This window comes from Macrotis lagotis, chromosome 8 (genome assembly GCF_037893015.1).
Source record: "Macrotis lagotis isolate mMagLag1 chromosome 8, bilby.v1.9.chrom.fasta, whole genome shotgun sequence".
Taxonomy (NCBI): domain Eukaryota; kingdom Metazoa; phylum Chordata; class Mammalia; order Peramelemorphia; family Peramelidae; genus Macrotis; species Macrotis lagotis.
In genome coordinates, this window is record NC_133665.1 from 135,679,711 (window position 1) to 135,901,858 (window position 222,148).

General features: G+C 37.5%; 1 protein-coding gene across 2 annotated transcripts; it reads right to left on the reverse strand.

Moving 5' to 3' along the window:
- Positions 1 to 1,058: 1,058 nt before the first annotated feature.
- On the reverse strand, positions 1,059 to 212,362 carry LOC141496190 (MICOS complex subunit Mic25-like). 2 transcript variants are annotated; one of them, XM_074198442.1, is made up of 6 exons: positions 183,550 to 183,567; positions 178,703 to 178,777; positions 172,128 to 172,211; positions 62,019 to 62,089; positions 7,123 to 7,258; positions 1,059 to 1,299 (listed from the first exon to the last, which is right to left on the reverse strand). In XM_074198442.1, exons 2-6 carry the CDS (start codon positions 178,724 to 178,726, stop codon positions 1,294 to 1,296), a joined length of 321 nt encoding a protein of 106 aa, XP_074054543.1. In that variant the 5' UTR covers positions 178,727 to 178,777; positions 183,550 to 183,567; the 3' UTR covers positions 1,059 to 1,293. The 2 variants fall into 2 exon arrangements, with proteins under 2 accessions (XP_074054543.1, XP_074054542.1); XM_074198441.1 differs by lacking the exons at positions 178,703 to 178,777; positions 183,550 to 183,567 and adding an exon at positions 212,306 to 212,362.
- Between the last annotated feature and the right edge of the window lie 9,786 nt (positions 212,363 to 222,148).

The following is a 222,148-nucleotide window of genomic DNA, read 5'->3' on the forward strand; positions in this document are numbered from 1 at the left end:
GCCAGAGATTGACTTTTAATGTCATCATTACAGAAGCCTCCATTACTTTTTCTCAAGCTAATTCTTTCTAACAATGTAATAAGCACTCAAATTTAGAGTCATAATTAGTCTATCAACTGCTGTAAAAAAGGATTTGTCATTGAAGAAATATAGGATCAGAAAAAGAAATCATTATTGATGAGAGGGTTGTCCTCCATGATCTAAGAGGACCAAAATGACACCAATATTCTGGGGACAATGATGGGATGACAAATCCATTGAAGTGGTCTCCAGAATATCAAGGACTGCCTAGTGAAGACTGAGTTTCTAAAGTTCTGCCTCCTTTTATCTTGGGCTGTTTCCTTTCTATCTGAAACTATTTAGTGATTTTCTTTAAACAGGATAAAGTAGGCCCTTCTGAGGGTCTTGATCTCTTCTCTATCTCTCACATGATTCAGAATCAGATATTAGACTTGATCAACTCAGAAAGGGAAAACTTTGTGCCACCTTGGGCTCTTTGCTTTCTTCTTTTCCCTCATGGAGGGAGACACAGAAGTATCTAAAAAGCACACTTGGTTTGATGGGACTACTTTACAATGGAATTTATTGCCTTTTCTTGCAAATGGCCTCTGGAGGGTGGAAGGCCCTCATTAGCACTTCTGACAACCCAAATCCTACCCTTATTTGATTAGGTCTTTTGTGATGTAAAGAAATAAATACTTGGAATGAACTCCTCAAGACCCAGAACCAAAGAACCCTAGACTTAGAAGGGAACTTAAATGTTATCTAGTCCTACTCTGCTCAAATCAAGAATATTCCTATTTTACAACACTCCTAACAAATGATTCAGTTCCTGTCATGAATTGAACAAGAATTCCTTGATCAAATTTCTAACATCCTTCCTAAATTAGAAGACTAAAGAGAACAAGGTATTTCTCCCTGCTTTTGAATTCTCTAAGTCAAATAAGTTCTCTTCTTCTCAAAACCTTTATTTGGCTTGAAACAATCCATAGATATGCTATGCTGCTGACCAAGAACTAAGCTTGTTTCCCTAGTTGAAAGGATAGACTTGTTGAGAATTATTGAAAACAAAGACATTTGCTTTATTTCCTCAGGGCAGTTGTGAACATACACTTTTTTTTTTAAACATGTCACCTTAACTATGATAAACTCAAAGCACAGTGGTGTCTCTTGGTCACATATTGATGAATGGTTGGAAATGTTGGTGATGAACCAGGGATCCGCAGTCCTGCAAGTGGCATCTTCAGCCTCCTGCTACTGTGCTCTCTTCAAACCAGGAGCAACAGTTGCTCTTCAGCCCTACAAATGAGAATCATGTTATTAAGGCTTAGTTATGCTGGAAAGAACAGGATCTTCCTACTAGCAGACATGGACCTTGGCAGGGACTGGGGGAAGAAACTGGCAGTGTCTTGGCAGCCTTTTGAGCAACTTTATCTCTCATAGAAAATAGTTCATTCTCAGGTATTTGCTCAGGTGTCCAACATGGGATCCATACCACCTCTCCTCATCCCCCCTATAAAGGGAGAGGCCCTTCTCAGGAAATAAAGAATAATTTTAATACTTTATTAGAATAAACAAGACACAATGAGAAATGTTAAGTTATTAGTGCTGAGACTACCAAAAACTAAACAAATTATCTAGGATTAGTTTTTTTTCACAAATTATGTGTCTTTTCATTATGATGTATTTCTGAACATATTTTTTCTTTGCTGGACCTGTGTTTTTATTAGTGTAGGACAGGGTGTCAAACCCAAAGAGAAATAGGAGCCACTATGATAATGATCATAGTACATGATGATCCAACTTAATATTAAAATGTAATGTTATTTTTATTGGATATTTATTTTACTAAATATTTTTTCAATTACTTTTTTTTAAAGATTTTATTTGAGTTTTGAGTTTTACAATTTTTCTCCCAATCTTACTTCCAATTACATTTTAATCTGAACTGATGTGAATGTTATTTTGACATTTCTGGTGTAGGGAACTACTATTCTACCAATGCAGATCTGCAATTATTTTGCATCTAACAATCTTGGAGAGGTTAGGAGACTTACCCGGAGTCACTCAGACACTGTGTGAGAGGGAGGACTTAAGTTCAAGTCTTTCCAATTCCAAGGTCAATACTTTGGCTACCATAGCATACTGCTTTTCAGTGGAGGGGAGTCAGTTTAAGATCTTAATCTCCTTCCAGAACTGCTAGAGGAAACCACACCCAAGGACTACTGCATGGAGTTCATCTAGTCCAAGTCCCTCATTTTACAGATGAGCAAATGGAAGGCTCCCAAGTGGGACTTGGTCCTGTCTCCAACTCACTCTGCGATGGTCAGAGGAGAGGCTCTCCACTGTGTCTGTGTCATGGGCCCACGGAGTCTAGGTTGAATTTGAATGCTTCTTAGAATGGTTACAAAGGAAATCAAATAGATTTAATTCTCCCATGGCAGTGATCATGTCTGTCTCCTCTCCTGGGTAAATATTCCTGGTCGCTTTGGTCCTACATCATTTTCTAGATTCTTTCACCTTCCTAGTTTGCCATGTGTGGCCATCTGTCCAGAACTGGACACACTATTTTATTTCAGAAGCCTTTGTGGAGATTCACATGAACACAAATTCACTTTCTTTGTACTACAATTTTTTTCTTTTTTGCTTTGAAAGAATATGGTATTACTAGGAGACATGAAAATTGGGTATTGTTCTCAATGCCATGTGTTACTATTGGTGTGATCTTGAGCAAATCACTGAACCATTCTAAACCTTAGCTGCCTGTTGTAAAAAATGGAGATAGTCCTACTTCTTACTTAGTGGAATGCATATTTCCTGAGGACAAGGACTATTTCAGTCTTGTATCCTTAGCTCTTACCCATAGCATATTAAACAGAGATGATGCTTAATAAATGTTGAACTGAAGGCAGAGGATCTCCTGAGGTTGGCCCAGTTCTAAAGTCTATGATTCCAGATGAGAAGACCAAGTCATACCAGTAGGCAGCATGGCACAATGGAAAGAAGACAGACCCAATAAGCAGAGTAATGAGGTTAAGATTCTACCTTGGATCAATACTCCCTATGGGACCCTGAGCAGAGCATGTAACTTTCATGTGCCTCATTTTCCTAACCTGTGTGGGGGGGGTCAGACCAGCTAGGCACAATTTATGATTTTATCAACCTTAGTAACAAAGCCATAGGTTGAATAGGATTTCTTGGCTCTTAGCCAAGTGTATAAACAGAACTTTACTTTCTTCTATAAGACTGAAGGATTTTTCAAACTTATTTTTTAAGGGAAAGAAATATCAGTCAGTTTAAAAGTCAGTGGTTCTCAAATCTACTTAGTAAATTCTCCTCCATGTGCCTGAGAACACTCAAACGTGTCTCCCCCAGTGCCTCCCCATCTTCCAGAAAACAGCAGATCTCTCTGCCTTGACTTCCTGGGCCTGGCCAGGGCAGAGTCGGCTGAAGTGGACAGACTCTTACCCAATAAGGTGAACTGTGGGTATATGACAAGAGATGCAGCATTTAAAACAACTTTTAAAAAAAAAAGTCCTTGTCAAAACCTAGCACAAAACAAACAAAAATGCTATATCTATAGCTGGGTTTTAACAAGTACCTTGTGTACAAACACAAGCGTCAGAAAAAAACCACCGGCATTAACTGTGTCATGAAGGTTCTTACCTTTATCCTCTCCTTTAAAACAGCATTTTCCAGTGGAAACCAACTCAAGGAGAATGTTCACTCATATGTGATTTTCATAAAAATCAGTTTCTTCCCTGTTAAAAATCTGTGGCAAGCCTCTGCACCCACCAGGAAGCTGCCCACATCCATATACATGCCCATGCCTCTGGGCTCTGCCTTCATGGTGAGAGGTGCCCAAGAACCCTTGGCATGTGAAGATTTTTAGCTCTGTTTCCAGCTCTCTGACCACTGACTGGGCCACTAACTCCCTTCCCAGTCCCTAGCTAGTGGGGCAGTTGGGGGGGGGTGTCCTGCTACCTGGCTACTGCCTGCAGGGAGTCCTGTGACATACACACACATGGACCCCCATCCCTCAGGAGGGGGCAGAGAGGACATTTTCAGTAACAAAAACAACATACACTGTTTAGCCAGAATCTCTGGATCCTGAGACAGTGAGGTATTAGATCTAACATACATTCCCCACATACTACTATACCCAAACTCAGTTGGATCCTTCACTGGCCTCTGCTGTTGCCAGTTGTTCAGCCTCCAATTTACTCTTTAATAACATCGGGGGGTGGGAAAAGGGGGGGGGGAGTTAGGCCTGGCAGCTTCCCAGCACCTCTCTTGGGCAGGCTGGCTGCAGAAAGCAGGCTGAAGTTTAATACAATCTGTCTTCCTTCATAATCACATTTTGCCTGTACTTGGTGCAATAAAGATGTATTGGTAAATGTGTTTGCTAAAGATATACTCTGCTAGGGGGGAAAAGTCAACACCCTCTCCTCCCAAATGCTGCCCAATCCCCCAAAGCTAAGAATCTGATTTGTAAAAGAGAGAGAGAGAATGTCCAATACTGGGGGATAGGAGTGGAGACAGCTGGACAGTAGGAACCCTTAGCATAGCATCTCCCCAAATAAGAAATCAGATGTGCCAAGAATTAGTTAGAGACTTGAAATATCCTGGAGGCCTGGGGATTGGGGGGGGGGATGGAAGGTGGGAGGAGAAGGGCTTTTAATTAAAGTTTTAAGCTTGCTGATTTGCAGACATACAAAGACCTTCTTGGTAAATAGGAAGGATAAAAAAAATTCCACCAGGACTTACACCATTTGGTCTAATACAGCCTGACAATTTTCCCCATCTCCGTCTGTTGAAGATTCTTCAGGGATGGTTGGCAGCTTGTTTCATGTTAGACTTAAAATTAAGCAAACAGATTCTATGCTCAGCTCCATCCTGAGCATCTTTACCTTGGAGGCTAGGGCACTGCACTCCCCGTCTCCCCTGAAGCTCTGATGGTGCCAGGAGAAAAGCCATGCCCTCCTGCCAATGCTAGACCTGGGTAGTGAATGCCACATCCAGGAGAGATGCAAGGTCATGAGTAGAACTGGGCTGTTGTGGAGGCCTTGCCACATGCCAAGTTCCTTCAAGATCCATCTCAATTTGGTTCCCATGGCCAAGGCACCAGGGCACTAGGGGACTAGATTGCAGGCACTTGTCTTTCAACATTCACCTAAAACTCAATTCCAGTGAAACCTTTTCACTGCTGGAGAGAGTCAGATACAGAGAGGGCCCTGAGGGTGGAATGAGAACTGCTCCATCTCATGGATTCATAGACAGCAACAGGTTCTCTGATCCAGGAGAGAAGGGAGTCCTCCCACTTTATCAAGGCACTGATGCAAAAATGAAAATCTTCCCTTTTAAAACCTAAGGCTAAGACAGTGAGTGGAACTCAGGTGTTCACTAAGTCAGGGAGGGATGGGACAGAGGACAGAAAGATATTTATTTGATAAGACAGAAAGAGAAGGGGTCTGGCAGGAGAAAAATCTTTTGAATAAAAGTGGTGTATTAAGTAAAAGCAACTATCAAAAAAGATGACAAGTGACTGCCCAAGCTAAAGAAATTTCATCCCCCTCAAGTTGTTTACTGGGAATGGGAATGTGTTTAAGTCAGGTCTATAAAGGTTAAAAGAATGCCTTGCCAGGGCTTGAAATCCATATAGAAATCAAAATCTTGGTCTGAAAATTTTCCTCCTCCAATGAGGGCCCTTGGAGAACCTCTTCTTCTTCTAAGAGGATGCTCAGAACTGCTTCCAGCTAGCCCTAGACTTCATTTCCAGTCCAATGTCTATGATGGAGGAAGAAGCTGGCTTCCTTCTCCCAGTCTAGGCTTTGTAGAAGGACTCTCCTGCTGCTCTGGATGTAGCAGAGGAATAGAGGCCAACACCTGAAGAGAAGAATGGGCTAGAATACTTGGGAGCTCTCTGAACTTGTCTTTCCCTCCTGTACCCACTAAGGCTAAGTTACTTCTCTATTTTAAGGGAACACTGAAGTCTTACAGGTATCTCTGATCTCTCGATTGTGAGTTCAGGTGCTCAACACCTACACAGTGTGGGCTCTTTATTGCCTTTGAAAATATCCCACTTTCTGGCCCAAAATACTGACAAGCTATAAGCGAGTCCCTGGGAAGCAAGGCTATTTGAAAAGCTAGCCCAAGTAATCCAGTGGTTGTAAAGGTGGTGGATAAGGATGACCAGAGACATTTTATAGTCTTGGGGTCTTATGGCACTTCAGGTCAAATGGAATAACCTATAGATCGGAGGGAGGGGGTGTGATTGGAGACTCATTCGGCCTTTTCTGTAGGGGTGTGGTCAAGAAGGTGTTAAGTCTGTAATTGTTGGAAATGACCACCATCATTTCCCCATCAGCAGTTTACTAATTTCCTCTCTCTTTATAACACAATTCTTTAGGAGCAGCTCCCTTTCCCAATTTCCTACCACACATCCATGGTCACAATAATAATATATGTCCTTCATGACATCAGGGAGGTGATGCCAATAACAAGCAAATGAATTAATTTGAGTGAGGGGATGCTAGGCTAAGTCACCAGCCTTACTTTCTCCTCCAGAGTCATCTGGCTCAGTGGCCAGATATGGATCAGGATGACTGGAGATGGCCCTGAATGTGAGGCATTCAGGGTTAAGTGACTAGCTCAAAGTCACACAGCTAGGAAGTATCAAATGTTTAAGGCTGGATTCAAACTCCCATCTTCCTGACTCCAAGGTCAGTGTTTTCTCCACTGTGCCATCTAGCTGCTCCTTAGCCATGGTCAGATATTATTTTAATCATATGATTTAGGGAGTGAAGGGATCAGATGAGGAAAAAATCAGGTACAGAGAAGGAAATGACTTATTCAGCAAAGGTCAAATAAGGAGTCAAAGGCAGAGATGGGATTTGAACCCATGTCTTTTGACTCTAAGGTCAATGTTCTTATAGAATGCTCAACTCCCTTTTTATCTTGAGGCTCTTCATACAAAAAAGCTGAGGATCTTCATGTTAGAGTTCGAACAGAGAAGAGACAGAGCTGTCCCCCAGGAAGAATGAAGAAAAGATGGGGAAGGAAGAGCTACAAGTGAGTGGAAGAAGAGTGATGAGGAGGAGGGCATGCTGGGAGCTGGTGTACCTTTTGAGCAGTGCTTACGCAGTGCTGGTAAGCCTTCACCAGGTCAGAGCACTTCAGCACCTCCTGAAGGTTGTCTCGGTAGCATCGAAGTATCTCCGACTGAAGGCCTGAGCACACTGGATCCACCCTTCTTGGTCTAGAGAAGAAACCAGGAAACAACTATGTCTAAATGGCTCTAGTGGTCTCTGTTGACTGCAGCCTAAAGGAAGCCTAGGGCTGTTACAGGAAGGTCCTTCTTTTTGGAGCCTCACCCTCCACCCACCTGAGCAGACCATAAGAAGTTGAATAAAGGACTGTGACTGCTTCAATTTCTCTGTCTCTCTACTCCTTCCTTCCCTCCTTACCCCCACCCCTATTTCCTCCCTCTTTCCCCTTTCTTTCCCTTTCCCTCTCCTCCCACTTTGGAATGAAGCCAAGTCCATTTATGTAGAACCAATTCTATGGGTATTACCATGAAGGCAGGAAGGGGAGAGAAAATATAAGCCATGAAAGTAGTATAAGAGGAACTGAGAGAAGATTCCAGACCTTTAAATTTCATTAACACCATGATCAAGACCAGTCTCCCACACCAATATAATGAGAATTGAAAAGGATGGTTACTTATTATTCCAGTGTGTCCAATTTTGGGTGTAGAGATTTTATGAAAAGACTAGTGTGATGGACATGCCTTTGTTCCAAAATCTCTCCTGACTTCTATGAAAGCCCACCCACAGAGGGACTTATTCAAAGGACTCTATATTAAGATACAAATATTATTTGAAGGGAAAACCCTTCTCTAGTAGGGTTTCTAGTTTTGGATCCTGGACCCCTTGGGCATCAGTCTGGGGAAACCTATGGGTACCTTCTCAGAATCAAGTCTTTAAATTCATAAAATAGAGGATTAGAAAGGAAAGCAAGTTATCAAAAATATTTTTAAAAAACAGCAACTGATTTCACACACCCCCAACTTTAGACTAAACCACTTTTTCAGGCAAAGTTAACTAATGTCTAAATAATGTTTTGCTAACTGCTAAGTCCTGTGAGACTGAACACCAGTAGAGACCCAGGCCCTGAACAAGGTGGAAGGAGGAGATATCCAAACTGGGCTTCATTCTGTGCCTGGATCAAGCCACAGAATAGCTGTGTCATGGCACCAGTCTCAGCAGCAGCCACTTAGTGGGGGTCTTCCCACATAACCTTAGGCTTGATTAGCATCTGCTGCTAGAATTCTCATCTGGTGTATAGTCACATCTCATTTATTAAATATCATCAGGCAATGAGTATTCAACAATATTTCTTGATAACTGAAGTTTATGATTTGAATGTCAAAACTTAAAACACAACAAACCACTATTTTTGGTGGAGACCTTTCTAAAAGAATTGCATATTTCCCTGACTTTTTAAAATAAGGACTAAACATTTAATCTTTTTTTTAAGTAGAAAGGTTTTTTAATTTGTAGCATTAGAGGCAGTTTTATAGAAGCAATCCAAGACTTCAAATCTACCACTTTAATAATGCTACAGTAGAGAATAAAAGGCAATTCTGCATAGTGGATGAAGAGCTAGACTTGGAGCCAGGAAAACCCTAAATTAAGTCTAGTTTCAGACACATATTGACTGTGTGTGACCCTGGGTAAATCACTTGGACCTTAGTGCTCTGGGGCACTGGTGTCAAACTCAAATTAAAATGGATGCTAAACCACCTCTGAGGATCTCTGGAAGTCACATCTTCACTTAGAAAACCATTATTAACATTATCTTGGTTCTGTTGTATTTTTATTCTTTTGGATAAATATTTCCCAATGGAATTTGAACTTGGTTCTGGGCTTCTTTTTGGAGGGTTGTGTGCTTTGCATCTCTGTCTGCTCTAGGCAATTCTCAAAGGCCACAAATTGCTGTATTCGGTTCTGCTATCAGAATTGGTGGAGGAAGTTTCCTTGTCTAATAGTTCCCTATATTAACGAAGTTCAAGGTCTAGTCTCTATTTCTATGAACAAAGCACTGCTCCATACTCTTTAACATATTGGTCTTTGGGAAGGCATTCAGGCATTCCCTATGATGGAATTCTCAGTTGCTACGAAAGATACCTGAGCATTTTTCTTCTTTATTGATGTCTCTCCCATTAGCCCTTGTGGCAAAAATAGACAAAAAAGTAAATGTGTCAGATCCAAAGATGAGTAGATGACATTCTATTCTGTTTTCTTAATGAATGTATAGCTTGGGGGAAGCCTGGCAGAGTGAAAAGAGCCCTAAAGCTTCTTCTGGTTCTAGTCCTCGTAACTGGAGCAGATGACCATCTTCACTTCATTCTCAATAAACAGGAGAATCATACTCTTATTTCTAAATCTCAAAGGGATACTGGGAGGATCCAAAGCATGCTATAAATGAGAGCCATCACCATTCTTCTTAGGAATGCCAGATATCCCTCACTCCTCTCCATGCTTTGTACCACTGACTAATCAGCCTTCAGAATGCACACACAGCTCTGATCACATCAACTCTTCTACTTAAAAGTATTTGATGACTACCAATTGCTTAAAGAATAAAGTAAAAATTCCTCCTTATGGTATTTAAGGCTTCCACAATCTGTCTCAAATATTTCCTAGCCTTATCTTACTGTTCCTTCCCATATTTTACTGAGTACTGTCTTGTCTTCCAAGGAGGGATGACTGGCCCAGACCCCTGCCCTCCTCCACCATCCTGACTTGCTGAACTTCTCCCCCTTCTCCAATTCACATATTACTGCACTACATCATGCATTCTCTTCCATCACACACACACACACACACACACACCCTTCTATTCTTACTTGAGCAGGATGGAGGCCCCTTCAGTGCATCATCACATGCAGCATTTCCTTCAAGCGTTCAGAGCCCAATGGCGGAGCGGACAGAAGGCCCAGCCTGGAGCCTCACTGTGGGCATCTGTCTCCCAAGGGACCTGGCACATGGCTCCAAGACCACATGTTTCCTTACAGTTGAGTCTTGGTAACAGGAGTTTCCCCACCAAGAACTCCTTATAAAACTACAGGGATGCATTAAAAAAATGTTCCAAGTATTTAAACATTTGCTGAATAGGAGGCTCCTGTGGAACCCTAGTCAGCTGGCCTGGCCAAAATTTAATCAGCAGTCCACATGATCTTCTATTAAAACTCTTTCTAACTTTTCTATCCCTTTCTTAATATACTATAACTTCCTTTAATAAATTTCTATTTTCTTTCCAAAAAACCCAAAACATTTGCTGAATATAAATTCTGTCTTAAATTTTTCCATTATTTCTGTCTTCTTTTATTCTTCCCTTAGACTGGGAAGATCTACCTTACACAAAAGGAAAGTGGCAGGGAGAGGGGAGGGCAGGCAGCAGACTATACTCTTGGGGAGACTGGCAACTTTTCTAGGGCTGGTCCAGATCACCCCCCATGCCTCTTCCCCATCCCTACTCAGAGACCCTTGTTTCCTTCAAGACTAGTTTAAACACCATCTTTTCTAGAGAAACTTATCAGATCCTTCTTCTTGCCCAGGCAGAGTAGACACTACTTTCTTTTCTTTCTGTTTCCTTATTTAATATCTCTTTTCTTCTTTTTCTCCTTTCTTCTTTTTACTGGAACTGTGATTTTAAGCATACTGTAGGTAAGCTCCTGGTGGCATGGAACCACAACTTGGGTGTTTAAAGTCTTCAGGAGTTGCTGGAGTCTGAAAGGTCCAGGGGTTATTGGGCCAGCATATGTCAGAGACTTGAGGCTGAAAGCTTCCTGATTTTGAAGTCGTTGGCTAACCTTGATGGCAGGAGGCTCCTTGATAATTTTTCCATTTGCTTTAATGATAATTTTATCCTTCAAAAAGTGGAAGAATCGATGAAGGAACATTTATTTTGGATTTGGTATTCACCCACAAGGAGGAATTGTTAAAGCCAGGGATGTGAATGCACAGGAAGCTCATCAACCAGTGAAGTTTTAAAAAGGCATGGAGAGCAGCCAGAATCAAGGGATGTAATGGAACATCCTGACAAATGTGTGGCATGGTCCTGTTAAGAATCTGGGGACTGGAACTCAGAAGGAGCTGAGGCTGGTAGGAGAGGAAGGGTGACCCAAAGGGCTTATTTAGGTGAAATGGGGAAAAGAGGGTCAGAACTGCTTCTTGGGGTGGATGGAAGAACTGTAACTGATGATGAAATAACTTGCTCAGCTCTTATATGGTTTGTTTTCTCTGACAATGAGTATGGTTAGGATCAGAAAAGGTACAACAAAAATAGTTACTAGAGAACTGAAACCCAAAATTAATACAGAGACAGTAACAATAATAGCTCCCCTTGATAAGCATTAATTAAGTACTTACTTGTTTAAGACATCCTTCTAGGTACTAGGCATACAAAGAAAAAAGTCCTTACCTCAAAGAACTCATTCTCCTGGGGATGCAATGTGCAATGACTTTTTGAGGAGGGAAAGAGCACAAAGAACTAGGAGAAACATGAAGTAGAAGCTGTTTCAGGGAAAGCCTTTGCCAAGGCATGGAGGGAGATGTAAGGCTGAATTGGGGAAAGAAGAGGTGGGTCAAAGACCATCTGATGGGAAATAAGATAAACATCAGAATGGGAAGGTGGGGGAGGCATATGGTAAAAAGGACTAGGGAATCTTGAAGATTCTTCAGCAGAGCAGAGACATGGTCAGCTTTGCACTACATGAGAGAAGGATGGCAGAGAAAGCAAAATGGGAACTGTACAGTTGGAGGTAGAGAGGACTTGAAATAGGGTGTAGCTATTGGATGGAAAAAGGGGAGATTTATGTTAGAGATGTTGTGGAGATAGAACTGGCAATGCTGGCCAATTTGACATAAGGAGGTGAGGGAAAGGAAAGTATCTATAAGGAATCCAAGGTTATGAATCTACAGGGCTCTCTCAATTCCTACCTAACCAATTTTTATTTATTTTTGATAATATTTTATTTTTTCTCAATCACACGTAAAGACAATATTTAACATTTAATTTTTAAAAATTATGAGGTCAAAACTTCCTCAGCGACACAATCCTTGAAATGGTAAACAATTTTATACAGGTTATACATGTGCAGTTTTGTAAAACATCTTTCCATATTCGTCATGTTGTAAAAGAAGATACAGTCCAAAAGGGGAAAAAAAAAACTCTAGGTGGTGCTTTCAATGGAAATCAGAAGTCTGGAGGAGGAATGAATTTGGGAAGGAAGATAAGTTCTATTTTGGACAGACTGAGTTTGAGATGTCTAGAAAACAGATGGATAAAGGATCAAGTCACTAGATCAATGTAAAACTGCACTGTAGGATACTAAAAAACAAGTAAATAGAGGAATAAATTACCACACCTGAGTTTACCCATGGGCTGGAAGTATAGGAAAGAAGAGATGGAATTCATGGGGGGAAAAAACTTAGTGTTTCAGCATACTTCAAATTCAATGTGAGTCAGCAGGATAACTTGGCTGTCAAAAAACTGATGTGGCTTTAGTATGCATTAAAAACTGTGTTAATAATGAAGGAAAGATTTAGAGCTGGAAGGTGATGGTTCCACTGTACTGTGCCCCAGTTTGACTTAATCTGAAATACTGTGTGTACATTTCTTGTAGTTTATCCTAAATATATCCCCTGTACTGAACATCTTTTGTTTAAACAGGGGCCCAGTTAGGTAGAGTAGGGGAGAGGGGGTCAGACCTGGAATATGACCTCAGACACATTAGTTTGTGTGCCCCTGGGGAAACTACTTAACCTGTTTGCCTCACTATGAGGATCAAATGAGATAAGAGGATCAAATGAGGAATAGGGCCTGCAATGGAGTAGGTGCTAGGCTATAGTATTATTATTGCTTTGTGTTTTTTTCAGAGACTATGGAGTTGATGTGTTTGTGTCTCTAAGCTCTTGAGTGTGTGTGGAATGAATGAAGAGCTGAGCCTCAAGGACTGAAAATCTTACCATGGTAGGCTAAAATAAAGGACAGGATGAACATCTATCTACAAGTCAGTGTCTAAGTGACTGTCGCAAGTGAGAGATATGGCTTCCCGTGTTCCATTGGGCCCAAAAGGGCAGAATTAGGAGCAGGTGGTTTAACTTGTGAAGAGGAAACTGTAGAAGGCAATTGAGGGGCAGAGGGCAGAGCCCTGGTCCTGTCCTGCCTCAGACACAGGCTGGCTGGGCCACTGCCTGGGACCAGACACTTCAGCTGCCCTAAATAACTCACGGACAGTGAATGATCACAAGGTGCTTCCCCCACTGAGGGAGAGTACCCCTTGAAGTTTTCTGTATCAGTGAGAATGCCCACCACTGGAGTGACCAACAGTATCTGACTGAAGACTCATCTCTGGAGGTGGCCTCATGAAACCCAAATCTGCCTCTGCAACTCCTCCCTACTGTTCTCTGGGTTCAAGAGAAAAAGTCTTGGGCAATCCCATGGGAACAGCTATAAGAAAGCTATGATACATAAATGTAATACAACTATTATTGTGCTATAAAAAGGATGAATATGATGAAGACAGGGAAGAATGGGAAGACATATGAACTGATGCAAAATGAAATAAGTAGTATCAAGAAATCAATATACACAGTGATTAAAACAATGTAAATAGAAATAAAAATAACAGAAAAAAATAAAAATTGAGTGTTGAGAAATATGTTTGGTTCCAAAGAAAAGATATAGGATACACTTTTTTTTTTTTTTTCAGATGTGGAGGGTTAGGGAAACAGACATCTTCAATGTCAAAATTAGTTGATGTGGCAGTTGGTTTTGCTAAAGTTTTTTTCTCCCTCTTTTAAAAATCTTTATGGACTATGGAAGCATGAAAAGAGAGGCAGGCAGTGTGGTATAGTAGCTGGAAGGCTGGCCTTGAGGTCAGAATTAGTGAAGTCCTGGCTCTGACACATACTGACTATGTCACCTGGGCCAAATCATTGAATTTCTCAGTACTGCTAACTTTCTTAGACTTCAGGTTTTGCTGAAGGTTAAGGACGTGTATTGTCAGAGGTGGTTTTTCTACCCCATACCAAATGAAATCTAGGGTCCAGCTCCTATTCTTGTGAAAAGAAATTTCTCACTAGGAGAGCAAAGCAAGAGATAGAGATTAAGCAACACACACACACTCCAATAACAATCATTTTTTTTGAAAAAAAGAAAAGAAGGTTAATTTGAAAGCATTTCAAGTATTTGAAAATGACTATAATATTTATCCCTACTTTCTTCCAGATATCTCACAATTTCAGAATTCTTTACCATCCTTTCCTCCTTAGGATACTCTCCAGTTAATTTCTTTCCTAAAATTTCTAAATTATAGTATCATCTAGATGGCAATGATCCAATTTGATTTACCTATAGGATGATGCTCCAGGAAAAACTAAATGTGTTGGAATCTAAGCCCTAAACACAGGTATTTTTGTTAGGTCCAGTAGCCTTTTCTCTAGGCCTTTATCAGAATTGAGGAAAAGAGACAAAATGCCAAGTAAATGTCATTTGGTCTAAACCTCCTCCTCTTTCCCACCCCCAGTAGCCGCTTTGCCTGTGAAAAGGCCTTGGAATGGAGCAGAGAAGCTGAGAACACAGATTTCATAATGAAGAGCTTTACAGCACCAGGAATCAAACCATTCATTAAAGTAGTCGAGTTCTGTCCAAACAGAGCCCACCCTCAGCCCTGAAGCTCCGCAGTCCAGCTTTATAAAATGCACTGGCCAAATCAGAGCTTTTAGAGACATTCAAGTCCTGCTAACAGCTTCTTTTCAAGAATACAAACAAATTCATCCACACTGTTGCAGTCTCTCCAAAAGCTGGAATAAGTCCTGGATCCCTTCCTAAGGCACGTCTCTCCAACAATAGGTCTGCAGAAACTGCTCTACCAGTCAGGCAATAAGATCTCAGGGGAACTAAGTGGCTTTAGGAGACACCAAGAAGGGTCTTCCAGAAGCACCTGGAGACCCAAGAGGGGCCTGGGGTCCACATGGACTGCTTCAAAGATGGGAGCAGTGATGAGGATGGAGCTGAGAAACTGAAGATAGTCTGAGAGGGATGGCAAGGAATGATTGCCTAGCTGATTTTAAGGAGTGGAACCTTAATTACCATTCTTCCCTCTCCACCAAATTAATTCGTACCTATTCCTTAAGGCTCTAGTCCTATGCACCAGGAAAAAATAAAGAGCAGCTGGAATAACATGGAATAATAAAGACATAAAATCATAATTTTCATCTGAAATTACAGATAACTGAAGCAAAGGAATCTCAATTATTTGGACTGATAATCACAATTTTTCACTTTAGTGCCTATGTGTAGATTCAATATCTTTGAATGTTTTAACTCAAGAACTATTGATGGCCCAAATTATTTTATTATTTTTTTAGGTTTTTTTTTTTTTTTGCAAGGCAATGGGTTTAAGTGGCTTGCCCAAGGCCATACAGCTAGGTAATTATTAAGTGTTTGAGACCAGCAGATTTGAACCCAGGTACTCCTGACTCCAAGGCCGGTGCTTTATCCACTGCGCCACCTAGCTGGCCCCAAATTATTTTTTAAGAAACATGATGTGATTTGAAAAAGGTATTGCTGAATAGTTTTCCTAACTGGGGTAGCTGGGGCGGGCACAGTAGATAGAGGACTGGCCCTGGAGTCAGGAGGACCTGAATTCAAATGTGATCTCAGACACTTGATAATAGCTAAGTGACACTGGGCAAGTCACTTAAGCCCATTGTACCCTACCCCAATAGTCTTCCTAGTCAATTCAATTAAATTTTCCAAGTTCTTAAAATAAGTGAATCTTTGAATTTGAAATAAGTGAATAACTTTGAATTAGCAACAAATTTATTTAATTTAGAAAGATACAACAGGAAACAATAGTGTAAAGTGAAATTTTATTAGAATTTAATCTCATAAAGGAATTTCCATGGAAGAAGTACTACCTCCTTTCCCATGAAGCCTACATTCCTCTGCCCATCTGAAAGTGACCTTTTATTCTTTTTTTTGTTGTTTTTTTTGCAAGACAATGGGGTTAGGTGACTTGCTCAAAGTCACACAGCTAATAAGTATCAAGTGTCAGAGACCACATTTGAACTCAGGTCGTCCAGGCTGTAGAGCTGGTGCTCTAATCACTACATCATCTAGTTGCCCCAGCTCTTATTTTTTCTATCACTTTGTGTCCAATTCCCTTTCCTTGCTTTTATCACTACTATCCCTCACATTTTACTTCTTTGTGTACCCATTACCTAAGATTATTATAAACTCCTCAAATGAAATTTTTAAAAATCTTGTTATCCCTGATGGCTAGCATAAAAGACAATATTTGATGAAACAAAGTACAGCAGCCCCTCTGGACCATTCCCAACAGGCACTTTAGGATTTCATCTCCAGGGAAGAGCAGCTAATTTTTGAGTTCTAGGGATACTCCTTTGGATTTGTAACTAACATGAAAGCTTTCACAAGCCCTGCTGGCAGTGCTGAAAATGAACTATCTGCCAGCTCCTAGTAAAGGCATTTACTAACATGTCCTAGTAAAAACAGAAGCTCCTACATATCCTCTCTCCAAATCTAGGATGTACTCTCCCACCAATACATCCAATGTCCATTGAAAGAGTAGGCTCACAAATTCAGAGTACAATGATAGTGAGGCCCGCATTTGGGAGCTTATGCTCATAGCAAAGTTAACTCATAAACTTCTGGTGAGACTGAGCCTGGACATCCTTTCTCTCCTCATGGAGTCTTCACATAGTTCCCCTTGTGGGCAATATCTTTCCTGGGCAGTGCTTAGCTTGGTTTTCAGGCTCTTGATTTCTGAAGCTGTTTTCCCCTTTTATCCATGCCTCTCTGGAATGTGATGCTCAATTGGATGATAAGCTCTTTTGAACTGACAAATTCTAGAATTGCTGGATGGATCGTCTCCCTTGGGGAACTGGATACTGGATAGATGATGGTCCAGGGACAGAAATCCCTCCTTTCCTTATTTAGGGCTTTCCTTCCTGCCCTTCCTTGTATCCATTTAAAGGTCTGCAATTTTGCTTGTTCGATGAGATTGCTCCCTTTAATTCCATCAGAGAAAAGTGCTCACATATGATAAAAAGATTATAGTTAGTTTGTGGGGCAGCAAGGTGGTGTAGAATATAGAGCACTGGCATTGGAATCAGGTGGACCCGAGTTCAAATCTGATCTCAAACACTTAACAATCACCTAACTGTGCGACCTTGCAAGTTGCTCAATCCCATTGCCTTGCCAAAAAAATAAGTAAATAAAATAAAGTTAGTTTGTCACTTTGTTAATACTCTGTGATCATATTTTAATATTTCTTGTATGAGAGGTCAAAATCAACTTTTCTACAAAAGTAAGAAATAAAGGTAGAAGGCAAAGTATAAGGATTTCAGTCAGAGCCTATTAATAAGATATTGTTGCTAAGCAACCTTCACCAAAGGGAATCAAAAGGTTTTGCGTATGACAATTCAGTACCCCAACGGGGTGTGTCTGTGTCTGTGCGTGTGTGTGTGTGTGTGTGTGTGTGTGTGTGTGTGTGTGTGTGTGTGTGTGTGTATGGGCTTAATTCTTCAAAACTTCTTAAAAGTCTATAAACTTAAAAAAAGGACCTTTTTCTTTTTCTATTTTGGTTCTGGATTGTTGCTTCCTGAGATACCAAACTGAAAATTAAAAAAATACAACTGTTCACATTAGAGACTATAGATGGTCCATATCTTTGGTCTGAGGTACTTTTTGGGTTAGAGAATACCTGATATATAAGGAACTATAATTATAAGATGTGTACTTTAAATAGTTTTTCTTGTAAGAGTGTTGGTTTGTGCTTAGTCACCTACATTCTTGTCCAATGACAAATAGCCTGTATTTGTAGCAGGACTTGACAGAGTTAGAGATGTGATGTGGTTATTAGACAAGTTTTCTTTGGAATGAAAGCATGTCCTCATTAGTACCAAGTCGGTATGGCTTACTCACACAAACAGGTGATCAATTCTCATTTTCCAATCATGTAACCAGGGAGCAGCTCACAGTTTAGACTATGGAGAAACAGGTTTCAGTTCTGTTGCCCTGCTTGAAATTTCCAGTTGTCTGCTTTGTTCACTTCCAAAATTCTTTTTCCCTTTCCTATAAGCACTGATTCCTTGGTAAAGGCACTTGTTGGTGTTCCTGTCTTCAGAATCAAACATATTTCTTTTTTGGGGGTTCCACTTTCTCTTTTAATATAATTTAAAATCCATCTTCATTATCCCTGACCCCTACTCTCAGTTCCCTTCCTTTTTTCCTAAACATATTTTTATCTTCCTCAATCATCAGTTGATAAAATAGACATTAAGTCCCACTTCCTGAAATGTGAATGAGAAATGGGAGGAGAAACACAAAATTGGAAAAGATGGTTAGGAAAAACAAGTTCTATCGATAGACCAGATCAAGTGAAGCAGGAGAGCCAACTTCATACTTGGCCACCAGTCAGGGGTAGAGATCACACAGAAATTGGACCAGATGCTATCCATAACCAGAGAAAAATTTATGGAGTCTGAATGTTGAGTAAAGCATACTATGTTCACTTTTAAAAACATCTTTTATTTTCTCTTTCTTTCTTTGTTTCTTTGTTTCTTTGGATTTTCTAAGGCAATGGGGTTAAATGGCTTGCTCAAGGCCACACAGCTAGGTAATTATTAAGTGGCTGAGGCCAGATTTGAACTCAAGTACTCCTGACTCCAAGGCCAGGACTCTATCCACTGCACTACCTAGCCACCCTTATTTCTTTCTTTCTTATAATTTTCCCTTTACTTCTAATTCTTCTTTCACAAAATGACTGATATTGGCTTGTACATGTACAACCTATCTCAAATTACTCTACCATGGGGAGGGGGGAGGAAAGGAAGGGTGGTAAAAACATGTGAAACTCAAAAGCTTGCAAAAAGATTAATGTTGAAAACAATCTTTGCAAACATTATAAATAAAATATATTTTACATATTATTAAAAAAAGTCAGACCAGGTCAAGACAGAGCAAGGGGTCAAAAATAGGTGAGTGGTCAGAGAACCACAGATGCAGATATAATATATGAAAGACAAAAAAAAACTTAACACCAAGGGAAAGGCTATTTTAGTGAGGAAGCTTCTTATTTTCTCCAGCTGCAATAGAATACAATTAACTTGTTAAGGTCTGGACAGGTAGGATTGGGTTGGGGTGAACAGGAATTAGGCTGCCAAAATGAAACAACTCTGCCAAACAAGCCAATAGGAGGTACTTAGGAAGTGCAGTAGATAGAGTACTGGGGCCTGGAGTCAGGAAGATCTGAGTTCAAATCCAACTTCAGATATTTACTAGCTGTGTGACCCTGACCTTTGTTTGCATTAATCTACTGGAGGAGAAAATGGCAAATCATTTCCTTTGGCCAGAAAAGCCCATGGTCCATAGGGTCATGAATTGCCACAAATTGAATACCATCACCAAACTAGTCAGACTGGCAGATTTTGAGAGTGACATTCTGTTCCACTACAGAGAATCTCTAGATTTCTCTATGTCCTGCTCTTCTTACTCTTCCCCCATTTTATTCCTTTCTACTACTCAGGTATTAGCCAGTTTATATAAAACCGATCTTCCAAAAATACAAGTCTGACCACATTTAGCCCCATTCAATCAATTCCATTGCCTTAAGGATCAGATATAAAACTCTCTGATTCGGCTTTTAAAACCCTTTCCTACCTCATCCCTTCCTACCTTTCCTAAACCTTATTCTCTCTCACATACTCAGGGATCCAGTCATTGTCCCTGGAGCTCCCTTTTCATCTGTTTTCTGTCCTCCCTGACTTCCTTTTACAATCGCAGCTTAAGTCTCCCTTTTTATAAGGAGACTTTCTCAGTCTTCCTTAATATTAGTTCTTTCCCTTTGGGATGACCTCTAATTTATCCTGTATATTTCTTGTGTGAACATAGTTAACATGCTCTTTTCTCCAACAGATTAGGAAGACCTCAATCACAGGACTGGACTGTCTTTTGCCTTTCTTTGTATCCCAGAACTCAGCACAGCACCTTGCTGACTTAATCCTTTTGTTCAAAATATCTCCAGATGTATCTGAGTTCTTGTGACAGATTTACCTGCTCTACCATCTAAGTAGATCCTTCCAAGTGTTGCTGAAATGACCCATGCTTCAGCTTTGGTTAGCCAACACTTACTCCCCAGCAGAGTTCACCAGAAGTCAGAGTTCTTCCCCTTGGAAAAGAAGGAGAGGAACATTCTATATGACTCAGGCCCAGGTCTTCAGAATAAAGAGGTCCTGTCATCACAGGAAAGGATGGCCCTCTGAGGGAGAAAAAATTGGTTCTGGGGGAAGTGAAGGGACTCCAAAGTGCACCATGATGGAATCCACTCACTCCTGACCCATATGGTCAAAGGGAAGCAAGACCTAAACTTTAGTCACTACTAAATACACTGGCTAAAACTGAAAGCGCCTAGCTTTAGAGCAGAATGGGCAAGTACTACACACTTACCAAAAAGACCACATCTTGTCAGAAAGATGAGCATGGAGAATTGAGAGATGGGTGAATGCTCAGAAGTGAGAAGTGAGTAAAACGTCATTTTGCAGAAGAGGAAACTGAGACTTAGAGGAGGAAATGACTTCTCAAAGTCACACAGATATAGAAGTAGCAGACCCAACATTTAAAACTAAGGTCTCTTTCAAGCCAATGCTCTTTTCATCAAGTTGCTTCCCTTCCATTTCTAAATTCTATGAGGTTTGCCCTGTAGCAGCTCAGGATTGAAATGAATTTCCAAGACCCAACAGTCTGTAACCTTCCAAGGCCCAGGTCTGTAAAACTCTAGGATGAACCTGGGATTTAGAGGACACAGGGCTATCCCACAGCTGACTTGCAGCAGTGGGTACAAAGACAGACAGGCCCCAATCTAGTTTCATGGATTCTTTTTTTTTTCTAATTTAATATTTATTTATTCTCATTTTGTACAAATAATGTTTTTTATACATTAATAAAATATTCTTGTTTAAGAGTAAACAAAATACCCCCTCCCCCAAAAAATACAGACTCGCTTGAGCAATAAAGGGGAGACAAAAAAATTAAAATTAGAAAGAAATAATAGTAATAACTGTAGGTATGCCCAGGTGGCACAATGGACAGAGCAGCAGCCCTGGAGCCATGATCACCTGAGCCCACATCCAGCCCCGTATACCCAACAATCACCCAGCCGTGTGACATGCAAGCCACCCCAACCCCACTGCTCTGCAAAATCCAAAAAAAGAAAAAAAAGACCCAAAATAAAATAGTAATAATAGTAGGGGCAGCTGGGTGGCGGACAGAGCATTGGCCCTTGAGCCAGGAGCACCCGGGTTCCAATCCGGCCTCAGACACCCAACGATCACCCTGCTATGTGGCCCCAGGCAGGCCACCCATCTCCATTTGCCCTGTATCACCCCCAAATAATAATAAAAAAATGTGCTTCAGTCTTTGTTCCAACAACTCTGTCATGGGTGGAGCACATTCTTTATGATAAGTGCATTGCAAAAGTTACTTCCATATTTTTCCACCGTTGCCATTGCTGATAGCAACTCCCTCCTTTTGTATTTCTCCACTACCATGTACTATATTTTCTCTCTCCTTTCACTCTGACTCTGCCATAGGGTAGCTGAGTGGCGCAGCAGACAGATCCCTGGCCCTGGGGCCAAGAGGCCCCGAGCCCCCATACCAACTCTTAGGCCCAGCATACACCTGGCCCTATGGTCCTGGGCAGGCCTTCCAATCCCAGTCCCTTGCAAGAATTAAAAAATAAAATGTGCTATATTTGACCACTCTCTCCCCATGGCCCATCCTTTCCTCCATCACTCACATCACCCCCCTTCCCCCTGTCCCCCGCTTCTTACTCCAGATGTCTATACCCCATTGAGTATATATGCTGTTTCCTCTCCTAGCCACCTCTGTTGAAAGCAAAGATTCCGTCATTCCCCCTTGCCTTCCCCCTTCCATATCATTGCAATAGCTCATTGTAATAAAGAAAAATCTTATTATATGAAATATCTTGGCCTATTCTCCCTCTCCTTTTTCTTTCTCCCTTTACATTTCCCTTTTTTTCTATTGACTCCATTTTTACACCATATTTTATCTTCAAATTCAGCTTTCTCCTGTGCTTCAACTATAAAAGCTCCTTCTACCTGCTCTATTAACTGAGAAGGTTCATATGAGTAATATCAATGTCATTTTTCTATGCAGGAATACTTGCAGTTCATCATCATTTAGTCCCTCATATTTTCCCCTTCTCCTCCAATCTCTATGCTTCACCTGAGTCCTGTATTTGAAGATCAAACCTTCTGTTCAGCTCTGGCTAGTCCAACAGGAACATTTGAAATTCCCCTGGTTCACTGGAAGTCCATCTTTTTCCCTGGAAGAGGACATTCAGTTTTGCTGGGTAGTTGATTCTCGGTTGCATTCTAAGCTCTTTTGCCTTCCGGTATATTATATTCCAAGCCCTACGAGCTTTGAATGTAGCTGCTGCTAAGTCCTGTGTGATCCTGACTGCAGCTCCATGATATTTGAACTGTGTCCTTCTGGCTGCTTGTAATATTTTCTCTTTGACTTGGGAGTTCTGGAACTTGGCTATAATATTCCTAGGGGTTGTTTTTTTTGGATCTGTTTTTCAGGGGGATTGGTGGATTCTCTCCATTTCTATTTTGCCCTCTGCTTCTAGGATATCAGGGCAATTTTCCTGTAGTAATTCTTTGAAAATGATGCCAAGGCTCTTTTCCTGGTCATGACTTTCAGGTATTCCAATAATTTAAAAATTTTCTTTCCTAAATCTGTTTTCCTATCAGTTGTTTTTTCAATGAGATGTTTCACATTTTCTTCTAATTTTTCATTTTTTTGGTTTTGAAGTATTGAGTCCTGATTTCTTGTAAATTTATCAATCTCGCTGAGTTCTATTCTTTGTTTGAAGGATTTATTTTCCTCAGAGTTTTCTTATCTCTTTTTCCATCTGGCCAATTCTGCTTTTTAAAGCATTCTTCTCCTCAATAACTTTTTGAACTGTTTTATCCATTTGACCTAAGCTGGTTTTTAGCATGCTATTTTCTTCAGCATTTTTTTGGATTTCCTTGACTAAGCTGCTGACTTCATTTTCATGTTTTTCCTGCATCTCTCTCCTTTCTTTTCCCAGTTTTTCTTCCAACTCCCTCATTTGATTTTCAAAGTCTTTTTTGAGCTCTGTCATAGCCTGAGCCCAATTACTGTTTTTTCTTGGAGTCTTTAGATGCAGGAGCTTGTACTTCTTCACCTTCAGACTGAGTATTTTGATCCTTCTTGGGCTCATATGCTTCGCGTGCTCCCTCTGGCAGAGGTTCCCCCTCTTCCCCCAATTTGTGCCTGGTGCTCCCCAGGGCATAGGTAAGGAAACTCCCCCTTGTTGTGAGCCGGCTCCCAGCGCCCTGGGCTGCCTCCAGGAGGCTGAAGTTCTTTCGCTCTGGTGGCCCACTCCTCTGGTGGGCCACTCCTCTGGCAGGCCGCCCCTCCAACCCCAGGGAGCAGAGCCTTTCTGCTCTTTTCCAGGTTACCTTGAATAGGAGAACTGCCTCACTGGGTCCCTCTGTGGGTTCTGTCTCTCAAAAATTTAGAGTCCTTAGTTTTGAAGATTTATGAGAGAGCGCCTAAGACATGATCTGTTCTTGTCGTCATCTTGGCTCCGCCCCTAGTTTAATGGATTTTTGGCATATACCATACTAGCTTTAGGCAGAGAATTGCTAGAATTTGATAGAGTCATTACCTAACCCTTTGGCAGTCATCACAGCAGGCCCTAAGTAGTTCTGTATTGCATTTTGAGAAAAATTTGGATTAGAATTCTTGAAATAGGAGTAGTAGGTATTCCTCCTAAAGGGGTACTGTGAAGTGAACCTGAGCAGGCTGCTGATGGAAAGATACAGATGAAGATAAACATCTCAAGTATCAGGTTTAGTTTTGTTCCTTTCCAGACCAAAAGGCAAATCCAGCCTGGTGACTAGACAGTCCTTTCATCTCTGCATTTTGCTGGCAAATGATAGAAACCACAATTAGAATAGCAGTTACCTTGTTGGACTAACTCGCCTGGGATAGGCAACAGCTATCTTCTCTTGGGTCAGGAGATAGGGCAACTTGCAACCAGAGCCATCTTAGAAGACCCAAATAGGCAAAAACAAGAGACCTGCTCAAAGGGGAAAGTTTCCAACTCAGCAGCCACCTTCTCTTCCTTCTCTTTGGAGTGTTTAAAGATAAATCAGTATGAAATATCAGACAATCACCAGGTAGATAAACAAAAACATTGCCCATATCTGCCAGTAATTCACCACTCGCATTGGTGAGCCAATACAATGACTGAATTTCAGTTTATCACTTTTGTCTCAAACAAGGAGCATAGTCTCTTTTTTGGAAGTTTCCTTTAATGTACGACATATGGCAAAGTGGTGATTAAGGGTATAGGAGGTACAGTAATTTGTGTGGCCTTCCAGAGAGTATTATCTTATTACAGTATTATCATTAACAGTATAAGCTGAAAAATGGCTTCTTGTATTATTTGGGCCTGAGGAAGCCTCTACTGAAGGATACACGAACTCAAAACTAAAATAGAAAAAAAGGAAATATATTTTTAAAAAAGTCTCCTCCTTCTACCTCTATATCCCAAAACTTGGCCTAAAGCTGGGCTAGACAGCAAGATGGGGTGAAAGGAATAAGAAAAGCTTCTCCTAGTTGAGTAGTGGGGCTCTGTTTTATGATGGAAAAAAGGAAAGAAAACTTGAGGTAAAATCTCAGTTCTGACACAAGTTGTGTAATCCTGTGTAAATTACTTAACTTATGCACCCCAGTTTCCTCTCATCTGTAAAAGGGGGATACTTTTCACATTATCTGGGAAGAAAGTGCTTTGTAAATGTTAAGAGTTCTGTAGACACTTACTAATTACCTAGCTGTGTGGCCTTGGTCAAGCGACTTAACGCCATTACTTTGTAAAAAAAAAACCCTTAAAAAAAGAGTGTTGTAGAAATGTGAGGTTTTTTTTTTTAACAAAGACAACTGCTGGGATGTAGGCAAGAGAAATGAAGCAGAGGATCAACACTAGGAAATTCCAGAAGTGAAAAAAACCCCCTCTTATTTCTATAGCATTATGTAAAATATTTCCTTAATGATAAGAGTGGTTCTAGGTGAGGAGTATTATGATTGGAAAGGATGCTGAAGTCAAGAGGAAAGGATGGTGTCTCCATCAACAAGGAGAAAATAAGAGAAGGAAGGTATGAGGGAAGAAGTAGAGGTGATTGAACATGGTCACACATGGAAGTAGAAGTGGGAAGGTCATAGAGGAAAGAAAGCCAGCAGCTACATAGCCAAGAACCAGCAGCAAAATTGGTGGTCAAGGCAAGAGGGCCACGGGAAATAAAATGTCTCTAACCAGAGAAAGGAATAAACTATCTTATTGGTAATGGCTGCTTTAGCAAAGAAAAAAGAAAATTTTATCTGTCTGGAGTTGATCAAAAGGAAGGTACCAAAATGTACCTTGATACCTCTGGGATGTCTGGTTTTCTTTGTACCAAAGACATTAAATCCAACTTTTAAAATTATGACTATTTTTAAAAGGGAAAGGCCTTCTTAAACAAAAACAGAAGAGACCTCTTTCTTGCTGCTTTCCCTTGAGGTCCCTACCTAGCTGAAGAGAGTTCATTGCATTTCAACACTGAGAGAGTTACCAAATCCTCTCTCTCTCTTTGTGTATACTCCCCTTACTTTATTTAATAAATGAAATCTCATCAACTTATCCTTCTTCTATTATCACTGCTGACATCAATCTGATAATATTGGCTTGGTGTGGAATCGTGCTATTATATGTCCTCCTGATATTTAATTTAAGAGAAACATCGGCAGTGGGGTGAATATGGGAAGCAAGCTTTTTATTACTGGCAGCAGTAAGAACGCTGCAAGTGAATTAGACATTCATCTTAGTCAGGGCCAATCTAGTGGTTCAGGAGAGGTTTTCTTTTTAACCCACTGCTGACGGTTGAGCAGCAGAAGCTAACAGCTGGTTACTAAGGGACTCTGTTGCCTGGGTCTTCTCTAACTTTGCTCCTATTGATGATGTGCCATTCAGGCAGGGGTAAGTGGAAGCAAAAGATTCTACCATCGATCAACATGCCAGGCTGGATCACTATCAGCTCATCAATAATGGCCTCCAGCTGCCCCAATTCCCTTTCAGCTGAGAAGTCAGCTATTCAGAGAGAAAAGGACCTGTGGAGATGGCATTTCTACTGAAGGCTGGGAAGAGCTTTTAGTCCCATGAGGAAATGAGACACAAATTGGCCCCTGGTTACAGCTTATTCAACAATGCAGGGGCTGCTTCATGACAGCATTCTCCTCTGGGACTAAAATGTGATATATATATATATATATATATATATATATATATATATATATATATATATATATATATATATTGAGAGAGAGAGAGAGAGAGAGAGAGAGAGAGAGAGAGAGAGAGAGAGAGAGAGAGAGAAAGATTTGGGGGGTGGGAGTAGGGAGAACAAGAGAAAGAAAGGAATGAGACAGGAAGATAAATTCACCTTTTGTTTCCCCTCATCCTATCTCCTTGAAAAGGAGTCAGAACTTTCTATCATTTGGCCTCCTCCCTGCTCCAGTCAGCATCTAAGAGAGCCACTGAAAGGAGAATCAGGAGAGAAAGGCTGAAGGGGGTATTTTTGGCCACTAACTCAGCAAATTGCTTAACCTCTCTGCTTCAGTAGTTTCCTCACCTGTAAAATGGGGACAATAAAATTGGAGGTGTCTGTCTCAACATTTTTTTTAAAGATTTTAGTTATTTTGAATTTTACAATTCCCCCCCATCTCACTTCCCTCCTCCCCCACAGAAAGCAATTTGTCAGTCTTTACATTGTTTCCATGTTGTACACTGATCCAAATTGTATCTCAAGACCTTTTAACAAGAAAAGTCTTATGAAGTGCTCAATTCCCTCATTCTGTTTTTTGTTTTTTAAGGTTTTTGCAAGGCAGTGGGGTTAAGTGGCTTACCCAAGGCCACAGGTAATTAAGTGTCTGAGGCCGGATTTGAACTCAGGTACTCCTGATTCCAGGGCTGGTGCTCTATCCACTGCGCCACCTAGCCACCCCTATTGTGTTCTTTTTAACATAGTTACAGATAGCATGAAATTTTTTGGCTACCATGTCCCACTACTCAAGTATACTATGTAACTCCCAACCCTAGATACTACTTCAAACTGCTAGTAGCCACATTTTGCCAATCTTCTGCTTGTGAAAATTTATTAAGACTACATCTATACTTATTAGATTTCATTTTATTAAACTTGGCTCACGTTCCTGACCTATTGAAATTTTATTTATTTATTTTTTTTAGGTTTTTGCAAGGCAAATGGGGTTAAGTGGCTTGCTCAAGGCCACACAGCTAGGTAATTATTAAGCATCTGAGAAGGGATTTGAACCCAGGTACTCCTGACTCCAGGGCCAGTGCTTTATCCACTATGCCACCTAGCCAGCAACCTATTGAAATTTATGGATCCTGATTTTGATATCCAACATGTTAGTTATCACTCAACTTTGCATACCTACATTTTTGTAAGTTTATTGTTTCTGTCTTTATCAAGGTCACTAGTTAAAACAGATCCTTTGGGCACTCTTTCAGAGATTTTACAAAGTGTCATGGAAATAATGAATCATTAAGTCCTATCATTTGACTAGCTCATCCTCTGTATTTTGATATGATCATCTGGTTCATATTTCTCTCATCTTTTTTTTTTTTTTACAAAAATATAAGACATTGTCAAATACTTGGCTGAAAATCTGGATAAACTATATCTACAGTATTCTTTGATCTACTTGTCTAATAACCTTATAATAAAAGCAAATTAGGTTAATATGGCAAGGGTAAATGGTGTTCAAGAGAATACTTGAAAATGTCTGACAATGCTCAGTTCTTTTTAAAGAGCAAAGCTATTTAAAGAGTTACATTTGATCTTCTCTTTACTCTTATGGCCAATGACAATCTTTTCTTATGGTAAGCATATCTGGTACACGTGTCCAGTTAAGTCTGGAGGCTCAACCAAACAGTATAGAGGATGAAAACCATTCCAGTCCTCCCCTTTACAAAGCACCTCTGCTGAGACCAGTAAGGCTCTTGCTGTGGTGAGGATGCCATCAAACCAGATTACAAATTGTTAAGTGGATTTGGTCTTGAAGCAAGGGATCTCCCTAAAGTACAGAGACTTCTCTGTTATGTGTTGGCTCTCCATGAGCTCTACTTCCTAAGCTATTTTGGACTTTCACAGTAAGACTGACCTGGTTACACACTTTGGGGCAGGTGCAGGTATATTACTAATGAATTCTACTCATGCTTGGTAAGTGCTATTAGATCAGGCCCTGTGATATGTGTATTGGAGAATACCTGAAGTCAGGTGCTAAGCCACTTCCCATGCACCACACTATTCTGCCTACCATGGAAATGTATTTGAACAAATAGATCTTTTTTCTTGCTGAATTCTCTCCTTTTCCTTTCTCTAAGCCAGATACAAGTGCTCTGGCTCACACTGCTGGACCAATATGGCCCCAGCTCCAGGTGGTTAGACCTATGTTGATCTAAGCTTCTTTTCTTTTCCCTTTCTAAGAACTTCATTACTCACCTCCTTTCCTAGGTTGTTACCATCTCTGTAAAATAATTATCCCCTTTGCTAGGCTCTCTTAACCATCTCTTTTACATAACTTTATTACCTTCTTAGAAACAACTTTCTCCTTTAAGAAATTCACTATCTTGCTGCTTCTCCAAAGAACTTAACCTGTGAACTTTTGGTAGTAACTTGTAAATCATTTGTGTAGCCTTTGAATTAAAGTCTAAGCCTTTCTTATTTCCCTCAGTCAGAGGCTGGTATGTAATGAAATGACCCACATAGATTCTTAAGCCCCCTTTCCCACCTAATTCCACTTTCTCCTAACTTCATTCTGAAGTCAGGAATTGTATCAGATGGGTCAAACTCAGAAAATGTGGTGCCCTTCATATTTGACAAACAGTGTTTCTGAGATGTCTAGTAGCCAGAGTATACTTTGAGAATGAAGAATTCTGACAAATTTCAATCTTGTGCCATCTCCATGCTTATTTATGTGTGACTATTTTAGTTCCAACTCTGTAGACAAGAGGTACAGAGTAAGACTCAGACTGATGTTTCTGGGATAGGATCTTTACAGAAGAACAGTCTAAGAGAGAAACAGAGAGAGGACAATCAAGAGAGCCACTAAGAGTTCTGAAAGGCAATGCCTAGAAGAGTGAACATCTCCTTAAGCTGATATCACATTATTCAAAACATCAGGTAATGCACAACACCTTCTTACACCAGATGCCCTGCTGTTATGAATGCATATCTTCAGTTATTTTAGGTTTAAAATCAATGAGGTTATACAATGCAGTGTCTGGCTTGTAGCAGATACTGATTGACTGAATGAGATGATATAAAAGTTGAAGGACACCTATCAAATGGAGAGGAAGAGGGAGAAGGCTGGTGAAAGCATAAGGTGGGGAAGAAAAGGATTATGGGAAAAGGGGGAACCCTCAAAAGCTGGGCCCACAGGGCACAAGAACTCGTGTGTTATGTATACCAGAGTCATTTCTTGGGCACCAGAACCCTGCAGAAACCTTTCCATCCCAAAGTCAGGTGAAAGGAAGCAGACTAGGGTTGGGCCACCTTCTTCAATTCTTTCCCTTTGTCTGGGGTGACAGAATCTGCCCTTGTCCTCTGCTTAGCCCAGGAGTTCTTACCCTCCAGCCTGGACCCCTTTGGAAGTCTGGGCCTAGTGACTCTTTCTTAGGATTACAAAAGAAATCAATAGTATGGAAATAAAGCTATCAAACTTTTAAGAAAAGAAGCTCAGACACAAGGTTAAGAACCCCTTTCAGGAAGTAAAAGAAGAGCTACAGTGGAGGTTTTTAGGGTGAGCAACTTGACCAGTATCAAGTCACGTCAGCAACTTATTATGATGCACTGGGAAAACTTCAGAAGAAGAAAAGTAATAACCGACAATTCTGATAAAAAGAGAAATGTGTTTTGTGAATTTCTTCTGCTTTAAAGTACCCCACATTAGGTGGTAGTTATGTTGGCACACTTCAATGCCAGTGGACTCCTTAAAATGGGTGGCTAATAATACTGGAGAGCCTGAAGTCCAGGATAACAATCTTTGGGGGCCAAATGGTACATTTAGCTTCCAGAGCTAAGATTTGTGAAGTAAGTTCTAGAAGAGATTGAGAACCCCTAAGTCTCTTGATATATTTAACCCAGAATAAATTTGGAAACAAGTATGAATCAGCTAGGAAAACCACAGAAAGAAGGCCTACCTAACCAACATTTGAATATCCCACTAAGTGCTGCTCTTCTCTAAGTTCACTTAAATGCCAGTGGGACTTGAATATAATGTCTCCAACTCCAAATCTGAGCCATCCATGAAATTCTGTGACTAGCATTCTTCCTGGAGAGCAGAAAATACTGGCTGGCAGGTAAATAAATTATCCTCATTTTACTGATGAGGACACAGTGGTTAAGAGACTCATTTTTGGTTATACCCAAGTGTCAAAGATAGGGTTCAAACCTGAATTTCTCCTGCTTCCAAGTCTGACATTCTTTCCATTTTTCCACATGGCCTTTCAAAATGAAATTTAGGAACTAGGGGAAGGGGTTATACAGTTTCACTGATTTAGGGAATACTCCTTGAAGAAACAGTTGGTACCTTCTCTACAACTAAGCGTAAGTACATTTCTTGGAGCCTTGGGAGGCTAAGGGCCTTGTCAAGTATCAGACAATTAAACATTGTCAGAATTAGGACTTGGACCAAGGACTTCTAGGCTGTGAGGTTGGTTCTTTTTCTATTAGATGACACTGTCTTCTAAGATGAGATTTCATCAAAAAAAAGATAAAGTTTTTAAAAATATATTTTTTCAATTTTCTTCTCCTTATCACCCCCCCCGCCACATATTGGGGAAAAAGACAAGAAAAATAAAACATCACAAATATAGTCAAGTAAAAGAAATCCTGACAATGACCATGTTATAAAATATGTATAAGTACATAGACATAATTTATTTTTTTCTGCACTTTCTTTCTGCACCATCAGTATCAGCAGATAGGTAGCAGTTTTCCTCTGGAATACTGGTTGATCATTACATCTTAAAAAGCTTTCAAAGTTGTATCTTTCCAATGTTGTTACTATTGTATAAATTGTTCTGGTTCTAATGACTTCATTCTGCATAAGTTCATACAAGTCTTTCTAAGTTACACTTAAGATCACTTCTTTTAACTTTTATGCCCTTATGGTATGAATTTGTTTAGTCATTTCCTAATGAATGGAAATCTCATTAATTTCCAGTTAAAAAAAGATGAAATTACAGGAATAAACTGAAAGTTCCATTCTTAGTATTAAAAAATCAAGTATAGGGGTGAGGATAGAGGAGGTGGGAAGAATCTGACTTGATATCTATTCATGTCAAAGACCTAAGGATTGTAGTGGTCTTATAGCCCAATATTAGAGAATAAATAGTATGAAATGGCTATCAAAAAAGTCAACAGACATATATAGGATTAATTATGTCCAAAACAATGATAGTCCCAACATATCTTGTGCTGATTAAGAACACATTTTCAATGTTGTGCTTAGTTCTGGGCACTACATTAACAAACTGGAGTGAGTCCAAAAGAAGATCGTTAAGGAAGTGGAGTGTCTTAGAAATCATATTGTGAGGAGTGGGCTGAAAGAACTAGGGAAGTTTAGACTGTAAAGCAGAAGACTTAAAGAGTAGGGGAAGTTAGTCATCTTCAATTACTTGAAGGGCCATCATGTAGAAGAAGAAAAATTAGACTTATTCTGCATAATTTCAGAGGACAAATTGGAACCAGCAGGTGAAAATTACAAAGAAGCAGAATATCAGCTTAATATAATAACTTCTAAATAAATACCTATCCCAAAATGGAATGGACTGACTTAGGAGGCAATGAACTCTTCTTTGCCAAAGTAAGTACTCAATGGCTCAAAATCCATTTGGCTGGAGAGGATATAAAAGAAATTCTTATGTGTGGGATGGGAAATTGGATTATATAACCTTTTATGTCCCTTCTAATGATAAGAAGCTATGACCAACATGCAGAATTGGGCCCAGGCAAGGGAATTGAACAATGCTTCCCCTTCTGCTTTAGCTTTCTGGGTTATTCTGGCTGTGACCAAGGACTTGGAAAATTCAATTAGGAGGTCGGGTATTTCCCCTGCTTCATCATAAGGGCATTTTAGTTATTTCAATTTTATCCTTTATTATATAAGATGCTCAATTTTTCAACCTCTTCTCGATGATCTCTAAAATATGGTTAAGGCAGCCAAAGATCCAAATCAGATTAGATTGCACTGTATGTTTGATTCCTATAGAGTTGTCAAGATTTATAGTTTTTATGCAACTAAAACTGCCCTAGTAGCTAATTCTCACACTCATCACTTACCAATTCCTCCTGAGGTCACCTTATCACTGATTATATTATGACATGAGGGACTGAGAGGAAGGGGAAGGAAAGGAAGAAGAGAAGAGAATAAGGTAGGTAAGGGACTACATGGATATAGGATGTGAGAAAGAGAGGAAGTATATGAGTATGCATGCAGGGGACACAGGAAGGGGGAAAACTGATCTTCCTAGATTCAGGAGAATCATTCCTCTTCATCTTTCCATTGCTTTATGGGGTAGGTGTGACAAAAGGTATATGATCAGAATAGGGGGATCTGGCGGGGAGGCTTTTCTAGGCAGCTAAGACTTTAATTTTTCTTCTTGGATTACTGGTTCTGATGGAGATTCAGCAGAACACTTCCAGTGTTCTTTCCATCTGGCCAAAACTGTATGACAGTCCAGAAGTAAGTAAATTCTCTATTTTGTGGGGATGATTCTGCACCTTTCAATTCCCATAATTTTCGGAAAAGTTCACAAAGCTTAGTCAAAACTGCTCATGAGCTCAAAAGGGACCCTTGATTCTGTGATGAAAGTACTTTCTGATCCAGATCCCTAGGCTTGCCATCTCTCTTCCTCCAGTTCCCCTGTGCTTAGAGAAAGAACACTAGGATGCCAATGCGCTTTATCCCCACTTCCAAAGATTAGTCTCTTCATCACAGAATTGAGGAGGGTGGGAGGGGTATCAATAAATTAGTACCAAATTCCTTCTGAGGTCACTGAGGTCACCTTATCTTTGATTATATTGTGACATGAAGGACTGAGAGGAAGGGGAAGGAAAGGAAGAGAAGAGAAAAGGCTTAAGGCTAGCACACCCTCATATCTGCTATTCTCTTTTTCCATATGATCCACATTCGCTGTCTGCTGAATCCCTTTTCTCTTTTATGTACTCTTGCTCTCATTCCTGCCTATGATATATAGCCCTCTCCCCATCACTTGTATATATTATCCTCTATTTTTCTCAAATCTCCCTAGATTGAGTCCACTGGAAACTATGAGGAGCCATAACCTCCTCTCAGACTCTTCCCCACCTTCCCAAACTTCTTGAAATTTTGTTCTTTCCTTAACTACCTGTTTCAGAACTGATTGTTCCTTATTTTCAAGACCACCAAATCCAAAATCTACAATGGATCAACATGAGGTGGTTGAGGTCAAGTTATAAAGTGCTCTAAATGCTAGACACGTTTCTAGAGGATATTGTGAGTCAATGGAGTTTCCTAAGGAGGAGAATGACACAGTTACATCTGTATTACAGGGAACTTTGTGGAAGAAAGAGGAGAGTGGGGAGAGACTTAAATCTTTAAGATCAATTAGTAGGATATTATAATATTCCAGGTGAGGCATGATGAAAGCCTAAACTAGTTGCATGTATGTGAAGAAGTGGAGAAGTATGTGAGAGATGTTATGGAAAAAAGAAATAACTAGATTTCGCAACTGGCTGGATATATAGTATGAGTGACAAGTCAAGAATGACATCAGGATTATGAACCTGGGTGACTAGAGGGATGGTAGTATCCTCAACAAAAAAAGAAATGTTTAGAAGAAGGGTGAGTCTAGGGGTAAAGATGAGTTCTATGTTAGATATGTTGAGTTTGAAATGCCAATAAAATATTCAATTCACAATGTGAATTAGCTAATTGGTCTAACATCTAGACAATTTCTCTGGAAACCAGATCTCCATATTGTGGCTGAATATTCTTTACTTCTTCAGCTTATTCATCAATTCACTATGACAACTGGTCAGAAGTTTGACACACATAATTAATGTCACCTTCACCTCATTTTAAAAGAACTATGGCAGACATTTCTTGGAGAAAAATTCTCACTTTTGAAATGAGGTAAAAGGCAAATTCTTAAAAACCAATTTCTTGTAACTAGAGCTAGTCTAGAATCTGCCTAAGATTTGGTGTCTTTACAGTAGGCTTTCTATATCATAACTTCTAGTTCAATAAAAAGGAGGATAGGATCTGGATGGGATAAAAGTCTGAATCAAAGGTAAGAATTTTTTTGTACCAAAAAGACTGAGAAATGAAGCCAGCACTTCCTTTAGGTATCAGAGTAATTAATGTCTTGGGCTGAGGTGGAATAGTTCACTGGAATCAAGTCCAATTTGCAGGGTTAGTAGAATTAGAATAATGTTTGGGACTCAGGATACACAATACATTTGGAACTATCCAAAGATACACAATTAGCTTGACTGATCAGGATGTACACAGAGAGAGCTAGTATCTAAGTCTGGATGACCACCTGTCAAGGATGGACTAGACTCCAAACTAAGAATCTGTCTGGAGAAAAAAGGGTGAGGAAAGGCTGCTAGAGACTCTGAAGCATTTTACATGAACTACTATTCTCTGTTCCTCTGTCCCAAGTATATATTTGGACAGAAAGGAGAAATTGAAGTTACTTGAAGTGAAATAAACAAAAATCTAAAATGATTTCCTAAAAAGATCACATCAACCTTTTTCTAATGGATGTAACAAGGCTTGGTTTTAAGAATCTGCCTTTCTTGAAAGTATTACTCTTACAATATATAGACTCTGTCCTTCATGCCCTTCCTCTTTCTGCCCCACTCAAGGAGCTCAAAACTTTGGAATGGTTGCTGTTTCTGGCACCCCAAAGTCATCAAGATAGGAATTAATTCATTCCATCCAGAAAGAAGCTAAAATACATGTCCAAAAACTGACCAGACCATACAAATAACAACAGCTTTTCTCACTTTATCAACCTGAGACTAACAGAATATTTTGAGATATACAGTTCAGTAATATTGTTCATCAGTATAAGCTAGAACTTAAAAACCACAGGGAGAAAATCAATTAGTTAATTCATTAATTAAGCTCCTATTTGTAGATCTAATATGATAGTGATTGTGTTAGTTTACATAAAACTCTCTATATTCTTGCTAATTGCAAAATCTTCAGTAAATGTCATAAACATGAAAATCAAACTTTTAACAAAAAATAGCTGCAATATGACTGTATTACGACTAAGAATACTTGAGTTATAGTTCCCAAAAGAAGAGTAAACCAAGCTATGCTAATGAATTTATTTAAATTTATTTCTTGTTTCTAGGCTATTATTAGTACCTAATGAATTTTGTTTTAATATCAAAAAATTAGAGAAGCTTACTGTTGGCAGGTACATTGGAAGTCATCCATTCCATAACTGAAAAAGAATTTTCTCCTACAGAATCCTTAACACAGGGTTAACACTTTTAGTTTAAAGATTTCTCCATGGCCAGGGAATTCACTACATCCCAAGGCAAACCATTCACTTTAGAGAATCTCACATTGTTAATTTTTATTTTCACCAAATCTATATCAGATGCATTTCTATAATTTCTACCCATTCTCTATTCAATAATTTAATGAATATTCATTAACTGCTCACTATGTCTAAGCAAGCACTGTACTAGGTGCTAGGGGTACAAAATTAAAAAAAGGTAAACAGCACTTAACTTTCAAGGTGATTTACAAAGGGTCATAACATGAATACAGTGTATGTAGGAATTTAAAAATTTTTTTTCAAGTAAACCTTCAAAATATTTTATTTTAGAAATATGAACCAAAATATTGGGAAATTTCTATTTCAGGAGTTGTGTGGGTTCTACATATTCATTCAATTAGGTAAACATCTAGGTCATACATACATCCCATCTCTCCCTAATTCTATTATCCCCTCCCACCCTTCAATAAAACTTTTTTTTAAAAGGATTTTTCAAGGCAATGGGGTTAAGTGGCTTGCCCAAGGCCACACAGCTAGGTAATTATTAAGTGTCTAAGACTGGATTTGAACTCAGGTCCTCCTGACCCCTGGGCCAGTGCTCTATCCACTGCACCACCTAGCCGCCCCCCTCAATAAAACTTCTAATCCCTCTGCTCCTAAGTATCTTCTCAGGATATGACTCAGCCCAGCTCTGACTTCCATCTCCATCTTCAACTCAGCCCAAGAGTTAGCTAATTCAACCCTGCACAGTTTTCTGCTCTCCTCCTTAGGGGAAGAGAAGCTTTTATATCCTTAGCTTCTCAGCATAGAAAGTACTTAATATATGATTCATTCATTCATTCATTCATTTCTTTCTTACTTCAGTACTGAATTACTCCTACTATCCACCTCTTCCCCAACTCAAAAAAATAAAGCTAAAGAAGTATCACAACTCTGCCGACTGTGTACATCACAAATTTATGTTGTTCAACCTCAACTATGTCCTCACAGAAGCAAAGCAATTCTTTTATTCTTCTCTAAATTGATTATCATTCCCCAAAGAAGCTATTCTAAGTTTTTTCTTCCTTCTATAACCAAACCTCCATGCTCTCCCCACTCAAGGTTTCTCTTTATTTCCAGAGAAAATTAAGACGTGAGCCCCCTCCTCTTTCCTCTTCATCTCAAAACTCCTTGACATCATATCCAATTTCTCTTCCTTGCTCCCAGTCTCCCAAGAGGTGGCCCTTCTTGCCAAGACCAATCCCTCTGCATCCTACTTGATCTTCTTTCCTTCTATCTCCTCCAGAGGCTCCTTTCTCAATCATTCCTTCTCTTTCTAATCTTCAATTTGTCCTAATCCAGAAGTTTCTACTGTCAACAAACATGTCCAAGTGACTTGCATATTAAAAAACAAACAAAAAAGCCTTCACTAGACATTACCATTCCCTCAAGGGATAGTCCTGTATCTTTCCTCCCCCTTTTCAGCCAAACTCCCCTAAAAAAGCTGTCTACATTCATTGCTTCCACTACTCATTTTCATGAATTCATTAATCCTTTACAATCTGGTTTCTGACTTATTATTCAATTGAAATTGTTCTCATTACAATTATCAAATAGTTCTTATTTGTCAAATCTGATGTTCTTTATCCTCATTTGAAATTATTGTCCACTCTCTTCTCCTAAATCCTCTCTTCTCAAAGTTTCTATGATATTACTCTTTTAATTCTTCTACCTATTTTACCACTCTTCTCAGTCTCCTTGCTCATCCCTTATTAACCCCCTAAAATATGATTATCCCTGAAGTTTCTCTTCTCTCTACACACTGTCTCTTGATAACCTCAACAGTTTCCACAGGCTTCTTCTTTTTTTGCAAGGTAATGGGCTTAAAGTGACTTGTCCAAGGTCACACAGCTAAGTAATATTTTTTTTTAAAATTTTATTTATTTAAGGCAATGGGGTTAAGTGGCTTGCCCAAGGTCACATAGCTAGGGAATTGTTAAGTCTCTGAGGCTGGATTTAAATTCAGTCCTCCTGACTCCAGGGCCAGTGTTCTATCCACTACATCACCTAGCTTCCCTCCTGTAGGCTTTTAATGATCAACTCTATGAAGGTATTTCTATACACAAAATATGTATATATCTATGTATGCATGCATGCACATATACATAAACACTCAAATATGTCTGTGTGTGTCCAGCTACAGTGTCTTCCCTGAATTTTTTTCAAACTGGAAATGGACAAAAATATGAAAATTTGGAAGAGGGGAAGGTTCTGGAGGAAATATAATGAGTTCAATTTTGAAGATATTAAGAGTTGAAGACAAGCAGTCAAATGAGAGAGTGCTGGACTTGGGAGTCAGGAAAATCTAAGTTAGCCTCCTGCCTCAGACACTTAAAGCCTGTGTAACATGGAATAAATCACTTAATTTTTCTGTGCCTCAGTTTGCTCTTTTGTAAATTGTGGATAAATATAGCAACTACCACATAAGGCTTGAGAACCAAATGAGATATTGTATGTCAAGGCTTTTGTGATATAAATTCACTTGCATTGCCTACATAATAGAGGTTTGAAATGTCCAACAGACAAACTGTTATGGAGGATCGAAGATTAGGAGAAACGCTAAGGATAGATAGATTTGGGAGTTGTTCTCGAGATGGAGGTTGTAAGGATCAGAGGACAGAATACAAGTAAAATGCTCTGCAAACCTAAAAGTGCTATATAAAATGCTAGCTATTCTTATTTTTCTTATTACTAATTGAACCCATGGGATGGGATGAATCCTGAAAGGTCACCAAATGAGAGAATATGCAGAGAAAAGAGAAGAGGGCCTAGTACAGAGCTCTAGGGTCACTCCCACAGTTAGTGTTCATGACACAGACTACAAATGAGCAAAGAACAGTAATAAGGAACAATCAAAACAAAGAAGATACAGAGAATCCTATGGGAGAGGGGAGAAGCAGGAGAGACAAAGAAATTCCTTTTTCCTAAAAAAGCTTTTTTTCTATAGTTTTTCAAACAAAAAAACTTTTTCTATAAATAAGCTCTTAGACCCAGTTAAGAAACTCAGATATTTTTGCCAATTGCACCTATCAGCTCCAGGATTTCATTTTACTGGAGGATTTATTTAAATAGATTCATGTGCTGAGAAAAAAAGCCCTTGGTGCTTTTAAAATATTGCTATAATTTCCAATGATATCCCTGGTCTTCCATCCTCAAAAAATTCCTTACTAGAACAAAGACTAATTCAGCAAACCAAAGCAACAAACTGTTCATGCTTAGTAATGCATGTCTCATTCTGCACCTATCACTTTGCTGAAGGGAAGGAGATACACTTAAACATCAGTTTTCTGATTAGTTATGTCAAGGATACAAAATTCTGATGACTAAAAATTTTTGCTTTATATTTTTGTGATCACTATGTAATTTTTTTTTTTTTAGGTTTTTGCAAGGCAGTGGGGTTAAGTGGCTTGCCCAAGGCCACACAGCTAGGCAATTATTGTCTGAGACAGGATTTGAAACCAGGTACTCCTGACTCCAAGGCCGGTGCTTTATCCACTATGCCACCTAGCCGCCCCATAGCTAGGTAATTATTAAGTGTCTGAGGCCGAATTTGCACTCAGGTACTCCTGACTCCAGGGCCAGTGCTCTATCCACTGCGCCACCTACCTAGTTGCCCCTAAATTGTTCTCTTGATTCTGTTTCCGTTAATCTGTAACCATGCCAGTGAGCAGCTCTAATTAAGTGACCAAGCACTGTGTCAAACTCCAAAGGCAAAAGCAGTTCTGGCCCTCAAGGAAACAACAGGCCCATACCTAGGCCCATCTCAGCTCTCCACAGAGCTGCAGAATATCATTTTAGTGGAGGAAGTTCTAGAAGCTGGGACTGGGAAAGGTCTCCTTAACAAAATGGGATTGGAGCAAACTTTAAGGCAGGGAAAGAGCCTTTAGAAGCGCTGACTCTGTGTTTTCAATACCATCTCTCATTCGACCCTCAGAGCAGCTCTGGGGGGTCAGGGCTCTTGTTGTCCCCACTTTACAGTTGGGGAAGCTGCTGCAAGGAGGGGAAGTGGCTTGACCAGGGTCACTTACTAAGTCTATTGTGGTGGTGGTTTGTCCTTCAGGGTCAGATATCTCAGATGGGATTTGACCTCTTCTGACTCCAAGGCTTCACTTCTTTCCCCACCAGGATGCCTTAAATGAAAGCTAGAGAGAGACAAGAAAGAGGCCACCACAATGTACCGGGCCTAGGAACCTGCTGGGGCGCAGGTCCACAGATGGGGAAGGTGGAGCGTCCTGTGGGAGCAACAGCAAGGAGTGGGTCACTGTGATTGTGGAGAACAAGTGTAACAGACTGTAAAGGGATAACTTTTTCTAGAGTTCCACAAGCTAGCAGTGCCATGGTGAGGCCTAGGCTTGGTTGGGAAAAGAATCATTTGGATCACTGAGTGGAGAATGGACTACGATATGGAAAGATTGGAGGCTATTGTGATAATCTAGGCCAAAGAAAATGAGAAAAGGTATGAATGAAAGTGAGAGTGCAAGAGTGCAGCGCAGATTTGTAGGGAAAATGTAATATAAAAAAGGTAAGATTTGGCAACAGACTGAAGATGTGGAGTGAAGAAGTCAGAGAACATAGAAGGTATAGGTCTAAGTGATGGGATGGTGGTGGAGCCCTTGGTTGTAATAATTAAGATTTTTGGGGGGGAGGAAGAAAATGAGTTCTACTTTGGACAAGATGAGTTTGATGCTTATAAGATACTCAGTCTGAGAGATCCAAAAAGCTATTGCTGATGTGGGGATTATGACTTGGGAGAGAAATTGGGGCTGGATTTAGAGACTTTTCAAATCATAGCCTAAAAAAATTATAATTGAATGAGCAGATGAAATCACAAAGGGAAAGACAGAATAAAAAGAGAAGAGGCCTAGACAGAGCCTTGGGGATTAAGTGTGAGAGAGATAAAGCAGCAAAGGAGACTGAGGAGTAGTCAGACTCCTCAGAGGAGGAGAACTAGGAGACAGCAGAGTCACAAAAACCCAGAGAGGAAAGAGTACTCAAGAGCAGAAGGCTGTAAATAATTTCAGATGAATTGGAGGTAAAGAAAGGTGATCATTTCTTTCATTCATTCATTCATTCATTTTTAGGAAGGGTGATTATTGAGAAATTGCTAAATCTAGAAAGGGTAGCTTCTCTTGAATGATGAGGTCAGAAGCCAATTGGCAGAATGAGAAGAGACAACTTTAGCTATAAAGGGGATGAAAGATATATAGGAAAATTACTAATGGAAATGGTTTGGTAGCATGTGGATTTATTTTAGTTGGGAAGACATGGATATATCTGAAAAGGAGTCAGCTGATAGGGAGAGGTTGAAGACAAAGAGTGAGATGAAAACAGAGAAAACCTGCGAGAGAGAGAGAGAGAGAGAGAGAGAGAGAGAGAGAGAGAGAGAGAGAGAGAGAAAGAGACAGTGAGTGTGAAAGGATCTTGAAGAGGATATATAGACAGGTCAGTCCTGGTAAAGAGAAGGGCTACTTCATCTCAAAGTGGAGCAAAGGAGGAAAAAGCGTGAGAAGATGTGAGTGATGTGAGATATGTGAGAGGAGGAGGAAGGAAGCGGGAATTCTCTCTGAGAAGTCTCCACTTTTTCAATGAATTAAATGTAGGGCTCCCTCAGATGGATGAGTGGGGAGGAGGTGGCACCTCAGAAGGTTTAAGGACAGACAAGAGGACAGTGCATCTGTAATCAAACAGTTCGGGAGTTTCCCTGGCTGCAGGGAGGGCTCAGCTGCTATTAGAGAATGGGGATAGGCAGAACTACTTTGTGTTCCAAATTCCATTCAAAGTCTCCCTCCAGCTTCATTCAAAAGCACATGAATCCAAGAAAGGAGGTGCATGGCTGAAGCATTCCAGGGTTTGCATTTGGCAAAAGTATTCCTATGTTTCTCTGAAATCTTCCTGTTTGTATTATTACATTCATATGCTAACTTGTTCATTTATGAGCATTTACCTATTTGCAATTTTTTTCCCCAAACAGTTGATTATTGACCTCTAAGTGATGGGTTTGCTAGATATATTTATTAAATCTGACCCATCATTCTATGCAATATGTCTCCAATCTTTTGGAAGTCAAGTAAGATTAGTGTTGGAATCCTGCATATATTCTTAGTAGCAGATGGGGCTGATTTTGCTTCTTTGTTTTTGTTTAATACAAGGGAGGTATCTCAATACAGTTAGGGATGATTGTGTTCATGTGGAGAGGAGACAAATCCAGAAAGAACTGTGATATGAAAACAAGTCATCGATTAATAAAACATTTTGTAAAATGTGACTGATACTTCTAGCCTATTGATATCTTCTTTCAGACACTGACTTCCCTCAAATTGGCAGAAGTGTATCTCTCTGTATATATTTATATATAAAAGATATATCCACACACACACACACACACACACAGCTGCTCCTACAATAGAATATGTCCTTGTGTATAATCTGATTTCTCTTGGCCCAGGCCAATTTCTTTCAAGTCTTTTGTTTAGGCTGATTTTACATGGCTCTTCTGATTACCCCCCCCCCAAATACTGGATATTCTGTAACCTTGAAAAAGTCAAGCCACAATACTTATTTAACTAGCTGGGTGGGCTCAAATGATCACTGATGCTACTGAGAGAAAGTGAAAACCATTAAGGGTCATGATGAGTGTTAGTTAAGAAAAGGGTAAGAGGAGTAAATAAAGAAAATCACAATTGTGCCCATCGGAAGTTGAAAAAATATATTCTTATTTGATCCTCTTAAGATCAATATCTTAACTTAATATCTTAAATAATGTTAACACCCCCTGTCCCCCCCATTTTAGAAATGAAAAAACTTGGGCTCAGAGAAGCCAATGATTTAGTAGAAGGTTACATAGCAGGTGTGCTTTATCAGGACAGCTGGAAATCACTGGTTTAGAATTAATGGCTTTCCCATCTCAGAGGATATAGAAATGAAACTACTCACATGAGTACTTAAATCTTAGAGCTAGAAGAGATTTTGGAGATAACCTCATCTAATCTCTACTGAGAGATGAAGAAACTGAGGCTCAGAGGCTGGAGGGCTTGTTAAAGAGCAGCACAGAGGGTCAGAAAGAGAATGTGGAGCTGAAGTCTTGGAACTCCAATGCTCTCTGCATGCTCTACCTGCACCTGTTAGCTTTCTGGATTTTCTAGTTTAAACTGCTCCTCCTAAAGACAAGGAAATCAAGACCAGAGGTCCAAAGCCACCCAGCTCTCTGGTGGTAGGGTTGGGGCAGAACCTGGTCCTCCTGACTTCAGTCTGGTATTGCTTCCACCCCACCAGGCTTTCCCCCTACTCCCACTCTAATCTCCCTGACCCATTTCAAGTTGAACAGTTCTCCTTTCAGAAAAGGATAAAAGGCAGCTCATGCATACAGAACACAGAACTCACTCTGAATGCTGGCATACAATTACAGCTCAAAACAGAAATGCTGCCCTTGAAAACAGTTGTTGCTGAATTAATGACCAGATTGTTAGGTGTGTTACCTCAGCTTTGCTTTGGGCAGCTAATTAGCAAATGGGTCATTAAATTCAACTGGTAGCAAGAGGCTTTCCAGGCATTTTTGCTGCTGACTTTCCAAATGTATCTGTTGTTGCAGGAGGGGGCAAGTTTCCTGATGACTGCAGCCCCAATCTTTCTGGGTTGTCTTCTCCTGGTGCTCCTGCGCAGAGGCACTAGGGCAGAGGCCAAGTGCAGGGCATCCTCTAGACTCCAGTGCCAAGGTGGAGGGTGGATGCTGCAGTGCCGGAATGAGTTAATGTCTGCAGAGTACTCTCCTGAAGGAAGGAAGGAAGGAAGGAAGGAAGGAAGGAAGGAAGGAAGGACTAGGCTGACTTCTTATGGAGCTGTTGATCAATGCTATTCACTCAGGGCTTATGGCACAGTGTAGTTATTGATGGACCTGACCCTACTGATGGGGTGGAAATGAACTGCTCACCTTGGAAAAAGACAATGACTTCTTCCTGCCACTAGGGAGCCATTTTGAGCTCTAGAATCCGTGAGCTGCGTCGACTTCCCCAGTGAACAACTGGGTTAAGCGCCTCTTTCCCCAAGGTGAGCTGCTTCTTCTCTGGCAATTGTTTATTCACTGGTCGGATCAGATTCACTATTATTACACATAGACGGATTTGTAAAGTATTTAAAACAGAATATCGATGCTAGAAGGGCCTTTGGAGATCAGCTAGGCCAACCCTTTATTCAACAGAGGAGAGAACTAGAGGCCCAGTGAGAAGAGACTTGTTCAAGGTCACACAGCCAGCTTGAGGCATGACCAGAACTACACTTCAGGTCTTCCTGACTCTAAGGTTCAAGGACTTAAAAAAAAATCACATATGTGGAATGATATAAGGGAAACTGATAATTATCTTTTCACCATCAGATTTAACTCGCTTTCTGAAAATGCAATACTTGGGATTCAGTCTTTTGGAATACTCTCCAGGTTCCTCTTTTTTTTTTTTTAAGTAGTTAACTCTGGGAGGGTTATCAATCACTTCAGCCTTAGTGCAAATTAGTTTTTAAACCAGATCTGTTTTCATCAGAATAATTAGGGAACAATGGCAATATAATAACTTACATTTTGAAAGAGCTTTAAAAACTTCCTTAAAACACTTTGAGATAAGGTCAGGTTCTGATGGGAGTGAAGAAGAAATGGTAATTTGGACCATGAGGCACTATGAGCTGGTCTCTGTGTAGGTACTTTCAGTAAACTAGGAGCAATAAAAGATGGGCCCTCTGGCTAGAGGGCAGCATGAGGATAATAAGAATTGGAAATGTCTGAAGGTAAATTCTACCTATTTTTCAATTTTCTCTAGTTTTTGTCAAGAGGATACTATCAAAAGTTAAGTATGATAATAATTAGAATGTTAAAATTTAGCATTGAAACTCACTTCAACAATATTTAGCATGACCTTATTTTACAGATGTGGAAACAGATGCAAGAAGGGGAACTGCCTCATTACTGAATTAAGTAGCAGACCTAGGGTTTGAATCTGGGATTTCAAATGCCAAGGCAGTGTTGTTTTTATTACTCCACACTGCTTCCCTCTGAGTCAAAAACAGGATATCACATAACGAAGCTATCAACCTGCTGGCCATGGGCCACAAAACAAGCCAAGGTTTCAGACAGAAGCAGCAGGTCACTGGCCCTCCTTCTGCTCACAAGTGGATAGAACAAAAAATGAGATGGGGAAGAAAACGCACAGATCTTTGGTGAATCAATTTTCCCAAGACAGCAAGCAGGTAATGCAGCTGGGATTAAACCTCACAAACTTAAAAGTTTCACCCTACTACTAGACAACATGAACCATGCCACCCCTTAGAAGAGTGTAGGGCGGGGCAGCTAGGTGGCACAGTGAATAGAGCACCAGCCCTGGAGTCAGGAGGACCTGAGTTCAAATCCAGCCTTAGATACTTAATAATGACCTAGCTGTGTGGCCTTGGGCAAGCCACTTAACCCCATTTGCCTTGCAAAAAAAAAAAAAAAAACCTAAAAAAGAGAAGAAGAGTGTAGGACCATGCCTGCAAGGGGGCTGGCTCAATTACAGTACTGCCTTTTTGATGTTGACGAGGATGACTGTTTATGCTGTGTAAGCCTAAGAAGGGGGGAAAGGGACCAAAAAAAGAGTTAATACATGAAGCGGGGAGAGGGGAAGTAGAAAAAGACTTGTTGGGGATGTTGAGGGAAGATTTCTACTTTGCTTTATATGTTATAAACTTGGATGCCTTTAGAGCTTCTAATGGTGAAACCTTTTATTTTTCCTAAAGGAGACCCCCCAAAGGGACCAAGTAAGTAGCTCTGGTAATTAGTGATATTTTGTAGAAAAGTGAAAAGATCCAGGGAGATGATGATATGCCAGGAGTTTGGAAGTTTACAGCTGCTAAATTGAAAGGTCCTTGCAGTGGTTCCCTTTTACAAGATGCCCCTGTGTCAGGTTGATTTAGGACAAGTCAAGGGTTCTGGATAAAGGTTGCAAAGAAACTGATTTAGCCTAGGCCCATATGGCTATCATCAGAGAAGTCTTGGGACCCTTAAATTGACTCTATTTCTAAAAAAAATCAGCTCCATTTCTGCAAAATCCTTCTTGGCTCTCCTGGACCACCTTAATTTCCAACAGATTCTTCTTTCAAAAATTCAAAAACCTCTAACTACAAAGCAGACTAACTTTGGTCCAGATGGGCTACCTTGGGATAGAGAGGGGAGTCTAAATCAGAGTTATCTTGGGGCAGACAAGGGAGTCTAAACCAGAGGTACCCATCTTTGGTTTGCTGCTTTTTAGTGCTGATGGTTATGGTTGTCCAAGCTTGCTAAGTATCCCATGTGCAGAGTTGATTTTGAAAACATGTCATTCTCCCTTTGGTACAAAGACTGGGGGAATACTTACCATTTGTCAGGTTCTCTTAATGTAATCACTCTAGATATTTGTCTCCATTAAATTTAAAGATCTTAGGTTCATTAAACTGAATGCTCTTCAGTGGAATTTTCCATATGGAATAAATCTCCCAGGAAGAATCTTTTCTGGAAAGCTTTCCTGGATAGAGGAGTGAGTGATTGCTAGCAGGGTGTGTCTCTCCATCCTCCACAGTGGCAGGTGCTGCCTTGAAGCCTGCCAGTGGGGTGGGCCATGTCACAAGGGCCCTGCCAGCTTGAGAGAACAGTGTGCTCAGCAGACCCTAATGAGAGCTGAGAGAAATTACTCAGCTCCAGAGCAATTCTATCTTCTAGATAACAACTTCCTAATCCCCCTCTGCAGCATTTCCCTTTCAAAATGGACCTGCATGTGTACATTCAAGCATGAGACGACAGGTGAAGTCACCAGTACTCACCTAGACTCAACTGCCAGAAAACACACGGGAGTCCCTGGAACAGATTTTCATCAGCTACAGGTACAATCACCTGCCCACTTTGAAGATTCACTCAAGCCAATCGAGGCTTTCTCTGATCACATTTTAAATACAAATGATTTTTTTTTTAAAAGGAGGGATATATAAAAGATGACAACACTTTAGAAGATAAATCTGAAGACATCAGAACTAAGCTGTAACCTCTTTACTGATGAAAAAAATAGATTCTTCCATGGTAATAACATTTAATCCCCAGAAGCTAATCTAAATGTAACACTCAAAGGAAGACAAAGGCGGCACAAAAGGGAAAGAGCCCCGGCCGCTGCCTTTTGGGACTCCTGCTTTATCCCTGGAGCGAGCGCATTAACAGAGCTTGGAATGAAATGCCATTTTATTCTCTGTCGTGTAGAGGGGATTAGCAAGTTGTCTTCTCTAAGCCCAGTTTGGGTCATGGATCTCTGAGCACCAAGAACAGGCTGGAGCCCAGCTTGTAGATGGGGAGGCTGCCCCTTTTATGCACCTGCTGCTGCCTCTGGGACTGATTAGTGAGATGCAGAGCTGACTAACCTGGTAGACTGGAAGTGGGGGCAGATCCAGGTCACCACACCTTGAATCCTCTTTTAAATGGGGTAAATTAAGATTAAGATGGGGAAACAGGAATGCAGCAATTAGAATCAAGGCTTAAGGTCTAAGTGCCTTCATATAATAACTGTTGCCACCAGGGAGTAACAAGATCACGTTCCAGCTTCTGAACTGGCTTCTTCATACTTACTTTGCTAGGTGTTTCTTGGTCTAACAGTCAGCCAGGGCAGGCAGAAGCAAAAATAGTGAAGCAGCCATAGTACTTTTATTGTTTATGACCTTGAGGCTGATATAATGGTGAACTGAAGGCATCTTTTTTTGAAAAATTTCAAAAGGAAAGGAGACTATAATTTCCCTCAGAAGTACATTCCAGTGTCTCACAACCTTCACAGTCAAGAAGTTCTCAAGATCTATAGTACATTCATTCTGTGATTTATATCCATTCCCTTTCTATTTGTTACCCATCACTCAAGTGAGAGCCAGATAGCTAGAAGGGAGCTAGGAAATCATCTAGCCCTGCATTACCCAGAGCATGATAGTACAAAGGACACTTGATTTGAAATCCCAGCTCTGTTCTTTACTTGGTGTGTCTTTGGGTAAGTCATTTCCACCACCCAAGATTTTTCTCATTTCTAAATACTAAATCTATGATTCTGAAAAACTGTTACCTAATCACCAATGTTTCCACATCATAATCTTAGTATATAACTTCAAGACAAATAATGAATAGTCACTTGTTGACTGATTACTAATGGTGAGAGTGGGAATTTGTATAACTGAAAACAAATAAATGATTGGGGGGCAATTTTTATAATTAGTTTCTAAGATAAAATGTTTCATAATTCAAATATCAAAAGAATTTTGTCAAATTCATAAGAATTCACCATTTGATAAATGGTAAAAAATATGAAAGGCAGTTTTTTGATGAAGAAATCAAAACTAGAGTCATATGAAAAATGCTTAAGATCATCATGGATTGGGGATGGCTAGGTGGCGCAGTGTATAAAGCACTGGCCCTGGAGTCATGAGTACCTGGGTTCAAATTCGGTCTCAGACACTTAATAATTACCTAGCTGTGTGGCCTTGGGCAAGCCACTTAACCCCATTTGCCTTGCAAAAAAAAAACCCCTAAAAAAAAGATCATCATGGATTGGAGAAATGCCAATTAAAATTCTGAGATATCATCCTACAAGATGATATTAATTATCAATCTTACTTATCAGATTGGTTGAAACAATAGAAGAGGAAAGCAACAAATGTTGGAGGGGATGAGAAAAAATTGTGATACTAATTCACTGTTAGGGTAACTGTGAACTAATCCAAATATTATGGAGAGCAATCTGTAATAATAACCAAGAGTTGTAAATTTGTGCATACCCTTTGACCCAGTGGTTTTTTTTCCCAAGGTGATTAAGAGAAAAAGGAAAAGAAAGAGGTTCTAAGTATTTATATCAACTCTTTATTTGTTAGCAAAGAACTATAAATTGAGGGGATGGCCATTAGTTGGGGAATGGCTAAACAAGTTGTGGGGTGTGATAGTGATGGAATGCTACTATGCAATAAGAAATGATGAGCTGGTTGATTTTAGAAAAATAAGGAAAGACTTATATGAAAAAATGAAGAGTGAAATGAAGAGAACCAAGAGAATACTGTATTAAAGTAATAGCAATATTGTTCTAAGAACAACTTTGAACAACTGAGTCAGTTTGAATATTATACACAAATCAATTTTAAAGGACTGATGAAGGAAGATGCTGTCCACCTCCAGAGGGGAAAAACTGATATGTAGAAGTATGTATAGTTTGATTTTATATATTTGTGTCTAATGGTAGCCTTTTCTAGAGTGAGGTGAGGAGGGAAGGTGAAGAGGGAAGTACACAGCAGAGACAATAGAACTTAGAAGGAAGCACAGAAAAGCAGAGTAGTTTTGAAAATGATGTGTAGTATTTATTACATCATTTTTCAAAAAAAGGAAATAGTGTAAAATGGTAATTCATAGTTTTATATTAAATCCTCTTTTACTACTGTATGGTATATATGTAAATTTTTTTCTTCATCTTTTTGTGTTTCAGTTCAAAAATAAATTTTTAAAAAAAAGAAAACAAATGATCTCTAAACTTCATTTTGTCCAATGAAGTTGCAACTTCTTCCCTGCTCAATCATTTTAACACACCTGCCAAACTGGCTGCTTTCTTCTCCCATTATCTTCCCAGCTAGTCAAAGTAAAATGGCCTGTGGACAGGCAGTCAAAGAACAAGGGAAAATTGAACAGGCAGCTCCTGAATAATTGAGGTTCAATGTGCTCTAATAAGGCCTTAGCAATGGCAGAACATTGAAGTAGGCTTCCCTCTTAGGCTGCCATGTGCTCTTGTGCTTTGAAGCCTGGCACAGAAAATCATACTGCAGAATTTTAGAGATAAAAGTGACTTGAAAGATCTTCTAGTCCAATGCTCTTATTTTTTAAGGAGAAGCTGAAGTCTAGAGAAATGAAGTGACTTGACTAAGGTCACATAGCTCAGAAGGAAGAGAGCTGGCAAAACATTTTCTCAATATACTGTCTTGGTGTTGTTAATTTATACCAAATAAATTAGTTAAAATGTACCTAATACCTACTAAAGATCATTTTTCTGCCCTGGATTGAGATACAATCTGTCCATATATAACTATCCAGTGATTAGCAGCTTTCAAAGGTAGGGGTAGAAATTGGGTTTTGCCATTACCCTGCCTTAAAGTGTTCTTTGAACCATGAAGGACAATCTTAGCATATTCTCCCACAGTTATACAGGTTTTCTGAAGTTTCCCTGTAGATAACCAGGGACAACCAAGAGGAAGGCTTTATAATAGAACCACACTGCACCAGATTCTAAATATAGTTTTGAATCTTCCTTTTATCAATTTCTAGAGCAAAAAATTTTACTTCTAAGACCAAATTCCACATATTTGGACTCCTTCAGATTTCACATATTTGGACTTCTTCAGGAGCTATCCAGACTAGTTTTTCTCCTCTCTTTCAATCTCCCTTTCACTTATAGCAGCAGGGATAAATACATATCATTATATGGTCAGAAGTCTACAGTGGGCCCCCAATTGTTTCTCAAATCAATATTATCAATCATGTGCTTCAGGATTTTCCACCAGTTGTGGAACTTACCTCACACACTCCTCAACTGCTCTCATCTCATCCTGGTTTACACTCTCTTTTTAGTTAAATACAGGGTTGTACAACCCTATATGCACTTCACTTAAGAGTCCTTGTACTTGCCCCTCCCTCATTTGGCAGGAAATTTCCTTTACCTTCTCAGAGAAGCTCAAAACTCAACCTCTTTAATGAAGCTTTCTGAGACTGATTCTATCGTGTTTTATTCAGTCATTGTAACAATGTTTCTATCCATCTAAGAGGCAATTTGATGTAGAGGAAAAAGTGCTAGATTTGGGAGCAGGAAAACAGCTGGGTTCAAATCTCATCTCTATTGTTAACAATCTATAACATTTGGTTTTTTTAAATTTTGAGTGCCAAACTCTCTTCATTCCTCTTCCCTTTCTGTCCTCCCTGAGATGATAAGCAATCATGAAAACACTGGAAAGCATCTTTTAAAACTCATTTGATAGAGGAAGTGACTTGTCCAAGATCATACCAAAAGTTAAGTAGCAGGGATATGACTAGCCTCAGCTGCCTGGTTTTTTTTAGATCAGTGTTTTCAACTACACCCCTGCCCCCTTTTCCCTTCTATTTTGGCCCTTCCAGATACCTAGTTATGTGGTTCTCTTAGGGATATACCATTATTTATTGACTGATTTTCCAGGTACTTCTGTTTCCTCAAAACTCTACCTGGCTGCACTGACATCACTGATAGAAGAATGCCTGCCATCGGCCTGGGTCACATCAAGTATGAGGGTGAAAACCCACCAGAGAAAGCTCCAGAAATCCCCAGGAAGTCAGTCAGTAAACAGCCTGCCTACTAGTCCTGAAGACATTTCCATGAGGGAAATGGGGTTCAGTTTCTAAAGGGCAAAGCTATAATAATGATTTGCCTGCCCTTTGAAGAGACAGAGACCTCCCAGCTGAGATTGCATCTGGAGAAGGTAGCACAGGAAAGGAGAATGCCATTTGAGCAGGAAGCCTAGGGAATATGGCAGCAGTCAAAGGAATTCTACTCCAGGGAATCAGAAGGGAGAGAAGTGAGGGCTGCATGCAAGAAGACTGCCCTGCAGGAGGAGAGGGTGCTTCGCTGTCTCCACCTGCCCCGAAGGGTCCCTGAACTGCAGACAGGAGCAGGGAGCTCCTCTGCCGAGGCAAGGCAAGTTCTTCCTCTTTCCAAATGGTGACCCCACAAGTCCAACACAAAGATGAGTGCTCTCCTTCTGTAGGGCAGGGGCAGCATCACTGCAGAGGAAGAACCAGAAACTTTTTCAGAGACTTTTTGTCCTGGGTTCTTCCACCGCATTTCATGATTGCTGCCCCTTCTCTTTTCCCAAAGTGCTCCAAATCAGCTCCAGCTGTGATGAAATTAGCTTAGAAATGACCTCCTGATTCGTCCACCTCTTCAAGAGTCATGCCAATCAGTCTGAATCACATTTTGGAAAACTTCCGCATAAGAAATCTCCTTCTGGAAAGGCCAAAAGAGGCAGAGAAGAGAGGTAAGAAAAAGCCCTGCTAATTCATACTAACTAGGGGAGCTGTCTGAATGACACATTTAAAATGCTATTTTTCAAGTCACTTTAGTGAACATCTATTGGGTATCTATCCTGCTCAGAAGTGAGTGTGATACAGAGGTGAACAACCCAGCATTCCTGGCCTGAAGTGAAGTAGAAGGGTTAGGATGTACACAAACAACTAATAGAGAGGAGAGAATAAAAATGAAGAGACACAAGGGATAATGCAAGAGTTCAAGAGAGGGAAGAATCACTTCTGACTGGGCAGATGGAACTGCATAGAGACCTGGGCCCTGAGTCAGAGAGACCTGAGTTCAAATTCACCCTCAGACACTCATTAGTTGTGTGACTCAGAGTAAGTCACTTAATTGCTGTCTGCCTTGGTTTCCTCATCTGTAAAATGGGGATGATAATAAAAGCACCCTTCCTCCAGGGCTATTGTGATGAACAAATGAGATCATAACTGTAAAACCTTCAGTACAAACCCTAGATTATAGTAAGACTAGATAAATTTTAGTTGGTTTTGAGGCAGCTGGGAGGTGCAGTGGATAGACTGACCTGTCTGAAGTCAGGAGGACCTGAGTTCAAAATCTGGTCTTAAGACACATACTAGCTGGGTGATCCCGGGCAAGTTGTTTCACCCTGTTTGCCTTAGTTTCCTCATCTGTAAAATGAGCTGGAGAAAGAAAGAACCACTCCAGTATCTCTGCCAAGAAAACCCCAGATGGTGCATGGAGAGTCTGGCCCATCTGAAAAAGCAACTGAGACCTGACATTCTTAGTATTGGTTTATCAGGGAAAGTTTTGATCTGAAAGAGGTGGTCCTTGAGCTTTGCATTTAAGAAAGACTAGCTTTAAATCATCAGAAGGTGTGGGGAAAAACATTATGAGAGTAGAAAATGGTGTGAGCACAGGAAAGAAAAAACGGTGGTAATTATGTCTGTTGAATGTCCAGAGGGTCAAGGTCCTGTTTGGCTCAAGTGTGAGGAGGGGAGACATAGCTCAAATATATCAGTGATCTATACATCTTTACCTCAATGAACAAGCAGTGTGTGTACTTCAGCATTTTCTCCAAATGAACCTTGTGATTTCAACTGGGTAGGGAACTCCTAGTACGGAGACCCTATCTTCCTGGTAAAAGGACCCCAAGCTGCCTCCAATCAAGCTTGTGATCTTCCCACCCATAATCTAGGCCCAGATCACTTTCTGGGTCGCTCCACCTCATGCTTCTCTGAACATCTTCCCCTCACTTTTACTGCTCTCCTTTATGTAGTCTTAGCATATGATAAGCTCCTTCAGAATACAGAAGCCTTGCTTACTTGCTTTGGCTTGCATGTGTATCACAGACCTCAGAGTAAGGGCTTAGTAAGTTGTTCAGAGTGACCAACTATAATTTATCACTATCCACATAAAGATTAGCAATGCATCTACAACTTATCTTAAGTTGTTTAGCATCATGCTGAGACATTCTGATTTGTCTACGGTCACACATATTTCAGAGACAGAACTTGAACCCAGCTCTTACTAATATCAAGGCTAGATTATATAATTGATAATTATACAGTTATCTATTGTATAATAAATGGCATATTAGCTAAATCAAAATGAATAATGCTAAAACACTGGAAAATAGCCTTCTTTTTTAAGTAGGTCACACATATCCCTTCTTCCTGACCCTCCCTCCTCCCCCAATCTCAAACTCCTACATTTACTCAAGTCCTTTCTAGGGGAGAAAAAGGGTAAAGGTTCAGTCTAGGTCAAATAAACACAACTTCTATATTAGTGGAGAACAAATTAATGAAACTACCTTGGATCAAAAGCTCAGGGGCACTGTTTACTAAGATAGAGGAAATGGTTAATCACTTCCTTCCCCAACTCAATTGTTTTAACCTCTTAGAGAGATGACTGTGTGGCCAGTAACCTGTACTACAAGTTTTCTGACAATGAGAGGTAGAGACAGGCTCTACATGCATCCCAGGGGAAGAGGACTGAAAGTTGTCATAAAAAATAGATGTGACACAGTAAATACAGTCTGTCCCCTGGGGTCTTAATCTCTTCCTTCAGAAAATGCAAGCAATTCCTGCTGCTGTGTAGTTGTAGCTGTTTCTGTGTGTGCAGTTACACTGAATTTTCATTTCTTCAAACACACAATTCTTCTGGAAGCTGGTTCAAACATACAGTTCTTCTGGAAGCTGGTTACAAAAACGTTGTTTGCTTTCCACATTTTCCTTTCTGTACCATTTATTACTTCTCTGGTGATTCAGAAGAGAGGCACCAATTTTCCTGGGTGAACTCTCAGATAACCTGTTATATTACACAGGGCTTCACCCAAGACTAAATGAATCAGAGAAGCCTGATGGTCCCAAAGCAGGGCAGGAGGGTCTCCCATAGTGACATAGTTCTGTTTTTTTTCCTCCTAGATTTCTAGATTCTTGGTAAGTCATCTATCCTCTCTGAGCTTTACTTAGTTTGCCAATCTTGTAAAATTGGGAGCTCTTTGTATACTATAAAATATGGTTCAAATGTATGGATTTATAATAATTAAAACAGTAACAGTAGTATGATAAAAGTACTTCTTGCTTTTATCATATGGCTTGAGAACCTACAGTATTTTAGACTTTATACTAAAAAATCCAACTTCTGCCATTTCTCTAGTCTTACTAGCTAGCTCAAAAATGTTGTGAGGAAATATTCTACTACCCTTGGAAGAAAAATCCAAAAATATTGCTGCTGCCACTGGTTGGCAGTTTTACAGTACTACTTATAAAGCAATTTACAATCATTAATTAGTCCTACAGATCACTCTGTGAAGGAGTTTTTAAGCAAAATGATTTCTGAATTGCTCCTGATTTGGTTTGTATATGGGAGAAAACTTGCTGGATCCCAAGGCTGCTCTGTAGGGCCCCCCACCTGAAAGTTCAGCCCCCAAAGCCTGTTCCAGGCACAGAAGGGCCTCCTCATTCCTCTTGGGGCCCAGAGTCAGTAGGGGTGGGGTGGGGGTAGGGGTGGGGGGGGCAGGGTTACCGACTGGAATACTTCCAAGATTTGTGAGCTCAGTAGCCACCAAAAGAGACCTTAACTCCAACTGGGCTGTTGTCATTGAAGAAGATGGCAATACAAAAAGTTCCAGCCAAACTTAACTCCCTCTAAAACAGAGGTTTGTAACCTTTCTTGTGTCTAATGAGTCCTTGGACAGTCTGGTGAGGTCTATGGATCCCTCAGATTTTTAAATGCATAATATTAAATGGAAGATTATAAAAGGAAATCAATTGTGTGATAAAAAAGATTGTAAAAATACAAAAACATATTCATTGACTTCAGGTTAAGTACTATTTTAAAACTGTCTCAAAAATATTGAGTGAAATGAAATGCTAGATGAAAAAATAAATAATGGAAAGAACCATAAGGTCAACCAAAGCAATAAAGTACTGTTCTTAGCAACCTTAGATCACTGCCAGTCCTACTTTGCAGAAGGACTTAGTACCTGTTCCAAAGAGGACTTTACTGAAAAGGAAGGCCCCAGAAACCACTGATATCAGAGACTGCCAAATACCCTGCTCCAGACAGAAAACGGACCACTCCTGGTTACAACACACCATTCACTTCTAGCTTCTGTCCTGATCAGTTAACTCCAATAATTACAGAGAAGAAATAGTAGGGGATTGAAGTGGGAGAGTGAGATACTTTCAACAAATAAGACTGGAGACATGAGCAAGCATAAGAAAACACCTAATGCAATAGAAAAAAAAAACACCATGAGCTAAGATAACCAAAGGATAAAACTCCTGAAGAAAATAAATCTTCAATAGTTACAAGAATTCCAGAAAAGAGAAGAGATTATCTAAAAGGACTAGAAGAGTAGAGGAACTTTTAGGTAAGAAGGGCCAAGTAAAGGTTTCAGAAAATTCAACTCCCTCTAAAACCATTTCAAAGGCCAGGAAAAAAATATACCATATGAAACAAAAGATCATTAGTCAGTAAATAAACATTCCTGAAGGGCCTGCCAGGGCACTTGGTAATGCTGGGGGTGGGAGGTGGGGCAGAAAGAGCAAAGGATCACTCCCGCTCAGTCTAGCGGGAAAAGACCACATGTGAAAAATGCCATACAAACAATCTGCATGAAGGATAAACTGGATAGAATCAACTGGAATGAAGAGATGAGAGACAATGCGCTGTTCTTGTATAGAAGAGAGCATGTTGAGCAGCCAGAGGCCCTTTGTAAGGTTGCTCCTGGAGGTGACAAGGAGTCAGCACACCTTCTGACAGAATGCTCTCCTCTTCTCTGCCCTAACTGACCTTCTGGACTTTTAAGGATCTAGAATTCCCCCTTCAAGTGCCTTGCACCTGTTCATTACTTCCCATTTATCCCACCAAGAGTTTACTTTGTGTGTGTCTGTTTGCTTGAGTCTTCTATTAGAAGATCCTCAAGGGCAGAGACTCTTTGCCTCTTTTGGTAATCCCAGCATTAACGCTTGGTATTCTCAGTTTACCAAGTGTTGACTGACAGATTGGGAAGTGGGAAGAGATTTGAGGAAGGGAAGGGGAACAAGCATTGACACTGTGTCCACAGTGTGCCAGGCCTCCAGTGAAGAGCTTTTTGAGCTCCCCATCACCTACTGCAAGTCTAGTCATGAAGTGTGAGGATGTGCCAAAGGAAAGAAGGGGTACATGGGAGAGATGTTGTGACAGTAAAATAGATAGGCCTTGGCAACAAAACTGAACATGAGGGAATGAGAGCATGTGAGGAGTTGAGGATGACAACTAGGTTGGTAGGGTGGAACACTCTAGGGAGGCTAGAAGAAGGGAGGGTTTGAGGGGTAAAGATGAGTTCAGTTGGATGTGTTGAATGTTGAGTGATTTCCATAGGATAGCCAATAAGCAGCTGGAAATCATCAACTGTACCTTTGTTCAGACTGAACTCTCTCCTCAGCTCAGTTTCCTACCACATTCAGGACTGTAATGACTACCAGGAAGGAGCCAGTTTCTCGCCCAGCAAAAGTTGTGAAAAGTACTCTTCTCGTGTTTTTAATGATGCAATTTCATTTTAGGCTTACTGCAAAATAAGATTTTAAATAGTTATTTATATTTTTTCTTTTTGTATTTAGAATTATTTTCCAGAGTATCTCCATTTTCAGATGGTCATCCCTTATAATAAATAATTTTAAAAAGTACAAAAAATTTAGTAAAAAAGGTAAAAGTTTAGTCAAAACAGTGAACCTATTGAAAAGTCTCACATTATATGTAGTGCTCCAAACAGATGGTCCCCTTCCTCTCCATAGACCTGGGAGGAAGCACCTTCTCCTCTCACTTCTTTGGGGTAAATATTGATCATTATAATTCTGTAGTATTAGCATTGTTTTACTGTTGTTCTTTCCCTTTACAGTGTTGTAGCCTCTGTATCTATTATTTTTGTACTTCTGCTTACTTCAATCTTCATTAGTTTGTTTACGTCTCCCCATGCTTTACTTTTCATCTGTATCTGATGAAGTCTGAATGGCCCAGGGTGAGGGGAGAAAGTGAAGGGAAGGCATGAGAGAAGGAGATCTACGACATAATGAAAAATATTCCTAACAGCACTTTCAGTGATAGTGTTGCTGCTGTTGTTCAATCGTTTCAGTGATATCTGACTCTGTGACCCCATTTGGGGATTTCTTGACAAAGTTACTGGAGTAGTTTTGCCATTTCCTTCTTCAGCTTATTTTACAAATAGGGGGCAGTGACTTAGGGTCACATTACTAAGTATCTGAGGTCAGATTTGAATTCAGGAAAGATGAGTCTTCCTGACCCTAGGACTAACATCCTATCCACTGTACCAACCACCTGCTTTTGAGGTAGTAAAGAACCGGAAATCAAATTGATACCCACTGAATTTGGGAGTGGCTAAACAAAGTGTGGCACATAAATGTAATGGAATGATTGTGCTGTAAGAAACAATGACTACAGAAATATTTAGAAGCATGGGAAGATTTATATGAATTAGTGCAAAGTGAATTGAGCAGAACCAGGAAAATAACATTTATAGCATTACCAAATGCAAATGGAAAATCCAACAACACAAAAGTAAATGTCATACAGTTATAACAATCAGGGCCAGTCTCAAAGAAGAGAAGAGGAAATGTTGGTGTTCCTCCTTTGAAGCACTTCTAAGGGATTTATGGAAAGAATGTTTTATGTACTGTTAGACTTGTATATATTGCTTAGTTTTGCTCAAGTGCATTTTTCTTCTTTTTCATTTTTTGTTGTAAGGGATAATTTTCTGGGTAGGGAAGGAGAAATACCTGTCTGGAAATGAAGATTATATAAAAAATGATATAAACAAAAACTCAGTTTTCCTTTTTAAAATAAAGAAAAGAATATAGAAGTGGAAAGTAGTTACTAGGGGAGGGGGCAAAACCCAGTGATTTGAGTCTAATTTGGATGGAAAGAAGACTGGGATATGAAATCATCCAACTCCAGCTAAGTTCCATTTCTTTTTTTTTTAGTCCCTTTTCTTTTTCCTTTTTTAAAAAAGTTAAGGGCAAAGAGAGAAAAAAATCTGGCAGCCACCTGATGAATCACTCCACAATCATTGTTGAATCTCTCCTCAATAAATTCATTTCATAGTTTATACTTGAAGTTTCTTCAGCCTGAAAGGACTGAAGAGAGTTTGTAGTTTGCTGTCATAACTTTCAAGAACCCATGGTCATCCTGGTCTAGGAAAACCAAAGACAAATTTAATCCCTATTCTTAGAGAGGTGGTATATGCTATCAGATTAGGCTGTTTAACATCATTCTCTTTGTTACCAGGAAGAGGCCACTAGGAATGTGGTAATAACAAGAAATGACTATCATAAAAACAAAAGGCAGAAATAAAACTTTTAAAATATAGACAAAAATACAATACTGAAATCCATTGTTATTTTCAAAATATGAAGAGACAGCAGAATAAGAATGAATGGAAAAAGCAAAGATGTAGAAATTATCATGGTCTACACTGGCTTCAAGGGATTTACAATCTAATTGTGACACAGGTCATATATACACACACACACATATATAATGTATATGTATACATTATATATATACATACATACATACACACACATATATGTATACAAAGACAAAAACAACTGTGGTAATTTGATGAACCCTAAGATGCATTTCTTTTGATTCTTATATTCATTTTGCTCATATTAAATACATCAACTTAGTGGTATAGCTAAGTGCTGTAAGAATCCAGAGGATGGGGGTTATCACAATTCAGGAAAGAATCCATGATGAGGCAGTACTTCAAGCAAGGCCTTGTTACTAAGCAAAAGTCAAGGTGTGAGTAAAGGAATCCAGGTAGGAAAACCAATGGAAAATTCAGAAGATGACGAGTAGACCGATTTAATTGGAAGTGAAGGATTCGAGTGGGGAAGGTGTGGTTCATAAATCTTGAAAGGAAAAGTGGGCCAGAATATGAAAGGCACAATGTTAAGTGGATAGGGAGATTGTAATATGGAAAACTGTTTCCAAAAGATTAATCTGGAAGCAGAGGAAATGGATTTGGATATTAGGAGGATGATGGGAAGAAGAGTACAGAAGCAGAGAAGATCACTGGAAAGCAGGTAGAGTAGTCTGTGGGTTCAGTGCATGGTAGGGAATCCACTAGTATACCAGTGCAACTATGGCAAATCCAGGAGTTCTGAGGAATACTGGGACCAAGGACCCTGGCATAAGGAAAAGGGAGCCAGCATTGACAGCTCAGGAACATTCAGGGACGACTTTGGAGGGTTTTCCATCTATACCATCATTTTCTGAGACTTTAGAGAGGATTCATTCCTATCCTTATCTTCCTTATTCTATTCATACCCTATAGAGTAGAGTAACTGGGCTTTCTAGACCAAGTATGAATTCCTAAGGTAGCTCCAGGATTCTTAAAGTAGTTAAAGGATTCAGGGTGCAGGTTTTGGAGACCATTTGAGAAAGGAACAAGAAAGGGCAGATGCTTAACAAACATTGAGGTGCCCTTTCCTCTTGATAGCTTACATTCAGGATAAAACAGATCAGTCCATTATTCTTTCTAGAGCAGTAAATCCTAAGACTAGCTTTTCAAGTACCCCAAAGTATCTTCAGTTATGTCAAGATATATCACAAAATTCTCAAAACAGAAATTTAATTTTATTAACATGCACCTAAAAAATAATTTTCTACACAGCACCTTCAGAAGGTGTAAGTATGTGTGAAAGTCTACTAGCAAAATCAAGCTAATGATGTCAGGAGAATAGGATAGCTCAAGTTACAAGAGGTCAAAATTTGTTGTTTGTGGTGGAGGGGGAGTGCCAATATGTGTGATTTCAGGTTGAATGAGAATGTCAGTCATAGGCTGGTATTTTTTTTTCTTTTAAAAGCCACCTGGGCCTTTTCGCTTCTTTTGCTTTTTCAGCCTATCTATCTCTTGTAGGTAATGAATGACAGAGTGTTGAATACAGCATCTGCTGCCACTGCATCCTTCTGTTGTTGGCAGCTCTTGTGTCTCTATGTATCTCTATTTTCTTAGTGATCACATTATTCCATTGTGTCACTTGGTGGTCTCCGTGATCTACAGCTTTCTAAGCTCCCTCCCAACCTTTGGACTGGAGATGCTCTGGCTCTTTTTCTCAGTCTTTGGATAAATTAAGACTAGAGCTATAAAATGAGTAGTAGTTAGTCCTTAAAGGTATAGGCTGTGTGTGTGTGTGTGTGTGCGTGCGCGTGCACGCGTGTGCGCAACAAAGAGGCAAAACAGTACTCAAAGGAAGGTCTTTCACAATCTCCCTCTATTGATAACTTTTACTGTCTATCTGTCCATCTGTGGGCACTCATATCCAAAGTTATTATAAAATCACTGAGAGCAAGGTTTGATCAAATCTTTTCATATGCTTTTTAATGTATAACTGCCAATATCTATATCTATAACAATCAAACCAAGCTAAGAAAATGTCAGGAATGTTCATCTTGCCTGATCATTGCTGAACTATTTGGAAATATATATTTTTAAACTTTCTATTGCTTCAGGAGAGGTCTGAAACTAAAGAGTGACTGCCAATGACATTTTTTTCTCTCCTCTAGAAACATTCCCCCCAATCTTTTAAAAATTACTTGTTGGAGCAAAACTAAAGCTACTACCCCAGTTTTGAGGGGGATTGGAGAATAAAAATTTCTTTCTTCCTATCATCTATCCTATCAGGATCTCCTATCCTGAACAATCATTTCCCTGTCCACCCCCAAAATGTGTTAAATACCCCTGGGTACATGCAGATTATGTACATCTACTCAAACTTCCCCAGTAATCTTTCATCTGCTATTAATCAATAGCATTTTTTATAATGTTTCTGTTATCTCCTAATTATATGAACCCTTTTGAATCTTTTCCCCCTTCAATTACACCAAATTTAAAGTTCCATCAATGTCAAAATGTCACTGATTTGATCACAAACTCTGAAATCTCCATGGGGGCGATATCATTCTTCTCTCTTTCCCAAATCTATACCAAGGTCCCTTTGTGATAGTCTCTTTTTCTCTCTCAAAGAAGCATATGGAATAAGTTTATGGGGAAGAATAGACTTTCACAGATTAGCAGATGTGTTGCAGGACCTAAGGAACAAAATCAAACTGCTTCCCTCCTCTTTGCCTCCACTGCACATCTGGCCTAGCTCTAGATATCTCCAAACTTTTTTTTTTGCTGGTATCATTTGATTCCCTAAGCCAATGGATACTCTCATCACCTTCCACTACCCCTTTTACATTTCACCAGGATTCCTAGTAGGGAGGAGAGGATTGCTGGCCCAGCATTCCCTTCCCTTCTCCACTATTACTATGAGCAAAGCCTTGGTCAATGGAGACTAAGGCCTGAGGATCATGAAAAGTGGTTTCTCCTGACTAAAGTCTTGGGCTCTGACTCATTCTATGCCTTAAGTTGCCAATAAACTGGTACAGGAAGGAGTTCATGTGGTCAATTAAGGAGGACCACTTTCCATCGTAACTTCCAAGTTCAAAGAATGATGGCAGATGGTGAACTGTGTACTTCTAGACAACTTGGATTAAGCAGTAGAAACAACTTCATTTTCACTTAAAACAGGATGAGATGTTTACAAATATATGCTAAGTTTTCCAAGGAACAAAAAGCAAATTCTTACTTTACTGTGGCCTCCAGCCGAGTAGCTGCCTCATGGAAGTGTTGTGATGACAGTTTGTACATTTCAGCATTCTGCAATTGGAAAAAAAATCTTTCTATTAAATTTCTCTGATAAGGATTTTAAAGTTTTTAAATAATCAGTATATATACAGAAGTATAGAGAAGCATATATATACATATATAAAATTAGAGTTTCTCAATAGATAAAAGGTCAAAGGATATAAACATTCCTCAAAATAACAACAAAGTTATTAACAGTCCTATGAAAGAATGCTTGGAATCATTAATAATGAGGAAAATGCAAATATTCACACCCTGTAAATTGATAAAACTGACAAAAGACAGGGGCACTAAGTATTGGGGGTATTGTGGGAGCATAGGTACAACAATGCACTGTCAGTGCATCTGTGAATTAGTACAAACATTCTTGAGAGGAGTGGAATTCTGCAAATAAGAAGACTAACCATTGACTCAGAAACAGATTTCAATACTAGGTTTATACCCAGAGGTGACTGATAAGAAGCAAGTTCCCAGCAGAGTAGATTATTTATAACTACCATAAGGAGCGCAGCCAAAGAAAGTGGGAAAAGGGGAAGGGAATGAACACTGATAGGAGGCCTATTTCTGGGCCAGGCAAAGCATTAATTGTTTTTTGTTTGTTTTTTTTACAAACATTGTCTCATTTAATCCCCACAATCACCCTGGGAGAGAGGTACAGAGTAGATGCATATTGACTGGATAATGGGTACCTAAACTGTGGTACATGAATAAAATGGAATACTGCTGTACTGTCAGAAACGACAGCAATTATAAATACAGAGAAGTATGGAAAAATTTCTATGAACTGAAGCAGAATAAATTAAGCAGAGCCAAGAAAACAACATAATGACCACAACAATGTAAATGGAAAAAATAATCATAAAAAATCAGAAGTGAATACTATAAAGTTATAAAGAATAAATGTAGGTCCAAAGAAGAAATAGGAGAAGATACCACCTCCCTGTACCTGTGCAGGTATTGGGTCCCTGTACTTAGTATACTGCACAAATTTTCAGACTTTCTTTTGTTATATTGATTCATTTTACTGACTTTTTCTTCTTTTTTCACTTAAAAATATTTGTTACATAGAGCTCTCTGGGAAGAGTAATGAGGGATATCAAAGAAAATTTTGATGATTTAAAAAACAAATTAGGTCAACAAAAATTTATTTTAAAAATACAAACAGGGGTGGCTAGGTGGCGCAGTGAGTGGATAGAGCACTGAATGCCTGAGTTCAAATCCGGCCTCAGACACTTAATAATTAACTAGCTCTGTGGTCTTGGGCAAACCACTTAACCCCATTTGCCTTGCAAAAACCTAAAAAATAAAATACAAACAACAAACACTTCTGTGTCATGAAGACCTCACTAGCTCTGCTCCATAGTGATAACAATCTCAGCAGCATCCATAGCTAAGGTTCTAGATCGTTCCATGAACCCACTACTATAAAAGAACCACAGTATATTAGATTTTCAAAGAAATCCTTAAAATTTAATCTAATTTACTCATTTTGCAAATGACAAAAAAGAAGCCCAGGCAAGATGAAATGATTGGTCCAAGGTCACACGGTCAATAACCAGGTCTCCTAAACTGTAGTCCTAGGTTCTTTCTATGATAACCACACTAAGAGATGTGGTTATCCGTTAATGTATCATTGAACCCTGTGCACAGATTAAAAACTAGAGTAATGAGTTTTGGGTGACACATTTTAAGAGAAACAATAATAATATAGGAGAGATGAACACGAAAGTGGGAGGTTCTATATATAATATGACATGTAACAAGTTGGAGAAAGTGAATTAATCTTCAAATCTCTGGGAGAATTAGATTAATTCTATATAGTTCCAGAAGGGAGAAACTAGGACCAATGAGTTGATGTCTTAAGAAAGCAGATTTTTAGCTCTTAGAGAAGTTTCCAATAAGTTAAGCTAACAATGGGCCTGAATGTTTTATGAGATAACAAGCATTTAAAGTGGTCAAGCAGGGACTACAAGTAAGACTACTTACTAAAGTTAATATGGAAGGGCTTGTGGCATTTGGAAAGAGGCTGGATTCAATGAGATTTAAGGACTCTTCTCAGTCTACCGTTGGTAATGCCTGCTTAAACCAATCAGAACATGTATCAAAGTGCTCTCCTCAGAACTGGGCTGAGGAATTCTATATCCCAGGATCCCCATTCTCATCAGGTAACAAGAGATTCTGATCTTTAGAAACAAGTTTTTAGAAAGCCTAGAATGAGCTTCTTTAGAATAGGGCAGCTGCTAGATGGGCAGAGAAAAGGACTCAACTAAGGTTCCCAAACTCCTCTCCAAACAACTTTAAGTGACACTTCAAAATGAATTCTGGAGTTGCTGGTAGAACCAACAAAGGAATGGGGTAAGACAGCTTAGAAGATCAGTAGAAATGGTCTGTCCCAATGCCAATGGGCAGCATTGGTCTCTGGAGCTCTTCACCCCAGATGGTAAAGGGGTCAGGCACCTGGTCTGCAGGAGGGTAGTGGGAACCCCTTTGTTGGAACTGGCTGCACTGCCCATAATCAGATCTAGGTTGCAGTCCCAGGGCCGAGGAACACTAGCAGATCAGAGTTTGTGGCTGTAAGTAGGAAGCCAGGTCACAATCATAGGGCAGAGGCACTCAGGAAAGAGTGCTTATGGTCACTCACAGACTAGAGCACAGGACAAGAGAGTAGTAAACACACCTCTCTTTAGAAAATGGAAACTTACTCAACTAGCTCTGAAGAAAACTGCACAAACAATCTGAAGCTTGCCACAGTGCCCCCTCTACCCTGGCAGCAGAGCTCAATTGTAACATAAAATTAAAGGTCAAGTAATAGGCTAGAAAAATGAATAGACAACAAATAAGATCCTGACCATATAAAGTTACTATGGTGACTAGGAAGAGCAAAATGCCAACTTAGAAGAAGACAACAAAATAATAACTGCTACATTCAATGTTTCAAATAAAAATGCGAATTGATCTTGGGCCTAAAAATAATTCCTAGAAGAGTTCAAAAAGAATTTAAAAATTAAATTAGTAGAGGAGAAGCTGGGGTGGGGGATATGCAAGAAAATTAGGGAAAAGAGAGTCAACAATTTGATAAAGGAGGCACAAAAAAAATCAAGAAAATAACAAATAAAAAAAAAGATCAAATGGTAAACAGGTACAAAAAAACACTGAAGAAAACCTAAAAAATAGAATTGGCCACATGGAGAAGAAGGTACAAAAAAGCTCACTGAAGAAAAAGAATTCTTAAAAATTAGGCAAACAAAAGCTAATGACTCCAGAAGATATCAAGAAACAATAAAACAAAATCAAAAGAATGAAAAGAAATAGAAAAATGTGAAATATCTCATTTGGAACAACACCTAATCTGGAAAATAGATAATGATAAGAATAATTTAAGATTAGGTTACTTGAAAGTCTATGATCAAAAAAGAACTCAGACATCATCTTTCATTAGGTTTTCAAGGAAAACTACCCTGATATCCTAGGACCAGAGGGTAAAATAGAAATGAAAAGAAGTCACTGTTCACTTCCAGAAAGAGGTCTCAAAATGAAAATTCCTAGGAATATAACAGCCAAATTCCAGAGTTCCCAAGTCAAGGAGAAAATAGTGGAAGTAGCCAGAAAGAAATCATTCAAATATCATGGGATTGCTCTTAGAACAGCATGAGATTTAGCATCTTCTACATTAAGAGATTACAGGGCTTATTTATTGCAACATTCTGAAGGGTAAAGGAACTAGGATTCCAACTGAGAATCACCTACCCAGAAAAACTGAATATAATCCTTCAGGGGAAAAAGTAGAAATTCAATGAAATAGAGGATTTTCAGAGTTGAATCGAAAATCTGACTCAATTCTGATTCAAAAGAAGCAGAATAAGGTAAATAGGAAAGAGATATCATATTTGCATCTCTACAGAGGAATATAATTCTTCTATTTTTTTCTTTTAGTTTTAGTTTTTTGTGTTTTTTTGGCAAGGCAATGGGGTTAAGTGGCTTGCCCAAGGCCACATAGCTAGGTAATTATTAAGCGTCTGAGGTTGGATTTGAACTCAGGTCCTCCTGACTCCAGGGCCAGTGCTCTATCCACTGCACCACCTAGCCGCCCCCAGGAATATAATTCTTAATAACTTTGCCATTATTAGGGCAGTTAGAAGGAGTATGATAAGACAACGGGTACAGGTATGTAGAATGACAGAAAAAGAAAATGACAAACGTTAGAGAAGATATGGGAAAATTAAGACACTAATAATGCACTGATGGTGGATTTGTGAACTGATTTAACCATTATAGAAAGTAATTTGGAAGTATGCTCAAAGGTATATAAAAACCACTCATATCCTTTGATCTTATATTATCACTACAAGCTCTGTATTCCAAAGAGATGAAGCAAAAGGGAAAAGGACCTATCTATTCATAAATATTTATAGTGGCTCTATTAAGTGTTGGCAAAGAATTGAAGTGGAGAATAAATAGCTAAGTAAATTGTAGGACTTAATTGTGCTATAAGAAATGATGGTCAGCATGAAAAATCTGGAAGACTTATATGAATTGATGCAAGTGAAATGAACAGAACCAGATTCATTGTACACAGTAATAGCAGCACTGTATGATGATAAACTGTGAATGACTTAGCTATGCTTGGCAACACAATGATCCACAACAATTCCAAAGGACTAATGATTAAAAATGCTAACCACATCCAGAGAAAGACCGATGAAGTCTGAATGTGAATCGAAGTGTGTTTTTTTCAACTTTATTTTTCTTGATATTTTTTCTTGAGGACTTCTATGTTTTCTTTCATAACTAATTTGGAAATGTTAGTATTTGACTGTATAATGTCAACTGTATATGTCAATGTATTATGTTGTATATATCAATATATATCAAATTGTATATGTCAATATATAAAATTGCTTGCCTTCTCAATGATGGGTAAAATGAGGGAAGGAGAGATATAAATTAAAACTCAAATTTTAAAAAATTAAATGTTAAATTTAAATGACAAATGTCAGAAATTGTTTTTACATGTAATTAGGAAAATTAAATATTAAATATATGTATATATATATATACACATATAAAGATATGTATATATAAATCATAAGCCAGTTAGTTTCATTTTTCCATTTTAATCTTGGGTGATAATATGAGAAAACAATTTTGTTAAGTGGGTTTGCCACATTTCATTCGTAGAGCAAAATCACAAAAAATATCATGTCTTCTATTAAGGCCCTAAGTGGCTCAATTTTTTCCTCTGGGAACAAAAGCATCTGAGGTAAGCCTTTAGTCAAATCCTTGAAGGTAGATAGCAAATTTATGCCACATACTATATGGTACAAGAACAGTTATTAATATTAATATTGAATACTTATTTAAATGCCTTATGCGGTTTAAAGGATGGCCTAGTGACTCCACTTCTGCTCTGAAAAATTTGAAAATGATCCCTTAAGAGTATCTATTTGGGATTCATGATGTTAATGAGGACTATTTGCAAAGATGTCATAATTAGGCACTTTTATTCTACATCAAACCACCATGGTTACTGATAAGATTAATATCTCCATCCCCACAGAAAGACAGTTAAATGAAAACTTAACCAGCAAAAACATCACATCTAATATTTAGTATTCCACCTATGATTCAGGGTTTTGTAATCATTATCATCACCATCATAATGTATTTCTTAAGTATCTATGAATCAGGGTTCCTCAATGCATCACCTTCATCATCATCATCATCATGCATTTCCTAAGTATCTATTCTGTACCTGCATAAGGTATTACTTACACACACACACACACACACGAAAGATTCTGTCCTTAAGGACAGTCTATGATTCTAGATGTTCACAACTTAGTATCACAGGTATTTTTAGAGCTAGAAGTACCCTTAAAGATCAGCTTGTTTGACTCTGTCACTTTTATCAACCAATCAACATTAAGCTTTCAGTATATACCAGTCACTGTGCTAAGCTCAAGAAATAGAGAAAAGTTTAGCTCCAGGAACTCAGTCTAATATGCAAATAAATATAAACAAACAATTTTGTAGGTTTCCTGTGGAAAGTAGAGTTTTCATTGAGAATTAAGGGAAGGGAGACAAGTCAGCAGGCAGGAGTGGCAACCACAGCTGGAGTCTAGGAAGGGAGTCCTGTTCAGGGAACAGCCAGAAGCCTTGGAAGGCCTCTGGGGGCAACAGGGAGCCACTAGAGTGTGTGGGGAGAGTTACCTGGAGGACAGATGGAGTAGGGAGAGATCTGGATCTGATTTAATGATTTAATAATAGTCAGTGAGTGACAAAGCGACTTCTGCCAGGTCATACAGTCAGGATTAAAATCCGGAACTCCTGCCTCCTAATCTCCTTCATTCTTTATATCACCCTGCCTCAGAGAGATACTGATACAGACCAATTAGTAAAGTCAGTAAACGCATCAATACAGAAGCAATAAATTTAGGGGGCGGAGCCAAGATGGCAGAGTGGAGGCAGGAATTCCCAGAAGCTCTCCCCCAGACCATTTCAAATAGCTCTAAATAAAGACTTTAATAAAATTCTAGAGTGGTGAAACCCACAAAAAGACTGAGTGAAACAATTTCCCAACCCAAGATAACTTGGAAGATCTGCAGCAAAGATTTGTTACACTGAATTGGAAAGGGTTGCAGTGCAGCCCAAGTAGCTCTGGCTGCTAGCTATCCAGGAACAGTCTGCGGTCTTTGGGGGCACCTGGGTCCATGGTAACAGCAGCATTTTTGAGACCTCTCAGTTCAGGGATTGCCAAGGACAACTTGGAAGCTCAGCAGTAAAACTCTGCAGCACTAGAGTGAGAACGGAGTCCAGGCCAGCGCAGATCTCAGTGCAGTCCCATATCAGGCCTATATAGCCACTCAGCAGCTGTTTCCAGAGGTTGGGGGAGTCTGCAGAGGGCTCTCCACTATCTCTGGGACAGAACTCTGTTGCTTTGCCCTTACTCAAATCCCAGCCTCAGAAAAGGGAGCTTTACTATCACAGCAGGTGTTCCTCACAGTTCTAGGACAGAGGCGAGTGTTTGTGGGCATCCACAGGCCAGGAGAGCAGGCAGAGCCTCTCATAAGACATTAAGGTCCCTCGGGGGTAGGGTGGGGAAGTGTCCCTAAAAACAGCTACAAAAACCCTCAAAAGCTCGGGACAGTGCATCCTTCTCCTTGGTAGCAGAGCCCCACCTTAACAGAGAGTTAAAAATCAAGTCTTAGACTGGGGAAATGAGCAAACAACAGAGGGAAAAAAGTCTGACCATAGACAATTATTTTGGCCCTATGGAAGATTAAAATATACAATCAGTAGGTAACAAAGTCAAAGCTCCTAAATCAAAGCCTCCAAAAAATATGAATTTCTCTCAGGCTATGGAAGAGCTCAAAAAAGATTTTGAAAATCAATTAAGGAAAGCAGAGGAAAAATTAGAAAGAGAAATGAGAGTGATGCAGGAAAATCATGAAAACCAAGTCAGCAGTTTGGTGAAGGAATTACCAAAAATAGTGAAGAAAATAACATCTTTTTGTATTTTTTTTAAATTTAAATTTATTTTTTATTTTTTCTCACTCTTTTTAAAATTTATTTTTTATTCTCATTTCGTACAAATGTTTTTTTACATTAATAAAATATACTTGTTTACAAGTAAACAAAATACCCCTCCCCCCATGAATATAGATAGACTTGCTTGGGCGAAAAACTAAAGGGGAGAGCAAAAAATTAAAATAAAAAAAATAATAGTAATAATTGTAGGTATGGCCAGGTGGCACAATGGATGAAGCACCAGCCCTGGAACCACAAGCACCTGAGTCCATATTCAGCCTCGTAAACCCAATAATCACCCAGCCACGTGACATGCAAGCCACCTGATCCCCACTGCCCTGCAAAAACCAAAAAGAAGAAAGGAAAAAAGACCCAAAATAAAATAAAATAGTAATAATAGTAGGGGTAGCTGGGTGGCAGACAGAGCATTGGCCCTTGAGCCAGGAGCACCTGGGTCCAAATCTGGCCCCAGACACCCAAAGATCATTCTGCTATGTGGCCCCAGGCAGGCCACCCAGCCCCACTTGCCCTGCACCCTCCCCCAAATAATAATAAAAAAATGTGCTTCAGTCTTTGTTCCAACACCATCAACTCTGTCGTGAGTGGATCACATTCTTTATGGTAAGTCCATCACAAAAGTTACTTCCATATTTTTCCAACGTTGCCATTGCTGATTGCAACTCCCTCCTTTCTTATTTCTCCACTACCATGTACTATATTTTCTCTCTCCTTTCACTCTGACTCTGATGTAGGGTCACTGAGTGGCGCAGCAGACAGATCCCTGGTCCTGGGGTCAAGAGGCCCCGAGCCCCCATACCACCCCTTAGGCCCAGAATCCACCTGGCCCTATGGTCCTGGGCAGGCCTTCCAATCCCAGCCCCTTGCAAGAAGTAAAAAAGAAAATGTGTTATATCTGAACACTGTTCCCCCATGGTCCATCCTCTCCTCCTTTATTCACATCCCCACCCCTTCCCCCTGTTCCCCCCTCCTTCTTACTCCAGATGCCTATACCCCACTGAGTATATATGCTGTTTCCTCTCCTAGCCATCTCTGATGAGAGCAAAGGTTCCCTCATTCCCCCTTGCCTCCCCCCTTCCATATCATTGCAATAGCTCATTGTAATAAAAAAAATCTTATTATGTGAAATATCTTGGACTATTCCCCCTCTCTTTTTTCTTTCTCCCATTCCATTTCCCTTTTTTCCTTATTGACTCCATTTTTACACCATATTTTATCTTCGAATTCAGCTTTCTCCTGTGCTTCAACTATAAAAGCTCCCTCTACCTGCTCTATTAACTGAGATGGTTCATATGAATATTATCAGTATCATTTTTCTATACATGCAGTTCATCCTCATTAAGTCCCTCATATTTCCCCCCTCTCCACCAATCTCCATGCTTCACCTGAGTCCTATATCTGAAGATCAAACCTTCTGTTCAGCTCTGGCCATTGCAAAAGGAATCTTTCAAATTCCCCTGGTTCACTGAAAGTCCATCTTTTACCCTGGAAGAGGACATTCAGCCTTGCTGGGTAGTTCATTCTTGGCTGCATTCTAAGCTCTTTTGCCTTCCGGTATATAGTATTCCAAGCCCTACGAGCTTCCAATGTAGATGCTGCTAAGTCCTGTGTGATCCTGACTGCAGCTCCACGATATTTGAACTGTGTCCTTCTGGCTGCTTGTAATATTTTCTCTTTGACTTGGGAGTTCTGGAACTTGGCTATAATATTCCTAGGGGTTAGTTTTTTGGGATCTCTTTCTTGGGGGATCGGTGGATTCTCTCCATTTCTATTTTGCCCTCTGCTTCTAGGATATCAGGGCAATTTTCCTGTAGTAATTCTTTGAAAATGATGCCAAGGCTCTTTTCCTGATCATGACTTTCAGGTATTCCAATAATTTTAAAATTATCTTTCCTAAGTCTATTTTCCATATCAGTTGTTTTTTCAATGAGATATTTCACATTTTCTTCTAATTTTTCATTTTTTTGGTTTTGAAGTATTGATTCCTGATTTCTGGTAAATTCATCAATCTCCCTGAATTCTATTCTTTGTCTGAAGGATTTGTTCTCCTCAGAGAGTTTTCTTATCTCTTTTTCCATCTGGCCAATTCTGCTTTTTAAAGCATTCTTCTCCTCAATAACTTTTTGAACTGTTTTATCCATTTGACCTAAGCTGGTTTTTAGCATGCTATTTTCTTCAGCATTTTTTTGGATTTCCTTGACTAAGCTGCTGACTTCATTTTCATGTTTTTCCTGCATCTCTCTCATTTCTTTTCCCAGTTTTTCTTCCAACTCCCTCATTTGATTTTCAAAGTCTTTTTTGATCTCTGTCATAGCCTGAGCCCAATTTCTATTTTTCTTGGAGTCTTTAGATGAAGGAGCTTGTGCTTCCTCATCTTCAGACTGAGTATTTTGATCCTTCTTGGGCTCATTTGCAAAATATTTCTCAATGGTCTTCCTCTTATTTCTTTGCTTGTTCATTTTCCCAGCCTAAGCCTGTTTTTGGGGGTGCTTCCTGAGCTTTTGGGACACTCCCACAAGGGTCTCAGCATGTGAGGTTCTGTCCTCCCTCCTGGTCTGTGAATGAACATAAGCGCCCCCCTCTGCCACGGGGCCAAGGTGGGGGGGCCCTGTTGTTCTATGGGGGGGCCTAGACTGGGATCAGGATCTGAATGTGGTCAGAGCCCCAGAGTCCTGTTCCAGGGGCAGAGGACAGAGCTCAGCAGTCTCTCTCTCTCTTTACTCCCCTCCCTCAGTTCAATGGGCTCATGCCCTGGGGGCTCCTGCTTACAGGCTCTGCCTGCTTCTGTTTCCTGGATTTGGGCTGCGAAAGACCAAGCTGCTGGCTGTGTGCCCTGAGGGCTGGGCTCCACATGCTTGCTCTGGCAGAGGTCCCCCACTGTTCCCCCACTTTGTGCCGGTGCTCCCCGGGGTGCAGCTCAGGAGATTCCCCCGCTGCTGTGAGCTGTGACTCCCAGCGCCCTGGGGCTGCCTCCAGAAGGCTGAAGTTCTTTCGCTCCGGCGGGTCACCCCTCTGGTGGGCCGCCCCTCTGACCCCGGGGAGCAGAGCCTTTCTGCTCTTTTCCAGGTTACCTTGAGTAGGAGAACTGCCTCACTGGGTCCCTCTGTGGGTTCTGTCTCTCGAAAGTTTAGTTAGAGTCCTTAGTTTATGAGTTTTTATCAGAGAGCTACTAAGACATGATCCCTTCATGTCGCCATCTTGGCTCTGCCCCCAAATTTATTTTTTATTAAAGATATTAGAGTTTTACATTTTCCCCCCAATCTTGCTCCCCCCCCCCCCACAGAATCACTCTGTCAGTCTTTACTTTGTTTCCATGTTGTACCTTGATCCAAATTGGGTGTGATGGAAGAGAAATAATATCCTTAAAGAGAAGTTTAAGAGGTAACAAGATCAGACAATAAGTTATCTGTTTTTTCCCCTAAATTAAAGGGAATAGTCCTTGTACTTTGTTCAAACTCCACAGCTCCTTATCTGGATGCAGATGGCACTCTCCTTTGCAGACAGCCCAAAATTGATCCCGATTGTTGCATTGATGGAATGACCAAGTCCATCAAGGTTGCTCATCGCCCCCATGTTGCTATTAGGGTGTACGGTATTTTTCTGGTTCTGCTCATCTCACTCGGCATCAGTTCATGCAAATCCCTCCAGGTTTCCCTGAAATCCCGTCCTTCCTGGTTTCTAATAGAACAGTAGTGTTCCATGACATACACACACACACACACACACACACACACACACACACACACACACACATATATATGTATGTATACCACAGTTTGCTAAGCCATTCCCCAATTGAAGGACATTTACTGGAAGAAAATAACATCTTAAAAACCAATTTATGTCAAATGGAAAAAGCAGTCCAGAGGATCAATGAGGAGAAGAATGACTTAAAAAGCAAAACTGGCCAGATGGAAAAGGAGATACAAAAGCTCTAAAGAAAATAATTCCTTCAAATGTAGAATGGAGCTTAGGGGAGCTGATAACTTTGTGAGAAATCAAGAAACAATAAAACAAAATCAAAGAATGAAAAATTAGAAGAAAATTTGAAATACCTCATTGGAAAGCAACTAACCTAGAGAAAAGATACAGGAGAGATAATTTATTATCATTCAGACTTGAAAGTCATGACCAGGAAAAAGAGCCTAGACTTCATTTTTCAATAAATTCTCCAGGAAAACTTCTCTGAGATCCTAGAAGCAGAGGGTAAAGTAGAAATTGAGGGAATCAAAACTCCCAGGAATATTATTACCAAATTCTAGAACTTCCAAGTCAAAGAGAAAATATTATAAGCAGCCAGAAAGAAACAATTCAAATATTATGAAGCTACAGTCAGGATTACACAGTATCTGCCAGCATCTTCATTATGGGCTTGTAGGGCTTGGAATGTGATGTTCCAGAAGGCAAAAGAGCTTGGACAACAACTGAGAATCAACTACCCAGAAAAACTAAACATCCATTTTCAGGGGAAAAGATGGATAATTCAATGAAACAGGGGACTGTCAAACTTTCCTGTTGAAATGACCAGATCTGAACAGAAAGCTTAATAAATGTTGATTGGTTGATAAAAGTGACAAGAGTCAAACTAGCTGATCTTTAAGAACAGGACTCTGGTGAAGCAAAGAGAGGGTGGATAGGAAGGGCATGTTATGAAGGATTTAATGATAATGAAATACTTGCATTGCTGCATGAGAAGATATACTGATAACTCATATGAACTGTCTCAATTATTAAGATAGTTAGAAGGAGCATCTAAAGACAAGGCACAGGAGGGAGCTGAATATGAAGGTATAATAAACTATAAAGATGGAGTTAATGGGCAAGAAAGGAATGTCCTGGGAGAAATGGCAAGGAGACTTGAAATGTGCTAAGTTATTTCACATAAAAGAAACAAGAAAAAGCTTTTACAATGGCGTGGAAGGAGGGGAAGTGAGGGGGAAGGAGGGAAGTGAGGGGGAATGAGTGAGCCTTCACTCTCATTGGAAGTGGTTCAGAGAGGAGACAAAATACATACTCAATATACACATTGGGTATCTATCTTACCCTAGAGGAAAATAGGAAAGGAATAGGAGAAAGAAGATGGGAGGGCGTGGGTGATAGAAGAGAGGTAAGATCCTGGGACAGGAAGATGATAAAGAATGCTATCCATCTCAAAGATAGAACTGATAGTATCGGGAATTCAGAGTGAAGCACACTTTTTTCCCTCACATTTTATTTTTCTTGAGATTTCTCTTTCTTTCTGGTAGTGGTGGGATTATACTTACTTTAACAATAAGACTATCGTAATGTGAAAAAAATATTTTTTGTAAAAATGAAAGAAAAACAAAAAAATCACAACACTGAATTTTGAATCATAATGAAACCTAGGTCCAAATTCTGACTGTTAACAAAACAGAAGTAATTCATTTGACATTACCTCTCAACTTCAATTTTTTACATCTGTAAAATGAAGGGGGTGGATTATATTATAAGATTTAAAACTGGAAGGGACCAAAACAATAATCTGATCCAACTTTATCATTTTAGTATTGAGAAAACTGAAGCCCAGTTGCTCCAGTAAAGGCTATAAAATGATGAATCCAGAATTTGAACCTAAGTGTTCTAATTTCAAACTCACTGCTCTTTTCTGCCAGCCCTGGCCAGAACAAATTTTTTTAATTGTTTTTTAAAATATTTTTTAAATTTATTTTTATTAAAGATGTTATTTGAGTTTTACAATTCCCCCCACCACAGAAAGCACTCTATCAGTCTTTACTTTGTTTCCATGTTGTACCTTCATTCAAATTGGGTGTGATGAGAGAGAAATCTTATCCTTAAAGAGAAGTCTAAGAGGTAACAAGATCAGAAAATAAGATATCTGGTTTTTTTCCCCTAAATTAAAGGGAATAGTCCTTGCACTTTGTTCAAACTCCACAGCTCCTTATCTGGATACAGATAGCACTCTCCTCTGCAGACGGCCCAAAATTGTTCCCAATTGTTGCACTGATGGAATGAGCAAGTCTTTCAAGCTTGAATATCACTCCCATATTGCTGTTAGAGTGTACAGTGTTTTTCTGGTTCTGCTCATCTCACTCAGCATCAGTTCATGCAAATCGCTCCAGGTTTCCCTGAAATCCTGTACCTCCTGGTTTCTAATAGAACAATAGTGTTCCATGACATACATATACCAGTTTGCTAAGCCATTCCCGAATTGAAGGACATTTACTGGATTTCCAATTCTTTGCCACCACCAACAGGGCTGCTATAAATATTTTTGTACAAGTAATTTTTTTTTACCATTTTTCCTCATCTCTTCAGGGTATAGACCCAGTAGTGGTATTGCTGGGTCAAAGGGTATGCTCATTTTTGTTGCCCTTTGGGCATAGTTCCAAATAGCTCTCCAGAAGGGTTGGATGAGTTCACAGCTCCACCAACAGTGTAATAGTGTCCCAGATTTCCCACATCCCTTCCAACAATGATCATTATCCTTCCTGGTCATACTGGCCAATCTGAGAGGTGTGAGGTGGTACCTCAGAGAAGCTTTAATTTGCATTTCTCTAATAATTAATGATTTACAGCATTTTTTCATATGGCTATGGATTGCTTTGATCTCTTGTGTAAATTGCCTTTGCATATCCTTTGCCCATTTGTCAATTGGGGAATGGCTTTTTGTTTTAAAAATATGACTCAGTTCTCTGTATATTTTAGAAATGAGTCCTTTGTCAGAATCATTAGTTGTAAAGTTTGTTTCCAAATTTACTACATTTCTTTTGATCTTGGTTACATTGCTTTTATCTGTGCAAAAGCTTTTTAATTTAATGTAATCAAAATCATCTAATTGGTTTTTGGTGATGTTCTCCAACTCTTCCTTAGTCATTAACTGTTCCCCTTTCCGTAGATCTGACAGGTAAACTAGTCCTAGAAAAGTTGAGGATTTATGAGGGTTTATTTTTATAACCTGCAACTTTGCTAAAATTGCTAATTTTTTCCAGTAGTTTTTTGGATGATTTCTTAGGATTCTCTAGGTAGACCATCATGTCATCTGCGAAGAGTGAGAGTTTTCTCTCTTCCTTTAATTTCTTTTTCTTCTCTAATTGCTGATGCTAACATTTCTAATACAATAATAGTAGTGGTGATAATGGGCACCCTTGTTTCACCCCTGATCTTATTGGGAATGTCTCTAGCCTCTCCCCATTGAATATAATACTTGTTGTTGGTTTCAAATAGATACTGCTAATTATTTTAAGGAACAGTCCATTTATTCCTACACTCTCTAGTGTTTTTAATAGGAATGGATGCTGTATTTTGTCAAAAGCTTTTTCAGCATCTATTGATATGATCATATGATTTCTGATAGGCTTGTTGCCTAACAGTTTTCCTAATATTGAAGCAGCCCTGCATTCCTGGAATAAATCCTACTTGATCATAATGCATTATCCTAGTGATGACTTGTTGTAATCGTTTTGCTAAGATTTTATTTAGGATTTTTGCATCTATATTCATCAGGGAAATAGGTTTATTATTTTTCTTTCTCTGTTTTAACTCTTCCTGGTTTAGATAACAGTACCATACTGGTTTCATAGAAAGAGTTAGGCAGAGTTCCATCTTTCCCTATTTTTCCAAAGAGTTTATATAGGATTGGAACCAATTGTTCCTTAAATGTTTGGTAGAATTCACTTGTGAATCCATCAGGCCCTGGCAATTTTTTTTTAAGGAGTTCAATAATGGCTTGTTGAATTTCTTTTTCTGAGATAGGGCTCTTTAGGTATTTAATCTCTTCTTCGTTTAACCTCAGCAACATATATTTTTGTAAATATTCATCCATTTCACTTAGATTATCAAATTTATTGCCGTGGAGTTGGGCAAAATAATTGAGTTATTACTTTAATTTCCTCCTCACTGGCGATGAGTACACCTTTTTCATTTATGATACTAGCAATTTGGTTTTCTTCTTTCTTTTTTTAAATCAAATTGTCCAGAGGTTTATCAATTTTATTGGTTTTTTTCATAATACCAACTTTTGGTTTTATTTATTAATTGAATAGTTTTTTTTGCTTTTGCTTTTATTAATTTCTCCTTTAATTTTTAGAATTTCTAATTTCGTATTTAATTTGGGATTTTTGATTTGTTCTTTCTCTAATTTTTGTAGTTGCATGTTTAGTTCATTGATTTCCTCTTTCTCCAATTTATTCATGTAAGCATTTAGAGCTATAATATATCCCCTGAGAGTCACTTTGAATGAATCCCATAGGTTTTGGTATGTTGTTTCAGTAGTATCATTATCTAGGATAAAATAGTTAATTCTTTCTATAATTTGTTTTTTGGTCCACTCATTTTTTAAAATGAGGTTATTCAGTTTCCAATTGGTTCTGGGTCTATATCTCCTTGGCCCAGTATTGCATATGACTTTTACTGCATTGTGATCTGAGAAAGATGCATTCACTATTTCTGCCTTTCTGCAATTGATCATTAGGTTGTTATGTCTTAGTACATGGTCAATTTTTGTATAAATTCCATGTACTGCAGAGAAAAAGGTATATTCCTTTCTATCCCCATTCAGTTTCCTTCTTAAGTCTACCATATCTAATTTTTCTAACAATCTATGTACCTCCTTAACTTCTTTCTTGTATATTTTATGATTCAATTTATCTAGATCTGATAGTGGGAGGTTGAGGTCTCCCACTAGTAGTTTTGCTGTCTATGCCTTCCTGTAGTTCTTTCAGCTCCTCCTCTAGGAATTTGGGTGCTGTCCCACTGGGTACATATCTATTCAATATTGAAATGACTTTATTGTCTATGGTACCTTTTAGGAGGATAAAGTTTCCTTCCTTATCTCTTTTAATGCTATCTATTTTTACTGCTGCTTTGTCTGAGATAAGGATTGCTACCACTGCCTTTTTTTTTTACTTCAGCTGAAGCAAAATATATTTTGCTCCAACCTTTTACCTTCACTCAATATGTATCTCCCTGCTTCAAATGAGTTCCTTGTAAGCAGCATATTGTAGGATTTTGGATTTTAATCCACTCTGCTATTTGCTTACGTTTTAAGGGCGAGGTTCATCCCATTCACATTCAAGGTTATGACTACTAATTCTTTATTGCCCTCCTTGCTATCTTCCCTCTGTTTGTATTTTTCACCCTTTCCCCCTTATCCATATTCCCCAGTATTTTGTTTCTGAATACCACCCCCTTCAGTGTGTTTGCCCTCCTATGTTCACACTCTCCCCTTTCTTTCCCCTTTCCCTTTTTCCCTTCCCTTCCTTTTGTTATTTCCCCTTTTCCCCCCACTCCTCTTCCCTTTCTCTGTTCCCCCTTCCCCTTTTCACCTATTAATACTTGAAAGGTTAGATGTTTTATAAGTTAACTGAGTATGTGTAGGTTGACTTTAAGTCAAGTCTGATGAGAAGATTGAGGTGTTTCTCATCTGCTCCCTTCTTCCCCTCTATAACCATAGGTATTTTGTACCTCTTAATGTAATGAGATTTACCCCATTCAATCCCCTCCCTCCTCCAGTATCTTTCCTGTCCCCCCTTTTTAAGGAGGTAGTGCTTTTTTTAGATCATTCTAAGTCATAGAAAATTCTGAGTGCCTGTCCCTTCTAGTTCAGTATATTCTATCGAATAGAGTCAAAATTCCTGAGAGTTATTAGAGTCTTTCTCCCCAGTGGGGTTAAAGCCAGTCACTTCCCATTAGATAGCAGTCTCATGGATAGGTCATGAATGTCCATCATTTCTGGCTAGGTGTATTCTCTCTGTTAGAGTTACAATTCTCAAAATGTATGAGAATCTTTTCCCCCCCATGCTGGGATATAGCCAGTTTCAACTTACTGGATTGCATTTTTTCCCCCTTTTACCACCCCCACCCCATTTGATGTCCAAATTTTCTGTTTAGTTCTGGTCTTTTCATCAGAAATTTTTGGAATTCCTCCATTTCATTAAACGTCCATCTTTTTCCCTGGAAGAGAAGGCTTATCTTTGCAGGAAAGTAGATTCTTGGCTGCATCCCAAGCTCCTTTGCTCTTCGAAATATCTCATTCCAGGCCCTTCGATCCCTTATTGTTGATGCAGCCAGGTCCTACGTGATCCTTTCTGTGGCTCCTTGATATTTACATTGTTTCTTTCTGGCTGCTTGCAGTTTTTTCTCTTTTATCTGATAGTTCTGCAGTTTGTCCTCAACATTCCTTTGTGTTTTCATTTTAGGACCTTTTTCTGGTAGGGATCGATGTACTCTTTCAATAACTACTTTGTCCTCCAATTCCATGATATCAGGGCAGTTTTCCATCACTAGATCCTGTAATATTAAGTCCAGGCTTTTTTTTCTCTGTAACGTTTTCAGGAAGGCCTATAATTTTCAGGTTTCCCCTCCTCAATCTATTCTCAAGGTCAGTGGTTTTGTTGATGAGATATTTTATATTTGCTTCTATTTTTTGATTTTGTTTAACTGACTCTTGCTGTCTCATGGAGTCATTAGTTTCTGTATACGCCATTATTTTTGGGGGGAGGAGTTTTCTTCATTAACCTTTTGCAACTCCTTTTCCAATTGGTCAATTGAAAAGAGCTTTCCATTTGACCAATTGAGGTTTTGAGAGAATTAACTTCTTTTTGCATTTGCTCATTTGAGGATCTGAGAGATTTATTCTCATTTTGTTATTTGTCCATTTGTACTTTCTAAGGTTTTGTTTGCTTGTTGCAAGGTATTAATTGTCTCTCCCAAATTTTTAAGCTCCTTCCTTATTTCTTCAAGGAAGTCTTTCTGTGCTAGAACCCAGATTGTATTCTCTTCAGAGGTTCCAGGTCTCTCTGAGTTAGGGTCTTTCCTTTCCAGGAATTTTTCTATGTATCCACCTTTCTGCTGACCCTTCTTCATTTTGCTAAGACCTTGAGTTGGGCAGTGGGGTGCTGCTTCACCGGGGCTTGGGATCGCTAAAGGCTTTACTCACTGCGAGCAGTTTCTCTGATTGGCCAGCAAGAGGTGTTGGTTACTTTCTTTGGAGTGTCTGTGACCTTGATTGAGGCCTTCTCCCTTTGCTTGAAGGGAGGGGTTGGAGCTATTGAATTCTTTTTCCTTCAATCAATGGTGGGCTTTACCCTGGCCTGAGGTCATTCCTCAGCTGGGCTGGTTCTTCTGCTCACACACCTGGGCCTGAGGCAGAAGTAGTTTGCATTTGTTTGTTTGGGAGGAAGTCTGAGTTGTAATGGGACCAGAGGAGCCCAGGATGGCATTTGCAGCTCTCCTGCACCAGAACTCTCCCCCCCAGCCCCAAGCTCCAGCGGGATAGTACTAACACCAGCGCCTCTGCTATCTTGCCAACCCAAGCCCCTGTCGTCCAGCCCCACCGCCGATCCAAGCAGGTCTGGCTCTCGGACCCTCAGACTTCCGGTTCCAATTCAGCTGTTAAATCTGGTTGATCCAGGGCTGATCCAACCTCTGAGCCCAGACTCATCCGACGGAATTTGGCCAAAGCTGCTGCTGGAGACAAATCCTGAGGTAGATGTTCTTTCTCCTGGCTTTTCTTTCTGGGTTTTGTGGGTCGGATTTCTTTTAAGAGGTTTGTTTCATGTGATAGATGGGGAAGAGATCAGGAGACTTTAGAACTGTGCTTGTCTTCTCTCTGCCATCTTGGCTGGAAGCCTTCTTAATGCTTTTTGCAAAGCAGTGGGGGTTAAGTGACTTGCCCATGATATAAAGTATTAAATGATCCCAGATTTGATCTCAGGTCCTCTTGACTCCAGAAGCAGTACTCTATCCACTGTGCCACCTAGCTTCCCCTGAAACAGATTTTTATGGCCTCTAACTCCTATAATCTTATGAACATATAACTAATTAGCATATAATTTAATTGACAACAAACATTTTTGCTAGGTCAACTAGGGGTTCACATAAAATTGCCAAGATAGAGTTTTGCTCTAAGAATTTATAGCTTAGAAGTTTATAAATTTATATAAATTTGGGGAAGGGAATGAGAAATTTTGAGTCTAATCCCCCTCACTTTACATATAAGGAAACTAAGAGCAGGAGCTAGAAAAGAGAGGTGACCAACTATATGGTAATTATGAGTCTGGCTTAGAAGGGACTATGGAAACTTTGCTTGCTTGTGGTCTGACTCAGACAATACATGATTCATCTCACATAAATGAGGAATTCAAGTTTCTCAACTTTCCTGAAGACCCATGAATTGCTTACTGGGCCTCTGGTATTTGCAATGAGAAACTAAGCCTTAGATTATTTTCCTACAGTCATATTCATTACTTACCCCTCTTGTAGCTGACTCCAGTGTTTAGCATATAGAGTCAGAGAGAAAACCCTGTGACCTTTCCCCTCAAAATATCCACATTTCTGACTTGAAGGAGGAAGGGAAGTAGCCCTGGACACCACTTTCTAACTCTTTTTAAGTATGCTTTCACAAACTGGATTGATGTCACAAGAGGTGATAATTTGCCTCATGGCATAAATTTGACTTAACTGACCCGCAAGGCAAAGTTTTCATAAATCTCAAAGTCTACCCTGCCATCTCTGAAGTCCAACAGCCCTTACTGCCTTATCATTTTCTTCTGGCATTTAATCACAACTACTCAGGTTTCATATGTGTTAGTTTGGGTTCCTCAAATAGTAAGTTCCCACCAACAGTATGGAACAACTCTATGCATGTAATTGGTATTCAAACATTTGCAATGTGATTTATAAAGGAAGGCCTTACACACACACACACACACACACACACACACACACACACACACATTTTAACATCACAGATCAGTATCTCCGGAAGTATATTGGATTTTCATACACCTTACTTAGCAACCCAGTCAGTGATCATGAACTTTACTGTAGGACAGTATTTCTTAATTAGGACTAATTTTTTTGAGAAGTAACCCCAGTCCATAGATTTTGACAAAAATCTTTTCCTTTGCCTGTAAACAGATTTTTTCTCTCAAATCACAGCTGCTTTTTACTCACATTTGAAACCAGAAGACCTGCTCTCCATTAATTAAATCTGCCATTAAATATTAAATAATGTGAATAAGGGGGTGTGAGTGTTATCTCCATGGGTTTCAAAAGTCACAGTGTTTCTTCAATTACTTCCCAAGCAATTTTCATATTTCATACTGTCTGATTTCTCAAAGGACCTGGATTTGCTAGATCAAAAAGAAAGCAATAGGGCGAGGGAAGACAGAGTAAGAGGGCACAGAAGAAAAAAGAAAATTAACATTCTGCAGGCACTAAGAAATTGTACTATTAGTTAACCTCTTCCCCATCGAAGATCTGAAGGGAAGATGGAAAGTGAGGAAGAAGCATGATACGAAAGGAAAAAAAAATGCATTTGGAATCAGAGGACCTTCTACTTCCCAATCTGACCTTTACTTTTCACTTTACTTTTCTGGGTCTCAGTGTTCTCATCTTATAATGAGATGGTTGGTTCAGATGGTCTTCAAGATCCCTTCTAGAGTTCTAGGACTAAAGACAGTATAGGTAAAAGGTTTGAAAAATATCAAAACTTCATTTATAAGCATCTCTAAAGTATCATCTCACACATCTCAGATTGGCCAACATGACCAGAAAGGGCAATGATCAATGATGGAAGGGATGTTAGGAAATCTAGGACACTAATGCATTGTTGGTGGAATTGTGAACTCATCCAATCTTTCTGGAGAGCAGTCTGGAATTACACCCAAAGGGCAATAAAAATGTGCATACCCTTTGATCCAGCAATATCACTACTGGGTCTATACCCTGAAGAGATCATGAAAAAGGGTAAAAATATCACCTGTACAAAAATCTTCATAGCAGCCCTGTTTGTGGTGGCTAAGAATTGTAAATTGAGCAAATGTCCATCAACTGGGGAATGGCTGAACAAATTATGGTATATGTATGTGATGGAAAATAGGAAAGGAATAGGAGAAAGAGGATGGGAGAGTGTAGGTGATAGAAGAGAGGTAAGATCGTGGGAGAGGATATTCAGATACAATGGAAATTCAGAGAAGCCTAGAAGGATCTGCATGAACTATGCTGAGCGAGATGAGCAGAACCAGAAGAACATTGTACACCCTAACAGCAATATGGGGGTGATTATCAACCTTGATGGACTTGCTCACTCCATCAGTGCAACAATCAGAGACAATTTTAGGGTATCTGTGATGGAGAATACCATGTATATCCAAAGAAAAAATTGTGGAATTTAGACAAAGACCAAAGACTATTATCTCTAATTTTAAAAAAAGGTTTCTTATTATGTAATTTTGCTATCTTTTATATTTTATTTTTTCCTTAAGGATATGATTTCTCTCTCAACACATTCAATGAATAGCAGGGAAGCAATGTAAAGTCTATCAGATTGCCTTCTGTGGGGTATGGGGAGAGGGAAGCGAAATTGGAGGAGGAATTGTAAAATTCAAAAAATGATGAAAAATATAAAAAACCAAAAAACTTCATTTATATTAAAATAATTTATTTTTATATTTATTTCAATTAATTTTATTTTTTAACATTTTCTGCTAAATTCTGGATTGTTGATTTTAATAATTTCAGCTGTATGTATTTATTCTTGGGAATTTCATACTTAGTGCCTATAAACATTTCTCTCAAAAAACTTTTCAAATTTTAAATATTTTTATTTCATGTGGCTATAATCAATATGAAAGTTCTATAATTAAAGAAGTTTTGATTAGTTGAGATCTCAGGATCTTAAGAGTTCGAAAAGGCTTTTTTATATATGGGAACTAAGGTCCAGATAATAGGTTGAAGACTTGTCAAGATCACAGAGGTTTAAAGTGGTAGAGACAGGATTCAAACCTTTTTGATTCCAAATCTGCTCCTCAAACTCAGGGGAGAAGTCTTGGTTAAAATTTAGGCTAGGACTACAGAATTTGGTCATTTGATCTAGGCTGAATAATGCACTTCCAAACAATGATCCAATTTACTAAAGGGACTGCTATGATTTCAGTACTATAGGAGATACAAATGAAATTCTAAGCCTAGCTCACTGCCCTCAAGAAACCTATACTTTAACTGGATAGACACAACTGCCACCCCAAACCAAGGTGAAAAGGGTAAAATGTTACACATGAGGTGTCATGGACAATGCATGTATTTATATTATAGTTCAGAGGAAACATTAACTAAAAGTTTAAGTGGACTGAGTACCACTCCAAGGCTTTCAAGAATTCTGACAGACCCAGAATTTCTTTGCCCCTTCAGAAACTTAATATCTTGTGGGGGAGATAAGACTAATACATAGTCAGCATTACTGACATTTTTTTTTTGCTTTATAGGATGACACACTGAAAAGCCTGACTTTCAGAAACATGAATAATTAGTAAAAGAAAGAAAACAGTCCAAGAGTTAAGTATAAAATAAGCCTCTCAATCTTTAAAGCAATGGATGAAATCTACTATATTAGAACTTTTGAACCTCACCCTGATAATTACTTTAAAAAATCATTTAGAAAGACTACCACTGAAAGAGTGAAGAAAATAAGCATAATCTACATCTGTAGGAAGAGGCAAAAGACAAGAAATTAACATAAAAAAGTTAGTGTAGTTGGTTTAAAAAAATTGGAAAAACATTTGATCAGAAATCTGTCAAAGAGCTGAATGAAAATACTTTGGAGAGATCTAAATAGGGACCCAGGGCTGATCTTCAGCAAAACTGTCACATTTGTGAAGTTTATCTTTGACACTCTTTCACCCTCCTTTCTGAACTCTTATTTTTAGATGTAAAGCTCTGTTACTAACTGCTATGAAACCACTGGTGTTACTTCCAGTTTCTAGGTACAATTGAAGTTTCTTCCTCACTAAAGTATAGAGTTGGGTTAGCTGTTCTCTAAGGTCCATTTCCAGCTCTAATATTTGTACTCCCTTCTTCTTTTCCTTTCCCAGGCCTTCTGCTATGAGTTTCCAAATTATCCCCACTTTCACTCTATCCATCCACTTCAAAGGAAGGAATGATAAAGACAAATCTCATCCAGAAGGAGGAATATGCTTTCCAAAAAAGAATCCTTTTTAACTCAAAGAAATAAAATCAGGTAAGGTAGCAGAAGGTGGGGAAATAATTTTGGCCAGGGGGATTTCCCTTAACGTCAGCTCCTCAAATCCTCCCATGTAGGAAGGGACTACCTGGGCTTGTTTGATAGTTATCTTAAAATACTCTTGTTTAATCAGTGAACCTCAAAACACCTAATGCATCACAATTGACTATGTTCTCTTACTGCTAGACTAAAATATGATATAAAAAGTAGAGGATGGAAGCTTAACTGAAAAGAGAAGGAAATATAGGGTATATATATATATATGTATATGTATATGTATATGTATATATATGTATATATTAACTATTAGGGACTAGAAAATTTTATTAAACAAGCCAAAGGTGAGAAAGGCATCACAATTTTTCTGGGAGCAGCTAGGGTCAGTAATGTGGGCAAAGTCTTTGGTATACCAAAGGCCTTTACCAAAGACCATTTCCTGTCTCCTGACACCCGACCTCCATATCCTCTGTAGGGTCTTTTCTCTTACCCCAGGGAGGGGAAGGACTGGGAGAAAGATAACAATTATGAGTAACAGTCTTACTTTCCACTGACTGTTAAATACATAATTAAAGAATTAACTGTTAACTGCTTAATATATCCCTTTCTGGGCTACTTGTATTTTTAAATGTATAGAGGAAGTCCTTCATCAAAAGATAGGCTAAACTATCTTTTACTGTTTTTGCATTTCGGATCTGGAGGCTCAGGGACACAACTGAGTATATAGTGCTGTGTATTGAACGGTCTCCTTACAACATGGCAGGCTTCTAAGGGAAGGGGGAATCATTACCCTATGGGTGGCCATCTCCCTTAAAAAGGAATAAATAAGTGGAAACTTTCTTCTACTATACTGTAGTTTAACAAGTTTACTGGGATATATCAACATGTATTACTTAGTTTACTGGGATATATCAACTCATGTTCAAAATAGATTCAATGTCCAATATAAGGGCATCTGATTCATGTTCAATGCAAATTTAAAACCCTCAGAGAACACCATTAAAGTTGTTTGTTGGGGCAGCTAGGTGGCATAATGGATAGAGCACTGGCCCTGGAATCAGGAGTACCTGAGTTCACATCTGGCCTCAGACACTTAATAATTACCTAGCTGTGTGGCTTTGGGCAAGCCACTTAACCCCACTGCCTTGCAAAAACCTAAAAAAAAAGTTGTTTGTTGCTGTCCTTCATAATCAAAGGAGACCCCAACCATCACAGGAATAATGACACAAATTGCACCTTATATTGATCATAGTGAGGGGAATATTATGCAAAGACATCCTTCTCACAGTCTCTTCCAGAACCATCTTCCCCTCAAACCTATCTAATAGAAAACAGGACTTCTGGTGATGGACCTTGGCAATGCTGTTAATGCCAGCAGAGAACTGGTCTGGTAACTTATGGGGACAAACTTGAGATAATACAGTAAAGTTAATCTGTCTCTCACTGGTTTGTTAGTATGATGATTTTTTGGCAATAATCTTTTGACAGTAAAGTTAACCTGTTCATGATGGATTACTCATCAGTATGGTACAATTTGGAAACAAGTTTACAAGTATTACAAGTATTCAAATGAGAACTTTGAAGGCCGATATGGAGGGGAGTTCTACATGAACAGCAGTTGAACATGGGTCAGTTGGTCTGAGCACCACTCCAAATGGATGGGTGATGGCCTTCAATGCCCCTCAACACATCAAAGGGAATTGGGTTCTGATTTCTGATACCAAGTAGGGGAAATGGTGCTGAGAGAAGTGTCCAGTGCAGTAATGTAGCTGATCTCACACAAGGCACCAAGAGTCCCCAGCAGGAGCCCTGGGGAAAGTTCTTTTCTTTATGAAGGCCCTGAAATGGGTTTGGCCTGAGAGGGGGCCACCTGTTGGAAAGTTCTTGCATTGGGTTCCAGCATCTGGTGAACTAGAGCCCAGGGGAGTTGACAGCTGCAGCTTTTTTTTTTTTTTAAGGTTTTTGCAAGGCAAATGGGGTTAAGTGGCTTTCCCAAGGCCACACAGCTAGGTAATTATTAAGTGTCTGAGGCCAGATTTGAACTCAGGTACTCCTGACTCCAGGGCCTGTGCTTTATCCACTGTGCCACCTAGCCGCCCCAACAGCTGTAGCTCTTGTGAATAATTTGGTAAAATACAAAAAAAACCCCTCAAAACTTTGAAGTAGCCTATTTTTACATTGGTCAAATGTTGACACTTCAATATCTCTGAATCACCTACTGAATACAAGGCACTGTGCTAGGTATTGTAGGGATAAAAATTTAGATAAGACATTTTTGTTTTCATGAAGCACACTCTAACTAATAGGAAGAAATGATACATCCCAATAACAAATATCAAACAGAACATGACAAGTACATAAGATACATTATGTAAGGGGGGGGTGAGAGAAGGTTTCACAAAGTCAAGGCACCTGAGCTGGGCTCAAATTGAAGGAGGGTAGGTCCTTAATTAGCATTTCTGCTTGATGTCTCATATTAACCTGAATATTCTTTATCTGATACAAAACTATAGGCATGATTCTACACTTGTGTCTAAAACTGATACCCGTCTGCCCATGGCAGAGCAGAGAAGACCCCCTTTTCCTAATGTGACAAAGAATTTGCAAAGAATTTGGAAACCCCAGTCCAAGGTTGTATGCACAAAGCTTTCCAGAGCTGTCCCATAGAAACGCATCATTGTGGAGGTCAAAAGAGGCTAGCTGAGAGGACCTAGCTTGTGGAAGAGACTTCTTTTAAACAGGAAAAGCAAGGGAGTGTATGTGAGATAGATGCTCGGCAGACCCAGAGACCATATGGCAGGAAGTCATCAGAAAAAGCTTCATAGAAGAGGGATTTTACACCCTAATGCCCAACCAGTCAAGTCAACAGCATTATTAAGCTCTGATGTGGCGGGCCCTGTGCTAACTTCTGGGAATACAAACAGAAGTAAAAAGAAAGGCAGATTCTGCCCTAAAGGAACTTAGATTTTAATGAAGAAAGACAACATGCAGAAAGAAGCTGGAGAGGGAGAGGGAAGAAAAAGTAGCCTTAAAGATGTGGGAGAGAAAGAAACATAGAGTCAGGAGCCAAACTCGCAGACACATTGTCCTGGGCACTTTCCTTCCTTAAAACGGAGGTAGCACTTAATACGGTATAGAAATCTATTTTACCCTAGGGAAAAATAAGAGGAAAAGGATGGAATAAGGGGGTGGGGGGCAGGAGGGGGGAATAGGTGATAGAAGAGAGGGTAGATCGTGGGAGAGGGGAGTTAGATACAACAAACTTCTGAGGGTGAAAGGAGAGAGAGAGAATAAATGGGGTGAGGAGGAATAGAGTGGAGGGAAATACAGCTTGTGATAGCTATTATAGGAAAAGCTATAGAAGCAACTTCTCTGGTGGACTTATGATAAAGAAGGGAACTCACCTCAGAGATAGAGTCTATGGAATTTGAATAGAGACTGAAGTATACTTTGTTTTTTTCTCTCACTTCACTTCTCTTGAGGTTTCTCTATTTTTGGGGGGAGGTTATGTTTACTTTCACAACAAAATTATTGTAATAATATAAAATAAATACCCCCCCCAAATGAGATAGTGAGAGGAAGTGAGCCAACCAGAGTCAAAAACGGTAAAAAACTTCATTGAGATAACCATTGATTTGTGCATGAAGTAACTGCACAAGTCTCAGGAACTAGGAGACTTGGTCTAAAAGAAGCTGTTCCTGCAGATCAAAAAGGCAAGTGGCCAGTAGACAAAACACTGAGAAGGTGCTAGAATCTGCTTTTAAAAATTGAGGGAAAAGCTGTCAAGTGGTGCACAGCATAAGATCCTGATTGAAAACGAGGAGTCAAGAAGGGAGCTGGTGTACTTTACAGATATGGGGACCCAGTCAGTCATACATGTGGTAGATTATGCAAAAAGGCAGACAAGGCAGGACAAGGAGAAGAAGGGTTCTCCATAAATGAGCGAAGTTCAGAGAATTGGAAGCTCTACAAGCGAGCAGGGGGCCCTAATTCACTAATCATTACAGAGACTCAGTAGGAAATGGTCTGAGTCCATCACAATACCCAGAGGAAAGACAGTTTGAAGTCGATCTGGAAGCTGCAATCTATCAGTCATCCCTCTAAGCCCACTGCAGTGTCCAATGTGACCCCACTTCAGATTCCCCCCCAGAGCTGTCACTGATGGCAGGGGGTCAGCAATAAGCACTGAGGCCAGGCCATGCCTGTACTCCAGGACTTAATGTTTGAGTGGAGCAAAAGGGACATAAGAGGGAGCTAAACAGTGGGCATGAGGCGGACAATCAGAAGGACAAGGGTGGTGGAGGGTGATGTCCATCCAGTCAGGGAAAGAATGAACTCTTTAGTAATTACATGGGTTATCAAAATTATACTGGAGTACTGAACAAATAGGTGAACAAGAAGTGGACTAACTTTGTTATGTGACTTGGAGAAATGAGTTCATTACTTTATAAGAGGTTTTAGTCTATTACATTCAGCTTTATAGATACTGGGTAGTTTTTGCACTGTTCCAGAGATGCTTCCCTGTAGTTTTTTCAAAGCTATTTTTGAAAAACATTTTCATAAACATTCTCTCATTTGCTTCTGACAATTTATTAAGTATACCTTTTGGTTACAAGGCATGATGCTAAGACATGGGAAACTATGATATATATGACAAATAAGGCATTTCCTTGGAATTCAGGGAACTAACAATCTATTAGCAATTGTCTGCACTATATTATTACATTCTGTCTCTAGATTTTGAACTTTGACAGGAAAGGACTACATATTTTGTCTCACCAAAGCCTACCAGTTAGCTAATTGAATAAATGAATTGAGTCATCCTGGAAAGTCATTTGGAAGAATCCTCCAAAAGTAATTATATTGTGCATGCCCTTTGATCCAGGGCTATCACTGCTAGGAATCCATCAGTACATAAATATTTATAATAGTTCTTTTTGTGGTAGCAATGAATTATAAATGAAAAGGGTGCCCCTTAACTGGGGAACAGGTGTGGCATATAAGTGTAAGAGATGATGAAAATGATAAAAATGGACAGCTTCAGAGAAGTTTGGGAAGAGCTATATGAACTAATGCAGGGTGAAATCACAGAACTAGAAGCTGATTTCAACACTGTAAAGAAAAAATATCTTCAAAAACCCATGAACTCTGACTATAAGGAATTACCAACAATCATTGATGATGAAAAGCCTACAAACCATTTCCTGAAAGAAGTCATGGCTCAAGGTACATAATAAGACATACATTACAGACACAGTGTGAACATTTGTTTTGCTAGACTGTGTGTGTGTGTGTGTGTGTGTGTATACACATAGAAAAATATGTTTTAAGGGTTGGGTTTTGTTTTCTCAAAACTTTTTGGAAGAAGAGTTGGGGGGAGAGAAGGAGCTAGAGATATGATTACCAAAATGAAATTAAAAAAATAAAAAAAAGGTCACTGAAGTATTTAAAAAATGCACAGAAGAACAGAAGGAAGACCAGAAGGTAATAGACAAGTAGGAATGTTACCATACTGAATTCATTATATACTTATTATATATTTAAAAGGAAAAGCAAGATACGTAATAGAGATTTGGTGTTTAAATGTACAATCCTCTTTTTCTGTTCCATAATTTCAGAAATGCTCATTTATTCTGTATTTGTAGAGAATAAAAATAAACATTAAATAATGGATTAACAAAAAACATTAATGAAGTCCTAATTATGTGCCAAGCACCCAAGAGCTGAAGAAACAAATACAAGCAACATCATTCTTGTCCCCAAGGAACTTATATTCTAATTGTTGAATGCAAAACTAATCATATCATTTATCAATTATTTGGATGGGGTTTTAGATTTCAAAAGTCAAAATCTATTTAAATGAGCACCTAAGTTTTTGAAAATTATGAAACAGATGAAATAAGTAGCAGTGCCACGTAGATAAGCTACATAATGTAGAAGTCCTTCAGTTCCAAAGATTCTTCCTTGTAATTTATTCAAAGCTATTTTTGCAATACATTTTCATATACATTCTCACATTTGCTTCTGACAAGAGCCCTGTGAAGAGGGTTTAAGGTGGGTCTTCATCTTACAGATACAGAAACTGCTGATTAGAGAAAATAAATGACTTATCAAAAGTTACTCAAATTTGAAAGTTAATATAGGTGTCAGGAGTTGTTTTTAGGCTCTTTCTACCAGATCTTATTGAAGTTTCCTTCAGCTATGTATGGCTGGCTGGAAATGTTTCTGATACCATCAGAGATGGAAGATTATGGCATTTGGGTGCAATGTAAGATGACTGAAATATTATCTGTTTTGTCACTGCTTATTGATGATTATTTTGTATCCATTTGTTTTCAATAACTGCTTAGTGAAGCAGCATGGGTAGCAAGAGCCAAAGCAGAGTCAGGACAGTTGAGTTTTATTAGTTCTACTTAGTTTGGTCAGCTTGCCTCAGTCTTGTCCTCTCTGGCCCTTAGTTTTCCTTCCCTTTTTATTTTTATTTTATTTTTATTTTTTTATTTTTTTTCCTTGCCTTTTTAAATGGGGGAGAATTCCCTCTGGTTCTAAGTTTCTATATTTCTATAATTCAAAGGAGGAAAGGCTATTAAAAAGCCCTTTGTTTAGGAAAGCACATAAAGGAGACATGGACAAAGCCATATTAATCAGAAGGCAGATGAAATGCTTTGCTAGAATGAAAGAAAGGGATTTATCCAAGTCAATGCTTGAATAATCCAAAGGGAGAGAAAGATAACACAAAAATGTGATCTACCGATATCATGACATTTGTGTGCACAGAATCTTGCATGTGGTCATAGTACTTAGAGATCCAAAGAGGATTAATGATTCCTGAAATGAGCCTAGATGAAATGTGGAAGATTCTGGAACAGAGATGACCAGCAGAAGCTTGACAAATGCAGCAGGCACCAACTGTGGGGCTCATCTAGTTCCCTTTTTGCCCTACTTCTGGACATGCCTTATTACCCATAACTAGTTCATTTGGGGATTCAGCACAAATCCAACCCTTTGTGCTGTTGAGAGGGCTCTGTGGTCACCTGTTCAATATGGCAGTCACTCTGACAGAACACTGATCAGGTGGCAAAGGCAGGTGCTAGTTAAAAGCAAAGTTTAGCTAAGGGGAGTAGGAGGATGAGAAGGTGCTGATCCAGATGATCTCTAAGGCTCTTTCCAGCTCTACTACATTATGAGTCCAGTTCTATCTTGTCTAGGTCCTCTTTCATTCAACTTATGGATTATTACAAGTTTTGTCTATAAGTCTTCTAACCAAAGAGTCTCTCACTAAAGCCATCTTGAATATCACTGCCAAATTTATCTTCCCTGAAAACTCCTTTTAAAATCTCTCTCCAGGGGTGTCTAGGAGCCAAGAGTCCCTGAGTTCAAATCCAGACTCAGACACTTAATAATTACCTAGCTGTGTGGCCTTGGGCAAGCAACTTAACCCCATTTGCCTTGCAAAAACCTAAAAAAACAAAAAAAAATCTCTCTCCAATCCCAGAGCACACCAGGCTGGTGCTGAGATGGTCCACTTCTCTCCATCACAGACTTCTTGTTACAAGCAGACCAGTTTATTCAGAGTTCTCCCCATACTTCAGGAATGTGACCCTTCTTAAGTCCAAATCCAACCCATTCCTTAAATTTTAGTTCTGGTGCTCCATTCTGCAGAAAGCCTTCCCTGACTACTGCAGCCCACCCTCATTTTTTAGGACAGGACAGTTAGCCAGCAGTGGTTTTGTGATGCTATTGATGCACAGGCTGGGACCCATCTCCACCACATCATCCCATTCAATTCTGCTTTGGAGCTTGGGGTGTTTTCTAAACAGCAGATCTTTTAGTATTTGTGGATACTAGTACTGAATTTATACCACCCATCTGTTATTCTTGCTCTACTATATGACTAATATTTCCCTTCCTCTATAATGCCTTACACAATCTTCTCACACAAGAGTAATTGTTAGGAACACTGCCATATGCTTACACCTACCATAAAACCTTCCACTGCCTTTCTGGATTTCCTGAAATTCTGATTTTTCTGCTACTGTGATAGTCTATGATTTATTTGCACGAAGTTTCACCAGGGGAAATATGAGGTTAAAAAGATGGATTTTTTTAATGCCACCAGCTTGGAATCATTCAAAATAATGCACAACTTCCTCTTAATGAATCTGGCAGCATGGTCTCAGTGACACAGTGTATCTGATGACTGAAGAAAAGTCTAAGAATGGAAAGCCTCATTCTCATAGTTATCAAATGCTGAATTACTTGACAACAATGAATGATGAACTATATTAAAAAATAACTACCCCAAAATACAAAATTTAGCACTTGAATATACTGGTTAAATGGATTGTGTTCTAATTGTTTTAGATATAGAAATAAGTATTGCCTTAGTAAGATAGTGAGCTACTTGAGGGAAAAGATTACAGAACCACACTACTGCTGCAACTTAGCAAACTGTTGGGTATATTAAGTGAAAACTATATTAACACGATGAGTCAATTAGTCTTTGTAAGTTTATAACCCATTTTATACATAAATAAAATAGGTACTTTTAAAAATGTGGATGTGCTGTATAGATTGGTGAGAAGAAATACAGGGTAAGTTTTGATCTTATAAAGAAAAATGCTGCATCTCTTCAAAATATTACTATTGGCATCATTAACCCTTTAGTTAAAAAAAATCATATTTACTGCTTTGTAATAAACCAGAGGAGAAAAATAGGATATAACCAAAATTCCCACTGTCTTGACCTCTTATGCAATTCATCATAATGAAAGCAGCATCTCCACTTTACAGATGGTTAGACAGAGGCAAAAACATATAAATGAGTTATTCAAGGCTAAAGGATATGACTACAGTGGAGGGACTAAAGGTGGGAAAAACACAGTTACCTAGGAACTAAATGATTACATGCTACTTTCTTCTTAAGGATCACTCAATTTGTCCCCCCTCTGAATCAGCTTTCAATGACTGCCAGGAAATAACAGCTATTCATGAAAGAGGAATATCTTTTCTCAATCTGTAGTACTTTCGCCTGAGATACAAAGGATCTGTGGGTTGAACAGCAGGCCAACAAATCAAATGTCATGAAATGATACCTTGTACTGGTATGATGACACTTGGGATACCATATCAGATCTGGGTACCAAGTTTAAGAGGGACACTAACAAAAATGGAATACATTCAGAGGAAGGCAACCCAGGACAGAAAAGGTGTGGGAATCATGTTCTAAGAGGTTCCATTGAAGAGTAGGGAACATTTAGCTTGGAGAAGCAATAATTGGCTGTGAGGGATGTACGTGGCAGGAAGAAGTACTCTTCAGAGTCAAAAGATATGATAGGAAGAAAAGGGAGGTTTCTTCAGAGCATAAAACTAAAACCAGCAAGTGGAAGTTATAGGGAAGGCAATTCTGGCTCAATATAATGAACTTTCTAAAGTTCCAGAGTTCTAAAGATCTAATAATCAATCAACTCATCTATCAGTAAGTATTTATTTAGTGTTTACTATGGGCTAGGCTGTGTGACAGGTTTTGGGGACACAAAGACAAAAGTTATACACACAGTCCCTTCCCTCAAGTAGCTTATAATCTTTAGGGGAAGACAACATAAATATATAAAAGTATGTCTAGGGGGCAGCTAGGTGGCACAGTGGATGGAATACTGGCCATGGATTCAGGAGGATCTAAGTTCAAATCCAGCCTCAGGCACTCAATACTTACTTATCTATGTGACCTTGGGCAAGTCACTTAATCCTACTGCTTTGCAAAAACCAAATAAATATAGATAATATTTTTATTTAAGAGGAAAGACGCACTACCACTTATGGAGAATAAGGAAAGGTCTCATGTAGAAATTGGTGGTCGAATTATAAAAACAAAATGAAACCCCAAATTAAGAGATGCTCTGCTGCAGAGATCTTGTGTTGTATGTGAAGATGAACAAGTACAGTTTAGGATAGATGGACTTCAGAGACTGAGAAGGAATGTGATGAAGAATAAGGTTGGAAAAGGAACCTTCTGTGAGGGCTTTAAATGAAGGAAGAGCTTTGGCAGTGGATCCAAGAGGTAAAAATAAGGCTAACTAGAAGCTATTAAATAAATTGCTTCTGGAAGTAGTGGGCTCTCCCATCACTGGAAACCTGCATAGAGCTACATCTTGAATTGGATAACTTCTGAGATTCTTCCTAACCAAAAGATTCTTCCTTACAAATTCATCATTAAAGCCCCTCATTGTAGGAGTGTCTCAAGTCCCTCTCCAAGGCATTCCTGTTATCTAGTGATCCCATCAACTCTTGTCTTTCCACCCTGCTTTGATCACTTTGGTGTTATTCTTGCCTTCTCAGTCTTCCTCCTCCCATAAATCTAAGCAGTTAACAAAACCTATTTCTGTTATTACAGCATCTTTCACATGTGTACTCTTCTCTCCACTCACATGAACATCACCCTAGCTCAGGACTTTATCACTATTCACCTGGAACATCTGAAGAGTCTCCAGATTGGTGATCCAGACTTAAATTTCTCCTCTGCATACTCCACAGCTGTCAGTGATTTCCCTCAAGTACAGGTCTAACCATGTCATTTTCCAGGTCTCAATTAACTCCAGTGGCTCCTATTGCCAGAAGAATCAACTAAAATCTCCTATTTGGTGTTTAAAGCCCCATATTAACAGGCCCAATCTCCTTGTTTTATACTTCCTTTCTTACACTTTATATTTCAGCCACCAGGTTTTCTTTCTATTCCTCATACATCATACTCCATCTCTCAGTTTCTATACCCAGGTCATCTCCCACATCTGGAATGTATCATCTCACCTCTGAAGGACACAACGCTTTGTTTTCCTTCAAAATTAAACCCAACCACCACTTTCTTTCTATGTCCCCCATTTCCTGAACTTACCATGCTTCCCTCCAAAATAACCTTTCATTTATTTTGAATATACATATTTAAAAGAATGACTTTAAGCTCCTTGAAAACAGGTCATTATTTCATTTTTGTTTTTGTATCCTCAGTGCTTGGCTGACTGCCTGGAATACACACTTCCTCCAAGGATATCTACTGTGTCATTGAGGGGTTAGAAGGCCTCTTGGTTCATCTGCCCTTTCCCTGGAGAGCAGTTGAGAGGGGGAAGAAGAGGCATGAGAGAGTTTAAAATAAGGCTACCAGTACTGGGGTTCACTTTCAGACTAGTAAAGATAGCATTAGGGAGCTGAAACCACAGTTGATATGAGAAGGGGAGGGAAGTGATCTCTCAGTGAATCTAATGTAGTTCCATGAGCTGCATTTCTAGTGTGATGAGAAATAGAGAATCTCTCAATGAGAAATGGGGTGCAGGGTGATCCCTTACACCTGACATCATCATCATCATCATCATCATCAGATAATTAGCCTTGTTACTTGACTTGAGGTTTGTTAGCCCTAGATCAGTGGTACTGGAAGACCTTTCATCCAGGCACCAAGAGCTATTATGAAAATGTTTTGAGACTGGATGAAATTACAGTGTTAGCTCTGTAATTCACCCATTGTGTGACCTTAGAGAAAGCACGATCTCCAACTCATCTTTTCTAATTGTCAAACAGTAGACAATGATTCCTGCCCAACATACATGGAAACAAGAGGATTAATGGAATAGAAGGGCATATAGTACAAGAAAGATACTAAAGACAGGATAATGTATGAATATTTCCAAAGCTTCCAAGAAATTCCTCTGTACATTCCCTTGGTAATGTTTAAATTGTCCCCTGTGGGAGTCACAAAAGTGTTGAGTTCCCTACAAATTCAGATTAATTTCAGATGCCTTTTATTCATTTCTTACTGATTCCTTATCACATTTCCCAGAGTAATTTTTCTAAAGCTTTCTCCCACATCTCCAGCTCCCAGTTCAATCCTGATCCCTCCAAACTGCAGTCAATGACATCTTGTTTAGCTTTCTGAGACAGGTTATCCAATAAGAACTCCTCATCTTCTTTCATCTTTGCTTCAAAAAGAACCTATAATCAATTTCTCTCTTTTTTCCCCCCCAGCACTTATGCTGAGAGAATCATAGGTTCAGAATGGATCTCAGAGATCATCTCAGTAGTTCTTAACCTTTTTTAAATTATTTTTTTCATATTACATGTAAAGCTAGTTTTCAACATTCATTTTCTATTATAATATTTTGAGCTGCACATTTTTCTATCTCCCTCCCTTCCCTTTCTTTTTTTTTTTAGGTTTTTTGCAAGGCAAATGGAGTTAAGTGGCTTGCCCAAGGCCACACATCTAGGTAATTATTAACTGTCTGAGACTGGATTTGAACCCAGGTACTCCTGACTCCAAGGCCAGTGCTTTATCCACTACACCACCTAGCCACCCCTCTCCCTTCCCTTTCTTGACAGTGAGTAATCTGATATGTCATACCTGTACAACTGTGTTATACATATTTCCAAATCAGTCATATTGTGAAAGAAGAATCATAACAAAAGTGAAGAAATCATGAGAAAGAAAAAAATTAAAACAAATTTTGAAAAAGTTAAAATAGTAAACTTTGGTCTGCATTTAGTCTCCAAAGTTCTTTTTCTGAACATGGATGGCATTTTCCATCACAAGTTTTTTAAAACAAAAATGAGCTGCTATAAATATTTTTGTACGTGGGGGTCTTTTCCCCTTTTTTATGATCTTTTTAGGATAGACCAAAGAGTGGTATTGCTGGATCAAAGGGCATGCACAATCATATTGTCCTTTGGATATAGTTCCAAATTGCTCTCCAGAATAATTTGATCAGTTCACAACTCCACCAATAGGGCATCCTAGTTTTCTCACATCACCATCACCATCACCATTTATCATTTTTCTTTTTTGTCATATTTAACTAACAGAAAAGATATGAGGTAGTACCTCAGTTGTTTTGATTTGCATTTCTCTAATAATGATTTAGGAAATTTTATATAACTATAGATAATTTTAATTTCCTCATCTGAAAACTGCCTGTCTTTTAACAAACTTTATTTATTTTTGACATTGTAGGCAATGGGTTTAAATGACTTGTATAAGGTCACACAGCTAAAAACTGCCTGTCTTTTAAATTTGACTTAGTTCTCTATGTTTTAGAAATGAGTTCTTTATCAGAATTCTTTATTTTTATCTTTATCAGAAATTCTAGCTATAAAAATTGTTTCCCAGCTTTCTGCTTTCCTTCTAATCTAAGTTATATTGGTCTTATTTGTACAAAAACTTTTCAATTTAATGTAATCAAAATTATCCATTTTGCATTTTATAATGTTCTTTATCTTGTTTGGTCCCTTCTCCATAGATCTGATAAATTATTCCTTGCTATCCTAATTAACTTATGGTATCACCCTTTATGTCTAAATCAATATCATGTTGACCTTATCTTGGGTGTAAGATATTGATTTATGTCTAGTTTTTGCCATACTGTTTTCCAGTTTTCTCAGAAGTTTTTGTCTAAGTGAGTTATCCCAGAAGCTGGAGTTTTTGGATTTATCAAGCAGTATGACTGTAAGTTACTCTTTCTTTTGTACCATATTTTCACTGATTTCTGACTCTTGTTTCTTAGCCAGTACCAAACAATTTTGATGACAGCTGCTTTAAAATATAGTTTCAAAACTGGTAAGGTTAGATCACCTAACTTTGCATTTTTTAAAAATTAATTCTCTTGATATACTTGATCTTTTGTTCCTCCAGATGAATATTGTTACTATTTTTATATCTCTATAAAATAAATTTTGGTAGTTTGATTAGTTTGGCACTGAATAAGTAACTTCATTTAGGTAGAATTGCCATTTTTATTATATCAGTTCAGTCTATCCTTGAGCAACTGACATTAGTCCAATTGTTTAAATTTGACTTTATATGTGTGAAATATGTTTTATAATTGTGTTCATCATATAGTTTCTGGTTTTGTCTTGGCAGATACACACCTAAATATCATTTACAATTACTTTAAATGGAATTTTTCTATCTCTTGCTGTTGGGCTTTGTTGGGAATATATAGCAATACAGATGATTTACCTGTTTATATCCTGCTACTTTGCTAAAGTTGTTAATTGAATAAAGTAGATTTTTAAAAGCTGATTTTCTATACCATCATATCATCTGCAAAGAGAGAGTTGTTTTCTCATTGTTTAAATTCTTCGATTTCTTTTTCTCCTCTCGTTGCTAAAACTAAGATTCTTAATGTAATATTAAATAACAGCGGTGATAATGGGTATCTCCTTGTTTCACCCTTATGGGGAAGGCTTTGAGCTTATCCCCATTACATATTATGATGCTTGCTGTTTTACATAGATACTGTTTATCATTTTAAGGAAGACTAGTGGTTTAACAGAAATGGGTGCTATACTTTGTCAAAAGCTCTTTCAGCATCTTTTGAGATAATCTTATAATTTCTGTCAGTTTTTTTAAATTGATATGGCCAATTATGCAGATTTGTTTTTCCTAATTTGAACCATTCCTACATCCCTGGTATAAATTTATTTTTTTATTAAAGATTTTATAATTTTTCCCCCAATTTTACTTCACCCCCTCCATGGAAAGCAATCTGTCAGTCTTTACTTTGTTTCCATGTTGTACATTGATCCAAAATGAGTGTGATGAAGGAGAAATCATATGCTTAAGGAAGAAACAAAAAGTATAAGAGATAACAAGATCAGACAACAAGATATCTGGTTTTTTTCCTAAATTAAAGGGAATAGTCCTTGAACTTTGTTCAAACTCCACAGCTCTTTATCTGGATACAGATGGTATCATCTACTGCAGACAGCCCAAAATTGTCCCTGATTGTTGCACTGATGGAATGAGCAAGCGCATCAAAGTTGATCATCACCCCCATGTTGATGTTAGGGTTTACAGTGTTTTTTCTGGTTCTGCTCATCTCACTCAGCATCAGTTCATGCAAATCCCTCCAGGCTTCCCTGAATTCCCTTCCCTCATGGTTTCTAATAGAACAATAGTGTTCCATAACTTACATATACCACAATTTGTTCAGCCATTTCCCAGCTGATTCCCCACTGATGGAAATTCACTTGATTTCCAGTTCTTTGCTACCACAAACAGGGCTGCTAATGAATATTTTTGTACAAGTGATGTTTTTACCCTTTTTCATCATCTCTTCAGGGTATAAACCCAGTAGTGGTATTTCTGGATCAAAGGGTATGCTCATTTTTATTGCCCTTTGGGCATAGTTCCAAATTTCTCTTCAGAAAGGTTGGATGAGTTCATAGCTCCACCAACAGTACAACAGTGTCCTCAATTCCCCACAACCCTTCCAACAATGATCATTATCCGTTCTGATCATATTGGCCAGTCTGAAAGGTGTGAGGTGGTACGTCAGAGAAGCTTTAATTTGCATTTCTCTAATAATTAATGATTTAGAGCAATTTTTCATATGGCTATGAATTGCTTTGATCTACTCATCTGTAAATTGCCTTTGCATATCCTTTGACATTTGTCAATTGGGGAATGGCTTTTTGTTTTAAAAATATGACCCAGTTCTCTGTATATTTTAGAAATGAGTCCTTTGTCAGAATCATTAATTGTAAAGATTGTTTCCCAATTTACAACATTTATTTTGATCTTGGTTACATTGGTTTTATCTGTGCAAAAGCTTTTAAATTTAATGTAATTGAAATCATCTAGTTTGTTTTTAGTGATGTTCTCCATCTCTTCCTTAGTCATAAACTGCTCCTCTTTCCATAGATCTGAAAGGTAAACTAGTCCTTGATCTTCTAATTTGCTTACAGTATTTTTTTTATGTCTAAAACCTGTATCTATTTGGATCTTATCTTGGTAAAGGGTGTGAGGTGTTGGTCTAATCTAAGTTTCTTCCATACTAACTTCCAATTTTCCCAGCAGTTTTTATCAAAGAGAGTTTTTATCCTAATAGCTGGACTCTTTGGGTTTATCAAACAGCAGAGCACTATAATCATTTCTTGCTATTGTACCTAGTCTATTCTACTGTTCCACCACTCTATTTAGCCAATACCAAACAGTTTTGATGACTAATGCTTTATAATATAATTTTAGATCAGGTAGGGCTAAGCCCCCTTCTCTTGTACTTTTTTTCATTAAATTCCTTGAAATTCTTGACTTTTTATTTCTCCATATGAATTTACTTACAAATTTTTCTAGCTCATTAAAGTAATTTTTTCAAATTTTGATTGGTAGGGCACTAAACAGGTAGTTTAGTTTTGGTAGAATTGTCATTTTTATTATATTAGCTCTACCTATCCAGGAGCAGTTGATATTTGCCCAGTTATTTAAATCTGATTTAATTTGTGTGAGAAGTGTTTTATAATTGTTTTCAAAAAGTCTCTGAGTCTGTCTTGGCAAATAGACTCCCAGGTATTTTATATTGTCTGAGGTTACTTTGAATGGGATTTCTCTTTCTAGATCCTCCTGCTGTTATCTTGCTAGACGTGTGTGTGTGTGTGTGTGTGTGTGTGTGTGTGTGTGTGTGTGTGTGTGTGTGTGTATGGAAAAGTTGAGGATTTATGAGGGGTTATTTTATATCCTGCAACTTTGCTAAAATTGTTTCCAGTAGTTAGTTTTTTGTATGATTTCTTGGGATTCTCTAGGTAGACCATCATGTCATCTGCAAAGAGTGAGAGTTTTGTCTCTTCCTTCCCAATTCTAATTCCATCAATTTCTTTTTCTTCTCTAATTGCTGAAGCTAACATTTCTAACACAATATTAAATAGTAGTGGTGATAATGGGCACTCTTGTTTCACCCCTGATCTTACTGGGGATGCCTCTAGCCTCTCCCTATTGAATATAATGCTTGTTGATGGTTTCAGATAGACACTCCTAATTATTTTAAGGAACAGTCCATTTATTCCTACATTCTCTAGTGTTTTTTAATAGGAATGGATACTGTATTTTGTCAAAAAGTTTTTTCAGCATCTATTGATATGATCATATAATTTCTGATACGTTTGTTGATATAATTGAGTATACTATTTTCCAAATATTGAAACAACCCTGCATTCCTGGGGTAAATCCTACTTGATCATAATGTATTAATCCCAGTGATAACTTGTAATTGTTTTGCTAAGATTTTATTTAAAATTTTTGCATCTAAATTCATCAGGGAGATGGGTCTATGATTTTCTTTCTGTTTTAACTCTTTCTGGTTTAGGTATCAGCACCCTATTGGTTTCATAGAAAGAGTTAGGCAGAGTTCTATCTTTCCCTATTTTTCCAAAGAGTTTATATAGAATTGGAACCAATTGTTCCTTAAATGTTTGGTAGAATTCACTTGTGAATCAGGACCTGGATATTTTTTCTTAGGGAGTTCAATAATGGCTTGTTGAATTTCTTTTTCTGAGATAGGGTTGTTAAAGTATTTAATTTCCTCTTCATTTAACCTGGGCAACTTATATTTTTGTAAATATTTATCCATTTCACTTAGATTATCAAATTTATTGGCATAGGGTTAGGTAAAATAATTTCAAATTATTAGCTTAATTTCCTCCTCATTGATGGTGAGTTCACCTTTTTCCTTTATGATACTAGCAATTTGGTTTTCTTCTTTCCTTTTTTAAATCAAATTGACCAGAGGCTTATCAATTTTATTGGTTTTTTCATAATACCAACTTTTGGTTTTATTTATTAATTCAATAGTTTTTTTGCTTTGATTTTATTAATTTCTCCTTTAAGTTTTAGAATTTCTAATTTGGTATTTAATTGGGGATTTTTGATTTGTTTTTTCTCTAATTTTTGTAGTTGCATGTTTAGTTCATTGATTTCCTCTTTCTCCAATTTATTCATGTAAGCATTTAGAGCTATAATATATCCCCTGAGAGTCGCTTTGAATGAATCCCATAGGTTTTGGTATGTTGTTTCAGTATTGTCGTTATCTAGAATAAAATGATTAACACTTTCTATAATTTGTTTTTTGGTCCACTCATTCTTTAAAATGAGGTTATTCAGTTTCCAATTGGTTCTGGGTCTATATCTCCTTGGCCCCATATTGCATATGACTTTTATTGCATTGTGATCTGAGAAAGATGTATTCACTCTTTCTGCCTTTCTGCAGTTGATTATTAGGTTTTTATGTCCTAGTACATGGTCAATTTTTGTACAAGTTCCATGTACTGCAGATAAAAATGTATATTCCTTTCTATCCCCATTCAATTTCCTCCATAAGTCTACCATATCTAATTTTTCTAACAATCTATTTACCTCCTTAACTTCTTTCTTGTTTATTTTATCCTGGTATAAACTTTACCTGATCATAATGTATTATATTAGTGATAAATTGCTGTAATCTCTTTTCTAACATTTTATTTAAATTTTTGAATCAATATTTATTAGGGAAATTGAGCTATAATTTTCTTTCTTGTTTTGGCTCTTCCTGGTTTTGCTATCAGAATCATATTAGTATCATAAAAGAAATTTGACAGAATTCCTTCTTCATCTAATGATTTCCCAAATAGTTTATTAAGAATTGGAATAATTTTTTTCTTTAATTATTCAATAGAATTCATTTGTAAATCCATCAGGCCCCGGAGATTTTTGCTTAGGGAGTTCATTGATGATTTGTTCAATTTCTTTTTTCTGAAATGGGCTCATTCAAACATTTATTTCCTTTTCTGTTAATCTAGGCAATTTATATATTTGTAAACATTAATCTATTTCACTTAGATTTTTAAATTTACTGGCATACAGTTAGGCAAAATAGCTCTGAATTATTATTTTAATTTCTCCTCACTGGTCGTTAATTCACCCTTTTCATTAATGATACTGGTAATTTGGTTTTCTTTTTAAAATCATATTAACCATATTTGAGTAACCAAATTTATTCAAATTATCTATTTTTGTTTATTAGTTCAATAGTTTCCTTACTTTCAATTTTATTAATTTCTCCTTTGATTTTCAGAACTTCTAATTTGGTTATTTACTGGGGATTTTTAATTTGCTCTTTTTCTAGATTTTTTAGCTGCATGCCCAATTCATTCATCTGGTCTTTCTATATTTCATTTATGTAAGCATTTAAAGATATACAATTTTCCCTAATAAGTGCTTTGGCTGCATCTTATAAAATTTGGTATATGCTGTCATTACTATCATTGTCTTCGATAAAATTATTATTTTTATGATTTGCTGTTTGATCCACTCATTTTTTAAAGTTTGTTTCCAGTTAATTCTTTATTTCACATTTTTTTTGCATCATGATCTAAAATAATGTTAGTATTTCTGCCTTCCTGCATTCGACTATGAGGTTTTATGCCCTAATACATTTTCAATTTTTTGTGTAGGTGCCATGTACCACTGAGAAAAAGGTATATTCCTTTCTATCCCTATTCTATTCTCATATTATATCTAATTTTTCTAAAATTTTATTCACTTCAAAATTTTTTTGTTTATTTTGTGGTTAGATTTATATAATTCTGAGAAAGGGAGGCTGAGGTTCCCCAAATAGTATAGTTTTGCTAGCTGTCTTCCTGTACCTCATTTAACTTCTCCTCTAAGAACTGGATGCTATACCACTTTTGTGATGTATGTTTAGTATTGATATTGCGTCATTGTCTGTGGTACCTTTGAGGAAAATGTAATTTCCATCCTTATCCCCTTTTATTTTATCTGTGATCAGGATTCCTAGCCCTGCTTTTTTGGTTTACTTCAGCTGAAGTATAATATATTCTGTTCCAGTATTTTACCTTTACTCTGGTATATCTCTGCTTCAAATGTGTTCCTTGTAAATAACTTATTGCAAGATTCTGATTTTTAATCCACTTGTCTATCCATTTCCATTTTATAGGAGAGTTCATCCCATTCTCCCTTACAGTTATGATTATTAACTCTGTATTACCCTTCATTCTATTCTCCCTTTGTCCCCCTCCATTTATATTTTCTATCTCCTTTCTACAGATCTCTCCTCAATCAGTGTTTTGCTTCTACCAACACCTCCCTCAATTTGCCCTCTCTTTTACCAGATCCTTTCCTTTTCTTTCCTCTTTCCCCCTCTTATTTCTGCATTCTCTTCTGCCAAGGACCCTCTTATCAATTCCTCCTCTTTTCTTTTCCCTTCCCCCTCTAAGTTCCCTGCAGGGTAAGATCAATTTCTAAATTCAACTGAGTGCATATATTATTTCCTTCTTTGAACCAAATCAGATGAGATTAATATTCAAGCAATTCATTCCCCCTCCCTTATTTCCCTCTACTTTCTTGTACTCCTTGTTTTACAAGCATAACCTATTACTTTCATATGATCCTTTTGACCTGTGGAGTAAGGAAAGTGAATGTTCCCTCTAATCATACCTCCAAGCAAAACTAAGGCCTAGAAAGGGAGCTGTGGTATAGTGGCACAGGCAATGGGTTTAGAATCTGTGGACTAAGAATCAAATCTAAATTCATCTATGAATGATCATGGCTATGCCACTTAATTTCTTTGGACCTGTTTCCCTGACTGAAATGAAGTAGTTGAGTAGACTGGATGAACTCTGAGGACATTTCCTTCTCTAACAGTCAATAATTCTAGGACCCCATAAAAGTAAATGCTAATTCAAATCACTGACATGATTACTTGGGTTCAGGGTTCATTCAATGAACAAATATACTGAGTGCCAGGACAGAGCACTGTGAAGGATTCACAGATTAGTATAAACAGAAAAAGCAACAGCCTTGAAGTCAGGTTAATCTTAGTCTAGAAATACTGTGTAAATAGGGACAAGAGGTATGTTCCCTCCCTAAGCCTCTGTTTCTTCATTTGTAATATTGGAATAATCCTTAGTCTGCTTAACTCACACAAAGCCTTCCCTGATTCCCTCCCTATTCCTCTGCTTTTTAGATAATGTGTATGGTAATTTCAAATATTAGAGACCCATTTTCCCAGCAGATTTGGCTTTGAAGTCAGAGACTCACAACGCAGTTTGAGGTGGTTAATAAATTCTTGACAAAAGCTACATTCTTATGTCTGTCCTGCTTTTGTGTATATTAAGTGAAGCAAATCAACAACTGTAGAACTTGTTCCCATCATAAAATTATGATCCTATTCCCCGTAAGCAAAGTAATGATCGCCAAGACTTGAGAAGAATTGTTCCCCAAGAACAGTTACACCTGTGTATGGTCCTACACTTGAGGGCTTCTTGTGAGAAACTTGCTCTAGCCCTGGGAATGACTGTTTTGTAATCTACCTTCCTATTCCCTTCCCACTTGTGATTTATATATATAATCTCTACTTTTACAGCAGTGGGGCAGAGTTCTTCTTAGAAGAATTCCAAAGGTTTGCAAACTGTGTTCTTTACTTTGAAACTTATTAATGAAATCATTACTTGATCATGGGTACCCTGTCCCTGGCCTGCTCTGTTTTGTCTAGCCATTCCCAGGTTAGAGACTAGTCCAGTAAAAATCTGTTAACACTCCTTAGTGGTATGAATGGTTTTTGTTTTTGTCTTGGCATCCTCCCCATCATTAAGGCTGTATGGCTACCAATCATGGCATATCATAGTTGCTTCCAAAGGAGCAACCCTGAAGGAAGATTTTTTCATTTTCATATTTGTACCTCCAGAGACTAGCAAAAAGCCTGGCACAGGGCAGCCACTTAATAGATGCCCAGTGATTGAATGATGATGGTCATGAATGGTCAGTAACTTATTACAGATCATAAATTGGAAAGGAGAAGTGACTGAAAAGATATTATCAGAGAACTGCATGACTGGAAAAGGAAATGGGATGAGAGTAAAAACAACCAATGGACAGTCCATATTCCACTAATATTCATCCAATAGAGATCTAAGAATACAACCTTTATACCTAATAGAAGGATTCTATATGGAGAATTTATTGGAGAACATGAACAACAAGGTCAAAAGATAAAAAGGTCACAATCTGCAGTGCTGAAGAGTGCAATACACACCCCTCAAAGTATAGTCACACACACACACACACACACACACACACACACACACACACACACAGAGTCAGAGCTCAGATGGTCCTTATGGAGGACCATCCATCATCTATCTGGAGGAAACAAGTCCAGAATTGCCCACTGTCACAAAGCTAAATAAACAGCAGAGTTAGAACCTGAATCAAGATCTGACTTCAAATTCAGTCTTCTTCCCACTACTACATCCTGCTGTTTCCCCCAATAATAAAACTCTTTTGAGGCACAGTAAAAATTTTCATGGCTATAAAGTATCCAATTTAGGAACCTTCTCCAAGGATTTGGGGGCAGCTATGTGGTGCCATGAATAGAGTACTGGGGTCTAAAAGACAGGAAGACCTGAATTCAAATTTGGATTCAGATACTTCCTAGCTGTATGACCCTGACCAAGTCATTTCATCTCTGTTTGACCCAAATTCCTTTATCTGTAAATTGGGAATCATAAGAGAACCACCCTCTTAGGATGGTTGTGAGGATCAAATGAGATGCTATTTGTAAATTGTTTAGAACAGGCCTGGCAACTAATAGTCATTATATACATATTAACTATTCTATTTTTTTTAGGTTTTTTGCAAGGCAAATGGGATTAAGTGGCTTGCCCAAGCCCACAAAGCTAGGTAATTATAAGTGTCTGAGACCGGATTTGAACCCAGGTACTCCTGACACCAAGGCCGGTGCTTTATCCACTAAGCCACCTAGCCGCCCCTGTTCTGTTTTTTTTTTAAAAGAAGATTTAACAGGTTAATAAACCTATGGTCACTTGGATTATTGCCTTCCCATACTCCAATGTACTCTGCTAGGGAAAGACCACTGTTCAAAGAGTTTGTGGATTCAGTCTGTCAGCTTCTAAACAAGAGAATCAGCCAACATGACTTGTACAGAAGACAAATAAGAGAAACTCCACTGCTCAGGGATAGTCTTGGTACCACACTATCTTGTAAGCAGGAGGGTAGTGAGGCTTAAATGAAATAAGGGATGTCAAGTACTTTGCAAACCTTATACCTCTATATAAAGATCAGTTATTATTAGTATTATTACTAGCCTCCAAATGGTATGCCTCCAGGCTGGTAATGCTCTCAAATCTCTAAGGCTACTACTGTAGTTTTGCTGTTTATTGAGAAATGCAGGAGAGTGTTGGCATACGTTAACATCCAGATTCCCTGGGGAAAATATATGCATGTACACTCTGAAGTTTAATCTGCGTTATGAACATTTTTTTCCATCACTTTCTTCATTCTTGACAGTCAGTCCAACAATCAATCAAGGCCTGACATGTAGCCTCTACTTGTTTCTGAGGTGTCAGGGCTGGCACTGAACAACCAGTTCTCCTGCTGTTAGAGTCAACTCCCCATCACACCGCTAATAAGGATGTTGACTGAAGGAATAAGTGGTACCAAATGTTTATTGGCGATCTCCTCTGCCCAAGGCATTGAGGTCTTTGTATGGTCTGGGATGGCCCTGGGAAAGAAAAAGAGGCTGGGAGCCTCAAGGCAGGGCCAATGGAATGGGGCAGCTAGTGAGAGGCTCCAATACCAGGGAAGAGGCCCCCAGATCTGTAGGGGACAAGGGGCAGCTTTGTCACCCACTACCCAATCCCCAGTCACAAGTCCAGAGTTCAGAGAGAAGTCAAGCCCAAAGTCAGGCATTCATCTGGAAGAATAGGCAAAAACCAAACCAAACCAACCAACAAACAAAACCTAAAACCTCACCACAGTAAACTATTAAATATAGAAGAAAACAATTCTAAAACATTTATAAGTAAAGCGTCGGGGGGGGGGGGGGGATACTGCTCCAGCTAACTCAACTAGAATTTTTTTTAAGGTTTTTACAAGGCAATGGGGTTAAGTGGCTTGCCCAAGGCCACATAGCTAGGTAATTATTAAGTGTCTGAGGCCTGATTTGAACTCAGATACTCCTGACTCCAGGGTTGGTGCTCTATCCACTGTGCCACTTAGCCACCCCGCCATCTAGAATTCTTAGAAGAAAGGAAGCTTCAAGAGTTTTTTAAAATGTTCAAAATATTTTTGTAAAAGACAGGAGAGGGAAAGGAGGAAAAAAAGGAAATGAAATGAGCTATGGAAGAAAGAATTGAAAAGGAGAACACAATTAACACAAATAATAAAAAAATCTTGCCCAAGCAACAATCTCTGAAAATTTTGAATGGACCAAATAGAAGATCACTGAAGTCAAGAGGAAACAAGAAATATTAAAAAAGCCTGGAAAAAAGTAAGAAAATGTAAAGTGTCATGGCAGAAACATGACTTAGAAAACAGATTGAGAAGAAAAAAATTAAGAATCATTAAATTATTGAAGCTCTATTGATGCAGGGAATTATAGGCACAGGAAATAATGTAATTGGAAACAAATTTTGTAATCTTTGTGCACTGTTAAAATGCATAATCTTACTGGATCCTTCTAGTCTCTGCTAGATGCTTGATTACACAGGCAATAGTCATTTTTTTATTAATATTTTATTTGTTTTCCAATTATATACAATAGTAGTTTCTACCTATCATTTTCTGTAAGGTTTTGAATTTTTTTCTTTTGATTTGCATTTACTTTATTCTTTTTCTTTACGTTTTTATTTATTTTGAGTTTTTCAATTTTTCCCCTATTCTTGCTTCCCTCCCCCCACCACCCACAGAAGGCATTCTGTTAGTCTTTACAGTATTTCCATGGTATACATTGATCTAAGTTGAATGTGATGAGAGAGAAATCATATCCTTAAGGAAGAAAAATAAAGTATAAGAGACAGCAGAATTACATAATAAGATAACAGGTTTTTTTTCAAAATCAAAGGTATAAGGTTTTGAATTTTACAGTTTTTCCTCCACCCTCCCTTCCCTCCCCATCCCCCCACAGAAGGCAGTCTGAAAATCTTTACATTGTTTCCATGCTACATATTGACTGAAATTGAATGTGTTGGGAGAGAAATCATATCCTTGAGGAGAAAAATAAAATATTAAAGATAGCAAAATTATGTAGTACCTAAGACACTTTAAAAAAAATGAAGGTAATAGACTTTGGTCTTTGTTTAAACTCTACAATTCTTTCTCTAGGTATAGATGGTATTCTCCCTCACAGGTATTCTAAAATTGTCCCTGATTGTTGCACTGATGGAATGAGCAAGTCTATCAAGGTTGGTTATCAATTCCCATGTTGCTGTTAGGGTATACAGTGTTTTTTTCTGGTTCTGCTCATCTTGCTCAGCATCAGTTCATGCAAGTCTCTCCAGGCTTCTCTGAATTCCCATCCATCATGATTTCTCATAGAACAATAGTGTTCCATGACATACATATACCATAATTTGTTCAGTTATCCCCCAACTGATGGACATTCACTCAATTTCCAATTTTTGCTACCACAAACTGGGCTGCTATGAAGACTTCTGTACCAGTGATCTTTTTACTCTTTTGAATGATCTCTTCAGGGTATAGACCCAGTAGTGGTAGGCAACTGTCATCTTAAACAACCTCCTACAAAGACCTCTCCAAAACAAGACCCCTGACCACTACCAAAACCCAGCCTTTCCCATGGACCCTGAGGGGTACATAAGGAAACTCTGGTGGGCACTAAGGTTCTCTTTTTTCCTTCTAATTAGCCTGGTTAATCTGCAATACTTAAAACCCAGGAAACTTTTAAAGATCTCTTAACTTTCTGTCTCTTACTTTGTGTTGTAATGGCTCCTTAATCTTTTTTTCCCCTTTTTACACCTGCATTCTTGAGTGGATTAGTGATTCATCACAAGTACAGACAACTCTCCCTCAATCACAATGACAAAAAAAAAAAGCCTTGACCTCACATTTCAAGAAATCTTGAAAAAAAAAACTGCCCAGATCTCTTAAAATGAAAAAGTAAAGTTATCTCCAGAAAGAATCTTCTAAATGAAAACTCTCAGGAATATCAGAGACCAAATCCTGAACCTCCAGGTCAAAGAAAAAATACTGTAAACAGCAAGAAAGAAAGAAGTCAAGTACTGAGGAAACAGACAGGATCACACATGATTTAGCAGTCACCACTATAAAGCAGTGAAGAATTTGGAAAATGATATCTGAGAAAGCAAAGAATATGACAAGAATAACCTTCCTATCAAAAAAGAATTTAACTCTTGTTCAGTTGTTTCAGTCTTGTCAAGCTCTTAGGATCTAATTTGGGGTTTTCTGGCAAAGAATTGGAAATGATTTGCCATTCATTTCTCTAGCTCATTTTACAGATGAAGAACTGAGGCAAAATGATTAGGTGATTTGCCCAGGGTCACATGGACCATATTTGAACTCAAGAAATCTGCCATGCTATCCTATTCCAGTATAATCTTATAGGAGAAAAATAGAGAACTTCCAAGCATTCCTGATGAAAAGACTTAAGATATTGTAACTTTGAAGTTCAAACACTATAGTGAATGATAATGGACTACAGTAAATTGCTTACATTCCAATATAGGGAGATGATACATATGTCCCCTCTGAACCCTAACATCTTAAGGGTTCACAGAGCGAGGCAAAGTCTGAGAATGATTGTGCTATGACTTAGTGATCTAAGAAAAGAATGGAAAGAAAAGAGAAGGGAAAGAAAAGTCTGGGGAAATTATCTCACATAATCAGGTTATACAAGTAGACATCATACAAATAAGGAGTGGGAAGGTAAAGGGAAGATGTTGACACTTGAACCTCACTATAATCTGAGCTGGTTAAAGGAGAAAACATGCACCCGCGCAAAGTTTTTAAAATAGCAATACATTTCATTCAACAGAGAAATAGTGAGGAAAGGGAAGAATAGAGAATAGTAAATTACAGTAAAGTGAAGGAAGGGATTAGTTCTAAGGAAAACAAACTCTAGGGATGTAAAAGTATTTATAACTTTTTTTTGAGATGGCAAAGGATGGAAATGTGAGAGTTCCCATAAATTGAGGAGAATAAATAAATTATGGTATATGAAAGATTGAATGCTATGGTACTGAACTCTTCTTGGAGTAATGACCAATTCGAATTCAAGAAGACTAATGATGAAACATACTATCCACCTCCTGACAAGAGAAATGAAAAGACCCAAAATGTAAAATGAGCAAAATGTTTTTTTGACATGGCTAAATGTAGACATTTCTTTTGATTCATTATATGTGTTTGTAATGGATTTTGTTTTTCTTGTGTTCTCAGTGTGTGCTTAAAGTAGGAGTGTGAGAAGGCAGATGTTGACTAATTGAAACAAAATATTTTTTAAAAGAAAAAATTTCTTACTATTCAAAATGGCATGCTCTGTCTTACAAGTACCTTAGAACACCTCTTTGGAGGTGATCAAGCAAAGAATGGATATATACTGGGTATACTAGAGAAGGACTAGATAGATGGTCTCCAAAATACTTTCCAAGTCTGAGATTCTTTTAACTCAAAAAGATTTCCTTCATTTTTAAGTTGTAGATGGAGGTAGTGGAAAAGTGGGTGACAAAAACAAGAAATCAGCTCTAGGGAAGACTTACTTTTCTTTTGTTTAATAATTTTCCACATACTTACAGACATAATTTAGTGGTCAACATTCTGGGACCAATAAACACCTAATAACAATAGAATTCCACAGACTAAATCTATGCCACTGAGAAAGTCTAGCACAGTGAAACCTATAAACAGTTTTCTCCCTGGGATACTCTTGTTGAATAAATAGAGGCTGGGGGAAGTGTGGAAGAAAGCAATTCATGAAAAGAAGCTAGGAGATTTAGTGACTGGAAATTCAGGGTGAATCAAGTGTGTGAGAAGGCAATAAAAATAGTTAATTTGAACTTGGGCTATATTAGTTGAAGAATAGTATTCAGAACAAAGGAGATTTTAGTGAATCTGTTCTTTGCCTTCACCAGATACCTTTTCAACTGTCTTCAATTCTGGGTAATGGCATTTTACAAAGGATACTAACAAACTGAAGCATTTATTCCACATTAAGCTCTTGTTATATGCAAGAAGAGATCTTCCTGTGCTTTTTTGTTACCTAGGAAAAAACCTTTTGATTCAGCATAAATTAACAAATATTTATTGATCACTAGTCACATACCAGACACTGTACTAGTTGCTGGAGATACAAAGACCCTCTTTACAATATGGTTGGAGAAACATAAGATTTTTGAGAAGAAAGCAATTGCAAATGGTGGATAAGGACAGACAAGGTGCTGTCTGAGCTGAACCTAGAAGGAAATGAAGAGGCAAGAGTGAATTTAAGATCTTGGGAATTTTTTTTCCTGTGCAAAAAAACTGAGGCAGAAGATAAGAGTGGCAGGATGAGGAAGAGGACAGTTTGACCAGATTGCAGCATGCATGAAGAGGAGCAATGAGCAATAATTCTGGAAAGGTTAAGTTGGGACCAGGCTGTGAAGGGCTTCAAATACCAAACAAGAAAGTTTAATATTTAGATATTAGAGGAAAATAGGGAGAAATTGAAATCATCTAGGCAGATGGATGGTTCAGTGGATAGAGCACTGGTTCTGAAGCCAGGAAGACCTGAGTTCAAATCTGTACTCAGACACTTATTAGCTATATGACCTGAGCAAATCACTTGACCTCTGGCTTGCCTTAATCAAGGGATGGGGAACCTTTTTTCTGCCAAAGGCAGAAAGGAACAATTTAAAAATTAGCCTTCTCTATTTGGTCAATTCAACCCTAAAAAGCTCCTAGATTTATTGAATTTTGAGTCCCTCCTGCAGTTGCCTTGGCAGCACCAGACCAAATGATTACAGGGGCCTTATATAGCTGGCCAGATGTTCCCCATCTCTACCTTAATTCACCGAAGAAGGAAATGGCATTATTTCCTTCATAAAGAGTTGGACACAACTGAAGAACAACAGTGGAGTTTATTTAGCAAGTAGAGAAAGTGATATGGTTAAAATCTGTACTTTAGGAAAAGTCACTTAGGCAATTGCATGGATTAGAATGGGAGAAGATTCAATGGGAGGAGACCAGTGGGAGGCTACTGTCATAGTCCTGTTGAGAGGTGATAAGAGTTGGAACTAGGAAGGTGGCTCTGAGATGGCAAGAACAGAGCTGAATGGGAGGAAAACAATGGCTTCTTATTTGGAAATTTCAAGGTTCTTTTAATGGTTTCAACCCTCTTACTAGGCTTACAATGGACTATCTTTTTAATTCCAATATTCTCCTGGTGTTTTATGAGCCAGCGAATACTGCAATTTATGAAGAAATGAAACTAAAGATCATATTCAAAGCTATCTTTGGATGGAGTAAGTTTTCTCTCTTTGAGGTCTTGAAATGAAGGCTGAATAATCAAAAGATCACAGGATCATGGATTTAGAGCTGAAAGTCAATTTAGAACCCCCTCACAAAGAAATTAAAACCCAGAGAGGTTCAGTCAAATAGTAACCAGCAGTAGAGTCAGGATTTGGGTCCCAAGTCTTCCCAACTCCAATCCAGTGACCTATTCACTACACTTCAAGCTGCCTCTCAGATACTCAGAGGAGAAAAATCTGCAGCAGATGATCTCTGAGGTATCAGTATATTCTGAGATTTCAGTAAGCGGGGGACAAGAAAGCATTGTGACCAATTTCAGGGAAGGGATGCTGCATAAAAATCACAAGATTGAGAGTTGGAAGGAGACTCCAAATGCCTCATTTTATAGTAGATTTAACTGGAATTTCTAGGAAAGATAGTGTAGACTAAGTAATCAGGACATGTCTTACTGTCTTTATAGATTCTTGATTCCTGAAGAGAAGGTAAAGGTGGACATGGACAACTTTATTCCTCAGGTAACTCAGCTAAAATAATCTGAGACTATAAAGTTAGAGCTTTCTCAAATCTACATGGACTAAAGTTCCAGGTAGAGAGGTTTCACCCTCAACACACTAATTCAACTATTTTAAGACAACAAATTAGCAGAATTTCCGGCTTTAAAGAAGTATCACATGTTGAAAAGTATTAGAATCTTTATCAAATTGCTTGTCTTCTGGGAAAGAGGAAGGAAAAGAGGGAGGGAGAGAATTTGGAACTAAACATTTTATTTTATTTTTTCTTTTTAAAATTTATTTACACATTACTCAAATAGTCTTCTTGTAAGAATAAACATAATGCCCCCTACCTCCACAAAAATAAAAAACCTCACAAGAAATAAAGCAAAAGGAAGAGGAAATAAAATGTGCTTCATTCTTTGGTCTGATAGCATCAGTTCTGTCTCTGGGGTGGATCACATTCTTTGTAAGTCCATCAGACAAGTTACTTCCATATTTTTCCACAATTACTATTGCTGATTATCACTCCTTCATTTCTCCCCACTATCAATTATTATATTTTTCTCTCTCCTTTCATTCTGTCTCTCTTCAAAAGTGTGCTGTGGTACAGCCAAGTGGTACAGTGGACAGAGCACCGGCCCTGGGGCCAAGTGGCCCCAAGCTTACATTCCTCCCAGAGACCCAGAAACCACCCAGTCCCATGGTCCTGGATAGGCCATCCAATCCTACCACCTTGCAAAAAAGTAAAAAAGGAAAATGTGGAACTAAACATTTTAAAAAACAAATACTCATTTTTTTTTACATTTAAAAATTTTTCTCCTTCCACTGAATCTCTTCCCTTTCTAATCCATCATCCATGAAAACTGCCTTAGTGACTTTTCCTAAAGTACAAGTTTTAACCATGTCACTCTCTCTACCTCCTAAACTCTAATTTTGTTTTTCATTTGTAAAAATACAGTTACATGTACTTTTTTACATAAATATTTAATGAAATAAATAAAAATTCATCGAGAGGGGGAAGTTAAGTGTTCTTAGGCTAGGCAAAGAAATAGCATTAGAAAATGACTTTGAAGCAATGGATTAGCCATGCCTTAGATACAAACTAGAGAGGCAATGAAATATTTCCTATTATGTATAAATTATAATGCAAATATATATATTAGTTATAATGCAACACATATAACCTTCCATAAAACAGGTAGTCAATAAATATTGATTGATTGAACTGATGGATAAATTACATTAGTAGCAGCAACAAGTAGATTCTTAATTGTGACAAGTCTTGGGCTTGGTAAACATTATCTTAGTCACAAACCTTGGAATCTTGTAGTTGGATGAGACTTTTACAAGTTTCTACTTCCTACAAATCTAAGAACCTTACTTTATAGAACTTTTTTTTCTGGACAAGGAGTCCATTCTATTATTACAAATTGACAATGATGAGAAAAGATCTTCCTTATATTGGATGGAACTGCTTAGAACTACCTAATGATGTCTTTGCTGGGCAGACTTTCAAAACCTGGATGAGAATAATAGAGAACTATCTAATCTTCAATTTTCCATTGAGTGCTATCCCCCTCTCCATTTTAACTTTTCCAACTTACTCCTCTCTTCAAGGAGCACAAATTGGTCTTATAAACAGTTTCCTGGGACTTAAAAAAAAAGCGCAGTATAAATCAGTATGGGGATCATTAACCAGTCAACTACACGACTGCCAAACCCAGAGTGTAAAGGAATACTCAAATAATCTATAAAAACTTGAGAACAAAGTTGGGGTTTTTTTTGGCAAGGCAATGGGATAAGTCACTTACCCAAGGTCACACAGCTAAGTAATTATTAAGTGTCTGTGGTTGGGTTTGCACTCAGGTCCTCCTGACTCCAGGACCGGTGATCTATCCACTGCACCACCTAGCTGCCCCAAGAACAACATTTTTAACAGATATTGCTAAATCAAATATTCACCATGTCTAAGATAGAGGAAATGAAAAGTTTTCAAAATATAGAAAACTAGTAGAGGAGTTCAAACTCCTGAGGTGTATGATGTCCCTTATTGTCCTATATACCACTTAAGTTGTACCAAGGAAGTTTTTAGTAAGACTTCAGGAGAACTTCTATCACTTTTATTAAAACACAAAAAAGCAGTTATTTTATCCAACTATGGAATGAATAGTAAATATAAGAGAATAATAGGACAATAAATTGTCCCAGAAATGGTTCCATATAAAGCCCACAGAAAAAGATGAGCAATTGATGATGGTGATGATGATAATAATAATAATTAATATTACTCAAATTTATAGAGTACTCAAGGTTTTTCTCACCACAGCCCCAGGTGCTAATAATATAAATAATATTTTGCTGATTTTCTAGATAAGGAAACAGGCTCAAAGAAGAAAAGTGTTTTGCCTGGAGGCAGCTAGAAAGTCTGAAAAACAGGTTTTGAACTCAATATTTTGAATTCAATATCACCACACCATACATACTGAGAGGTCAAAATAGGATCCATAGATAATGGTGACCCTGTTTGTAACAAGATAGTGGGTATCCAAGGGATTCTTGTTTTTTGGATAGGCCAAGGAGTAGGGGCTGCTGTGACAGAATCAACAATGATTGTATCAGTGTCTGGTTACCCCTGCAATCCCAGATATAGAAGGGCTTAACTGACAGCCTCTAGCCTGATAAAATGATCACTACACATGGTGTTAGGGGATTCAGGTTAGAGTCTAACTCCAAATGTGATCAAAATCACTTTTTCTCTTTTGGTTTAGGCCTCAAACCTACTTCTCAGGCAAAATGTGCTAGCATACAAATAGGAAAGTATATTGTATTTTCAGTAATAAAACACTATATAAATTTAAGATTTTACTATCATTTCCATTTGGGGACTGAAATTGAGATGTGGAGCCTAACTGACTTTTCTACATTACACAGTGACAGAATCAAAATAAAAAAAAAAAATGTCTTACTATCAATTCATGTCTCAATTCTGAAAAACAGAAATTCCTTGATTTTTTTTTTAACCTTTGGCATCTGTTCACAATTTGAAGGTTCCCTTTGGTCTATTTCATTCTCCACTAACTTCATAGTACAAAACTTCCTCAACAATTTAAATCGTCTCAGAGAGGCAGAACCAAGATCATGGAGAAAAGGCAGGGACTCACCTAAGCTCACCAAAATTCTCCTCCAAACGACTTTGAATAACAATACAAATTCTCAATACAAATTCTGGAGCAGCAGGATGCACAAAAGGAGAGGGTGAAACAGTTTTCCAGTCCCAGAAACTTAGGAGATTGGCAAGAAATGTCTATCCTATCTTGTATAGTCCAGTGTAGACCCCAGCAAGCCCACAGAAGCCTTGGCGGGGGGGGGGGGGGGGGGGGGGGGGGGGGGGAACTACATCAGCCTCAGCCTCAGCAAGGGTTTCCAGCTGCCAGCCAGGTCACAGCACCAGGACCCAGAGCTTGTGATCACTTACAGACCAGAGCACAGGCCAGGAGAATAGTAAATACATCTCTCCTTAGATCATAGCACCCTGGAAGAACTGAAAACCTATAGAAGTCCAGCTGTGGAAAAAAAAAACCTGCACAAAATACCTCCCCTCCACCCTCAGGAACAGAGTCCAACTTTAACGTAAAATTAAAAGTAAAAAAATAGGCTGGAAAAATTGGCCAATAACAACAAAAAGGATCTTAACCACAGAAAGTTACTATGGTGATAAAGAAGATTAAAACACATATTCATTAGAAGACAACAAAGTTAAAACTATGATATCCAAGTCCTCAAAGAAAAATGTGAATTGGGTTTAGGCCCAAAAAAAGAATTCTTTTTTTTAAAGCTTTTTGCAAGGCAATAGGGTTAAGTGACTTGCCCAAGGTCACAAAGCTAGGTAATTATCACTGTCTGAGGTTGGATTTAAATTCCAGTCATACTGACTCCAGGGCAGGCGCTCCCTCTATTCACCATGCCACCTAGCTGCCCCACCAAAAAGAATTCTTGAAAGAGCTCAAAATGGATTTTAAAAATCAAACAGAAAGTAGTAAAGGAAAACTGAGAAAATAAACGAGAATGATTTTAGAAAATAATGAAAAAAGTCAACAGCTTGGAAAAGAAGAAAAATTACTGAATAAAATGATACTTTAAAACAGAATAGGTTAAATGATAAAAAGGATACAAAAATTCAATGGAGAGAATTCTTTAAAAAGTATAATTGCTAGACAGAAAAGGAGACACCAAAACTTACTGGAAAAAAAGGACTCCTTAAAAGCAGAATTGGCCAAATGGACAGGAGGCAACAAAAGTTCAGTGAAGAAAATAATTCCTTAAAAATTATAATTGGGCAAGTGGAAACTAATGACACTAGGAGATAACAAAAAAAAAATAAGAAAAAAAATCAAAAGAATTAAAAAGTAGAAGAAATATGAAATATCTTATTGGAAAATCAACTGACTTGGAAAACAGATCCAGAAGAGATAATTTAAGAATTACTGAACTACTTGAAAGACATGATCAAAAATAAAAGAGCCTTGACAATATCTTTCATGAAATTGTCAAGTAAAACTGCCTTGATATCCTGGGATCAGAGGATAAGAGAAAAATTGAAAGAATTCACTTATCACCCCTGAAAGAGATCCCAAAATGAAAACTCCCAGGAATACGATAGACAAATTTCAGAGCTCCCAGGGCAAGGAGTAAATACTGCAAGCAGCCGGAAAGAAATCATTCAAATATGGAGCCATAGTCAAGATAACATAAGATTTACTATCTTCTATATTAAAGGATTATAGAATATGATGTGTAGAGGGCAAAAGAGAATCACCTATCCAGAAAAACTGAATATAATCATTATGGGGAAAATGAACATCCAATTAGATAGAGAACTTTCAAACATTCCTGATGAAAAGACCAGAATTGAATTAGAAAAATCTGATTTTCAAATATATGACTCAAGAGAAGAAGACAAAAGCTATTGAGGGGGGCAGCTAGGTGGCGCAGTGAATAGAGCACAGGCCCTGGAGTCAGGCGGACCTGAGTTCAAATTTGGCCTCAGACACTTAATTACCTAGCTGCGTGGCCTTGGGCAAGCCACTTAACCCCCCTGCCTTGTAAAAAAACCACTGCCTTGTAAAAACCTAAAAAAAAAAAATTAACAAGAAAGAAAAATAGGTAATTCAAAAAAGTTAATCTGTTTACATTCCCCTATAGGAAGATGATACTTGTCGCTCCTAGGACATTTACCATTTATTAGTTAGAAGGAGTATATTTAGGCAGAGGGCATGGGTGTGGGTTGAATATAAGGAGAGGATTATCTAAAAATGAATGATTGGAACTAGGGAAGGTCTGGAGAAAATGATTTCCCTTCATTGGAAGGATTCTTTCTAATACTAAAATTCTAGGACTCTGTTGTAGAAAACTTTTCTGCTTTGGATGAAAGGTTGGAACAATTCTCTTCTAAACAATCAAGATGTGTCAGGCACTGGGCTAAAGATGACAATTCTTGGGACTGGGGATATACTGAACTCTTTGATAAAGAATAGGAGATTGCTCTTGGGAGCCAAGGACCTGAAGAAATTTCTGAAGTATTGAGTAGATTTCCTATGGAGGGATTAATGCAAGATGAGGAAGTGTATATGAGTTTTTAATCACGACCGCTAGAATGAATGTCCACAATGAAAAAGTCTTGGAGTAGTTTACTAAGATACTTCTGAAGTATATCTGTAATACTTTAAAAATATTGTTCCATAAGACTTTAACAGTTAATTTAGTTTAAGCTCCTCATTTTAATATATGAAAAAACTCATGGTCAGAGAAGTGGAACATAGATGGCTTGATCAAGTCTGTTCCCTGGGCAGAATGAGCCTATGAGAGATTCACTTGGTGGTTTTTGCTACTGTGCAGATGGCTGATCAATGTTTGAGTAAATTTTTGCTTTGAATCAAGAAGTCTACTTCTCACAGTAGAAATGTCAAATCTTGAGTTCAACAGTCCTCATACGGTTGGTCAGAAAGAGTAAAGCGTCCTAAGGAAGGGTGGCTAGATGCCGTAATGGATAGAGCACCAGCCCTGGAGTCAGGAGTCACCTGGAGTCACCTTCTCACTTATTTGTGGATATGAAAAGTAATTTACACTCATTTTTAAATTCAGTTTTTGAGTTCAAATCTGACCTCAGACACTTAATAATTACTTAGCTATGTGGCCTTGGGCAAGCCACTTAAACTCATTTGCCTTGCAAAAATCCTTTAAAAAAAAAAAAGGAGAAATCTCAAGATAAAGAATGTCACTTTTTGTTGTCCATGATGCTCACTCACCTTTCTATAAGTGTCTTCAAGTTTACACTGAAGAGCAAGTTGTCAGGAGAGAAGAGAAAACCAAGTACCTAGGATTTGAGGGTAGAGAGGAAGCCTCTACACTATCTCCTCTCCTCTCCTCTCTGATTCTACCTTGCCAGACTTCTGTTACTTCCCTGGAGATAGTCAGAACATACTTGTCAATAATTTATGACCTAATCACTGCTGCTCATTTCACAATTATTCATATTAAGCAATGTTGAATTTATTTTTCACTTAAACATCCACAAAAATCCAAACTAGTGTTGTTAAAAAGACAAATTTTTAGAGGAGCTTAAGTTCATAAAAATAAAACCTCAAACTAGGTCTGTTAGAGAAAAACAAATTTCATGTTTAAATCACAATATCTACAATAATGAATCTTGGGGTCATTTTTCTCTTTCATCATCATGCCAACAAATTTATCAGCAATATTTAAGATATAACAAGATTTGAACTTGATATTTGCATTAGCTAGTACTGACCTCTTCACCTGCAGAAATATTCCTATCATGCTCTATGGACATGTTATAATGCCTTTTTTACTGCCAGGGGCATCCCTTTACATTGAATAAAAGCCTGGTAGAAAATGACTCAAAAGAAAACCCTGAATAGGATAGGTCTGGGGCATGGCTGTAAGAGTCACTTGTTACTATTTGTTTGCATATATGTATTTGGAGTATTGACCCTTTCTGGATCATCTTACAGAAACCAATTATGGATCTAATGTCAAAATTCATTGTTGGAAGGACAATGGGAATGTTACTGTCATTATTTTATTCATTTAAATGAATATATTTAGCAACTGAGGCTCTTTTTCCCTTGTGTTCCTGAAATTGGGGTATGTAGCCAACAAGTGTCTTCATTACAGGTATGCTGTCTGATAGGTGATGGAGATGAGCAAGCATTTTGTCCTTCTCTCCATGTCCTGACAAAAAAAAGAAATTCTTTGCTAATATTATTTGGGTTCAACTGCTGTAATAAATAAAGATGATATATATGTAGAATCATCTTTTAAAGAAATCATCATGTAAATATATTTTGGAACCTCACTTATTTGTGGATATGAAAAGTAATTTACACTCATTTTTAAATTCAGTTTTTGATATTCAAGCAACTTTTTTTTGTTTTTGTTTTTGTTTTTTTGTAAGGCAACAGGCTTAAGTGTCTTGCCCAAAGTCACACAGCTAAGTATTAAGTGTCTAAGTTGGATCTGAACTCAGGAACTTCTGACTCCAGGGCCAGTGCTCCATATTCACTATGCCATCTAGCTACCTCTATTTTAATCAACTTTTAAAATCATTATTGAAATCTTTTGTTTTTACATTTTCTTCAATTTTGGAGGGACTGACTGGTTTTGTGGATAAAAGACAAGACCCGATGTCCAAAGACCTGAGGAAATCCCACCTCAGATACATACTAGCTTATGTAATCAAAGGCAACAAACTTTCTCACTATTAATTTCCTCATCTGTAAAGTGGGGAATTTGGAAACATTTCAAAAAATTGTTGTGAGGATCAAATTGGACAATTTATGCAAAGTGCTCTGAAAATTTTAAAGCAATATATATTATTATTATTATTGCTATTTGCAAACATCTCCACACTCCCCTACCTAGCAAGCCATCCCTGCTAACAAAGAATAAACAAGAGGAACAAAGAAATTCAGGAAAATCAATTCACATATTGATTGTAAAGATAGAGATTCTCCAACTAGTTTTGCCACCTCCACCTAGAAGGGAGGGAGGTTCAATTTTTCAACTCTACTCTAGAAACCAAGCTTAATTATTAAAATTACATCATGTTTTGGGATTCCTTTTTTTGTTCTTTCTGTTTAAAATGTTGTCCTTATCTATGATGTTTTTCTTGGTTAATTATTTCAGTTGGCATCTCCATGTCTTCCCACATTTGTCTGAATTCTGAGTTCAATCTGGGCTCAGATGTGTATTAGCTCTGTGACCCTTGGCAAGTCAGCTAACATTTGTCTGCCTTAGTTTCCTGAACTGCAAAATGGGGATATAACATTACTGACCTCCTGGAATTGCTTAACCTGGAACATAATTGCTGCTTAATCTTCCTTTCTTCTTTCCTTCCTATAATTTCTTAGGTACAGCAACTTTCCATTATATTAATGTACTACAATTAAAAAAAAATTTCCAATCTATGGGCAATTTGTTTATATTCAGAACAAAAAGATTGGGGTATTGAGGCTTATTCTGTCCATGAGATCTGTTAAGAGTGTCAGCCCAACAGTCTCAAGGATTCTTCACTGGGTTAAGTCATAACTTTGACTAAAACAAATTTCAAGTATTAGTTGGAACATTATTTGGTAGTTTGCACTCAGCATGAGATCAACATCTCAGCCTCTTTCCCCCCAAAATATTAGTATGAGTAACATTAGCCAATAAACCTTTATTAAGTGTTAACTATGTACTAGTAAACACTAGGGATATGAAGAAAGGTTAAAGAGCATCCCTGTTCTCCAGAAGCTCCAGTCTAATAAAGGAAGCAGTGTTTAGAACTATACAAACAAGATAGATATGGAGAATTTGGAGATAATCAAATATAGAGGGCACTAAAATGAAAAGGGAGTAAGAAAAGCTTCTTATAGAAAATGGGATTTTAGCTAGGACTTGAAGGATGTCTGAGAAGCCAGGAGATGAAGAGGAAGAGACATGAGCAATGATTCCAGTGAAAAAGAGCTGGAGCACCTTATGAAAGGAAAAAAAAAAGGAGGTTAGAGCCATTAGATAGCAGATTGATTATATGAGGTAGATTAGGGCATAAAAAGATCAGAAATGTGAAGGAGACCAGGCTATGAAGGAGTTTGTCAAACAGAGGATTTTCTATTTGATCCTAAAAGTGTTGGGAATAGGAGTAGATGTGAAATAGTTAAACTTGCAAGGAACTGAGGATGACATCCAGGTTTGTGAGCCTTGTGTGAATAGGAGAATGGCGCAACTCTCAAAGTACTGAAGTTTGGAAGCAGGAAAAGCTTTTGGGGAAAAGATCTTGAGTTCTCTGTTTTGGACACATTGAATTTAAGATATTTAAATATCAATGAGACTTCAGGATCCCCAATAGGCAATTGGAGACTAAAATCTTTAGCTCAGGAGAGAATTTAGGGCAGGATAAATAGAATTGAGAATCATCAGCATAGAGATGATAGCTGAAATCATGGGAGTTCAGGGTCCAGGAGAGAGTCCAGGAGACACTTTTTGTTAGTGGGGTGACCAGGACAAAGATACAGCAAAGGAGACTGAGAAGAAATAATAAGACAAGTAGGAGAAGAGAGAAATATCATGAAAAACTAGAGAAAAGAGAGTAATGGACAGTATCAAAAGCTGTAGAGAAGACAAAAAGGATGAGGATTGTAAAAAGGCCACGGGATTTGACAATTAGATTATTGGTAACTTTGGAGAAAGTAGTTACAGTTAAATGATGAGATTGGAATACAACCTGTAGAGAATTTAAAAGAGAATGGAAGGAAAAGAAGCGGTATCTATTGTAGATAGCCTTCTCAAGAAGTTTAGCCTCAAAAGGGAAGAGATATAAGACAACAGCTAGTGAAGATGGATGAAACAAATGAGTGTATAGAGGATGGGAGACCTGAGCATTTTTGTAAGCACTAGGGAAGTAGCCAGTAGACAAGGAAAGTTTTAAGACTTTAGAGAGAAATAATGAGTAAGAAATCTTGTGGAGTAGATGGAATGGAATGGGATTATTCTTACATGAAAAGGGATTTGCATTGGGAAGAAAAAGGGCTGCTTCTTAATGTGAAAAGAAGTAAAGAAGGATGTAAATAAAGGAGTTTATATGCTGTTAAATGAGAAGGAAGGGAGAAGAGAAAGTTCTTTGTGAATGGTCTCATTTTTTTTTCTCACTAAAATATGAGGCAAGAGAAGAATGAGGAATAGTTTATCTGTCAGGCCTCTGGAAAGAGGAGGAATATATGACCAAACAAGAGATAGAGAACATAAAAATATGCAAAATGCATAATTTTGATTATATTAAGATATTTTCACAAATAAAAACAAATGTAATCAAGAATCAAAGGAATGCATTAAGTTGAGAAACAATTTTTACAGCTAGTATTTCTGATAAAGGACTCATTTCTAAAATATATAGAAATGACTCAAATTTATAAGAATACAAGATACTCCCTATTTGATAAATGGTCAAAGGATATAAAAAGGCAGTTCTTAGATTAAGAAATTAATGCTGTCTATAGTAATATGAAAAATACGCTAAATTGTTATTGATTAGAGAAATGCAAATTAAAACAATTCTGAGGTACTACCTCATACCTGTCAGTTAGGCCAATATGAAAAAAAGGAAAATGACCGATGTTGGAGGGGATATGGGAAAACTGAGACATTAATGCATTGTTGGAGGAGTTGTGAACTGAATCACTTTTCTGGAGAGTAATTTGGAACTATGGCCAAAGGGCAATATGACTGTGCATACCCTATGATAGAGCAATAGTAATACTAGATTTGTATCCCAAGGAGATCATAAGGAGAAAAATGTCACATATACAAAAATATTTATGGTAGCTCTTTTTTGTAGTGACAAAGAATTAGAAATTGTGGGCATGCCCATCAATTGGGAAATGACTGAACAAATTGTGATATATGAATGTGGTGGAGTACTTATGTTCTGTAAGAAAACATGAGAGGACAGAATTCAGAAAAACTTGGAAAGACTTGCATGAACTGATGCTGAGTGAAGTGAGCAGAATCAGAAGAACATTGTACACACTGACAGCAACGCCGTGTGATAATCAACTATGACAGATTTGCTCTTTTCAGCAGTACAATAATCAAAGATAATTCTAAAGGATATGTGATGGAAAATACCATTCACATCCAGAGAAGGAACTATGGAGTCTGAATGCATACCCAAAGCATACTATTTCCAATTTTTAAAATTTATTTTATATTTTGTTTTTCTCTCATTTTTCCCTTTTTTGATTTTTCCCCCAACATGATTAATATGAAAATGTTTAATACATTATACATGTATAATCTATATTAGATTACTCTTTGTCTAGGGGAGGGAATGGGGAAGGGTGACAGCAAGAAAATATGGAACTCAAAGCCTTACCAAAAATGATTGTTGAAAACTACCTCTACAATAGTTGGAAAACTAAATTGATTTTTTTTTAAAACATGAGGCAAGATTCTCAGCCAAGAGTGTGAGCAAAGAGAAAGTTTGAGAGAGAATGAAAAAGTTTAGAAGAGCTGCTGTGTTGAGTGGGATAATATTTAATTTGGGAGGTATCAAAGACTGCCTTGCCATAATGAAGGTCCAGTTGAAGTTATGTAACAAATATGAAGTGGACCCAGTAAGCATGGTTTCATGATTTTGCCCAGCTTCATTTAGTAGCATGTGAGAAGGTGCAAAGGTAGAAAATAGTGGAAGTGATCCAAAGATGAGACTTGGAAGAACAAGGTCAGTGATACCCTTGTGGGGCAAAGAATTCAAGTGCAGAGGATAAAAAGGAACTAGTTCACCAAGGGATCCAGATAGGAAAGAGAGGAGAGTACAGCAAGTTTAGGAATGATGGTGTAGAAAAGAACTGAAGGGCTGAGGGATTGTAGATAATGGTGAAGATAAAGAACAGAGTTTGGAGTTTTAAAGAAGAGGGAGAGGTGAAGTAACAATAGACTGTGATCTAGGAAGAGAATTTCTGACTTTATGAACATAGAAGGGACACTGTATTTGTGGGTAATGACAAGATCTAAGATATGATCTTTTATGTGTAGCAGATGTAGGGTGGAGAAGTAATCAATTAAAATTTGCAAACTGAGGAATTGTGAGGTTAAGAATATTTGAAGGAGTGTCAATATGTATGTTGAAGGATGAAGATAGAAGTTAAGGAGAGAAAGACTTCGACCAGGTAATGAACTCATTGAGGAAAAAAGGAATGTAATGTAAGTCAATAGCTGCTAATTATTGAGTGAACCTCCAAGGCAAAGAGGTTACTGAGTTATGGTGGTCGAGGGAGAATCTGGAAGTGTTAATGGGGAAGCAAAGAATATTCCAATTCTTCCACTTAGATGGTGTGTGTCAGGGGGAAATGAATCAAAATGCAACCAGTGTTGATATAATTACCAGACAATCCGTGTCATCAGGAAGGAACCAGAACTCATCAGAAGTCAGAAGATGGAAGGAGTGATGAAGGAAAACATTGAAGATGGAAGCTGTGTACACTTCACAGGACTTTTAGTAACATGTCGGTATGTTAGCACCTAAAAAAGTCCATATTCCCCATCAACACTCTACTTGTAGGCTTTTAAATGAACAAGGAAGAACAGTGATAAAGAAACTAAAGAAAAATGCCTAAAACCTTCAGCCAATCCAAAATTACACAAGAAGCCCGTTATAAGCCTGTAGTAAACAAGTGATGGCACACAGGAGAAGCAATCTATAAGCATCTCCAAGCCACTATTGGAGGCAGGGACAGATCATGATAGTATAGCAGTAAAGCCAACATGACTCAAGGAGCCACAGGAAAAGAATAGGCCAGGCATCCTCTGACTGAACAAAAGCAAGAGAAAGATCTACATCAGTTCTCAGCTCTGAATTCAAGCAGCCCATGTCCAAGCTACAAGAGGAATCCTAGCAGGAAGCCTATTGCAATGGCACCTGACAACAAATGGCTGTGAGTTATGAGAATCAAAGCAAGACAGCAACCAACACTGTGCTCAGGAAAGTAAAGAGGAAACAGAACCAGGGCCAACACCAGAAGCTGAGCTGAACTGCTGAGAATTGAAGCCCAAATGTAGCGACTCCTGCAGAGGACAAGGCAGAGTCTTGATTTGCTACCACATTGAAGACCAAGTAAAGCCTGCTCATTCTGATTCAAATCAAAGCTCGCAACACAGAAAATGAGGCTGGAGAGGAGAGTAACAGTAGGAGACAATAATGAATATATAGTTTCATGGAGAGAAACCCATGGGGTAAACTGAGAAGAGAGTAACTTTCCAATAAAGGCAAGCAGGAAAAGAAAGGCTTAGCCACAAAAAAACAAGAATAGTTGGAAAAAATTCATCAAGAGAAAAAAAGAACTGGATGGGTAAATAGAAAGGAGAATTAATTGTGTAGATCTGGTGATAAACCTTAGTCAAGAAATGCACTTACTAAAAATTGGAATGAGCTAAACAGAAAGCAATTATTGCCTGAGAAAAGAAATAAGAGGTGAAAATTTTTAAAAAATTACATACCAAAAGAGCATATAAAATATATACTTCTAGAACCAACTTACCTAGAAAATACTTTAAGGAGAAATAATCTTAGAATCACTGGATTAACAAAACCATGACTAAATATGTATGTATGTATATATAGAACAAAAAAAAATGCCCAGATCTATCAAAAGGCAAAAGAGAAAGAATCTATCAGTCACTTCTTAAAAGAAACCCCAAATAGAAATTCTCAGGAATGTCATAGCCCAAACTCAAGAGTTTACAGGTGGAAAAAAAATACTGCAAGCAACCAGCAAAAAAAAACACACACACAAAAAAAAAACTTCAAATACCAAAGAATCAGTCAAGTTTACACAAGACTTGGTGGCTACTACCATAATGAAAAGGAGAGCTTGGACTATAGTATTAGAGTGATTCCCTATGTTTTTTTTCTTCTTGAACCCCTTTCAACAACAAAAAAAGTGCTGTGAAACCCCAGGGTAATTTAATATATCACTTAAAATTTTCTTTTAGGTCTATTCATTAAAGAACTCACAAAAATAACTTTTGCCCCCAAAAGTTACACGTAAAAATTTGTTATATAATTATAAACACATAATTTCATTCTACCTATATTATGAAAACTCTAAATACAAAATTATAAAATTCTCATAAATCATATATATGTTTATCTCTATATAGGTATATACACGTATGCATCTATATACAAAATTTTCATAAATACATATTTACATATATACACTTTTTATTAAGTGGGACATTCTCTTCTCTATAAATTAAAAATAATCTTTATTTTCTATCAGTAACACTATCTGGTTTCTACCCCATGAATAGCATACCTTCCTCTATCTAAAATCTCATCATTTTGCAGACTGACTCTTCTCATCACCCTAGGCTGCCTCTCCCTCTCTGACTGGAGGGGCAGAAGAATCTCTTCCCAAAGTTTCCTTTAGAGAGGGAACAGGACTTTCTGAGGTAACTCTTGATTTTTCATCTGTGGCTCTACTTAGCTTTACCATGAATATTATGCTGTCATGATGAATACCCCCATTAACCCCTCCTTTTTAGTTTTCTTCTCTGTACTGTCTTCATTATGTGTAAGTTCTATGAAAGTCAGGACTATCTTTTTCTTATTTGTACCCACAGAACTTAAGACAATTCCTGGCACATAATAGATATTTAATGAATCTTTATGAATTGAATTTTCATTCATTTGTCACTAGAGATTTATCACATCTAACTTTTCTAAAATTCTATTCAGTCTTTAATTTTTTTCCTATTTACCTTTTTATTAAATTTGTCTAGGCTTCAAAGAGATATGTTGGGGTTCCTTATGATAGTTTTATTCTCTCTCTTTGTAATTCAATTAAACTTTCAAAGAACTTTACAAATGCTATGTCATTTGGGGTATAGAAATTAAATATTGGTATTGATTCATTACTAAAGGTATCATTAGGCATAATATAGTTTTCCCTGATTATTTCTTTTAATTGGGTGTTTATTACTCTTGCCTTATATTAAATCATGGTTACTACCCCTGACTTTTAAAGTTAAAATGAAGCAAAAGTGATTTTGCTCAAGCTCTTTTAACTTTTTATTAATCATTATGTATCAAGTGTATTTTAATAAATATTCTGCTTTCTACTAACCTTTTCTGATTTATGGATGAGTTCATATCATTTATGTTCAGTTCTGACTATAAGGTATGCATTATCCCCCAATTCTAGTCTTTTATATCTTTTCCCCTAGTCTTTCTTTTTTTTAATTTTTATTAAAGATATTATTTGACTTTTACAGTTTTCCCCCAATCTTGCTTCCCTCCCCCACCCCCACCCCACAGATAGCACTCCGTCAGTCTTTACTTTGTTTCCATGTTGTACCTCGATCCAAATTGGGTGTGATGAGAGAGGAATCATATCCTTAAAGAGAACAGAATTCTCAGAGGTAACCAGATCAAAGCATAAGACATCTGGGTTTTTTTTTTTTCCCCCGAATTAAAGGGAATAGTCCTTGTACTTTGTTCATACTCCACAGCTCCTTATCTGGATACAGATGGTACTCTTCCTTTGCAGACAGCCAAAAATTGTTCCCAATTGTTGCGCTGATGGAATGAGCAAGTCCTTCAAGGTTGAACATCACTCCCATGTTGCTGTTAGGGTGTACAGTGTTTTTCTGGTTCTGCTCATCTCACTCAGCATCAGTTCATGCAAATCCCTCCAGGTTTCCCTGAAATCCCGTCCCTCCTGGTATCTAATAGAACAATAGTTTTCCATGACATACATATACCACAGTTTACTAAACCATTCCCCAAATGAAGGACATTTACTGGATTTCCAATTCTTTGCCACCACAAACAGGGCTGCTATAAATATTTTTGTACAAGTAATGTTTTTACCCTTTTTCCTCATCTCTTCATTTCCAATTTCCAATTATCCCAGCAGTTTTTATCAAAGAGGGAGGTTTTATCCCCGTGGCCTGACTCTTTGGGTTTATCAAACAGCAGATTACTATAATCCTCTCTTGCTTTTACAGTATTTTACAGTAGTGATTCTCCTAAAGTCTCACATATAGTGAATGCCATACCTGGAACTCAAATCCAGGTTCCTTAAAACAAAGTTTAGTACAAGAGGATTCATGCTTCAGGTATATATTTGGAATATATATCTCTTCTGAGAGTATTTCTAACTTTGGGAAGCTATAATTCTATGAAAGACAATAATTCTTGTCCTGTTTACTTCATAGAGTTATTGTGAGAATTGAAATAAAGTACATGAAAACAAGAATATATTTAGCAAATTATTATTATATTGACTTTAATCTGTCTCAGTAGAGATACAATCAGATCAACTAATTTTATCTTTAAGGAACCAATGATATATTGGATAGGAGAGGAGGAAAAAAGTCATGATCATAATACAAACTCATTAAGGTTGCAAATTTAAAATAAAGAGAGTGCCAGGAAATGTAGATATAAAGGTTCTCTTAGGAATGTTCAGTTGATACATATTATATATGTTAAAGAGCTTTTAACAGGGCAACCAGTAATTGAAAATACCATAGATGTGCGATGTGGGGAAGTTTAATGTTCCCTTGAGAACATTAAGTTTTGCATATCTTGACTTTTTTAGTCTAAAATTTGCAACCTTAATGGTACACTAAAATATAGTCCTTTACATTAAATGTCCTAGTTTTTGTTGGGCGTTTTTTTTAAGGGGGAAGAGTGGGTGGATTAGGAAGAAGAGTAGAGAATGAATTTGTGCTTTTAAACTTACAGACCAAGAGAGTTCAAGGTTAGTTTCCAAAGCATGCATTTCTTCAAGCAGATCTATGGAAGGACAGACTTCCAAATTCAGAAGAATCTGAAAGTAGTCCAATCACTAGATGAATTATTACCGAAAAATATTCATTTCTCTTTTTCCTTCATACAAAAGGACTTTCTCTAAGCATTTTTCAACTCATAAGAGTGCACTGCAACTCTTAGGACAATTTCAAAGCTATGAAGGGTTAATGGGTTATTGTTTTTCTTTTTCTGGTATTAAAAAAAATCAAACCTTTTCTTCTCTACAATATAAAAATTTTTCCCTAATATAAAAGTCACTAAGTAATTAATTTCAATTCTAGGTCAATTTCCCCTTTTGGTAAGAATATGTATAATCCTATAAGTGAATACACTACAAAATTCATTGCAAAGAAAGGTAATGCTTAAATTCAAATAACATTTTCTTGCTCTTTCTAAATATATAAGGTTTCAATGAGCTAATAGATAAGCAGTAAGAAAATGAACAAAAGAAGATAGTCTGATACCAACTCTAATTTTTGTTCTAGCTGAGGAAACTTTAAAAGGCAATGTCAAAAAAACATAGGAAGGGATCTTAAAGTCAATTCCTCCCTTCCCCCATTCACAAAAGTACTAAGAAGAACTAAAATTTGTCCACATGTTCTCTAATCCCGAAATGGTGTCCTTTCCATTATACCAAATAAGACTATGATAGTCTTTTTTTTTAACATAAGTCCACTATTTTTTTAAACAAGGTACTTTCCAAAGGTTTTATTTTTACATTCACAGATACAATTCAAGATTTGTAGAATCAGCCAATAAGCTTCATTTTACTAACTAGATTAAAGACTTGTACAGTTAGGAATATGTTATTAATAGTTCTTGCAGTTTCCACTGACATTTTAAATCCCCAAAATCAATGAAGAAAAGAGAACACTACTATATGAAAGACAATGGCATACAGGTACATATCTCATGCAAACAAGTTCTGACCTGAATCATTTATTAGTTGAATTTACTTCAGTCCCTTAATCTCATTATTAGTGGACAACTGACATGCACCATTGCAACCAGCTTTTAAATAGTAATTTTCCATAGGCAAGTAATAATTTATAAGAAAAAGAGCTGGTACATCCTAATGAGGTAGTGGGTATTTAGCACTGATTTGGAAAGATGCTTTACAGTTATTTTTTATTTCTATTCCAAATGACAATTCTGAATGAATGCACAAGTTTATTATTTGCTTCTGAGAAAGTAAATGAGAGGCAGAAGCCAGTATTAGATCCTGTTCTTTCTTTTAGGAGCTGTTAAACTTCTCAGAGGTGGTATATTTATTTATCTTCTATTTATTAATTTCCAAAGTTGAGTGACAGGGAATAGAGAATAGTAAAGTGAAAATTATACTGCTTTTTCTGACTTTTTCACATTCACAGTTAAGTACAATATAGGATATTATGTCCATAAGAAGTACTCTTAGAGCTGGTTCTGCTTCCTGGAGTAGAATTCAAAGTAAGGTTCTAGCATACTCTAGACAAAGTTTAAGATCTGTGCCCACCACCTGCTTCCTCCTCACTCCCCCCCCCCAATCCCAATGAGAATATTGTATGCCTGCTCTGTGCATTATCTATTGAAGGCTTTTAACTTTCATAGTAAATAACTGGAACTTGATTTAACACAAAATAAATCCCCACAGGCCATAGTGAGTGAAATTTTATGCAGGTAAAAAATATGTGAATTAATTTAAAACACTTTAAGGGTCCCTTCTTGGGATTAGGAGAATGGAACTCTGCATATAATAATAGACTTTAATTCATGTGCTGGTTAGTTTTATTGAAATTTTTCTTTTTATTCTTTGTAATAAGGGATGGCTCTTTGGGTGGGAAAAGGATAGCTAGGAAATAAAAATGATACCAATTTTAAAAAATAAGGGAAAATATGGTTTTTTTTCCCCTTATGGCCTCAAATGGCATTTCTAGAATCAACCTGAGTTTTCATCCTGGCTTTCTCTACTTTTTTTGATTGGTATCCAGTTGATTAAAAGGGACCTAAGAGAGGAGCCTATGAGAGGTGGGAGAAGGGATTGGGGAGATTTAACAGGGAGGGAGACAACCTCTTAACTTTGTCTACTTTGTAATATTGCCCACAATTAGTCCTGCTTATACCCACTCAAGATGACCTCATGTACCAAGGATATGACAGGGCTCTGACCTTGCCTCTGGTTCTGAAACCTCTCCTTGTCTTTCTTCCCCTAAAACTCCTGCTATTTTCCTGAAATGCCTCAGTACTAATAATGCAAGCTATGCAGGCAGAGGCTTGGTGGATCTTTGATTGAAGTCTATCATAATTCGAAGTAATCTACTCCACATCCAAGGAGCACCTAGTGGCCAATGGATGTGTTGGGGTGAAGGTGGGAGGCAGTATAAATGTCCATTAAATCTCTTACTCTAATATAAATGTTCTTTGAGTTTATCAGATTAGCAATCAATTTCTTGCTCTTTGCAAGGAGGAGCACTGAAGTAGTCTCACTACTAAACTTTATAGGCTTTTAGTTGAATGACTACTAATGGGAGAATTAAGAGGGGAATCTTGGAAGGTGATATAAGAATGTAAACAAAGAAACCACCAGGGTGGAATGATCACCCTGCAGTGATATGGTCACCCATCGATGGCTATGGCATGCTTAGTAGATAAGAAAGGGAGTTGGAGCCTGACCTCAGGAGCCATGAGGATCGGTTGCCCCTGTCCCACCATGTCATGGATTGCTATGGCCAATGCTGCCATCTGTTCACACTTAGTCAATCCTCTGTTTCTAGATTTTAAGATACTTTAAGATACTTTAAGATACTATGAACTTTTCCCAAACTCCATTCTGCCATTTCTTAACAGCATGATGTGGAGGAGAGTCATTTCTCTTCTCTCAGTCTCAGTTTACTCATTTTTAAATTGAGAAAAATAAATAACTGTGTGCATTAGTCCCTTACTAGGGAGTAGGGAAATCACTTCAGAAACTTATTTCACATCTGATGATTTTCCATTCCCTTAACTGAAACCATGGACATAGAAAATACCCAATGGATGTTTAAATGCGTCTGCCCTGTGATTCCATTAGTCTTCACTTGCATTGCTCATGTGCCTTCTTTTCACTGTCAGAATGACTCTTGCCTGGAAATAGAAACATGCATTTTAAGTGTCTGTTTTCATGATGTTGCTAAATCCGGGTTGGCTCAGCTTACTTCCCTTTTGAATTTCAAACTTTGAACCCCTAACCTCCACTTTACAAAGTTTTGTAGTCTATGCTACAGGGTGGGTCATTTGACTAACATTTAGAAAATAAGTGGGACAGTTAGGTGGCGCAGTGGATAGAGCACCAGCCCTACAGTCAGGAGTGCCTGAGTTCAAATCCGGCCTCAAGACACTTAATAATTTCCTAGCTGTGTGGCCTTGGGCAAGCCACTTAACCACATTGCCTTGCAAAAAAAAAAAAAATAAACTAAAAAAAACACACAAACCAGAAAATAAGCCAATGCTTCTCTACCAGGGCCAGCTCTAATCATCCTGATCCATATCTGGCCATGGGACCCAGATGGCTCCAGAGGAGAAAGTGAGACTGGTGACTTAGCACAGCCCCCTTTACTCAAATCTAATTCAATTGCTTATCATGGCATCACCTCCACTGATGCCATGGTCTTCCTCAAAAACAAAGACCAAACGACAACAAAGATGATGATGACAGTGAGGACAATGATCATCATCATCATCATCATCATCCTCATCATCACTGGGGGAGTACAGTAACTAGACTAGGTTTGTCAATTCAGCAAAGACACAGATGATTTGAGAAAGGTCAGCAGAAAGCTAGAGATGAGTATTGAATTAGAAAATAAGATCAGTAAGAAGTCAAAGGAGTTTACTCAATTTCACTTAACCATTCTCTTCAGATATGGGCTGAATCTTCCATACAGGAGGATGACTACTTGTTCACTACTCACTCCACTCTAGTCAAGTAGATTAATAAGCCAATCTGACACAGTACTCATTCCCAGGTTTAGGCAGTTCTCTTGACTCCTCTACCAAGCTAAAGCTCTTGACTCCTTCAAATACAGGCTTGGGTTTGCAATTCTTAATGTTTCTCTTGACTAAACTCACTCAAACATCATCAATGCAATTAAATTCAAGTAAACAAATTTATTTATTAAAATGCTATGTGCAAAATATTGGTAATCACTGGGGCAACAAAGATAAAAAAATGAGGCACTGTCTGATCTCAGAGAGCTCATCCTATTTGAGGAAATGAAATAAAATACAACAATTGGGAGATTCTCCACCAAGGAGGTACATGAGCTGAGCCTGAAAAGAGAAGGATTCAGGGGCATCTAGGTGGTGCAGTAGATACAGCATCGGCCCAGGAGTCAGGAGGACCTGAGTTTAAATCTGGCTCACACACTTAATAATTAATTACCTAGCTGTGATACCTTGGGCAAGTCTCTTAACTTCACTGCCTTGCAAAAAATCAAAAGACAAAAAAGGAAAGGGTTCAAAGAAGGAAATTCATTTAATCAGGCAGTAATGTGGAATGCATGAACGGGAGTAATGTGAAATTTAGACCACTGTAGGAAAAGCACAGACATTTAGAAGATAATTCTCAGACATATGGATTAGTTTGTAGTTTTCTTGGTATGTATTGATTCATGTATGCACCTATTGAATTTTCTGAGTATAAGCCTTGCACTAGAAAATGGGGAAGGTGTAGTCACATGGATCTGACTTCATAGAGCTTACAGTTTAGAAACTCTTAAGTCTTATTTTGTGTGTTTGTATGTTTTTCTATTTCCCAAAGCTTTATTAAATTATGGAAAGAAGAGAAATAGAAAAATCTTTACTATCCCCCAAAATGGCATCAATGTTTACAAATTAGGGAGAAAAGAAAAACAGATTTAAGTTGAAATTCAGGTTTGAAATATAACAGGTCAAAATTTTTGTTCCATTTGGCAGGAGAGTTGGGTCTAAGAGAGCCTGCTACATTTTCACCTTGGGTAAAATGTGGAGGGCCTAGTCTCAAAAGAGAAAATAACAGTGGAAATTTTGAATTTTTTCCCATGGCTGTAAACTTACTTACACCTTTAGTTTTTCTCAACAGTTTTAAGAAAGGAGATCTATACAAATCCATCATCAATTCAAAATATGTTCTGATAGGAATTGATATTGCTATTTTGAGCTTATTGAGTTTTTTTTCAATACTTCTTATTCAAAACTGTCCTAATGATGAGAAAGTTAGTATGAGTTATCAGTATCATCTTCCCATGTAGGAATATAAACAGTCCAACATCATTAATTCCTTTAAAAATTCCCTGTCCTGTTATCCTTTTTATGCTTCTCTTGAGTCTTGAATTTGAAAGTTCTGTTTTCAACAGGAAAGTTTGTAAGTCCCCTATTTCATTGAATGTTTCTCTTTCCCCCTGAAAGAGTATGCTCAATTTTGCTAAGTAATTGATCTTTGGTTGAAATCCAAGCTATTCTTCCTTCTGGAATATCATATTTCAAGCTGAAATATCCTTTAATGTAGAATCTGCTAAATATTGTGTTATTCTGACTGGGACTCCAAGTTTTTTGAACTGTTTCTTTCTAACTGCTTGCAATATTTTCTTCTTGATCCAGGACTATACTATTCCAGGGAGTTTACATTTTGGGATATCTTTCAGGAGCTGATTGCAAATTCTTTCAATTTCTATACCTTTTGGTTCTAGAATACTAGGGAAGTTTTCCTTGAAAATTTTCTGAAAGGTGATGTCTAGGCTCTTTTTTTAATCATAGTTTTCCAGTAATCCAAAAATTCTTAAATTCTTTCTCCTAGATCTATTTTCCAGGTTAGTTCTTTTTCAAATTAATTATTTTACAATCTTTTATTTTTTTCATTCTTCTGGTTTTGTTTTATTGTTTCTTGATTTCTCATAAAGGCATTACGCCTACATTTACTCAATTCTAATCTTGAAGGAATCATTTTCTTCAGTGAGCTTTTGCACCTCCTTTTCCATTTGGCAAATTTTTCTGTTTTTCCCTTTAGTGAATTTTTAATGCCTTTTTAAAATTTGGTCAATTCTTTTTAAGGCATTTTTGGCATTGCTTTTTGGACCTCTTTTATTATTTGGTCTTGCCTGTTTTTAAGGCTATTCGTCTGTGTGTGTGTGTGTGTGTGTGTGTGTGTGTGTGTGTGTCTCCCCTTTACTAAGTTTTTCACTCATTTTTCATGTTTTTCTGTATTATTCTCATTTCTCAATTGTTCTTCTACCTCTTTTACTTGATTGTCAAAATCCTTTCTGAAAATGGTGGATCAGGTACAAAAGAAACAATAGCAAATGTAGTAGTATTCTACTGTTTGAGAAACCCCCAAACTCCAGTTTCTAGAATATGAACCCACTCTTTAACAAAAACTGCTGGGAAAACCGGAAAATAATATAACAGAACCTAGGCATCAACAAACATCTCATATCCTGTATCAAAATAAGGTCAAAATGGGTAGAAGATTTAGACATATAAGTACCATAAGCCAATTGGAAAAACAAGGAATAGTTTATCTGTCAGTTCTATGTAAAGGGAGGAGTTTATGACCAAATAAGAGATGGAAAACATTATAAAATACAAAATGGATAATTTTGATTATATAGAGAACTCAGTCAAATTTCTATCACCAGTAATTTCTCAATTGATAAATGGTCAAAGATATCATTGGGGGGCAGCTAGGTGGTGCAGTGGATAGAGCACAAGCCCTGTAGTCAGAAGGACCTGAGTTCAAATCCAGCCTCAAACACTTAATAATGACATAGCTGTGCGACCTTGGGCAAGTCACTTTAACTCTATTGCCTTGCAAAAAAAAAAGATATGAATGGGCAGTTTTCAGGTGAAGAAATTAATGTTATCTATAGTTATATGAAAAATGCTCTAAATATTCTTGATTAGAGAAATGTAAATTAAAACAACTCTGAAATACCACTTCACAGCTGTCAGATTGACCAATATGACAAAATGGGAAAATGATCCATGTAGGAGGGGATGTGGGAAAACTGGAACACTAATGTATTATTGGTGGAGTTGTGAACTTATCAACCTTTCTGGAGAGTCATTTGGAACTATGTCCAAAGGAAAATACAATTGTACATATCTTTTGATCCAGCAAGAGAAATATTAGGTCTGTATCCAAAAGAGATCACAAGAAAAGGGGGAAAAGGCCACATATACAAAAATATTCATAGCAGCTCTTTTTTTGTAGTGGCAAAGAACTAGAAATTAAAGGAATGCCCATCAAGTGGAGAATGGCTGAACAAATTGTTGTATATGAATGTGATGAAGCACCAATGTTTTGTAAAGAAATCATGAGTGGACAGACTTCAGAAAAGCCTGGAAAGAATTGCATGAACTGATACTGATATGAGCAGAACCAGAAGAAGAAGAGAGAAGAGAGAGACAGAGAAAAAAATGTGGAATTCAAAATTGTACCCCCAAAATGAATATTGAAAATTATTTTTGCATGTAGTTCAAAAAATGAATTTATTAAATTTTAAAAATAAAATAAAAGAAGGGAAACTAATGGGGAAGATGGAAAATAATTGTAAGAAGTTTATCAGATAAAAGGGTCAAGGACAAAATATATAAGAACCTGATTCAAATGCTAAGAACAAGACCTATTCCCCAGTAGAAAAACAAAGCATATGAACAGAAGTTTTTTAAAGGAATAAGTACAAGGTATCAACATATAAATGAAATAATGCTTGAAAATCACTAATAATTTCAGAAATTCAAATTAAAGCAACTCTAAGGTTTTGCCTTGTGGGTATCTTATTTGCAAAGTTAAGGGGAAAAAAGGGAGGAGGGACCTTCTTACTTGTCCTTGACAGTCCTTGGGCTGAGAGATCTGGAAATGGCCACCACTGCCACTGACCCAGAGGACTGGCAGAGGGACTGTGGGAATGCAAACACAGTAATGGACTTTGCATGGAGCTCTGAATAGTTCATTCTAGAAAGAAATTCAGAACTGTGCCTGTATTTTGACTTTATTTATTAAGCATCTACTATATGAAAGAAGTGTGCTAAGTGCTGGGGATATAAGAAAAGACCAAAAACAAGGTGCTTCCAGTCAAATGAAGGAACAAGGTGCAGTCTGTATAAAAAATTCACAAACACAGAGGAGACATTGATGATTACATAATCTCAGAGAGAAGGCACAAGATTCTGAATGAGGAAAGGACCCCTGTGGAAAGCAGGACTTAACTGAAATGTTATCTAATTTCCTGATGAAGCTCAGAGGCAGAGAGAGAGGCATGGGGGAGGAGGAATATGGAAAGGTTGACCTCCCTTGCTAAGACAGTACATGCACTGGAGTAAGGTAGGAAGGGAAGGAGAGTGAAGAAGTGAATCTACTGTGCCAAGGATTTTACAAATAATGCCTCATTCAATGTCACAACATTCCTGATAGATGGATGCTCTAACAATACCCATTTTACAGATGAGGAAACTAAGGCAGAGGTCAAATGATTTGTCCAGGATCACAAAGCTGGGAACAAGGTCAAATTTGAACCCAGGTTTTTATGACTCCAAGCCCAGGGCCTGGAAGAGCTGCTATGGTGAGAGGTATTCTGAATCAATCAGGGAGGTGTATAAGGATTGCTTTCCCACAATGAAGGTCCAGATGAGATTACATAATAAAAATCATAGTGGACCCAATCAGTATGGCTTCATTATTTTCTCAGTTTTTTTTCAATAGCATATAAACAGGAAGAAAGACAGACATTACTGGGCATAATCCAAAACTGAAATTTGGAAGGGCAAGATCTTTGATAGGATAAAATGGTAAGGAATTCAAGAAGGCAGGGGATCAAGATATGAGGAAGGGAGGAGAAGGAAGTCAGTGCAGATATGATGTCAAAGGAAAGAAACTGAGGGATCTAGGGATCGGGGTCGTGATAAGGACAAAAAATGGGGTTTACAGTTGCAAGGTAGAAGAAGTAGTGGAATATCCAAAAATAATGATTGGATAAAGGAATTTCAGAATTTCCACCATCCTTGCTCTATGCCCCTTCCTTCCTGAGCTTGTTTCTTACATGCTGCATTTGGTGATGTGTGTGACTCTGCTGGGGGGGAGTATGACATAAGAAACAAGCTGCAGGCAGGGAGGAAGAACTAAAATGGTGGAATGAAGGCAGGGTCTTGTCAGAATTGTTCCTCAAACCACTCCAAATATCTTCAAAGAATGACTCTACACAAATTCTAGAGTGGCTGAATGCACAAAAAGACTGAATGAAACAATTTTCCACCCAAGACAACTTGGAAAATCAGTGGGAGGTCTCCTGCCCCCGGGAAGAGAGAAGAGTGCAGCAGCAGACCAATTCCAGTAATATAGGAGCAGGAGGCAGGGAGACTGGGTCATTGGCAGTGGTGGCCATTTCCAGACCTCTCAGCCCAAGGACTATCTAGGACAAGTAGGAAAGTCAGCAGAAACTAGGGTGAGAGTGAAGCATAGTCCAGCACAGGCCTCAGCAGTGCAGAGCTGGCCAGAGGAAACCAGAAGTGGTCCTTGGGAGTCATGCCATCAGCAGAGGCAGGGGTCTCTCAGTCCACAGATGGTAAGGGGGTGGGAAGGAGATTACAGGGTCAATCTGCTATCACCCAGGCAGGACCCTGCTGCTTGCCCATACTCTGATGTGGGTGGCAGTTTAAGGATGAGGAGAAGCACAAGCACAATGTTCCATAACAGAAAGGGGAGCTTGTTACCCACAGCCCAGAACACAGGCTGGGAGAGTGCTACAAACCTCTCCTTTAATCATCAAACCTTGGAAGAATTGAGACTTGTAGCTATGAAAACAGTTGCAAAAACCATCAAAATCTTGGGACAGTGTACCCTCCACCCTGGATGCAGAGCCCCACCTTAAAATCAAGTCCTAGGCTGGGGAAATGAGCAAACAAAAGAAGAAAACAAATCTGACCATAGACAATTACTTTGGCCCTATGGAGGGTTAAAATACACATTCAGAAGATGACACAGTCAAAGCTTCTATATCCAACACCTCCAAGAAAACTATGTATTCATCTCAGGTCATGGAAGAGCTCAAAAAGGATTCTGAAAATCAAATAAAGGAGGTAAAAGGAAAATTGTAAAGAGAAATAAGAGTGGTGCAGGAAAATCATGAAAACCAAGTCAGCAGCTTAGAGAAAGAGATTAAAAAAAATATTGAATATATCAGCTGAAAATAACAGCTTAAAAAGCAGACTAGGCCAAATGGGGAAAAAAGATCCAAAAAAGTCAATAAGGAGAAGAATACTTGAAAAAAGCAGAACTGACCAAATGGAAAAAGAAATACAAAAGCTCACCGAAGAAAATAATTCCTTGAAATACAGAATTAAAGGGTGAAGTCAAGATGACGACATGAAGGCAGGAATTTCTGGAAATTCATTCCCCAGAATACTCCAAAAGCCATCAAATTATGACTGTGGCCAAAATTTAGAGGGACAGAACCCACAGACAGACTGAGTGATACAATTTCCCAGTCCAAGACAACTTAGAAGTTCTGCAGGAAAGGTCTGTTCCACTGGGACCAGGGGTTGACAAAAGCCACTGCAGCCACAGCCGCAGTGCAGCACAGCTGGGTCAGGTGCCTAGGTCCATGGAAGGCGGTGGTTTCCAGACCTCTTGGCCCAGGGATCATTGGAGACAGCTGGAAGGGTGGTAAGAGAACTCTGCCACACCAGAGTTAAGTGGAGCGGAGCTCTAGCCTCAGAGAAGCCCCGTGATGAGAACCTGCAGCAGGAGTTGGCAGAGCCACCTAGCATGTCCAGAGCTCTCAGCCCATAGATGGTAAGGGGATTGGGGGAGACTGAAGAGCTCTCTGCTCTCCACGAGGCAGGACTCAACTGTTTGCCCACACTCAGATCAGGTCGCAGTCTGGGCCCCCACAACACCAGCACCATAGCTAAGCAGGGACCCTCCTCACAGCTCCAGGACAGAAGGGAGGGCCTGAACACAGGCAAGAAAGCACTCAGAGCCTTTCCTAAGACCTTGGAGGATTAAGTTTCCAGTGGGGTGTCCCAAACCCCCCCCCCAAAGCCTTGGAAGTGAGGTGAATCAGTCATCGGCTGAGGAAATGAGTAAACAACAGAAAAAGAAGAATCTGACTATAGAAAATTACTTTGGTCCCATGGAGGACCAAAATACATACTCAGTTGACAACAAAATCAAAAGTTCCTGTATGTAAAACCTCCAAGAGAAATAGCAAATGGGCCCAGGATATGGATGAGTTCAAAAAAAAAAAAAAAAAAAAGACTGAAAAGCAATTAAGGGAGGTAGAGGAAAAATTGGGAGGGAAATGAGAATGATGCAGATAAATCATGAAAACCAAGTCAACAACTTGGTGAAAGAAATACAAAAAATGTTGAAGAAAATGATGTTAAAACCAGTTCAGACCAAATGGAAAAAGCAACACAAAAGGTAAACGAGCAGAAGAATGCCTTAAAAAGCAGAATTGGCCAGCTGGAAAAGGAGATAAAAAAGCTCTCTGAAGAAAATAACTCCTTCAAATGTGAATGGAACTAAAGGAAGCTTTTGACTTTGCAAGAAATCAGGAAGAAATAAAAGTATACCAAAAAACCCCACAAAAATTATAAGAAAATGTGAAAATCTCATTAAAAAAAACTGACCTAGAAAACAGATCCAGAAGAGATAATTTAAAAGTTATTGGGCTACCTGAAAGTCACCACCAGGAAAAGAGCTTAGACTTCATTTTTCAAGAAGTAATACAGCAAAATTGCTCTGAGATCCTGGAAGCAGAGGGTGAAATAGAAATTGAGGGAATTCACCAATCAACTCCTGAAAGAGATCCCCAAAGAAAAATTTCCAGGAATATTATAGTCAAACTCTAAAACCCCCAAGTCAACGAGAAAATACTAAAAGCTGCCAGAAACAAACAATCCAATTACCATGGCTCTATAGTCAGGATTACACAGGATCTGAAAGCATCTACAATTAAGGGCTCATAGGGCTTAATATTCATGAATGCAAAATATCTTGGTTTACAACCTAGAATCCACTACCCAGCAAAACTGAACAACCTCTTTCTGGGGAACAGATAGACTTTCAAATAGGGGACTTCCAAACTTTCCTATTGAAACAATTAGAGCTGAACAGAAAGACTGATTTCCAAGTACAGGACTCAGGGGAATCATAGAGGGGGTGGATGAGAAGGACTAATTATGAGGAACTTAATGATGTTGACCTGTTTGTATTCCTGCATAGGAAGAAGATACTGATAACTCATATGAACTTTTTCATTTATAAGAGCGGTTAGAAGGAGCATATATAGACAGGGCACAGGAAGGAGCAGAATATAATGGTATAATGTAGTAAAAAGATGGAGCCAATGAGTGATAAAGGAAAGTACAGGGAGAAAGAGAAAGGAGAGGAAGAAGGGGTTAAGATATTTCATGTAAGAGTCAAGAAAAAGCTTTTATAATGGAGTGATACTGGGGAAGGCAAGGCGAAATGAGTGAGCCTTCATTCTCATCAGAAATGGCTCAGAAAGGAAATAACATACACAATGGCATATAGAAATCTATCTTACCCTAGAGAAAAATGAGAGGAAAGGGATAGGATAAGGGGAAATGGGGGAAGGGAAGGGGGAGTAGATGGTAGAAGAGAGAGGGAAGATCATGGGAGACGGTACTCAGATACAACACATTTCTAAACAGGGACAGAGTGAAAGGAGAGAGACAGAATGGAATAGATGAGAGTGGGGAGGAAGAGGGTGGAGGGAAATACAGCTAGTGATAGCAACTGTGGGAAAATTATAGAAACAGCTTCTCTGGTGGACTTATGATAAAGAAGGCAACTCATGCCATAGACACAGCCACTGAAATCTGAACACAGATTGAAATACTTTTTTTCCTCTCTCACTATTCTTGAGATTTCTCATCTTTTTCTTGGGGGGGGGGGTGTTTATGATTACTCTCACAACAAGACTTGTAATAATATAAAATAAATAAACAAAAAAAATAAAGAACTGAGCAAGTTGATGACTGTGAGAAATCAAGAAACAATAAAAAAACCCCAAAAGAATGAGAAACTAGAAGAAAATGGGAAATATCTCACTGGAAAAACAGGTGATTTAGAAAATAGATCCAAGAGAGATAATTTAAAAATTATTGGACTGGGGCAGCTAGGTGGCGCAGTGGATAGAGCACCGGCCCTGGAGTCAGCAGGACCTGAGTTCAAATCCGAAATCAGACACTTAACAATTACCTACCTAGCTGTGTGGCCTTGGGCAAGCCACTTAACCCCATTGCCTTGCAAAAAAACAACAAAAAAAAATTATTGGACTATCTGAAAGCCACGATAAAAAAAAAGTCTAGACATTACCTTTCAAGAAATTATCAAGGAAAAAAGAAATTGAAAGAATCCTCCAATCACCTCCTGAAAGAGGTCCCAAAATGAAAACTCTCAGAAATATTATGGTTAAATTTCAGAACTTTCAAGTCAAGGAGAAAATATTGCAAGCAGTCAGAAAGAAACAATTAAATTATTGTGGAGACACAATCGGGATAACACCAAGATTTGGCAGCTTCTACATTAAGGAATAATAGGGCTTGGAATATGATATTCTGGAAGGCAAAAGAGCTTGAATTACAACCAAAAATCAATTACCCAAGGAAAATGGAACAGGGGACTTTTAAACTTTCCTGATTAAAAAAACAGCAAAATAGAAAATCTAATCTTCAAATATGAGACTCAAGTGAAGCATAAAAATGGTAAACAGGGAAGGTAAATCATAAGGAACTTAATAATATTGAATGCTTACATTCCTGCATGGAAAGATGATACTGATAACTCATATGAATTTTCCCATTTATTAGAGCAGTTAGAAGGACCATATACAGACAAGGCATTGGGGAGAGGGGTTAAATATAAAGAGATAAGATATTAAAAAGATGAAGTTAAGGGATGAGAGAGGAATATACTGGGAGAAAAGGGAAGGGGGGGTGTAGAATGGGTTAAATTATTTCATACAAAAGAGGTAAGAAAAAGTTTTTGCAGTGGTTTGGGGGACTGGGAGGTGAAGGGGAATGAGTGAGCCTTGCTTTCATCAAAACTGGCTCAGAAAGGGAATAAAACTCACTCAGGTATAGAAATCTATCTTACCCTAGAAGAAAGTAGGAGGGACCTTTATGTGACCACAGATGGTATAAGCAATCACTTGCTTGAAACTACTTCGAATCCTAAGACCCTGATGGTGATACTTTGTAAGGCTCCTTTTTTTTGTTCTTAACCAATATTTCTGCTTTTGATTCCATCATCTCTTTTCCCCTCCAGCACTAGTACCACTCAGTGGAAAGAAATATACTTTTTGTATGTTTGTTTTTTGTTTTGTTTTGTTGGGGTTTTTTTGCAAAGCAATGGGGTTAAGTGGCTCGCCCAAGGCCACAAAGCTAGGTAATTTAAGTGTCTGGGGCCAGATTTGAACTCAGGTAATCTTGACTCCAGGACTGGTGCTTTATCCACTGCACCACCTAGCCACCCCAAGAAATATACTTTTATTAAATGCTCACTATCTTCGAGGCACTGTGCTAAGTGTTTTACTTAGGACAAATATTATCTCATTTGATCCTCATGACAATCCTGTGAGGTAGGTGCTATAATGATCTCCATTTTACAATTGAGGAAAATGAAGTAGACAGAAGTTAAGTGATTAGCCCAGGGTCACATAAATATCTCAGGCTGAATTTGAATTTAAGCTTTTCTGCTTCCAGAATATAGCATTCTATTCTGCCACCTAGCTGCCTTCCAATACACTCATTGCTAGATCTATCCCAAAAAAGATGAAAGAGGATGAGGATTTTTATGTACAAAAATATTAATAGCAGCTTTTATTTTATAGCAGCAAAGAGCTGGAAACTAAAAAGGTTTCCATTAGGGAAAAGTTAAGAAATTGTGGCATATGAATATGATGAAATATTATTAGGCTATTGCCACTTATTAGTGGTGAGTTTCAGAGAAATCTGGGAAGACTTGCATGATCCAATGCAGAGTGAATTGAGCAGAATTGAGAGAACAAATTTATACAATAACAAAATTATGAGAACAACAAATTTGAGAAAGTCTAATAAATATCTAAGTATGATGCCAGATGATTGGAATGATATCCACACCTCTTCATAAAGAAGTGATGGACTTAAGATGCAAGATAAGACATACTTTCAGACATAGCCAATATAAAATTTGTTTGCCTTTGTATATTGTGACAAGGATTATGTTTTATCTTTCTTTCAATCAAGTCAGGTTGACCTTATTATGCACTTAAAAAAGAAAAACAAGCTGTATTTAACAAAAACCTGCAATTTCTATGTATACTGAAATGCCCATTTTTGGTGTTTAAAGCTCAGAATAAATCAAATTTAAAAATACTATTAATACTCCTACTTCTATTCCCACTCCTATTCTTCCTCTTCCTACTATTACTACTATAACTATTTTGTTTACAACTATTACTTCAATATACTGAAAATCCCAGATTCCATTAGTATGAATTTCCACAACTGAAGGAGACTTTTAAATTTATTAGGGTTAAGAGACAGCCTTCTTGAAATAGTAAGGCTAAAAGTATTCACACTTGATACCTAACTTTTTGCTGATAATCCTCTCCAAATTTTGCTAAGTTGATCTTCAGATATGAATCATAGCTCATCACTGGAAATTCTCAAAACCCTTCTCATTTGGAAGCACCTAGATTAAGGCTTATGCTGACACTACCTTTAAGAACCGAAGGTCCTCTTCAAACAGTGGAGAAATGGAGGAGGGAATTTCAAATCATTTATGACCTCATCAACATGGCTTTCAAAAGCACAAAGTGTAAATAAAACCCTGCTCAAGTGTGTAATCCTTGTAAAAATCCTTAGTATTTCAGAGGAATCCAAGACCTCCTCATTGTGATGAGAGACTCCCCCTACCCAATGCAGTTTTAAAATTTATTTTTCCAACTACATGCAAATATAGTTTTCAACATTCATTTTTGTAAGATTTTGAGTTCCACATTTTTCTCCTTCCCTCCCTTTGACAACAAGTAATCTGATATAGTTTATACATGTATAATTATGTTAAATATATTTCCACATTAATCATGTTGTGAAAGAGTCAGGATCAAAAGGGAAAAAACATAAAAGCACCAAACAAATTAAAAAATTAAAATAATATGTTCTGGTCTGCATTCAGACTTTTTTTTCTGGATGCGGATGGTATTTTTCATCAAACGTTCTTTAGAATTTTCTATAATCATTGTACTGCGGAGAAGAGCTAAATCTATCAGAGTTAATCATCATATAAGGTTGTTGTTAATGTGTGCAATGTTCTCCTGGTTCTGCTCAATTCACTCAGCATCAGTTCAGGCAAACCTTTCCAGGATCTTCTAAAGTTTGTCCATTCATGATCCATTCATTATACCACCATGTGTTCAGTTATTCTCCAATTAATGGGCATACTATACATCTCTTGTTATTACATGGATGCTAAGAATCAAGCTGACTAATTATCAGTTATTACTTACTCTTACTAATGATTAACCCACTCTCCTTCTAAATATGTCTATTGTTTTGGTGGTACTATATTATACCACTTTTCATTGGCTTAAGTGCCAACTATTTGGCAGTCATGAAGTACCTTCTCCAATTCTCTCCAAGGATCCCATGTCATTAATTCTTCAGAAACTATTTCATGAATCACAAGCACTACAGCATTATCAGAAAAATTAGAACATTAAAGAAAATAGGCTTTGGCTTCAGGGGGAAATTAAGGTTACTACATAATTAATCAAGGCAATACAATTTGCTCTTCTGCTCTTATTCAATTCTGTGTCCAATTTGCTCTTCCTGCAATATCTGCCCAATATACAAGTACTTCATCTCAAAATCTCTTCCCATTCTCTCTTCCTTTTTTCCATTCTGACAGAGGTGGACCTTCACCTTTGCCAAGGGCAACATTATATACCTGATCTTATTCCTCTCATTTTTCTCCAGAAGAATGAATCAGTCCTCGCCTCCAAATGGCTAGTGGAAGTTGTTTCCATAGTGAGAACTCCCTGCTGATAAAGTCATAACTCACTGCATATTCACAGATTCTGCATTTCATAAATAGGTGTGAGTAGAGCCTAAAGTCTAAATTCTCAAAATTTAGAACACCAACACAATTTCATAATGAAATTTAGAAAACAAAACATAGCATTAGAAACTTTGTTCTACTATTTTGCTCTATGAATTGTTATAGCTCCTACTCCTGATCATATCTGGTACTTAATCATTATTCCCCACCACCACCCCCGACACAGGGATGCCATCTCAATAAAAGGTTATACTTTCTGAAACAAGTGTTTCCATAATACAAGACATTACTATAACTAGCATATCCATGTGGTTACAAGAAGAATTGTGGTCATCACATCCCTACCTATGAGTTAAGACTCTATTTGAACTACCTTAGAGAAAAATGCAGCTCAAGGCTGTAAATGACTTCCTATCTTGTTTTTGATACTTATATTATGAATGCCATCACCAGGAGTGAAAGAGAGAAAGAAAACAGGTTGGTATCCAGCACTACTAGGCTTGTAATCCAAAGGATGCAGGTTCAAGTTCTCGTTCTGACCCTCATAAGCTAAGACGATAAATCAATAAACATTTATTAGTGTGCCTGGCTTTGGACTAAGTGCTGGGGCCAGGAAAAAAGGTTAAAAAATGGGGGAGAGGTAAAAACAATTAGCAATCAACTAGCCATACGAGATATTCAAGGTAAACTGTAGGTAATTTTAGAGGCTGAGATTTGAAGGAAATTGAGGAAGTCAGGGGGCAGTGACAAAGGAGGGGCATTACTCCAGGAGTAGGGAACACTCCAGGAAAAGGGATAGAATTTATGTGGTGTAATACAAAATGAAGCAAAGTCAAAGAAAATAATATATACATTGACTAAAACAATGTAAATAAAAAGAACTATGGCAGATACCAAAAAACTCAAAAATGAATGAGGCAAAATTACAAAAAATAAGCTTCACAAGCTAAACAGAAGAGTTTCTATTTGATCATGGAGGTAATGGGGAACTACATAGATCATTGCAGTTTGTCCTTAGTTCTCAAAGAAGACCATATCAGGGAGGTGATGCCATGACAAGCATGCAAACTGGATCTGAGTGAGGGGTGCTATGTTGTCACCAGCCTCATTGTCTCCTCCAGAGGCACCTAGGTCCAGTGATCAGATATGGATCAGGACAACTGGAAGTGGCCCCTCAGGCAGTAGGAGACTTTGAATTTTTAAACTAATTTCTTTCCCAGGTCACATCTTACTCAGGCAAAGTGATTAAGTGATTAAGGCTAGGTAAGAGAGAAATATAAATATATGAAGCAAATAGGTCAAGAACAATCGCTTTACTGAATTAAAAAAAAAACCTTAACAGGGAGGACAAGACCTTCAGGGGTTCTCAGTGATTAAGACAGGTAAGAAAACAATGAAGCAAGGAATAGCCCCTTTTTTCATTGTACAAAAAAAATCTGGGAGGGGAAGACCCTCAGAGTTTCTGGCCAAAAAACAATCTATTGAAATTTACATTTACTCTGAGCCAATCGGACCCAAACAATAACCTAGTAGACTAAGACTGAGACCTATTATTGACCAATCAAGGACAACCAGAGTGATTTGGGGACCTGTCAACCCCCCAAAATCTTATAAATCTTTGGGCAGAGAACCCCCAAGTAAAGAAAGAAAAGGAAAAGGAAGAAAGGAATTAAGAAAGGAAGAAAGAGAACTATGTAGCCAAACTTATCTATAGTTGGGTCATTCCTATTACTCACAGAGATTGTTCTTTGTTCTTGAAGAAGACCATGAAATCAGGGAGGTAATGCCATAACATGCAAGCAAATTGTATTTAGTGAGGGGAGGAGCTATGCAAAGTTATCTGTCTCACTTTCTCCTCAGAGTCATCTGGATCCAGTAGCTTGATAATATGGATCAGAATGACTGGAGATGGCCCTGTAAAGTCAGATCAATACTTTAGGAAGATCACTTTGACACTTAAGTGGGGAGAGACCAATTATCAGGTTTTGTAATAATAGTTCAGCTGTGATGTGAGGAGGATCTGAGGTAGAGTAGTCGCAACATCAGAGGAGAAAAGGGATAAAACTAAGAGATGCTGTTAAGCTGCAATGAAGGGGACTTGGGAACAGATTAGATTTGGTAGGTGAGAAGATGGTAGTGCCCTTGACAGGAAGAAATGTCAAGATGAAAAAGGTTATGGTAGAAAAATAATGAATTCACTTTTAAACAAGTTGGATTTGGGTATCTTAGGGATGTGTGAAATGTCCAATAAATAGTTGGGGATGTGAGACTAGAGGTCAGTAGTAAGATCGTCCTATAGATGATCCAAGAATCCTTGGGACATGGTGGATCACAAAGTAACATAGCAGAGAGGGAGAAAAGGGACCTAGCAAAGCCTCAGAGAGAATGCACAGTTTTGACCTGGATGAAGATCCTGCAAAAGGGACTGAGAAGAGATAAGAAGCAGGAAAGTGGTCAGGTCATTAGATCTGGCAATTAAGAATTAAGAAATTGTTGGTAATGAGAAGAAAAGAAGTGGAAGCACTGATTGCAGATGATCTTCTCAAAGAGCTTAATTACAAAAAAGGTGAAATGCAGGTCCTTGTGCCTTTCTGAGTCTTAGCTTCCTCATCTATAAATTGGAAGTAATAATACTCATAATTACTCATTTCATAGTTTCATTTATGAGAATGTGTTTTGTAAACCTTAGAGACAAAAATATGTGAATTTTTATTATTAACCTGGAGGGGGTGGGGCGGTAATTTCTCCTCAAAGGAACAAGGCCATGGGATTACCAGCTGTTTCCCTTTCATTTGTCTTTTGATAATCCCTTTGTCCACATTATCCATGTGCTGCTGTTTAAAGTACAGAGATTTTCTTACCACATTGCTAAGGAATCAGAGGGTACATACTTGGCACAAAAATAAGACATGCTAAGAATGCAAGTTCCTCGATTTATGACTCATTTGACCTGACTCACCAGAATGCACGAAACCAATGCCTTACCAAAAAGGCAGAATGATGGCGCCCTCAGCACCAAGACTGTTTGGAAGAGAGGGGTCTGGGGAATAACAAGTTTAAGCCGTGAAGTGGGTCAAACTATGATATATTTTGACCTTTCTTTATTTTCTTCTGGGTTCTCAAAGTCTGGAGCAAATGTTTTTGGTCTCTATGATTTTTGAAGAGCCTTTTTGGTCTGGTCCACAGGTTATTTTGCTCAAGAATATTCTCCGCATGATGGAGATAGCTTTTCTTCTACCTGCTACAATTCAGATCCAGTCTCTCTCCTCCTGCTTATGCTCACTCATACACTTGAAAGCTAAGTTTTCTCCTAGTTTTCTAGACTTTATTAGCATAGTTTTTTTTCATAAGCATCATTTCTCATTCTTTCAGCAAATATTTAGTACCTAAATGAATAAAATGAAATCTGTCTCCAAAAAAGTTTGCTGTAAAGTGAGGTTCTATTAGGTTGAGTCCCATGCTGCCCACTTTTATCCCCACAAATTACTTCAAGTAGAAAATAAAATGCATTCTGCTGGGGGGGGGGAAGAGGGGGAATTGGCCCTAAGATATTAATAAAGTCATACTTAAGAATGTAGCAAAGGCTTTAAAATCACTTATTTAAGGAACTATGATAATTTTCTGGTAAAATGTTACCATTAAAACTCAAAATGTTAATAAGTACACTTCACCATACTTAAAACATCTCCAAAGAAACCAAAGTGAAAATACAGAATAGAAGGAATTCTGACAGCATAATCATCCACTACACCCTGCAATACAGTGTTCCCTAGAAAGACAAATCCCTTAAGCTTTAATAATTTAGTTCAATTTTTCATTAGTCTTAGACAACTTTTAACCCATCTAACTTCACACCCAGGATAATTTTTTTTAACCTTCATTTTCACACGCCAATACTAGAATTGAATGATTTATTTCCAATCTGATCTTCACTGGTCAAGTCTATATGTCTGTCACAATCACTTCAATTGGATGATGACTTGCTTAGAGATGGAAATTCCCTTTACAATACACTCCTAGACCTTACCCTGCACCAGTATACATATTCCAATGATCATTAGAACTCTGAACGAGGTGCACTCTTCCATTTTCCTGAACACCAGCTAATTGTCAATTTCTATCAATACATAAATAGATCCCAGGAGAATAGATTTTTCTTTCACTGATATAACCATGCTTTTAATGACTTTTGAACTCATTAGAAGTATCAAAATTGTTTGTTGGGTCTGCTGAAGTATTCTTGCCATGATATATAAAATTGAAAAAGAAAGGCAGAAAAAAATGGAAGAACAAGATTCAATCAATTCTGAGTTTTAGGGACTGTACTCCTTATAATGATTTGGTGACTTAATGTGCAAGTTCCCTAAATTTAGAATTCTGTTTCAGACATAATAATCACAATGTCCTTCCCCTTCTAATTTATTGATTCATTTTTTTGAATTACATGCAAAGATAGTTTTCAACTTTCATTCTTTTTGTAAGTTTTGAGTTTCACATTTTACTACCTTCCTCCCTTCCCCCTCCCCATAGCAATGCGTAATCTAATGTAGGTTGTGCACGTACAAGTGTGTTACACATATTTCTATATTAGTCAAGTTGTGAGAGAAGAATCAAAAATAAAGGGGAAAAGTATGAGAAAAAGAGAAAAAAATAAGTTTTAAAAAGTGAATATTGTGTGTTTTGCCCTATATTTAGACTCCACAGTTCTTTCTCTGGATGTGGATGACATTTTCCATGCCAAGTCTTTGATAATTATAATACTGAGAGGAGCTAAGTCCATTATAGTTATGCATCACACTATACTGCTGTTGATGTGTACAATGTTCTCCCAGTTTTACTCACATCACAGAGCATCAGGTCACATGAACCTTTCCAGGCTTTTCTAAAGTCCAGTCTTGATTGCTTACAGAACAATAGTGCTCCATCACATTCATATACAACAATTTGTTCAGCCATTCCCCAATTGCTGGTCAGTCCCTCAATTTCCGATTCTTTGCCACTTCAAAAAGACCTGCTATAAATATTTTTATACATGTGGATCTTTTCCCTTTTTTTGTGATCTCTTTGGTATGCAGATCTGGTTGGTTCTTGTCTTTCATTATAAAAAAAAGACCAAAATGACATCACTATGTCTGAGACAAATTAAGTGTGTCCAACTGACTGATCAGATCAATACAAGCTCAGAATGTTCTACTACAGGTTGGGCACAAATAGTCCATGTGAATACCTAGGGTGGTTACATTTCCTTTGAGCTGCTTCAATGCTTCATTTCTCATATAGTGCAGCCCCCTTACTGATGAGGGCACACCATGCTGAGTGGTCCTGGGCCAGTGTCTCCCATTCTGTACAATCAATTCTAAATTTCTTCAATGAGACATTCAGGGTGTCTTGTTATCGCTTCTTCTGTTTGCACTCTCTGTAGTTAATGTTGGAATGCTAGGCAGTTTATTTAAGAAAGGACCTCAAGGTCTGGTATCTTCTCCTGCCAGGTGATCTTCGGAATTGTCCTGACATTTTAAATGGAAGTGATTCGGTTTCCTGACATGGTACTGGTATACTGTCCAGCTTTCACATGCATATAGTAATGAGATCAGCACAACAGCTCTGTAGACCTTCAATTTGTTCATCAATCTAATACCTCTTCTCTCCCATACTTTCCTTCAGAGCTTCCTAAATGCTAAACTAGCTCTGGCAATATAAGTGTCATCCTCATTGTCAATGTGTACCTCCCTGGAAAGGACACTGCCAAAATAAGTGAACTTGTCCACAATATTCAAAACTTCTCCTTTTGCTGTAACTGATAGTTCCACATATGGATGGCGTGGTGCTGGCTGTTGGAGCATCTGTGTTTTCTTGGTGTTGTTAGACCAAAATTAGCACAAGCAGTAGAGAATCCATCCATACTCTGTTGCATCTCAGCTTCAGAGGCGGCACAGAGGGCACAATCATCTGCAAACAGAAGATCCTACACCAACACTCCCTCCACTTTGGTCTTAACTTGTAGCCTTTTCAAATTGAAGAATTTTCCATCAGTTTAGTAGTTGACCTTGAGGCCATGTTCACCCTCAGTGAAGGTGTTTGATAATACGGCTGAAAAGATCATGCTAAAAAGTATGAGAGCAAGGACATATCCTTGTTTTACTCCATTGGTGACCAGGAAATCTCCAGAGCAAGGTCCACTGTCCAGAACCCGGGCAAGCATGAAATTGACTTACAAACTGATGTACTGCTGGATCCAAGGGTTTGCATAGTTTTATTGCACAGTTTGGAGTAATTCCAAATTACTCACCAGAATGGCTGGATCAGTTCACAACTCCACCAACAATGCAATAGTGTCCCAGTTTCCCTACATCCTCTCCCCTAGTAATCATTTCCCATTTTTGTCATTTTAGCCAAACTGATAGGTGTGCAGTGGCACCTGAGAATCAGAATCAGTTTAATTTGAATTTCTCTAATAATGCAATTTAGAGAATTTTTTCATATAACTATAGATAGCTTTAATTTCTTGATCTGAAAACTATCTGTTCATATCCTTTGATCATTTATTAACTGGAAAATGACTTGTATTATTATACATTTGACTCAGTTCTTTATTTTAGAAACATCATCAGAATCACTGCCATTATCAGAAATACTGTGAAAACTGTTTCCCATCTTTTCCTTCTAAGCTTGCATGCATTTGGTTTTATTTGTGCAAAACCTTTTTAATTTAATGTAATCAAAATTATCCATTTTATACTGTTTTCTCTCTTATTTAGTCATAAACTCTTCCCCTCTCTATTGATCTGACAGGTAAACTAAATCCTTATTTTTCTAACAGGCTCATGGTATCATCTTTTATATCTAAATTCCATGCTCATTTCAACTTTATCTTGGTATAGGGTGGGATATACTGGTCTATACCTAGTTTATGCCATACTATTTTCCAGTTTTCCCAGCAGTTTGTGTCAGATAGTGTGTTCTTATTCCAGAAATTGGAATTTTGAGTTTAAAAAATAGCGCATTATTTAGAATCATTTAATGACAATTTCTTCAGTACCTATTCTCTTCCACTGATCCACTACTCTATTTCTTGTCCAATACAAAATATAGTTTTAGATCTGGTATGGCTACGTTACCTTCCTTTGCATTTTTTTCATTAATTCCCTTGATAGTCTTGACCTTTTCTTCCTACAGATGATAATTTTGTTACTTTCTTTTCTAGCTCTGTAAAATAATTTTCGTAGTTTGATTGGTATGGCACTGAATAAGTAACAATCTGGGTAGGATTATAATTTTTATTATATTAGTTCAGCCTACCCATGAGCAATTGACATTTTTTTCAATTGCTTATATTTGGTTTTATTTGTGTCAAATTTGTACAATTACAAATATAGTTTCTGGCTTTTTCTTGGCAGATAGATTTTTAAGTATTTTATATTGTCTATAGTTACTTTGAATGGGATTTCTCTATTTCTTGCTGCTGGCTTTTGCTGGTAGTACATATAAATGCTTATGATGAGTTTATTTTATATACTGCTACTTTTCTTTTCTTTTCTTTTCTCTCTCTCTCTTTTTTTTTTTTTTTGCAAGGCAATGGGGTTAAGTGGCTTGCCCAAGGCCACACAGCTAAGTAATTATTAAGTGTCTGAGGCCAGATTTGAACTCAGGTACTCCTGACTCCAGGGCTGGTGCTCTATCCACTGCGCCACCTAGCTGCCCATACTGCTACTTTTCTAAAGTTGCTAACTGTTTCAAGTATTTTTAGCTGATTTTCTACGATTTTTTAAGCATACCATATCATCTGCAAAGAATGAAAGTTTTGTTTCATCACTGCCTATTCTAATTCATTTGATTTCTTTTTCTTTTCTTATTGCTCAAGTTAACATTTCCTAATATAATATTGAATAACAGTGGTGATAATGGACATTCTTGCTTCACCCCAATCTAATTAGGAATGATTCTAACTCATTCCCTCTACATGTAATGCTTTCTGATGGCTTTAGACATAACATATTTCTAATAGATCAGATGATAATGATTTATCCAAAACATCATGCAATATGAAGCACTTATATTCTCTAAGTTTTTTAGCTGCCTTTTTGCTTTGTAGTAAAAAGAGAGTACTAACCCATGTTATTCCACATCTATTTTTTCCTGGACTTAGATATTTTTAATTAGTAGAATATTACTAAGTAGAGGATAAAGACATGGAAAAGATTTATAAAGAACTTGATAAGACCCTTCAAATTAAACCAACACAAACTATGACATTAAATTACTTCTGTATAAGGGCAGGGACATGTGAAAATGGCAAGAAGACTGGAAAACATAGTTCAGCAAAAAGGAATGAGAGGCCAAAGACTTCTAGACTTCACAAAAGATTCATTTTTGATGACATATTTTCTTCAAGAAAAAAAAGGAAAAATATTGGACATAACAAACACCAAACAACATCATAAAAGAGAGAATACCATATTTTAATGGACAGAATAAGAATTTGTATTGATGTGAGAGTTATTCTTGAATCATTCATCTGTATGTAGTCATACCAATATCAGGTCAGGGCAAATATAAGAAAGGAAGAAGATAGACAATAATTTTTAAAATGACATAGGATTGAACCTACCAAACATGTTACTATTTAAACAAATAATTAGAAACAGACATCAGAAAATACATAGACACTGATCATATCTTTATAATGACAAAAGTTTAACTTCTAGGGGTGGCTAGGTGGCACAGTGGATAGAGCACTGGCCTTGGAGTCAGGAGTACCTAGCTGTGTGACCTTGGGCAAGCCACTTAACCCCATTTGCCTTGCAAAAAAACCTAAAAAAAAAGTTTAACTTCTAAATCTATTATCCCACAAGGCCAAAAGAGCCCAGAAAGTACCTTAATCAGCAAACTGACTTGTTTACCAAACAGAGAGATGGCCCTAATCGGTATCACCAATTAGACCATAAATTTATTTGTAAAATCTTACAAAGGATAATATTATAAATTATATGGGTCTTCTTTAAACAAAGAGAAGAGTAAAATCAGTTTAAAGAAAACTGTCAAGAAGCACTGAAGCAAAACCATCCCACAGGCTTTTAAGAATAAAAATGGAAAAAAATTTCTAAAGATCATTAAAAGAAATTGTTTTCATATCAAGAAGAGTAAAACTATCACACTTAAACCCTAATATACAGAATCAAATGTGCTTATAGGGAAACTAGAAATGTCACTGAGAACTAGGATGAGAAAAATAGATAAATCAGATCGAGTATTGAATGTTAAGTGTATTGGGGGGATCTATGTTGGAATACAGTTGTGAGTAGGCTGAGGGATAGATATGCAAGGTAACTCCTAAAGGAGGGAAAGATAATGAAGGAATAAGGAAAAATTCTTGAATCCTATAAATAGCAAAAAAAAATGAACTTGGAAAGCATCAAAAACTACTAACCTCTATAGCTACTCTCACACTTAAATTTTTATTATGAGTCTGAGTTTCATGAACTAAAAAGCATCCTCAGGAAGCTTTAACATATGATAATTTCAGCATAATTCAAAGCAACATCATTTCACAATTGACTAAAAGCAGCAAAAAAATAGAAGCATCAGAATTCAAGAAAGTAAAATATCTCCTTAAAGACACTTTTCTAACAAGGTAACTCATCCATATAGAAAAATTATTCAAGACTTCTCTTTTTTTAAAAAAAAATTTATTAAGCATTTTAAAATTTTACTCTCCTTCCTACCTCCTCACATAACTGGTTTTTATTTATTTATTTTTCCAATTGATATCTTCTTTTATTTTTCCAATTATATGTTATGAAAGTTTTTCAACATTCATCCACATGCATATACATGTTTTTAAATTACTTAATTTTCTTTCACCCTCTCTTCCCACTCCCATTCCTTCAGTGGCAAAGAGTTTGGTGAATATTTTATATATACATTTGTGTTTAACATGTTTACAGATTAGTCATTTTCTGTAGGAATTAGGATTAAGGAAAAGAAAATCATGAGATAGGAAAGAAATACACAGAAATTTCTCAACTGTGAATGTAGTCTTCATTCAGATTCTTAGGAATTTTTGGATTTGGTTTTGTTTTGTTTTTTCTTCCTCTGGATGTGGATACAACTGTCCATGGTAGGGCTCCTAGGGTTGTCCTAGCTCTCTGAATTGCTGAGAGGAGGATAAGAGTTCGAATCCAACCTATGACACTTAGTAATTGTGTGCCAAAATGACTTAGGCAAGTCATTTAACTCTGATTACCTCACATTCAGGGCCATCTCCAGTTGTCCTGGATCATATCTGGCCACTGGACCCTGGTGGCTTCAGAGGAGGAAGTGAGACTGGTGACTTAGCACAGCCCTGCTTCACTCAAATCCAATTCACGTGCTTGTCATGGCATCACCTCCATGTCTTGGTCTTCTTCAAGTACAAAAGATAAACATTATTCTCCCCCTCCCCACCCCCCCATAATATTATACTCAGCTTTTCCGACTTACACTCAGTTTTCTCAGCTATAATCATAGTTCTTTTGTCTACTGTAAAATCTTTTTTCCAAGTTATCTGCATGTTTTATAATGATGGCTGCTAAATGATTTTTTAACCTGACTGTACTTGGTATTTTCATTTTTTTCTTTCTATTTGCAATATTTTTCCATAGACTTGGAAACATTGGGTTTTGACTATGATGATCTTGGGAATTTTCATTTGGGTTTTTTTTTTTCAGGAAGTAAATGGCAGATTCTTTCTACCCCTGTTCTAAAAGATCTGGGTAGTTTTGTTTTAAGATTTCTTGACTCTCTTTTGGCCATAGCATTCTAACAGTTCAATAATTCCTCAAGTTTTTCTGCTTGATCTGCTTTCCAAGTCAGTGATTTTTGCTATGAGATATCTGACATTTTCTTTTGTTTTCAATTTTTTTTATTTTTAGTATTTCTTGCTGTTTGATGAAGTCATTGGCTCCTATTTGAGTCATTCTAATTTTTAGGGAATTTGTTGCTTGGATTTTATATATCTTATGCCAAGTTGTGAATTCTCTTGAGAAGTCATTCTTCTGCGGTCTCATTTCTCTTTGCTTTTATCCTCTACTACTCTAATTTTCTATATTTTACTTTTTCAACCAACAAAAATAACAGTTTCTTTCCCTCTCATCCCCCCAATTCAGAAAGAAAAACAAAACCTCTGTTACATCCTAGACAGTGAAACAAAATTAATTTCTCCTTTGGTAAGTCCCAAAAGAAAAAAAAATCTATTTCTCTACCTACTGATCTATTTATCTTTTATTGTACATTCTGAATCCTTTGCATTGCTATCAGGTTGTGCATAGCATATTTCATTATTAATCCTCTGGAATAATTGTTGGGTCATTAAATTGATGAGTATTCTAAGTTTTTCAAAGTTTTGACTTTTTATAATATTTTTTGTCATTGTATAAATTGTTTTCCTCTCCTATTCTTTCTTCTACAGTACTCATTTCTTTTCTAGTTTGCTCAATCATCTATAAGTTCATTGATAAAAACATCAAATTCTCTCTTCTTTTACAAGCTATTGCTTTATATCTCCCTAAAATTTTATTTGGATTTGTGTCCAAGCTGTGTTTTTCTCTAAGGTTTTGCTTATATAAGTTTTGGAATCAATTTTCTTCTTCTGGGTCTGTTTGGAATGTACCTATCATCAAAATAACTTTTTAAAATGGGATTTCTTTTTTTTATTTGCATATTTTTTCATACTCCTTCCTAACTCTGGACTTAAGGTCTGTGTTCATCTGAGATGTTTGTGTTGGGCCTGCTGTTACTTTCTAGGTTTATCGAGTATTATTTTAGTAGGCTCTGAGGGACAGCTCAGGATGAGGACCTTTCAATACATTCTAAGTGTTCTGATTCATGGCAAAGTTAGATTGTACCCCTCTTATACATTGGTTTAAATACTACAGACAATTAAAAATGTGATAATGGAGAGTACTATGATGGATGTGAATAATGTATAACAAATGTGGAACTTTGGATAAAAGAAGTAAAAGATGTTCTTGGGGAAAATATATGATAGGAAGAAAAGATGATGACCAGTCATGTAATAAGGATGTCTGCTGGAATGCTCAAGTGGGAACCTTTCCAGTTTTAAAATAAGAAGGGGAAGGCTCCCAACATGCTGGGTGTTGGGTCTTGTGACAAACTTATGAGAGGACACAAATTTAAATTATATAGGGTAAAGAGTCATAAATAAGTTGTGATCTGCATCAAGGAAGGAAACTTCCAAACTGATGAGGTCACAAAACCATGTGGATTTTAAAATCTGAGTACCATAAAGAGGGAAAGCTAGGCTATGCTTCATATATGGCTACACTCCTATTACTATTAGTTACAGAACCTAAAAAAGGTGTCACCCAGCACTTTGACAAAGTTAGAAAGCTTTAAATATATAGTTTCAGACATTGCACCAATATCAACTATTAATTTTAACAGTTCATCCTAATTGAAAAAGATCTCTCTCTCTCTCTCTCTAAAAAGCATCATGAAGGGATTGGAAAGGGGGAGAAGGAATCATTATGTGAAAGAAAAACTAACAGACATATCTGGGAATGGGAGTTGGGAGCAGTACCTTCTCTCCTGCTCCTCCAGTGGTGGCCTTCATATCTCCTTTCCAAAGTAGGGTGGCTACCCTAAAGCCTCAGCTAAAAGGAACACTTGGCTAACCAGTGTCCTCATTCCCTCATCAAGCCAGATACTAGAACTTTCTCTTTATATCAGGCACCTTGAAGCACACAGATTACTTATTTTTCAGTTTGTGATGCTCTTACTCCCGAGATTTTCAAATGAAGCTATGCAAAGTCAAACTTTCAATTCATTTGCTTAGTACCATGTTCTACCAATTGCAAGCATATTCAAGAACAATTGGTGGCTGACTTTTTCATCTCTTAGAAAATAACTTCAATATTGTACCTACTAAACTTCATTTTTCAGGACTATCTTGACTACTAATACCTTAACTGATCCTGAGAACAAAGGTTATCCCTTTCATAAAAATTATCAGACACCAACTGTTGAAGCATACACTAGTTGGTTAATACAAATATTTATTGGCTACTTTTCTCCTTTCTGTGCCTCCATTTGTGAAAGAAGCTTAATTCTACAAAGTTGCTGTAAGAATAAGTACTGTAATATGCTTTGAGATCCTGAAGAAAACACTATATAAATTTCTAGCCTGGTATTAGGAACATTGCTGGTGCCTGAAAAACTTAAGCTGAAGGGTCATGGATCCAGAAAAAAAAAGGGTTGTCTCTTTAAATTTTTGTGGATTGTATCCTTTTCCCCTCTCTTTTTAATTTATTTTTCAAATTTATAAAATAAAAAAAGCATTTCCATAAAACAATATAAGAAAAAGATGATTACACATTAAACTGCAAATCTTTTATGTACAACTTGCTATTTCTTTAAAATATATAATAGTTATCATGTAAATTTTTTTACCTTTTCTCTCTCTTTCCCCCACCCCTAGAGATGGCTATCATATAAATATATCTATATATGCATATATATATATATACACAAATATGTGCATGTAAAATTATTCTATACATACTTCAATTGATCAGTTCTTTCTCTGAAAATAAGAGTGTTTTTTTCCTATGTCCTTTATAATTAATTTGGGTATTTAAACAAAATGACTTATTTGCTCAAAATCAGTCTTAAAACAATATTGCCGTATACAATATTCTTAGTATACAATTGTCGTATACAATATTCTCTTAGTTCTGCTCATTTAATTTTTCATCATTTTGTGCAAGTCTTCCCATGTTTTTCTTTTATTTTTAAAGATTTTATTTATTTTTAGTTTTACAATTTTTTCTAATCTTACTTCCCTACCCCCACCCCCCACAGAAGGCAATTTGTCAGTCATTACATTGTTTTCATGGTATACACTGATCCAAATTGAATGTGATGAGAGAGAAATCATATCCTTAAGGAAGAAACAAAGTATAATAGATAACAAGATCAAACAATAAGATATCAGGGTTTTTTCCCTAAATTTAAGGTAATAGTCCTTGTTCAAACTCCATAATTCTTTCTCTGGATACAGATGGTATTCTCCATTGCAGACAGCCCTAAATTGTCCATGATTGTTGCAATGATGGAATGAGCAAGTCCATTAAGGTTGATCATCACCCCCATGTTGCTGTTAGGATGTACAGTGTTTTTCTGGTTCTGCTCATCTCACTCAGCATCAGTTCATGTAAATACCTCCAGGCTTCTCTGAATTCCCATCCCTCCTATTTTCTAATAGAACAATAGTGTTCTATGAAATACATATACCACAGTTTGCTAAGCCATTCCCCAATTGAAGGACATTTACTTGATTTCCAATTCTTTGCCACCACAAACAGGGCTGCTATGAATATTTTTGTACAAGTGATGTTTTTACCCTTTTTCATCATCTCTTCAGGGTATAGACCCAGTAGTGGTATTGTTGGATCAAAGGGCATGCACATTTTTATTGCCCTTTGGGCATAGTTCCAAATTTCTCTCCAGAAAGGTTGGATGAGTTCACAGCTCCACCAATAATGTAATAGTGCCCCAGATTTCCTACAAGCCTTACCCATGTTTTTCTAAGACCACCAAACTCATCATTACTTGTAGCACAGTAGTATTCCTTCATTAATTATATACTTGTTCAGTCAAGCATCTCTGCAATTTCTAATTCTTTGATACCAATCATCTTTAGAAATAGACCAAGATATTACTGGGTCCAGATGACTCTCCAAAATAGTTGAATAAATTCACAATTCTACCAACAATGAATTAACATCCTAATTTTTCCACATCTCCTCCAACATTTGTCAGTTTCCCCATTTCATTCATTTCAGCCAATCTGGTGGGTATAAAATGATAACTCAAGGTAGTTTTAATTTGCATTGCTCTAATCAATATTGATTTAGAACATTTTTAGATGAAAATAAATTGTTTTGATTTCTTCAGCTGAAACCTTGTATTCTAATAGGGAATGACTTGTATCCTAATAGATTTGACAAAGTTTTTTATAAATCTGAGATAAGATCTTTACTTGAGAAATTGTTTATAAAATTTCTTCAAACACAGGCATATACACATATTTCTGCTATCCTGATTTTGACTGTTTTATTTGTACAAAACCTTTGTAATTTAATATAATAAAAATTATTCATTTTGCACCTAACTTTGCTCTCTATTTCATGTTTATTCATTAATTGTTTGCCTATCCATAAATCTATTAGGGAATATATTCTACGTTTGTAATTTTCTTGTAATCTCTCTTTATATCTAGGTCACACATCTAGTTTGACGTTATCTTGGAAAATAGTGTAAGATATTGGTTTATGCCCAGTTTCTGCTATAGTGCTTTCTTATTTTTTCAACAATTTTTGCCAAATAATGAATTATCTTCCAATTTTAAGTCTTTATACTTGTCAAATACAAGTGTAGAATACAATATTTACTTGCTGCTGAAAATTGTGGGTCTGTTCCATTAATTTACCTTTCTGTTTCTTAACCAGGATCAAAAAAATTTTGAGAATTTGATATAATGATGATTATAGTTTAAGCTCTGGTACTACTAAACCTCATTCCTTTTTTTATTTTTTCTTAGTTTCTTTTTTATTTTTGACTTTATTTTTCCAATTACATGCACAGGTAGTTTTCAGCAGTCATCCATTTTAAGTTCCACATTTTCCTATCACTCTCCCTTCCCTCCCCCCTCCCCATGGTAGCAAACAATCTGGTAAAAGTTGCTTTATTGGGGTGGCTAGGTGGCGCAGTGGATAGAACCCTAGCCCTGGAGTCAGGAGTACCTGAGTTCAAATCTGACCTAGACACTTAATAATTACCTAGCTATGTGGTCTAGGGCAAGCCACTTAACCCCACTGCCTTGCAAAACGCAAAACAAAACAAAACAAAACAAAACCTAAAAAAAAATTGCTTATGTACATTCATGTTTAACATGACTTTTTGTTTTTCTAAATACATTTTTTTAATTTTTTCCAATTAAGTAAAAGAATTTTGGGCAATTTAAGTTGGATGGTATTGAATTTAAAATTAGTTTAAGGAAAATTGTCATTTTGGCTCTGCCTGTCCATGTACAAATAATATTTCTTCTATTATTTAAATCTGATTTTATTTGTATAAAGTATTTCTTTTTTTAGTTTTTTGCAAGACAATGTGGGGTAAATGACTTGCCCAAGGTCACACAGCTAGGTAATTATTAAGTGTTCGAGGCTGGATTTGAACTCTGGTCAACCTGACTCCAGGGCCAGTGTTCTATTCACTGTGCCACCTAGCTGCCCCCAAAAGTCTTTTCTTTTAATAATTTTGTTCGTATAATTCCTGGATTTATGTTGGCAAGTATACTACAGATATTTTAAACTGTTGAAAGTTATTTTAAATAGAGTATTTTTTACTATCCCTTCTTACAGGTTTTGTTTATGATATATAGGAATGCTAATGTTTACTCTGCAAATTTTAAAAAGTGAAAAAAATAAATCAGCAAATAGGGAAGTCTGAATGAAAAGAAGCTTTTGAATTATGAGGTGGAAAGCAGAGCATCTAAATTTCATTTTGATCATGTGTTTGAAATGCTAACAGTGTATCCATGAAGCAATAGCCAATAGGCAGCTAAGGATAACAGACCTGAAGTTCAGGATAGTAATAAAGCCTGTATGTATAGATTTAGGATTCATCTACATAGAGATTATAATTAAGACAAAATATATAAAAATTTTAAAAAGACACTGGCTAGAGCTCTGATAGATACCTATTCTAAGGGAGCAGGATATATACGATGGTGATGCAACAAAGGAAACCAAAGAGCAGCAAGAGTGATAAAAATCAAAGAAGGAGACTGTAGTGATGAAACAAAAAGAGGCAAAAGTCAATCTGTGCCCCCAAGGTGCTCACCATCTAATGGGAAAGACAACCAGCAAAAAAATATATAAACAAAAATATAAATAAGCAATAAATAGGATGAACAGTAAATCATTAAGAGAATAAAGGTGCTACAAAGACTTCCGGTAAAGATGGACCAAATTGGTCTATAGATGTGACTTTCTTCAATGAGATTCAGCAAAAGAGTGCCCAAGGCAGACTCTGGGGCTGATTTGTAGCTGAGGATTGGAAGGAAGGGCATGAATAATTATAGGTCAAGGAGGTAAGATGTTCCAAGGGTAGAGATTTTGGGCAGTGGCAGCCCCTTGGGAGAAAATAAGTGGCCTCCTAAGGAAATTATTCTGAAGGATGAATTGAGTTGAATTGGATAAGTAGTCATATGCTTGTTGTTTAAAATATCTAATGCCTTTAACCTTAATAGCTTGTATCTAAACCTAATTAGACAAAGCACCTTTATAAATCACATATTACATCATTAGTTTGTAACAACTGCATCTTTCCTGAAACCCTCAAATCCATCCAAGTTGACTATCACATCCCCTGCAGTAGTGACTATAGACCTTTTCTACACTCATCAGTCACCAACTCTCTCTCTACCTTCTTCAGTTTCAATAAAGACCTTGGTCTACTTTAATTGAGAGGACAGTTCCATGTGACACTCTCAACTTTCTGTTTCTGTACCTTAGACTCTCATCTCCTAATTTCTTTTTTTACTGTAGTCTTTTTTTATTTTAGTGTTTGCAAGGCAATGGGGTTAAGTGGCTTGCCCAAGGCCACACAGCTAGGTAATTATTAAGTGTCTGAGAGCAGATTTGAACCCAGGTACTCCTGATTCCAAGGCCAGTGCTTTATCCACTACGCCACCTAGCCACCCCTACTGTAGTCTTAAGACAGGATTCATCTCCTCCTTTTCAAAGATCCTTACATGCCATCTAGATTGATACAACAATCTCCTAACTCAGTTTCTTTCCATTTCAATACTACCTGCACACTATTACTTCTATATTAATTAATTTTCCTAAGACCTCTATTACTCTCCTGCTCCAAAACACTCAATGGAGTATCTAGGAATCAAGTTCAAGTTTTCTGATGTTAATTAAAGTTCATTCCATTGAAATCTTATAAACACTAAGTATAATCCATAAGTGTCTTGTAAATGGAAAATGCCTTCATTTCCAGATATGGTGCAGGCACTTGAGAAATATCAAGTTGTGAGGGTTATGTGAAGAACGGAGTCATCGAACGATGGGTACAGGGACACAGCAAACAAGAAGCCCCACCAGGTATTAGTGGTGAATCACAATGATGTTCACTACCCCAACTAAGGTATATCCAGAGAGCAAGACATCATGAAATATAGTATTATACTGTTTTTAAATATACCAACCACTGGTGAGGGAGGGAAAAGAATGCCCCAGATCTGATAAATGATGAACAATAGTAATTTTTTTTCTTTTAAAGAGAAAAGAACTAGACTTCTCTCTATATGGGAGAAAAAGACTAATGGCATTCCATCACAAAGACTCATAGGATGAACACCAAATTTGATATACAGTTCAATTCCTAACTTGTGGGATATTGGGGAGACTAATACTCACTTTGAATCTCATTATCCTCCAAACCTCTTGCTGACGAAATGAAACAGAAATCCCATGTTACATGTAAAAACAATTTTTAACATTCATTTTTAAAACTTTGAGTTCCAAATTCTTTCCCTTCTACCCTCATGAATGAGAAAGCAAGAAATTTGGCATACATTATAAATGTGTAGTCATGCATACATTTCCATAATAGTCATGTTATGAAGGAAAACACAGATATCCCTCCCCAAAAGAAACCTCAAAGAAAATAAAATAAAGTATGTTTCAATCTGTATTCAGACTCATCTGTTCTTTCTCTAGGATGAACAGCATTCTTTATCATAAGTCCTTCAGAGGTGTATTGGGTCACAGTATTGCTGAGAAAAGCTATGTTTTTCACAGCTGATCATCCTACAATATGGTTGTTACTTTGTACACAGTACATTTGTATGAGTTCATGTAAATCTTTCCAGGTTTTTCTGAGAGCATCCTGCTCATTATTTCTTATAGCAGAATAGTATTCCAAAATAATTACGTACCACAATTTTAGCAAAAAATTTTAAAGAACACAATCTCTTCAAAAAATGCTGTAAAGAACCCTTCAAATTTAATTAAAATATCAATTTAGTATCAACTCAGAAGTAAGGTACTGACTGTGCTACCTAGATACTAAGGGAACTACAAAGATAAAGGAGACTTTGGAGGTTGGGCACACAAATAACTACAGTATGAGGTCCAGTGAGTGTGAGAGGTGAATAAGAGGTGGACCCAAAATGCATTGTGAGTTTTCCTCTGCTCTCCTTAGTTTCTAAGATTCCTACTTCCTGACCTGGATGGCATGAGACCCATGCCATCTGGAACCTAACCTAACATAACCTAACCTCAGAACCTTCCTGCCACAGGGCTAAAGTAGGACCAGCTATTCGAGAGCAGAATCCAAGATATGCTCACAAGGAATGAAAAGAAAGGGAAAATGAGACTGACCCAATTTTTAGACAAGAAGTACACTTTAAGTTTGGTTAAGTAGAACTTGTTCTGGGTTGTCATTCAAGAGACTTGGGTTCAAGCCTTAATTGTCATCAATTAGCTGAGCAAACAAACTTCCATCTTATCTGGGACTCAGTTTCCCAAACAGTTATCTATAAAACAATTATTATTGTAGAACAAGTGTTTAAAGAAAAATTTTCTGTTCCCTCCTCCATTATCTAATTTCTACTCCTGCTGTTATCTATGTCAAGAGGCTAAAACAAGATCTAATGCTTTGTTTTCTGGGGAGGTGGAGAAGAGGGGAAGAGAAAGATCTAAGAGAGACATTCTAGTTAGTCCTTTCTCAAGAAGGACAACTAGATAGCTATTTTATTTCAACTTATAAACTGAAATATCCCAACTCCGTTCCTAACCTCTCTATAGAACCACCACTGTCTCATTCATCCAGGTTCACAACTTAGTTGTTATCCATCTCTCTTACCTCCCTGATATCCAACCAGTTGCCAAGTCCAATCAACTTTACCTTCAAAACATCTCCTATGCCCTTTCTTCTCTTGACACTGCCATCCCCCTGGGACACCTAGACTCCTGCTAGAGCCTGCTGGTTAGCCTCCCTGCCTCCAGCCTCTTCCCTACTCCCTACTCACTTGTCAAGCTGATATTCCTTAAGTACAATTCTGACCACATAACCCATCCCCTCCCTCCAATTAAGTCACTCTTAGGACTTATTACCTCCAAGTTCAATTAAAGAAAATCCTCTTTTAATCTTTTTTTAGGTTGTTGTTTTTTTTGCAAGGCAAATGGGGTTAAGTGGCTTGTCCAAGGCCACACAGCTAGGTAACTGTTAAGTGTCTGAGGCCAGATTTGAACCCAGGTACTGACTCCAGGGCCGGTGCTTTATCCACTACGCCACCTAGCCACCCCCTCTTTTAAAGCCCTTCACAGCCAATTCCTCTTCATGGACTCTTCCATCTAGTGACCCTGCCTCCTCACTGTTCCCTGAGTAAGCTATTCCACCTCTTTGTTCACTGGTTGCCTCCCTACCTGGACTCTCCTACTCCTCAACTCTGCCTTCTGCCTTCTCTGGCTTCTTTAAAATCTCAGCTGAATTCCTACTTTCTACAAGAAGGTTTTACCAGACATCCTTAGTCTCACTGCCTTCTCTCAGAGATTATCTCCAATTTATACTATCTATAAGTTTGCTTCTACTTAGTTGTTGCAGGTCATTTCCTCCATTAAAATGAGCTTCTCGAGAACCAGGACTGCTTTTTGCTTTAATTGTATCCCAAGCACTAACACATGATAGGTGCTCAATAAATCCTTGTTGATTGACTGCCCTTTCTGCCACAAACACTGACCACTTTCCTCTTCCTCAATTCTCATCCCTACCTGTTCCACTAGCCAGTACTCTGGAGTTAGTCTCTCCTTAAGTTATCTCCTAGCCAATCTCTTAAAAAAAAATGCTGTAAAGAAAAGAGTTTAAGTGGAAACTGAAAATGTCAAGGTCTCAAAGTATTCAGCACATGAAAATTGAATTATATAAAAGCAATAGTTAATAATAAAAAAGATTGTCAGTGTGTTTCCCATATTTCCAGCCATTATAGAAATAAAATTATCCACAAAGATCGAAGTCTTTTTTAAAAAAAAAAAACTAATACAATTAAGCCTTATTGCAGCATTTCTTTTCTCCCTCTTTCCCATGTTCCCAGTAATCTCCCCTATCTTCTTCACCAATCTCTGTTCTTCAGAATGTTTGGGAGGCATTTTTTGATTTTATTACCAGCAAAATGCAAGTGTTTAAGAGTCAGAAAAGAGATAGTGATTTTGCACCTCCTTGTAGCAGAACTTAATGTCTTTTTCAAAATTTTGTGGAAAATCCTCATTAAAAAAAAGTCTGCATCTGCATATGTAGGAGTTTGATGTCTCTTTATGATGACTAAGGGGAAGAAAAGATGATAAAGTCAAGTTCTTCTGGTACATTTTTCCCCTTTCAGTAAGACAAAGCATTTTTCATTCTTTATAAGGGTGAACATTAAAGAGGAAAGAAAAAGCCAGTGAGACAGTCCTAACCAAAAAAGAAATTTCTTAAAGGAGAAAACTGCAAGGGGGCCTCACTGCTAGCCACTCTAGATAGACACATATCCCAGTTCTTTTAGGAGCCAAAAATGGAGATAAAAAACACAAGAGATGCACAGCAGGAAACTGAAGAATTGCACACATAACAAAAAAAAATCTGTGCTTATGAACATATGGGCAACTGTGATAATTAGAGCTATGGCTGTTGGATCCCCACCCTTTTCCAGGCTTTAAATTCACAATTCCTATCATTTATAAGCTACATTCAAACATGAACATGGAGCTATGCTTAATAAAAAAAGGACATATATTTTTAAAGGGTCAATGACATGGTTAAGCAATACAGAATCTATATCATTCTCTAATTCTATGTGAAGTTAGTATATAGTGTGTGTATAACTATATATATGTATGTATGTGTGTGTGTGTGTGTGTGTGTGTGTGTGTGTATATATATATCTGTATAGCTAGTAACCCTAGCACTTTATGTTATCATTCTATTTGGTATCATACTTGTTGCCTCTGCCCCATCAAAAATAAGAAATCAGGGAGTTAAAATACACAGTCAAGGAAATAGTTCCTTGTTTATCCTCATCATTGTTCAATCCAGGTTTCTTTGTGTCTTTTCTTAGGTTCAATTATAAAGGGAAACCCCATTGGGAATCAAACCGAATACATACCATCAAATGATGTTTTATAGTTTAAATCATGATAGTTCATTTTTTTGCCACCATTCTGTAGCAAATCAGGTTTTGTTACCTCTAGTAGGAAGTATAAATACTTCATTGAGATCTTTCCACACCCTCAGTTTTGGGAAAGTCATCATGATCAACAAGTATACCAAAAAGGGTGTAATTAAACAAGCCTTTAAATGAGCTTTTATAAATAATTTCTAGTTTTTAAAAAAGGGCTTGATATCTCTTTAAAAGGCATTCATTTCAAAGGCTTGTTCTAAGAGAAACTGATAATGTACAACAATTGTGCACCTTGATCTCCACAATTCCCAGGAGAAAATTAATAATATAACTTTAATGTATTTGTATAGTAAGAATGAACATTATTATTATTGTTATTGTTGTTATTATTATTATTATTTTCTCTAACTCAGACTCTTAACTAAATGGATAAAGGTAAATTGGCTCTCAGCACCGCCCTGTGGTGAGAGAAAATTTTTTTTCTAACTTAAATGATAGCAGAACTGCATTCAGTAAAAATGGTTCAAATGAAAACCAAATACCTTAAAGGTTCAGTTTGTAGAGTTGTTTGATACAAGGGGCAGAACAGGTAGGTTGGTCCTGGGGAAACAGGGGAGTGCAAAATAAGGGATGAGCCTGATGACTCCAGGTGTCAGCACAATGCTTTCTGCTTCTTTGGGACACTAATCCATGTGGATACCAGTCAGCTGTTAGTACTTTGCCCCACGAAATCAAAATGAATACAGGCCATACCTTTCTTTCAATGCGACCCAATTGCTCTTTATAGAAAATGTCACGGCGTCTTAGCTCTGCTTCTACACCTTCCAGTTCCTTGGCCTAGTTGAAAAAGAGCAAAACATACATTAGTACTCAGAAATGGTAAAAAAGAGAAGCTAGCATTTGGAAATGAGGTCTGGCTAGCAATTTCTTTTTAAATTTCCAGGAAGGATGCTTAAAATGCCACATCTCTGGCTATAAACTTAAAAGGATGGAAGAGAAATTATTCTTTCATGATCAATTTCTTTTGGTTTAAGCAACTACCTGATTAAAATTTTACTAAGTCTCTTTCTAGCTTTAAGAAGGTTGAATCTACTTTCCTAGAAAAAGAATCCTAGAACCTCTTTAATTAGAATTGACCTCACAGTTCATCCTAGACTTTACCTAGGCAAGAATTCCCTTCTTCCGCCCACCTCCCCCTCCCCACCCCACAGGATAACCTGGAAAATAACACCTTACTGGTAACTGCACACACATTTTTCTGATTCATTCATAATTCTGCACCCTGTCTTCAAGGGCTTTATGAAACAAGATACTTCTCATTCCAACTACACCTGGGTCCCAGCTACCAGGTTTTCTCCATGCCTTCTTATTATTTATATTTCCAGAGGACTTTAGCTCTGTATACCTAATTAGGGAAAGGTTCTCTCTAGAGAGAACCACTTCCTTTTTTCAAGCTCAAAAAAGATCATTTCCTTTTTTCAAGCTCAAGTGCCTAAAGTAATCCATTTGTAAAATACCAAGGAGGAAACACTAGCCAAAGAGTACAAGTTTAAAAAATATAGACATAATATATTCAGGAAAAGATGTGCATGTATGGCAATGCTACTATCTTCTACATAAAGTGTCAGGAGACAGTCAGTAGTGAGGTTTTACAAAGTGTTGACCATATAATAACAACTATAAGAATACAGCACTAGCAGAAAGACTCTTGAAAGAAATAAAAGTATTGCTCAGAGGGGAAAAACCAATATAACAAGGCATTAAGATGGAAACCTGGAAGGGGACCCAGATTTGAACAAGCTGCTTATTTGCCCTTTTTTTTTGGCAGTAGAATAGGAAGGTTATTACTAACAAGCTGCCTCTGGTGGATATGGAAGACTTAAAAAGTGCTGAGTTTCTGGAGTATTTCTGGAATGTAATGCTGCAGAACACTAAATGGAGACAATAGTAACATCCTCAGAATCCTGGAGGTCAGGCAGGCATTTCCCCTAGACACTGTCAAGATATTACACTGAGGTTGCTTCCCAAGAATGCAGGAATGGTTAATCTGTACCAAGCATCTCAGTGGTTCAGTTGTTAACCATTAGTGATCCCTTGATGCAATCAAAGGACAGACTAGTCCAATACAATTAAGCAACCAGGATCAGACTATCTCCCAAGGTTCTAGATGGATCATTTTCTGACCCTACATTACCAGTCAAGAAAGAAAATGATATTCAAGTCAAATTGCTCTGAAGTTCTACTCATGATGTGTTGGAGCAGATAAGGTTAACGAGTAATAGTAAGATAGATGAGCAAAAGGATGTCCTGGATGCTAGGTGGCCCCTTGATAACAAAAACAGCTAATGGCTACAAAGACAGAACTCAGTCCTGACACTTGGAACAAAATTCTAGAACCAGGTGCAACTTTCTCAAGGGAAAGATAGCATTCACTTTTGTAAAAAGAAATGAAGTTTGTCTCTCTTCCTCATTCTAAAGCACTTTGGTCTCACTTCAATTCACAATACAATGAACCGGGAGATCCTAAATCTGCATCTCTGAAAGATTCACTTATACCTCACATCTTTTCTCAGTAACAAGTGAACTAACATGAAAGTACAGTTAAGTCTCAAACATCTGTGGCCTAATGGAAAAAATATGGAAGAATAGGTCAGACCTTAGATCTAATCCACCCCCCCCCACTTTTTTGGGTGACTAATCATATAAATTTCAGTCAAATCAAGAGTATCAATGTTGGAATATGTTACTCACCTTCCAACAGAGAGGTGATATATTTAAGAGGCAGAAAGAGGCATAAATTTTTGGATACCATAAATATAGGAATTTGTTTTGATTGATATGCATATTTATTACAATGGTTTTGTTTTTCTTTTTTGAGCAGGGGTAGAGAAGAGAAAAACTGATTGTTATTTATAAAAAATAAAGTTTAATTAAAAATAGATTCCTCATCTATAAATGGAAGACCTACTCACATTTGCAACTGTGCACTCTCTCTTTCAAGTACATACACACGCAGCTATATGAAAAAGGCCTCTGAAAAAACTAAAATGTAATACAAATAAAAGGTATTGGCATCATTATGAATGTTATGAATTGTCTCTAATTATGCTTTTAGGGCATTTTAACCCATGAGGTAGTGTTTATAATTGAAAAGAGACTGAATTTGGATAGAATGAGACTTGGATTCACATGCTGGCTGTCACTTATTAGTCACTTATTAACTGTGGGTAAGTCACAACTTTTCTGAGCCCTCGGTTTTCACATCTTTAAAATAGGAATAATAATACAAAGCCTTACCTGAAACTACTGTGAGAATTAAAACAGGATAATGACTATAAAGGACTTTATAAAACTTAAAATCAATACAGAAAATATTATTATGAATATTAAGAAATTAAATGAGAAAGAAAAGCTAGTAATGGTGAGTAGTGTTCAGTGCAATGGTTTCTCAAATGATTCTACCAATTATGAAAGAGTTAAAAAACTTTTACCTCAAATACCTTAATTATATTTTATAACTGTACCGCCCTATCTCTCATGTTTCTTTTCCTTCACAACCATACATCAAGTAATAACTGTCTTACAAATGTTTCTGTTCTTTTATTCTAACTTTGATTCCTATCTATCTCAATATATCCTTCTTTGAACTTGAGAAAATAATAATATTCATTTCTCCTTCTCTTGGGTCTTCAGATGGTCTTTTGGAAAAACTTCTGTCTAGTGATTCTGGCATTCAAAGACCATGTTCTCAGTGACTTAGCCTTATCAGACCTAAAATTATATTATAAAGCATCAGTCATCAAAATTGCCTGATATTGGCTAAGAAATAGACTGGTGGATCAGTGGAATAGATTAGGTGCAAAAGAAACAGCAGGAAATTATTATAGTAATCTACTGTTTGATAAACCCAAAGAGTCCAGTTTCTGGGTTAAGAACTCACTCCAATAAAAACTTTTGGGAAAATTGGAAGTTAGTACGAAAAAAACTTGGATTAGACCAGTACCTCATACCCTAAACCAAGATAAGATCAAAATGGGTATAGGATTGAGATATAAAAGACAATATTATAAGTAGAATAGGAGATTAAGGAATAGTTTACCTGTCACATCTATGGAAAGGGAAGCAGTTTATGATCAAGGAAGAGATGGAGAATATAATAAAAACAAACTAGAAAATTTTGATTACATTAAATTAAAAAGCTTTTGCACAAACAATGCCACTATAACCAAGATCAAAAGAAATGTAGTAAATTGGGAAACAATTTTTACAACTAGTATTTCTGACAAAGGACTAATTTCTAAAATATAGAGAAGTGAGTCAAATTTATAAAAAAGAAAGACATTTCTCAATTGACAAATGGTCAAAGGATATGCAAAGGCAATTAACAGATGAGGAAACCAAAGCTATCCATAGTCCTATGAAAAACTGTTCTAAATCATTACCGATTAGAGAAATGTAAATTAAAGCAGCAGATTGGTCAATATGACCAGAAAGGTCATATTGGAATGTTGGAAGGGATGTGGGAAATCTGGGACACTAATACATTGTTGGTAGAGCTATGAACTCATCAACCTTTCTGGAGAACCATCTGGAATTATGCCCAAAGGGCATTAAAAATGTGTATACCCTTTGATCCAGCAATACCACGACTGGGTCTATACCCAGTAGACAAATACAAAGCTTAATTATACTATTTGGATTTCACATTGTCTACTTTCTCTTTCTCTTGATCATGAAAAAGGGTAAAAACAACACTTCTACAAAAATATTCATAACAGCCCTATTTGTGGTAGCAAATAATTGGAACTCAAGTGAATGTTCACTAATTGGGGAATGGCTTAACAAATTGTGGTTATATGTATGTTATGGAACAGTATTGTTCTATTAGAAACCAGGAAGGATGGGATTCCTGGAAGGATTTGCATAAACTGGTGCTGAGTGAGATAAGTAGAACCAGAAGAACACTGTACACCCTAAGAAAAACATAGGGGTGATGATCAAACTTAATGGACTTGCTCATTCCATCAATGCAATAAGGGACAATTCTGGAGTACTTGTGATGGAGAATACCACCTGTATCCAGAGAAAGAACTGTGGATTTTAAACAAAGACCAAAGTCTATTACCTTCAATTTTTTTAAAGTATCTTATGTATAACATAATTTTGCTACCTCTAAAACTTTGTTTTCTCCTCAAGGATATGATTTCTCTCTCAACACATTCAATTTTGATCAATGTATAGCATGGAAACAATGTAAAGATTATCAGACTACCTGTGAGGGGATGGGGGGAGGGAAGGGAGAGTGGGAGAAAAATTGTAAAATTCAAAATCTTACAAAAAAATGATAGGCAGCAACTACTATTGTATATAATTGTAAAACTAATAAAATATTTAAAAAATAAAGACCATGTTCTCTTCCTTATTCTGCAAATAAATTGACTGTTCATCCATGCCTTCTTAGTTACCCAATTACAAAATGAAGAACTATATTCACTATCCTATGCTTTACTTCAATATTGTGAAGGTAAGTGAAATAAAATCAGTTAAGCACTTGAATTTCCTTTGAAGAAAAGTGAAGATAATGATCAAGAATGAATTCCAACTGCCTAATACACTTATCATGAGAGGTCAAAAAGAAAGGTTGTAGAAAATCAACTGACCTTGCATCTTATATGCAATTAGTATTTCATATGAGCAACCAGTGCTAGCAATACCATATATTGGAATCAGCAAAGGATACAGCTGGTTAAGGGTGATGATAAAGAGCTACAGCATCACCATCCATCAATTTCCTTGATGGAATCCATACTTGCCTACTTCAGGAGAAGAAAATTCAGAGACCCAAATACTAATCCCTGAACACTGTCCTGGTTTCCAAACAACAAAAACCACGAGGAAATTACCTTAACCTGAAGCTTGTGCCTTATCCTCTGCAATCTTCAGTTCTTATCATGAGTCAGTACTTTGTGAACTCACTACAGAAAACTTTTTGCTTATCAGATGGCATCCTTATTACTACTGAATTTGGTATACATTTCCTAAGTGTCACTGATATATCACAGAAACGTTAAAAAAAATATTTTAAAACTATCTGCTGAAATATTACAGGCTTTCTCTATAGTCTTCATCTTTTATTACCATGGACAGCTACATTAAACCAGACCTCATGTATGAGTCTTTTGTCTGTTCTTACTGCTTTGTTCCCAGTCACAAGTCACTGCTACAATTTTCAGCCCTCCTAAACCATGTAAGTAAATGTGGTGATGGTGATGTCAAAAAGGACAGAGGCTTCAGGTGTGGGAGAACAGAGAAGCAGATGGCCTCCTAGGCAACTGCAATCCTATTTTCATATGTATCCTTAGTAATAAAAGGACAAGAGAAAGAGAAAGTAGACAATATGTAATCCAAATAGTATAATTAAGCTCTGTATTTGTCTAGCACCTTATCCTAGGACTCTAATCACTTTTCTTACTTCCTTCCCCATAAAAAATCCCAAAATTCAGTAAAATAACAAGAATCCTTCTTTATAAACTGAGAAATGGAGGTACAGAGAAAAAATTCTTCTAATGTGTGAGTTCTGAACCTGGGGTTTGTGAATTTGTTTTCAAATATTTTGATAAAGTATTCAATATGATTGACTTTCTTTATAATCCGATTTATTTTATGCATTTTAAAACATTATTCTAAGGGGTCCATGTGTTGTTAAAAGGAGGTCATGACACAAAAAGGTCAATCTAGAGTTTGCCCTAAATAATCAAGTCACTAATTGGTCAAAAGTTGTAAATCTGACAATACACTATGGCATCCTTTATTTCATCATTAACACAGTATTACTCAAAGTCATACTATAAGACTATTTCATGTAGTCTTTCAAGGAAAAACAATACTCTCGTGTGTGCTACCTCTGTATTTTCAAACATCTTGGGGTGATTCAAGTTGGAAATTAAACATGTAATAGCTTATCCTGGACTTTATCCTGCCCTTGCCTGAGGGTAATTAAGAGTCCACACTGCACATAGATCCTCCAATTTAGAATGAGAACAGATTTTAGCAAGTCATCTAATATGTCCTCCACATTTCCAAGAGAGGAAGTGACATGGCAAGTTCATAAAAGTAGTAAGGAACAGGATTCAAGTAAAAAAAAAAAATGATAAACTCTATATCCAGCATTTTCACACTACATAACTGTCCCCACAAAGTATGTTGGTATGGCAGACAATATTAAAAGAGAACTGTGGGAGAGGCCGAGAATGAGTGGGTTGGGTATAAAAGAGGCCACCAGGGTATTCCAAATGGGCAGGGGGAACTCTAGCTAAGGCTATACTCACACAACTTGCCAAATGTTTCTCCATCTCTGGGGAGGCATCTTAAAGATCATCTTATCCAAGGGGCCGGCAGCTAATCTAGGTAAGATGATATTTCAAAGTCATAACAACAATGAAGGCAGAATGGCAGAAATAAGTACAGTACAGTTCTCTCACCTTAACTCCTCCACAATGATCTAAAAAATATACCAGATTTATCTGATAAGGAAATGGAAGAAAAAAAATCATAGTGAGTCTTTTTTCTGGCCCAGGTTGACTAAGGAAGTTGACTAAGGAGTCTGCCCACACTGGGAACTTGGGGTCATGCAGAGTATGACAATGTCTAGGAATGACAGAGGACTGAGACCCTAGGCAGAGTAGAGGTTCCAGGAATGCAGGGTACAAAAATGAGGGTCTTGGGATGGATTAACCCCTCATGGGGCCACAGATCCAGGGTCATTTAAGGAAGCATGCATAGGGAAAGCAGAAAGGATTGTGGGCCACAGTCATGTCCTGAACAAGGAATACGTTCAGAAGCAGGGAGGAGCTGTGTGGCTCCAAAGGTAGGAGCATCCCAGCCTCAGCCTGCGGTGCAGTAACCAGGGTGGGCATACTAAACAGAGGGAGACCCTAGACAATTCAACTGCTCTGAATCGACGGAGTCTTCTTGCAGGCTAACAGTGGCTGAGCACGTCAGCAGGCCACTTAAAACTTCCAAAAGCAACAGAGTCAAAACCTAGAGCTCCCAGACCAACCAAAAAATATTGGAAGCTAACAGAAAGAAAGATTCAAAGTACTAAGATGCCACAGTCAGAATCACATATGACTTAGCAGACACCATTATAATGGAACTGAGAGTTTGGAGTATGATTGTCCAGAAAGCAAAAGATTATCTACAAAATTAAATTATTAGAAACCCTTTTATTCCATTGTATGGCAATAAAACATAGTCTAAATGAAATAACTATTTATAAAAATATAAACTTCCCAGACTAACAAGAGAAAATAGAGATATAGAGTTATCTTTGGAAAAAGAAATGGAATAAGTTAAATATGAACTATTCCCCCTCCCATCAAATAGAACCAGAAGGATTTACAAGTTAATTCAACCAAATATTTAAACAACTAAATTCAATATAAGCTATTTGAAAAAATAGGAAACGGGTCCTATCAAATTTCTTCTATGATCTTCAAATTTAAATTAGAGGCAAAACAGAAAGAAAACTATAATCTTATATCCCTGCTAAGGAAATGCAACTGATCCAAAATTTTAAAATAAAATATTAGCAAGAAGACTAGAGCAACATATGAGAAGATCATGTACAATAAACAGGTTAGATTTATACCAGTAATACAGAACTAGTTCAATGCTAGGAAAACTATAAATACATTTGACCATATTAATAATAAAGCAATAAAAACATAATTATATCAATAAATGAAGAAAACTTTTGGAAGAGAACAACATCCAAAACTTAGAAAGCAGAGAAATTAATGGAACTTTCATTTGTAAAGAGACATCATTATCTATAATAGAGAAAAGCTAAAGGTTTCTAAAAAAAGTCAAGGGTAAAGCACAAATGTCCATTATTACTATTACTATTCAAAATAGTGCAGGAAATGTGAACTACAGAAATTAGACAAGGAAAAGAAATCAAGTGGAAATTATTGGCAAAGAGGAAACAATCTTTTTTTGCAAATGAAATGATGATTTACTTAAAGAACCTTAGAGAGTCAACTAAAAAACCAAATAAAACAATAACTTCAATAAAGTTGCCAGATATAGAATAAATCATCAGCATTTCTGAATGTTACCAACAAAATGTAGGAAGAAGAGATGAGAGTAATTACATTTAAAATAACTACAGACAGTATAATGTTCTTGGAAGTCCATCTGTCAGTGATTGTAAACCCTTTTCACTTTACATAAATAGGCCATTCACTAGACCTATAAGTAAAGTGATTTTTATGAAATGGGAATTTTGTCTGTGGAAGTGGGGACGGAGCAGCAGGAGTTAAGAAGGTGGCTGTGCACCATGAAGGGAAAATGTCAGCATATGGTTCCAGGACACACCAGCGGACAGGGACAGAGAATGGAAAGCAGGAGGAACACATGGGGCATGGCCAGCCATGTGGGAAGCCTTCCAGAACTGAGAGGAAGAACACATCGGGGCAGGTACATGGGGACTGGACACAGACAGGAGATGGACCACATATGGGAATCAGGGACAGACATGCCATATTCTAGTAGTGGGGAACCAAAGATAGACATGGCTGAGACATCTCTATATTTCTGTATGTATGTATGTATGTATGTATGTGTGTTTATATGTACATATATGTGTGTACACACATATATGTATATAATTTTTTTCTCTTTCGTCTATTGGTCTGCCTCTGTCTCTCTCTCTTTTTCCCTCCACTTATCCCCATCACTCCCCCTCCTTTCTCTCAGGTCTCAAGCCAAGCCCGAATATTATGGCAGTTCTGGCTTTCACTTTAAAAGTTTTTTGTTTGTTTGCATTTTGGTGGGGAGGTGGGGATGGGGGTAGGAGGTTGTGAAGCACTGAGCCAAGAGGCAGGAGCAGAGAGAGAGAGAGAATACAGTAAGGTACAGCAAGGTTAACATAATTGGTTTTTTGAATGTGGATTTCTTTCAGAACTCTTTACAGAAAGTAAGTAGAATTTGTGTGAAATACAAATTTATATAAAGTGAGAACGATCTGTTTATGAACCCAATTATAAAACATTCTTTACATAGACTGATTTAAATAAATAAATATTAATTGCTCATGGATGTGTCAAGCCAATAAAATAAAAATGACAATATTACTTAAATTAATTTACTTATTTAGTGTCATACCACTTAGATTACCCAAAGATTATTTTATAGTTCTAGGAAAAATAATTTAAAAATTCATTGGGGGGGGGGGTAGCTAACCAGCCCTGGAGTCAGGAGGACCTGAGTGCAAATCCGGCTTCAGACACTTAATAATTACCTACCTAGCTGTGTGGCCTTGGCAAGCCACTTAACCTCACTGCCTTGCAAAAAATCTAAAAAAATAAAATTCATCAGGAGGAACAAAAAATAAAAAAATAAAAAGAATTAACAAAAAAAGTGGGAAGTATAGCACTATCAGATCTCACAGTAAATGAAAAAGCTAAAATCATCAAAATAATTTGGTTCTGGGTAAGCAATGGAGAAGTTTATTAGAGGTATCCAATATACAGCAGTAAATGAACACAGGAGCCTAGATTTTGATAAACCCAAAACACTCAGCTACTGAGATAAAAACCGTTGGGAAAACCAGGAAAACCAGAAGACAGTCTGACAAACTGAATAGAATAACATCGTGACATACTTCAAATGGTGCATAATTTGGACATAATGGATAAATGGTCAATTTTGATTTAAAAAATGAGAAAAAGAGTTTGCATAAGCAAAATAAATATGATTAAAAGTAGAAAAAAGGAGAAAATTAAGGGAAAAATCTTTGCAGCTAAGACATAATATAATGAATTGATTTGAATTTATAAGAATAATTCTTTGATAGACAAAGTATATTAATATATAGTTTTCTGAAGAAATTCAAAGTATTAATAGATACATTTAAAATATTCTAAAATCACTATTAATTAGATAAGTATAAAATTACAACAACTCTGAGGTACCACTTAACACTCATCAAACTAGGAATTGATAAAAGAAGGAAAATGACAAATGCTAGTGAGACTGTGGGAAAACAAACACATTAATGCATTGTTGGTGAAGCTGTGAATTAGTTCAATCGTGCTTTCCTTTTTTTTTCTTGTGGGCCAGTGGGGTTATGTGACTTGCCCAGCTAGTAAAAGTCCAATGTCTGAGACAGGAATTGAACTTAGGTTCTCCTGAGCTCAGTGCTAGTGCTCTGTCCTTTATACCATCTAGCTGCCCCTAGGTTCAGCCACCAAAAGCTATTAAATTGAATTTCCTTTGACCAAGTATTATATTAAACATATACTTTCAAAGAGATCAAAGAAATGAATCCATATATACAAAAAATATTTATAGCAGTCCTTTTTTGTGACAGAAATGAACTGGAAAGTGAAGGGAGGGACATCAACTGGGAAATGGCACAGGAATGTGCTGAAATACCACTGTACTATAAGTAATGATGAAGGGGGCAGTTTCAGAGAAACCTGGAAAGACTTTTATAAACTGATGCAAAGTTAAGTGAGTAGAACCAGAATAATAACTTAAATAATAACAATAACATTATAAAAACAAACAACTTTACTCTGATTGATACAAATACCATCACTGGGATCAGAGTACAGATTGAAACATATTCTTCTTTTGAATGTGGCTAATAGGGAATTTGTTTTATTTGATTATACATGTATATATGAATTTTATTTTTCTTCTTTTTCTCTTTGGGGGAGCAGGGTTAGATGAGAGAATTAGAAGATGAAAAAACTGAATTATAAAAATAGTATTAGCTGACATTCATAAAGTACTTTAAGATTTGCAAATTACTTTACAATGTTCGCTTATTTCATCACAACAATACTGTAAGGTACTTTCTATAATTATTTTCATTTTCCAGATGAGGCAACTGAGGCAATTAAGTGATTGCCCAGGATCACATAGCTGATGACTGAAGGATTCAAAAATCAGATCTTCCTGAGGTACAGAAACTAGAGGCAGTAAAATTTAAGTTCAAATCCAGTCTCAAATACTGCTTCATTGTGTGACTATGGGCAAATCACTTAACTTCTCTCAGTCTCAGTTCCTCAACTGTAAAATGAGGAAGGTAGAGACAATAATAAAATATATCTTACAGTATTGTTGTGAGGATTAAGATATTATCTATAATATGCCTACTACTTACTTAGGCTTCCTCCCTCCCACTCCTTTCTTCCTTTCTTTGATTCCAAACCTAGTGTTCTATCTATTGTCACTACCTGGCAACTTCATAAGTGGTTGAGAGAACCAAGATTAGAACCTAGATCTGATTCAGTGCTCTTTGAACTATGTCAATGAATACTGGCTTTTAGTAATGCCTGCTTGACTGGCACAGGTTTGTGGTATGGGCTCCAGATTCTGCTCTAATGATTTGGGACTCTATACAAGGTAGGGATAATTCCTTCCTTTTCCCCACAAACCCACCCTATTGCCCTTCTGACTTTGCTGGGAGGTCTCCAGTTAGCTGTCTCCTCCCACAGAGTTGTGGAATCTCAGGCCTCTGAGAGACTTTTATAAAATATCCACCCCTTAATTATACAGATGAGGAAAACAAAGGACCAGAGAATGGAAGCAATTTCTTTATATTACTCTACAGGCCCAACCATTCATTAACTTATTTAGTACTTATAAAATCATGTCTGGGTGTTCTAATGGATCAATATCAAAGTGGCAGAAGGTTTCCAATCATGGAGCAGCCCAAAGATCTGTGCCTGGCCTTGCACCATTCAATATGTTTATCAATAACTTGGATAAAGGTTTGGATGATAAAGTAGGTGTTTAATAAATACTTGATGTGATTGATCATATTTGCCAATGACACAAAACTAAAGGAAAGCTGACAATGAATGAACAGTAAGGATTCAAAGAGATCTACCGTGGTAGATTAGAATTATTTGACCAAATAGAAGATGAATTTCTATAGGAATAAAAATGAATTCTTGTACTTGAGTACCAAAAAATCATAAATATAAGATAGGAGGCTAGTAATGCAGCAGTTCTGAAAAAAAAATCTTTTAGTAAAAGTTTTGGTAGACTACAAGCCTAAGAGGAATCATTAGTGTGGTGTGGCAGCCAAAAAATACTAGTGATCTTGAGCTACATTGAGAGAGGCATAATTTCCAGCTGCTCTAATTTGCCCTACTGTTTTCAGTTCTAGGTACCACGATTTAAGGACTTTGGTCAAGTGGAAAGAATATTGGGAAGGGAAAACAGAATGGAGAAGGGTCTTGAGTCTATGTCACATGAGTACTGGTTGGAAGTACTAGTTATATTTACCCAGAAGACCCAAGAGGGACATAATAGCTACCTTCAAGTATCTGAAGGGCTATCATGTCCCTCTTGGGTCTTCTGGGTAAATATAGCTACCTTCAAGTATTTGAAGGGCTATCATGTAGCTAGGTGAGACAGTGGATAATATAAGGGCTGAAATCAGGAAGACTCATCTTCCTTAGTTCAAATCTAGGCTCCACCACTTTCTAACTGTGTGACCCTGGGCAAGTCACTTCACCCTGTTTACCTTAATTCTTCATTTGTAACATGAGCTAGAGAAGGAAAATAGCAAACCACTCCAGTATCTTTGTCAAGAAAACCCCAAATGGGATCATGAAGAGTCAGATATACCCAAAATGACTGAACATCAACATGTGAAACAATGGACTGCTTTTTTGTTGTTTAGCTTTAAGAAGCAGAACCAAGAGCATGGGATGGAAATTACAGGGAAGAAAATTTCAAACCAATGTCAGAAAAAAAAATGTCAGGAAAAAAACCCAAAACCAAAACTTCCTAAACATTTTTTAAAAAAGATTTTATTTTGAGTTTTACAATTTTCCCCCAATCTTACTTCCCTCCCCCCCACCCACAGAAGGCAATTTGCCAGTCCTTACATTGTCTCCATGGTATACATTGATCCAAATTGAATAAAACTTCCTAACTTCAAAAAATAATGAGTTCCCCTGACTAGGACAACCTCAAGTAGAGGCTGGATGACCTCTGTTAGGAGTATTATACTGAATAGTCCATCCACTATGGGTAAAACCAGATGGTTATACAACAGTCTTCTGCTCTCCTCAGATTCTATAATTCCAGTACACTGCTGTCCCTAATGCTCACTTCATTTAAAAAGCACAAAAAAAGATCCTGCCTGAGGGATGAGCAGATTTCTTGCCCTTCCCCCATAGCAAATGTTTCAATGCATCTATAGTCATAGGCACAAGACATATCAGTTTTGGTTTCAACATCTGTAAGTTATACAAAGGCACCATGGAAAAATCTTTATGGCAGAAATAAGACACAATTTTCTAGTTTGAGCACCTTTTAAAAAAGTAATGATAGAAAATAAAATCCTGCATCTGTGTGAAGCAGGAACTTTCTTTAGGCAAAGAGTAACAACATGCCACTTGAAATAACCAAGATAGAGGAGAAAAGTAGAGCTTACCCATATATTCAAACCCACATACTGAAAATAAAGCAAAATGAAGAAGAGAAAGAAGTCCGTGATTTAACTGTTGGCTGGTTCAGAACCTAATACCTAATTCAGAGATGTTTCTTTAAAATGACAAGCAATTGAGTAGAGTGACTCAACTCTCCCATCAGTTCCTGTACAGGAACTGAGATTGTTATGGTAGCTCACAATCAAGAACAAAAAATAAAATAAATATATGTTGGCTTGTGTATATATAAAAAAAGATGAAGCAAGCACCAGTTGAAGAGATTAGACAGGTGAGAGGCAGCCAGGGTCAGAGCTCTCAGATACAAATATCCAAATGTATGGAAGAGTGGCTTCTGCCTCAACCTAATGTGGAATTATAATCAGCTTGTCTGAGCTTGCTACAGAAGTATAAAAGGGTCCTTAATATACTGGCAGAGACAGCCCTAAAGCAAGATGAAGGGATAAGAACCTGAGTGTCTAATAAGCATTCAACCAATAGGTATGGCTATATATTATACACACATAACACACAACACTCATATACTCATATTTATACACACAAACACATGCAAATACACCTCAGGATTTTATCACATATCACTATGATTTTATCACATATTCATTCATACAATGTTCAAGATCTTTTCAATTTCACAAAAATTGAATGATATGCTTCTCTGAATTTGGCTAGATTGGCCCTTTAAGCATAGGTACATAATCTATGACCAGATTAGATATGCAAGAATCACTACAACAAGTCATGTCCACAATCCACCTAGTCCATTGTATTTTGGCACTAAACTCTGAAAGATCATAGGAGGAAAACTCTGTCGAGTTGTCTTTGATGATAATTTTTTAAACTGTCACCCTCACTTCTTGGAGTATTCATTTACTGCTGTTATTCATAAATGTAGCAACAAAGAGCTCCTCGAATTTGGAGTAAAAGACACTGAATTCAATTCCAGGGCCATCTCAGCTTACCTATGTGACCTCAAGGACCTTATTTTCTTAATCAGCAAAGAAGTTTGATTAGATCATTGTTTCTTAAATTTCCCCACAGTAATAAAACCTTTAAGTTTAAACAAAACTTGGACCAAAGATTGATAGCAAAAATCTTCTAAAATGATTCATCTAGGGGCGGCCAGGTGGTGCAGTGGATAGAATATTGGCCCTGGAGTCAGGGGAATCCAAGTTCAAATCTGGCCTCAGACACTTAATAATTACCTAGCTGTGTGGCCTTGGGCAAGCCACTTAACCCCATTTGCCTTCCAAAAACCTAAAATAAATTAAAATAAAATTATTCATCTGAACACTTCTTATATACAATGTAACATTACTTAAAAAAAAGGAAAATCTTCAGGTATTCAAGGGTTCTTTGCAGTACTTTTTTGAAAAACACTGGTCTAGATGACCTATATACCTCCCCAATTTCCTCTAGCTTGAGAATTATGGATCACTAATAGTGAATTACTAATGACCATTAGATATATTAGTACCTACTGCATCAAGTAACTTAAAAAATTTGTCACAAGTTTACTTTGATAAACAGAATACTGTCCTGTTCACTAAATGTTTCATTAAGTCAGGAAGACCTGGGTTCAAATTCACCTTCAGGGACTTACTAGTTGTGCGACTGTGGGCAGTCATTCCATTTCTGTCTCATTTTTCTCATCTGTAAAATGGGGATAACAGCACTTCCCTCCCAGTGTGATTGTGAGTATCTGATGAGATGCCAGGACCTGGCTAAATGATATACAAATGTTAACTATTATTATTATCGTGAGTAAAGGCTTCATCATAATGCAAGTGAATGAAAACATATGAGTGTTTCTCCCTTCAAATAAGCCCCTTGTGTGGAAGAAAAGTTGAGGTGAAAGGGGACCTAACACAAGCAAAAGGTCCAAGTATGATTCCAAGATTTACCAGCTCAGTGACCTGACTTTAGAGTCTGTTTCCTCATGTTAAATGATGTCAATATCTGTGGTTATCTGACTAAATGGATGACTATGTGGAAAGAACTTTGTTCACCCTAAAGGACTATAAACACATGAGCTATTAATATTGTTCTAAAATGCATCCCTTGCTTAAAGCACTAAAGGCGTCCTTGTTGGGAATGCACTTCAGAATTCATAGCTAGTCATACTGTTTCTGGGTACAGCTGATTTTTAGGAGCTACCCAAAGGAACCAGGAGTTTAAGTCCTAGAAATCAAATAAGAGGAAAAAATCATAGGACTTCATTGGTGGTCTATTTAGGAAGGATTAAGGACTATTTGGCATTAACTGAAAACTTTATTACTGCTTAAAAATTAAAAATAGATCAGCAAAAGAGAAATAAGGAAGAATCAGAAACAAGTGAACTCAAAACGCTTTAATAAATCTGAGAACCTAAAATGCTTAGGATAGAATTCTCTATCTGATAAAAACTGTTGGGGAAAAGTGGAAAACAACTTGACAGCAGTCAAGTTTAGAGCAACATCTTATACCATATTCCCAAGTAAACTCAAAATACATAATCTAAGTATGAAAGGCAATACTATGAAAATAATTAAAGGATAACAAGAAGTATTTTTCATAGTCTGATCTAGGAAAGAATTCTTTTTTAAAATCTTATTTGTCTTTTTTTAATTTAAATTTATTTAGTTATTATGCCAACTATATGCAAAGATAGTTTTCAACATTAATTTTTGGTTAAGATTTTGGGTTCCACATTTGGGTTCCACATTCTTCCTCTTTTTCCTACCCACTTCCTTTGACATCGAGTAATCTGAAATAGGTTATACATGTATAAATAACTATGTTATACATATTTTCAGGTTAGTCATATTGTGAAAGATGAATCGGAACAAAAGGAGCAAAAATTCTTAATCACGGGAGAAAAGTAATCATACAAGATAAATTAGATAATTTTGATTAAGCAAAATGAAAAGCATTTGCATGAAGTCTTTGAATCAAATCTCTCAAAGGAGGCTTGGCTATTCATAATATATAAGAAATTAACAACAACAAAAAATAAGATCAAGAAACATTCCCCAATAGATAAGTGGTTGAAATACAAACAAATCACTGTTGAAGAATTGGAAAAAATATTAATAGGTATATGAAAGACTGCTTCAAATCACTAATCATAAGAGAAATTCCAATCCAAATAAGATATCATTTCACATTCATCAAACTAGAAAATATGCTGAAAGATGGAAATATTCAATGCTAGAAAGGCAGTCAATGAGCAAATATCTACAGTAGCTTCTATAGGTACAGGAGATATTAGTAAAAAGTATGAAGCAGTAACTACTCTGGAGTTTTTGATTTAAAGAGAAGCTAAGCAGCACATTTGAAATATGTGCATCTTAAGCATAAAATTAATAAATACACATATAACATATAAATATCTGTATGTAAAGCAGTTAAATATAAGGTAGTTGAGGGAGGAGGCTCTAGCAGTTGAAGAAATCAGGAAAGACTTCTTCCAGAACATGGGACCTGAGTTGTATCTTAAACACCAGTGAGGGAGCTTGATAAGAAGAGTGCTGAATTTAGAGCAAGAAAGAACTAAGTCTGAATTCCTCCTCAGACACTAGCTCTATGACAACATTCAAGTCACTACACCTCTCTGAGCCTTCAGATTTCTTTTCTGTAAAATGGGATGGCAGTACCTATCACACAGGATTGTTATGGATATCAAGTAAGAAGATATAGAAAGCAGTTTGCAAACTTTGAAGTGATCTATAAATGTTAGTGATTATTGAATAAAGGAAGAGAAGAGTCTATGAGTAGGAGGGACAAAGGGAATGCAATCCAGGCAAAAGGGAACCCAAGGGCAATGGCACAGAATCAGTTGAGGGGTGTGCTGGTTGTGAGCAACAGGCCAATTTGGCCAAATCACAAGGCTCAAGATGGGGAGTAATGGTCAATGAGGTTGGAAGGCTGGACGGTGACCAATTTGCAATTTAAGGTTTTAATAGCTCAATAATGAAGTCAATATTTTATCCAGAAGGCAATAAGAAGCCAATGGAGTTAGTTGTGTAGTAGAGTCACATGGTCAGATCAGCAATTGAAGAAAATTACTTTGACAGTAGCAGTCTGTAGAATGGAATGGAGTGTGGAGAAATAAGAAGTAGAAAGACCAATTTGGAGGCTGTCACAATAATATTTTGAGAGGTAATGAAGGTCTGAACAAAGAATGTAAAGGTAGCTGTGACAGTAGAGAAAAGGAGTCAGGTGAGAGGAAGGTAGTGAAGGTACAAAAGGCAAAATTGGGCAAGTGACTGGATATATGAAGCAATAAGGAACACAGAACTGAGGAAAATATTGTGATTAAAAATCTATGATATTAGAAGGATGGTGATGCCTTTATAAAAACTAGGAAATTTTTAGAAAAGAAATGAAGATGATGAGTTCAATTTTGGACATGGAGAACTTGAGATGACTCTGGGATATCCAATTTGAGTTGCCTAACAATTAATTGGTGATAGCGACTGGAAGTAGTAATGTAGATCTGGGAATCATCTGTATTGAGATTGTAGTAAAACCCATGGGATCTGGTAAGGTTACTAAGAGAATGGAGGAAGATGAGTATAGTACAAAGACAGAAACTTGGGGAACAATCACATTTGGGAGAGCATGATATATAGATGATCACTCAGTGAAGGAGACTGGGGAGTCATCTGACAGGCAAGAGAACCAGAAAGAGAGTAGTATGATGAAAACCCATACAGGAGAGGGTGATCAACAGTACCAAATAAAGCAGAGAGTCTGAGAAGAATTAGGACTGAGAAAAGATCACCACATTTGGCAATTAGGAGATCATAGGTAACTCTGTAAACAGTTATTTTTTTTTAAAAAAACCTTTTATTTTGAATTTAGTAATTTTTCCCCCTAATCTTGCTTCCTCCCCCCCCCCCACAGAAGGCAGTCTGATAGTCTTTACATTGTTTCCATGGTATACACTGATCTAAGTTGAATGTGATGAGAGAGAAATCATATCCTTAAGGAAGAAATATAAAGTATAAGAGATAGCAAAGTTACATAATAATGGAGTTTCTTTTTAATTAAAGGTAATAGTCTTTGGTCCTTGTTCAAATTCCACAATTCTTTCTCTGGATACAGATGGTATTCTCCACCGCACATACCCCAAAATTGTGCCTGACTGTTGCGCTGATGGAATGAGCAAGTCCATCAAGGTTGATCACCACCCCCATGTTGCTGTTAGGGTATACAATGTTCTGGTTCTGCTCATCTCACTCAGCATCAGTTCATGTAAATCCTTCCAGGCTTCCTTGAATTCCCATCCCTCCTAGTTTCCAATAGAACAATAGTGTTCCATGACATACATAGACCACAGTTTGCTAAGCCATTCCCCAATTGAAGAACATTCACTTAATTTCCAATTCTTTGGCACCACAAACAGAGCTGCTATGAATATTTTTGTACAAGTTGATATTTTTACCCCTTTTCATAAGCTCTTTGGGGTATAGACCCAGTAGTGGTATTGCTGGATCAAAGGGTATGCACATTTTTGTTGCCCTTTGGGTGTAATTCCAAATTGCTCTCCAGAAAGGTTGGATGAGTTCACAGCTCCACCAACAATGTATTAGTGTCCCAAATTTCCCACATCCCTTCCAACATTGATCACTGTTCTTTCTGGTCATATTGGCCAGTCTGAGAGGTGTGAGGTGGGTACCTCAGAGATGCTTTAATTTGCATTTCTCTAATAATTAGTGATTTAGAGCAATTTTTCATCTGACTATGGATTGCTTTGATTTCCTCATCTGTAAACTGCCTTTGTATATCCTTTGACCATCTGTTAATTGGGGAATGGCTTGTCTTTTTAAAAATTTGACTCAGTTCTCTGTATATTTTAGAAATGAGTCCCTTGTCAGAAATTCTAATTGCAAAAATTGTTTCCCAATTTACGACATTTCTTTTGATCTTGGTTACAGTGATTTTGTCTGTGTAAAAGCTTTTTAATTTAATGTAGTCAAAATTGTCCAGTTTATTTTAATGATGTTCTCCATCTCTTCCTTGGTCATAAACTGCATCCCTTTCCATAGATCTGACAGGTAAACTATTCTTTGATCTCTTAGTCTGCTTATAATATTATTTTTTATGTCTAAATTCTATATCCATTTTGATATTATCTTGGTATAGGGTGTGAGGTATTGGTCTGATCCAAGGAAAACAGCTATGTCTATTGAATGAAGAAGACCAGAAAGCAGATTATAAAGGGTTGAGAAAAGTTAGAAGGGTGAGTCAAGAGGAAATTGGAAATGGTAGGTATAAAAGATGAAGACAGAAGAGTGAAGAGGGGATAAATAAAGAAACAATCAATTGAGGATAGAAGGGCATTTAAAAGGGTTGGCCTACAGTCAGAGACTAGAAGAAAAGATGAAAGTGTGAAATGATGTCAAGGAGTTTTAAGTTGAAAAAAAATCACAATAAATGACAAGCTAAGAGATTATCCAAAGCATGAAGACTTTCCTTATCCCTCCAACTACTACTATCTTCCCTTGTAAATTAGCTTGTATATGAATACACTGTATTATATTTATATTTAAATTTTATATTTATTTTGCATATTCCACATATATATTTATTGTCTCCCTCACAAGAATGTAGGCTCACTGCAAGCAGGAAGTATATCCCTAAGCTCTATGGTATAGTGTCTGACACTTGCTAGGTGTGTGTCAATAGCTAATTGAAGCAACAATTTTTTTTAAGATAGCAAAGAAATAGAAATAAAATAGATGCCAACTTCCTGGCTACATGAATGGTTATATGTGGTACATGAATCTAATATTGCACCATACAAAATGATGCATACATATGAAGAATATAGAGAAGCATAGAAAGACTCATACAAACTGATAGAGAATAAAATGAGGAAAATCAGGAAAATAAAATACAACAATATAAATAGAAAGACTAAAATCTAAAATTGAACTCAAAGTAACAATTATTAAACTTGGTCCTTTGAGAGTTTAAAAAAGTAGGCATGTTCCTGCCTTCTGTGTAGGTGGTAATAGACCATGGGTATGAAATCTTGCATTATGGTCTGACACAACTGATGTGTTAATTTTCTCTTTATTCTGAAAAAAATGCCATGTTGATGGTGTTTTGAAATGTTTTGAAATGAATGTGGTAAAAAACAAAAGATAATAAAGATAATAATAAAGATTTAATATAACTAAAAGAAATCAATTTTATAATATAGCTCAAAAACTGCTGAAACAGGTATTTTCCAACATTGGCTTGTTCAGAGCCTGCTAAAGTTACCATTTTGAAAGATAATACTCATTTTGAAGTCTATTTAGAAAAACTTATTTTTATCCTTTAATCTAGAGAAAGCGTCTTCCAGCCAAGATGGCGGAGAGAAGACAAGCACAGTTCTAAAGTCTGATCTCTTCCCCATTTACCACATGAAACAAACCTCTTAAAAGAAATCCGATCCATAAAACCCAGAAAGAAAAGCCAGGAGAAAGAACATCTACCTCAGGATTTGTCTTCCGCAGCAGCCTTGGACGAATCCAGGCGGGTGAGTCTGGGCTCAGGGAGAGGATCAGCCCTGGATCAGCCAGATTAACAGCTGAATTGGAACCAGGAGTCTGAGGGCCCGAGAGCCAGACCTGCTGGATCAGCGGTGGGGCTGGAGGAAAAGGGCTTGGGTCCGCAGGGAAGCAGAGGAGCTGGTGTTGGTGCTGTACCCCTGGAGCTCGGGGGCCAGGCTGGGGGAAGTGTTCTGATGCAGGAGAGCTGCAGACACCATCCCTAGGCTCCTCGGGTCTGAGAAACTCTGAGTCCATGCCTCCATTGCACAGAGGCCTCTCCTCAAACAAAGGCAAACTACTTCTGCCTCAGGCCCAGGTGTGTGAGCAGAACCAGCCCAGCTGAAGAATCACCTCAAGCCAGGGTAAAGCCCACCATTGATTGAAGGCAAAAGAATTCAATAGCCCCAATTCCTTCCCTCAAGCAAAGGGAGAAGGCCTCCCAACCATGGTCACAGACACCCCAGAGAGGGCAACCAGCACCTCCTACTGGCCAGCCAGAGAAACTGCACTCAATAAAGCCCTTAGCGATCCCAAGCTCAGGTGAACCAGCCCCACCCCCAACTCAAGGTCTTAGCATAATGAAGAAGGGTCAGCGGAAAGGGGGATCCATAGAAAAATTCCTGGAAAGGAAAGACCCCAACTCAGAGAGACCTGGAACCTCAGAGGAGAATACAATCTGGTCTCCAGCACAGAAAGACTTCTTTGAAGAAATAAGGAAGGAGCTTAAAAATTTGGGAGAGGCAATTAATACCTTGCAACAAGAAAACAAAACATTAGAAAGTACAATTGGACAAACACAAAAGGAAAATAAATCTCTCAGATCATCAATTGGACAATTACAAAATCAGAATAATTCTCTCAAAACCTCAATTGGTCAAATGGAAAGCTCTTTCAAAAGTAGAATTGCCCAATTAGAAAAGGAGTTGCAAAAGGTTAATGAAGAAACCCCCCCCCAAAAAAATAATGGAGTCTACAGAAACTAATGACTCCATGAGACAGCAAGAGTCAGTTAAACAAAATCAAAAAATAGAAAACATGGAAGCATATGTAAAATACCTCATCAACAAAACCAGTGACCTTGAGAATAGATCGAGGAGGGGCAACCTGAAAATTATAGGACTTCCTGAAAACATTGAAGAGAAAAAAAAAAGCCTGGACTTAATATTACAGGATCTAGTGATGGAAAACTGGCCTGATATCATGTAATCGGAGGGCAAAGTAGTTAATGAAAGAGTACATCAATCCCCACCAGAAAAAGATCCTAAAATGAAAACACCAAGGAATGTTGCGGCCAAACTGCAGAACTATCAGATAAAAGAGAAATCCTGCAAGCAGCCAGAAAGAAACAATTTAAATATCAAGGAGCCACAGTAAAGATCACGCAGGACATGGCTGAATCAATGTTAAGGGATCAAAGGGCCTGGAACGAGATATTTCGAAGAGCACGGGAGCTTGGAATGCAGCCAAGAATCTACTTTCCTGCAAAGATGAGCCTTCTCTTCCAGGGAAAAAGATGGACATTTAACGAAATGGAAGAATTTCAAAAATTTCTGATGAAAAGACCAGAGCTAAACAGAAAATTTGAACATCAAATAGGAGGTTCAAGAGACACATGAAAAGGTAAAAAAAAGGGGGGGGGGCACTAAAAGGGAAAAAATGCAATCCAGTAAGATGAAACTGGCTATATCCCAGCATGGGGGTTAAAAAAAAGATTCTCATAAACCTTGAGAAATGTAACTCTAACAGAGAGAATACACCTAGCCAGAAATGATGGACATTCATGACCTATCCATGAGACTACTATCTAATGGGATGTAACTAGCTTTAACCCCATTTGGAAGAAAGACTCTAATAACTCTCAGGAATTTGGACTTGATTCGATACAATATACAGAACTAGAAGGGACAGACACTTAGAATTTTCTATGACTTAGATAGAAAGATCTAAAAAAAAAACCACTACCACCCTAAAAAGGGGGACAGGAAAGAGACGGGAGGAGGGAGGGGATTGAATGGGGTAAATCACATTACACTAAGAGGTACAAAAAACCTATGGTAACAGAGAGGAAGAAGGGAGCAGAGGAGAAACACCTGTATCTTTTCATCAGACTTGGCTTAAAGTCAACCTACACATATTCAGTTAACTTATAAAACATCTAACCTTTCAAGTATTAAAAGGGGAAAAGGGGAGGGGGGGGACAGAAAAAGGGAAGGGGAGTGGGGGAAATAACAAAAGGAAAGGAAGGGAGAAGGGAAAAAGGGAAAAGGGAAAGAAAGGGGAAGGTGTGATATAGGAGGGCAAACACACTGAAGGGGGTGGTTTTCAGAAACAAAAGACTGGGGAATATGGATCAAAGCAGGGAAAGGGTGAAAAATACAAACAGAGGGAAGATAGCACAGAGGGCAATAAAGAATTAGTAACCATAACCTTGAATGTGAATGGGATGAACTCTCCCTTAAAACGTAAGCAAATAGCAGAGTGGATTAAAAACCAGAATCCTACAATATGCTGCTTACAAGAAACTCATTTAAAGCAGAGAGATACATATAGAGTAAAGGTAAAAGGGTGAAGCAAAATAGATTTTGCTTCAGCTGAAGTAAAAAATGCAGGGGTAGCAATCCTTATCTCAGACAAAGCAGCTGCAAAAATAGATAGTGTTAAAAGAGATAAGGAAGGAAACTTTATCCTCCTAAAAGGTACCATAGACAATAAAGCCATTTCAATATTGAATATATATGCAGCCAGTGGGACAGCACCCAAATTCTTAGGGAGAAGCCGAAAGAACAACAGGAAGACATAGACAGCAAAACTCTACTAGTGGGAAACCTCAACCTTCCGCTATCAGATCTAGATAAATCAAATCATAAAACAAACAAGAAAGAAATTAGGGAGGTAAATATATTGTAAGAAAAATTAGATATGGTAGACTTATGGAGGAAACTGAATGGGGATAGAAAGGAATATACCTTTTTCTCTGCAGTACATGGAACCTATACAAAAATTGACCATGTACTAGGATATAAAAACCTAATGATCAACTGCAGAAAGGCAGAAATAGTGAATACATCTTTCTCAGATCACAATGCAATAAAAGTCATATGCAATACTGGGCCAAAGAGATATAGACCCAGAGCAAATTGGAAACTGAATAACCTCATTTTAAAAAATGAGTGGACCAAAAAACACATTATAGAAAGAATTAACCATTTTATCCTAGATAATGATAATAATGAAACTACATACCAAAACCTATGGGATTCATTCAAAGCAACTCTCAGGGAATATATTATAGCTCTAAATGCTTATATGAATAAATTGGAGAAAGAGGAAATCAATGAACTAAACATGCAACTAAAAAAATTAGAGAAAGAACAAATCAAAAATCCACAATTAAGTACCAAATTAGAAATTCTAAAAATTAAAGGAGAAATTAATAAAATTGAAAGCAAAAAAACTATTGAATTAATAAATAAAACCAAAAGTTGGTATTATGAAAAAAACCAATAAAATTGATAAACCTCTGGTCAATTTGATTAAAAAAAAGAAAGAAAAAAACCAAATTGCTATTATCATAAATGAAAAAGGTGAACTCACCAGCAATGAGGAGGAAATTAAAGTAATAATTCGAAATTATTTTTCCCAACTCCACGCCAATAAATTTGATAATCTAAGTGAAATGGATGAATATTTACAAAAATATAAGTTGCCCAGGTTAAATGAAAAAGAGATTAAATACCTAAACAGCCCTATCTCAGAAAAAGAAATTCAACAAGCCATTATTGAACTCCCTAAAAAAAATCTCCAGGGCCTGATGGATTCACAAGTGAATTCTACCAAACATTTAAGGAACAATTGGTTCCAATCCTATATAAACTCTTTGGAAAAATAGGGAAAGATGGAACTCTGCCTAACTCATTCTATGAAACCAATATTGTACTGTTACCTAAACCAGGAAGAGTTAAAACAGAGAAAGAAAATTATAGACCTATCTCCTTGATGAATATAGATGCAAAAATCCTAAATAAAATCTTAGCAAAAAGATTACAACAAGTCATCACTAGGATAATACATTGCAGAGTTGGTTCAATATTAGGAAAACTGTTAGTATATTCAATTATATCAACAACAAACCTATCAGAAATCATATGATCATATCAATAGATGCTGGAAAAAGCTTCTGACAAAATACAGCATCCATTTCTATTAAAAACACTACAGAGTGTAGGAATAAATGGACTGTTCCTTAAAATAATTAGCAGTATCTATCTGAAACCATCAACAAGCATTATATTCAATGGGGAGAGGCTAGAGGCATTCCCAATAAGATCAGGGGTGAAACAAGGGTGCCCATTATCACCACTACTATTCAATATTGTATTAGAAATGTTAGCAGCTGCAATTAGAGAAGAATAAGAAATTAAAGGAATTAGAATTGGGAAGGAAGAGACAAAACTCTCACTCTTTGCAGATGACATGATGGTCTACCTAGAGAATCCCAAGAAATCATCTAAAAAACTACTGGAAACAATTAGCAATTTTAGCAAAGTTGCAGGTTATAAAATAAACCCTCATAAATCTTCAACTTTTCTATATATGTCTAGCAAGAAACAGCAGGAAGAACTAGAAAGAGAAATCCCATTCAAAGTCACCTCAGACAATATAAAATATTTGGGAGTCTATTTGCCAAGACAGACTCACAATCTTTTTGAAAACAATTATAAAACACTACTCACACAAATTAAATTAGATTTAAATAACTGGGCAAATATCAACTGCTCGTGGATAGGTAGAGCTAATATAATGAAAATGACAATTCTACCAAAACTAAACTATCTGTTTAGTGCCCTACCAATCAAAATTCCAAAAAATTACTTTAACGAGTTAAAAAAATGTAAGGAAATTCATATGGAGAAATAAAAATTCAAGAATTGCCAGGAGCTTAATGAAAAAAAGTGCAAAAGAAGGTGGCTTAGCCCTACCCGATCCAAAATTATATTATAAATCATCATTCATCAAAACTGTTTGGTATTGGCTAAGAAATAGAGTGGTGGACCAGTGGAATAGACTAGGGGTAAAAGCAGGAGATGATTATAGTAATCTGCTGTTTGATAAACCCAAAGCGTCTGGCCATTGGGATAAAAACTCCCTCTTTGATAAAAATTGCTGGGAAAATTGGAAGTTAGTATGGAAGAAACTTAGATTAGACCAACACCTTACACCCTTTACCAAGATAAGATCCAAATGGTTACAGGACATAGACATAAAAACAATACTATAAGCAAATTAGAAGATCAAGGACTAGTCTACCTGTCAGATCTATGGAAAGGGGAACAGTTTATGACTAAGGAAGGGTTAGAGAACATCACCAAAAACCAACTAGATGACTTCAATTACATTAAATTAAAAAGTTTTTGCACAGATAAAACCAATGTAACCAAGATCAAAAGAAATGTCATAAATTGGGAAACAATCTTTACAACTAATGATTCTGACAAAGGACTCATTTCTAAAATATACAGAAAACTGAGTCATATTTTTAAAACAAAAAGCCATTCCCCAATTGACAAATGGTCAAAGGATATGCAAAGGCAATTTACAGATGAGGAGATCAAAGTAATCTATAGCTATATGAAAAATGCTCTAAATCATTATTAGAGAAATGCAAATTAAAGCTTCTTTGAGGTACCACCTCACACCTATCAGATTGGCCAGTATGACCAGGAAGGATAACGATAATTGTTGGAAGGGATCTGGGACACTATTACACTGTTGTTGGAGCTGTGAACTCATCTAACCCTTCTGGAGAGTTATTTGGAACTATGCCCAAAGGGCAACAAAAATATGCATACCCTTTGACCCAGCAATACCACTACTGGGTCTATACCCTGAAGTGATGATGAAAAAGGGTAAAAACATTACTTGTACAAAAATATTTATAGCAGCCCTGTTTGTGGTGGCAAAGAATTGGAAATCCAGTAAAGGTCCTTCAATTGGGGAATGGCTTAGCAAACTGTGGTATATGTATGTCATGGAACACTACTGTTCTATTAGAAACCAAGGAGGGATGGGATTTCAGGGAAACCTGGAGGGATTTGCATGAACTGATGCTGAGTGAGATGAGCAGAACCAGAAAAACACTGTACACCCTAACAGAAACATGGGAGTGATGTTCAACCTTGAAGGACTTGCTCATTCTATCAGTGCAACAATCAGGAACAATTTTGTGCTGTCTGGAAAGGAGAGTACCATCTGTATCCAGATAAGGAGCTGTGGAGTTTGAAAAAAGTGCAAGGACTATTCCCTTTAATTTAGAAAAAAACAGATAGCTTATTGTCTGATCTTGTCACCTCTTAGACTTCTCTTTAAAGATATGATTTCTCTCTCATCACACCCAATTTGGATCAAGGTACAACATGGAAACAAAGTAAAGACTGACAGAGTGTTTTCTGTTGGCGGGGGGAGAGGGAAGCAAGATTGGGGGGAAAATGTAAAACTCAAATAATATCTTTAATAAAAATAAATTTAAATTAAAAAAAATCTACAGAAAGCTTTCACATGGAAGGCTTTTTTGTAGATTTAATCTCTCTAATTAGATCATAAGCTGTGTATGGGCAAGGAATGACAACATACAACATTTCATCTCTTTTTTTTTAACTGCTACATCAGTGAGAACAACAAACTTACTAGCTACTCAACAAATTTTTAGTCATCAACCAATCTAGCTAGGCTGTGTGGAACTCTTCAGAAAATTGTTCTCCTCCTCTCCCTTTTCTCTTATCCCATTTCAGTCATTCTAAATCCTACAATTTGGATTAGAGACTGTATTGGAGACATAACCTTGAATTTTCACCAAATTTCATTACCAAGAGATCATAAGATTTAGAATTAAAAGAATGTTAAAAATCAGAACAGCAGGGTAATCAGGAGTGATGGTTTATCCAACAGAGATCAAATTTTAGCACTTTATGCTAATACTTCTATATTAAATAGATCATACATTTCTCTGGGTCTTAGTTTGCTCATCTGTAAAACAGGGGGACTAAATTAAATCACTAAGCTCTTTCTAGCTTTATATCTATGATCCCTTTCACCAGTACAAATATCCAAGAGTTGAAAACTTTTATGCCTAAATATGACAGAAGGGTTAGCACACTGAATTTGAAGTTAAGAAGACATGGTTTGAAATTCACTTCAAGTACCTACTAGCTGAGGAACTCACTTAATCTTTCTGAACCTCAGTTTTTTCAACTGCAAAAATAGGCAACAGAACAGCAGTTACCTAACAGGTTGTCAGGATCAAATGAGATAGTCTTATATAAGCAAATAAAAAGTCCTTTGCACATGTTAAAAAAGTACTCTAAACTCTAGCTTTTCTTTTCTTATTAATATTTGTATTTGTTTTCCAATTATATACAATAGTAGTTTTTTTGCAAGGTTTTGAATTATACAATTTTCCCCTCCACCCTCCCTTCCCTCCCCACAATCCCCACACAGAAGGTAGTCTGATAATTTTTGTTGTTTCCACGCTTCCATTGATCGAAATTGAATGTGTTGAGAGAGAAATCATATCCATAAGGAGAAAATAAAATATTAGAGATAGCAAAATTATGTAGCACATAAGACATGTTTCTTTAAAAAAAAAGAAGGTAAAAGATTTTGGTCTTCATTTAAATTCCACAATTCTTTCTCTGGATACAGATGGTATTCTTCCTTGCAGGTACTCTAAAATTGTCTGATTTTTTACATTAATGGAATAAGCAAGTCCACTAAAGGTTGATCGTCACCCCCATGTTGCTGTTAAGGTGTACAATGTTCTTCTGGTTCTGCTCATCTCAGTCAACATCAGTTCATGAAAATCCCTCCAGGCTTCTCTGAAATTCCATCCCTCTCTGGTTTCTAATAGAATAGTGTTCCAGATAACATACATATACGGCAATTTGTCCAGCCATTTCCCAGTTGATTCCTCACTGATGGAAATTCACTTGATTTCCAGTTCTCTTGCTACAACAAACAGGGCTGCTAATGAATATTTTTGTACAAGTGTTGTTTTTACCCTTTTTCATCATCTCTTCAGGGTATAGACCCAGTAGTGGAATGGCTGGATCAAAGGGGATACACATTTTTATTGCCCTTTAGGCATAATTCTAGATTGCTCTCTAGAAAGGTTGGGATGAGTTCACAGCTCTACTAACAATGTATTAGTATCCCAGATTTCCCACATCCCTTCCAACATGGAACACTGTCCTTTCTGGTCCATATTGACCAGTCTGATAGTATGAGATGGTTACCTCAGAGCTGCTTTAATTTGCATTTCTCTGATCAGTAATGATTTAGAGCAATTTTTTCATAGGACTATGGATAGCTTTGATTTCCTCATCTGTAAATTACCTTTGCATAACCTTTGACCACTTGTCAATTGTAGAATGGCTCATTTGTTTTTTTTTTATAAATTTGACTCAATTTTCTGTGTCTTTTATCAAAAATACTAGTTGTAAAAATTGTTTCCCCAATTTACTACATTTCTTTTGATCTTGGTTACAGTGGTTTTATTTGTGCAAAAGCTTTTTAATTTACTGTAATCAAAAACTATCTAATTAGTTAGTTGTTGTTCTTTGGTTAAGCAGAGGGATTAAGTGACTTGCCCACAGACACACAGCTAGGTAATTTTTTAAGTGTCTGAAACTGTATTTGAACTCAGGTCCTCCTGACTTCAGAGTCGATGCTCTATCCACTGCACCACCTAGCTTCTCTATCTAATTTCTTTTAAATGATGCTCTCCATCTCTTCCTTGGTCATAAACTACTTCCCTTTCCTTAGATCTGATAGGTAAACTATTCCTTGATGTCCTAGTTTGCTTATAATATTGTCTTTTATGTCTAAATCTAGTACCCATTTTGATCTTATCTTGGTATAGGGTGTGAGGTGTGTTGGTCTAATCCAAATTTCTGCCAGACTAACTTCCAATTTTCCCAACAGATTTTATTGAAGAGAGAATTCTTATCCCAGAAACTAGACTCTTTGGGTTTATCAAACAGCAGATTACTATATCATTTCCTGCTGTCTCTTTTATACCTAGTCTATTTCTTAACCATTACCAGTTTTTTTGTTTTGTTTTGTTTTTATGTTTTTTGCAAGGCAAATGGGATTAAGTGGCTTGCCCAAGGCCACACAGCTAGGTAATTATTAAGTGTCTGAAGCCATTTTTGAACTCGTTACTCCTGACTCCAGGGCCGGTGCTCTATCCACTGTGACACCTAGCCTCCCCTCCATTACCAATTTTGATGACTGATGCTTTATAATATAATGTTAGATCCAGTAAGGCTAAATCACCTTCTTTTGCACTTTTTTTTTCCAGTAAATCCCTGAATATTCTTGACTTTTTGTTTCTCCATATGAATTTAGTTACAATTTTTTCTAGTTCATTAAAGTAATTTTTTGTAAGTTTAATTGGTAAAGGTACCAAATAAGTAGCTTACTTTAGGTAGAATTGTCATTTTTATTATATTAACTCAGTCCTATCCATGAGCAGTTGATCTTTGCCCAGTTATTTAAATGTGATTTTGTGTGAAAAGTGTTTTATAGTTGTTTTCAAAGAGTTTCTGATTCTGCCTTGGCAGGTAGACTCCCAAGTACTTTATATTGTCTAAAGTCACTTTAAATGAAATTTCTTTTTTCTAGCTCTTGCTGCTGTTTCTTGCTAGTAATATAAAGAAATGCTAAGGATTTATGTGGGTTTATTTTATATCCTATAACTTTGCTAAAAGTTGTTAATTGTTTCTAGTAGTTTTTTTAAGATGATTTTTCAGGATTCTCTAGGTACACCATCATGTCAAAGAGTGACAGTTTTGTTTCTTCCTTCCCAGTCTTAATTCCTTCGATATTTTTTTTCTTCTCTTATTCCAGAAACTAACATTTCTAATACATTATTGAATAGTAGTGGTGATAATGGGCATCCTTGTTTCACCCTTGATCTTATTGGGAATGCCCTCTAGCTTATCCCCCATTGCATATAATATTTGTTGATGGTTTCAGATAGATACTGGTTATCATTCTAAGGAACAATCCATTTATTCCTACACTCTCTAGTGTTTTAAGTAGGAATGGGTGCTGTATTTTGTCAAAAGGCTTTTTCAGCATTTACTGATATGATCATATGATTTCTTATAGGTTTCAATTGATTGTCAGTTATACTGTTTTCCTAATACTGAACCAACCCTGCAATCTTGCTTGATCATTGTGTATTATCCTAGTGATAACTTGCTGTAATCACCTTGCTAAGATTTTATTTAAGATTTTTGCATCCATATTCATTAGAGAAATTGGTCTATAATTTTCTTTCTCTGTTTTTGACTTTTCCTGGTTCAGGTATCAGCACCATAATGGTGTCAGATTAGGCAGAGTTCCATCTTTACCTATGTTTCCAAAGAGTTTAAATAGAATGAGAACCAATTGTTCCTTAAATGTTTGATAGAATTCATTTTGAATCCATCTGGTCCTGGAGATTTTTTCTTAGGGAGTTCAATGATAGGTTGTTGAATTTCTTTTTCTGAGATAGGGTTATTTAGGTATTTAATTTCCTCTTCAACTTATATTTTTGTAAATATTCATCCATTTCACTTAGATTTTCAATTTATTGGCATATAGTTGGGCAAAATAATTACAAATTATTATTTTAATTTCCTCATTGGTGGAGAGTTCACCTTTTTCATTTATGATACTAGTAATTTGGTTTTCTTCTTTATCAATTTTATTGGTTTTTTCATAAAACAAACCCTTGGTTTTATTTATTAGTTCAACAGTTTTCTTGCTTTTGATTATTTTATTAATTTCTTCATTAATTTTTAGAATGTCTAATTTAGTAGTTAATTGGGGGTTGATTTGTTCTTTCTCTAATTTTTTTTAGTTACATGCTTTAGTTCATTGATTTCCTCTTTCTCTATTTTTTTCATATAAACAGTTAAAGATACAACATATCCCCTGAATAACTGCCTTGCCTGTATCCTATGCGTTTTGGTATGTTGTCTCATTATTATCATTATCTAGAATGAAATCATTAATTCTATCTATAATTTGACCCACTCCATTCTTTAAAATGAGGTTATTTAGTTTCCAATTAGTTTTTGGTCTGTCCCTCCATGGCCCATCAATTGCACATAATTTTTATTGCATTATGATCTGAGAAAGAGGTATTCACTATATCTGCCTTTCTGCATTTGATTATAAGGTTTTTATGCATTTAATGCATGGTCAGTTTTTTGTGTAAGGTGCCATGTACTGAAGGAAAAAAAAGTATATTCCTTTCTATCTCCCATTCAATTTTCTCCAAAGGTCTATCATGTCTAGGTTTTCCAACATTCTATTTACCTCCTTAACTTCCTTCTTGTTTATTTTATGGTTATATTTATCTAAATCTGAGAGAAAGGAGGTTGAGCTCTCACACCAGTAGAATTTGGCTGGCTACAGAGTCTTCCTATAACTCATTCAGCCTCTCCTTTAATAATCTGGATGCTATACCACTTGGTACATACATATTTAGTATTGAAACTTCTTCATTGTCTATGGTACCTTTTAAGAGGATATAGTTTCCTTATCGTTTTTTAATGAGATTTATTTTAGGAACTGCTTTGTCTGAGATAAGGATGCTAACCCTGCCTTTTTTTCTTCAACTGAAGCAAAATATATTCTGCTCCAACCTTTTACCTTTACTCTATATGTGGAACTCTGCTTCAAGTAAGTTTCTTGTAAGCAGCTATTGTAGGATTCTGGTTTTTAATCCACTCTGCTATTCACTTACATTTTTACAGGAGAGTCCATTCAATTCATATTCAAAGTTATAATAACTAACTCTTTATTGCCATCTATGCTATCTTCCCCTCTGTTTAAATTTTCCCCCCTTTTCACTTTATCCATATTCCCCCAACATTTTACCTCTGAATATCACCTCCTTCGGTGTGTTTGCCCCCCATATACACACCCCCCTATCTTACCCCTTCCCCTTTGCCCTCCTTCCTTCCTTCTGTTAGTTTCTCTTTTCCTCCTCCTTCTCCCCTTTTAATATTTGAAAGGTAGGCTAAATTTCTTAACTTAACTGACTGTTTGTATGTTAATCCTTCTTTGAGCCAAATCTGATGAGAGTAAGATTCAGGTGATTCTCACCACCTCCCTTCTTCCCCTCTACTACAATAGGTTCTTTGAAACTCTTCATGTACTGTGATTTACTCCATTCAACCTCCTCCATTCTCTTATTTCTTTACTTTTTTTAAGGAGATGTTTTTAAATCATTCTATCACAGTCACAGACAAGTCATGAGTATCCATTACTTCTGGATACGTATATTCTCTCTAATAGAGTTAACAATTTCAAAAGTTATGAGAATCTTTCTCCCAGGTGGGAATATAGCCAGTTTTACATTATTAGATAGCATTTTTTTCTTTTCCCTTTTTTACCTTTTCATGTATCTTTTGAGTCTCCAGTTTGAAGTCCAAATTTTCTATTTAGCTCTTGTCCTTTTCATCACAAAAAGTTGCAAGTCTCCTATTTTATTAAATGTCCATCTTTTCCCCTGGAAGAGAAGGCTCAGTTTTGCAGGATAGTGAATTCTTGGCTGCATTCCAAGCCCCCTTGCTCTTTGGAATATCATATTCCAGATTCTTCAGTTCCTTAATGTTGATGTAGCCAGGTCCTGTGTAATCCTTACTGTGGCTCCTTGCTATCTAAATTGTTTCTTTCTGGCTGCTTGCAGGATTTTCTCTTTTATATGATAGTTCTGGAATTTGACCACAATATTACTTGTTGTTTTCATTTTGGCAACCCTGTCAGTAGGGCAACGATGTATTCTTTCAATAACTATCTTGAACTCTGGTTCCATGATAACAGGACAATTTTCCTTCAAAAGATCTTGAAATATTACGTCCAAGCTTTTTTTATCCTCAGTGTATTCAGGAAGCCTAATGATTCTTAAGTTGTCTCCCCCGAATTTGTTCTCTAGGTCAGTAGTTCTGCTGATGTTTTCTTCTATTTTTTCAATTTTTTTGGTTTTGACAGATTCTTGCTGTTTCATGAAGTCATAAGTTTCCACAGATTCCATTCTCTTTTTTACAGCAGAATTTACTTCATTTATCTTTTGCAACTCCTTTTCCATTTGCCCAGTTGTGATTTTGAGAGAATTATTTTTTTTTGCACTTGTCCAATTGTATTTTCCAAGGATTTTTTTCTTTTTGCAAAGTGTTAATTTTTTTCTTGCAAGGTGTTAATTTTCTTGTGGGTTTCTTTTCTCATTTTTTCCTAATTGTTTTTTAAACTCCTTCCTGAGCTTTTTCTAAGAAGTCTTTCTAAGATGGGAGACCCAATTCATATTCTTTTAAGAAGTTCTAGCTCTTGTCTTTAAGGTAGTTTTCAATGGCTTCCCCTTTTGTCTGACTTTTCTTCATTTTCCTAGGATCTTGTGTTGGGGGGAGGGGCTGGTTCACAGGCTTTGGGTTTCAAAAATCCTAGAGGCTTTGCTCATGGGGTTTAGTAACTCCAAGTGGGCCAGCCAGTAGGGGATGCTAGGTTTTCTCTGGAGTGTCTGTGACCTTGATTTGTGGCCCACTCCCTAGGTGGGGGGGGGGGAGCAGCAGGGTCTGAATTATCCTTGAATAATGTGTGTTGGACCCTTAGGCTGTATAGTTAATCTCATTATTGGCTCAGTACTAAGAGAGATCTGCTGCCCACACCTGACCCTGAGGGAGGGGTGGGGGTGGGGGTTTCTTACTGTGTTTGTTCTGACAAGCATCTCTTTCTCCCATAGGGATGGGGGGGCACTAAACTGGAAAATATGGGACTCACAGCACTGGTCTTCCAGGCCAGCAGAGCTAACTGGATTGAAGTCTAGCCACTGTGCTGGAGTTCTCCGGTCTACTGTGCTGGAGTTCTCCTGTCTACTGTGCTGGAACTCTTCCTCCAAACTCACTGGAGCTCTCCTGACAGCTCACAAAGCCAAAGCTTCCAAGGCTGTTCTCAGATTAAATCTGGGTCTCACCCACCACCCCTGCACTGGCTTTATGCTCTCTGCCCCCAGTTCACCTATGTTCCCCTAAGACAGACCTTGTTGGTAGATGTTCTCCTTTGCTCTTTCTGGATTTTGTAGATCTGGATTCTGTTAAGAGGCTTGATTCATATTAGTTCTGAGGGGAAAGCCAGGAGACCTTAGGACCTGTCTTCTCTCCACCAATTTGGCTGGAAGTATTCTTGCTATTTTGTATCTGAATCTGTAAGCATGGCACATAAGAGAGAATGATGAAAAGCACTCATCTTTTTTTGGGGGGGCGTGGGGTTCACTAGTTACTTATAAACCAATGAAACCTAATGGTATATTAATTCCTACACCTGGGAAAAGGCAAGATAACAGAAGCTTTTTCATAGGGGAAAGTTCAATGTTGAGGTTTTCGAACTACTTCAAACTTTAAAATTTGTGGTATTTAAGTGAGTGAACATGAATCCTATGTTTCAGGTAAGGGCTGTGCTAGACATGCATTCAGTTGTTCGTTCATTCACCTGTTCAATATTTGTTTAGTATCTGCATGCTATGTGTCCCACCCAATACGAATATTATGAGGCCATGCAAGAGAAATAGAACACTATCTGCATTCTGGGAAACATGGTCAAATTGAGGAAATAAACATAAATGGGCAAAAAAAAAGAAATCAGAACAATTCATGAAAGCAAATGATTAAATGAAAGAACACTATAGATTTGTGGGTAGGGGAAAGCTTCATAGAAGAAGCAACACAAGATAATTCTAAGAGTGAGATATGTTCCTATGAAAATGATGTTGGGATGCCAAAGCTCAGGTTGAGCTGAAGTTGGTGAGCAAAATTAAGGACAACAAAAGGGTTGAATTTCTTAAGAGTTTTTTTTTAGCTATACAAGGAGAAAAAATAGAATTAGAGAAGGAAGAGCACCTACTTTTGCATGGGATGGATAGGACAATGATAACTAACAAAAAAATAAAGAGCTGCTCAACTCTTAATTTTTAATATTTTATATTTTTATATTTTATATATTATATATATATATATAAATATTTTATATATTTTCTCTGCAAAGGCGAATGACCTTTTACACTGTCATTTACACTGGAAAGACAGAATAAAAAGTGTTAGCAAGGAGTTGTCAATTCCTATATAGCTAAGGAGACTATAAGAAGGTACACAGATGTCTTAGATTTTTTTTTTTAGTTTTTGCAAGGCAATAGGGTTAAGTGACTTGCCCAAGGCCACACAGCTAGGTAATTATTAAGTGTTTGAGGCTGGATTTGAACTCAGGTACTCCTCACTTTCAGAGGCCAGTACTCTATCCACTGTGCCACCTAGCTGGCCCTTGTCCTAGATTAATTTAAATCACCTAGGCCAATATAAATTATGTCCTCAGTTCTAGAAAGAACTGACTGATGTAAATGCTGATTGACTCAATGATACCTGAAAGATCATGAAAACAAAAAAGTTATATTAAGTATACCTAGAGGCCAAATATTCCAATTTTTTAAAAAAGTCTCCAAACTTTAATGCAATAAGCATGATCTTGATTCTTAGGGAAATTCATGAATGGATCATCAAAAAGGGAATTGGTAGTTACAAAGAGCCAGCATGGTTTTTAACAAGAACAGGTCATGCCAGTTTAATCCCATTATTTTTGGATACTGATACTATATTATATAAGGAGAAATCTTGAAACAATTTACCTATATTTTAATACTTTGATAAAGTAGTTCATACTATTCTTATGGAGAAATTGGAGAGCTATAGTACAGATGATAATACAAACAAATGGATTCAGAACTGATTAAGTAGTGGGGACTCAAAAAATTATTGTTCAGTAATTAAATGTCATTGTGGCACAGACTTCCCTAAGATAGCTGGACTTGATCTTGTGCTGATTAATTACTTTTATTAATGACTTTGATAAAGACATAAGTGGTATGCTCATTAAATTGCAGATGACAGAAAATTGAAAGGGATAGTTAACATTATGACAGTCAGGATCCAAGAAGTTACAGCATTAGAAAGACTCTAAGAAGATGAAATTAAACAGGGATAAATGTCAAATCCTGAACTTGTGTACAAAAAAGAATCAATCTCACAAATATAATTTAGAGGTGATATTGGACAGAAACTGTTCTTCCAAAAAAGATCTGGAGGTTTTAGTGGACTTAAAAGCGCAATATGAATCAGCAGATTCAAAATGGTATTTGGGGTTCCATTAAGAGGGACATAACTTCTAGAAAGTAAGAGGTATTCCATTCTACTCTGCCCTCATCAGAAGTACTTTCAGTTTTGAATGCCCACAACTTAAGGACACTGACAAAAGAGCACTCAAAGAAAGAGAACCAGATGGTTGAGTTCATTACAAATGCAGAGTGGTTTAAGAAACTGGACATTTTTAACCTAAAAAAAGAAGATTCAAAAGGTAGGGGGATAGACACGATGTTGTCTTTAAGTATTTGAAGGACTATAATGTGGAAGAAAGGTTGTACCTTTTTATGTTAGTTCCAGGAGGCAGAACAAGGAACCATGGGGTTGAAGTTGCAAAGCGGCAAAGTCAGAGTTTATGCCCATAGAAATTTTCCAACAATTAGAAATGGCACCGCCTTCCTGGAGTAGTGGTAGTTGTCTCATCATAGAAGTTTTCAAGGAGACATTGGAGCGCCACTTGTCAAAGATAGTGCATGTTCCTTTAGTGTACATACTGTACAAGAGAGCTATTGAAACCCCTTACAACTCTCAAATCTTAATCCAAATCTAGTAGAACATGCTGGATAGTTCCTAAATGATGATCCTGTGATGTAGAGAATAAATTATCTTAGAGATCATCTAATTTAATTCCCTCACTTTAAAGTAAAAATTGAAGCCAAGACAGTGACACACCTATAGTCATACAGAGTATCGGCAATAAGATTATTTCACAAGATATTTCAAAAATTGAGAAAAGATAAAAGTTTGAAAGGGGTGCCTAAAATAAAAATTGAGAAAGGAGATAGATGCAAGAGATATTATAGAGGCAAAAATCAGCAAGACTTGGTATTCAATTTGAATGCTGAGGGAGAGGAATATTGAAAAGTGTCTCCAAGTATGTTTTTGCTGTTAACAGAAATAAAAGAAGTATGAGGGAAGAGAGAGAGATTCTACCTTAGAATAGTATAGAGTCCTTGTGCTTCCTAAGTATAAAGAACAATTCAATTAAATGTTCCCACATGCATTTTCTATCTGCTTATTTTTACCCAATCTCTCATTTGAAAAGTCTTTGAAAGATACCCATCACTTTCTTTAACCTATAGGGTAAGGTCAGTTGGGAAAAGAGCCACTACAATTCAGAGTTGCTCTCCTCCCTCTATCCCATAGGAAGGGCATAAAAACTTGTAGCTATAACACAATATAGCCAATCATACCTATACAATATAGCCAATCATACCTATTCAGCATGTATATTACATATTCAATTATATTCAAAAAGCAATAATATAGACATACTACTGGATAATTTTTTCCTCTCATCATCAAAGTTACATAAACTTCTTGAGGGGGTGGGGCTACAAAATTTTAATTTTTCTGTTACAGAGGAATAGTTTTAAGTGTAAGGATAGAAGGAGTACCTTAATCAGAACATTCTAAAATGAAAGACTTCAAATACCTCTAAGATATTAGTTCTACATTCAGGCTAAATTTGATACAAGGGACATATACAAAGGATATAGCCTATAGTAAATAAGCATCTTCCCCATTAAAAATTTATCTTTGCTAATTATTTTTGTGTAAAGAGCTAATTATCTTCCAAATAAGTTATTTATTAGGCAATTATAAGGCACAGACCTAATCTTAAGGATAAACTTCTCACCCCACCCCCAACTCACACAAGTTAGATTTTCAAGGACTAAATGAATGGAACAGCCAGTAAATACTCAGAGTTCAAGGCAGTGAATGATAATCAAGGAAGAACTTAGGAAATCAAAGAAGAAGTGATATGAGCTGGGCATTGGAGAAAGGAACATGGAGAGAAGGAAAACAATTTAAGTAAGAAGATAAAGACATGAACAAAGAAACAAAAAACATGGACTTTTGAAATGAGTAAGCAAACGTCAAGGGACTTCCCAAAGTATTGAGAACTCTGGTAGTTAAAGAAAAAATTACCTTCTACTCCTGTCATGCATTATTAGAAAGGGCCCCACTCAAATAAATGAAACTAAGCCTTCATCTCTCCTAAAATGCCTCAAATCAATGAAAGAGAAAAAACATAGACGTTAAAGTTAGAGTTTAACACAGACAGGCAAAAAAGAATTATAATTGAATAAAACAACAGATTCTGCCTGACAATGCACTGGACTTTTAATTTTCCAGTTTATTTCCATCAAGTATTAAGGAAAGAAATATGAGGGCTCAAACACTGAAAAAGTAAAGTGTTCTATACTCTGACTACCCTTGCAGTTTACCATGGTATGCCATAAGCTGGTGGGGACTTGGAGCCTCCTTATTAACTGACACAAACTCTGATGGCTCCATTGTTCTCACCAGTACAATTCACTAGAACTAACCCCCCCTCCCCAGTTTTCTCTTTGCTGTCCATCAGAATGGCTGTTTTTCCTGGTACCAGCTGCTCCATTTCCTCAGGGCTAACAAGTCCACTTTTTAAGTCCTAGTGGAATTGCTGGTTTCTCTAGGCTGGTTCATGCCCAGAAGCCATAAGTGACTGTACTGTTTGGCCATGATCTCAAGAATCTTCCATGATAAACAGGTATTTGATCCAAAGATGTTTACTGATCATGTAGCTCCCTGGGAATACTAAAAGACACCCTTGGTTGGTCACAATGATTCTAGCCCTTCAGAACAACCCAACTAGAAGGACCCTAGACACCTCCTATCAGCCATTTTATAAAATATAAATATGAATAAATGACCTTGTGAAGCTGCAGAGTTTCCTCCCAAGTAGACAGATCCATTAAATATACTAAAACCCTCTCAGAGCAGCCTATTAAAATAGGCTTCCATCAATCCATCACTATTACTGCCCTCCCAAAGTGAAGACGGCATTGCACTAGGTACAGTAGATTGAACCAGGTGAAAGTCACATACAGGCACTTGCTCAGGGCCCACAGGGGCTCTGCTAACTCTTATAATTGACCCCCACTTCTACTATCATCATAAGGTAGAAAGGGTCAGTTGTTATTATTCATACTTAATGGACAGGGAAAGAAGAGAAAATTCTACTTAGCAGGTGACTAACAAGGAAATGCCTGTATCTGTTTCAGGTCAGCTCAGATGCTCTTCTAGGGTCCAGCACAGCAACTTTTCAAGGTAACAGCTAATCATAATAGTAGCATTTATGATTTGGGGGCTATTCAGAGGAAGCTCTCTTCTCCCCTCTTTCTCATCTTCTAACACTCAAGTGGATTCTGCCATCTTCTCCTTCACCCCTGTTTCACATGATGAAGTGATCTTACTCCTAACCAAGGCTAATTCCTTTACTTGTCCAAGCAATTCCTTCCTTCCTGGATGCTTCAACAAACTCTCCTCTCTTTCACTTATTTTCAATATCTCTTTCTCTACTGGCTCATTTTCAACTGCCAACAGTTGGCCTTGACTCCTCCATTCTGAAAAAAAAAACCCTCACGTAATTCTTTCATCCCTCCATTCTATATTTCTTTTGAACTTTATAGCTAAACTCCTTGAAAAGGTCATCTACAATAGACATTTCCACTTTCTCTCCTCTTACTCTCTTCTTAACTTCTTACGAGCTGTCTTTTGGCATTATCAATTCACCAAAAGTGCTCTCTTCAAAATTATTAATAATCTCTTACTGCCAAATTCTTTTTGACCTCTCTGCAGCCTTTGACACTTGATCACTCTCCTCCCCCTTGATACTCTCTACTCAACTCAGAAAATCTTCTCTTCTCCTGAATACTACTTCACTTGATGATCTAGGCTCTCATGAATTTAATTATGATCTATCTCCTTGCTGCTAATTCTCAAAATCTACCTAGTCTACCCCAGATTTTCTACTGATCTCCAATTTTGCATCTCCAGCTGCCTTTCAGACATCTAGACCTTAAGTCCAAAAGACATATTAAACTCAATGTGTCCAAAATGGAACTCATTATCTTTCCTTTAAACCCTTTCCTGCTCCTATCTCCTTTATTACTATCTATCATTGTCCCTTTTCTAACCTACCCTCTATATCTAATCTGCTGCCAAGAGCTGTCATTTCATCTTTGCAAATCTCTCAAATATGGCCCTTTCTCACCTCCCACACTGCCACCATTCTAGCAGAGGCACTCATCACTCATGCCTGCTGGTGGATCGGTCTGCCTCATGTGTCTTCCCCATATCAAGTCATACTCCAGTCAACTACTAAAGTGGTTTTTCTAAAGTGCAGGTCCAACTATGGCAACCCTCTCCCCTTTTGTTTCCAGGATCAAACACAAAATGTTCTGCTAGGCCTTCAAAGGGCTTTATAGACTACTGCCCTTCTCCCTGCCATAAACTGAGATTCAGTGACATTGACCTATCATATGTCTTTGTATGCATGCTAACTCCCCCATTAAATTGCAAGTTCCTTTGAAGCAAAGGACAGTCTTTGTCTCTTTGTGTATCCTCAGTCCTTAGAATAGTATTTGGCACATAACGGGTACTTAATAATTACTGATTCATTTACAAAGTATTTTACAAATACTACTTCCTTTACTCCTTATAACAAGTCTCAGAGGCAGGTACTATTATTATTCCTCACTTTAAGATGGATAAACTGAGGCTAAAGAGATCAAGTGATTTGGTAAGGTTTCACACACACACATACACACACACACACACTCACACACACACCTAAACAAAGGTTTAGAACCTTAGAGTGGATTGCACTCAGTCCTCTTGACTTAAGTGCAGTATTCTATCCTGAATCATCTGCCTTTTCTTGAAGTCATGGCTCTAATCCCTGGTATTTTTGGAGGGAGGAAAAGAGAGGAATTAACATTTATATATTATCTACTATATAACAGGCACTTTTAAAATAAAATATTATCTCAATTGATTCTCCTAACAAGCCTGCAAGGTAGGTGGTACTATCCCTATTTTACAATTGAGAGAAAGGTAAAATATTCTGTTAGTGGGGGAAGAGAAAAGCAGGAGTGGCAATCAGTCCAAAGCAATGATGTGGTACAGTTGATGTGGCCATAATGATCATGAATGCCGATGAAAACTAGCCCGTACTAGTCTAGCCAAGTATGACATGAGTCCCTAAGTCCCTAGACAGCACAGTCTATCCCCTTTAAGTCAAAGGTGAATGCTCTCCTGGCCATCCATTCAAGGAGTAGAGAGACACTAAGTGGTACCAGTCAAGTGTTCTAGACCAAAGGTCTGATGCAAGGACCCAAAGGTGAAGCAATCAAATCAAGAGGAGTATGATGCTATCTTTGTCAGTTCATTCTCAGACCTCTAGGAACAGACAATACTTAGCAGTGACCTAGATGTTGGGGGCAGAGCTATATAAGCTTGCCAAACTACCTCACACAATTATTTAATACGTTTCTACTCTTGGAAGGAAGGAAATTTTAAACAAGCTTTAGAGGCTTTCATATTTGTTTACTGGCAGGGCAGGAATAGGTGAGATGGACTTTATAAAACTCCTGGTCTTTTAACAACTTTTTATACCTTTCTTTAAACCTTAGGTTTTTCTGTCTCTTTGTCATATTCTTAAAAAAATGCATTCAGCCCAACCCCTCCTCCATACCATTTTATTTTCATGGGCAAAGCGAAACCTTGTTTTCTCACACTAGTTTTTTCACCAAAACTGGGAGTTTCTTTAAGTATACTGAGTTTTCTTCCCAGTTCAAATTTTGGGGTGTATGATAATCAGAATCTCAGAAGAAGGCAAGTTGGGGCATTCTCAGGTAATTCACCTAATGATAGTACGGAGATTGAGACCCTGATCATACCAATGATCACTCTTAGAAATCACAGTGTCAAGGGTCTTGTGGAGAGGCATAAATCTATGAACCAGATTTATTTATATCTGGTCTAAGTATATTTTTTAGATTAAAAAGTAGAAAAGATCTGGAAACTAGAGTACAATGTGATTCAAGGAATAGTAACTGTACAAAAAGGAAGAAAAAAGTCTGTCATAAATTATATAACACATGGATCTCTGTAACTGGAGAAGCACTAAGTAAGTGAATCAAAGCTATCTGGTAGCATGAGAGCAGCATCCAACTGATATTTTAAATTTGGCCTTAAAAATCTCCAGGGTTGGGGGCAGCTATATGGTGCAGTGGATAGAGCACCAGCCCTGGAGTTAGTAGGACTGAGTTCAAATCCAGCCTCAAGACACTTAGTAATTGCCTAGCTGTGTGACTTTGGGCAAATCACTTAACCCCATTGTCTAAAATAAATAAATAACTTAAAAAATCGTCCAGGGTGTTTTTATCCATGGACTAATGAATGACTCTGTCACTTCACTCTACCCTTCTTCCATAACAAAAATAAGATCTTCAAAATACAACTACCTTTGTACAATATGTTGTGCAAACACTCCAATCAGGTGCCTTTTAGATTCAAGATATAGATATCTTGAATATCAGGAGGCATTTCCCAGGAAGGCATCAGGTTTTAAGTCTTCTGAAGGCAAAGTTTTGGAAACATAAAATGGGAGGAGACAAGAGATCAGGGCTGTTGTTTAATGACTTGCCCTCAACTGAAAGTCCCTTGATAATGAAGCCCAGGGCTTTTCAGATGGTAACCTGCTGCATGAAGTACTAGCTAATGGTGGCCAATCCATTCAGTACCTGTGGGCAGAAGAGTTCATCTTTCTAACTCAGAAAATCTGGAGGCCTTCATGTTTCCATGGTGATAGATATTAGAAAACTTTGAGACCACAGATAGACCATCACTTCACATGTCTTCTTTATTTTTCTCTTTTTTTAAAAAACCCCACACATTTTAATGGACAGCCGAAACCACTACAGGTAATAAATATAATGAGAGGCAAAGGAATAGTTGAACTCTTGCAGAGGGATCACAATCAGCTGCTAAAAAAATTCACTTCAGAAATACTGAGGGAACATTCAAGTGAGTGTCTGTTTACATGTAAAATCCTGCATTGGAAACTGTGGAGGATACAAAGATGTATTTATTTATTCATTCAAAAATCCTTTATGAAGCACCTGCTATGCAGCACACAACTCTGCAAAATTATAAATTCAGAGAAATCTGCATTGATGAGAAAATTTCCTAATCTGTAAATTCCCTATACTACTGAAAATCACAGGTCCAATCCTTATTCCTCTGTTACAGGCACTGAAGCAGGTACTGGGAATACAAAGGAAAAAAACAAAACCATCCATGACCTTCAAGGAGGGTGAAAGCACATGTTCAAAGAAAATTTAAATGTGTGTGTGTGGTGTGTGTGTGTGTGTGTGTGTGTGTGTGTGTGTATGTTCATAGTAATTTCCAGGGTAATGGCAATAAGCAACTAGGAGGCTTAGAATAAGATTCCTAAAGGGGGGTAGTACTCAAGCTGAGCTTGAGGGGAAGCTAGGGATTCTCCAGACAGATAAAGAGGGAGCTGATTCCAGTCAGGGAGGATAGCTTGTGCACAGGCATGAAATGGTAGCTAGAATGTCACACAGAAGGAATACAAGATCAGTTTTGTACAATATGTAGAGAGAGTAATAATATAAAAATGTCTGGAAAGTCAGAATAGAAACATATGGTGAAATATTAAATAGGGAAGTTTGTATATTTTATCTGATGAGTAAAAGGGAATTTCTAGCAGAGCTATGGCATGTATAGAATCTATTCTTTAAGTATATTAGTTTGGCAGCTAGGTAGATGGGGCAGCTAGGTGATGCAGTGGACAGAGTATCAGCCCTGAAGTCAGGAGGACTGAATTCAAATCCAGCCTCAAAACACTTGACACTTATTAGCTGTTGTGACCTTGGGGTAAGTCACTCTACCCTAACTGACTCACATCTAGGGTCATCTCCAGTCCATCCTGATCCAGGTCACTGGACCCAGATTTTCCAGATGAGAAAGTAGAGGCTGGTGATTTAGCAGAGGTCTACCCTGTCCTGTTCCCCCCCCCCCCCCACACACACACACAAACTCAAATTCAATTCTCTTGCAAATCATGGTCTTCCAAAATGAGGACAAATATCATCAGTCAGATGGTGAAATAGAAGGGAGGAGTCTTGGAGGCTGGAAGACAATCCCTACCCTCAAGCAGTTTATATTCCAATGGGGAAAAAAGACATGCAGATGAACATTTCATTCTTTCTTGGGTTCCTAGTCTCATTAGTGTGGGTGCCATCCTTCATTCACCAGGGTAGAGTACAATTCATTCACATCTCATAATATTCAAGTCGTTTATGTATTTCTATAAATTCTACAGATTGGTGGCTTCTTTCTGGTCCTTGTTTTTCCTAAATAGATACCAATACAACAGCAAAGCTAGTCACCTGTTTAATTTCTAGTCTCATTCCACAACTAATCCACTTCCTCTATGGTCATTTATGTCTGAATAAAGTTCTTTATCCCAAACCAACTTGTGCACCATAAATACCAAGAGCAAAAGCAAGAGAGAGGCAACATATCCTAGAGGATAGTGAGTGGGTCTGGGAGTTTAAATCCTGCTTCTGACATCATGGCTGTGTAACTGTATGAGTATACTTGGCTATCCTGAAAAGTCTAAATTAAGGAGCAGGTGCTAATCTGTACTGGGATAAAGAATTTCATCATTAGGGAGATCCCTATGCCAAAGAACTCAAAGATTTATTAAGAAAAAAGTAGGATTGGGGCAGCTAGGTGGCGCAGTAGATACAGCACCAGTCCTGGAAGCAGGAGTACCTGAGTTCAAATGTGGCCTCAGACACTTAATAATTACCTAGCTGTGTGGCCTTGGGCAAGCCACTTAACCCCATTGTCTTGCAAAAAACCTAAAAAGTAGAATTTATTAATGTCAGATGAGTGCTACTGGTATTCCAAAGAAGGAGAAAGTTTAGAGAGCTGGGAAATTAGGCAAGACTTCATGGAGGGGGGGCAACATTTGGAACAGATCTCCAAGGTTGAATAGGATTGCCAAGGAAATGGAGGGCACTCCAGAAAAAAGAAATAGCAGGAACAAAGTAGTGATGGGTAGAAAGAGGTATATCCAAGAAAGGATGAATGGTCCAGTCTCTAATATGTATATACCAAACCACTAGTTTTAGATAATAGGAGATATGAGAGGCAAGAGAACAGTGGAGCAGTTGTGGAGGGAAACACAGTCAGCTGTGGGGAGGCTGACTTCAGAAACAGCATCTATTATGTAAGGAATAGTGCAGTTGGCTGGAGTACATGAAGGGGAATAGCAGGAGATAATGGATGTAAAAGGTAGACTGTTACTAGACTAAAATGATTACAAAATGCCAAGCAACATACTTAGGTCCAATGTAGATGGAAGGAAATCAATTTTCTGAACACATATAAGGGTCAAAATCCCTACCCCCACCATAGCCAAATTTTGCACTAGAGATACTTACAGAGAAAATTTAGGTCTTCAATTGAGGCAGTCTCCTTTGGATGGGTGTGCAGATGCAGGGCAAGGAAACACACTGTCAGCTGGCCTGGAGAAGACAGGAAGCCCATGCCTGTTTTGGGTAACTGTCAATACCCTAGAAGTGGCTTTCCACATCTGCCAGGAAAGCTTTTCATTTCAAACAAGGCAAGAGGATAATCTAACTGGCAAAATTCCAATATGCTCAGTTAAATGAAAAAAAGAACACCAACAAAATTGCATCCCATTTTTTTTTCACAAGATGGTTCTATCCTCCATTTTTCAATCATTAGACTAGTCATATAGGGAGAAGGACTTTCCAGAGGTATAGGATGCCTGGACTGAAAGCATCAAAATTTGAACAGAAAAATTAAGGGGCAATTATTCACAGCACAAAGCCTTCTTCCCTTCACAAAAGGATCCACCAGCAGAGCTTTTTTTAAATAACAAGCATCTTTAGTGTGCTCCAAATAGGATCCCATTTGCTCTTGTCCTAGTCTAAGTCAATTCATTTATAGGACAGAATTAAAGAACAAGCTGATCCAAAGGTTCTTTTGCATCCAATGGTTAAAACATTTTGTGGAGAGTAATTCTTCAGATGGAAACCCCTGACTGCACCTGCTTGAGGAGTTTAGCAAATTCTAGGAAACCTAAGTGTCTCTGAAGAGAGGGTGGGCACTCCCTCTTTCTAGCCCCCTCTCAGAGGTGACCATTATTTGAGATGACTGACTTTTAAGAATCACTGATGACATGTTACAAAGGAGAAAAGCAGCTATGACAAGTTCCAGTGACCATTTGAACTAGGTAATGCATAGGATTACGACATAATATATTTAGAGACAAAATGACCTTAAAGGCTGTAAGTTTAAAATCCCTCATCTTATAGATAAGGAAAGTGAGGCAGAGAATTTAAGTGATTTCTCCAGGATCATGCGCTAATAAGTGTGTGAGGAAGGCTATGAACTCAGGTAGTCTTGATTTCAAGTCTAACAGTATCCCACATTTGGATAAAAACTCTGACTTATGAAGTGCAGGTCAGCTGACCTGATAAATTGGTAGTAGAGGGGGAAAAGTGGGGAACTATTGACCTCGGGGAGGAGAAAAATTGTGCTGAGCACTGTGCACCTACACATTAGGTGCTTAGTAACTAGGAATCAAAAGGGGATAATAATTATTATCCCCTTTTGATTCCTAGTTACTAAGCACCTAATGTGTAGGAATCAACAATTGGAGGATTTGGGGACCAATGTGTATCTGCACCTTCCTAGAAGATGATCAGCACCAAACAAAAAATTTCATTTTGTTTTATTACCTATGAGGCCATAGAAATCTTTGAATGTGAGAACTAGACCGAGCATGAGAGGTTATTGAGTTCAACCACCCTGTTTTCACAGTTAAGGGAACTTAAAACCTAGAACTTGCTCAAATTCCCAAAATGGTTCATACATCTCCTGACTTCCAGTTCAGTATTTTTTTCCAATACATCTCACAAATATCCTTAAAAAGTAGCTACCTTAAAGAAAGCTAGATGGTAAAGGAATATTGTCTAGGACACAACTAAGCAGCACCTGACTCTGAACCATGTTTTAGATGCTTGCTAGTTACATTAGTCAGGGGAAGTGACTTCACCTCTATGCACCTCAGTTTCCTCATTCATAAAATGGGGGTTAATAGCGGCACCTACCTTCTAAAGTTGCTGGGAGGATCCAAGAGGTTAGGATAAAATACCATACCCATTTCTAAATTGAGGAGTAAAAGACTCAGAACGCAGAATGAAACAAATGGGGGGGGGTATGGCAGATATGGAAATTCGTTTTGTTTGAACATACATGTTTATAACAGGGATTTTTATTTTCTTGTGTTCTCATTTGGCAGGGGAGAGGAGGGATTGGGATTGAAGAGAAAGAAGGTAGAATTTTGCTGATTGACAGAAATAAAAACATAATTAAAACATAAATGATTTCTGGGAGATAGAATATTATTATAAGGATTATTATCCCCTTTTGATTTTTTTGACAAGGCAATGGGGTTAAGTGACTTGCCCAAGGTCACACAGCTAAGTAATTAAGTGTCTGAGTCCTCCTGACTCCAGGGCCTGTGCTTTATCTACTGTGCCATCTAGCTGCAGGATCTTCTGTTTGCAGATGATTATGCCCTCAGTGCAGCCTCTGAAGCTGAGATGCAATAGAGTATGGATAAGAACTGAGAGAAAGAAAAAGTTCTCAACAAAGAAGCAAAGCCAAGCAAAATGAATACAACCAGAGGTCATGTTTGTCTCTTTCTATACTTTGAGTCCTTTCCCTTTCTGTCAGGAGGTGGGACAACATGCGGTCATCATAGGGTCCTCAAGTGAGATTAATCAGATTCTGCTTCTCACTCCTTTCTCTTTGTATACTTTTCTTGTTCCTCTTTTCACTCCTTTCTTTATCCCTCATAATAGAATTAATGTATTTCTGGATCCTCTCTTTTTATTAAACTTCCTAAATATTCTTTGAAGACATTAAAATTATGAGCACACCCTTGTTTCTTCTCTTCCTTATTGAATATTATCCATCATCATAAAGTCTCTTCTAATTGATTGAATAAAATTATTTTCTTCTACACTTATTCTTCTAAGTATTTTCTCCATAGCTCCCTTCTTTTCTCCCTCTCTTCTTCCTTTCCTCCTCTTCTCTCTTTCTCCACTCTCTCTTTTCCTTTCTTTATGCTTTTCTTCTCTTTTTTTGCTTTTCTCTCTTTCCCTCTCTTCTCTTCTCCCTTTCTTTCTCTTCCTTGTTCTCTTTTAAAGATTTGATCTTCATATCTTTCAGTAACTATTTACAATTAGAACTTGCATCAGTTTTTATCAACCAATACGTGTCAGAAGTAGGACTTGAACCCAAGTCTACTTGACTCCAAAATTAGCCATCTCTCCACTACTCCATGTTGCCTATCAATTCACAGTAACACTGTAATGTGAGCATCCTTTTGTACACATGACTGGATAGTGTCTTTTCATATGGATTTTGGGAGTATAAGAAACTACAGATAGGAGAAACTAGATCTCAAACCAAAGACAAAAGAGGTTAGTATAAAGGAGACATTCTTTTAAAATTTTATTTATTTAAGGCAATGGGGTTAAGTGAGTTGCCAAAGGGTCACATAGATAGGCAATTATTAAATGTTTGAGACCAGATTTGTACTCAGGTACTCCTGACTCCAGGGCTGGAGCTCTATCCCA

What these genes read in the sequence shown, in the direction of transcription:
- LOC141496190 (XM_074198441.1), bottom strand. Translation starts at nt 212,347, where the DNA reads ATGGATCTGTCTACTTGGGAGGAAACTCTGCAGCTTCACAAG. An exon ending in AAACTCTGCAGCTTCACAAG is followed by an intron (nt 172,212 to 212,305) that starts GTCATTTATTCA and finishes TTTTTCAACTAG; the next exon opens with GCCAAGGAACTGGAAGGTGT. An exon ending in TGGGTCGCATTGAAAGAAAG is followed by an intron (nt 62,090 to 172,127) that starts GTATGGCCTGTA and finishes TTCCAATTGCAG; the next exon opens with AATGCTGAAATGTACAAACT.